Source organism: Colossoma macropomum, unplaced genomic scaffold (genome assembly GCF_904425465.1).
Source record: "Colossoma macropomum unplaced genomic scaffold, Colossoma_macropomum, whole genome shotgun sequence".
In the NCBI taxonomy this organism is placed as follows: domain Eukaryota; kingdom Metazoa; phylum Chordata; class Actinopteri; order Characiformes; family Serrasalmidae; genus Colossoma; species Colossoma macropomum.
Window position 1 is genome coordinate 32,832,335 of NW_023494793.1, and position 276,792 is coordinate 33,109,126.

At 37.8% G+C, this 276,792-nt stretch overlaps 16 protein-coding genes across 22 annotated transcripts; 11 read left to right on the forward strand and 5 right to left on the reverse strand.

The window, feature by feature from the left end:
- Positions 1-30,632: 30,632 nt before the first annotated feature.
- On the reverse strand, positions 30,633-33,298 carry tmco1 (transmembrane and coiled-coil domains 1). The gene is made up of 7 exons (XM_036579239.1): positions 33,152-33,298; positions 32,920-32,997; positions 32,715-32,774; positions 32,528-32,574; positions 32,289-32,356; positions 32,046-32,190; positions 30,633-31,935 (listed from the first exon to the last, which is right to left on the reverse strand). Exons 1-7 carry the CDS (start codon positions 33,219-33,221, stop codon positions 31,837-31,839), a joined length of 567 nt encoding a protein of 188 aa, XP_036435132.1. The 5' UTR covers positions 33,222-33,298; the 3' UTR covers positions 30,633-31,836.
- Positions 33,299-35,795: 2,497 nt separating this feature from the next.
- Positions 35,796-48,722, forward strand: uck2a (uridine-cytidine kinase 2a). The gene is made up of 7 exons (XM_036579240.1): positions 35,796-35,906; positions 41,965-42,124; positions 43,904-44,000; positions 44,192-44,334; positions 44,619-44,716; positions 46,208-46,256; positions 47,168-48,722. The coding sequence occupies exons 1-7, from the start codon at positions 35,796-35,798 to the stop codon at positions 47,302-47,304; spliced, it is 795 nt and encodes a 264-aa protein (XP_036435133.1). The 3' UTR covers positions 47,305-48,722.
- Positions 48,723-51,029: 2,307 nt separating this feature from the next.
- Positions 51,030-54,215, forward strand: magoh (mago homolog, exon junction complex subunit). The gene is made up of 5 exons (XM_036579243.1): positions 51,030-51,245; positions 52,177-52,235; positions 52,314-52,424; positions 52,560-52,642; positions 53,989-54,215. Exons 1-5 carry the CDS (start codon positions 51,155-51,157, stop codon positions 54,086-54,088), a joined length of 444 nt encoding a protein of 147 aa, XP_036435136.1. The 5' UTR covers positions 51,030-51,154; the 3' UTR covers positions 54,089-54,215.
- Positions 54,216-54,897: 682 nt separating this feature from the next.
- Positions 54,898-60,614, reverse strand: cpt2 (carnitine palmitoyltransferase 2). Its single transcript, XM_036579241.1, has 5 exons — positions 60,073-60,614; positions 58,988-59,068; positions 58,766-58,872; positions 56,915-58,219; positions 54,898-56,110 (listed from the first exon to the last, which is right to left on the reverse strand). Exons 1-5 carry the CDS (start codon positions 60,258-60,260, stop codon positions 55,776-55,778), a joined length of 2,016 nt encoding a protein of 671 aa, XP_036435134.1. The 5' UTR covers positions 60,261-60,614; the 3' UTR covers positions 54,898-55,775.
- Positions 60,615-61,849: 1,235 nt separating this feature from the next.
- porcn (porcupine O-acyltransferase) lies at positions 61,850-69,511 on the forward strand. Its single transcript, XM_036578061.1, has 15 exons — positions 61,850-61,971; positions 62,440-62,582; positions 62,840-63,035; positions 63,689-63,732; positions 63,958-64,139; positions 64,276-64,406; positions 65,658-65,678; positions 66,107-66,121; positions 66,249-66,374; positions 66,499-66,599; positions 66,987-67,063; positions 67,205-67,268; positions 67,494-67,579; positions 68,757-68,867; positions 69,249-69,511. The coding sequence occupies exons 2-15, from the start codon at positions 62,447-62,449 to the stop codon at positions 69,348-69,350; spliced, it is 1,392 nt and encodes a 463-aa protein (XP_036433954.1). The 5' UTR covers positions 61,850-61,971; positions 62,440-62,446; the 3' UTR covers positions 69,351-69,511.
- Positions 69,512-72,674: 3,163 nt separating this feature from the next.
- spryd4 (SPRY domain containing 4) lies at positions 72,675-75,574 on the forward strand. Its single transcript, XM_036579245.1, has 2 exons — positions 72,675-72,839; positions 74,044-75,574. Exons 1-2 carry the CDS (start codon positions 72,707-72,709, stop codon positions 74,580-74,582), a joined length of 672 nt encoding a protein of 223 aa, XP_036435138.1. The 5' UTR covers positions 72,675-72,706; the 3' UTR covers positions 74,583-75,574.
- Positions 75,573-94,724, reverse strand: gls2a (glutaminase 2a (liver, mitochondrial)). Its single transcript, XM_036579244.1, has 18 exons — positions 94,301-94,724; positions 92,945-93,032; positions 91,394-91,515; positions 88,277-88,406; positions 88,105-88,184; positions 87,803-87,966; positions 87,058-87,116; positions 82,732-82,764; positions 82,570-82,628; positions 81,778-81,844; positions 81,631-81,681; positions 81,318-81,494; positions 79,655-79,786; positions 79,470-79,562; positions 79,225-79,286; positions 78,060-78,136; positions 77,903-77,966; positions 75,573-77,250 (listed from the first exon to the last, which is right to left on the reverse strand). The coding sequence occupies exons 1-18, from the start codon at positions 94,504-94,506 to the stop codon at positions 77,070-77,072; spliced, it is 1,845 nt and encodes a 614-aa protein (XP_036435137.1). The 5' UTR covers positions 94,507-94,724; the 3' UTR covers positions 75,573-77,069.
- A 9,566-nt stretch (positions 94,725-104,290) lies between these two features.
- col2a1a (collagen, type II, alpha 1a) lies at positions 104,291-132,222 on the forward strand. Of its 2 annotated transcripts, XM_036579246.1 has the most exons (54): positions 104,291-104,651; positions 108,199-108,408; positions 110,276-110,292; positions 110,486-110,518; positions 110,750-110,782; positions 111,052-111,105; positions 111,296-111,403; positions 111,556-111,633; positions 112,528-112,572; positions 112,974-113,027; positions 113,241-113,294; positions 113,397-113,450; positions 113,585-113,638; positions 113,810-113,863; positions 114,423-114,467; positions 114,642-114,695; positions 115,127-115,171; positions 115,472-115,525; positions 115,657-115,755; positions 116,443-116,487; positions 116,934-117,032; positions 117,137-117,190; positions 117,488-117,595; positions 117,706-117,759; positions 117,860-117,958; positions 118,617-118,670; positions 119,246-119,344; positions 119,451-119,504; positions 119,597-119,650; positions 120,270-120,323; positions 120,482-120,535; positions 120,648-120,692; positions 120,816-120,914; positions 122,037-122,144; positions 122,687-122,740; positions 122,853-122,906; positions 123,018-123,071; positions 123,180-123,233; positions 123,765-123,872; positions 124,022-124,075; positions 124,281-124,334; positions 124,631-124,792; positions 124,935-125,042; positions 125,508-125,615; positions 125,906-125,959; positions 126,152-126,259; positions 127,688-127,741; positions 127,890-127,997; positions 128,239-128,292; positions 128,417-128,524; positions 128,814-129,102; positions 129,525-129,712; positions 130,744-130,986; positions 131,325-132,222. In XM_036579246.1, exons 1-54 carry the CDS (start codon positions 104,558-104,560, stop codon positions 131,469-131,471), a joined length of 4,482 nt encoding a protein of 1,493 aa, XP_036435139.1. In that variant the 5' UTR covers positions 104,291-104,557; the 3' UTR covers positions 131,472-132,222. The 2 variants fall into 2 exon arrangements, with proteins under 2 accessions (XP_036435139.1, XP_036435140.1); XM_036579247.1 differs by lacking the exon at positions 108,199-108,408.
- A 3,612-nt stretch (positions 132,223-135,834) lies between these two features.
- Positions 135,835-152,718, forward strand: cry3a (cryptochrome circadian regulator 3a). 3 transcript variants are annotated; one of them, XM_036579250.1, is made up of 15 exons: positions 135,835-136,003; positions 137,628-137,799; positions 144,249-144,357; positions 144,486-144,628; positions 144,954-145,138; positions 145,481-145,569; positions 145,855-145,995; positions 146,347-146,658; positions 147,406-147,557; positions 149,579-149,781; positions 150,360-150,452; positions 151,267-151,374; positions 151,514-151,612; positions 151,838-152,001; positions 152,583-152,718. In XM_036579250.1, the coding sequence occupies exons 2-15, from the start codon at positions 137,642-137,644 to the stop codon at positions 152,586-152,588; spliced, it is 1,962 nt and encodes a 653-aa protein (XP_036435143.1). In that variant the 5' UTR covers positions 135,835-136,003; positions 137,628-137,641; the 3' UTR covers positions 152,589-152,718. The 3 variants fall into 3 exon arrangements, with proteins under 3 accessions (XP_036435143.1, XP_036435142.1, XP_036435141.1); XM_036579249.1 differs by having other exon boundaries at positions 137,591-137,799; positions 152,580-152,679; XM_036579248.1 differs by having other exon boundaries at positions 152,580-152,679.
- A 7,324-nt stretch (positions 152,719-160,042) lies between these two features.
- gpr37l1b (G protein-coupled receptor 37 like 1b) lies at positions 160,043-163,818 on the reverse strand. Its single transcript, XM_036579251.1, has 2 exons — positions 162,973-163,818; positions 160,043-162,023 (listed from the first exon to the last, which is right to left on the reverse strand). The coding sequence occupies exons 1-2, from the start codon at positions 163,663-163,665 to the stop codon at positions 161,178-161,180; spliced, it is 1,539 nt and encodes a 512-aa protein (XP_036435144.1). The 5' UTR covers positions 163,666-163,818; the 3' UTR covers positions 160,043-161,177.
- Positions 163,819-169,797: 5,979 nt separating this feature from the next.
- On the forward strand, positions 169,798-215,464 carry itpr3 (inositol 1,4,5-trisphosphate receptor, type 3). The gene is given in 59 exon segments (XM_036579252.1): positions 169,798-170,243; positions 173,579-173,649; positions 176,105-176,226; positions 176,341-176,427; positions 178,189-178,347; positions 178,519-178,617; positions 178,887-178,970; positions 179,204-179,350; positions 180,006-180,101; positions 180,197-180,241; positions 180,369-180,517; positions 180,690-180,789; positions 181,011-181,171; positions 182,393-182,534; positions 182,744-182,902; positions 185,289-185,461; positions 185,644-185,763; positions 185,901-186,083; positions 186,317-186,568; positions 187,657-187,801; positions 188,883-189,027; positions 190,139-190,335; positions 190,468-190,588; positions 190,867-190,921; positions 191,031-191,196; positions 191,542-191,691; positions 191,866-191,943; positions 192,480-192,599; positions 193,054-193,176; positions 193,705-193,905; positions 195,102-195,353; positions 195,971-196,096; positions 196,393-196,518; positions 196,754-196,874; positions 197,483-197,664; positions 199,451-199,599; positions 200,352-200,460; positions 200,550-200,634; positions 201,243-201,418; positions 201,726-201,885; positions 202,227-202,432; positions 203,615-203,815; positions 203,966-204,076; positions 205,080-205,175; positions 205,264-205,365; positions 205,620-205,706; positions 205,840-205,950; positions 206,317-206,509; positions 206,899-207,018; positions 207,421-207,593; positions 208,448-208,612; positions 209,944-210,133; positions 210,423-210,503; positions 211,152-211,273; positions 212,049-212,214; positions 213,028-213,188; positions 213,421-213,483; positions 213,485-213,583; positions 214,602-215,464. Coding segments are annotated over 59 exon segments (7,992 nt in total). The 5' UTR covers positions 169,798-170,151; the 3' UTR covers positions 214,719-215,464.
- Positions 215,465-216,029: 565 nt separating this feature from the next.
- Positions 216,030-225,490, forward strand: alas2 (aminolevulinate, delta-, synthase 2). Of its 2 annotated transcripts, none has more exons than XM_036579253.1 (11): positions 216,030-216,156; positions 218,497-218,658; positions 219,022-219,204; positions 220,592-220,669; positions 220,783-221,005; positions 221,168-221,352; positions 221,873-222,052; positions 222,967-223,131; positions 223,229-223,497; positions 224,303-224,465; positions 224,779-225,490. In XM_036579253.1, the coding sequence occupies exons 2-11, from the start codon at positions 218,508-218,510 to the stop codon at positions 224,943-224,945; spliced, it is 1,764 nt and encodes a 587-aa protein (XP_036435146.1). In that variant the 5' UTR covers positions 216,030-216,156; positions 218,497-218,507; the 3' UTR covers positions 224,946-225,490. The 2 variants fall into 2 exon arrangements, with proteins under 2 accessions (XP_036435146.1, XP_036435147.1); XM_036579254.1 differs by having other exon boundaries at positions 216,078-216,160.
- A 2,220-nt stretch (positions 225,491-227,710) lies between these two features.
- Positions 227,711-232,305, reverse strand: ela2l (elastase 2 like). Its single transcript, XM_036579256.1, has 8 exons — positions 232,153-232,305; positions 231,771-231,859; positions 231,548-231,645; positions 230,412-230,534; positions 229,113-229,249; positions 228,444-228,589; positions 227,895-228,047; positions 227,711-227,783 (listed from the first exon to the last, which is right to left on the reverse strand). Exons 1-8 carry the CDS (start codon positions 232,190-232,192, stop codon positions 227,766-227,768), a joined length of 804 nt encoding a protein of 267 aa, XP_036435149.1. The 5' UTR covers positions 232,193-232,305; the 3' UTR covers positions 227,711-227,765.
- Positions 232,306-232,909: 604 nt separating this feature from the next.
- On the forward strand, positions 232,910-236,706 carry LOC118813749 (chymotrypsin-like elastase family member 2A). The gene is made up of 8 exons (XM_036579257.1): positions 232,910-233,029; positions 233,633-233,721; positions 234,128-234,225; positions 234,593-234,715; positions 234,927-235,063; positions 235,254-235,399; positions 236,146-236,298; positions 236,445-236,706. The coding sequence occupies exons 1-8, from the start codon at positions 232,993-232,995 to the stop codon at positions 236,460-236,462; spliced, it is 801 nt and encodes a 266-aa protein (XP_036435150.1). The 5' UTR covers positions 232,910-232,992; the 3' UTR covers positions 236,463-236,706.
- Positions 236,707-238,529: 1,823 nt separating this feature from the next.
- On the forward strand, positions 238,530-245,080 carry LOC118813751 (chymotrypsin-like elastase family member 2A). Its single transcript, XM_036579260.1, has 8 exons — positions 238,530-238,621; positions 238,878-238,981; positions 242,313-242,410; positions 242,758-242,877; positions 243,010-243,146; positions 243,726-243,862; positions 244,732-244,884; positions 245,041-245,080. Exons 1-8 carry the CDS (start codon positions 238,585-238,587, stop codon positions 245,056-245,058), a joined length of 804 nt encoding a protein of 267 aa, XP_036435153.1. The 5' UTR covers positions 238,530-238,584; the 3' UTR covers positions 245,059-245,080.
- Positions 245,081-245,321: 241 nt separating this feature from the next.
- Positions 245,322-275,536, forward strand: fhad1 (forkhead-associated (FHA) phosphopeptide binding domain 1). 3 transcript variants are annotated; one of them, XM_036579258.1, is made up of 31 exons: positions 245,322-246,214; positions 246,363-246,437; positions 246,592-246,693; positions 247,521-247,727; positions 248,454-248,628; positions 248,781-248,875; positions 249,823-250,050; positions 251,102-251,225; positions 251,865-251,995; positions 252,098-252,175; positions 252,257-252,361; positions 253,298-253,405; positions 253,494-253,562; positions 254,079-254,231; positions 255,038-255,233; positions 255,331-255,401; positions 255,720-255,818; positions 256,012-256,101; positions 256,734-256,988; positions 257,073-257,184; positions 257,390-257,483; positions 259,043-259,149; positions 260,782-260,941; positions 261,077-261,152; positions 262,408-262,558; positions 262,673-262,770; positions 264,163-264,258; positions 266,030-266,256; positions 267,355-267,517; positions 272,147-272,212; positions 274,000-275,536. In XM_036579258.1, the coding sequence occupies exons 2-31, from the start codon at positions 246,411-246,413 to the stop codon at positions 274,171-274,173; spliced, it is 3,837 nt and encodes a 1,278-aa protein (XP_036435151.1). In that variant the 5' UTR covers positions 245,322-246,214; positions 246,363-246,410; the 3' UTR covers positions 274,174-275,536. The 3 variants fall into 3 exon arrangements, 2 of the variants coding, with proteins under 2 accessions (XP_036435151.1, XP_036435152.1); XR_005007676.1 differs by having other exon boundaries at positions 245,322-246,437; positions 267,355-267,570; positions 274,000-274,160; XM_036579259.1 differs by lacking the exons at positions 245,322-246,214; positions 246,363-246,437; positions 246,592-246,693; positions 247,521-247,727 and having other exon boundaries at positions 248,528-248,628; positions 248,785-248,875.
- The last annotated feature ends 1,256 nt before the right edge of the window (positions 275,537-276,792 follow it).

A 276,792-nucleotide genomic window follows, 5' to 3' on the forward strand; every position in this document is an offset into this window, starting at 1 on the left:
CATTTTCAGCTAAAGCTAATATCACTGTGTCAGTTTTAGTGTCTAGTGACTTTAAGACAGTATTTCATCATCAAATTGGTATGTCATGGCTAGTTTGTTTTTCTTTTTCATTCATATATGGATAATATTTGCTGCAGAAATGATCTATATTTGAACTAATCTTCCATATTCTCTTTATTGACAACTTATTTTCAGTTATAATTTTTTTTTTTTTCATTTACTTCTATTTGTAAATGACTCTAATATCACTTTTTTACCTCTCTTCTCATCTGGGTCCATAATGTGAGGAGTGATAAAATTGAAAAGGTAAAAGATCTTTTCATTCATTTAGTCACTTTTTGACCAAAAACAAAATAACAGTCTGTCTCATTACATATTTCTCTATTCCTTTTTCTCTTCCTACCTGCATACATGTGAATGATGGAGCTCCAGCACTGCAGTTAACAGAGAGACCTGCAGAAGAACCCTTTGATGGTCATCCTCACAGACTGGTAAGCATTATTAGCATTTTAGCTAAAGCTAATAACACTGCAGTAGTTTTAGTGTCTAATGGCTTTGAGAGATTATGTTGTCAAAGTGGTTTGACATTTTGTGTTTTTCTTTCTTTTTTATATATAGTTAATATACCTGAAAAAATTGTCTGTATAATTAGAGAGCCCTAGATATGCAGTGTTTAGTGAATATGACTGTATATCTAAAAGACACTAATACTGCTTTTAACCTCTCTCCTCATCTGGGTCCACACTGTGAGGAGTGATCAAATTGAAAAGGTAAAAGATTTTTCATTTATTTAGTCACTTGTTTGCCTAACACAAAATTACAGTTTGTCTCATTACATATTTATTTATTTTTGTCTTTCTCCCTGCATACATGTGAATGATGGAGCTCCAGCACTGCAGTTAGCAGTGAGACCTGCAGACGAATCCTTTGATGGTCGTCCTCACAGACTGGTAAGCATTAATAGCATCTTTAGCTAAAGCTAATAACATTGCAGTAGTTTTAGTGTCTAATGGCTTTGAAAGATTATGTCGTCAAAGTGTTTTGACATCTTAGTTTGTGTTTTTTTTCTTTTTATATATAGATAATGTACCTGAAAGAAATTGTCTGTATAAGTAGTGAAGCCTTGATATTCAGTGTTTAGTGAATATGACTGTATATCTAAAAGACACTAATACTGCTCTTTACCTCCCTCTTTATCCACACTGTGAGGAATTACAAAAGTGTAAAGGTAAGTAAACTGATTATCTACAATAATTATGCTTTATGTGAAAAATGATCAACAGTTGTCGTTGTAGATATAAATTAATATGGTGTCTTCCTGTTTTTGTCTACATGTTGGATGAGTCAAGTAAATAACCGTCCACACTGACTGGTAAGCGTTTTTAGCATTTTCAGCTAAAGCTAATATCACTGTGTCAGTTTTAGTGTCTAGTGACTTTAAGACAGTATTTCATCATCAAATTGGTATATCATGGCTAGTTTGTTTTTCTTTTTCATTCATATATGGATAATATTTGCTGCAGAAATGATCTATATTTGAACTAATCTTCCATATTCTCTTTATTGACAACTTATTTTCCAGCTATGAATGTATTTTTTCATTTACTTCTTTTTCTAAATGACTCTAATATCACGTTTTTACCTCTCTCCTCATCTGGGTCCACACCGTGAGGAGTGATAAAATTGAAAAGGTAAAAGACTCTTCATTCATTTAGTCACTTTTTGACCAAAAACAAAATAACAGTCTGTCTCATTACATATTTCTCTATTCCTTTTTCTCTTCCTACCTGCATACATGTGAATGATGGAGCTCCAGCACTGCAGTTAACAGAGAGACCTGCAGAAGAACCCTTTGATGGTCATCCTCACAGACTGGTAAGCATTATTAGCATTTTAGCTAAAGCTAATAACACTGCAGTAGTTTTAGTGTCTAATGGCTTTGAGAGATTATGTTGTCAAAGTGGTTTGACATTTTGTGTTTTTCTTTCTTTTTTATATATAGTTAATATACCTGAAAAAATTGTCTGTATAATTAGAGAGCCCTAGATATGCAGTGTTTAGTGAATATGACTGTATATCTAAAAGACACTAATACTGCTTTTAACCTCTCTCCTCATCTGGGTCCACACTGTGAGGAGTGATCAAATTGAAAAGGTAAAAGATTTTTCATTTATTTAGTCACTTGTTTGCCTAACACAAAATTACAGTTTGTCTCATTACATATTTATTTATTTTTGTCTTTCTCCCTGCATACATGTGAATGATGGAGCTCCAGCACTGCAGTTAGCAGTGAGACCTGCAGACGAATCCTTTGATGGTCGTCCTCACAGACTGGTAAGCATTAATAGCATCTTTAGCTAAAGCTAATAACATTGCAGTAGTTTTAGTGTCTAATGGCTTTGAAAGATTATGTCGTCAAAGTGTTTTGACATCTTAGTTTGTGTTTTTTTTCTTTTTATATATAGATAATGTACCTGAAAGAAATTGTCTGTATAAGTAGTGAAGCCTTGATATTCAGTGTTTAGTGAATATGACTGTATATCTAAAAGACACTAATACTGCTCTTTACCTCCCTCTTTATCCACACTGTGAGGAATTACAAAAGTGTAAAGGTAAGTAAACTGATTATCTACAATAATTATGCTTTATGTGAAAAATGATCAACAGTTGTCGTTGTAGATATAAATTAATATGGTGTCTTCCTGTTTTTGTCTACATGTTGGATGAGTCAAGTAAATAACCGTCCACACTGACTGGTAAGCGTTTTTAGCATTTTCAGCTAAAGCTAATATCACTGTGTCAGTTTTAGTGTCTAGTGACTTTAAGACAGTATTTCATCATCAAATTGGTATATCATGGCTAGTTTGTTTTTCTTTTTCATTCATATATGGATAATATTTGCTGCAGAAATGATCTATATTTGAACTAATCTTCCATATTCTCTTTATTGACAACTTATTTTCCAGCTATGAATGTATTTTTTCATTTACTTCTTTTTCTAAATGACTCTAATATCACGTTTTTACCTCTCTCCTCATCTGGGTCCACACCGTGAGGAGTGATAAAATTGAAAAGGTAAAAGACTTTTCATTCATTTAGTCACTTTTTGACCAAAAACAAAATAACAGTCTGTCTCATTACATATTTCTCTATTCCTTTTTCTCTTCCTACCTGCATACATGTGAATGATGGAGCTCCAGCACTGCAGTTAACAGAGAGACCTGCAGAAGAACCCTTTGATGGTCATCCTCACAGACTGGTAAGCATTATTAGCATTTTAGCTAAAGCTAATAACACTGCAGTAGTTTTAGTGTCTAATGGCTTTGAGAGATTATGTTGTCAAAGTGGTTTGACATTTTGTGTTTTTCTTTCTTTTTTATATATAGTTAATATACCTGAAAAAATTGTCTGTATAATTAGAGAGCCCTAGATATGCAGTGTTTAGTGAATATGACTGTATATCTAAAAGACACTAATACTGCTTTTAACCTCTCTCCTCATCTGGGTCCACACTGTGAGGAGTGATCAAATTGAAAAGGTAAAAGATTTTTCATTTATTTAGTCACTTGTTTGCCTAACACAAAATTACAGTTTGTCTCATTACATATTTATTTATTTTTGTCTTTCTCCCTGCATACATGTGAATGATGGAGCTCCAGCACTGCAGTTAGCAGTGAGACCTGCAGACGAATCCTTTGATGGTCGTCCTCACAGACTGGTAAGCATTAATAGCATCTTTAGCTAAAGCTAATAACATTGCAGTAGTTTTAGTGTCTAATGGCTTTGAAAGATTATGTCGTCAAAGTGTTTTGACATCTTAGTTTGTGTTTTTTTTCTTTTTATATATAGATAATGTACCTGAAAGAAATTGTCTGTATAAGTAGTGAAGCCTTGATATTCAGTGTTTAGTGAATATGACTGTATATCTAAAAGACACTAATACTGCTCTTTACCTCCCTCTTTATCCACACTGTGAGGAATTACAAAAGTGTAAAGGTAAGTAAACTGATTATCTACAATAATTATGCTTTATGTGAAAAATGATCAACAGTTGTCGTTGTAGATATAAATTAATATGGTGTCTTCCTGTTTTTGTCTACATGTTGGATGAGTCAAGTAAATAACCGTCCACACTGACTGGTAAGCGTTTTTAGCATTTTCAGCTAAAGCTAATATCACTGTGTCAGTTTTAGTGTCTAGTGACTTTAAGACAGTATTTCATCATCAAATTGGTATATCATGGCTAGTTTGTTTTTCTTTTTCATTCATATATGGATAATATTTGCTGCAGAAATGATCTATATTTGAACTAATCTTCCATATTCTCTTTATTGACAACTTATTTTCCAGCTATGAATGTATTTTTTCATTTACTTCTTTTTCTAAATGACTCTAATATCACGTTTTTACCTCTCTCCTCATCTGGGTCCACACCGTGAGGAGTGATAAAATTGAAAAGGTAAAAGATTCTTCATTCATTTAGTCACTTTTTGACCAAAAACAAAATAACAGTCTGTCTCATTACATATTTCTGTATTCCTTTTTCTCTTCCTACCTGCATACATGTGAATGATGGAGCTCCAGCACTGCAGTTAACAGAGAGACCTGCAGAAGAACCCTTTGATGGTCATCCTCACAGACTGGTAAGCATTATTAGCATTTTAGCTAAAGCTAATAACACTGCAGTAGTTTTAGTGTCTAATGGCTTTGAGAGATTATGTTGTCAAAGTGGTTTGACATTTTGTGTTTTTCTTTCTTTTTTATATATAGTTAATATACCTGAAAAAATTGTCTGTATAATTAGAGAGCCCTAGATATGCAGTGTTTAGTGAATATGACTGTATATCTAAAAGACACTAATACTGCTTTTAACCTCTCTCCTCATCTGGGTCCACACTGTGAGGAGTGATCAAATTGAAAAGGTAAAAGATTTTTCATTTATTTAGTCACTTGTTTGCCTAACACAAAATTACAGTTTGTCTCATTACATATTTATTTATTTTTGTCTTTCTCCCTGCATACATGTGAATGATGGAGCTCCAGCACTGCAGTTAGCAGTGAGACCTGCAGACGAATCCTTTGATGGTCGTCCTCACAGACTGGTAAGCATTAATAGCATCTTTAGCTAAAGCTAATAACATTGCAGTAGTTTTAGTGTCTAATGGCTTTGAAAGATTATGTCGTCAAAGTGTTTTGACATCTTAGTTTGTGTTTTTTTTCTTTTTATATATAGATAATGTACCTGAAAGAAATTGTCTGTATAAGTAGTGAAGCCTTGATATTCAGTGTTTAGTGAATATGACTGTATATCTAAAAGACACTAATACTGCTCTTTACCTCCCTCTTTATCCACACTGTGAGGAATTACAAAAGTGTAAAGGTAAGTAAACTGATTATCTACAATAATTATGCTTTATGTGAAAAATGATCAACAGTTGTCGTTGTAGATATAAATTAATATGGTGTCTTCCTGTTTTTGTCTACATGTTGGATGAGTCAAGTAAATAACCGTCCACACTGACTGGTAAGCGTTTTTAGCATTTTCAGCTAAAGCTAATATCACTGTGTCAGTTTTAGTGTCTAGTGACTTTAAGACAGTATTTCATCATCAAATTGGTATATCATGGCTAGTTTGTTTTTCTTTTTCATTCATATATGGATAATATTTGCTGCAGAAATGATCTATATTTGAACTAATCTTCCATATTCTCTTTATTGACAACTTATTTTCCAGCTATGAATGTATTTTTTCATTTACTTCTTTTTCTAAATGACTCTAATATCACGTTTTTACCTCTCTCCTCATCTGGGTCCACACCGTGAGGAGTGATAAAATTGAAAAGGTAAAAGACTCTTCATTCATTTAGTCACTTTTTGACCAAAAACAAAATAACAGTCTGTCTCATTACATATTTCTCTATTCCTTTTTCTCTTCCTACCTGCATACATGTGAATGATGGAGCTCCAGCACTGCAGTTAACAGAGAGACCTGCAGAAGAACCCTTTGATGGTCATCCTCACAGACTGGTAAGCATTATTAGCATTTTAGCTAAAGCTAATAACACTGCAGTAGTTTTAGTGTCTAATGGCTTTGAGAGATTATGTTGTCAAAGTGGTTTGACATTTTGTGTTTTTCTTTCTTTTTTATATATAGTTAATATACCTGAAAAAATTGTCTGTCTAATTAGAGAGCCCTAGATATGCAGTGTTTAGTGAATATGACTGTATATCTAAAAGACACTAATACTGCTTTTAACCTCTCTCCTCATCTGGGTCCACACTGTGAGGAGTGATCAAATTGAAAAGGTAAAAGATTTTTCATTTATTTAGTCACTTGTTTGCCTAACACAAAATTACAGTTTGTCTCATTACATATTTATTTATTTTTGTCTTTCTCCCTGCATACATGTGAATGATGGAGCTCCAGCACTGCAGTTAGCAGTGAGACCTGCAGACGAATCCTTTGATGGTCGTCCTCACAGACTGGTAAGCATTAATAGCATCTTTAGCTAAAGCTAATAACATTGCAGTAGTTTTAGTGTCTAATGGCTTTGAAAGATTATGTCGTCAAAGTGTTTTGACATCTTAGTTTGTGTTTTTTTTCTTTTTATATATAGATAATGTACCTGAAAGAAATTGTCTGTATAAGTAGTGAAGCCTTGATATTCAGTGTTTAGTGAATATGACTGTATATCTAAAAGACACTAATACTGCTCTTTACCTCCCTCTTTATCCACACTGTGAGGAATTACAAAAGTGTAAAGGTAAGTAAACTGATTATCTACAATAATTATGCTTTATGTGAAAAATGATCAACAGTTGTCGTTGTAGATATAAATTAATATGGTGTCTTCCTGTTTTTGTCTACATGTTGGATGAGTCAAGTAAATAACCGTCCACACTGACTGGTAAGCGTTTTTAGCATTTTCAGCTAAAGCTAATATCACTGTGTCAGTTTTAGTGTCTAGTGACTTTAAGACAGTATTTCATCATCAAATTGGTATATCATGGCTAGTTTGTTTTTCTTTTTCATTCATATATGGATAATATTTGCTGCAGAAATGATCTATATTTGAACTAATCTTCCATATTCTCTTTATTGACAACTTATTTTCCAGCTATGAATGTATTTTTTCATTTACTTCTTTTTCTAAATGACTCTAATATCACGTTTTTACCTCTCTCCTCATCTGGGTCCACACCGTGAGGAGTGATAAAATTGAAAAGGTAAAAGACTTTTCATTCATTTAGTCACTTTTTGACCAAAAACAAAATAACAGTCTGTCTCATTACATATTTCTCTATTCCTTTTTCTCTTCCTACCTGCATACATGTGAATGATGGAGCTCCAGCACTGCAGTTAACAGAGAGACCTGCAGAAGAACCCTTTGATGGTCATCCTCACAGACTGGTAAGCATTATTAGCATTTTAGCTAAAGCTAATAACACTGCAGTAGTTTTAGTGTCTAATGGCTTTGAGAGATTATGTTGTCAAAGTGGTTTGACATTTTGTGTTTTTCTTTCTTTTTTATATATAGTTAATATACCTGAAAAAATTGTCTGTCTAATTAGAGAGCCCTAGATATGCAGTGTTTAGTGAATATGACTGTATATCTAAAAGACACTAATACTGCTTTTAACCTCTCTCCTCATCTGGGTCCACACTGTGAGGAGTGATCAAATTGAAAAGGTAAAAGATTTTTCATTTATTTAGTCACTTGTTTGCCTAACACAAAATTACAGTTTGTCTCATTACATATTTATTTATTTTTGTCTTTCTCCCTGCATACATGTGAATGATGGAGCTCCAGCACTGCAGTTAGCAGTGAGACCTGCAGACGAATCCTTTGATGGTCGTCCTCACAGACTGGTAAGCATTAATAGCATCTTTAGCTAAAGCTAATAACATTGCAGTAGTTTTAGTGTCTAATGGCTTTGAAAGATTATGTCGTCAAAGTGTTTTGACATCTTAGTTTGTGTTTTTTTTCTTTTTATATATAGATAATGTACCTGAAAGAAATTGTCTGTATAAGTAGTGAAGCCTTGATATTCAGTGTTTAGTGAATATGACTGTATATCTAAAAGACACTAATACTGCTCTTTACCTCCCTCTTTATCCACACTGTGAGGAATTACAAAAGTGTAAAGGTAAGTAAACTGATTATCTACAATAATTATGCTTTATGTGAAAAATGATCAACAGTTGTCGTTGTAGATATAAATTAATATGGTGTCTTCCTGTTTTTGTCTACATGTTGGATGAGTCAAGTAAATAACCGTCCACACTGACTGGTAAGCGTTTTTAGCATTTTCAGCTAAAGCTAATATCACTGTGTCAGTTTTAGTGTCTAGTGACTTTAAGACAGTATTTCATCATCAAATTGGTATATCATGGCTAGTTTGTTTTTCTTTTTCATTCATATATGGATAATATTTGCTGCAGAAATGATCTATATTTGAACTAATCTTCCATATTCTCTTTATTGACAACTTATTTTCCAGCTATGAATGTATTTTTTCATTTACTTCTTTTTCTAAATGACTCTAATATCACGTTTTTACCTCTCTCCTCATCTGGGTCCACACCGTGAGGAGTGATAAAATTGAAAAGGTAAAAGACTCTTCATTCATTTAGTCACTTTTTGACCAAAAACAAAATAACAGTCTGTCTCATTACATATTTCTCTATTCCTTTTTCTCTTCCTACCTGCATACATGTGAATGATGGAGCTCCAGCACTGCAGTTAACAGAGAGACCTGCAGAAGAACCCTTTGATGGTCATCCTCACAGACTGGTAAGCATTATTAGCATTTTAGCTAAAGCTAATAACACTGCAGTAGTTTTAGTGTCTAATGGCTTTGAGAGATTATGTTGTCAAAGTGGTTTGACATTTTGTGTTTTTCTTTCTTTTTTATATATAGTTAATATACCTGAAAAAATTGTCTGTCTAATTAGAGAGCCCTAGATATGCAGTGTTTAGTGAATATGACTGTATATCTAAAAGACACTAATACTGCTTTTAACCTCTCTCCTCATCTGGGTCCACACTGTGAGGAGTGATCAAATTGAAAAGGTAAAAGATTTTTCATTTATTTAGTCACTTGTTTGCCTAACACAAAATTACAGTTTGTCTCATTACATATTTATTTATTTTTGTCTTTCTCCCTGCATACATGTGAATGATGGAGCTCCAGCACTGCAGTTAGCAGTGAGACCTGCAGACGAATCCTTTGATGGTCGTCCTCACAGACTGGTAAGCATTAATAGCATCTTTAGCTAAAGCTAATAACATTGCAGTAGTTTTAGTGTCTAATGGCTTTGAAAGATTATGTCGTCAAAGTGTTTTGACATCTTAGTTTGTGTTTTTTTTCTTTTTATATATAGATAATGTACCTGAAAGAAATTGTCTGTATAAGTAGTGAAGCCTTGATATTCAGTGTTTAGTGAATATGACTGTATATCTAAAAGACACTAATACTGCTCTTTACCTCCCTCTTTATCCACACTGTGAGGAATTACAAAAGTGTAAAGGTAAGTAAACTGATTATCTACAATAATTATGCTTTATGTGAAAAATGATCAACAGTTGTCGTTGTAGATATAAATTAATATGGTGTCTTCCTGTTTTTGTCTACATGTTGGATGAGTCAAGTAAATAACCGTCCACACTGACTGGTAAGCGTTTTTAGCATTTTCAGCTAAAGCTAATATCACTGTGTCAGTTTTAGTGTCTAGTGACTTTAAGACAGTATTTCATCATCAAATTGGTATGTCATGGCTAGTTTGTTTTTCTTTTTCATTCATATATGGATAATATTTGCTGCAGAAATGATCTATATTTGAACTAATCTTCCATATTCTCTTTATTGACAACTTATTTTCCAGCTATGAATGTATTTTTTCATTTACTTCTTTTTCTAAATGACTCTAATATCACGTTTTTACCTCTCTCCTCATCTGGGTCCACACCGTGAGGAGTGATAAAATTGAAAAGGTAAAAGACTCTTCATTCATTTAGTCACTTTTTGACCAAAAACAAAATAACAGTCTGTCTCATTACATATTTCTCTATTCCTTTTTCTCTTCCTACCTGCATACATGTGAATGATGGAGCTCCAGCACTGCAGTTAACAGAGAGACCTGCAGAAGAACCCTTTGATGGTCATCCTCACAGACTGGTAAGCATTATTAGCATTTTAGCTAAAGCTAATAACACTGCAGTAGTTTTAGTGTCTAATGGCTTTGAGAGATTATGTTGTCAAAGTGGTTTGACATTTTGTGTTTTTCTTTCTTTTTTATATATAGTTAATATACCTGAAAAAATTGTCTGTCTAATTAGAGAGCCCTAGATATGCAGTGTTTAGTGAATATGACTGTATATCTAAAAGACACTAATACTGCTTTTAACCTCTCTCCTCATCTGGGTCCACACTGTGAGGAGTGATCAAATTGAAAAGGTAAAAGATTTTTCATTTATTTAGTCACTTGTTTGCCTAACACAAAATTACAGTTTGTCTCATTACATATTTATTTATTTTTGTCTTTCTCCCTGCATACATGTGAATGATGGAGCTCCAGCACTGCAGTTAGCAGTGAGACCTGCAGACGAATCCTTTGATGGTCGTCCTCACAGACTGGTAAGCATTAATAGCATCTTTAGCTAAAGCTAATAACATTGCAGTAGTTTTAGTGTCTAATGGCTTTGAAAGATTATGTCGTCAAAGTGTTTTGACATCTTAGTTTGTGTTTTTTTTCTTTTTATATATAGATAATGTACCTGAAAGAAATTGTCTGTATAAGTAGTGAAGCCTTGATATTCAGTGTTTAGTGAATATGACTGTATATCTAAAAGACACTAATACTGCTCTTTACCTCCCTCTTTATCCACACTGTGAGGAATTACAAAAGTGTAAAGGTAAGTAAACTGATTATCTACAATAATTATGCTTTATGTGAAAAATGATCAACAGTTGTCGTTGTAGATATAAATTAATATGGTGTCTTCCTGTTTTTGTCTACATGTTGGATGAGTCAAGTAAATAACCGTCCACACTGACTGGTAAGCGTTTTTAGCATTTTCAGCTAAAGCTAATATCACTGTGTCAGTTTTAGTGTCTAGTGACTTTAAGACAGTATTTCATCATCAAATTGGTATGTCATGGCTAGTTTGTTTTTCTTTTTCATTCATATATGGATAATATTTGCTGCAGAAATGATCTATATTTGAACTAATCTTCCATATTCTCTTTATTGACAACTTATTTTCCAGCTATGAATGTATTTTTTCATTTACTTCTTTTTCTAAATGACTCTAATATCACGTTTTTACCTCTCTCCTCATCTGGGTCCACACCGTGAGGAGTGATAAAATTGAAAAGGTAAAAGACTCTTCATTCATTTAGTCACTTTTTGACCAAAAACAAAATAACAGTCTGTCTCATTACATATTTCTCTATTCCTTTTTCTCTTCCTACCTGCATACATGTGAATGATGGAGCTCCAGCACTGCAGTTAACAGAGAGACCTGCAGAAGAACCCTTTGATGGTCATCCTCACAGACTGGTAAGCATTATTAGCATTTTAGCTAAAGCTAATAACACTGCAGTAGTTTTAGTGTCTAATGGCTTTGAGAGATTATGTTGTCAAAGTGGTTTGACATTTTGTGTTTTTCTTTCTTTTTTATATATAGTTAATATACCTGAAAAAATTGTCTGTCTAATTAGAGAGCCCTAGATATGCAGTGTTTAGTGAATATGACTGTATATCTAAAAGACACTAATACTGCTTTTAACCTCTCTCCTCATCTGGGTCCACACTGTGAGGAGTGATCAAATTGAAAAGGTAAAAGATTTTTCATTTATTTAGTCACTTGTTTGCCTAACACAAAATTACAGTTTGTCTCATTACATATTTATTTATTTTTGTCTTTCTCCCTGCATACATGTGAATGATGGAGCTCCAGCACTGCAGTTAGCAGTGAGACCTGCAGACGAATCCTTTGATGGTCGTCCTCACAGACTGGTAAGCATTAATAGCATCTTTAGCTAAAGCTAATAACATTGCAGTAGTTTTAGTGTCTAATGGCTTTGAAAGATTATGTCGTCAAAGTGTTTTGACATCTTAGTTTGTGTTTTTTTTCTTTTTATATATAGATAATGTACCTGAAAGAAATTGTCTGTATAAGTAGTGAAGCCTTGATATTCAGTGTTTAGTGAATATGACTGTATATCTAAAAGACACTAATACTGCTCTTTACCTCCCTCTTTATCCACACTGTGAGGAATTACAAAAGTGTAAAGGTAAGTAAACTGATTATCTACAATAATTATGCTTTATGTGAAAAATGATCAACAGTTGTCGTTGTAGATATAAATTAATATGGTGTCTTCCTGTTTTTGTCTACATGTTGGATGAGTCAAGTAAATAACCGTCCACACTGACTGGTAAGCGTTTTTAGCATTTTCAGCTAAAGCTAATATCACTGTGTCAGTTTTAGTGTCTAGTGACTTTAAGACAGTATTTCATCATCAAATTGGTATGTCATGGCTAGTTTGTTTTTCTTTTTCATTCATATATGGATAATATTTGCTGCAGAAATGATCTATATTTGAACTAATCTTCCATATTCTCTTTATTGACAACTTATTTTCCAGCTATGAATGTATTTTTTCATTTACTTCTTTTTCTAAATGACTCTAATATCACGTTTTTACCTCTCTCCTCATCTGGGTCCACACCGTGAGGAGTGATAAAATTGAAAAGGTAAAAGACTTTTCATTCATTTAGTCACTTTTTCACCAAAAACAAAATAACAGTCTGTCTCATTACATATTTCTCTATTCCTTTTTCTCTTCCTACCTGCATACATGTGAATGATGGAGCTCCAGCACTGCAGTTAACAGAGAGACCTGCAGAAGAACCCTTTGATGGTCATCCTCACAGACTGGTAAGCATTATTAGCATTTTAGCTAAAGCTAATAACACTGCAGTAGTTTTAGTGTCTAATGGCTTTGAGAGATTATGTTGTCAAAGTGGTTTGACATTTTGTGTTTTTCTTTCTTTTTTATATATAGTTAATATACCTGAAAAAATTGTCTGTCTAATTAGAGAGCCCTAGATATGCAGTGTTTAGTGAATATGACTGTATATCTAAAAGACACTAATACTGCTTTTAACCTCTCTCCTCATCTGGGTCCACACTGTGAGGAGTGATCAAATTGAAAAGGTAAAAGATTTTTCATTTATTTAGTCACTTGTTTGCCTAACACAAAATTACAGTTTGTCTCATTACATATTTATTTATTTTTGTCTTTCTCCCTGCATACATGTGAATGATGGAGCTCCAGCACTGCAGTTAGCAGTGAGACCTGCAGACGAATCCTTTGATGGTCGTCCTCACAGACTGGTAAGCATTAATAGCATCTTTAGCTAAAGCTAATAACATTGCAGTAGTTTTAGTGTCTAATGGCTTTGAAAGATTATGTCGTCAAAGTGTTTTGACATCTTAGTTTGTGTTTTTTTTCTTTTTATATATAGATAATGTACCTGAAAGAAATTGTCTGTATAAGTAGTGAAGCCTTGATATTCAGTGTTTAGTGAATATGACTGTATATCTAAAAGACACTAATACTGCTCTTTACCTCCCTCTTTATCCACACTGTGAGGAATTACAAAAGTGTAAAGGTAAGTAAACTGATTATCTACAATAATTATGCTTTATGTGAAAAATGATCAACAGTTGTCGTTGTAGATATAAATTAATATGGTGTCTTCCTGTTTTTGTCTACATGTTGGATGAGTCAAGTAAATAACCGTCCACACTGACTGGTAAGCGTTTTTAGCATTTTCAGCTAAAGCTAATATCACTGTGTCAGTTTTAGTGTCTAGTGACTTTAAGACAGTATTTCATCATCAAATTGGTATGTCATGGCTAGTTTGTTTTTCTTTTTCATTCATATATGGATAATATTTGCTGCAGAAATGATCTATATTTGAACTAATCTTCCATATTCTCTTTATTGACAACTTATTTTCCAGCTATGAATGTATTTTTTCATTTACTTCTTTTTCTAAATGACTCTAATATCACGTTTTTACCTCTCTCCTCATCTGGGTCCACACCGTGAGGAGTGATAAAATTGGAAAGGTAAAAGACTTTTCATTCATTTAGTCACTTTTTGACCAAAAACAAAATAACAGTCTGTCTCATTACATATTTCTCTATTCCTTTTTCTCTTCCTACCTGCATACATGTGAATGATGGAGCTCCAGCACTGCAGTTAACAGAGAGACCTGCAGAAGAACCCTTTGATGGTCATCCTCACAGACTGGTAAGCATTATTAGCATTTTAGCTAAAGCTAATAACACTGCAGTAGTTTTAGTGTCTAATGGCTTTGAGAGATTATGTTGTCAAAGTGGTTTGACATTTTGTGTTTTTCTTTCTTTTTTATATATAGTTAATATACCTGAAAAAATTGTCTGTCTAATTAGAGAGCCCTAGATATTCAGTGTTTAGTGAATATGACTGTATATCTAAAAGACACTAATACTGCTCTTTACCTCCCTCTTTATCCACACTGTGAGGAATTACAAAAGTGTAAAGGTAAGTAAACTGATTATCTACAATAATTATGCTTTATGTGAAAAATGATCAACAGTTGTCGTTGTAGATATAAATTAATATGGTGTCTTCCTGTTTTTGTCTACATGTTGGATGAGTCAAGTAAATAACCGTCCACACTGACTGGTAAGCGTTTTTAGCATTTTCAGCTAAAGCTAATATCACTGTGTCAGTTTTAGTGTCTAGTGACTTTAAGACAGTATTTCATCATCAAATTGGTATGTCATGGCTAGTTTGTTTTTCTTTTTCATTCATATATGGATAATATTTGCTGCAGAAATGATCTATATTTGAACTAATCTTCCATATTCTCTTTATTGACAACTTATTTTCCAGCTATGAATGTATTTTTTCATTTACTTCTTTTTCTAAATGACTCTAATATCACGTTTTTACCTCTCTCCTCATCTGGGTCCACACCGTGAGGAGTGATAAAATTGAAAAGGTAAAAGACTTTTCATTCATTTAGTCACTTTTTGACCAAAAACAAAATAACAGTCTGTCTCATTACATATTTCTCTATTCCTTTTTCTCTTCCTACCTGCATACATGTGAATGATGGAGCTCCAGCACTGCAGTTAACAGAGAGACCTGCAGAAGAACCCTTTGATGGTCATCCTCACAGACTGGTAAGCATTATTAGCATTTTAGCTAAAGCTAATAACACTGCAGTAGTTTTAGTGTCTAATGGCTTTGAGAGATTATGTTGTCAAAGTGGTTTGACATTTTGTGTTTTTCTTTCTTTTTTATATATAGTTAATATACCTGAAAAAATTGTCTGTCTAATTAGAGAGCCCTAGATATTCAGTGTTTAGTGAATATGACTGTATATCTAAAAGACACTAATACTGCTTTTAACCTCTCTCCTCATCTGGGTCCACACTGTGAGGAGTGATCAAATTGAAAAGGTAAAAGATTTTTCATTTATTTAGTCACTTGTTTGCCTAACACAAAATTACAGTTTGTCTCATTACATATTTATTTATTTTTGTCTTTCTCCCTGCATACATGTGAATGATGGAGCTCCAGCACTGCAGTTAGCAGTGAGACCTGCAGACGAATCCTTTGATGGTCGTCCTCACAGACTGGTAAGCATTAATAGCATCTTTAGCTAAAGCTAATAACATTGCAGTAGTTTTAGTGTCTAATGGCTTTGAAAGATTATGTCGTCAAAGTGTTTTGACATCTTAGTTTGTGTTTTTTTTCTTTTTATATATAGATAATGTACCTGAAAGAAATTGTCTGTATAAGTAGTGAAGCCTTGATATTCAGTGTTTAGTGAATATGACTGTATATCTAAAAGACACTAATACTGCTCTTTACCTCCCTCTTTATCCACACTGTGAGGAATTACAAAAGTGTAAAGGTAAGTAAACTGATTATCTACAATAATTATGCTTTATGTGAAAAATGATCAACAGTTGTCGTTGTAGATATAAATTAATATGGTGTCTTCCTGTTTTTGTCTACATGTTGGATGAGTCAAGTAAATAACCGTCCACACTGACTGGTAAGCGTTTTTAGCATTTTCAGCTAAAGCTAATATCACTGTGTCAGTTTTAGTGTCTAGTGACTTTAAGACAGTATTTCATCATCAAATTGGTATATCATGGCTAGTTTGTTTTTCTTTTTCATTCATATATGGATAATATTTGCTGCAGAAATGATCTATATTTGAACTAATCTTCCATATTCTCTTTATTGACAACTTATTTTCCAGCTATGAATGTATTTTTTCATTTACTTCTTTTTCTAAATGACTCTAATATCACGTTTTTACCTCTCTCCTCATCTGGGTCCACACCGTGAGGAGTGATAAAATTGAAAAGGTAAAAGACTCTTCATTCATTTAGTCACTTTTTGACCAAAAACAAAATAACAGTCTGTCTCATTACATATTTCTCTATTCCTTTTTCTCTTCCTACCTGCATACATGTGAATGATGGAGCTCCAGCACTGCAGTTAACAGAGAGACCTGCAGAAGAACCCTTTGATGGTCATCCTCACAGACTGGTAAGCATTATTAGCATTTTAGCTAAAGCTAATAACACTGCAGTAGTTTTAGTGTCTAATGGCTTTGAGAGATTATGTTGTCAAAGTGGTTTGACATTTTGTGTTTTTCTTTCTTTTTTATATATAGTTAATATACCTGAAAAAATTGTCTGTATAATTAGAGAGCCCTAGATATGCAGTGTTTAGTGAATATGACTGTATATCTAAAAGACACTAATACTGCTTTTAACCTCTCTCCTCATCTGGGTCCACACTGTGAGGAGTGATCAAATTGAAAAGGTAAAAGATTTTTCATTTATTTAGTCACTTGTTTGCCTAACACAAAATTACAGTTTGTCTCATTACATATTTATTTATTTTTGTCTTTCTCCCTGCATACATGTGAATGATGGAGCTCCAGCACTGCAGTTAGCAGTGAGACCTGCAGACGAATCCTTTGATGGTCGTCCTCACAGACTGGTAAGCATTAATAGCATCTTTAGCTAAAGCTAATAACATTGCAGTAGTTTTAGTGTCTAATGGCTTTGAAAGATTATGTCGTCAAAGTGTTTTGACATCTTAGTTTGTGTTTTTTTTCTTTTTATATATAGATAATGTACCTGAAAGAAATTGTCTGTATAAGTAGTGAAGCCTTGATATTCAGTGTTTAGTGAATATGACTGTATATCTAAAAGACACTAATACTGCTCTTTACCTCCCTCTTTATCCACACTGTGAGGAATTACAAAAGTGTAAAGGTAAGTAAACTGATTATCTACAATAATTATGCTTTATGTGAAAAATGATCAACAGTTGTCGTTGTAGATATAAATTAATATGGTGTCTTCCTGTTTTTGTCTACATGTTGGATGAGTCAAGTAAATAACCGTCCACACTGACTGGTAAGCGTTTTTAGCATTTTCAGCTAAAGCTAATATCACTGTGTCAGTTTTAGTGTCTAGTGACTTTAAGACAGTATTTCATCATCAAATTGGTATGTCATGGCTAGTTTGTTTTTCTTTTTCATTCATATATGGATAATATTTGCTGCAGAAATGATCTATATTTGAACTAATCTTCCATATTCTCTTTATTGACAACTTATTTTCCAGCTATGAATGTATTTTTTCATTTACTTCTTTTTCTAAATGACTCTAATATCACGTTTTTACCTCTCTCCTCATCTGGGTCCACACCGTGAGGAGTGATAAAATTGAAAAGGTAAAAGACTTTTCATTCATTTAGTCACTTTTTGACCAAAAACAAAATAACAGTCTGTCTCATTACATATTTCTCTATTCCTTTTTCTCTTCCTACCTGCATACATGTGAATGATGGAGCTCCAGCACTGCAGTTAACAGAGAGACCTGCAGAAGAACCCTTTGATGGTCATCCTCACAGACTGGTAAGCATTATTAGCATTTTAGCTAAAGCTAATAACACTGCAGTAGTTTTAGTGTCTAATGGCTTTGAGAGATTATGTTGTCAAAGTGGTTTGACATTTTGTGTTTTTCTTTCTTTTTTATATATAGTTAATATACCTGAAAAAATTGTCTGTCTAATTAGAGAGCCCTAGATATGCAGTGTTTAGTGAATATGACTGTATATCTAAAAGACACTAATACTGCTTTTAACCTCTCTCCTCATCTGGGTCCACACTGTGAGGAGTGATCAAATTGAAAAGGTAAAAGATTTTTCATTTATTTAGTCACTTGTTTGCCTAACACAAAATTACAGTTTGTCTCATTACATATTTATTTATTTTTGTCTTTCTCCCTGCATACATGTGAATGATGGAGCTCCAGCACTGCAGTTAGCAGTGAGACCTGCAGACGAATCCTTTGATGGTCGTCCTCACAGACTGGTAAGCATTAATAGCATCTTTAGCTAAAGCTAATAACATTGCAGTAGTTTTAGTGTCTAATGGCTTTGAAAGATTATGTCGTCAAAGTGTTTTGACATCTTAGTTTGTGTTTTTTTTCTTTTTATATATAGATAATGTACCTGAAAGAAATTGTCTGTATAAGTAGTGAAGCCTTGATATTCAGTGTTTAGTGAATATGACTGTATATCTAAAAGACACTAATACTGCTCTTTACCTCCCTCTTTATCCACACTGTGAGGAATTACAAAAGTGTAAAGGTAAGTAAACTGATTATCTACAATAATTATGCTTTATGTGAAAAATGATCAACAGTTGTCGTTGTAGATATAAATTAATATGGTGTCTTCCTGTTTTTGTCTACATGTTGGATGAGTCAAGTAAATAACCGTCCACACTGACTGGTAAGCGTTTTTAGCATTTTCAGCTAAAGCTAATATCACTGTGTCAGTTTTAGTGTCTAGTGACTTTAAGACAGTATTTCATCATCAAATTGGTATATCATGGCTAGTTTGTTTTTCTTTTTCATTCATATATGGATAATATTTGCTGCAGAAATGATCTATATTTGAACTAATCTTCCATATTCTCTTTATTGACAACTTATTTTCCAGCTATGAATGTATTTTTTCATTTACTTCTTTTTCTAAATGACTCTAATATCACGTTTTTACCTCTCTCCTCATCTGGGTCCACACCGTGAGGAGTGATAAAATTGGAAAGGTAAAAGACTTTTCATTTATTTAGTCACTTTTTGACCAAAAACAAAATAACAGTCTGTCTCATTACATATTTCTCTATTCCTTTTTCTCTTCCTACCTGCATACATGTGAATGATGGAGCTCCAGCACTGCAGTTAACAGAGAGACCTGCAGAAGAACCCTTTGATGGTCATCCTCACAGACTGGTAAGCATTATTAGCATTTTAGCTAAAGCTAATAACATTGCAGTAGTTTTAGTGTCTAATGGCTTTGAGAGATTATGTTGTCAAAGTGGTTTGACATTTTGTGTTTTTCTTTCTTTTTTATATATAGTTAATATACCTGAAAAAATTGTCTGTATAATTAGAGAGCCCTAGATATGCAGTGTTTAGTGAATATGACTGTATATCTAAAAGACACTAATACTGCTTTTAACCTCTCTCCTCATCTGGGTCCACACTGTGAGGAGTGATCAAATTGAAAAGGTAAAAGATTTTTCATTTATTTAGTCACTTGTTTGCCTAACACAAAATTACAGTTTGTCTCATTACATATTTATTTATTTTTGTCTTTCTCCCTGCATACATGTGAATGATGGAGCTCCAGCACTGCAGTTAGCAGTGAGACCTGCAGACGAATCCTTTGATGGTCGTCCTCACAGACTGGTAAGCATTAATAGCATCTTTAGCTAAAGCTAATAACATTGCAGTAGTTTTAGTGTCTAATGGCTTTGAAAGATTATGTCGTCAAAGTGTTTTGACATCTTAGTTTGTGTTTTTTTTCTTTTTATATATAGATAATGTACCTGAAAGAAATTGTCTGTATAAGTAGTGAAGCCTTGATATTCAGTGTTTAGTGAATATGACTGTATATCTAAAAGACACTAATACTGCTCTTTACCTCCCTCTTTATCCACACTGTGAGGAATTACAAAAGTGTAAAGGTAAGTAAACTGATTATCTACAATAATTATGCTTTATGTGAAAAATGATCAACAGTTGTCGTTGTAGATATAAATTAATATGGTGTCTTCCTGTTTTTGTCTACATGTTGGATGAGTCAAGTAAATAACCGTCCACACTGACTGGTAAGCGTTTTTAGCATTTTCAGCTAAAGCTAATATCACTGTGTCAGTTTTAGTGTCTAGTGACTTTAAGACAGTATTTCATCATCAAATTGGTATATCATGGCTAGTTTGTTTTTCTTTTTCATTCATATATGGATAATATTTGCTGCAGAAATGATCTATATTTGAACTAATCTTCCATATTCTCTTTATTGACAACTTATTTTCCAGCTATGAATGTATTTTTTCATTTACTTCTTTTTCTAAATGACTCTAATATCACGTTTTTACCTCTCTCCTCATCTGGGTCCACACCGTGAGGAGTGATAAAATTGGAAAGGTAAAAGACTTTTCATTTATTTAGTCACATGTTCGCCAAACACAAAATAACAGTCTGTCTCATTACATATTTCTCTCTTCATTTTTCTCTTCCTTCCTGCATACATGTGAATGATGGAGCTCCAGCACTGCAGTTAACAGAGAGACCTGCAGAAGAACCCTTTGATGGTCATCCTCACAGACTGGTAAGCATTATTAGCATTTTAGCTAAAGCTAATAACACTGCAGTAGTTTTAGTGTCTAATGGCTTTGAGAGATTATGTTGTCAAAGTGGTTTGACATTTTGTGTTTTTCTTTCTTTTTTATATATAGTTAATATACCTGAAAAAATTGTCTGTATAATTAGAGAGCCCTAGATATTCAGTGTTTAGTGAATATGACTGTATATCTAAAAGACACTAATACTGCTCTTTACCTCCCTCTTTATCCACACTGTGAGGAATTACAAAAGTGTAAAGGTAAGTAAACTGATTATCTACAATAATTATGCTTTATGTGAAAAATGATCAACAGTTGTCGTTGTAGATATAAATTAATATGGTGTCTTCCTGTTTTTGTCTACATGTTGGATGAGTCAAGTAAATAACCGTCCACACTGACTGGTAAGCGTTTTTAGCATTTTCAGCTAAAGCTAATATCACTGTGTCAGTTTTAGTGTCTAGTGACTTTAAGACAGTATTTCATCATCAAATTGGTATGTCATGGCTAGTTTGTTTTTCATTTTCATTCATATATGGATAATATTTGCTGCAGAAATGATCTATATTTGAACTAATCTTCCATATTCTCTTTATTGACAACTTATTTTCCGGCTATGAATGTATTTTTTCATTTACTTCTTTTTCTAAATGACTCTAATATCACGTTTTTACCTCTCTCCTCATCTGGGTCCACACCGTGAGGAGTGATAAAATTGAAAAGGTAAAAGACTTTTCATTCATTTAGTCACTTGTTTGCCTAACACAAAATTACAGTTTGTCTCATTACATATTTATTTATTTTTGTCTTTCTCCCTGCATACATGTGAATGATGGAGCTCCAGCACTGCAGTTAGCAGTGAGACCTGCAGACGAATCCTTTGATGGTCGTCCTCACAGACTGGTAAGCATTAATAGCATCTTTAGCTAAAGCTAATAACATTGCAGTAGTTTTAGTGTCTAATGGCTTTGAAAGATTATGTCGTCAAAGTGTTTTGACATCTTAGTTTGTGTTTTTTTCTTTTTATATATAGATAATGTACCTGAAAGAAATTGTCTGTATAAGTAGTGAAGCCTTGATATTCAGTGTTTAGTGAATATGACTGTATATCTAAAAGACACTAATACTGCTCTTTACCTCCCTCTTTATCCACACTGTGAGGAATTACAAAAGTGTAAAGGTAAGTAAACTGATTATCTACAATAATTATGCTTTATGTGAAAAATGATCAACAGTTGTCGTTGTAGATATAAATTAATATGGTGTCTTCCTGTTTTTGTCTACATGTTGGATGAGTCAAGTAAATAACCGTCCACACTGACTGGTAAGCGTTTTTAGCATTTTCAGCTAAAGCTAATATCACTGTGTCAGTTTTAGTGTCTAGTGACTTTAAGACAGTATTTCATCATCAAATTGGTATGTCATGGCTAGTTTGTTTTTCATTTTCATTCATATATGGATAATATTTGCTGCAGAAATGATTTATATTTGAACTAATCTTCCATATTCTCTTTTTTGACAACTTATTTTCCGGCTATGAATGTATTTTTTCATTTACTTCTTTTTCTAAATGACTCTAATATCACGTTTTTACCTCTCTCCTCATCTGGGTCCACACCGTGAGGAGTGATAAAATTGAAAAGGTAAAAGACTCTTCATTCATTTAGTCACTTTTTGACCAAAAACAAAATAACAGTCTGTCTCATTACATATTTCTCTATTCCTTTTTCTCTTCCTACCTGCATACATGTGAATGATGGAGCTCCAGCACTGCAGTTAACAGAGAGACCTGCAGAAGAACCCTTTGATGGTCATCCTCACAGACTGGTAAGCATTATTAGCATTTTAGCTAAAGCTAATAACACTGCAGTAGTTTTAGTGTCTAATGGCTTTGAGAGATTATGTTGTCAAAGTGGTTTGACATTTTGTGTTTTTCTTTCTTTTTTATATATAGTTAATATACCTGAAAAAATTGTCTGTATAATTAGAGAGCCCTAGATATGCAGTGTTTAGTGAATATGACTGTATATCTAAAAGACACTAATACTGCTTTTAACCTCTCTCCTCATCTGGGTCCACACTGTGAGGAGTGATCAAATTGAAAAGGTAAAAGATTTTTCATTTATTTAGTCACTTGTTTGCCTAACACAAAATTACAGTTTGTCTCATTACATATTTATTTATTTTTGTCTTTCTCCCTGCATACATGTGAATGATGGAGCTCCAGCACTGCAGTTAGCAGTGAGACCTGCAGACGAATCCTTTGATGGTCGTCCTCACAGACTGGTAAGCATTAATAGCATCTTTAGCTAAAGCTAATAACATTGCAGTAGTTTTAGTGTCTAATGGCTTTGAAAGATTATGTCGTCAAAGTGTTTTGACATCTTAGTTTGTGTTTTTTTTCTTTTTATATATAGATAATGTACCTGAAAGAAATTGTCTGTATAAGTAGTGAAGCCTTGATATTCAGTGTTTAGTGAATATGACTGTATATCTAAAAGACACTAATACTGCTCTTTACCTCCCTCTTTATCCACACTGTGAGGAATTACAAAAGTGTAAAGGTAAGTAAACTGATTATCTACAATAATTATGCTTTATGTGAAAAATGATCAACAGTTGTCGTTGTAGATATAAATTAATATGGTGTCTTCCTGTTTTTGTCTACATGTTGGATGAGTCAAGTAAATAACCGTCCACACTGACTGGTAAGCGTTTTTAGCATTTTCAGCTAAAGCTAATATCACTGTGTCAGTTTTAGTGTCTAGTGACTTTAAGACAGTATTTCATCATCAAATTGGTATATCATGGCTAGTTTGTTTTTCTTTTTCATTCATATATGGATAATATTTGCTGCAGAAATGATCTATATTTGAACTAATCTTCCATATTCTCTTTATTGACAACTTATTTTCCAGCTATGAATGTATTTTTTCATTTACTTCTTTTTCTAAATGACTCTAATATCACGTTTTTACCTCTCTCCTCATCTGGGTCCACACCGTGAGGAGTGATAAAATTGAAAAGGTAAAAGACTTTTCATTCATTTAGTCACTTTTTGACCAAAAACAAAATAACAGTCTGTCTCATTACATATTTCTCTATTCCTTTTTCTCTTCCTACCTGCATACATGTGAATGATGGAGCTCCAGCACTGCAGTTAACAGAGAGACCTGCAGAAGAACCCTTTGATGGTCATCCTCACAGACTGGTAAGCATTATTAGCATTTTAGCTAAAGCTAATAACATTGCAGTAGTTTTAGTGTCTAATGGCTTTGAGAGATTATGTTGTCAAAGTGGTTTGACATTTTGTGTTTTTCTTTCTTTTTTATATATAGTTAATATACCTGAAAAAATTGTCTGTATAATTAGAGAGCCCTAGATATGCAGTGTTTAGTGAATATGACTGTATATCTAAAAGACACTAATACTGCTTTTAACCTCTCTCCTCATCTGGGTCCACACTGTGAGGAGTGATCAAATTGAAAAGGTAAAAGATTTTTCATTTATTTAGTCACTTGTTTGCCTAACACAAAATTACAGTTTGTCTCATTACATATTTATTTATTTTTGTCTTTCTCCCTGCATACATGTGAATGATGGAGCTCCAGCACTGCAGTTAGCAGTGAGACCTGCAGACGAATCCTTTGATGGTCGTCCTCACAGACTGGTAAGCATTAATAGCATCTTTAGCTAAAGCTAATAACATTGCAGTAGTTTTAGTGTCTAATGGCTTTGAAAGATTATGTCGTCAAAGTGTTTTGACATCTTAGTTTGTGTTTTTTTTCTTTTTATATATAGATAATGTACCTGAAAGAAATTGTCTGTATAAGTAGTGAAGCCTTGATATTCAGTGTTTAGTGAATATGACTGTATATCTAAAAGACACTAATACTGCTCTTTACCTCCCTCTTTATCCACACTGTGAGGAATTACAAAAGTGTAAAGGTAAGTAAACTGATTATCTACAATAATTATGCTTTATGTGAAAAATGATCAACAGTTGTCGTTGTAGATATAAATTAATATGGTGTCTTCCTGTTTTTGTCTACATGTTGGATGAGTCAAGTAAATAACCGTCCACACTGACTGGTAAGCGTTTTTAGCATTTTCAGCTAAAGCTAATATCACTGTGTCAGTTTTAGTGTCTAGTGACTTTAAGACAGTATTTCATCATCAAATTGGTATGTCATGGCTAGTTTGTTTTTCTTTTTCATTCATATATGGATAATATTTGCTGCAGAAATGATCTATATTTGAACTAATCTTCCATATTCTCTTTATTGACAACTTATTTTCCAGCTATGAATGTATTTTTTCATTTACTTCTTTTTCTAAATGACTCTAATATCACGTTTTTACCTCTCTCCTCATCTGGGTCCACACCGTGAGGAGTGATAAAATTGAAAAGGTAAAAGACTTTTCATTCATTTAGTCACTTTTTGACCAAAAACAAAATAACAGTCTGTCTCATTACATATTTCTCTATTCATTTTTCTCTTCCTACCTGCATACATGTGAATGATGGAGCTCCAGCACTGCAGTTAACAGAGAGACCTGCAGAAGAACCCTTTGATGGTCATCCTCACAGACTGGTAAGCATTATTAGCATTTTAGCTAAAGCTAATAACACTGCAGTAGTTTTAGTGTCTAATGGCTTTGAGAGATTATGTTGTCAAAGTGGTTTGACATTTTGTGTTTTTCTTTCTTTTTTATATATAGTTAATATACCTGAAAAAATTGTCTGTATAATTAGAGAGCCCTAGATATGCAGTGTTTAGTGAATATGACTGTATATCTAAAAGACACTAATACTGCTTTTAACCTCTCTCCTCATCTGGGTCCACACTGTGAGGAGTGATCAAATTGAAAAGGTAAAAGATTTTTCATTTATTTAGTCACTTGTTTGCCTAACACAAAATTACAGTTTGTCTCATTACATATTTATTTATTTTTGTCTTTCTCCCTGCATACATGTGAATGATGGAGCTCCAGCACTGCAGTTAGCAGTGAGACCTGCAGACGAATCCTTTGATGGTCGTCCTCACAGACTGGTAAGCATTAATAGCATCTTTAGCTAAAGCTAATAACATTGCAGTAGTTTTAGTGTCTAATGGCTTTGAAAGATTATGTCGTCAAAGTGTTTTGACATCTTAGTTTGTGTTTTTTTTCTTTTTATATATAGATAATGTACCTGAAAGAAATTGTCTGTATAAGTAGTGAAGCCTTGATATTCAGTGTTTAGTGAATATGACTGTATATCTAAAAGACACTAATACTGCTTTTAACCTCTCTCCTCATCTGGGTCCACACTGTGAGGAGTGATCAAATTGAAAAGGTAAAAGATTTTTCATTTATTTAGTCACTTGTTTGCCTAACACAAAATTACAGTTTGTCTCATTACATATTTATTTATTTTTGTCTTTCTCCCTGCATACATGTGAATGATGGAGCTCCAGCACTGCAGTTAACAGAGAGACCTGCAGAAGAATCCTTTGATGGTAGTCCTCACAGACTGGTAAGCATTAATAGCATCTTTAGCTAAAGCTAATAACATTGCAGTAGTTTTAGTGTCTAATGGCTTTGAAAGATTATGTCATCAAAGTGTTTTGACATCTTAGTTTGTGTTTTTTTTCTTTTTATATATAGTTAATATACCTGAAAAAAATTGTCTGTATAAGTAGTGAAGCCTTGATATTCAGTGTTTAGTGAATATGACTGTATATCTAAAAGACACTAATACTGCTTTTAACCTCTCTCCTCATCTGGGTCCACACTGTGAGGAGTGATCAAATTGAAAAGGTAAAAGATTTTTCATTTATTTAGTCACTTGTTCGCCAAAGGCAAAATAACAGTCTGTCTCACTACATTTCTCTATTTATTTTTCATTGTCTACCTACATACATGTGAATGATGGAGCTCCAGAACTGCAGTTAGCAGTGAGACCTGCAGAAGAACCCTTTGAAGGTCACAGACAGCATTATTAGCATTAGTTTGTTTCCAATGACTTTGAAAGATTATGCTGTCCAAGTGGTTTGACATTACTTTTTTTTTTTCATTTTTATATATAGATAATGTACCTGAAAGAAATTGTCTGTATAATTAGTGAACCCTAGATATTCAGTGTTTAGTGAATATGAGTGTATATCTAAAAGTCAATAATACCACTTTTTACCGCCCTCTTAATCCACACTGTGAGGAATTACATAAGTGTAAAGGTAAATTATTGTAGATAAACAGATTATCTACAATAATTATATTTTATGTGATAAATGAACAGTTCTCATTGTAGAGAAATTAATGTAGTGTCTTCCTCTTTTTGCCCACATGTTGGATGAGCAAATTAAATGACCCTTCACTCTGACTGCGTTATTAGCATTTGTAGCTGATGAATGCCCTTTCTGTAAAACAAGAACACCCACATTAGAAACGCCCCCTCATCTTTCATTGGCCTTTATGTCCGCAAAATGGCTTCTCTCACTGGTGGAGACGGCTCAATGGCGAAAACACGCCAGTATTTGTAAAGAAGTTACTCATTCTAACTTAGAATTGTCTCCACATATTTACCTAAAAAGCATCTGACATTAAAAAAGAAATCATTGAGAATGTGTAGCTTCTGCAGATTTGTATGGAGTACTGTCTTGCGGTTTTATGATCCCGACGTGGATCCTAAGTTCATTTACCTTTGTTTGTGGTACTTTACTTAGCATAGTAAAGTGCCTAATTTGTCATCTTGACCAGCAAGTTTATATAGCAAAGAAGTCAATACTATAATTATGAAAGAACAAATGCTAAAAGCATCTTAGCTGACAAAAGGTACCTTTCAGGTCATACTGTTACAATAAATTGTATATATGCTGGGTATATTCACATAGCTCAGCTATTATTATTCCTGACATTCGTAGCAGGTTTCTTGTGTTACTTCTCTGTATGATTTAAGTAAACCAGTCAGCTTAGCAAAGTATGGAATTTGTCCTGCAATTGACATAACAAACATGTTGATACCGTAATTATATAAGAAGAACTCTACATGCATCTATTCCTATAGTTTAACTAAATTTTAATACTTGACAAGTGAACCTTGATCAACATGAAATAACAGAAAAACTCACATTCAAAATAAAAAAAACATAAAAATAAAACATAAACCAATTTTTTCTCATAATACTAAGACTTTTGGAGGAACTGATAAAATTGAATTTCACAGGATATGTAATCCAGGACACTTTAATGAACATTACTTGCATTTGCTCCATCTGCACATCACAGCAGCACCCAAGACTGCATGACTTATAGTACATAATGTTTCAAGACACATTAGGAGGAAGATCAACACGGTAAACTGGGATTCTTCTTTTGTCCTGTATCTCCTCTGCCATTGCTTCAAAAGTGAGCTTAAAAGGAGCTCTAAAGTCTATCTCTTCCAATCCAGTTACAAATACTGTTTCACACAGGGTGGTATGAAGACTTCACCGAGGAATTTCTCTTTATAGTCAAATACCAGGAGAATGCTGCGTGAACATTTCTCCTCATCTAAGACTCCTGTATTAAAAAAAACGGATAATTATAATTCCATAATTATTGTTGCCTTGAGAGCAAAAACTACATGGTATAAAAATAGCAAGCTTGCTATGTAGATAATTTTAAAACGCATATTATTTTAGTCACCTACTACACATTTCTGAAACAAATAATTTTTTTTAAATATGCAAGCAAAAAGTGATTACAAAAACTAATGTTTCTATATAGGCTTCTCTGAAAGTTGCAGTGCTGATGTGTATATTAAAAGGGTACTAATAAAATCTGATGCAAAGGTTCTTGTTAAAGCCATCCCTGCATACCGTAAGTTCATGAGTCTGTGTTTCACAGCAGCGTCCACGGCTGAGTTCATGTTGGCTCATAATGTACGATCAGATTGCAAGTCAGGAAGTTAATCTATATTTAATTATATTTTTGACAACTTTATTCCACTGGAACTGAGGAGTCTACTAAATTCAATCAAAATATTTGAAAAGATACATTCAGCCCAACTTTAAAAATATGTATGTTATTCCTTTTGAGTGGAAACTTCTCCAGCAGCTGGATGTTCCACCACCTTCTGATAGCTGGCATGTCCGACTGAAAAAAAATAAGTATGCCTTAGAGCAGGGGTGATTATTTTTGGTTCTGGAGGGCTGGGGTCTATCACAAATGAGTGGTTTCCCTGCTCAAACACACTTGTTTCAACTTACTAGTTAATTCAGCATGTGTTAGAGCAGGAATACAAATGTGTCATGTAATTAGGTGTTATAAAAGCCTTAGCCTACAACATTATGGACTAAACTAAAACATTTCTTCTTATAAAGGATGATTGTGGGATAGTTAATCCAAAAAATTACATTTTGTTAGCAATGGTTGTAAAAAGATGGAGAGATTTATTATTAGTAGCTACTAGCAGTGTTTTTAGCAGTACTACACATTCTGCTCCATAACAATCGTTACTGAAATTAATGTTTAGTAATGGATTATAATGCTAACGTCCATGATTCCAGATACGGTTTTAATCCTAATGGTATTTATTCAGCAGGGGTTACCGTTGTGCTGCCAGCTTGCACAATATGGCAACTTTGACAAAGTTGAGTATCGTTGACTAGCTCTATCTAGCAACCATGTACTTAATGTCCACACGTTTTAAGGACATACACACATATTAATGTAAGTGAAAATGTTAATTACACTGTGTATTTACAATTGCATTTCCTGTCTGAGTGTGCATTATTTAAGATAATTCAAATTCAAATGCAATATGTGTATTTGCGTTTGCATTTCTGTGTGTAATGGCTGGAAAAATGAAATATGGAAAAACAAAATGCTTTTGACATTTCACTGTCTTAACGGTATGACTAACATATTAAAAATGAAATAACAATGCTCTGTAAAGCAGCATTGGGTCCAAGGAGGTGAGGAAGGTTTCCTGTTGAAAAAAAAACAGCACAGACCAGCAAGAATTTCATGCTGGTCTGGTTCGGACTTAGCCTGTCATCCCAACATGGTCATGCTGGTTGACCAGTATACCAGCATCAAAACACATATGCTGGTTTGCTGGTGATTGGCCTAATAACTTCCATTGCTGCTGACCACCATACCAGCACCCAAAACACAACGCATGCTGGTCTATGCTGTTTTTTTAGCAGGGTCTACATCATTATGACACCCATCGTTAGATCCTCCACGTTCACCGTAGGGTACTTGGGCTGCATTGGAATTGCTGAGTGTGACTTTTTCTTATCATTGATGTGGATCGACTTGCCGGTCAGCTCTGACACTATATTGGGCTATATATGGGCTACAGATCAGGCAAAATCAAGAATGGAAAGCAAGTTTCATTCAACTGTTTGGTCCTAGCCTTTAGTTCCCAAAATGAGCAGCAGCATGTTTGTTTACTCGCCACATCAGCAGTACTCCAAGAATCCAACCATCAGTTTCATAACTTCTTCGACTGTCAATGCTCGGGGATCACAGGACATCTAACAAGAACATAGTTATGCTGTAAGTAGGTCAAGGATACGAACATGCCCTTTACTTGATCAGTGTTCACCAATCTTTGTTTTAGTTTATTAATACTGCATGTTCAGGCTAAACCTCCTGATCTTTTATTGTCTCTTTCCAAAACTTTAACGACTTATTAGCATAACTATTATTATAGAGTATTTACATACACGTAAACCGGACCAATGTCACAAAAACATCAGAGCAAGAAAATCTCACCAAAACCAAATGATCAGTGTGATCATATACACAATTTAATTAACATCATAAAATGTAATTCACAGTGCACAATGGAGAATCGCACTTAAAATTAACAAAATTTCTTTTATTGTATTGTTCCACAAATACACTTAAATAAAATTAACTGTAAAGAAAGTCCTAATTAAAAATATTATTCTTCAATTTAAGGTTCTGAAAGGGTTAGCGACACTAAAAGCACCTGTTAGCATTTAGCTTTATCCGTTCTTCACCATCACCAAAATCTACATCTGTATTATGCAGCACAGTAGGATGACCCATAAAAATACAGATGATTACAATTATGTACTAAAATGAAAATGAGGGCACTCCATCTTTTACAAGAATAGTTCAACTTTTAGTGAATTAAATCGTGTCTTCTGTTAACCCAGTTAACGCAACTTCCTCCCTGCTTTGCATGCAGTTTTGAACAGTGTAAATGCAACTGCGTGACTGAAGTGAATGATCACCAAGAAGTTTTCCTTTTATTTTGAAAAGAACTACTATTTCTTAGTTGGTACTACTTCTTTATAGCTCTATCATTATTTGCATTTGTCATGACTCTTATGGTTTAAAATATTTACTAGTGAATACAATGCATAATGTTTCATTTAACATGCTCCGAAAACATAGTTTCCTGAAATAAATACCAACAAAGAAATTTTAAAAATATATGAAATTGCAATAAATATAAAGCATACAACATCACGTGTCAAATTTTTGATTACAGGGCCTATCCTTTGCCTTTGAAAAGAGCAGACCACCTCAGTGTTCCAACAAGGAGGCCAGTCTCAGATGCCCTGCCCACCCAGCAACTGATCGTCTGATATCTTTTGCACACAAAGCTGGCCACAACCATTGCAATTTTGTCACTTACATTCTGACTGGCTACCTGCACGGCTGTGTATACATACTTCCCAGAAGTCTGGCTTGCTAGCCAGGAGCAATTAAATAGTCTATGCCAGGCAGTTCCATATTCACACTGTATGCAAAGGAGGAAAAAAATAAATAAATAATGGATTTGACACCGCTGATGTGCCACTGATTTGTCATGGTTGAACTGTTCTTTAAAGATGATTATTCTGAGCTTGAGTAAATTGCCAAACTGAATCATACAGAATATATACATGGTGAGGTCGCTACAGGCAGTGGTAGCTGCTGCCTTTAAATACTGTTCTCTCATGTTTTAGGAGTGCTGGTTGCACAATGTGCAGCAGAGGGAGCCATTTCCTCCAGCCAACAGAAGAGAGAATGCTTATTGTCCAATGAGTTTAAGAGAACTTGGCTGCTTGTGGTGGGGGTCCCAAAAATCCTCCAGCTTGTTTGGTGGCAGCACGAGATGGAGCCAGACCCAGCATTTTCTGGATGTTCTGAGGGAGAATATTTCTCATTAGATCACAAACTGGGGAACATCAATGTACAGTAGGAGAAAAGCTTTCATTCTGATCAGTCAACCAGTGGAAGAGTTTTTAGGATTTACCTGTCTAATGGACATGGTACACAAGATGTAAAGAAAGATGAAAGAACAGTCAGTGTAATCTTCACCCAGCAGGTTACGGTGAGAGAGACCTTGGATGTAGGACAAAGGGACAAACGGAAGCTTTGCTACAACTCGTCCATCGAAGCTGAAATGAACAAACAACAGATAAATGTCAAACACAGAGCACCTCAGCAAGTCTGTATTATTCAAAAGTGTAATTAAACTAAATATCGGTTGACTTACATAGAATTGAACATGCCCATTAATGCAGTAAAGCAGAAGCCAATGGCAAACATGGACTTCATTCGTACCTGTAACACACAATAATTTCAGTTTAAGGCGATGCTTCTCAAACCAGTGCTGAGGAACAGTTTGAAAACAACTGCTTTAAGCCAATAAATCATGATATAGAAGGTAGACTTTTTGGCAAGTTAAAATGAGAATGACTGATTAAAAATACAGTACTGCCAATATTGTTTTACCATTGATAGGTCTCTGTTATTGTTCTTGAGTTTCTCCTCCTGTCTTTCTGTTTGACAACAAAAAAGAAAGAAATTAAATATCACTCATCACCAGTTTCAACACAGCATCATCCCAGCTAAGTGACATTGTTATACAAAATGCACCCCCAAGGAAACGCAGCATAATAATTGTGAACGTTACACGTACCAATCTTCTTCTTCTGTTGACGCCCAGCAGATTCTGTGATTGTCTCTTTCTTCTTCTCCACTTAACCAAAAACAGAATGAGCAGGAACATAATATAAACCAAATGTCCTTGTAATTTCTCTAACACAGTAGCCGGCGAGCTAATGCTAACTAACTAGCTAACGTAACTACCCATAAACATTACACACACAGCAATTTATACTCACACTTTTTGCTTTGTTTTTCTACTTCAGCCTTGAGCCTCTTGTACTTCTCTGTCCGGTACACTAACACCCATGTTATACCTAAACATTTCGGGGAGTGAGAAGAACAGACGACGTTAAATTCGACTAACAGAGAATCCAGAAGACTTAGGCTAAGCTAAGCTACTTAGCCAGTGCATTTATTCACAAGCTGGCTATCTCGTGCTAAGCCGCAAATCTCATGAAGTTTACTTGCCTTCGGCCAACAATGCTGTGCAAACAGATATGAAGACAATAAGTATTGTGTCTGCAAACATAGTACTCATTGTGAATAACTGTCTATCTGAATTTATGTGATCGAGTTCTCGCTATCCACTCCGGGCAATGAGCAGCGTCAGCACTAAGTGACGTTATAAGTATGCGCCCACTTGGCTGTCATGTCGCTTCATTGCCCCTAGTGGACATGACCTACATCGCTGGTGAGTGTTTGCCTTGCCTAGAGATAGCCACTGCGTGCATGTTTTACAGCTCGCTCCATTTTCAGGCGATAAGGAATGGATTGTAAAATGTACACTGACTATCCATGTCTTAAGAAACTCCCAGCTTCGCCCACTGTCCACTGTATGAGGCTCACCTACCGCACAGATCCATAATAGAGGGTGTACAAATAGGCAACTGGTGTCATGTACAGCTTGCCGGCCAACTACTACCCCATTAGTTAGGAAGTTTCTAGTGGCGGGCAGAATACTTTGGAAAAAGTAGTGATGGCTGAATTCTGAAAATATTTTCCTAAATGCATTCACTGACACACTCCATTACAATATACAATCAGAATACATTTAAAATCCATTTAGAATACATATAAAATCAAGGCACATGGGGAAAACTCTGCTATTGTAATGTTTATTTAATTTGTACTGTTCCTCGCTGTTACTGGCTGGCTAGTTTTCCTGATATAATTCGTCTATTAATGTGTTTCATCCAAAAAATTACTTATTTAAATTAAAAGACAAGATTCTCAACATTATATTGGCTCTCTTTGCCTGTTTCAGTCCACTGCTGCTCCCATAATCCCACTACCATTACACAACTAAGCAAACAATTTGCCATATCCCAATAACAAAATTTTGCAAATTTAACTATAAAGTGGGTACGCTTGAGATTTCCGGCTAATAGCATGCGTGGAGCCACAAAACACCTGCATGAGTCCAGTACAACATCGATGTTAGGCTTATCACTATTAAACATGTCCCTTAATGAGAAGAGTGTTCAGTTCATTCATATCTCAAAAGAGTTTAGTAACATTGTAACTGATCATCACATTGATTTATCAGTCTACCCAGACTTCAGCAGGGCTCAGTAATGCTGAGAATAATAGCTGGCACACCATATTGATTTATCAGGCTACTCAGGCTTTAGCAGGAAATTTAGTGGCTGTTTACTAGGTTCATGGTAGAGTATGTGTTTACATGCAGTGCACTGATTTTAAAATAGTTAATAAACAAGCATTGATGATGTTTCTTTTAAAGATGGTATATATGACACTTACTATCCACAAGGCAGGGCTTAGACCAAAAAAGTTTCAGAACTGCTGCTTTAATGTATAGCGTACTACATTTCATGCTACTACATGGTGACATGTAAAGTATTTACTTATTACATATTTACTACTGCATTTTCCCAGTCATTATTTTAACTACTTATAAAGCTGCACTATGTATTTCTTTCTGTTTCTCATTATTTTTATTTATATTTTCATTCTTGTTACATATATTTGTATATTTGTGTGCAGAGTTGAATAGAATTGATTCCTTTTGCAGACCATTCCAATCCTGTAGATGGTTTCACTCTTCTCCATAAAGCTCTTTTGTTAGGAGCTTTTTTCACAAACTAAATGTTATGTAACAGATGGACCAGATATCTGGACAGAGATTAGTCTTGTCTTGGAGAAGATCTCATGGAGGTGGCAACAAATCTTACAGGCCAATTCCGTGCAAAACTGGAGTGATTTTGCCTGTTGTTATTCTTGACAAAATGTCGCACTAAACCTTGGTGCGCAGATGATATAGACTAATAAAAATATTCAATTCTGTCATAGGAAATCAATCCTATGATAGTTTCTTATCCTACCTACCAAAATTTTAACTTTTTCTTAAGATGTAACGTCAATTTTTTTTAGGAATTTGCTTAATCTGTTTCTGGAATCTGATCCATCAAAAATCTCTACTTCTTTGGTATAGGTGCAGTGTCTCCCCCTCCCCACCACCCGTCTCTCTCTCTCTCTCTCTCTCTCTCTCTCTCTCCCCTTAGCACACACTCTTTATCAGTAATGCTATTCTGAATCAAAAGAATGCTACCTTCTTTAAAACTGGAGGTTAGGTATGCAAGAGCCCTGTAAAAAGGTCCATGTAAAAAAAGGTCCTCTTTTATTGAACATATATAGAATATAACCTTATAAATGCTCAAAATGGTCCTCTGGCCTCTCAGACTGTTATCTGTGGTACACCCGCACGGTGTTTCTTCTCCTTTGCCTGTGTGTAGGCAGGGGGTTGTGGTGGTGGGGGGTGTTTATTGGGTGTCACCTGATTTGTCTGTAATCATAAAACCAGAGAATGTGTAGTATTACTAAACCCAGACTCAAGTCTAACCTCCATCTTAGAAACCAAAAGGAAATATTTTGTTATTTTACTTTAAAGGCAAACAAAGAAAAAAGAAATATTAGGACCGGGCAAATAGCACACCAACGTCAACATGCAGAGAGAGTGAGAGAGAAACACAAAGGGAAAAAAAGCTAGACACGGTGAGAGGCACTGAGGAGGAGGAGGAGGAGGAGGAGGAGGAGGAGCGCGTGCTGTTTCCTTTGCTAAAAGCAGCCTGGCGCGCACAGCAGCAGCAGCAGCATGGCGGGAGACCGCGAGGCCGAGTGCGAGACTCCAGAGCAGCCGCAGGACCAGCACGGCCCCCGGCAGCCCTTCCTCATCGGGGTCGCTGGCGGCACGGCTAGCGGAAAGGTAGGCACTACAGACTTAACTTTCCCCTAGACCAAGGAAGCGTGTTTGAATTAGGATGCTTCTAACCTTTCTTTACTCTCTGTGTGTGGATGAGGAGGACGCCGTGACCGCGTGGTTTCTGTCAGACCTCACTGCTTTTCCTAACATGTTTCCTTTCCTTACTGTATTGTCCGTGAGTTTTAGTGTCATCTACCAGCTGGCTAACTGGCTAACTACATGTCAGTAAGCCGGGGAGATCAGTTTTAGCAGTCATTTTGTGCGTTAGTGCTGTTAGACGTTAGTTTTCGATAACTCCTAGACAATGGGTGACCTCACTTATGAAAATGTAGCCTAATCCATCCCATTTACCATGATGTTTGTCGGAGCAGCGTGTGGCTGGCCCAGCGGAACTGTCAACGTCATACCGCTCAACTTTTAATAAGAGTTTAACAGGAATGAATTTATCCACGCCCGTCTCGTTGTTCAGCATCACTTAGATTTATTTTTAAGATGACAAAGCGCCAGTTACTGCTCTGTGTTGTTGCTGGTGTATGAAAAGCATGAGTCGCTAGCTTTTGTGCTTAGCCAGCTCGCCGACAGATTCCATCAGATTCGCCGGACTAGATTCAGCCGTCAGTGCCACCTCAACACACCGGTAGCATTTTGAGGCAACTATGTCAGGATGTTCAATTAAATATGGATCTTACGCTTTCAGTCGCTCAAAACGTTCGGTTAAGTTAGTTGATGGGTACAGCTAACGGCAAGTGTCTTGTAATACATTTCTCTAAGCGCACACGTTCACAAAGAACAGTGACCCCCTTTGTTTGGTTGATGACGCGGTTTTTTTTTACAGTCCACCGAGTTATATTTTCTCTGCATTCAAATGATTGGTTTAAGCTCAGTAACTGGTGATACTGAAGTGCTAACGGTAGATGTTTAAGGATGCTGTTGGTAAACGGTAATTGGGTCACTACAGTGGATGGATTTGCCACTTCTCTGGCTCACAGATCGTGACATGCTTGAAGCGTTGTGTGAATCAGCTGTTTGAATCTCCTTGAATAACTGATAAATGAAAAAAGTCAGAAAAAATCAGTTTGTGTGAACATCTTTTCTGCTTATACAAAAATGGTGTTGAATTTCAGTTTCATATATGTGCATCATTTCCACATTAATGTCATGACATTTTTTTGTGATATTTATGTATCTAACCTGTTAGTTATATATTCATATTCAGCACCCTTTAGAAAAAAACAAAACAATGTATGCACATTACATTTTTGCACGTGTTTATAGAGTTATGGAGGTTTTATCACTGTTATTTATTAGCATAGTCCTAGCACCAGCTGGCAGGTGGCCTTGCTGCATCTCTGCACTGCATTCAGACTGCACTGAAGGAAGTGCTGTTTGTACTTGGTAGTGGTTGATATCACTTCTTATCGACCTCGTTTGGATGTTCTTCTGAGTTATAATTCTGAGTTATGCTGGAATGTTGTGTCTTCATTGTACTTATGTAGGGACATGTTGTTGATAGAATTTGCAGTTGTTGGATATTAGAGTGATGCCAAAGAGTGAACCTTGTTTAATTCAGTCTGCTTATATATGTTGGATAAAAGAATTTCTGGATCCCAATCATTCATGGTAGTGCGTCGTACCACTGGTGTCCGGCCTAGCCTAGGTGGTATTGGCATTAGATCTCTAAACTGCAGAGTAGCTTGTTGGGTACACAAAAGGGCCTCAGACTGAGGCAGAAGAATGTTTAGTCAGCACTGGCAAGGGCTGGACAGTTTTTTTTTGTCTGGCCTGCAAGGTTAAGTCTGTGTCTGCAGTAATGGGCAATGACAGGCCAGGGCAGGGGTTTCCCACCTCACAACAGATCTGTCCTGTTCTGGCATTTTCACTGATGGGGGGTCAGTGGGGACAGTAGGGGCCTATCCTATAAAAGACTAATTCCCTAAGGTTATTGACATTTTTAATTAATTAATTAATTTATTTATTTTTTACTATTTCTTAGTGATGCTAAGGAGCTTACAAGCTAATTTATGTTGCTGTACATAGGACCAGTAGCACAACACAGAACAAAAATATTGAAATTTAATGTAAAGGTTCTGTTTAACAGTTCTCAGGCTTTCTTTCATGAATATAAATGGCACCTTAGATGAGCCATAGTATTAGAACATGTAAAGGCCTTGAACTTGTTATGATGCAAAGGCCTGAGGTGGTCATGTCTGTTTATCTTAAAAGATGCTGGGAGCACATGTTTATAATTGCTTACAAAGAGCCAGGAACAGCTTGAGAGTGCTTGCGGATTATATGTTAAATGGATTGAGACAGACAGTACTGCAGCTGGTAAAATCTCTGGGAGACCTGGTGGAACAGGGCTGAGAGATAGATTGGCCTAATGAGTTCTGTCTCCTGTCTGAATGTCCGTTTTTGTAGCATATTAAATGTAGACAAGTTCCATTAGTGTATAAGCTTTGGTGTTTTAGTCCTTTTATTCAAACCTTGTGGTGACTTCATTCATTTTCTCTTAGTCTCACCCTTTCTGTTTGTTTATTTATACATTTATTGTATCCACTAATTGTTGGAGTCTGTGATATTACATGTTGGTTTCTCTACTGTTTGCTAGGTTAGATGTAAGCTGCTGTTACCAGTTCACTCATCAGCATAAGAGTGGCAAAGTTGCTGATAAGCGTATGTTACTTTGCTCTTGACTGTTAGAGAGTTCTTTGGTGACATAAACAAAGTGGGAACAGTGAATGTATTTTGACAACCTTTAATTGGCTACATAATGGTACATCCCCTGTATACATTTCAGACTGTCCCACTGAATAATGACTAAATTGGTGTTTACAGCAGTCTTGCACAGAACTTCCTGTCCTGTGTAAAACATGGTGCTGCCTCCTGTTTTTATGCTCCAAACATATTGAACTTGTTGCAAAAAAATCAATTTTTAGTGATTTGACTTAGTTTTAAGACCCAGCTCAAAACATACTTGTTTAGTTTGACTTTCCTGCTGTAATGCTTAAATCTTGTTTTATCATTTTGGTGTCATTAGTTGTTTTTAAATTTATTGCATTTAATGTTCTATTTTATTTTATTCTATTAGCTGTTTTTCTTTTATGCACATTTAAAGACACTTAAGCTGCATTCCATGTATAGTTGTATGCAAAGGTTTGGGTGCCCCTGGTCAAATTACATTTTGTAAAAAGAAGCACACACACATTACATTTTAATGGACAATTACTGTTTATTTGCTGAAAAAACTAAAACATAAAATGTGACGTGCAAAAGTTATGGCACATTTGATATTTAGTTGCATTTTTTCCCCCAAATGTCAAATTCATACATAAAAAAATAGAAATTGTGCACTAAAGTTTGTCGCCTGTAGAGAATGTGTTTACTTATTTTCACTTCCACAGAAAAATAGACTAAACATGTAATTTTACCTCCTTGATTGTGTGAAAGACATTATTATTATTATTATTATTATTATTATTATTATTATTATTGAAGAAACATAGAGCATACAGCCTTTCTGAGCTTTTTTGCTTTCATATGTTTTGTACGAATTGTGACAGACTGTTGCCATGTGGCTGGATTGCAATGTGGCTAAATATTGGTGGTCAGAAAGAGTTGCAAATAGCAAATTACTTAAAGATGAAGATCAAATTCTTCTCTATAGCACACTGTGTCCAGATTGTGTGTGTATGTGTGCGTGGGTGGTTTCTGAAATAGAAAATGCCTTACAGAGCCCAGTTCCCTCAAACTTTCCCTTGATCAGGTCTGTAGCAAATGATATAAATATTGCTGTGACTGTACGGTGCCTACCACACATTTAATAAAGCTACAGTATTGTTAAAATGTGTCTGTAACAGCATTGGTAACAGATGAGAACGTAACATCTGGGTGAACTGTACACTTCTGCCAGTAGTAGATACAGCAGACCCAATAGAGCAGTAACTTCTTACAGGGGCATTGTAAGCCTTTGGCAATAATAAAATACCAATTAAATATACTATGTGAATTTACATACTGCATAGTTACTGGTCCGTCTATGAAATAATTTCATATACAAGACAATGTAGATGGGGATTGAAAGCAGTTATATTGTTACACATTAGTTATTAGTAAATAGTATTTTTTTTTGCAGGAATCAGAAATTAGACCACCTGTGGTAAACTGTTTTATCAGTAATTTGCCTTATACTGCCTTTACAATCTGCAGTACACCCTGTCAGCATATTTTGAGTTGACATCTATGGCTGGGTAATGTTCATTTTTTTGATATTGATAGTAATATCACTACATTAATTTCAATACAGATTCCTGAACTCTACTTCTTGTAATACCTCCTTTAAAAGTACAAACTGAAAGTGAGTGTGGCTTAAATCAGAAATGAGTGTGAGGTGCTGGACTGCAGAGTAATCAAAAAGGGCAAGTGTTAATAACAAGCTTACAGGATGCAATTTAGACAGCCAATCAGCAGTCTAGATTTTGGAACGGTATGCTTGTTGTCTCACAGATGCCAAGACTACCTACTTAGGTTTTTGGTACTGAATGACATAGTTTTTCAAAAATAATTTGGTTGGTACCATAAAGGTATTGGCTTTTCCTGGAAATATCTATTGCTGATTCATGCCACAGGCAGGGAATATATACAGTATATTATACATGGAATAAAAAGGCACTACTGGAGAAACTGAGAAATAACACATGAGTAAGCCGAAGTAAGTGAGAATGATAACAAGCAGGCCTTCAGCAAAAGAATAAAATGTGCTGTGAATTCTGTGATCTGCCTGCGGTTTAACTCCCTGAATAGAAAATTACTTTAGAGAGTCTTCCACATTACAATGAAGGACATGAAAACCAAGACAAGAAGTCTGCATGTCTGTGCCACTACAGGTCACTATAGTATTTCACAACAATATCTCAGATGAAGACATGGTGTAAGTCTCAAGCATGTGTAAAAAAAAAAAATATATTAGAAAAGGCAAAAAAAAAAAATTCAGATTTTCAAGATTGTGCTGTACAAAGCTGAACACACTGAATTCTACACAGAATTACACATTGATTTCATTCATGTAGTTTAATATAAAGTTTTTTTGTTTAATGATTACTTACTGATATTAAACAAAATAGTAAACTGTGCAACAAAGTTAAAAACACCATTGATCAAGTCATGTGACACTGTAGGTGTTAAAGGCCTTTTCACGACTTGCTGTACAAGGCAAACTACTCATTTAGACTTGAAAAGATGTAAAAGTATTACACTTCAAAGGCTTTATTTACTTTCCAAGCCTCGTTGCTCAATTCTGACTTTTTGCTCAGATCCAATCTTTCTAACTGTAGGTAAGTGACTCAAATCTGTCATTAATGTAAATGAACTTGCGTCCTGAAACAACCTGCATGCACATGCCCTAATCAATAACGTCACATGAATGAACCATGTGCGTCATGAACAACAAACAAACTAACCAGTGGAAAAAGCCTCCATTGCGAAGATAATTTATTTTGTACAGCTTTCAGCTGTTCACTATTAGAGCAAGACAAAGGCAAAAACAGGTCAGATGCCTTTGCACTGTTTACTGGTTGGGTTAAATACTGCGTTATGATTAAAAGATGGTGCATGCGCTGTAAAACAACATATAGATTCTAATCTGACCGTTCTCATGATGGTCTCATGGGCACGAATCAGATATCTACCCGATCTAGGAACATATATGAAAGTGGCCCAGATCCGATTTGAAAAGTAATTTTTGTAGTATTTGTTAACGTGCACCAATATTGCGTCTGTGTTCTATGTTTTATTTATATGGCACCATTCAGACATATAATGCAGCTTATAGTGCTTTATGTTAATGTTTATGTTAATTAAATGTAAACTATTGTTTAATTTACCACTTATTTATAACTTCAGTATCTGCAGAATGCTGATGAATTTCTTCTACACTTTACAGTACAGAATCCAATTTTCAGTCATTAACATGTGAACCCATTTTCCAGAGGTTCCAGAGGTTAATGCAAAACCCTGTCTGAAAAGTTATCTGAATGATTTTTTTTTGTTTCTGTTTTACCTTTAGTCATCAGTCTGTGCAAAGATCATGGAGCTCCTTGGCCAAAATAAGATTGACCATCACCAAAGGCAGGTTGCAATTCTCAGTCAGGACAGCTTCTACAAGGTGCTAACTTCAGAGCAAAAGGCCAAAGCTCTCAAAGGACAGTTCAATTTTGATCACCCAGGTAAGGCAGCAGTAATATAACTCAGTTAAATAGAACTGAAAAGCAGTGGAGAACAATAGTTAAATAATGTATCTATTTGGATATTACACTCTTGTATCATTTTACAGATTCATTTTTTTTTAAAACAGCTAAATGATTATACCCCTTCCATCATCTTGTTACCATTTCTGTTGTGTTTGATCCCATTCTACAGAATGCTTGATGTACCTTGTATGTCCAAAAGTATCCAAGCCTACAAATAATGACATTAAAATGACAAAAAATCGAATTTACACAATATTCCATTTACCCCAGTGCTGAGACATGTTTGGTATGCAGATTTTGCTTGAAAAATGATCTCACTGATTTTGACCATGGCATGATTGTTGGTGCCAGATGGGCCCGTTTGAGTATTCTTTAACTGCTGATCTCCTAGGATTTTTACACGCAACAGTATCTAGTGGTTACTCAGAAAGATGCAATAAAGAAAAATATGACTGGCAGTGAAGAGAGGTTAGATTGGTCAGATTGGTTTGAGCTGACAGAAGGGTTATAGTAACTCAGATAACCACTCTGTACTATTATGCTAAGCAGAAAAGCAACACTCTAGAGTCCATATGCCCCTGTAATGCATTTGAATGTGAAGGGGAGTCTGTGAGGAGTCAGAATTCAGCACAACTGCCTGCTGCGTTTAGCTAGTTTCAAGTTTATTTGTTATTTGCACAACATGTCAGGACCTGTATGCATTGAAATGCTTGTGGTGAGGCTCAGCTAATCACTCGACAGAAAGTAAATAAGTAAAAATAAAATATAAGAAAAACAAACTGAAATATATTAAATATACACAAACTATAGAGAAAGTATACAAAAATATAGAGACAATATACATTTTAAAGTGACTTAGTGTTATTGTTCTCTAATAATAATGCTGACAAAGTGACTGAGTGATATGGTAGTTGGGGAAGAACCCACAGCTTCACAGCTTGTTCAAAATCCTGACAGCCTGTGGGTAGAAACTGTTCATTAACCGGGTTGTTCTAGCCTGTGTGCTACAAAATCTCCTGCCTGATGGCAGGATGGTGAACAGGCTGTGTGCTGGGTGACTGCTGTCTGACCGGATCTTTTTGATTTTCCTTTGATTTTCTTTTTGATTTTGCTACACAGTGAAGTTTTGATTTGTGTATTTTTTAGTTCACATTTGGTTGAATATTGACTGCTAGTGTTTGTACAACGTTAACCCCCTAGCTCCAGTTTAAAATTAAAGAAGCAAATTTGGACACCAGACATGTCTTGGCTGATTGATCTGGGGTATGTGGAAAATAGTGTAAATTTGATTTCTTGCCAAACCATTCCTTTAAGGTGCATTGCTGACACAAGTGTTGAATTGCACACAAACACAGATGGTATAATTTACACAAAAAAAGCATAAGATTTAAGGAGCCTGAGGTCACCATGCCCAATGCCAGTGGCCGGCTAGAAGGTCATAAAGTCTCGCAGCATTGGACTGTGGAGCCGCTCTTCTTTACCTGAATAGAGTTACTGCAGCAAAAAGTGGGCAAACTGCCTATTAATTAATTGATTTCAGAAAAAAAATGTGTGTTGACCAGATCTTTGGACATATACAACAAATGACAGGTATCTGCAGTCTTCAGCAGATGCTGAAGTGTGTGTCAGTGTGTGGAATTTCCTGACTTAACAGACCTGCTGTCACACTAGCCTTGTAACAGTTTGTCACCTTGCCCTAGTGATTACCAACCTGTGGATCTTTGAGGCTCATCCCTTGTTTGCTTTTGTCATTAGATGCATTTGATAACGAGTTGATAGTGAAGACTCTGTGGGACATCATGGATGGAAGAACAGTTCAGATCCCAGTCTATGACTTTGTTACCCATTCAAGGTCAGTTCTTAATGCTTCTTAAAGAACTATGAATTTGATTTGGACAGCGATAGTTCAGTAGTGTGTTTTTTAAGACTGAGGCTTGAAGTTACAGCCATTTTTGGCGTTTTGTCGTTTATGTGTACGAATACCTGGTTGAAGAAGCTTTTTTGTTGAGTTTTCATTATCCCTCCGGCTTTGTTTCTCTACAGGAAAGAGGAAACGGTCACTGTGTACCCAGCTGACGTGGTGCTATTTGAGGGAATCCTCATGTTCTACTCACAGGAGATCCGGGACCTGTTTCAGATGAAGCTGTTTGTGGATACAGATGCAGATACACGACTCTCACGCAGAGGTGAATGGAGAAAAAAGGATTCATTGTTCACAGTTGAAATCCAACACAAAATAAACCAGGAAAAAATCTGATTGGTTTGTACAGTTTTAATCCCTTAAACCAAAAATGGCTTTTATGTGAGCCTACGCTTTATTTCACATTTCTAACTACATAGCTTAAACATTAGTTTCATAGTAGAATAACATAGAATATAGAATAATTCCTAGTGTTATGTTTAAATAATACATACTTAACTGAAAATTTTTTAATTCCTATGTAATTTTATTTCATGGTTTGTCTTTTAGTCTTGAGAGACATCAGTGAGCGAGGACGGGACCTAGAGCAGGTGCTAAACCAGTATATCACGTTTGTGAAGCCTGCCTTCGAAGAGTTCTGCCTGCCAGTGAGTCAAGCTGTATTCCACACCCTACTTCTCTTTATAGAACCTTCCATCTTTCTCCCAGTTCAAAATCTGGCAGAACATACATTAACATTTTGGGTGACACTGCAGTATTTGAGTAATACATAATGAAGTTGCATTATTTATTCTTTTCTACAAAAAAAATCAACCAAACAATATTGCTTCCTTCCACTGTTTCAAGTTTTGATGATGATTGAATCGAGTTAGATGTTTTTACAAGTGGGTTTCACTGAGTGGCTTCCAAATCGTATATGAAGTTAGCACAGCATTTTTGGTTGAGACTGGAAAGTTGAAACTGGAGTGTGTGTGTGGTTAGTGCTGGGTGGTACTGATAAACTGAAGTATCAAAATATTTTCCAAATATAACAATACTATGGTATGTGATTTAGTGATTCAGTAACCAGTTGTTCATTTGATTCATTGAACTTCACATAGTAAGGTAACAGAATGTATATTACCGATTTATTTTTATTTGTTAGCTTACTATTAAAGGTTGAGTGAACTCAACATTTCAAGGTAACCAGGTTACTTTAAGTTAAAGCATCAAACCATTTTTAGTTTGGTACACTATGCTAACAGAATGTCTTGCAAACCTGACATAAGTTTGTTTTGAGTGGACTGTTTTGTTCTGTTTTTTTTTTCTTTTGAAATTATACCAAAGGGAACAGTGTTGTAAATGCTAACCAGATTTTCAGAAAGGAACCTTTTTTAGATAGAATGACATAATATAATGGATATAATGCTTGCTATCTGTCAGTGTAAAACTGCTGACCAATATCATTGTGACACACTGTTGGTATACCAGTACAGACAATATGTCACCCAGCACTATTTGTGGTCATTGTGTTTTTCACTAACTATTCAGTTTAACTGTCTTCATGTTTATCAGTGAACCACTATTCCTCCTTCCTGTGCCAGGTGTTGCCCTTCTTTTTACCTCTTTGCTCTGTGTCACTACCACACCTGCTGTTTGAGCAGCCAACTATGTTCCTTTTGTTGTGTTTCTATAGAAAATAAATAGTGTTGTTTGTATAACCCTTTTTTCAGTTAACATAAAAGAAGCGCAAAATTTAATTGGAATATAATGCAAATTATGAACCCATATTATGATTTATGTCCTAACCTTAAGTGTACCCAAGTTTTTATTTCAGATTTTATTATTGTTTTGTAGCTGTTTAATGTTTGAGTTCTGTCAACATATTTGTTCACATGCTGCAGTATTTGATTGTGCAACTACTTGTTTTTACAAGTCTTACAAGTCTTTTCACAAATGTGTTATTAAATCGTTATTTCCTGGTCCCAGTTAAAATGAGTCAGACATTGGAAACTTTTCCAAGGAGTCCGTTTCACAAAGAATGTGTTTGGCATGAAGTCAGCAAGGAACAGGTTCAGAAATGCTTATGAACTGAAACTCACTTGACAGGATTTTTCCCTGGAACTCTTACATAATCCTGCTTGTTTTTATGTTCTCAGACAAAGAAATATGCTGATGTGATCATCCCAAGGGGAGCTGATAATCTAGGTGAGATTAGAGTGTGTGAATGTGTGTAAGTGGGTGTCTGTTACTTTATTTCTTTGTCCAAATGTGTGATTAGGCACTGCTTGACCATGAAACTGCAGAAATGTTTTGGTAACATCTATCTCTTATTTTGTTTTGGAATGCCATGGGATGTTTTGATGGTGTCTAACAAGGCCATTCTCAGATTCTACTATGTGTGTTTGTGTGCCCCGCACTCCCTCTGGTGCTTGTTTACTCCCCAAAACTTACTCCTAGTCATTTCAAGTTTGCTAGATTGCTGACCCCTTATGTGGTAACAAGCAGTTTAGAATATTTTATTCAAGTGAAAAAAAGATTTATAAAAATGAAGCAAAGCAGAACAACAGTTCAGATGCTTTTCCTTAATCCAGATCTTACAAATGCTTCAAATTATTCTCTGACCTTTTCCATTGTTTACACCTTAATGATAGCAGATATTTTGATTAGGGATATGGGAATTGTGGACCAGTGCAATATTTTTCATGTACATACCAATACATAAACATTTATAAAATGTTGAAACTATTACTAAATCCAGCTTGATTACAGGGAAAATATAACACTTATTTGTAAAGGGGTTATAGTGCAGTAAAATAAATAACTTTGAGACATTTTAGCAAAGTAACCCAGCATCACTACAACATTGTAGTCTTCCAGAGTACAGCAGTCATCAAATATCAGTTGGAAATCATTTAAACATCTGTTTGATGCTGTTATTTCTTTTTTCATGCAAACATCTGCTGATACCCACATGGTACCAATATCACTGAGCATCCCCATGTTTGAGTATTTTACTTGGTGTAATACCATCCCATTGAAGATGGTCATCATGCCTACCCACTACAGATGTTATATGCAGCTCTGTTTAACTTTGCATGCTTCTTATCTGTTTTCAGTTGCCATAAATCTGATAGTGCAGCACATCCAGGACATTCTGAATGGTGGTTTGACCAAACGGCTGAACGGTTGTCTCAATGGCCATAGCGCACCACGAAAGCGGCAGCCGTCAGAGTCCAGCAGCAGGCCACACTGATGCACACTGAACGTGGGAATGAGAGAAGGATGACAGTAAAGGACTGGAGGGAGAAATGGAGGATTGTTTGTACATACTTGCAGTTCACAAATACTGTATTTAAAACAGTTAAGAAATTCAAGAAATGCCTTCTTTGATTTTGTATTATTATTGTTTCATGTCCTTTTTTGTTTTTGTTTTTTTTGGGTTTTTTTTTGGTCTGTGCACTTTTTGAGGGAAATGCTCCTGGTTCAAAATGATGACAGGTCAAACTTTTTTTTTTCTGTCTTATTTATTTATGAATTCTTTTAACTCTTTGCCCCCCTGTTTGAGAGGATTTGTGAAGTAAAGGAGGAGAATGTCCACACGGCTTTACAGTTTTGCCAAATGGACCTAGCTGGTAGAGTAGTAGGCTAGTGCAAAATTGTGAAGGTGGGAATACAAAGTGAAGGTCTTGCATCTTTCAACATTACTGCTAGAGCCCTTGCCTACTTAGAGTTAATGTCATATATTGGCATGATATTTCCTGCCAAGCACTTTGTCAGCACTTCCGTCTTTGGCCTGTTACCAATTATTTCACCAGAAAGTACAATCTGATCATCGCTCCTAAGGAAAGATAACTATCTTCATGCTACATTTCAGTAAATATCCATCTTCTGTACACATCAGGGTGGAATTTGTATTGTAAAAAGAAGTAGTAATTCTGTGACAGACACTTAAAGCCAGAAGGGAATTTGGTTATTCTCCAGGTCCTATGTAGCCAGTTCCTTTAACACAGATTAAATAAGTCCAGAACCCATATCAGTGTCATTTGTGTACCATACTTGATGTTGCATCCTTTGTCTTCTACATTTTTATAGGCCGATGAAAAATCATGTACTTTAAATATTTTTTTTGTTTTGTTTTTTTTCGTTTGTTTTTTTTTCCTGAACTTTTGCCAGTCTTTAAGTATTTTAGGTCATGAATGCTCTATATATTAAGGACTACGGTCATCAGATTGTTTTGCCTGCATGTCTTTAGGAGATCATTGACCTTCTTTATTTTGGGTTAGTGTTTAGCACTACTGGCCATGTTTTTGTTTTGATTTTGTTACCTAGCAACATGAAGCATACACCGTGATGCCACTCCAATCACTATGAAACACAAAAATCACCAAAGAATCCATTTGGCATTCTTTAATATGCATTTTCAGTCTATTGAAGGATGCACAAGGCTCACTTTTTCTCTTGCTCAGGATCCCAATGCTCGCTCCATCTCCCATAATATTCTACTTAAGCTGCTTCAGGGACGTATCCAGAGAACTGATAGTGTTTCCTTTTTGTTTTCCCTTAAAGGGCTCATTACTACTTCTCAAAACACTCTAAACACTCTTCTCTGAAGGTAGATAAAAAAGGGAACCCATTTTTTATATCATAATCACAACAAAGGTCTTACTTAATTTCTTTAAACAAGACAACCCTCAGGAAATTACAAGTATGACTCATGACCCTGAGAAAACAACCAGTATGGCTGATTTTCTTGTTCTTTTTTTCGTCTGGCAGACACATTTCCCTTTACACTGCTGCTATGATACAGGGTATTTCATACAATTACAAGTGTAATATGCATTTGATGTGATTATACACTATATTCATAATTGTGGTGTTTTGGGGGCCAAAGTCCAATAAAAATCTCTGCCATAAGGGCCTAACATATAAATGTTACTCTGTGACTTGGTTACTTAAAGTTTGCTAGGTTTTTGGCCTGTCCCCAAAAGTTGTGTAAATAATTGCTTTTAGACTGCTCATGTTTTATGTACAGTATTTAATGTCTATGGATCAGTGTGTTCTGATATAAATCATTACCAACTGCCTCCTAACTAGCCTGTCTAAGGCATGTACTGCTTGTATACATCTACAAATACTCATGCAAAACATGCACACCTAAATCAGGTATACCCATGGTTTGGTTTCTTCAGATGCCAGCTTTTGGGAAAAAAAAACTGCAATATGCCTTATATCAACTGCTACTGACCACTTTCATTACCATAGAAACAGGTTAAACACGATCACTGTAACTGACACAAAACCACTATGTGACCATCATAATCCTATGTGATTACAAATGATGCAGATTACAAAACACTTGATTTCATTGTAAGGTGTGAAGTTCACTGTGGAGTTTATTCTTGTGCAATGCATCCATAGACTCAATTGCAAATTTTGTATTGATTTTCCTAGATTATGTCACATATGTATAAATGTTGATATTCCCAAACTGGAAATTTGACACTTTCTACTGTTAAAAGAAGCTTGCATATATGCAGTGTTATGCCTGGTGGGCCAGGTATTTAAAATGAGTTGATCTTAAATGAGTGATGTCTTTTGGCCATGATCCTTGTATTTAAAGCTGAGAGATCTTTGTGATGATAGATTTATGCAGATCAGATTCCAGGTGTCTTTGAATGAAAGGTCCACACATGAGATGATGGTGGTTCTGCTGTCAGAAAGCTTGCAAGCAGCGCAAGCCACTGCGTTCAAACAACAATCTATAGGCTACTGCTTGCAAAATATCTGAATTAAAAACCTGGATGATGTGTTCGGTCTTCATTGTAAGCGTCTCAATCATTCACATTGTATTGTAATGTAAATGTGTTAAACGAATTAAGCAAGTTGTATAAAAAGATAAATGAAATGAAAGATTAAAATAAAGTTTTGTACCTTGCATGTGGTCTGCCTATAATGTTCATATACACTGTGTCCAAAAGTGTCCAGACACCTCTTCGAATTCAGCTTCTTCAATGTGCGCATACAGTTTGTATAATCTATAGAAAAGTATTTCTAAATGGGACGCAAATATCAAATATCTTGTTGGAGTAGCAACTGATCCAGAACCAATCATCCACTAACCTCACTAACACTCTTATATGTTAATGAAATTCCTCTGGCGTTTTGCAGTCATGTTTCTGACAAAAATAGAAAATGGCCAGGCTCCCCTTAAACCAGAATATATAGGCCATCGCTTTTTTACCAGAGACCCCCCAGAGCCGGTTTATGAGGAGCCTGGCCACTTCCTATTCCCCCCGTTATATCAAAAACAGGACTGCTAAACAGCAGAGGGCGCCCGCGAGTAAGTCCGCAATGAATAGCGCTCAACGGCTAAAAACGAAAAGTTAAAATAGTTTCTAATCAATCGCCCAGAACGTTTCTTTAATTTTAGAAAGTAAAAGGATGTATTTCACTAAAAAAACAAAGAAATCTTACCTATATATTTCCTTTTTTCTACAGCAAACGGGTTTTGGACAGCAGGAGGCGGGCATTAGTGCTAGAGCGTGATGATTGATTGGCGAGCGGAGCAGCTCATTGGCTGTTCGCGCTCACTGACGTCATGGACATACATGAAGAGCCGTTTTAAACTCCTATAACTCGTGTTTTAAAGCTCTTAAACATATAACAGCAGTGTTAAAATGTTTTATGCTGTTCTGTGTTTAGGAAATGAATGTATTATTTTACATTAAAATGTTTAAGCATTTATAAACTATGATTTTGCTCAAATGCTCCATATCAACCCATTCATTTTGGACTCACTCGGGAGCGCCCTCTAGTGTTTGAGAAACCCGGAAGACATTGCAGACTGATAATTCTCCTCTCTACAAGTTCTCTGGACCCCCACCACCACACCGCCCCAGGAGAATCTGTGTTTTTACTGCCCTCACGAGGTCGCCGTTGGTAATTACAAGCTCGCCCCAATCATCATCAAAACGCGCCCTTCATGACGTCAGTGTGCGACGCTGTAAGCTCGTACGAGTTGCTAATCGGTGGTTCAGTTTGGGACCCGTGAGGTTTTGTCGCTTTACATCTCCGGGAGTCTTCAAGACTTTAATAGCACAGTTATGTCGACAAGCGACTTCTATTTAAGATATTATGTGGGCCACAAGGGAAAATTCGGACACGAGTTTCTGGAGTTTGAATTCAGGCCGGACGGTGAGTAACTTCCAGTTTAGCGCCAGTGAGCTAAGCTAGCGTTACCTAGCCAGCGTGCTAACAGCGACCAGTGCCGTCGGAGTGAGCGACCGGCTTCAGGCCTGAAAATCAGGTTTCACTCGAACTTCTGCGAGGAGAGAAAAGTTTTGTCGTTGTAATAATATTAGTAATATTATAGATGAGTATAGTGGTGAGCTAGCTAGCTCGGTCTACGTAGACTTGAGTTCGTGTTCGGAGGTTATTTCAGTGAAGGCGGTTCAGTTGTTAAACTCCATCTCTTCTGGGGCTGCACGATATGAACCAAATAAACGTATAGCGATTACGGTGCAATTAAAATTTCTTCGTGATACATTTGAAAGGTTTACTAATGTAATTCTACTTTTCTATATTTGTTGGATTATGGGGTATGTTTATATAAACTCCTACATAAACACTTATTGGGTCAGGATACTTACAGCACTACAAAGTTCAAACTTTATTTTGATGAAGAACCTGTTTTGAATGTTGCAATCTTTTGCAAGAGCCGTACTGTAAAGGCCACAACTGGGTTTTGATTAGGGGTGGGCAGTAGATAATTGCATTACAGTATGGTTTTGTTGAAAATGTTGTATGTATGGTTGTTTGAATAGGAATCTAGTAGTTTTTAAATGTGGCACTACCGATCTTTTTTCCTCTCTTCCAACTTATCAAACCACAGAAAAACTAAATATCGTGATGCAAGTTTGTGTATGTGATGTTATATTTTGCAACATTGTTTACCCTTAGTTGCAAGAGGTTAAATATTATGCAGCCCTGTCTGCCTAGCCCTGTCCTCACAGTTGTTAAACCAGTGTAGTTACACTTGTAAATTGTAAGGTACACACACCAATTAGATGTTAACTATTACAGATTTCTGTAGAGTATGGTAATGATTGTTCTGTTTTTTGTGTAGGGAAGCTGAGATACGCCAACAACAGCAACTATAAAAATGATGTCATGATCAGAAAGGAGGTAAAACATTTGTTCTTTATATTTTAAACATTCTTTTGTGTGAAGAGCATGGTTTCAGGTTTATGTCGTCTTTCTTAGGCTTATGTTCACAAGAGCGTGATGGAGGAGCTGAAAAGGATCATTGACGACAGTGAAATCACCAAGGAAGACGATGCATTGTGGCCCCCTCCTGATAGGGTCGGAAGACAGGTTTGTCCTGCAACTAGAACATTACTTTTTCCTCACACTGCAAGGAAAGCAGTCAGTCACAAACTTTGGAAAAGTAAGTTTTCAGGTCATTTTAAGTATTCAGTTATTTTGATTCTTTTCATTTTCATTTTCTAGGAACTGGAGATTGTCATTGGCGATGAACACATCTCTTTCACAACATCCAAAATTGGATCTTTGATTGATGTCAACCAGTCTAAGTAAGTGTTGCAGCAGTGTGACAAATGTAAATGCAAAATGTAAATAAGTGAACTGTGCTTTTGGTAAATTGTTTTGACAGATAGCTGAACATTATTAATGTTCTTATATTTACCACACATTGTTAGCCCAAGTTAACAAACATATATGACCTGACCGGGGCTAGTTTAAAGTTCATATTTATTGTTTAAACCAGTTGTTCTTAAGCTGGTCCTCAAATTTTACCTCTGTTCCTATGTGTTGGGTGAGAGCAAAAAATCAGGACCAAAATGGGTGTCTGAGAATCAGTTTGAGAACCACTGGTTTAAACAACAATCAATAAAGCCAGTAACTTGTAGATTTTAAGCTTTTTTTGTCATGGGGTAACTTTTATCTAAGAAACACATTTAAAAATTAGCTTAAGGCTACACTCAACAGAAGCAACATGACTTAAAAAAAAAAAAAGTCAGTTGTAGCCTACCATAACTCTGCCATGTAGTTAAATGTCCTGTTTTTGATAGTGCTGTAAATTACAATGAGAAGGTTTAATCTTTGCTATATCCCTTTATCAATGGTATGGTGCTACCAGTTAAAAACAAGCTAAGTTGGAGAGTCAACTCCATCATCTCCACCAGCAGGAGTCAAGAGTTGGAGTCAGCTCCAGGATTTCTGGAGCTGATCATGTATTCAGTTGTTGCCTATTGCCTAAACCAGAAAATAAATTAACATTTTTAAACAAAAGCGTTGATAGAACATTTAAGGATTTGTCACACAGTAGTTTAGAATATGTCTAAAGGAGTGAAATGTGGGGTTTTTTTTATACATACTTCTGAAAATCCACAAATGTTTCCCTCATGGTGATCAAACTAAAAGACATGACCTACTAAATGTAATACAAAAGCAACATAAAAATACAAGATATTTGGAAATGGTTTTTTTCATTGTCCAAAAAAGTTAGATGTGTAGGGTATAATTATTATTATCCCACTAAAGTTATTCAAACACATATTTGAATTAATTTGTTGATGTCCAAATAAAACATGCTTTGTATGTTAGAACCTTATGAGAGAAATCAAATAGTGCTCACCTACAAACAATTCATGTTAACACAGAAAAAGGATGTTTTCCTCTTGTTTTCATGTTATGTGGCCATTTGCTTGTGATCATCATTTGGTTTCATGCTATACAGATAATGCTTCTGGACTCCCAGTGAAGAATGCCCCTTTCTCACTTGTGAATTTAATGGCAAGGGTTTGTCCTGTTCCTTGATGTAATGAGAAACTTCCAGCTTTGCATCACAGGTTTTACCTGCTGTTGTGGCCTGCATTACATCAACATTGCTAATCCATTGAATTTTCTTATTCCTCAGGGACCCAGAAGGCCTCCGGGTGTTCTACTACCTGGTACAGGACCTCAAGTGTCTTGTCTTCAGTCTCATTGGGCTCCATTTCAAGATCAAGCCTATCTAAGTTCAACAGTTTTTACAGTGTGACAGTTCTTTTGTTTTTTTGGCTTCTTAACATTTGTAAATTTCTGATTATCTGCTGTTGTTTTTTTTTTCTTTTCTTTTTTAAATAAATGATTGATTCACTCAAACGTGGGAGTTCCTTTTTTTAAAGTAGGAAGTAGGCCTGGGTGACATTAAAAAAAATAATTAGCACTATATTTTTTTAGTTCAGAAAGTCTAGCAGCTTAGACTTTATTTTGTTGTTTATATGCTTGTTTATAACAAATTTTAATAAATCTTTTATAAAACTCATTAAATACAATAATACAGAGTAAATCAACATCATCTGAAAAGTACTTCGCCTGTCATTATAATAGGTTTGCTGTAAAGTAAACAAACAGAAAGGGAGGAGCCGTGCAGTAAAACTAGCATCAGTGTGTAGCAGGGATAACTAACGAGCAGCTTCTGTATGTCTCTCTTTCTCTCAACCAGAAAAAGCCGACTTATATAATATTTTTCACACACTTCACAAATGTGAACCACAACTGTCCAACATATTTAACAGTAAATTAGTACTCCGGTTATCGGCTGTTTTTCCCCCACCATGTCAATTATCGCCTTTTACGCATCGCCAACGGATTACTTGTCAGTTATGGACTACATCCGATTACATCGCCCTGTTGCCCAGACCTAGTAGGAATTAAAAATCATAATGGACAAAGGACTGGAACTGGTTGAAGGAAACTAAAACTTATTTGTACTGGTGAACCACCAGTAATAGTGTATTGTTAAGTTCTGCCTGTATCCAAATGCACTGTAGGTCAAAAGATGTCAACCTTTAACAACAACAGCTTTATTTTGGCTTTTCCTTGGTTTAATACGTTAAAATCAACAAAGGCATGTTGATGATATAACAATATTGATGACTGCTGCCTTAAAGACACAAATGTGTTGCTCACATGAAATAAGAGCAAAGATATTCATTATATAAATGAATTATAAATGGACACAATCATCCCCTGTGCTTTGTTGGTGAGGCAAAACAGCTCTTTTTAGTCCATTAATAATGATCATTCTCAGCTGAGATTAAATATATACAAATATTTAAACTCTACAGGGACAGTGTATATCATTAACATCATTTCACAGCATCTTCCACGTTACATAGTGGCAACTACACATCACATGAACAGAAAAAAAACCAAACTCATATGCTCCTCACTGTAATTAAGGCTACATAGATGAACTGCAATCAGTAAACTAGATATAACAAGCATGGACATATTCTGAACAGCCAATGTTCTTCTGACCTGTCCAGCTTTATGGAATTTTATCAATACCTTCATCAATGAGACTGAAAGTGCAGATGAGTTTCTGGACTTACAGATCATGCGTATTTAGCTGAAAATGTTTCAGATAAATATTATATCTAGAAAAATGATCAGGTTGTGTTCATCCAAATGCTTTGTTAGAAAATACATCCCTGCATTACATTCAATTATTAGCTTCAAACAATGAACATATATATATATATATATCTCTTCCAACATTGTGTGATGCATCTAAAGCAATTACAGCGTAAACCTGTAACAGTAAATGATATCAAATGCAATGAGACTCACGATAAGGTTTTAACTAAGGTCTTATCTCACACTAAAATGAGGTCTTTAAATGAAGTGTCTTAGTGTGGATTTCTTTTCTAAGAGCACTTAACTGGATTTAAGAGGTTTTCCTTCAATAACATTAAAAATGTCCTCAAGGGACTTGTGCACACATCGAAGGAATTCATGGACATTCCTGACGGGGTAGCTGGACACGTTGCATCCGATCCAATCATCATGGACACCGTAGCCCACTCCAAAACCATCAGGCACTACAGGAGCAAAGCCACCCAGACTTACAGCAGGGCTAGTGAGAGTGCTAGTGGACAGGATGTTGTGGTTTATGGCTGCATATGCTGGGTCCTGGTACAGACTTGGGAGCGTCATTCCTTTAGAATTAGCGAGGTAGCGCAAGGCAAAAAGATGTCTGTCAAACCCTTGTCCTGGTAAAAAAAAGATGAAATGACAGTGACAAAAATAAATACATATTATAAAACATATGTACAGATAAAAGTAGGTTAATTTTGCTCTTGTGGCCACACAAAATACATGTTCAAAGTATGTCCTTCAAAAAACCTACCAGTGCCCACTAAATAGCCAATGTATTTTGCTATCATTCTCCACTTTTGATATAAAAACTGGGCAGTTCTAATCTTGGGTTGTGCATACATAAGTAGTCCCCTCACCAGTCACAAAGCTGATGTGGTCTGTCCTGCCCACACAGCACACATTGTGGAAAACTGAATTTTACATATTTTGATGTATTATGTGAACACTGTTAAAGTTTAAAAATTTACTACATATATATTACACTCCAACAATAGCCCAATTTGAATGATGTCATAAAAATCAACACATCTACATACGTCTAGCTATTCAGCCTACAGCAGGTTAGTGCTTTAGTTTAGTGGAGTGTTTTAGGCCAGACTGCTTTTTAAATGAGACACAGTACAAGGCAGCCAATTAAAACAGAGATCATTTATACAGAACAGGTTTAAAGGCACAGTAACAAAAACAGCTTGTTTAATTCTAAGGGATAAAGAGAGAAAATTATCATGTTTTTGCCATCATCTTTTTGGAATTAATAAAAACACAAATGTTAAAAAAAAGGACCTTAGGGAAAAATTAACCTATACAAAAACTATACTTTCAACACAGCAAGTTCCTTTTTTCAGCCAGAATTTTTTTGGCCTATACCTTTAGTGAACTAGGCTGTCACAGAAGAATAAGACTGAGATTTCACTCACCCATGGCTGCCTCTTTGGTGAGCTGGCCATGGTATTTGGAGCAGGCATCCAGCAGGCCTTGAAGCTGCTCCACACTGTGCTGGTCTGGTTGTTGAACAAAGGCTTGAGCACAGCGTTGTGTGTGAATGCTGGCTGGACGGATGGTCTCTGTTCGGCCATGTCTGAAGGCAGCAGTGCTGCAGGACTCATATGTAGCTACGGTCTGCCCATACTGACGCAGGAATCCCATCTGGAAAGCTAGCTGTGCGATGGCATCAGGGCTGAGCTTCTTCTTCTTCAGCTGTTCTTTCCCCCCTTGCTTGAACTCCATGGCATCAATGGTGAGCTTGGAGACAGCAGCATGGAAGTTCTCTTTGGCTTTTGTTATTCCATGTTGCAGTTCAGCGTTTAGCTTGAATTCCAGCCGCTGGACAGCAGAGGCCGAGTCTACAGCAGCAGGCTGAGAGCCAGGCCCAATGAGCGGCTTTTCTGTGGTGTCTTTAAAGACTTCATTCTGGAAACGCAGGACAGCCACACCATCACCCCAAGAGTGTTCAAAATTGATAGCTGCCTGTCCATCCTTGGCTAGGATGATACTGAAGGACTTATCATACCAGCGGTTGCAGCCGTCCCCATGAAGCATGTTGTGAGAGATGTGTATGTGGTCACGCATCTCCTCCTCATCCAGACAAAGGCAGAACAGAGCACTGTCCACTAACCCTAGAGCCTCTCTGTTCCCTGCCTCCAGAAGCTTTCCTCGAAGTCCTGCCCAAACATCCCTGTTCTCGCTTGTCAGAACACCCAGAGGAAACACAGGAGCTGGTGTTGAGTCTGCCAAAATGTACTTGAGGTGCGATAGGATCTCAGCTGGTTTCACCAGATTACCATCCCTATCTACTGCATCAAATACATACAGGTTACCTCTTCTCATGACCAGCAGGTGATGGCCTTTCTCGTCAGTGAAGAGCTCATCTTGCTTGGGCTTGGGAATGCGCGTGGAGTTGAAGAGACGGAAGTACTGAGACATATCCAGGGGATATGCATTCACCATGTAGGCTCCAAACCATGAAATGGAAGAAGGCACCCATCGGATAAATTTCTTGAAGGAATCAGTATTGCTTTTAGCAGGGTTTAGATGGAACACCTCTGGTTCAAGAAGACCAGCACGGAGGGTCTTCATAAATCGTACTGCAGAGCACACCATATTAGTGGCCCGAACAAGCTGGTCATTATACTCCGATTTGGGGTCAGGGTTAAACGACATAAAGGGGTTAAAGTTCAAGACCACAGATTCACGGGCAGACAGGTACATGTCAAACCATGGAGCTGGAAAAAAGAAAATTTTAGTTCAGTAAATATACAGTAAACACTCAGTCCTGGCATAAGCTTAAAAGAGGACTCCAGTGATTTTTACAATTTTTCATCATTATCTAATGGTTAAGATGTAAACAAAGTAATACAAACAAACATAACTCCACAGACATAACCCTGAACTTATAGTGGGACATTAGAAAGTTCTGCTGTTATGTTTTTTCAGTGACAATCTTCAGGAACCAACTGGTCTCTACTTTGCTCATTAATCCTGTTCATGGGGTCCACCTGCACAGTTTTAGCTATTCTCCACTCTAATATGCCTGATCCTGCTCATGAAAGGCTTGATAATCAGTTGATGAGGTGTATCGGTGCAGAGGATATTTGACACTGTGCACTGCAGTGAGAGTCCAAGAGCAGAATTAGGAAACACGGTTTCTACACCATGAAATTGTTCTCTGTCAACACAATGTTACATGATTGCTGTATCAACGATTACATTTATGCTACATAATGAATAACCAACAGAAATATTTTAAGTGGCAGCCTGCAGCTACTTACCTGAAATATAGCTGGTGTGCTTGTTGTTTTTATCACGAGCCACAAGCTCCTCATGTAACTGCTTCCCAGTGCCATTCTGGAAATCATGTGCCAACTTCTCTGTATTACTGTACAAACAAAATATGCACATACACTTTTTAATATCAGTTTATTTCAATTATTCTACATTCAGCTATTCAGATACTTTTCAGAAAATCCATATGAAGACTTTGTTTTGCTTACCTGTACTGTTCATTATTTAGAAGGGGCCTTTGAGCTGCCAAGTATCTCCGTATTGTGTCTTCAAGTTTTGGCACTGGTAATCTGACCATAATGAATAAGAAGAAAAAAGGTTAGCAGCAACGCTTGAAGGGGAATTACACCAGATGAGATGTAAGCAACGTCATTTGGAGTGTTTTGATATGAAATGCACTGTAGAAAAACTTACAGGCTACCATTTTTTACAGTGGTGGTGATAGAAACAAAGGATTGCAATGCCCACAACCCAAAAATAGCCATTTTATTTGCTACCCCAAACTACCAATGAGTCTTCTGAGTTTTTTTTCTGGTAATGCTGATAATAGAAAAAACATCCAAACAAGTCCGAAAAAGCTTTTCTTTGGGTACTGTTTTGCCTTACAATGCCCTGTATGTACCTCTTCACCATGAATGAATTTTAAAAGTGTGTTTTTGGCCAAAACTTTTTCTCAATGTTATGGCAAAATAATGTCTCAGCTTCGTTTACATCTTAACCATTTAATTATGCAGTAAGTTTGAAAAATTGGTGGAGTTCCCCTTTAACTCCTCCGACATCTGGTTCCTATCACCATCATTGCGAACCATTTTGCCTCAGGACGTCTCAATAGAACTGAGCCTTTCACATCAAACTACTGTAAATTTTCTACAAAATGTCTTAATTAATTATGTAAAAATTTTGAAAAAAAATCCCCCTTTACAAATGCCACAGTTTACAATGGATACATAGCCGTGATGTGTCTGTTATTTTGAAAAAAAATATCCTTATGAGAATTTCCAACGGGGACATATTTTTATGTAACACCCCGCCCCCTCCCAACCCGTAATCATTTTACCTCGTGCCCTTTTACCTACATTTTTTCAGAAAGACACAGCAGCAGCTTTTGACTACTAACGCTATCCTTTCAGTACACTATATGTAAATGAATGACTTTGTGGTCAGTTCGGCTACTGTCCAAACATATTTGTGTAAACCAATAAAGAACCTGAGTGGGCAGCAGTTTGCGGAATAGCGAAATAGCTAAAATGGCTCAGCTAAGTATCACAGTAGCCTGTGTGCACTGCTTACTCACCTCGGTAAACTCTTCTGGTAGTGCATGGTTGGAACAATACTTCTGTGCAAGTATTCAGACTCCGTCCCGGTGTTACTGCTGTATCTGCGCTGATTTTCAGTGAGCACAAACCGTGCCGAAGTAGTTCTCAACGCCAAGGGCAGCTTCCACGCCGTTGAATTTATTTGGTTAGAGAGGAAATATGCCATCGTGTCTATTCAGCGAAATCGTTAATACGGTATTTAAAAGTTTTGTTGGCCAAGAAAACGAGGCAGTAATGATTAACAGTTTAGTTGCTCATTCAACGCAGCTGCAGCGACTGACACAGAAAGTCGACTTTTATGGTGTTGACGCTGCCACCTCCTGCTTACAGAATCTTGGGGCCAAACATAATTTCAGCACATCGAAGTTTCCTCTCTTCCTTTGAAGTCAAACGTTTAAATTAAAATAGTTTTTATTTAATCATCAGCAGCTCTTTATGTCCAATGTCAACCAGTCTCTCTCTTCTTCAACATTCTCTTCCGCGATGCGCTGCTACTTCTGAATGGTGATACAATAAAAGTCCCACCTTCAGTCAATCAAAGTGTGCCTGCATGAACTATTCTGTCCTCCTTTATAACCTGTCAGTAATCGTAATAATTTGTCTCTACAAACAGTTTGATCTTTGGTCATTTATCTGCTTCATTATGGATATGAAAATTATACTGTAAATAAGTGTGACAGAAAAAAAAACTGATTGAGCTTTGGTTCTGGTGAAGACTTTTGAGAGAACCTTGGGCATCAAAGAAAATTATATAGATCCTTGATTTTATTTTTGACATATTGAGAAGAATGAGAATGACCAATTAATTGGAAAATACAAATATGCTTGAAACAGTTGAAGGTAAAAGAGGAAGAGAATGACAATGGATACAATCAGCGATATTATGAACTAGCCATTAAGACGTTTAAAGACCCGAAGAGAGGATACTCTAGAGAAACACTGTTCATCCAAGAGTCAGAATCAACTTGAATAATAATAATAATAATAATAATAATAATAACAACGTCCTACTCTTCCACAGTAAAAGTCCCTCTACAGTTGATTTCAAAAACAGTTGAGTGGAAAATGCCACGAATTAACAAATAAAATATATAAGTTACACACACACACACACACACACACACACACACACACACACACACACACACACACACACATCCTGTGGCTCCTGTGAGACTGGCTGAATCTCTTCTCGCTCCCTACTCCCTATATAGGCTCCCTACTCCCTATATTGTCATTATATGCTGTTTCCTGCACCTCTTTGTACATTCATTATTGCACTACCTTTTATAACCTCAGGATAGATCTTATAGAATATTTTTGTATATTTCTAGTTGTATATATGCCTAAATTTCCTTTGGGATCAATAAAGTATCTATCTATCTATCTATCTATCTATCTATCTATCTATCTATCTATCTACCTATCTAGTTCACTGAAATTGACATGAAACTACGGCTTCTCCACCCAAATAATGCATTAAATGTTACTTAGGAAATTGTGCGGCTTTGGCTGAACATAAGTGGCTTTCTATTAGACAAATAATGCACTTTTTGTATAGAAGCCGTTTTTCATCACCTATGCACTACATAGGGAGAAGGGAGCCATTCGAGATACAGCCTGTGCTGTTGAAGATTTGCCTTGAAGCGGATTGGTTCCATCATCTGCTGCTGTGAAGCTGATTGGACGGTCGGTTTCTGTCTGTGATTTTGTGTGTCAGATTAGCAGAGCCAAGCAGCTGAGAGCGTCAATGGAAATCAGCCACATCAGGGCAGCATCAGTACCGACTGTGGAGCCGCTCTGTACACGAAACTAAACACATTACGATAAAGATTCCTCCCTCCGTTGGGATAATTTTAGACAAACGGACGCATTTGGTGAGCGAAATGTGATACACACACAAGCAAAACCGAATCTTGCATTCACAGTTTCCGTTGACAGAGCTGCTAGCGAGGATAAATGCTAATCCCTTGGATGCCACCTTCCATTATAACTCACATTAGATGATGTTAGCTAATGGCTAATTCGTTCTCTGTGATTTATTACAGTCTAGGGACGTTCAATTAGCTAATAACTGGTGTTTGTCGTGTCGAGACCAGTAGCTACAATTAGTTACTGTCTGCATTGCGGAATAGCGAGTAACGTTGTTTAAACCCTAGCAGCTAGTGTGTAGGAGGGAACATTAACGTTACCTGTTCAGCTGAAGGGGGATGACCTACATTTAGTCATGTCTAATTTTATGTCAAAAGTAATGATCAGTCATCTTAGATGACGCTCAGTTCAAATGAGTAAACTGTACACTGACAGCACATGCCTATAAGTCACGTTTCTGTCTGTATCTAAAGCACAGCAATGGGGGCTCTCAGTCGACAGGAGTTTTTTCAGGAGCTGCCCTCTGGCTGCCTGCTTCCAACTGCTCAACAGGGTCTGCAGCAAGTATGGCAGCTTTTGCTCATCTGCTTGGTGTGCAGACTGCTATGGAGAATTGGTAAGACGAATATATGACTTGGTGGAATTTCATGCATCTACACTGGAGTAAATTGTGACATTTAGTAATATACAGGTTACATTATTTTGTACAAAAAATAAAAAGTCGCAAATTCAGTTTCCAGAAAGTGTCTAACCTGAAATAACTGTCTTCTAGTAAAAGTCATTGCACATGTTTTTGTGCTGGGCTGTGTGGGATTGCCGCCTCTCTCTCTCTCTCTCTCTTTCTCTCACTCTCTCTCTGTCTTATATTGACAGGCAGACTGCCCTCCTACGTAAAGCATTTGAGTACAATTGCAGGTGGCTTTTACACACTCTACCTGTTCTTTGAGCTTCACATGGTGTGGGTGGTGTTGCTCAGCCTTCTCTGCTACCTCATCCTCTTCCTATGCCGACACTCCAGCAGTCGCGGCCCCTTCCTTTCTATCACTGTACTTATCTACCTATTGTTAGGGTAAGTACAAAACTGCTCATATGCACACTTCCATTTTAGGAAATGTAAAGGGTAAAGCATTATCTTTTATATGTGTTGATGGATGTTTCTAACCTCAGCTTTAAACTCTGTCAAACATAACTGCCAGCTATACATTCAGAGACTTTGTCTTTGTCTGCTGTAACTTATGAAAATCTGCTTCCTATTACTGTATAAAAGAAGTACGATGCTGCCTTTATGGTTGGATGCCCTATGGTATTTTCTGAGGAAGTGTGTGCACACATTCAGGGCAGAATTCGGATCTCTATAAGCTTATTATTCATATGTTTAATCAGTATGACAGTATAGGGTGGCTGAAGCCTGAACTGTCTTCCTATTCAGTAGTTTGCTTGTTCAGAATGGTAATTTTCAAAACCAACAAAATAAAAATCTATAAATTTTCAGCTTTGTCAGATTGTATTCTTTACAGATCGATGTGAAATGTGACAAAAGGAAGAAATACCTGCTTTTTGACTGGGGACTAAAGGGTTTAAAGTATTACTTCCTTTTCCTGTAAAGTTACTATTTTGGAGATGCAAGGGTCTGTTCTGACAATGATGATATACAAACGTTGTTACCTCAACAATTAATTTTAAGTTAACCTTTTTATGTACTCTCACTACATTCTATTTCAGGGAGCTGCATATGATGGACACTAACAGTTGGCACAAAATGAGAGGTCAGTCTATAATACTGAATAGATATTTCTTAACAGTGCTGTATGTGTTCTGTTCAGAATCTATTGATTAGCTGTTCACTATTGGAACATTGCTTGCTGCACATTTCAGTCCTCAATACAAATGGTAGAAAAACAAAATCATACTTCATGTGTATGTTGAGTAGCATATTTAGAGAGAATGCCAAAACTATAGAAATCCTAAGTATGATTGTCATATCTACCTAGGCTCGCAGATGGTAGTTGCCATGAAGGCGATCTCTCTTGCCTTTGACTTGGACAAAGGCACTGTGGAGAGTGTACCTTCCCCAGTGGAGTTTATGGGTTATGTTTACTTTGTGGGAACGGTTATATTTGGGCCTTGGATCAGCTTCAACAGCTACAGGGAAGCAGTAGAAAGCCGGAAACTTGTGAGTCACAAAATCACTCTTAAAGCCTTTTATAACAGCCTTTCTATAAGTGGCCAGTCTATGTATGCATGCAGAAATTAAGCTGAAAAGTCATTCCTAGTTCTTAAAGCTCAAAGATGGCTTGTTTTTCCTATAGAGTATGTCCTGGTTTATGAAGGTGATCTGCAGCTGGATGAAGAGTCAGCTCTGCCTGGTTGTCTCCAACTGTGTCGCTCCCTATCTCTTCCCTTACTTTATCCCAATCATGGGAGACAGACTACTTTGCAAGTGAGTGTAGACAATATCTGCTCACAGTAGAGAAAAGAGAACCGATATTACAAATGGAATGTGGTTTGTTTTCTGACCAAGTGTTTAAATTTGAATGCATGTGTATGTCATGGATGGAGCAGTAAACAAAAAAAGCAAAGAACATTTATTTAGTGCTTGGGCCTATAAACCCACACTTCAGTTCCTCACTCTCTTAGGTGCATAATTCACATATTAGTTTCATAGTAACTACAGAGTAATTCATAGAATTTAATAGGTCTTTAAGGGCCTCTATCCTCATTTTTCTTGCACTTTACATTTTTACCGTATAGCTCACTTATGACTTTTCTATGGTTTTTATGCCAAACAAAGTGATAATTTATTTTTACATGACTATTTTGTAACCGCTCTTTAGTCTTCAGAATTAACCAGGCTGATTTTGTTACTGCACTTTCAAGGCTGATATACACTATCTGGCCAAATGTTTGTGGACCTCTTAATTACTGCAGTGTTTCAACCACACCCATTGCTAACAAGTGTATAAAATCCAGCACATAGCCATGCATTCTCATGCAATCTCTGGCAGTAGAATGTTGATTGCAAGCCAGGCTTTCTCATCCAAAATTAGTCCCTTTCCCCACAAACACTCTTTTCACAAATTCCCACAGACACACTCCACAATCTTGTGGAAAGCCTTCCCAGAAGAGTGGAGGCAGTTATAGTCACAAAAGTGGGCCAACCCAACATGAATGCCCATGGTTTTGGAATGGGATATCAAACAAACTCATATAGGTGTAATGATCAGGTGTCCACATACATTTGGCCATATTGTGTATGTAAATTATCTCTGTTCTGGTTGGCTGCCAGCAGTTCAGGCTGAAACACTCCTTATAACTTCAGTGTGAAAGGGCAGACCAGACTGCTGTAGGCTGAGTAGGTGGATATATCTAAATGTGTTCATGATATCACAAAAACAAAGAATTCAAAACAAGCCATTTGTACATCTTTGTTTCCTATTATGGACTGGGCAGTGAAGGGCACAAGTTTGAAACTTTAACAACATATACATACTACACCAAACTCTTTTGTACCAGAAAAAGCAGGGGGAATTTGGCTTTACACAATATGGGCCCTGTAAGATCAATAACTGAATAAATACATCCAGGGATTAAGGGGTTAAAGTAAAGCTTTAATACATTTTGCTGTGCCATTGTTCTAGTACTTTAACTATAGTTTTGTCTTATCTAATCATTTTTACTGTTCTTCTCCTAGTAAGAAGAGGCGAAAAATCAGGTAATTTTTGTGTGCTCTGTTTCACTTATTGTCACAAACCAGGTTTATTATGACCTCGCTATTAGAATTAGCGCAGTGTTTAAAATGCATGCACATTTAAGCAGTCAAGTAGTGCAATTTTGTAGTTTAATTATACAAACTGATTAAGTTCAGCTATTTTCAGAAAAAACACACAATGTAGTATTTCTGTATCTATAATGAATAAACCCAGTACCTTTGACAACTTGGATAGAACAAGATATCCAGATAGTAAATCAATAATTAGGAACAGTATTTCTGAAATTAAAAAAATCTTTCCTTTACAGTTTAACATTTTGGTATTCCAGTCACAGTCTTACACATCTTATATTTCTGATTGGCAGCTATTGTCAATTTTTTGGTTGTCACGAATAATTTACATGATTTCTTTTCACTTCCCTGCTTCTCAGAGGCTCTGTTGCAAGGTAAAGGCATATTTCTCAATATAGTTATTTGTTTCCTTTCTCTTTGGATAAAATTGTATAGAATGGTTAACTCTGAGAACCTTTTTTGTCTCAAGCCTGTAATAACATCCCTACTTCCTTTTGTCAGGTGGTTGCTGGCCTATGAAAACACAATGTCCTTCCATTTTAGTAACTACTTTGTGAGTTACTTCAGTGAAACCACCACTACACTGGCAGGTGCTGGCTTCACAGAAGAGAAGGATCACCTTAAGTGGTTTGTACATCATATTTACTACCCAAATAATTACATGGTTTTACCTTTTTTTGGAGCCCCTGGTCCCTCTCTCTCTTTCTGTCTGTCCACCTCTCCTCCACCTTTTCTGTTACTGTTTCTGCAGGGATCTTGCAGTAGCTAAACCACTAAATGTAGAGTTTCCAAGGTCTATGGTGGAGGTTGTAACTTCTTGGAATCAGCCCATGTCTCGCTGGCTCAATACCTGTAAGCTTTTCTCAGTCGTGACTTTTTGAAAGCACATGTTGGTTTGTTTAAAGTAGCATTGTGTATATTCTGGGATTTGGAGATAGGTGCAAGCAGTGCCCCTGGTACTTGGGTGTTCAGGCCATGTAACTGGACCTTATTGTGAGTCATGAGTTCTGTCTGTGTAAATGTATCACAGAGTTCGAAAAAACATGCCAAATCTGACTTGACAGCTCTCTGACTTTCCAGTAAATATTTTAGGCTTCAAAGGGACTCACAGCAGCACAAGAACAAGAACACCATGTTTTAGTGGGACCTAGCTGTATTGCTTCTTTTGCTTTCAACTGCAATAAGATGGTCTAACTTTTTGTCTGTAGACTCTAATATGCTGTACCTCTGCATATTCAGATGTGTTCAGGAAGGCTCTGAAACTTGGTACATTTCAGGCTGTCCTCCTCACCTATACAGCCAGCACTTTGCTGCATGTGAGTGTGCCTTTCCAGTCTCTTTTTGCCATGTAACTATAACATAATCTCCCAGCTATTCCTACATCGTATTCTCAATGTCCAGTTTTCCTGTGATTTTGTGAAGTTGTTTTTTGGTTGCCTTTTTTGTGATGCCTTCAGGGATTAAGCTTCCACATTGGAGCAGTGTTAGTAACCCTCGGCTTCATGACATATATTGAGCATGGTGAGTATCTACTGTATTTTAAATTAATTAATTTGCAAGCACTTTGGTGTCTATGATTAATGGATCATAGATGAATTAAAAACAAAATATTGAGCTTGTTTAAAATGCATTAATTACATGTTTATCTTGTTTGTATATATTTTCCGCAGTATATAACAGCTTAACTTTGTGGCAGTCATTTAGTCATGCATATGTTATAAATTGTTCTATTAATCTGTGTTGTAGTGTTGAGGAAAAGGTTGTCCACCATCTTAAATGCGTGTGTCCTCTCAAAGAGATGCCCACCAGATTGCAAACACCAAAATAAGAAGGTGGGGTAAAGATTTATTTTGTTATTTGTGCATGTGTCAACATCCTGCACATAATGAACGCACAATTTCAAACCAATTTGAGATACCTGGTCTGTGGAACGTGAAGCGAACATCAGTGATTACAGAACTGTTTCTAATGCAAACAAAATGTGATCTCCCACTGAAAGCATTGCATTCCTTAACGCTTAACTAGTGCTTCAGAAAGTGGAATTTATTCCAAAGATTCATTGCAACTGATTGTCTCGATTCACTGGTACTAGAGTGGCTGTACTTACATATACAGTCAAAGTTTGAACACCTTCAGTCAAATGATCTGATGATTTTATTGATTTAAGGTGAAAATAAATAAAAAGGATTAATTTGCTGACATAACATTTTATGTGTTATTTTTCCAATATGCTAAATTCAGCAAATAAACAGTAATTGTGCATCAAAATGTGCAAAAGTATGTTGTCTATAGAGGATGTGTTACTTATTTTCACGTTAAAAATTAAGAAAACATATAATTTGACCAAGCCTATGATGTATATTTTTTTACAGTATTTTTACAGTAAATAATACTGTAAAAATAATAAGGTGATTCATTATTTAGCTATATTAAAGGGGAAAGGTCAGGTTTGGGACCAGTGATGTCATTGGTCTTGTATCAAAAAGAGAAATGACTCCAAGAGTCCAAGAGTCACTGCAGTAACATGACATACCTGGTCCACTCCCATCTACTAACCTTTCCCCTTCAAACAAACAATTGGTAATGCAGAACTAGCCTTAATAGCCATTTGATTCTGAAGTGACCATAAAACCATATCATTTTTAACTGAAGTTCAAGAGGGATGTGATGACACAGATATAATGGCAGAATTTCGGGTAATTCTAATCTGAGATATGCATTTTGTAATGTTTTTACCATCTTCTAGAAGCTAAAATATATTTAGCTATTCTGTATCTTTTATAGTTAAGTAGCCTACCTCAGCTTGGGCTTTCTGCCTTGGTGATGTTTCCTGTAAATAGAGTTGACAGAGAGAATGAGCTCCAGTTTGAATTTGATGCTGGTTTAAAAAGTCCAAACTTGAAATCCTTCTATATGTGAATGTTTCTGGATGTTTGTGGATGTTTGCTTCTTATGTGCATTCAGGCAGTTTTATGATTACATTACCAGAGTTTGTCCTATCTTTTCTAGGCATTTTGGGTGTACTTTATTAATGGAAGCTTTAGCGTGCTAGCAGTGATCCACCTAACCTACCTGGGCTCAGTCTTCGGCTCCAGCACTGATGATATAGACTCAGATGAGGTAAAAAAATATATATATATTTTGAGACAAGGGGGCAGGGGGCCAAGGGGGTGGGGGTGTTGCATTGCCACTTACTATACTAAAACGGGGGCTTTAAACTAGAATTGCTGCCGTAGAGAACATATTGTACCGTTAATCTCTGCCACAATTATGATGTAATACCAGCATATGACCACATGATGTCCATCATGTTGCACAGCATACAGTGGCCAACTATAAACATATATATACTGCTGAGTGAGTCTCACGGCCAATGAGTGAGACTTGGGAGGTGTGCAAAAGCGTTTTTAAATGAATGCTTCCCAGTTATGTTTTTTATCACAAGTCCATAGAAGATATAAATAAAATAAATAACATGAAGTTCTGTCACTTGTTCCACAGGATGTCCTGGGCGGTCACACTATCCATAAATGGACAGAGTTGAGTTGGATCAGTCACTGGGTGACCTTTGGCCTTTGGGTTGTGTACCGCCTTATTATGTGAACACTGACACTTGAGCAGACAGAGAAGTTGACTGGAGAAGAGGCAAGTAATAAACAGACTCATCATTTGGACCTGCCATGGTGGCAGTCCTAGGTCTACATGACATCACTGTGAAGTGTAAATGCACTGGACCGGAGAACAAAATCCCTAACCAATCCTAATAAGACGTCGTCTACAATACTTATCATCAGAACTGCTTCAATTAAGGCCCTGAGGAACATGAGCACGGAATACTCCATAAGTGTTACGATGTCTCTTTCCTTTTTTAAATACTACAAAAGAGCTATGGCTATCCCTCAACACATTGTGAATGGAGAAACCGCTTTTAGTCCTTTTTTTGTAATAGATAAAACCTACTTTAAAATTTTACTATGTAAATGTTACATTGCTTCAAAGCTACTTAAATGAAGACAATGTATTTTTCGTCAAAGGATAGTGTCTTGTACATTCTCTAGGCACTAGTATCATCATTCAAGCTTTTTTACTGCAGCGATGTGTTACAAAACGAGGTTGAAGTATTTTCATGCAGCGGTGCTGGGTTAGTTAACCTCTTAATAGCCACTGATGATACTACACTCCTGTTTAGCTGAAACCAGAATCACTCCTCTTCTCACAGTGTTCCCCAGTCATTCTGGATAAACACTAAACAATCCCAAAGCCTAGAGATGGTTATATAATCTGAAGATTAGACTGACTTTGGTATTTAAATATTCAAAAGTTCTCGAAGCCAGTTCCTTTCTCACAACAGCCATAGTATTTGCTAGAATTATATACTAAATATGTTTAAAAGTCTCTAGAGTCTTATAGAATACTTTCTTCCTAGTAATACATAAGTTGGAGTGAAGTACAGATTGTTTCAGTCTGGTAAGACTTTGCTACCCCAGTAGGAGTGGGTGGTCTCAAACACAAATTACATACATTTAACCCCAGGACATATCATTCTTTAATTCAGACGTGATCAGCACATGCTGATATTTGCCTCTTTTACTGACCAACCTCCAGAAAATCATGTTTACTATTGAATTTGTTATTTTTTATCCTGCTCATGAGCCTCATGAACGTTTTCTTGATAATGTGAAACTGCTCTGATTTTGGACTGTTTACAGGGAGATGAAAAAATCCTATTTGTGTCCAACTCTGAGTGGCTAAAGAATACAAGGGATTTGATTAGTTATTGAATTGTTCATTCGCTGTTATGTTATTACAGATCACTCTCCTTCTTATTCTAATATTATAGTCCAGTACCCTCTGGCACACAAAAAGGATAGTATTGAAAGCTAGCCTTTATTATCTTTGTTTGTGTTTTTTTGTAGGTATAGTCCTGACATTATTGTTGTGATGATTTAGATTGTCAAGTTAATTCATATTAAAATGTGCCAAGCGGAGCAATGAACTTATTAATATTTAATTAGTCCCCGGCCCAAGTGTTGTTTGTAATTTTTTTTCCATCCTGAATTTTTTATTCACTATTTATCCATCCAGTATGTCATGAGCATTTTTATCACCTCCTTTTGTTAATGAATAATTAATAAAGAGTTTGTATTACATGGATAGTTATGAATATTTATTTGAATATTTGAAGTAATATTTATTATTATTTGTGTAGCGTTGGTTGAAGAGCACACAGGAATCTCTAGAAAAGATTTTGCATTTTATTGTTCATTGCCACACGCAGTGCTTTTCTCATACTGTGGATGGCAGCAACCCAAAGGAATTCTGTGTCAGTTTACCGAACCAGTTCATCTATTCCAGTGAATGACCAGTTCAACGATTCATTTTTGTTCCGATTGATTAGCAAAGTCAACTTTATTCTGGGACTGTCATTATGTGTATGCTCTTTTAATTTAGGAATTGATACATATAGTGAAATAGTAACAGTAAAATGTACTTAACTGAACAATAACAAACCATACATGGCCTTTTAAAGTGTCCAAAGTACTTTAAAGGGCCCATGGAAAACTGAATTTCTGGCACAGTGTGAAATAAATGATTTTGATGTGTGTAAATATTACGTTTTAAAATTTACCGTTGTGCAAAAACAGCCCATTTTTAATTCATTGGTTTTTTGTGATGGCATGAAAACATATGGCATATAACTACCTTTTCAGCCTGCAGCAATTTGGCCCCACCCATTCACATTAAAGTTATAAGGAATGTTTCAGCCTGGACTGCTTTTTGCATGAGATGCAATTCAGGAGAGCCAGTCAGAATAGAGGTCATTTATGTATACCAGTCTCAAGGGCACAGCAACTGAACAGCTTGTTTAAGGGATAAAGAGAAGTTGGAAATGGTCATGTAAAAATAAATTATGACTATTTCCGTGCATAAACACACACTATGGACCAAAAATAAAATACAAATGTAGGATGTAGGCTATTTAATGGAAAAAGATTTTAAAACATGTAGAAGGGTTTTTACAGATAAAGAGGGAATTTGAAAATATGCATTATCACCATGCAAATTGCCAATTAGTCAAGGCAGGTTTATGAAGAAGGTCCACCAATTTTTAAAAATGTCTAAATGTTGACATGTTAACCATTGAATTAAACAAAATCATTCAGTGGTTTGGTGTTACAGAGTCAGAATTGTTCACAGTGGTGGTGATAGGAACCAGACGTCTGAGGAGTTTAACACCTCTGAAAGTTCCCTCTCAGACAGCATTACATAAAATAGTCATAAATACACTGCCTGATATCTAAGAAATTGTTTTACAGTAGTTTTGTTCTAAAATGTATATTATTCACTTTATTTTAGTCCATTCATCGTGGAGGGATGCATGAAGAGTGTGCGAAGGCAAAATTTCCCAAAGAAAACTTCTTTTTTCAGATCAACCAGTGTTTTGCTGGTGGTTCTGGATAGTAAATAAAATGGCTAGATTTGCATTGTAGACCTTGGGACTCCTGGTTCCACCACTGTAAATCTAAGTCTTATGAGTTTCTCTAAAAATGAACCAATTCACAGCAAACTACTGAATATCTTGATTTAAAACTCAACCACTATACATTTTTTTTTTTGAAAACACTGTGGAATTCGCCTTTAATCGTGACGGCCCTAATTTAATTCTCATCTCCTTCTTACTCTGGCGTTCAGTGACTGACACGCACAGCGCAAACAACAGATAAAGGTATTTTACGATTTTAAACTAGTTCAATTGTAAATAATAATAAAAATGAAATTATATTATAAGTCTTCTGTCTGTTACACGAATGTAAATACTGCTATATAAACGTTTGGTTCAGTTGCTCGTGGGAGTCTCTGTAAATCGATTCATTGTAAAGAGCCGGATCAACTGAACGACTCGTGCACGCGGCGGGATTTGCTCGAAAGCAGGAAGCTCATGGCTCCTGCGTAAAAACATGGCGCTGCCCTCCCGCATGGTGCTGTACGGCCGCTTAGCAGGCCGGAGTGCAGGCGCGCTGCTGCTCGCTTCTCATCGAGGGACAGACGGGCTCTCCCGGAGATCTTATATCAACAACAGTACGCAAAACCGTGAGTAAAAACAATCTACGAGTCGTCATTTTCAGTAGATTCACTCGAAGCTTAAGGTCATGAGTCCTACGAGCCCCCCCTCTCCCGATAGCGCTCTCAGTGTAAACGGACCCTCGACCGCTGGATTTCTATAATCATTCTTTGATCATTTATTTGCTACCTTTACCGCGACAAGGTCACGAAGCCTCGTTCCAATAACTGATTTACAAACACACAAGACCGCCTTTAAGCTGAAGTGCACCCACATATTGTGGTTGCTGTGTCTTTGTTTGTTAGGTTGCGTAACTTGGAGCAGTGGAAGCAAATAGTGGGATGACCTTTGTCACAGTGACCTAATAACCGCGGCTAGTGAGCAGCCCAAACTAGTGTTATCAAAGAAAAACAAACAGATCTGGAGGTCAGGCTGGACGTATCTAATGACGGTTAAGGCTTTTGTTGTCATCTCAGATTTGTCTTTTTTTCATCCCAGATTTGTAGTGACAGAAGTTACGTACCGAAATGGTGGAAGTCACAGAAGGGTGCTCTAAGGTTTATACAGACCTCAGGTTATTTGGTTACTAGGTCTAGGTGGTGCAATGCATCTATTTTTATGTCCAGTACAATTTTCAGTTCTGAGATCAAGATTGGATTTTTTTTTTTAACATTTTATGTGTTGAAAATAGGGGGCGACCAATATGTATTTTTTCAGGGCTGATATTTTTACTTGAATTTTTACTTTTACTACTGAATATTAGATAATAATGAGGCCATAACGAATACATGGAGTAAATGGGGCAGATATTCATTTGACATAAAATTGAAGGTTATAGTGTGAAAATGTGTGTACAGGAATAGCATAAGCCCTGCCCCCTCACCCTTGCTTTACCCAGATAGAATGAACCCAGATTCCTAGATTGACGGGGGTTTACACCATAGAAGGTTAATGAAAGACACTTGCAAGAGACAGGGGGGTATATCAACTGCAATACACTGTTGCTGTTTTGATTTTTCAGTACCTGTTACACCCTTATTGGTTATCTAATTTTTTCTCTTATGAATTACTCTTATGAACAGCTCAGGAAGGGCTCATTCATTGGATTAGGTGCATTAGAGCAAGAATACCCTCTAGATTGAGAACCACTGCTGTTAGGATCTTCCTTTCCAGGTTGTGTAATATGAAGTGGCCTCTCTTCTCTCTCTTCTCTTTCTTCAATCTCTTCGTCAGAGCTGCAGTTTAAGCTGGACGAGCGGACGGCCCACAGCAGTCTTGACCTCTTCAAGAAAGACACCGGTGTGATCTACCGCATACTAGGCCTTGACCCCACCCACGTGCAGGACTCTCCTCTCCGATTCCGAGACTGGGCCGTGGTGCTTGCCGACAGCCACATCGAATCTGGGCGCTATTACTGGGAGGTTACGGTAAAAAAGTCTGACGAGTTCCGCTTGGGAGTTGCCGATGTTGCAACATCACGTGATGAGTGCATTGGCACGAACTCCTCCTCCTGGGTGTTTGCTTACCTGCAGAAGAAATGGTACGCCATGACCACGAATAAGCTGGTGCCTGTGACGCTGGTGGGGAAGCCTGATCGAGTCGGCCTGCTTCTAGACTTTGAGGAAGGCCGGCTCAGCCTAGTGGATACCCAGACAGCCAAGGTGGTCCACACGATAAAGACACAGTTCCGCACACCAGTCAGCCCTGCTTTTGCGCTGTGGGATGGAGAAATACTCACACATTCTGGGTTAGAAGTGCCACCAGGGCTTTAATCCTAACACTCGCTCATAGCCATCACCTTTCTCTTTAAAGAATACTCCAGTGTTATTCAACTCAGTCGATGTCAGTCCCATCTGAACAGTACCATACTACTCTACGGATAGTTTTGACAATTTTTTCGGTACTTAAAAAAAGCACTGAAGCTCACTGATTTGAAATTCGCTAATAGAACTCACAAGGCAGTGGCTAAATTCTGTGAATTCTGTGAGTAAAATACAGGACTATATCATGCAGGCTTGAAAAGCTCCACCCTCATCACTTCACTGATAATGTATTTCCATAAATTCTTCTCTCAAAAAATCTAGTCCCATCTCTGAAGGAATTAATTATACAGATTAATAGCTTAATTTACAGTTACCTTTGACTGAAGAGTTCTTGTGTGCTACAAAAAAGTTGTCACATAAACAGTTAGCCTACTGATGGAATTCAACAGCTGCCCAATGGATTCTGTTATAAATATTTCTGGAGTACAAGGACATTCTTTGCAATTATTGTCCATGATAGTCTCTTATGCTACAGATGTAGCAGATGGACATTAAATGTATTGACAGTTAATGTATCTACATGACAATATAGAATGACCATCCCAAAGGAAAGCAGTACCTCAGGACTGTCTTGCAAGATAATTCTACACTAACTGAAGAACAAAATTAAGCAGCTGAACTAGCTAGCTCTCCTAATCTTACAGTTGCAGCAACCATAAACTCTATTTTGAACAAATGTGATGAAAATGCTGGTGAACTGTGGGACTGATGGGACGGAGTGTGTTATGAATTAATGTGCTTACTTGAAACATTAATAAGCTTGATATTTTCCATCATTTGTATCTTGTGTTACCAGCTAGGTCCAGATATGCAAATTTAAGTGATTTGAGTGGATGTGTAATAAGTATATTAAAATTCTGCTCATGCAGTCTCTCGATATGCATTTATACTGTCAAGTGTTACGCATGAACAATATTTTTCAATAAAACAGAGAGACTCTTTGGCAGTGACCATCTTTATTTATATTTCATATGCTCAGTTTTACCGTACATTCAGCTCCTTAGCTAATAGGAACTTCATTATCACTGTCTACATCTCCAAACCTGCAAAGCGTTGAGAGAGTTTATCAACTGTCAACTTTCAATTTAAATGACAGATATTTTGTTTTTAATGACAGTGACCTTATACTTGTGTACAAACAATATACAGTAAATTGTCTTCATGAGTTCTTGTATTGCAACACCAACTTGCATTCTGCCTGAGATTCCCACACCTCACACATTCTGCCTGTAATAAATAATATTGTATCTAGGGCCTTTTATAATGTTAAAAGTCTAAATACAAACATGTGCATACATATACATATATTCAGTGCATTATATGCAGATACATATTTACAAATATACAACATGAGCACTCTGATTGCACAGTCTGTCTACTGTACAGCATTCATCTGTACAGCATTCATCCCCCTCTTAAGTACAGGTAAGATTATCACATTTCAAATGTATAGAGGCAGCTTTACATTAAGCCAAGAAGTTAAAGCATGGTAGTGGTACTGCTGTGCTAAAAAAATTCTTTTAAATAATGTTCTTTATTGATTACTTAAATTAACAAGCAGTTTTACTCCAAATTTACTCCAGATTTCTAGACCCATATTAAGTTTAAACCTACACTAAAAAGCATTTTCAATGGTGAGTTACCATTTAGTCCAAAACTAGGCTTAATCCATATCTGGGAAATCAGCTCAGAGTTTTGGTATGGTTTTGGTTCCTGGTTCTCTCTCACACCTAAGCCATTTTACTAGCATTTTACAACCTGTTATTACCTGGCTCAGGTGTGCTGAGAGTTGAAGGAGGTGAAAAAACAAACAGGACTAACCTGAGAATGCAGTCCTTCTTTTCTGACCTTCAGAAATCATGACATAGATATTTAGGGACTTCCAAACCAGACCAGATTGAGCCTAGTTTAAGATCGCAGCAGGACAGCAATAGTGATGTCCAAAAAACACTCTTTTAAAATGTAAACGTATAAAATAAATTATTACGAACACTTTTTGAATATGCTTACATAGTCTCTCTGCTAGCTTTCTCTGTTACGTGTTTGTGCTTTGTGCGCTTCTAGTGACTAGAATTAGCAGACATTTATGAAGTACACACACACACACATTGTCTAAACCGCTTATCCTCTTGGGTCATGGGAGGTGCTGGAGCCTATCCCAGTGGTCATTGGACAGAAACATATGTAGCAGAGGACAATAAAGTGACAAAGGTAATTGAATGCAGAGTAAATGAGAATAGAGCTGAACTTGACATGTGAATCAATGAAGCATTGACTTGGACGTTTGATTCATTTAAAGTGACAGTTAAATAGAGAAGAATCAGTTTGGTGAACAGACTCAAACTTCCCATCGCTGTACACAGCAATAGCAACAGCCAGCCATTACATGGTCTGTGTGTGTGTGGCAGTGTACCACATGCCTCTCAGTGCCATGTATCACACAAACCCCTCCAGAGTCTCCATGTTCCTCAGATCTTCTGCGTCCAGTGCTTGTGCTTGTGAGCTGATCTCCTGAGGCATGAGTGTGTGAGAGTAAATGCGCTGATATTCCTTCAGCACTTCTACCACACTTTCATGACCAAATTGCATTGCATCATCCAGAGGTGTGTTTCCCCACCTGAACAATAGATAAAAGGTATGTTTTATTACAATCATCTTAAGTACTGTGCAAAAGTCAGAGACTATCTTTCATTTATTTAAGGAGAAGTTAGTTGCTATTTCTGCTTCTCATGATCCAAGGAATCAGAATTACACCTTTACACTCTTCAGTCCATGAAACCTCATGTCAGATATCCGTTTCGGTGTTCTAGCGTAAATGTTCTTCTGTTTGGTCTATGTCCTTTTCTCAGTAACGGCTTATTGACAGCCACACCTCCTTTCAGATTCATACTGTTGAGTCGTCTTCTCACAGTGAAAGGATAGGCAGAAACACTTGTGGATTTTTTCAGATCTAAAGTAAAACTGGAGGGTATTTTTCTCCTCTCTCTCAAAGGTGAAAGCTTTAACTACTGTTTATCTGATGGTAACAGTTTTGGTGGTCTACCAGATCTTGTGTGGTTGTTTTCTCTGCATCTTGTAATCATTTTATGAACTCCAATTTTGAAAACTCATGTTTTTAAATTATTTTTCTCTGAATTCTATATCTAATCTCCTCAAAATGAATAGCTTGTTCTTGATGGCTGTTTACGTGAAATGTGGTCTCTGACTTTTGCAAAAAACAGTATGTAAGGAGGAACCTAAAAAAAAATCAGTTATGCAGTGTCCATTACCTGTCCTTAACATGCGGGTTCACTCGGCATGTCCCTGTTAAAAACTTCACAGCTTCCAAATGGCCTAAGAGGAAACAAAGGTCACAAACATTTCAGACTTTTGACAACATACATAAGAATGACAGAGCGAATGAACATGTAAGTAAAGGCAGTTCACCTTCTGCAGCAGTCACGTGCAGAGCAGACCGAGAGTCATAATCCCTCAACTCCATATCCACTGCTGACAAAGCAAACCTGAGAACATTAAGTGATAATGACAACAGTAAATCGTCATTGTCATATCAAAACCATAACTCCATTTTTTCACTGTTTGAAAAGATCAGGCACACTTTACATTTCTCAACAAATGAACAAAAAATGATCTGAAATAACTTGCAGTAATATCTCTGTCCGTGAACATACAGTTAAGAACATGTAATGCAACATTCAGAACATTTTTTCAAAAGATACAGTCATATGCGTAGGTTTGAACACATACAGTCAAGTTACATGCTTTGTTGTTTTTCTAAATGAAACTAGGTTAACACATCCTCTACAGGGAACAAACTGAAAAATGGCATTTTCTGCTAATTTTAGTGCACAACAAAGTTTAAGGTGCAGTGTGTAATATTTCGCAGCATCTAGCAGTGAGGTTGCAGATTGCAACCAACTCAATACCCCTCCCTCACCCCTCTCTCTCCAAGCGTGTAGAGGAACCTACAATGGCCATCATGTTTTCGCTTTGTTGATGACGAGGATTAACCCCCCCACAATTTTTTGTGAAGAAGGATAAAGTATAGTCCTCCAGTTGTCAAAAATTTGGTTCTCAAACCTCTCACAACATAACATAATGGTTAGCCTTCTTTTTTCTAAGTCTCTCTAGCGATTATAGAGTTTTTGTTTGGTCCATTCTGGGCTCTGGGCTCCTATGTGCATAGGCAGTGCTCATTTTTTTATGCTAACAAAAACACAACAATTCATAGTTTATTCATGTTTTTGTAGTTTTGTATACTAAATCTAAATCTTACACACTGTACTTTTAACATATTACAAAAAAAAAACATAAAATGTGCCATAACCTTTGCACAGACCACATTTTGTATTTTATTTTTTTCCAATATGTTAAATACAGATATGCAAACAAACAGTAATTGTGCATTGAAGCATGTTCTCTGTAGAGGATGTGTAGCTTGTTTTTATTTCGATAATCAACAAAACGTAACTCAAACAGGGGTGTCCAATAGATTAAGCCTAAGCTTAGGCTAAAATCGAAGTCACATAAGGCTTAGTGAAACAGCAACAAAGAAGTATGTGGCGAGAAAAGAAAAAGACTGTTTTTTTACCTCCTGAGTGCTGAAACATCTCCACTGTATGCAGCAAACATCAGCTCAATTACAGCCTTATTCTATAAAAATATATACATGTAGTCAGATCCTATATTATAAATATTCATATGATGCATTTCAACTTGTGATTGTCTCTGCAGGCACTTTCACTTTATTTCAAGCAAACTAATACATTAATTAAGTACTACAGTGAGAGGAATATCTCTATATATGTGACAGTTTGTCACTTGTGCAAGTCTCACCCTCTCGTGGCCAGCCTGTCTGCGAGGGTCCAGTTTCTTGGCAAAGTGTCTCAGGTTGTCATAGTTATGGAAATTAAAGACAGAAACCAGCTCCTGAGAAAGAGAGCCCAGCCATGGTGAGTAAATCAGTTACTCAGTATCAGCAGAGAGTGTGTGATTATGTGTGTGTAAAAATCTGTGTGTACCTGACAGAAGTGGATGCCTCGCACACTGTTGCCCACACGGTCAAGAGGCGGAGACCAGCACATCACACCCATGATATTAGGAACCACCAAAAGCACAGCACCGGACACTCCTGACTTAGCCGGCAAGCCCACCTAGAGGAGTGATGGACAAAATATACAAATGTACTGAATGTAACTTCTATTGCTTTTTGTCATTGACTTCCCTTCCAACCTCCCAAACATTGTATCTGCATCGTACATAACAGCAGAGCTGACGTGCTGAAGGAAATATAAGGGCGGTAGGTTAAGTTAAGTAAGTAAGTAAGGTAAGTTAAAAGGAATACTCCAGTGCTTTTCAACCTGATCTCTGTCTGACTCATATGGCTGATTAGCAGGGACTAAAATTTCCCTGTGCTTGGAAAAGAACAGAAATTGCCTGAAGACATACTCATAAGAGAAGCCAATGAGCAGTTGCCCATTTTTCTTTTAATAAGTACAGAAAAATGCCTTGGAATTATTGTTTATAGTATTCGACTGTATACCACAGATGCAGCAGACAGAAAACAGGTTGAGAGCTGCAGGAATATTCCTTTGAAATGTCATAGACTAACCTCAAACACTAACCTCAACATGGAGCTGGAGCAGACTGTTGCCCAAGCGGTATCTAATTTAGCTCAACTTGATCACAGCTAAGCTACATTTAGCTATACACACTTAAAAAAGATGGTTCTTTAAGGGTTCTTTAGCAAAGGCAATGGTTCTACAAAGAAAGATGAGTTATAAATAGTACTATTTCTTTCTAAATTGTTCTTTGCATGGTAAAATGATTCATCAGATTGATGGAGAATGAGTTGTATGGTTCTATATAGAATCTTCTGGAAAATGGTTCTATATAGCACCAAAAATTGTTCTGCTATTGTTACGACGTCAAGCTTGTAACAGTTGAAGGACCCTTTTTGGTGCTATATAGAACTATTTTCAAAAAGGTTCTATATAGAACCATATACAACACATTCTCCATTAATCTGAAGAACCATTTTACCTTTCAAAGAACTATTTAAGCATGAAATAAAACAGAACCACTGCCTTTACTAAAGAACCCTTGAAAAACTATTTTTTTAAGAGTGTACCACTCTGCTATCAGGGTATGATAAGTTAGCATTATTTAAATCATAATGAAAAATAAATGAGTAAATGAAAACGAAAATACGTGAAGCTGAAAGTAGACCCAAGAGCCTTCATGCACTCCAGGCCAATGAAAGTATTCACACTGAGCTTATCCACTCTTATAGTAATGGGGAAAAGAGTAAATGAAGGTAAAACGTCACACTGGGACACATTTTAGTGAAAAGTGTAAATGGAATCCAGCCCAAGTTAATCTGGATATGATCACAAAGCACATGTTAATGCAAGGTGTAAACAGGCTCAGAGTCACTGACTCAAGTCCCTACATTTGGTCTACCATTTTACATACTTCCTCCCTTGAGCCAAATCAAGGGTTTGAGGTGCTGCTGGTAGAAACTTCCCTAGACCCTTCTGACAATTGAAATACCCTTTAAGATGGCAGTATGGATTCTTCCAAGGACAAAGGGAAAGTCTGAGAGTGCCGCTCTTTACAAAAACTGGAACACAAGGCAAGCATGCATTTGGAAGGACTGGGAGTGTGCTTTGGTCAAAAACTCACATGGAAGGCGAACTGGCCGGAGAAGTCGTACATGCCGCAGGAATGCATAAGGCTCAGAGTGTTTCTCACAGCTTCAGCACTCAGCACACGCTCTCCTGTGATTGGACAGATCCCTCCGTTAGCCAGAGTGGCAGCCATGACACTTCCTGACTCACATGTCACCTCAATCGAGCACAACTAGAGGGAGGCACACCAGATAGAGAGGTTGGTTAAAAGAAGAAACCGTGAAATTTTTTTATTCATTCTCTTGTTCGATTTCACTATGATTTTATTTATTATTTTGATTTTTTATTTACTATAAAAATCCAGTCACCTGAAAGTAGAAATCAAGTGCTGCTATCATGTCTGCTCCACTGGGAAAACACTGTAGAAGACAAATAAAGAGAGGGGAGATGTTGAGTTAAAGTGGATACCGTGGATACAACTATTATCTTGTGCTATAAAAAAGGACAATACTAACTTTTTTCTCCTTGAGATAATAACCAATTGCGAAGTTCCTATTACCCGTTTCTTTTTCTGATTGAAACCTATGGGATAAAGCACTAAGCATTAATAAACCACTGAAAAGCATGTACAGTTTCAGGGACCCCCTTCATCTAATTAATTTCCAGTCAAAATGGCAAAAAAGTCAGAAAAAAATAACAAATTATTAATTTTTCAGTATCAGCAATAAAACATTTGACATATTTGACATAAATTTACACAGAATCCTCAACAACTAAATACAATTTCATTTGTTTCAGTTTTAGTGTGCCCATGCCTTTTTTACAGCTTTTAAGAGATTTTCAGTTTTCCAAAGAAATTGTCAGGGATATTTTTCCATACATCCAAAGTTCAGTATTACATGTGGTTGCATACATTCAAGTTCTGGGCTCTGGGGTGGTCAGTCCATTGTCCTCAGAATGGCAGCATCTTCTTTGTTTGATTTGCAAATTTAATTTTTGGTCTGTTTTTTTTTACCAGGTATTGAATGGCTATTTTCTCTGCATCTTTTAATCATTTTATGAACTCCAGTTTTAGAAAACTCATGTATTTTTCCTTTGACTCTTCCATTGCTTGTGCAAGTGGATTTTCTTACATCTAAACCCTCAGAAATATCTCTTGAAAAATGAGGAACTTGGCAGGAACGAGGACTTGACTGGAAATGAAATAAATGAGGGGTTGTCTTTTGCACAGTAATGTACGTCCATTGACACAAATCCATCTCACTAAAGAAGCGAGTCAGTATTAGAACTGAATTGATGTATCTTACGTGGCATTGCTGAAACCCACATACTCTCCACCTGCCATTCTCTTCACATAGTCCATCATCTGTGGGAGAGGTTAATACATACAGTAAAACAGTGGATACAACAAATCTTAAACAGATATACTATAATATTAAACCACACAGAAATAGGAGGGTCATACTTACATAATCAAATTTCTCTGCCTTTTTGGACCCAGGCTGAAAAAATTGAGAAAGAGATAGGGAGAGAGAAAGAAATGGAGAGAGAAAGTGTTGTATAGTCTCCCACACAAAAAAAAGATGGAAATGTATTCATGTGTGCAACCATTTCTTCTGAACAGCTATAGCTTGTATTGGGACTTGCTTACATTTGCTTACTACACTGGAGAGTTCTTTATGTGAAACAACACAGTAAGTCATTCTGACACAGGGTGGCAGTGTGCACACGTGTGAAAGAGCTAAAGAGTGAGCGATAGGGGGAGATCACGCTGATTGGCTAGTTTATCAGAAATATCAACCATCTAATGTCCTATGCAATAAATTTTGCACCCATTGACAAATTACATGTTATGCTGATTTTCAAAGTGAAAATAAGTTTCACACCCTCTACAGAGAACACGCGTCTACACATTTTAATGCACAATTATTGTTCATAAGTGAAACAATACATATTGAAAAGAAATAAACCATAGAGTGTGACCTGTGCAAAAGTTATGGCCCACTTTAAATCACATTTTTTATTTTTTTCCAATACGTTAAAATCAGCACTCAATTGTAAATATATTATAAATATAGAAGAATATTATGAGCCATATTTAAGTTTGCCTGTCAAGGCTGTGTTAATTTTTTCACTTAGAGAATCAGCAAAAGAGGTCATTTGACCAGGTTTATTCAAATATTTGCATACAACTGTTAGTGCACTTTTTGTAGTATACAGTTGACTCACTGCGGCCCATCTGTTGCTACACAATTCACCAGTCCCCTCTACCTCATCCATTGAATGAGACCACCATAGGACCACCACTGACCAGATATTACTTGAGTGGTGGACTTTTCTCAACACATGAGTGACACTGACATGATAGTGGTATGGTAGTAGGTGTAGTGCTGGTATAACTGTGTCAGGCGCAGCAGCTGAGTTTTTCAAACACCTCAGTGTCACTGTGGGGTTAAAAATAGCCCACTAACCGAAAACCTTGAGCCAAAAGTAGTCCTGGGATCTGAAACTGACCACTGATAAATGGCAAGAGGATGACTCAAACAAATTGTGCATGAACAAATATAAGCAATAGTCTCTGATTGTAGACCAACAAAGTGGTGTCCAATATAGTGGTCAGTAAGTGCACACAGTGTTTGAAAACTCCACAAATACTGCTTTGTCTGATTCACTCTTAACAGCACAACACACTCTAAAATGCCATTACCATTACAATGTTGCTGTCACTACAGTGGTTCTATGGAGGTGCTCTTCCATTGATGAATGAGGTACAAGGGGCTGATAAATTGTGCAGCAAACAGATGGGCTACAGCCAGTAACTGTAAACCTACAAAGTGTATCTATATTGTATGTGTTTCACAATGATTATGAGTATGTGAAATGGTATTTTTGTTGCTTTGCCAAAGTAAAAAGAAACCAAATCAGGCCCAATGAGAAGAAACACTAGCAATACCACCACCACAATGGCAACAGCAACTGTCTTTTCAGTCTCTACAGAGATGCAACTGTCGGGGGAATATTGCTAATGCTGACCTTTGCGCTTCATGGCCTGGTTCTTGGCCAAGTCAGGTCAGGCCACCCTCTTTTCTCTCTAAAAAGCTCCAAGTATACCACATGGGAGTGTGTGTGTGTGTGTGTGTGTGTGTGTATGTGTGTGTGTGTGTGTGTGCCAGCTGGAACAACAATCTGGTGATTTGGTTTCCCTATCAGCGTCATGGTTGGGTCATAAAAATCGCGGTTAAGATGCAGCTTTCCATGAAGTGCAGAGGGACACCTGATGCAGCAAAAGGTCAAGGCAGTACACGGTCCGGCTAGGGAATGTGTACATCTTAAAAATACTCCCTGAGTCCAGCATGTGAGCCTAAGTTCTGTTTTCATTTATGTAACAGCATGGCTCTTTTCCAAAAGTGCCTTCTCTGGTACTTGAGCTTTCTCACTTGCATTTCCTTATGAGATTAACATACTAAAACTGAAGCTATGTATGCCAATTTGTTTGTGACCTACAATAAAATAATCAAAGCCCTATGTAGGAAGCCTTTCTGTCCCTTAGGAAAAAAGAACTGTAGAAATATCATAACTATAAACTAGAAATTAAGATGTGCTGTAAAATACTTTGTGCTGTACAATACTATTATAATCTATAATATTTTTACCTCTATATAATAATCCTGTAATACTGTCTCATTGTAGTTTATAATACCTGTGTGGTGTCTTGTAGTGAACTAATTGTCTGAATTTATGACATGAATTTTATAGGAGTCCTGTAGGAATTCATATACTATGACAAAAGCTTATGGGTGCTATCATCTTTTGTCATCTTTTACAATTAACTGTGACTAATAACTAATATTAACATAGTCTAATAGTCTCTTGTTTTCTTGATCTTTAATGAAGTTAGTCTAATACTCTCTTTCTCTGTCTTTCTTTCTCTGTCTTCTGTCTTTCTCTGCAGTAGATAAGCTACATTCAGTAACTATAAACATACAAAGTGCAGTGTTTCTGATAACATAAAATGAATATGAGTACTTCATGCTGTGTTAAAGTTATGTTGCTCTCCCCCCACACACCCCTGTAGTTAAAAAAAAACATTTCAGGCCCAATCAGAAACACCTCTAATGCCACCATCACAACAGCCACTGCCATTTTAGTCTCTACAGACAAGCAACTGTTGGGGAATATTACTAATACTGACCTTTGCATGGCCTGGCCATGGCCTGGCCGTCAGATGAGTCAGGGTAGCTTATGACTGCTATCATCTTCAAAGCATATTAGTTATTACAAACAATAAGTTGTTACTAATAATTAATATGAAGTGTTATTTTTTTCTTGGATGAATTTACTCTAACAGTCCCTCTTTATCTTTCTCCCTTCTTTGTCTTTCTCTGTTATCTGCAGCTGTTCCATGGCACACCCTCTTCGACAATCACTCTTATTGGCTGACACAACACACCTCCTAACATTCTTCCCAACAACGTTTGTTATACCACCTGTCTACCTGGGCCATCACTCTGACCCCCTCTCACACTCCCACCAACTGTTGCAATCAGCAATGAAAGAGACGTTAAAAACATGCCTTCACTTCTGAACCGTGACCTGATTGGCACTTTTAAGCCAAACAACACACTATGTTTGATAATTGGTCCCCTTATCACTGTTCCCTACTGGAAAAAAAAGCAACAGCACAATATAGACAATATAGAGCACAACTGTAGGGAACAGAATTCATGATTTGTGTAAACAATTTCACACACAAAAGCACATGCTACACTCTTAAAAAAGATGGGTTCTTTAGTAAAGAGAATGTTTCCATTTAGAACCATGAGTTCTATGTAGAATGCTTAAATGCTTCTTTGCATGCTGAAATGGTTTTTCAAACAGTACTTGTATATGGTTTTTTACGTTATGATGTCAAGCCTGTAACAATAAAAGAACCCCTTTTGGTGCTATATATAGAACCCTTTTTAAAAAGATTCTACATAGAACCATCTACAGCACATTCTCCATCAATCAGAAGAACCATTTCATGGCACAGAAAAACCTTTAATTATGCATAGGGTTCTTTGCATGTTTATGATTCTACATAAAACATTTTCTTTACTAAAGAACTCTTGAAGAACCATGTCTTTTAAGAATGCAGAACTCATGGTTCTAAATAGAAGCATTCCCTTTACTAAAGAACCCTTCATGGACCATCTTTTGGTGGTGTCAAGTGTACTACTGGCAAAAATATAGTGAAATTTGGCCAAATACCAAATTCTGAATAGGGTACACTGTACCTATTTCAATGTACTGTGGGAGTGTACGAGTGCACTGGATGTTCTCCACTGTTTTTAAGACACCACTACAAAATGACTCCCAAAATGTACTATGAAGTGAATGGGGCACATAAGGGTGAGTAATATGACGATATTATATTGTTATCATGATACATTAGCTTTTCAGAGCACATTGTGTATATCCTTAGTACTTAAAGAACACTGACCGACTGCGAGTTTCAACACAAGGAGAGCATAATTAGTCCTGTTTAATTGTATTTATGTGAAATATTGAACAAAAATCTCTGTATTCATATATGGTATTTTTAAATGTGGCACTATGGTTCTGTTTTTCTGTTCCAACTTATCAAATTTCAGAAAAATTAAATATTGCGATATATATTGTGTACTATGAAAATGTCTTCAAGTTTCATGATGTTATATTTTTACCATATCTCCCACTTCTAGTTTCGTATATAGCCAGAGAGCTGTGATTAATGTGAACAGTGGACTTTGTGCATAGTACATTTGTCTTCTCACCTTCAGAAGAGAGCTGATGACGATGGCCCCTGCGTTCATCATGGGGTTATGAGGCTTGTCTGATAAGAAAAATACACAAGTGAGTATAATCCAAACACATACTAAACAACTACAAACAACAGAACTGGAGCTTATAATTGTAAGGTTACATAAGTAAGAGTTCATTGAGCATGGATGCAGAGCTCCACTGGGGAAAGAAAGAGAAATGATATCAGACTGAATTTAGAAACTAGACTACTCTGCTGGAGACATGTTTGCCATGTCAGTAATGGCCTGATAATCAGTCTTCCTATCTGCCATGGATTTCCAAAGCTTTAATTAAGAGGATTATGTATTATATCCTCTTTCCTGTGAATAACTGACAATGAAATGAACAAGGAAAAATGTGCCTTAATACTGACTTTTTTTTTCAAACTAGATAAACCTGTCTCTAAGCACTTTATACTTCATTATAATAATCTTTATTTGATTGTAACATTTTTCTGTAAATGCACTCTATACAGCCAAGCTTTTACATCAGAAAATTTATTATTCAGTGACTCATTGGCCTTTAATGCTAATCAGCTGAGCTTTTCTTAAGTTTTTGAAAGGTATAAAGTAAATAAGGTTTAGGCCTGCCTGCAGGTCCTGGCCATTTAAGGGGTTTTAAAAACAACTATGATGTTAAAAAACTGTTATAAAGTTCCAGAAGATGCATGCAAACATTTTATTAGTAGTGTACAGAAATGAAAGGTCAGTTTCTTACCATCCTCGTTTAGACTTAGTTTGTTAAATTTGAGGCCACTGGGCTCTTTTCCCACATATTTATGCACATGTTCGGACCCTAATTCATTGATAGCCAGAGCGTATTCGAGTGGCTTTACACACGACTGCAAACAGAACGGCACCTGTGTGTCTCCCACAGAGTGCCTAGAGAGAGAGAGAGAGAGAGAAAGAGAGAGAGAGAAAGAGACAGACATAGATATAGTTTAAGCATCTCATAGGAAGAAGACAAAGACATAGTAATGATGTGCACCAATGATAAATTGCATAGACATATAAAATCACCTCTGACCGTCGACTGTACACAAAGACACGCCCCACAGGTCAGGGTTGAATTTAGCCAGTTGAGGGATGTAGTCTGAAACCTGTGCATTAATACACAGAAAGACACACACACAGCCACGGTAAGCTTGTTTTATGAGAGAGATAAAATGAGACGTGTGTATTGTGAGCTTACCTTGCCTTCTTGCAGTGTTTGTGCGTCGTAGTACAGCTGGTCAATACTAGATGCAAAGGTCATGAAGTCTGGGATAATGAACCTCTTCTGGAAAGCTTGAGTAAGCAGCACAATATTGCTGCCCACACATCTACAACAAAAACAAATAGGTTTAAACTCACAGGTTTGTTTTTATATAATATTAGAATCTAGGGTTATACATACTATATGTACCATATGTAATGTGCAAAAGTCTTTGACAACTAAGCAAATTTCTTTAAAACCATTTATCTTGACAAGAAGTGTCTTCTTGCTAGTATAAACACCATGTAACAGAATAATTGCAAAAAAGCATTGCTGCAGTAAAAAGTACAAGAATGTATTGTTTTCAAAACTGCAATTGATCTCTTGTTAGCTAGTAAAATAAGTTTAGTTTGTATAATTCCAATATCAGCACACCTGATTTAATATAATGAAGCTTTGATTAGCTAAACCAGGATGGATGATAACTATTAATACTGGACTTCCTCAAGGAGAGGTTTGGAAATGGTTAAGTAAACATCTTGACAAATACAAAATTACTATTTATTGTATTTATGTTATTTGTATTTACTATGTATTTATTGAATTTTATTTGTATTTATTTCAAAAAGTGAATTTTTCATGAAACATATTAACAGAAAACTTACATAAGGTAAACTGCAAACCAGCAACAGAGAGGTAAAGTGTGAATTTTGTAGAAATTACAACAGCAGTCTTGCTTATTGCCCAATTCAATGTCTTTTTAAATCTCATTTTCTCAGGTGCCTAAGACTTTTGCACAGTACTGTGGATATGTAGCTACCTGAATGTAACAATAATTAAAGGGAATGTTTTCAATAATTCTGCGTAATTAAATCATTAAGATGTAAACAAATAAATTCAGAGTGGTTTGATGTGCAACGTGCTGTTCTACAGAAACTTACAGAGTCAGAATTGTTTACACTGGTGGTGATAGGAACTAAGGTTTTGACCTTATTTTTGGTGAAAAAAATACACTCATGAAGGTACATGCTGGGCATTATAAGGCGAAATTGTACCCAAACAAAACATATTTTTCAGAATTTACCACTACTTTACCATTATCAGCATCACATACATAAACTCAGATGACACATGTAGGTTCACTGGTCATTTTGGATAGTAAATATAATGGCTATATTTGCCTTGTAGACATTGGTAAGTTTCTTTTCAGTGAAAAATTTCACATCAAACCATTCTGAATTACATTGTTTATCTCAATAAATGAATGATGCAGAAATAAAAAAAAATGGTGGAATTCACCTTTAAGCCTAACCCTAAACTAAACCTTAGTCTTAACCCAAGTAACCAAAAAGAAATAAATGTGCCTTTTCCATTATAAAAGGCACATCAGTGCCTGACAGTGTAGGTTGTCCCTGCTTTTCTCTGGTTGGATTATTTTTGACCAGAAAATGTACTAAAACAAACACACACACAAACTCACAGATGTCACTGTGGCCCAACTGATAAATACTGGCAAAACATTTCTTAACCCTTAAAAGGCCAGGGCCCACAGGTAGGCCCAAAGTTTTATTACACACTTCTATAACCTAAGAATAGCTCAGCCAGTTTGCACTGAAGTCTCCGTAGTTACTGAATAATAAGCGTTAGTATGTATAAAGCTTGAGATTTTAGAGGGTCGATGAATCAATGCTTGGTCTTTGATCAAGGACTAAGCCTAGTCCTAGACTACACAACATTCTGAGTGGAGATTCTACATTGAAAATGTAGAAAATGTAATACAGGTTTGGTTTAATCTCCGTCTGTGAAGCCACCACATAGCGTTCATGACTGAAAGTGGTGCTCCCTGTTAGATAACACTTATATTTTATTACCCTCATGGGCTCAGGGGAGAGAACAAGCATCCTGTTACCAGTTAATATGGCTTAACTGTGGCCCATATCATTCTGTGCCAAAACACATACATACGTGTATGCAAAACAAGATGACTCAATACTTGTTGGAATGAAAGCACAAGAAGTCGGATGATGTAGTGTACTTATATTTCTGAGACTATGTGTATGGTGCACATGTGATTGTCTGTGTGTGGGCGAGTGCAACAACAGCTGCGTGTAATAAAACTTCAGATCCTGTCAATCTCATGTTAATTTTTAGTAACCTGTATAGGATATCTGACTGTTGAGTAACTGTGCCCTACTGTATGGAAAAGCATGCAAACTTACTCTCCTTAACACAGGAACGTGGGAACTGGGCATACTGAGGCGGCTGCAGCACTCCCAGATTTTTTAATTGTTTAACTGCAAATGGTTGATTCTACAAATAGGTATTTGTGCGATATTACATTTAAAAATCTGCATTTGAAGTAGAAGACATTTTAAATATAGATGAAGTGTCCTTCAAAACAACCTATGTGCATGTAAAATGACTCAAACATTTACTAAAATCTACAGCACTTTTGCCTCTTGCAGCCTAATATAAGAACATCTTTAATATGCATTCAATCTACAGTTTAATAAAATCATTATAATACTTCAGAATCATATTACTTTTGCATTAATGTGGAAATCCATTTAACATTTAATTCTGGAAACATTCTTTTTTCATGAGTCATCCATTATAGGTTATATAAATGTATATTTTTTTGGGTTGTGTCCTACAACATTCACTGAAACCTGTCACATGAACACATTCACTCCTATGAAACGGTCACTTTGAAAATAGACCCCTGTTATCCAAATTACAGACTGAAAATAAATGATTAATTTAAAATAAAAAAAATGGTGTAAATAATGTGGAATAATTTGGAATAAATGTTAAACGATATGGACAAAATTCTAGTTTTGTGATTATATTGCTACATATTGTGATTGCAATACACCTTACACTGTATTAAAACACTTTGGTGAATTAATTAATATTTGTCTGCATTTTTGACCAAATTATCTTTTTTTTTCGATTAAATGGATATCTTGATATAGGACTGTGATTGGTCAGGACGCTCATATCACTGTCAGAGGACTCATTTGCATATTTCAGCCTTCTGCATTATCAGTAGATCACAATAACAATTACCAAACAGTACATTATGCAGCCCTAAATAGACACAAACACACATACTTTCTGAAGAGTTCCTGATCCATCACTGCTGTACCAGCAGACTCGTACACTGCCTGGTGAAGCTGGTACATGCAGTCCTTGAGTCGAGGGTCTGAGGTCAACAATCCTGTGCTCTTCAGTGCCTGAGAAACACACAAACACACATAAAATGATCCTGATAATAAAAATACGTGCAACATTTGAGGACATAAGAGATGACTAGATGTCTATTAGTGATGTGCCAAACTCTGAGTCTAAAATGTCTAATTTTTAAAGCTTCCAATTCATTAGTATTATTTCTAAAATTACTTGTAATCGCATGAAGTTGTGAAATTGCACAGGACTAACATATTGCAATTATTTTATATTTTATATGGCACTGTATTCTTTTATATCAGTAAAAATATTGACCACTGTTTCCAAACTACTGATTTCAAACATTTGAACTCTGCTTCCAAACTTGAGAATGCTGATTTCAGTCTTTTGAACACAGATTCCAAACTTTGAAATGTGATTCCAAACTTGTGAACATTAATTCTCAAATTTTAAACACTGATTCCAAACATTTGAACACTCTTCAAACTTTGAAACAGTTGTCTATACAGAGTTTCTGCCAAATGTGGAGGGTCCTGCATGTGAGTATTGCAAGTGTTTCAAGTTAGAACTTCCTCATTATGTTAATTAAAATTAAGATGACTCAAAAAATCATTTGAAACTTTATTCATGAGAGCAACAAAAAAGTATCATCAAAGCCAATTCAATCATAGGACAAAAGCACGTGGAAACCCAGAAAGTTCTTAGTAATGAATGTGGCATGTATGGGTGTGTGTGTATGTACTGGAGTGAGATCACGCAGCAGTGGGTCTATTTCTGGGTGGCATGTGCACAGACAGCGCACTTGCCTATACACCCTTGACTATAACTCTCACACTCACACACAACTATCCTGGACATGTGCAGTATTGTGCAAAAGTTTTAGTCACCTGAGAAGATTAGATTTAAAAAGGAATTGAAAATGAATACAATAAGTAGTGATTTTATGTATGTCAGGGTTTTCTTTAACCCTTAACAAACTTCTCCTTGTGGCATACCCAGTATTACCAGTAGTTATCAATATCTGGTTTAGTTAAACAATACTTTAGTAAGTCAAGTCTACTGGTGTTGGAATTTAATAAATCTATGTGATGGCTGTGGATTTCCAGGAGAGATTTGGACCCAGATTTTGTTCTAGCTTACATCTTATCAACTACTTTTTTTCAAAATAATAAATTCTTGTTAATTTTTACAGTACATTATGGTCATTTGAGTTTAATATATATCCAATTAAATATGTATGTACAAGCAAAAACACACTCATTGCCAAGATAAATTATTTAAATATGGTTTGGTGTCTAAGACTTTGGCACAGTGTATGTGTGTGTGCATGTCTTCGTTTAGAGAATGTGAGGCAGTGCACAACATGTTCACAGTAGAACATGTTCCATCACCTATGGCCTCTACATTCACTAAGGTCCAGTGTGACCTATGAATCACTGTTTCATAATGTGGCACAACATTGTTAGTTGTACATACGCTGATGAAGCGAGCCACAGAAATCTTCTCCTCTCCTTGAGTAATTGTGTAAAACAGTAGATCTTCCAGCCCAGTCAATGTTCCCTTCCTAACAAAACCAGAATAAAGAAAAGCACAACTGATTTTATTGCAAAAGAAGAAAGAAATTATTTCTTCAATAATACATATTGATGTAGATATCGCTGTCGTTGGAAGAGAACCTTGTATCTCCATTTTTGTCATTTTTCAGTTTTTGACATAATTGAAAATACCTGTTACCCTTTACATTGTACGTATATTTCATTATGAATTGACTAAAAGAAATGGCCCTAAATAACTTGTAAAAAAGTCTGGTTCCATTGACTTACATTAAAAGTAAAGTAGTTTTTATCCTTCTCCTGTAAAGTTAGCATTTTGGAGATGCAAGGTTTTCTTTTGATAATGATTTATTTATTTATTTATTTATTTATTTAGAGGTCTAAATCTCTTACATATGCATCATGGCAATTTACACGTGTGTGCGTGTATGTGTATGACAGAGAGGGATTACTCAGCAGGAAGTTCAATGCCTGAGGGAGTGCAGGACTGTAGAAATTTGGGAACCACTGTACTATCCAAAACAACAAATGAAATTATATGTGTCTTTTATAGTTATTTTTATAGGTTATGTTGATAATGTTAAATCTGAAGAAATAAGTTACTATTGGGTGCTATTTTTCCTTACACCCTGCATGTACCTCTTTTCCATGTATTTAAAAAATATAAATTTTAGGCCAAAAGCTTATCTCGAAAGTATAATAAAACAATGTTTTAGGCATCAGACAGTGTATTCATAATCATTTCAGGTAATAACTTTCTGTGAGGTAGCTTTTAGAGGCATTAAATGCTTCCGACTTCTGGATCCTGTCACCACCAGTGTCAACAATTTTGACTCTGTAAGTTTCTTTAGAATGGAACATTTCACATCAAATCACTCTGAACAACTTTGTTTATGTCTTAACTATTAAATTATGCAGAAATGGAATTTACCTTTAACTCTTACACTGTATATTTGTGTACAGCTGGACTTTAGCACTTAGGTGTTAATGTAACACTGAATAATAAGCCTTAAGATTAACAATTATTACCCCTTATTATATCACAACCTTATTACATCATAAGGCTTATTATTCAGCAGTTACATAGACCATAATGCAAACTGTGGTATTCTGAAGTTATAGTAGTGCATAACAAAAGTTTAGGTCTGTATCCTGGCCATTTATGGAGTTAACAACTGAATAATAAGCCTGCAGTTTAAAGTGAATGAAATATTTCCCAGTTAACATTACAAATTGTAACAGTATATGATATGGAAGCTGTCTAATGTTTTCTTCTTACCTTTCCACCTCTGTATCGGTATCCTGGACCACATGTTGTTGGTGTGGATGCTGCATAGGTGACACTGCGCTCGTTCGCAGCAGCTGAACAAGCTGCCATTGAAACAAATGTCCACCGTTGCCTCCAGCTCTCGTCCATTTCCCCGCTTGCTTAACCAGCAGCTTTCCCACACTGGACGTTCCTAAGTGCTTCAGACAGTGCATCATTGGTCAGAAAATACCGGCACACAAAAAAGGAAAGCCTACTAGATATGCCTGTAGCTATCAGGAATAAAATTTCTTAGTGGCCTGTCCAGTGCTTAGCTCACAGTCTCTTCCCTTATGTTTCTTTCTAGCACCTTCCAGTCACCAGACAGTTCTGCACTGTTGACAAATGTAACCGGCAGCTCTTGTCATGAGGACACGCTGGAAGTTGAGTTGGGAAATGTGGGGGAGGTGGTTGCAGTTACAGCACGTTTGAGCCAATGAGCAGCCACGCTGAGACTCGATCAGCTCCCAAAGTTGGCAACAGGTGACAGTTTTACTCTCCCTAGGCACGATACCAGCTGAGCTAAGCTAAGGAGAGGCTTCACTGTAAATGGCTGAACCCACACCTGTGCTTGAAGGACTATTCAAGCACATATACAGTATTTGCAGAGACCACCCATCATTTATTTAATTTCTACTCAAAATGGCCATTTAGTACAAGTTACAATTTGTTTTTGTCAGAGAAAAAAAAGTAAAAAAGCATACATTTAACAGACAACTACACAGAAGCCTCTATAATATAACTTTTTTTAGTATTTAAGGAGTCAGTTGCAGGGATATTTTTCCACACTTCCAAGTTCAGCCTTCAGGTTTGAGGTTTTTTGCTTCTCATGATCCAAATGAATCAATTTTATTACCAATTTAGACTCATCAGTCCACAAAACAAAGTTGGTAACAATTTGTGTTTATCTCATTGGGACTTAACTGAGGTATATGTCTTTCATGTGAAAATGACTAATAATTGTATTATTTGTTAAGATTTTATTATGCAAATTATTGAGCATGGATTAATGTCATTAATTTTAATTTACACTTTATGAGTTAATAAATGACAAATTGTCTTTTTGCTTCTAATAAGTGGTCACTTCAACTAATTTAGATTATGGAACACATATTGTGATTTATTTTATATATATTAAATATGTTTATAAAGATTTAAAGAGTTGTGCATTACTATAATTAATAAAGTAAATATTAGTTTCATAACACAGGCTATAATGAATATATCTTAATACATAGTGAATAAACCATTTAGAAGTGTCTAATTTGGGCTTGATTGAACAAAGAACAAATTAAAATAATTTGTTAAATTAAACTGTTCCTGGATTTCCATAACTAGGTAAAAAAAACAAGAACCTTTAGCTCAAGACAAAATCTTCTAGCAATGTATATGCAGGTGGTTCTCAAAGGCCATGACCACTTTGGTGTGCCTCGAGGTCTACTCAGGTGATATTATTTGTGTTGGTGTTGCAAGCACATGAGGCAATTTCTCATCTACGCAAGCGTGTCGAGGGCTGAGGTCATCGCAATCCAGCAAAGAACACAGAGAACATAGGGCAGTTATTGTAAAGCTTTAATCCAGCCATCTACCATGATGGCTCTTCTATCAGGGTTGACTGCTGTGTCCATAATTCTTTCAATGTAAGGAGGTCAGCATAAATGAACAGTGATCCTATTCAAGTGTATGACTTGGGTGTGCGAAGCTCTTTGAAATTCTGTGTAATCAGGGCACAAATTTCAGAGGAAGATCAAAAGCGTTCACACAGTTCCTGGCCACTTTTTAGCAGGATGTCCAGGCCAGGCCTTCAAGCATCCAACTGCACTTTAAAAATATATAGTAAAGATTCCTAAATGGTTCTTAGTGTAGACATTTGGATACAAGGAAAATGTTTAATTAGTACAGACTAAGGCCACCCAAAGTGTGGCCCCTGGGCCAAAATTTGACCCGTAAGAATGTTTGATTTTGCCCAGCAGAAAGTTATTCTCCCTAACATTCCCTCCTCAATGAGAGAACAAACATATTTTATACTACATATACCTTATTAAATTCTCATTTTCCTTTTAAAATTATGTATTTGAAGACTTTTAGTAACAAAACATAGTACAATGTTATAAAATACATTTTAAAAACATTATTTTAAACCCAGATACCTTTTTTTTTACTGTTTTGCCTTTTTGGCCCCCAAGCCCACCACAAATGTACTTCGGCCCCTAAGACACATTCTGGGAACTCAGATATGGAAACATTTTATGGAGGTTCTTAAGTTTGAAAACATTTCTTCACACTTGTGAAGAAAATGTGTCATTGACACAATGTGTCATTCATTAAAATAGCTATTTCAAGACAAAAATGATTACTTAAAGAATTATCCGTTGAAGCCAAAAGGAGGTCTTCTATGTCACTCCTTTAAAGACCCCTTTTTGGCACCTTTATATTTGTCTGCTAGATTATAGAGGTTGCTGGGAGAGAGGGATCCATGTCCTCAGAGCTGCACACCAGGTTACCCTTGGAGCCCAAACAAAGTCTTGAAGGAGTCACTGGGGACGCCCTTACTGAGACGAAGGGAATTCTCAAAGCAACTTGGCAACTGCAGACACTGCAGACCTGGATGTGGTTCCTCCAAACAGTATGGACACTAAATTCCTATATTTCTACTGCTTTACATTTTCCATCAGGTTTGAGCTTAAACATGTGCACAAAGGCAATCAGGGCCACCCTAAGCATCTTATAGGCCTGATCTGTTTTCCTTAGTAGTGAGTGGCTCTCATAAAATTGTGAAGGTGCTTGAACAACACCCCCCAGTGGACAAAAACATAACTACATCGTTTTAGTCCACTCTGATGTATTGTGAACTGTTATCACTAGACCTATGAAGCATTTGCAAAGTTGGTGTTTATGATATATTTATTAGCATTTGCTATTCTGATCAGCATAGTTAATTGGATGCCTGATAACATGAGCTCACCAACATGGTAGCTGGAATAAAATTACAAACTGATAATTGAACATGTGATTTTGGAGCTTAAGATGATTATTTTTGCCACTAGGAAGTCTGAATCTGTTTCCCACATTGCAATCCTAGGTCAGAAGTGTTCTATCTTAGTCTTGGTTTGTCCTTTAGGGGGCGCTCTGCACCCACTGACGTCCAGCGAGTGCTCGATTCACAGTAACCCATTAGAGGTACAGCAAGTGACGCAGATAAGCCACACTTCTCCACAGCCAAAGACCAGTGCAGGACCTATGCCATTCAGAATGACCAACAGCCTCAGTTAGTCTCTTTGAGAATCAGAAAAAATGGCACCTGCCCTACTGATAGTATAGTGGTGTCTGGGTATTGAGTACTACCTATAGGGCCTGTATGAGTCAATAAGTGTGATGACGAGACAGAGAGAGAGAGAAAGTCAGCTTCATATTCAAAAGACTGGGCAAAGGGCATCTAAATCAGAGGTCTTGAAATCCAGACCTTGAATCAAGTTTCTGGTCCTTTATTTTGCATTAACTGGCAGTTAACTGAACTGTTGTTGCAACTGGTTGGCCTTCTAGTGTCATACAGTACCCTGTAAAAGTCAAAGACAAGCCCTTTTTGTATTTAATTCCTGTCAAAAGGGTTGATAAGTACAAGTTATTTATTTTTCATGTATGTATATAGTACTTTTTTCAGTATTCAGTGCATCCACCTTTTGCCTTTATTACAGTTTCCTATGTTTTAAGGAGACTTGCAAAGAAATCTGCAGGGACATTTGTCTAGTTCAGTCTCCAACGTTGGTTGCAATTTCTGCTTCTCACAATCCAAGTAATCCCAAACACATTCAATATGGTTGAGATCTGGGTGGCCAATCCATTGTTTTGTGAACACCAGCAGCTTATTTGTTTGATCAGCAAGTTTTCTTCCTTTTTTGTTTGCTTCTTGACATCTATGCCTTGTTTCAGATACACAGCGCTGTGTTTTCTTGTCAAGTGGAATCATGAACAGAAACACCTGTGGATTATTTCAGATCTGAAGCAAGAGTGGAGCTTAATTTTCTTCTATTTCTGAAAGATGAAAGCTTTAAGTGCTGTTTATCTGTTTGTGAACATTTTGTTGGTCTACCAGGACTTGCACAGTTGTTAGGAGTCCCATTTCTTCTATGTCTTATGTAAGTGGATTGTCTTGTATCTAATCTCAGAAGTATCTCTTAAAAATTATTGCAATTTGAATGGAAATTAAATAAATGAAGAGTGGTCCCTGACTTATGCACAGTACTGTACCCTCCAGGTCCAGAGATTGGATTTAAGGTCTAGATTCGAAGCTCAATTGGACAATGAATTAAGTCTACCTTACAGGTAGTAAGTTAGCTAAAGAATGTAAGCTTCTTTGCCTTAAATTGCTCCTCTCCTTACCACAGCTGGTAGTTATTGGGTGGAGGGCATCTTTACACCAAAGCCCTGGGTCATATTACACCCTCTTATTATCAGATCAAACATACGTTTCCTCCGTGTCATATCCGCCACTGGTGGTACATATGCACACATACACACACATGAACACACTGACACACACACATACATCCTAACCCATGCCCTACTGATGACCATGCGTCTTGAGAAGGAGAATGTTTTTCATTCCTCCTCTATGCCATGAATGCTGGCTTTGTCCGCCTGCGCCATCTTAGACCCCCTTCTCTCCCTCCATCTTCCTCTCCACTACCTCGCCCTGCGTTCTCTGATCTCTCCCTCGTCCAGACTTTGTATTTGTATGACTTTTACACTCGTAGAAAGAATCATGAAACTTTAAATTACTGACAAATTCTATAATCTGACATTGCATTCACATTAAATCTCTGCAGGTGAACGTGTAGGCCTAGTCACATCAGTAGATGCACTAATTACTCTACAATAAAGCTACATCTGCTCTGCAGCTGTTACAGTATAACGATATAATGGAATGTATATTCAGGAGACAATTGCAAATTAATTGCGTATTGACAACTCGGAGGCTTTAGTGGCTTTTCTGGATTCTTAAGGCATGTTCAGCATTTAGCAAGGCTGTTGGAGTCTTGTTTAGAAATTGGGTCACTTTCTCATGGCAGTTCACAGGGCTTACTCTCTCCCCCTTAAATGTGTGCCAAAGGGCTGCTAAGAATGCAGGGTCCTTGTGAACTGTTTGCTTTGTTTTGTCTAAGTAATCATTATGTGTTTGTGTGTGTGTGAGAGAGAGAGAGAGAGAGAGAGAGAGCTCCAAAGTCTCTCTATCTAGAGTAATTACTATAGCTTTATTTGCACACCTTAGGATCATTAAGGTCTTTGGATGTTTGTGGTGGTATTTTGCGTATTTTCTCAAAAAGCAGAATTGGAAATGTCCTGATTTATATTTAGAATTAGAGCCCTTTTGTCAAAGTCTATTCACCCCCAAGCCATTTAGTTGTCTAGTGAGTGTTATAAGAGCAAGAATAAGGAAATCTATGTTTTGCTGTTAGAGAGGTGGGTGGATAAACATGTTGTTTATTACAGTCTAATCAACTTCAAGAGAAAGTAGTTTCAGGCACTCAGCGCTGTTTCCTCTCTCCACAGACTGTAACATCAACAAAGTGAGCACATGTGATTAAACATTACCATACAGCTTGTTATACTGTATTATGATAGTATTTTCAACAGCATATATGTATTTTTGTATCAAGTATGCAGTCATATCCGAATGTTTGAACACTCCAAGTCAAATTACATGTTTTGTTGATTTTCTAAGTGAAAGTAAATTAACACATTCCTTACAGGGCACAGTTTCTAGTTATTTGCAAAGTTTAAGATAATGGGAAAAAAGAAAAGATGAAAAGTTAAATGTGCTATAACTTTTGCACAGGACACATTTCATGTTTTTTTTAAAGAGTAATTGTGCATTAATGTGTGCAGAAGTGTGTTCTCTGTAGGGGACGTGTTTACTTATTTTCACTTAGAAACTCAAAGAACGGGGTGCACAAACTTTTGCATACCAATGTAGCTCTTAAACTCCAAGGATCTGTGGGTCCAAAGCTCCATAGCTCACTCTTATAAATATTATAAAACACTAATAACCTAATTTTTTGCTCTGCTGTCAAGGTAGCTACTAAATAATACATTTTGGGATCTGAATATACAAAGAAGCATCAAAAGATCCTGTTGATTCAATTACCAATAAAGGTTTTCAGTAGAAACCATATATGTTTCCACTGAATCTACAATATGTGGGAGTTCTTTAAAAGGTTCTTCACCTTCATACATCTCATTTCTAAAAAAACTTCTTTAAAGAACCTTCCATTGGATTTTCAAACAGTGGGTCATGACCCACTCATGGGTCACAGTATGGCGAGGAGTGGGTCGCGAGAAAGCTGAATCAAAGCATATTTTTCATTTTTATGTGATGGTATGCTATTGTGTTTGTTGAATTAAAGAACTATATATTTTAAGTAAAAGTAGACTGATAGCTTAAGGGCTTAAAGACTTTTGTCAATTTTATGTCTTGTTCCACTTCATAAAATATTTGGTGGGTCTCAAACGCCACCTGTATATGTGGATCCTGGAATGATGAAGTTTGGGAACCCCTGATTTAGGGAACCAAAAGTGGCTCTTCTATGGCACTGTTCCTTTTTGTCACCTTTATTTCTAAGCATGAAAAAAGAGTGGAAGCCTATAGATCAGTCTTATGTGCCACAATTCTTGGAACTCTTTAAATGTAATTGCCTTCTTTGTCTAGTTTCCATGGTCAGGTCTTCATGAATGTACCTTTCTAGAAAAGGTATTAAAATTATACCAATGCACTGGGCATGGTCATGCCTTTTATTAGCAGAGCTTGTGGTCAGTGGGTTGGTGCTGATCTGAGCTCTCTTGCCAACCTGTAAATTTCACCATCGTCCAGTCTGAGCAACCCAGCCACCCTACACACCCCTGGAGCCTCGCCGTGTTCCTGCCACCCCTCCTCTCCTGCCTCCATCCTCTACCTTTCCTCACCCGCCCTCCACCTACACCCGCGGCTCCGCTCCCCCACTGCCCAGCGCACTCACACATTCCTCAGGCCTTCACACAGAGCCGCATTGTGTGTGTAGGACAGAGTACACAGTTAGAACTCACTTCACACACACACACAGTAACACACACATTCAGGTACATCAGTGCAGACACACCACACACACACATTTAGGTATATCAGTGCAGACATACACTACACACACACACTAAGACAAGCGCGCACACATTTACATCTATCAGTGCAGATACTTTATCCATTTATAAAGACACACAGATCGGTCAATGATTTTGCACACACCACAGACACCCAAGTGTATACACACACACATACACACACACACTGCTTGTTCACTTGCTCATCTGCATACACAGGATGTCTCATACGGAGGCCGGAATTCCAATAGTCTTGTTCCTGGATGTTTTTTCCTCTCTTTTCATCCCTGGCTCTCCCTTGCTCCCTTTATTTTGATCTCCTGTTCCCTCAGGCACCAAAGTTCTTTTTTCCCACAGTATGACAACTGATATGTCTGATGTTTTATTGTGATTGGATGAAGAGAAGGAACTGTTGGAAGAACAGGACTATTTTGCATGCATTTGTTATATTGATGTGAAATGCTCTACAAATGTCAGCTAGAAGTTTAAGTCATACAAATGCCTTGAGGTCATAAGTAGTGCATTCACATTGCTACTCTTAAAGATACACCCATAAACCTTAAAAGCATGGGTGCCCCATCTTTCTGTCTTTGGAGGCCAAAGAACAGTGGTCGTGGTGGACTGAGGGCCAAAAAAGACAAACAGATAGGAAAATACAGAGTGTCATAAGCTACATAAAGTATAAAATATGTCTGAGTGAGAGGGTCGGGGTAAGGTACCTGTCGAGTGTCCCAACTTTGGCCTGCAGGACACACTTTGGGCAGCCTTGTCTAAAAGAGTCCTTATGTGGGTCCACACTTTAGTTCTTCACTCTCATAACTACATAACTTACATAGTAGCTTCACAGTTCATCCTTAACAAGGGGTTCTTCAAGGGTTCCTTAGTAAAGACAAAGGTTATATATAGAACCGTGACAACTCAAAGAACTATTTGAATGATTCTTTGCATGGTTAAATGGTCCATTATGAAAAACCTGTTGTGCATGGTTCTTTAAAGAACATTTAAAAATGGCTCTATATAGCACTAAGAAGCTCTGGTATTGCTGTCACAGAAACCTTTTTTATGTACTGTAATCACAGAATAGTAACCCTAGGGTTCAAATGGTTAATAGAGTTTACTGAGATTTGGAACAATGTGATGTATAGAAAGTGCAGAGTCTGCCTTGATATTTGTTTTCAGGGCTGTAACAGTTGTTAACTACAGCTGGTGCCAAAGGAGTAAACATTCTTTCTGTGGAAGCCATTTGGGTTCTATAATCGTATTTTTGCTCGAACAGAAAGCATCCTGATCTACCTGAGGGTCTGCTGACTTGTTTTTATGATTTGTTTTTGCCTAGTTTATGTGCAGATTTCTTGTGGAACCACTCTCATTCTTACGCTATTTATTTCTGGGACTGTGCAAGCCTCTTATTTAGGCACTGACAAGAACAGTAAAGAAGCAGCATTCACATGACCCAGTGGCCTAATGGATAAGGCATCAGCCTCCAGAGCTGGGGATTGTCCCACCTGGGTTGCTGCTATGTTGAAAATGTGATTTGTCTTCAGCAGTCAACAGTTTCCAGTGAAAGTTGGCAGAGATACTGATGTTCTGCCTGCAGACAGCAAGATTAAGACTTGATGCTCCACTTGGATGGCACAGAACAAAGTAAAACTGTCTGAAAGGGTCCTAAAAAAGCAGCCCTATTCAAAACGGCCCTGGAACAGGAGGGTTCCCTAAATCCAAAAGAGGAATCCTTTTGTTGTACATGATCTTAGTTCTTGATTTCATGCCTTATTCAAATGTGCAAAGAATGTTGAAGCTAGAAATCACCATTAAACACCATTTTTTTGGAATTCTTTAAATGTAACCACCCATCTGACCATATTGTCATGGTTCTTCAGACATTAAAGAAGCAGCGGAATGAAAAGAAATCAGAGGTTGAAATGAAGTTTTTCAGGCCATAACAGATTATGACAAGGAGCAAGGTATTCTTATTTCCAATATTTGAACAACCCAGACAATGAAATACACACCTGAAATCATGGCAATTCAGCTACACAATTAGTTCGTTTTTACCCTTCTGATCACTTTTAATAAGACATTAATCAACTGTACCAAATTTAAGCAAATTCCCAGAGCATCCTAAAGTCTTCCTATAGGAAAAGAAGGCCAAGCTCTCAGATTACAACTGCCCCACTGCTCCATCTTTTGCTTCATCATCATTGGTCCTGAGATTATGTACTCGATAACTATTGCCACGCTCTATAACTAGCTAACTACTACTGCTATAACTAGGCCTTACTTCTTCATCAAGTAACTGTTGCTGCAGATCTGTGGTCTAGCAAGACAGATTCTGTTTCTGTACAGACATAAGCCATCATGTCAGAGACAGTGTGAGTAAAAAAAAAATCTTTAGCTCTGGTGTCCAAATATCTGCAGGGCTAATAAAATAGGAGTTAAAAAAGAAAGATATGGGGTTACATAGACACCCATTACTTTTTAGGTCAATTATCCTCATTGGATACAAATTAATTATCCTGGTAGTTTCAGTCCAAAAGTAAAGAAGCAAACTTTGGACACTAAAGATGTCTTGGCCAACTGACTATGTGTGGTAGCAGGGGGAAATTGTGTAAATTGGATTTTTCGTTCAACCATTTATTTAATATCCATTTTGGCATACAGAATGCAGTGAGCAAGCTGGTAAAGACTCAGAGAAAAAGTGAATGTGCTCCTCAGAGCAGGAGCGGATGGAGGCATGGAAGGAGGGAGGGCGGGATGTCTCAGGGTGAAATTCTTCTGGGATAGAGGGGCGGCTGGATTTTTTTCCCTTTTTTTTGAATGGGGTGTGTTTGGGGCGGATGGCGAAGCTCATGTTTCAGCGCCCGTGGGGGTCTGGGGCGGCCCAGCTTTGTGGACTATACTAAAGATTCATAAATGCACACTGCAGACTTAAAACCGCGGAGCTCGGGCTGACGCGGTGGGCTACCGTCGGGATCTCCCCAAGAAACTCCCCATCAACACACACTACTAGCCTGCTCACCCACTCCTGAGCACTGACTGCAGCTTCGCCGATCTCGGCGACTTTTCCACCCGGCGGACCTGCATGTCTCATTTTTAGACATGTTCAGATTTGTGGATTCACGGACTGTCCTGCTACTGGCAGCAACGCAGTTTGTTTTACTAGCCGTTGTCAGAGGCCAACGGGAGAGTGACCGTAAGTTTGGAGCTTTTTCATTGAAATGAAGTCTTTTTCTGCTAACAGAGAGAAAAGAAAAAAGTTTCTGGTGTTACCGTGGCGACGTGGGGGGCGAGTTTGGACCGGATCAAAAGCCATTTGGTTCACTCAGGTTCCACTGGGATTGTGGAAATTGTGTACTTTTGTGTAATTAGACCCCAGTTCGCAGTTATCAGAAGTTGATTACTGCCTTCTTTAGTGAAAGCAGGACATAATAGCTTGCAGACGACTGATGTTCTTCTCTGGAGTTAGCTTAAAGCTACCCGCCGTGCGCTTTGTAACTGAAACTCTTTGGCTGCACCTCAAATGGCTTGGTGCACCCTACATAGTGCACTACCTAGTTCTTTGAAGTAATGGCCCTTACAGCCGAATCTTGCAGTATATGTTCATTCAGTCTGCGGCTGATTGCCAAATATCTCTCTGTGGTACACATAGCGCGGTAATTGGCCGTAAAAGTTTTTTTAATGAACTACTTTGTGCACTATATAGGGAGTAGGGAGCAATGTGAGATGTAGCCTTGTAAGAGTAGTATCGCGGGATCCAGTAAAAACGCAGTCGATTTAACAACAGTTTGGGGTCTGTGTCCAAAACCACGTACTAAACTAATGAATGCACTACTAAGAGTGGTTCTATTTGACATACTTTTCAGTGTGTGGTTTCGACACAGCCTAAGTTTCTCTCCTGGCCTGAGGAAACTCTTCACCCTTACCAGGTGTCTGGTCAAGGTGTTGCCGAGCTGAACATTTGTTTAAAAAAAAGTTTAAGTTTATTTTTCAGTGTAGTGAGTTTACCAGAGAACTAGATTTAAGAATTAGTTTCTAGGCAGTGTGAGAGTTTGTGAAAATGGAGTGTTGCTAACATTTCATAGTTTAGTGTTTTTACTATACAAAACTTTAATCCAGTCAGTAAGTGAACGTTTTCTATGAGATGTGATTAAAAATAGCCTGCAAATTTTGATATTGACCAAAAGTAAACGTAGAGCACTAAATCCACAGGAACCTTTAGGGTCTGGTTAGCGTAGTTAAAACAGCACATGTAATTTTGTTCAACTCAATTTAATTTAACTTAGCTGAACAAAACAAAATGTGTGATTTCTCATTTGCTAATTAGCGCTATTAGGACTAGTAATGACCAAGGCACAAAATGAAGGCATCTTGTGCTCTTATGTCATATTGTAGTGTAGGACCTCCTAGTGTGATAAATTAACAAATGAGATGTTGCAGCACCATTTGTCACTGATCTCTACAAGGAGGCGAAGTATTTGCCCATTTGCTTCTTAGTCGGCATGCTAGCACGTGCACCTGTGTATGCATGTGTGAGAGAGCTTAGGACTAGCTGCAGGTCCTGGGAAGGATCAAATGGTGCTCAATCAGCAAACATTCAAAAGGGGTTTAGAAGGTATAGGGTTTATTTGGTCAGTGTTAGGGCATAGTTCATGAGATCTGGAGATTTGGCAAAAACCTCTGGAATGTTGTCAGAGGGGACCAAACCCACCAGGGAAAACATTAGACTGGCAGGCTCAAAGGGACACGAGAACCAGCTGGGGGTGAGAGTAATAAATGAATAAGTTGGAGGTATAAAATGTGCACTACATGTTCCGTACATGCTCTTTCCTTATTGCCTCCAGTGATAAGGTTTGACATGCACAGCTAATTAGGATGCCTCCTCCTATGTTCACTAAGCTCTTCTCGCCTGCAGTCAATCAGACAAGGAGAAAATGTTAATTACTATGCTAGTTATTTGGGAGGACCCATATAACCCCTAGTGCAGGAATCAAGAGCAATTTAGGAATTTTATAGATGGACTCATTCAGCTCCTACATTTTATGGCTTAGGCAACTACAGATGAGCCATTCACTTTATATCTAAGATGGAAGTTCTTTCATACCGACAGTTGAAACACAAACAGCCCCAGAGCTATGTGTATGTGTGTGTTTGTGTCTGAGGGTCGCTCCCTGCGACCCACAGAGGTGTGTTTGCACTGGCGGAGGGCGAGACCATTAGATCCAGATGGAGGTTGTGAGTATGATGTGTTTGCTTAAGGCACCAGTCCGTCAATGCTACCCTGTGTTGGTGAGAAAGGCCCATTCATGGCCAGGTTAGTGGATGGAGGATTTAGTTTCACTCACAGACAGACCACAGAAGCCCACATTTTACAGTAGGGTGTAAGATATGCATCTCCCATGCACTGATGTCATTCAGTCTCACAAAAAACTACATAACTTTAACAGTGTATCTGGTCATGCACTCTTAAAATTAAAGGTGCCAGAAAGGGTTCTTTGTGTGATGCCATCAAAGAACCACATTTGCTTCCCTAAAGGACCCTTCAGTGGTTGATTCTTTAGAGAACCAACTTTGTAAATGAGATGTATGAGTTTGAGCAGCCTCCGCATAATGTTCATGGAAGAGCCCTTAAACCGGGTTACATTATGTCAAAGCTCTTTATACCCTTAAAAAGTTCTTCACACTGACAATGTTACTCATTTATTAGCATGGTTATTCAGAGAACTCAAATGGTTCATCTATGGAATTGCTCGAAGAACCCTTTGTCGCACCTTTTTTTAAACAGTGTGGACATTAAGCTTAATAATTTTGGTCAACTCTGAAACCCCTTTGTGTACCTGCATGTGCATTAGAGCTGTCACTATCAGTATTATTAGTAATTGAATAATCTACAGATTACTTTGATGACTTATTGAGTTTTAGAAAAGGTCAAACAATAACAATAAATGAACAGTAACAAATCCATAGAATTTGAAATATTACAAAATACAGAAAAAGATAAATCGGAAAGCCTTTTAAAATGCTTCAATGCATATGAGTGTCCATCACGCTGGAGAATTCACAATATGCATTATCATCATGCAACTTGCCTTGTAATCATTACTGAGAAGGTTAATTTTAATATTTTTATTTTTCATTGAGGAATTTAATTCAGTTGATTCATTGTGACAGCTCTAAGATGGCATGCAAAATATATTCATAGTCAATCAAATGAGTAACAGTTAGGGATGGATTACTGACTGGGCCAATGGGGCCAGTGCCCCGGGGGGGTGCTGACTGCCAGGGGCCTTGGGGCACCTCAGACCACGTGGCTCAAAGACTAGGGACAATCCACTGAAGATGTAAACATAAGGTTATTGAATAGGTTTGTGTATAACCAAATTTGTATTATGATAAAAATTTTAAAGTATTAAAATCCCCCTAACACAGAGGTACATGTGCCCAGGGCCCTCATAAACCCATGATCTGTAGCCTGGCAGAATTAAACTCTTAAACTCTAGGCTTGTTATCCACCAATGAATTGTTCAGTAACTACTATGAAACTAATATGTGAGACATGTAGTTGTGAGAGTGAGCAGTCGAAATAAGGGGTCACATACAGACCTTTAACGAGTCAATTTAGATTGTAATCATGTAAATTATCATTTATGTGGGATTGGTTAGCTTGTGTGTGTGAGGGTGACTATGCCATGAACATGTGTGTGTTGACCTTTCTCTTACCCCTACACATCTGGTGGCTACAGAGGATGAGTTAGGCGGCTGTATCCAAGACGGCCTTCACTATGAGGACCGTGCTGTGTGGAAGCCGGAGGCGTGTCGTGTCTGTGTATGCGACTCAGGGGCGGTGCTGTGCGATGAGGTCATCTGCGAGGAGCTGAGGGATTGCGCCAATCCCATCATCCCACCTGGAGAGTGCTGCCCCATCTGCCCTGCCGATCACGACCAGCCCATCGGTCCGCGCTCTCTCACACCTCTCTCTCTGCTCAACACACCTGCAAAGCTGCTTCACACACCATCACCTCCACACTGTCTGTTTTGAGCTCCACAACTACCATTTAACCAAGCTCCACCCCCATACTCTTCGGTGGGATGGGCTATGGTTTTGTGATGACTGAGTCTGGAACTCAAAACAAAGAGTCAAAGTGGAGGGGAAAGAACACTTCAAAGTTTTGTGTCTTGAATGAAAGTTTCTCAGCCTTTTTCAGTTTTGTGTACTCCTTATTATGGAGTTATTTTAACGCTCTCTCAAAGTGAATCCGGCCTGTCATTGGACTCACATTGTATGAAGTCAAAACTGCCAATTATGTTGTTTGGGCTTCTAATCCACTGCATGATGAAATGTAGGTTTACAATTTTAGACTCTATGAACAGTCATACCACATACATTAAGTTCTATATTTTTAGCTTGCTACTGTCTTTTAAGTATTTTTATTACTTTTTTGACCTCAGAGCCTGTTTAGCTCCAAAAATATTGGCAAACAACAAAAATGTTTTAATTACAGCTCCTTTTGAATTCAAATTCAGACAGCGGATTAAGAGACTGGATACTATGGCTGGAGACTGGATACTACGTTCATCAGTGGATCATGGACAGTGCTGAGACAACTTTCATTTAATGATCAATATGTTTGAGATGCCTTACTCTGGTATTTACATTGGTCAGCTGAGTCTGTTTGAGCAAGAGGTTTTATGGACCCTTCTAATAAATAATAAACTCCATAACCCCTCTATAAACAAACCAAACTCAGACACTAGTGTAAATCGGTCAAATCTATCAGACTCAAAAGCTTATTAAAGAATCACTTTTGCTGACTCATGGAGTCACATGCTAAGTGATTAATTCAAGCAGATTCAGACACAGTTTGATAACTCCTACTAAAAGACTCAAAGATAGACTCTTAACAGTCTGATTCTGTTACTTTTCAAAAGCAATCACATTCTAGCTGAAATCTGATAATGCTTTTGTTACAATAAGGGCATAAAACTGAGAAGTGTTCTTCCAAAAGAAAGCTTTTGATGCACCTCTCAGTATATTCAGTCAAACCAGCAATGTTTTTAAAAGCACTTTTTCATTTTATAGACCTAATCAAACATGGTGCATGAAAAGGTTTTAAAAGATAAATTGAATACTGATACATTTACATGCAGATACTTCATCAAATCATGTTTCACCATCGGCAAAATCCACACAACAGTATTAACACATACTGTGTGAAACATAATGCTTTTGCTTAATCATTTCAGCAGTGTCTCATTGTATTTGCTGACACTAAAATAGAATGAGCAGCTCAAGAAATGTTTTAATTGCTTTACCTGTAATTGCTGTACCAGTAACTGTTAACTGAACCATTGCTTTTCCTAAACTAACTGCAGCAGAATGGGTTTGGAGGATGATGCGGCCTTGGTGCACTAATTAGTGCAGCGATGTTCGGTTTTCCAGTTTCGAGCCCTTTTGCTTGGTCCCTTCCAGGAGCAGTTGTTGATTGGTTTTGTCAGGGTGAAAAGGACATTGTTAAAGGCCAGAGTTTCCTAATTACTGCAGTTAGCAATTTATTTTGAGGGGCAGTCTTTTTTGATTTCTCTAATCATTTCAGATTATTCTGTTGTCACATAGTTAGTGACCCAGTGTGACCTTCCTGTTGTTTTCATGGTGATTTTTCATTAGTTTCCAAAGTTACTACGGTGTTTCTTGGTTGAACTATTAATGGTGTTGCTTTTTAATTGTTACAGGATTATTATAAACTGTGTAATGTTTTATTAATTTTGATGTTTTTTAACATTATCTTTTTTTCCATCTCTCATTCTGTTACCTGACTACAGAGACTATTGGTGCAAAGGTGAGTGAAAAAGTTATTTTCTTTTGAGTAACTGGAATAGAGATTTAATACAAACATTAAACGCAATATAATGAACAATACATTCTGCAGATCACAACTTTTACTAAAATGATTCTATTCCATACCCTATAACATTCAAAACACTGGGTTTGTGTGACATCTCTCTCAAATCTTTCACTGTAATTCATTACAGGGACAGAAAGGAGAACCCGGCGAGATTGCAGATGTGAGTTCCATCTAAATCTGCTCTTCTTCTACACAAATATTTATGGCGATTGTGACTTGATTTTGATATTGAAGTAACCGATTTTGAACATAATTTAAATAAATTCTTCTGCCATATAAAGTAGAACAAGACTTTTTTAAATTCTGACAGAAATGAAAAATGCTGTAGTTACTGATTAGCTAGGTTGAAACTGTCCTGCACTCATGTTCTTATTCTTTTGTGTTTCTGCAGGTTGTAGGACCAAGAGGACCCGCTGGCCCCATGGTATGACACCTCTGATGAATTTAACGCAAATTCAGTAACCTATTAAATGTGGTGAATTCTGCCAAAGTGCTAAAGTGCAGTTACAAACATCTCCACCAGGGGGCTTCTCTTAACTATGTGATGCTTGCATGTAGTGGAAGGCCCTAGCTGAGTTCTTCACTGTGGAGTTAAAACAACTACAGTTAAAGACACAGTGTGGAATAGTTGCTAGTTTTATTTAGAGATTTTATTACTGGGGGTAAAGCATTTGATCTTGGCTGCTGTTTCAGGGACCACCTGGAGAGCAGGGCCCACGCGGAGAGAGAGGTGCTAAGGGTGAGAAGGTAAGACAGTTTGCTTTTCTGACAGTTTCCCTTCCAGTCTTGAGAGCCGGAGTAATGAGTCAGCCCTAATTCTCTGTAATCTCAGTGTGATGGAGGGGGGCACTGAAAGTACTCAGCAGGATGTTGTCATGTGAAAGGGATTTTGCTAATCTCTCCACTTTGTTTTCTTTTCATCTGTTCTGTTTCTCAGGGAAGTCCAGGCCCCAGAGGAAGAGATGGCGAGCCCGGCACTCCAGGCAACCCCGGACCCCCTGGACCTCCCGGCCCACCAGGCCCAAGCCCCCCTGGACTTGGAGGAGTGAGTTTTGTCTGTCTTCTCTTCTTCTTGTCTCTTCCTGCCCAGTCTGTTACTTAATGACATGAACATAAGAGCGAGTGAATTAGTGTTTGGGTCAGTGTAGGAGATTGCAGTGTCTGCTCTTCTTTAAGTCTGTGTTTTTTCTGTTACAGAATTTTGCAGCTCAGATGGCTGGTGGTTTTGATGAGAAAGCAGGAGGAGTTCAGATGGGTGTAATGCAAGGACCAATGGTGAGATGACCTCCAGCATAAACACATTAGCATCATTACTGGTAAAATGATCCACATGTGATAATCTTTCGTTATTAAAGTCAGGCTATGTGAGTGTAGAAGATCAAAGGTTCTTAGATCCATTGCCTAGAAAGACACACTTCATTATGGACAGTTCTGGTAAATAATAATGTAGTGAATAAACCACTAATGTTTGTTTGAGTAACTCTTATTTGCTGGTTCGAGAGGGAAAAAAAACAAATATGCCCCCCATAGTGAAAAATAACAGCACTACAGCAAAGAACAACATGCAGAGAGTAGTGTTTTAAATAGAACTGGAACTGGATTGAGACTGAATAAACAGCTATACCCAGTTTTGGTGCTCACTCACCTTAATGCCTTCATCAGCTGTTTCTTCAAATTGTGTTGTTCTATGTTCTGTAAATCTGTTCTGTAAATCTGTTCCGTGTAGATTTAGCTGTGGATGCCCCAGATAAATACCTTAGCTAGAAAAAGCTTACACTGATTCCTGCACATCACAATACAAAACATTCTCTCTTTTAATATGTGAACTAAATAATCCAAAATATGCTATATGTAGCTCCAACTCTAACAAAGGAAAAGATATCAGCTGGCTAGTTGGTCAGTTGCGCCCTCTATTGGTGAACAAAAGAATTGCCATTTTCAGAATTCACCTGTTACACAAACTCCCTTAAAGGCAACCAGTTACACTGTTCAACAACTTACTATGAATTCCAGATAATCAGTTTATTATATTAAATTGTTTTATATTACATCATTTTTTGTAAATCACTTAAATGTACACTGAGTTTGTGTTTTATTGTTTAACTATGCATTAATTACATTATTCATTTATTAAGCTATGCATTCATTTATTTTTCTCTCTTTTTGTAGGGCCCCATGGGTCCCCGTGGCCCCCCTGGCCCCTCTGGAGCTCCTGTAAGTGTACACATATATGCACCCACACATTATAATTTACACACTTGTTATAATTTTGATAACATTGCTCATGGGATGCATGTTTGGACAGAAATCAAGTCTGCTTTATTGTCACATCCATTGTGCATTAAACTGTGCAAGTACTGCAGCTAATATTGAAACATTGAATAGTAAACAGTACACGCAGATATTAAACTTTGAAGTACACTGGACAATACAATCAAATTCCATTAAATTGACTGCGTGGGGGGATGAGTCAGTTTGTGAATTATACGGAAGATGCTTGATGATTTGGGGGTAAAAGCTGTCCTTTAATTTCAGATTGAGTCACTGATTGAAATGTGTATCTCCTACGTACATGCCCACACGTAACCCCACACTCTCATCTGTTGAAAATCCAGGGCCCACAAGGTTTCCAAGGCAACCCCGGAGAGCCTGGTGAACCCGGAACTGCTGTGAGTAACACAAATGGCTGCTTTCCATCTGACGCTGCAAGACACTACATGTTTAACCAAAATACATGAACACAAAACCTACATACACCTCCACATGCCTTTCTTACAGAAACTGGAGCTTTTGCTGGCCCATCTTTAGTGCATCCAACACCTTGAAATAACACTTTATTTGTTTTTAGCTATTCATATTCACATTACTGTCTGTTTCACCAGGGACCCATTGGACCCCGTGGCCCTCCTGGACCATCTGGAAAACCTGGAAGTGATGTGAGTAGCCTACTCAAAATCCAAATCTGGACATAATTTACACAAATGCTCTTGATGCTTTCACATGATCTATACGTGTTGCTAACATATCCTCTTCTTTAGGGTGAGGCTGGCAAATCCGGAAAGCCTGGTGACCGTGGACCACCAGGGCCTCAGGTGAACCTCATTTTGTAGTAGAAGCATTAAATACTAAGTTATAGAGTCTCCATTCTGTTATAGGGCATCCATAATATGTCAGTTTTAAGTATGCTCTTTTTAAAAGTCTTGTATTTTGTATGCTTGTTTGGTAGGGAGCTCGTGGATTCCCTGGAACTCCTGGACTTCCTGGCATCAAGGGACACAGAGTGAGTTGAAAAATAAGAAACTGTCTGATTGCAGGAGTAATATTTCATAAATATCCATAATTTTATGTCTGCGCTTTTCTAGACTTTGTGGCTTCTGCAGTCTAGGACTAGCTCTCATTGTGTATATCTGTGTAAAGACAGAGCAGTACTGACACATATTTGTGTTTGTAGGGACACCCAGGTATTGATGGCACCAAAGGAGAGACTGGAGCTGCTGGAGCAAAGGTATAAATACAACATCCCTCAGATTCACCCTTAAAAGCATGTTCTATTAGGACAATACAGTGCCATTCGCACATCTGCATCAGATGTTTAGACTGACTGATGCCACCTTTCTATAGATGGTCTCATGAGAATGAAGCTAATATTCTCTCATTCTCTCACACATTCTCACAGACACAACATTCAAAATACACACACACACACACACAAATCTTCTAAGCCACTTATCCTTCTGGGTCGCGGGGGGAGCTGGCGCCTATACATTCATGATAGGTTTTTGAAAATATGTCAAGCTTCACATGACGCAGACAAATGCAGTCATTCTATATGTGTTTTCCTATTTATACATACAACATATATCAGTGGAAATATAGGTACATTTGTTCCCTTTTGCCACAATAATGCACCTATAGAACCTTATGAAAATGAATAAATTGTTATATGTCATCAGCTTTTTAAACATATAAACAAACTTTATTGTGATATATTTTAATGTGTTACTGTTTTTTGTATGAAGAATTACTCTCTCACACATTTATCTTTCTTCCCTTTATTCTTACAGGGTGAGGCTGGTGCTCCTGGTGAGAATGGCGCTCCTGGACCAATGGTGAGTTACAGTGACCTGAAATACTGAGATTACCAGTCATGACTTCACCTATGCCTCATAACATCATCATTTACTTTACCATACAGTATCCTTGGTGACCCAGTATTGAATGGTCATCACATAGTCTTCTGTATGTCTAATGTTTGTTTCTTTTCTTTTGATTTTGTCTTTCAGGGCCCTCGTGGTCTGCCTGGTGAGAGAGGACGTCCTGGACCCTCTGGAGCTGCTGTAAGTGATCAGCCACCTCACTCTTGATGATGAGAAATGACTGAGATTATTATCATACTGATAATGACACTGATGCTGATATGGTGAAGAATTCTATGTAAGATGTCCCAGTAAAATGTACATGACTCTGGGCAATTCAAAAGCTTAAAGCTTAGTCTAAACCCAACGTCATAGCAAAAAAACAGCTCTATTTTACTTAGCTGCCTGAATGTTATGTGTGCAGGCATGAATGCCTTCATGTAACTTACTGTACAGAGAGAGCATATAAATAATGCTTGATGCTGCAACAGGTGCTGTAGGAAAGTACACTGTGCATGAGTTATGGTGGTTCCATTACTGAAACTTGGCTCTGTTTATATATTATTAAATAGAATTATGATTTAAAAACATAATTATTGTATTTGGCTTATTCTTGTCTTTCCTCCCTGCAGGGTGCCCGTGGTAATGATGGTCTTCCTGGCCCTGCTGGTCCTCCTGTAAGTACTACCTTCAAAATATCATTATAGACCATTCATCATGTATGCTTTATCAACTGACTGCTCTACAGTCTAAAGTACAGTTTACTTTTAGTAATGTAATAATTATTATTTTTTTGGTTTTGGGTGCTTTAGTGTTGGCAACCAGTAATTTTGCACACATCACTGTAAAAAGCGTTAGCCTGAGCAGCGTTTTGTGAATGAATTGGTTAATAAGGTTTCCTTAGTGATGGTGCATTATATATTTTTGGTATATTTTGTATAGTGATTCTGTATGTATATTGTGTATATTATGTGTAGGGTCCTGTTGGTCCTGCTGGTGCCCCAGGTTTCCCAGGATCCCCTGGTTCCAAGGTGAGTTCATACTTGTCAGTTGCCTGAATGTGTATTCAGCCACCTGTTATAAGCTTTTTATTCTATGCATACAAGAGTACTTATTGGGTTAGTTCAGAAAAAGTCTCCAACTGATAATCTTCATTTTACAGGGAGAGGCCGGTCCCACTGGAGCTCGCGGACCTGAGGGAGCACAAGGACCCCGTGGAGAGGCTGGTACACCTGGATCACCTGGACCTGCTGGTGCCGCTGTAAGTAAATTTGCCGAAATGTATATTTAAACCAGTGTTAAGCCTACTTCATGCAACAAAAATGAGATCAAACTAATGCCAAGTTCTTATAAAGTCTTTTACAAGCTATACAAGATCATGTACAGGACCGATCTAGGCTGTCTTGAAATGCTGTTAGAACTAAATGTCATAGTGAAAAGACATTTTTTATAGCGATTTACTTTTTTTGCTTGCATTTGTCTGCTTAGACAGTGTGCAAGACAAGAGACTGAATGTACAAAATTTTCAACACAATCCTATTCATCAAAACATAGCAACATAATTCTAGCCTCATGCTTTGGCAATGTAGCTGCTGAAAGCTACTATAGAAATTCAAACATTTGAACTTCTTGCAGGCTGAACTGAACAAACATACAGGAATTATACATCCTAAACCTGAATTTCTATACAGCAAAGTTCATCGTGCCAAAAACAACAAACTTGCTTCACATACTGTTACTCTTATTACTTTTATTGCTGGACAGTGCAACAGAAACTTCATAGATACTGTACATTTATGTATGACCTGTTAACAGGGAAACTGTATACACATTTACTCAATCATATCAACTTGTCTTAAAAGGTTTTGCACTCATAAACGTTCAGTGACTACAGACACTACTTACTCTGTTATCAAAATTAACTATGATCTGTTTTTATTTTTTGTAGGGTAACCCTGGTACTGATGGTATTCCAGGAGCCAAAGGATCTGCTGTGAGTATATTTTTCCATGTCTTTCCATTTTATTTCAAGTTACTGTCTGAACAGTTAACTGAATATAAGCATGTATGTACATAAACAAGCACTGTAACAAGAACAAACTTAGGCAAAGTTTTTATCAAGAGCTATTTGAGTGCTAATGGCGCCCCTTGTGGAGAATTTTCAGTCTGCTAAACATGAGTGAGTGAGTGAGTGAGTGAGTGAGTGAGTAAGTGAGTGAGTGAGGGAGTGAGCGAGAAGTATGTGAGTGTGTTAGTGAATGAGTTGCAAGCCAGGTCGTTGAGGTGCTTCACCTCTTAAAATCACTTCAGCATTTGTGATATAATGAATGTTTCTTATTAACTAACCATCAACCACGAAGTTATGTGAGAAATAGAATACTGCTGACTGTTCATATGGGACTTGCAAAACATACTTACTTTTGGTGTGTTCCTCTGCAGGGTGCTCCTGGTATTGCTGGTGCCCCAGGTTTCCCAGGACCCCGTGGCCCACCTGGACCTCAGGGAGCTACTGGACCTCTTGGGCCCAAGGGACAAAGTGTAAGTATTCATCACATTAACCAAGATGTTATCTGTTTCTTTTATTTTGCCATGTGTCTAGATCATTCTCATTCAGGCATTAAAAAGACTGTGCCTTTTAACAGGGAGACCCTGGTATCCCAGGATTTAAGGGCGAAGCTGGACCCAAAGGAGAGCGTGTAAGTGACAATCATCATTAACCACACCATTTCATCATTACAACCACCTCCACCATCATTATAGTCATTATTATCATTAATTAGTCACCATCAGCATTGTTGACAACATCATCCTTTTTTCAATGCCATCATTAGTGTCAGTTTCAGTGGAATATGTTTTTTGGAATCTGTCTTCTTTGAATCTAGTTTTATGAGTGTGGCAGCTACATTTGGCTATAATATAATCTTCAACCAAGGTTAATAGTTGTTTGTAGATTCCAGAATATGTACCCATGCATCTTTGCTTACTCTACACAGGGTGTAGCAGGACCCCAGGGAGCTCCAGGCCCATCTGGAGAGGAGGGTAAGAGAGGACCAAGAGGAGAACCTGGTGCCGCTGGCCCTCTTGGACCTCCTGGAGAGAGAGTGAGTCTGACAGACTTACACAATTTAGCATCAGTGCAACTAGATTACAGTATGATCTCTTTATATCCAGATAACTAATTATGCATGGTGTCCCTTTTTCTTGTTGCTAGGGAGCTCCAGGTAACCGTGGATTCCCTGGTCAGGATGGTCTTGCTGGTGCTAAAGTGAGTGAAAGCTAATGAACACTTAAGTTATATCTGATATTTTGCTACCAGTATCTACCAGTTAGTGTGAATGCTGAACAACTCTCTGTGGTTTTAATAGGGTGCACCTGGTGATCGTGGTGTTCCTGGGTTGACTGGACCTAAAGGTGGTACTGGAGATCCTGGCCGTCCAGGCGAGCCTGGTCTTCCTGGAGCCAGAGTGAGTAACTAAACTTTATTTGGAGAAATTTTCTTTGCCACAGACACTTAAATCTTTAGCTTTATCCAGAACCCTGCCCTGTTCACTGTCTAGTGCATTATTTAAGTCCAAATGCACGCTTAATCCAGCTTAATCCAGTGCACGCTTGTAAAATCCCTCAGTGCACCACAGTCAGTAGTTTACCTTGCCAAAATGCACTGTGTACAAAATCGTTTACTTGAATCTTGAATTGTGTTCTCAATAATAGTGCTCTAGAATGTGCTTCTGATTTTCCAATGTAGGAAACAGTGATTAGTGGACCATTTCAAACACATTGATTGTTTCCCGACAAGTCATTGTCATATTGCCTTAAAATTCGTTTATATAGACTGTATCTTCTTCAGTATTCAGTAATTCAGTTGCTCAGTGATTTTGGTCATTCAGATGACAAGAATACATTTCACCCTTGCAGCAGATGTCTTAGAACATTTGAATAAATTCATGACAGCTCTTTATAAGACATGCCACCTTTTAGCACTGTTAAGCACTTTTTATATAAACTCACAAGAAAAGACATGCTTTTGTATACTCTTAGTATATACATATAAACTAATTAATTACACATGTAAATTGCTTGCTGATAATTTTCTTTTTTTCTTTCTCTTCTTTTCCTTCATAGGGTCTTACTGGTCGTCCTGGAGATGCTGGACCCCAAGGAAAAGTTGGCCCATCTGTGAGTGTCCCAGCATCCACAGCATATTTACATTCAGTATTTTTGTAAAAGGTGAAATGCTTAAAAGAAAGACACAGGTAGAAGGCATAATTTGAAAAATAAACAACTCAACTATGCATGACTCAGATGTCTGTAAAAGTTTTTTATTAGGGGTGTAAATCTCTGACAACAATTAAATTCAGCTTTCATTGTTTAGAGAAACGATTGAGTGTGTCACTAAATCTCGATTAGATTGTTTCGGTATGATTCAGAATTATTACTAAAATTGTGACTGGAAGGACTATTCAATTAGTAGTGGAATACAGAGAGTGAAAAAAAAATACTTGTAGCATTTTTACATTTGAAAATAGCCAAAGAATTTGATTTTGGCCAAAAAATGAGTAAATATTGTAATCGTAATGATAATAGCGTTCCAAAATCAATGCAGTTGAATTGCCACTATCAGATACACAGAATAACTTTGATGCACTTTTTACACCCCTTATGACAAAGTTTATTGTAAATAATCACATTACATTCACAGCTATTGGGCACAAAGAGATAGAAATAACACAAATCTCTTTCCCCCCTGACAGGGTGCCCCTGGTGAGGATGGCCGTCCTGGTCCCCCTGGTCCTCAGGGAGCTCGTGGACAACCTGGTGTGATGGGATTCCCTGGTCCTAAGGGAGCCAATGTAGGATCACTAAAGATCACTAAAATCACACTACAAATTTCCTCAGATATTTCATGAGGTCAGCTTAAAGTGTTTGTGTCTCACTGCATTTGTCTTTCTCATGTAGGGTGAGCCTGGCAAACCAGGAGAGAAAGGACTTGTTGGCAGCCCTGGTCTTAGAGTAAGCAATCCTTATTCAAGCTCTGTTACTTGTGGTATTCAATTGACATGAACAACCAAAAGGAGACCTAAATTTACCATGTTTTTCTTCAGGGTTTGTCTGGTAAAGATGGTGAGACTGGACCTGCTGGTCCTCCTGGCCCTGCTGTAAGTACTGCTTTACTTTATCATTTATATTTGATTAAAACAAGACATACAGAGAAAAACGAATCATTACACAGTGCCATCACAGTGCTCACAGATTAAAGAAGTAATAATAATAAATCACATTAGAAAATCAGTCCTTAAAGGACCCACATTGTGGAAAACCAAGTGTATTAGCACTTTTAAAGTTTGAATAGTCACTCTCCAGTCTATTCAGTCTATATATGGAAATTAAACTGCAAATACAGCCTGTTTTGAATTATTTTTTTTCTGTGATGTCACAGAAAGCAGTGCATTTCCATAAATCTGCCTATTTAGTTGACAGCAGTTTAGCTCTTCCCATTCACACTAAAGTTATGAGGCAGGCATGTCAAACTGGGGACGTGCTAGGCCAAAGTGCTGCAGAGATTAGCATTTACCCTCATCTAACACTCTGAATTCAGTTCATGGAAACCTTGCTAATTAGCTGAAGAGCTGAATCAGGTGTGTCTGATGAGGCAGTGTGCTGAAGTCTGTACATGTATGACTTTTTAAATAGTTTGGAAGTGATAAGGATAAGAAATGATAAACTGCTACCAAGAATATTAGACCAAATAATAACCATTGCTTTGTGCCGTTTCAGGGACCTGCTGGAGAGAGAGGCGAACAGGGACAGCCTGGTCCTTCTGGCTTCCAGGTACAATGAGAAACCAACACATTAATACATACAACAGTCACATACAACTTTAGAGGGTGTGTAGAGGGTGGGCATGCTTATGCTGATACGTGATTATAGTCATTACGTCTAGTTTTGTTGAAACTGCTCAAATCTAACTTTGCCTTGATTCTCTGCAGGGTCTGCCAGGACCTGCTGGACCACCAGGAGAAAGTGGCAAACCAGGTGACCAGGTAAGAATTACCCCATTTACTGATGACTTTAGTATGATGAACATATTTTTTTGACAGTAATGGTAATAATAACTGAGTATCCTGGCCACTTTCTCCCTCCTTACTTCTGCAGGGTGTTCCCGGAGAGGGTGGTGCCCCTGGTGCTGTAGGACCAAGAGTGAGTTCCTTTTACCATGATTTACCGTCAAGATGACTGTATCACACAGACTGAATGCAGTAGAATCTCTTGTACTGGATTATACTGCAGGAAGATGACTGTGTAAGTCTGTGTCTCTCTTAGGGTGAGCGTGGTTTCCCTGGTGAGAGAGGAAGTGCTGGACCTCAGGGTCTTCAGGGACCAAGAGGACTTCCAGGTACTCCAGGAACTGATGGGCCCAAGGTGAGATCTTTGACATAACTTTACTAAAGCTATAACTTATGCATCGTTTTATGTTCACTATAATAAATATCACATCCTATGTGTACTGTTAGCCACTTCAAATTTCTTGCCTCCATCTTGCCATTGTCTTATTTAGAGGGCCCATTTTATGGAAAAAAAGAGTTTAAAGAGTGAACACTGGTGAAGTTTTAAAACATAATGTTCACTCCTCAGTCCATATTTGAAAACTAAGCGGTCCATATTTGAAAACTAACCTGCATGTGCAGCCAGTGTTGAATGAATTGTTTTTGTGCTGTCATGAAAACCAAGGCATTTACATATATTCAGCCTACAGTAATTTAGCTCTGCCCATTCATACTGAAGTTATAAGAAGTGTTTCAGTTTGAGCTGGTTTTTAAATGAAGCTCAGTAAAAGGTAACAATCATATCATTTGTATATTTGAGTCTTAAAAACACAGTAACAGAAACCGCCTGTTTGATTCTTAGGTTTAAAGTGAGGTTTGAAATTGGTGATGTGACATGGCCAGGGACTGTTTTGGCACATAAACCAAGAACAGTCCCAGTGGACCTTTGGAGTAAAAAATAAAATATAATGAAAATGTAAGATAGAAGCCCTTTAAGACACTTTACTTAGATGTCTTCACTATTTGTTGGCATCATATTTTTTGTTTGGGAACTCTTGCATACCATTTATCTTAAACTGATGTCTCCTACAGTGTTGGTTTTTAAGCCTGATCTTAAAATACCCTGCACTGCCCATTTTGGTGTTTTACCTGCACCACCACACCCACATAATTAGCTGATTGGTTCAGTCAGGTGTGTTAGAGCAGGAAAAACAGTAAAATGGACAGGGCAGAGGCCCTCAAAGACCAGGGCCTACAGCAACTGTCCCTCCTCATCTGCTCTTGCATAGTAAATACAACAGCGAATGATGTTAAATGTTAATTAAAACAAAACCACCGAAAATCATGAACAATTTGAGAAACAATGGAAGGCCTGGTCAATCATTAGAAAAATTTTAAGTTAATGTGTGACCATGTCATAGTATTGCCCCTTACATATTCATATAGTTCACAGCGATTATTAAAGCTGTTTTCATGTTGTTTTTATCTTGCCTTGTAGGGTGCGATAGGCCCAGCTGGTGCTTCCGGTGCCCAGGGTCCTCCTGGTCTGCAGGGTATGCCTGGTGAGAGAGGAGTTTCTGGCATCCCTGGACCTAAGGGTGACAGAGTAAGCAAAACATTCACACCCAACAATCTTTCTCTGAATGCTCTAAAATGCAACCTTGGATTTGTTCGCATCTCGTGCATTTACAGTGATGTAATAATGCAATATGTTGCATTTTATCAAATTGTATTACACTGTGTTGTATTGTACTGTATTGTTTTGTGACAAGTGTGTTAGCCTATGGCTAGTGTGTTAGCTTGGGGCTAACATATTAGCTTGTGGCTAGAGGGTTAGATCAGGACACTATAAAGTACAGCTTTTGTTTCAAGTATTGTACTTTCATGATGTCTATGATATTGAAAGCTCTAACAAACTGAAATGAAAACATGTACCAATGTAAGGCATGTAAGTTTTCCTGTTTGGAAAAACAGTGAGTCGAGAAACCACTGTATCATATCGAATCAAATTATAAATTTTCTGAATCTGTACTCTCATGCAAACTATTTTGAGTAACAGAGCTTGAACCACCTTTTGGTTCTGATGGATTTGTTTCATTTACTTATTGATTGGTCAATTGAACGAGCTGATTGGCCTCTCCTTTTCAGGGTGACAGTGGAGAGAAAGGACCTGAGGGAGCTCCTGGAAAAGATGGCTCAAGAGTGAGTTTTAAACTGTTCTATATATCTATGTTTTTTAGGTAAATTATTTCATTGTTTAAAAAAGGTATTTGCCTTATCTTTCTGAACATGCGCTGCTTGTGTTTCTCTGTAGGGTTTGACTGGTCCTATTGGCCCACCTGGTCCTTCTGGCCCCAACGGAGCTAAGGTGACCCTTTGATCAATCTCTTATGCTATGTTTTTACATTTTTATTAAACGAGAGCAGTGGGATTCTAGTGGATTCATTTCTAATCTCCACCCACTCTTTCTCTTTCTCAGGGTGAAACTGGTGCTATTGGACCAACTGGACCTGCTGGTGCCCGTGGTGCTCCTGTAAGTATGATTATGTTTTATTCTGCTCGAGATTGTGTTACCACGGTATCTGATCTAATTTCTTTCAGCTCTTCTCATCTTGAACTTTGTTTCTTCTTCTCTCTCAAGGGTGACCGTGGTGAGGTTGGACCTCCTGGCCCTGCTGGTTTTGCTGGACCCCCTGTGAGTAGAGCTGCATCTATTATTATAATTATAAACTAATATAATTAAAAGCACAATATTACGTAACTGACAGAAATCATCAAAAGCATTAATGAACATTACGGTCATCAGTCATGAGTGATGATTAATTCTAGCATCACTAGAATATGTATTTTTCCTAATAAGCGTGAAAAAAATCAGCAATAATTACACCTCAAACATAATCAAACATTTAGTGAACATCTTGTCAGAGTAATAGAGGGATGTGGGAAAGTTATGTGTGAAAACACTAGATTTTGAGCTAAACAGAAATGGAAATGGGTGAGGTTGTGTCTGTTATTGAAGCCTTTTTGTAGTACAGGTACTAAAACTGATCTGAGATTGAACTGCTTTACTTAAATGAACATTGTCATTTTTTTCAGAATACTAGAATTTTGAAAAAAAAAATCAAAATCAATTTTCCTCACTTTTTGGAAATAAAGGAGTTTTATGTAGTATGTAAACACTGTTAAAAATGCACCACATGTAGCCCCTTGTTTTGTTTCTCCACAGGGTGCTGATGGCCAGCCTGGAATTAAGGGAGAGCAGGGAGAGTCAGGCCAGAAAGGAGATGCTGGAGCCCCAGGACCTCAAGGACCATCTGGAGCACCTGGCCCAGTTGTGAGTAACATTTTACAAAACATAAGTTAGGTATCAAAGCATGCTGTGGAAACAAGTAATGCTCTGCCCTGTACTTTCCTTGTGTGATTTTGAACATCAGTTTGAACATCAATACTGTGACATATTAATGTTTGTTTGCTTGGTTTCAGGGCCCAACTGGTGTCTCTGGTCCTAAAGGAGCTCGTGGAGCACAGGGAGCCCCAGTGAGTCTTTGTTATATTATCTTAATTATCTGAATCATGTAGCTGTGGTTGTTTACTGCGATTTCTGTTTAAGCTTTGCTGAGTAACCTTTTTAGGCAATGCTAATGCTCTGTTGGTTAATTACTGAGTTTATGGGCAGTACAATTACCGTGTTCATGTTTTAGAATTAGACTTAATGTTATTGTTGTTATATTTTCTGTTCTAGGGTGCTACTGGTTTCCCAGGTGCTGCTGGAAGAGTTGGACCACCTGGTCCCAATGTAAGCCCTTTACAACTTCACATGAACGTCTCACTGTTTCCACTCTATAGAGATTATATTGTGTGCATCTGCAAAAATAAATATGTATATGAGTATGATCTTCCAGTATTTCTTTATTTAGTCAAAAAGGAAATAAATATGCATTTACGTACAAATACATAATGTATACAGTACAGGTCATAGTACTAATTCATAAGATCTAATCTCATATTTCTCCTTTCTCTTCCCCCTCTGTACCCTTTTTTCCTTTATATTTTCTTCTCTCTCGCCATCTCTCTCCTCTTTCCCCATCTCAGGGTAACCCTGGCCCTGCTGGCCCAGCCGGTCCTGCTGGTAAAGATGGTCCTAAGGGAGTTCGTGGTGATGCTGGCCCAGCAGGAAGACCAGGAGATGCTGGACTGCGTGGACCCCCTGGAGCCCCTGGAGAGAAAGGAGAGCCTGGAGAGGATGGTCCCCCTGTAAGGCTCAAACTCGTTTCTTAGTTGTCCATTCCAGTGCACCTCCACTGTCACATTTGTTTGTGAATCACTCATCTCTACATACTGCCCACCACAAAGCCTAATAACGTTTGTCATGCTTTTCCTCTTCTTTCATATTTAGGGTGCTGATGGTCCTGCTGGTCCTGCAGGTCTTGCTGGTCAGCGTGGTATTGTTGGTCTGCCTGGACAGCGTGGTGAGAGAGGTTTCCCTGGTCTTCCTGGACCTTCTGTGAGTATAAAAAGCACCAAATCACTCCACAAAACACATAGAGATAGAGAATGATATAGAGCTTTAGATAGAAATACATATTTGGGAAGAATAATGTATGAATATATGATTGATTTTTTAGACAGGGTATCATTGGTATTAGAGGTACTGAGAATTTTAATTAGTTTGGCCTGGGCAGATTTTACTTTGATCAATATACATCCAAACGCTGATTTTAATTTTCATTGTCATTTATGGTTCTATTGCAGTTACTATTAGGTACATTTTCAGTGAGCATTTGATGAGCACTTCATTGTGAACAATAGGAGTGAACACAGTGGTGCAGTATCTGAGTGCAAGTTCTGTTGGGCCTCATGAAAATGCTAAAAATTGTTAAGAGTTTCAAATATCACAATCACAATCCTTACTCTAAGCACTGATTAATTTATTTCTTGCTTAATGACTCTGTTCTGCTTTGTGTCACAGGGTGAGCCTGGCAAACAGGGAGCCCCTGGAGGTGCTGGTGACCGTGGCCCACCTGGCCCTGTTGGACCCCCTGGACTGACTGGACCTGCCGGAGAAACTGGACGAGAGGTAAAGAACTCCCCTAAGCTAATTACATGAAGCTTGAGTTAAAGAAAAAAGAATCAGAATGATGTTATTCACACTGCCCAAACTGACCTGAGAGTGATTCAGAGACCTGAGAAGCCATTGATGTAATTGGATGGGCTAGAATAGACCAGAATTGGGCTGATACTGTTGAAACCACATTTTAAGTCATTTGACTTGGATGTTTTGATTTCAGAACAGTAAGGTAGAACAAAGACCTTGATAAAATAACCAAGCTTAAAGACAAATCACTCTCTTTTTTTCTTTGCCTTTAGGGAACTCCTGGAGCTGATGGTCCTCCTGGCAGAGATGGTGCTCCTGGCGTTAAGGTGAAGACAGAAACAAATACATTGTCCTGTCTATTTCACAAAGCACTTTTTGAGCTGAACCAGTGAAATGTAGCACATACAGTATAGTGTGATATACTATGTTGTAATGCTACCTAAAACTCATTATTATTAGCAAGCTAACATAAGTACTAATAAAGTGACTGCTTCTGTTAATGAATGTGTCTTCTGCAGGGTGAACGTGGTAACACTGGTCCCATTGGTGCTCCTGGTGCTCCCGGTGCCCCTGGTTCTCCTGGTCCTGTTGGTCCTGTAGGCAAACAGGGAGACAGAGGAGAGAATGTGAGTACTCTGCACCCAGAGATGAGAAATTCATTGGGTTTAGGGATTGCACCATTGTACATCACAACACAATTGTTAATATCTTCATTATCGTTTAAATAATTGCAATATTTTGTAGCACCACCAAATCACCAACTTGAGCATCAGCAAATCTATCAATAACACCAGCACAGTTATCAAACCTATTTGAAAAACAACAACAAAAAAACGCATTCCAACATGAACAGACCCAGCATTATTATTAGTGACCATACCATCATAAATGCAGTTCTCAAACGTTTTTAGCCTAAGGCACCCTTTGTAGATAGTGTCACTGCACTTAGTGTGCCCTCTGTGGCTCCCAATTTGAGAACTACTGGTTTCAATCATCAGCCATGATAGCTTATCAAAATCACCATACAAATATGATTACAAACAAAAGTGTCCTATTTTTCAAAAAGCTTCACTAGTCTTTGGTTTATGTTCACAACATTACAATTGGTCATGCTAGCCCTCATTTATAGTAATATTCTCACCAATGCCTGTGGAAACTCCCAGTATAACCCATGTCAAACAATCATCCACCAATCAGACAAACATATAGCATCAACTGCCCGTTTGCATCTACTAATTATGACATTATTACCTGTGAAATATTTAGCAGATGGATCAATGTTCTGCACAGTGTTATCCTATTAGAATGGCAATGTGCAAAATTAGAAAGGGTACAAAATTAATACTCATAACATTATTATTTTTTTAACATTAAGTATTGCTAGCAACTATGTTGGATTAAAGAAATCTATTCGAATCTTGAAACCACAAAGCAATGTTTTTTGATTTTCTAGAACACAAACAGGACAAGCCTGGAGTTTTCAAAGGCAGTGCGTCCAATGCAAACCAACATAAAATAATAAAACATTTTAAGAGTCTGTTCAGTTTTTATTATAGGAATATACATTGCTTTGGCTCATAATGGAATAAGTTCAGTCTCACAACTGAGGCATGAAAAAGGTGTATTTAGGAATCCCTGTTATAAATCTAGTGGTTGTGATGGTGTTACAGATTTCTGTGACCTCTAAGAGACAAAAAATGTTTATAGATTCTAGAATGTCTTATCAAGACCCTTTTCAGCCATTATACTCTAGGTGTATTGTTCAGTTATTAATCTTAAGACTTTTAATCCACAAAAGTGTCCTGCACTCCAACAAGCTTTTAGCACACAACATTAGAATTAGCCATGCCAGTCTTCTTTTACAGTGACATTCTCATTCATTACCATGAATATTACCAAGGTAATCCACATCAAACAATCATCAAGACTACCATACCACAAGGAAATCAGTAGCATTTACACGGTTTTTGAGGTTGCCTGTGCCTTTTGCATTAATCATTTTGTTCATGATAATCGTTGGTGTTACTAAAGCAATACCATTCTCTTTTCTTTAGGGACCACAAGGACCTGCTGGACCTCCTGGACCTGCTGGAGCTAGAGGCATGGCTGTAAGTACTTGTTTGAAAGAGCACAGTTTTGTACATGTTACTGATTATACATTATACAAGATTTTGAAGAATATGTATTAGTCGTTGGATAAATAGAGGGTAGTGCTTCCAGCATGTATTGAGCATCTTGATATTCTCTCTATTACAGGGCCCTCAAGGACCACGTGGAGACAAGGGAGAGACTGGTGAGGCTGGAGAGAGAGGACAGAAGGGACATAGAGGATTCACCGGTCTTCAGGGTCTTCCTGGACCTCCTGTGAGTTTTTGCTTCAAACTCCTTTGTCTATAAGTGTTTCCTCTCAAAACAGGAAAAACAAATCTGTGATATGGTTTAACCCCTTAACAGGTTTTATTACAGACTTCTATAACTCAGCAATAGCTCAACCAGTTTGCCTTGAAGTCCCTGTCGTTACTGAATAAAATCCTTTGTTTGTAATAAGCCTGGGATGTAAAAGGATTAATAAAGCAATGGGTTTGATTTTGCTCTTGTGTTACAGGGTTCTCCTGGTGACCAGGGTACTGCTGGACCTGCTGGACCTAGCGGAGCTAAGGTGAGAATCTTAGATTTTTGTAAGATCTGCTAATACAGGTTGTGTAAAATGTCACTGGAAAACTATTGCTATAAGACCTAGGAAGTTGTGCATGAGTCCTGCTTAACCGATCTCTTTCTTGTAGGGACCCCCTGGACCAGTTGGTCCTGCTGGAAAGGATGGAGCAAATGGTCAGCCTGGACCTATTGGACCCCCTGGACCTCGTGGACGTTCTGGAGAGTCTGGCCCAGCTGTGAGTTTAAATATATGGATGCTTATTCAACTTATTCAATTACATGCTCTAGCACTTGTCACACAAAGTGCCTCATGTTGGTTAAAGTAATCATAAAATGTATCAGAAGGAATATTTTACCACTTGCAGATCCACAATGCTGCCTCTGAATAATCATGAGCATAGATTTAGACTTGAGTTCCGGTCATTAACATCTTCAAAAACTTTAGTGGAAGATTGGGTCCACCTGATGGGAAAAGAACATGTCTGATTTTTTTCTGTCTCTCTCCTTTGTTGCCTCTCTCTTCAGGGTCCTCCTGGTAACCCCGGACCCCCTGGTCCTCCTGGTCCTCCAGGCCCTGGCATTGACATGTCTGCCTTCGCCGGACTGTCTCAGACTGAGAAGGCTCCTGATCCCCTGCGTTACATGCGTGCCGACGAGGCCTCTGCTTCTCTGAGACAGCACGATGTGGAGGTGGATGCCACGCTCAAGTCCATCAACAGCCAGATCGAGGACATCCGCAGCCCTGATGGCTCTCGCAAGAACCCTGCCCGCACCTGCCGCGATCTCAAACTCTGCCATCCTGAGTGGAAGAGCGGTAAGAAAAAGAGAGCAATCAAGTAGGAATAGAAGAGAAAGGGAGAGTGAAATGTGGGTACAGAGACAGAGATAGTAAAAGGGAACCCTGTGAACTCTGGGCTTATTATTCAGTTATTAATCTGAAGCCTTATTATTGCATATTATAACAACTATAAAAATTACTCAGTAACTACTATGAAACTGTAAGGTACGTATTTATGAGAGTGCTAAACTGAGGAGTTTAATCGATAAATGTACTCAAAAATGAAAACAAAATATCAGATATAAAGGTAGCATTATGTCATTAAGAAAAGAAAAGTGACTAGACAAGTGCTTATAGACTACACCATGAGCATGAGAACACTGTACACATTATGATTATAATTATCATAATTGACTGGTGCATTGGCATGTTTACCATAATGTGACCACTGTCCATAGGTGAGTACTGGGTGGATCCTAACCTTGGCAGCACTGCTGATGCCATCAAGGTGTTCTGCAACATGGAGACAGGAGAGACCTGCGTCCGCCCCAGCAACCCCACTATCCCACGCAAGAACTGGTGGAGCAGCAAGAGCAAGACATCCAAGCATGTGTGGTTCGGAGAGAGCATGGGCGGTGGCTTCCACGTGAGTAATACATTTACTCCACTGAAACATTCATACATTAGTTTGCTAAAGTGTATCTCAAAAAGGTCATGTCAGAGTTGTACTAAAACAGAGGATTCACAGTGGAGGGCATTGTACAGAAAAATCAAAAGTGAATAGCAGTCACTTTGTGATCATTAAAGGACCCATATCGTGAAAAAACAAGATTTCCCCACTTTTTCTTAAATGGAATGAGTTTGATGGGGTATGTGACCACTGTTAAAATTCTAAACCATGCTATTCAATCCCTCAGTTCATACAATCTATGTACTGGGGAGACTGGAAAATGGTCATATAAAACAAATTATGACTGTTTTATATATAAAATTACAAAAATGTCATAAGTGGAAAAAACATACAAGAAAAATGGGCCCTTTACATGTAAATCAAGAATGTTATACTTGTGTTGTACTAAAACAGAGAGGGAGAACTTTATTGTGCTGAGCTATAACCAAAATAATAACTCATTCTCTGACCATGATCTCATCTTCCTTTCTTATCTGAATTTCTCCCAAGTAATTCACCTCACCTCAGCAAAACACAACAGTGTTTGTGTATATCTTTGTGTTTGTGAAAGCCACAACATGCATTTAACATGCTCACTGAAAGGAACCAAAGAAACTCATAGTGTTCATCACCCACATATTTTCCCTAACACCTACATCGCACAGAAAGAAGCATAATCCTTTCTAGAAATAGAAACTGTGAAGACAAGTAGGCTTTTTCTAAATAAAAATGCCTTGCTCTTTCTGTGTAAGCATGAATAGCAAATAGTGATTTGCAGCTATGTTATAAACCCCTGCTTGACTGGGCTCCCATGTAATTTTCTCACTGCTTGGAACCCAATCAAATTTTCCTGCTGTCACTCTCTGAGGTTCTGAATGTGTGTCATGGTCTGAGGCAGGCAATGTTAGATAAAAGAGGGGTTGTCTTTAGTCACACAGTTCTTTCTGTTAATGATACATTTTCTCTTCTGTTGTAACAAATGTCATCTTCATACATTTCTCCTGCAGTTCAGCTATGCTGAGAATGGCCAGATGCCAAGCACAGCCAACATTCAGCTGAACTTCCTCAGACTGCTGTCCAGTGAAGCTTCTCAGAGCATCACCTACCACTGCAAGAACAGCGTGGCCTACATGGACCAGGCAACCGGCAACCTGAAGAAGGCTCTCCTGCTGCAGGGTTCCAACGATGTGGAAATCAGAGCGGAGGGCAACAGCCGATTCACATACGCCGTGCTGGAGGATGGCTGCACGGTAAGATTCACACAGTAATAGACAAGCAGGCAAACACATCAAAAAACATGTTTGTTTCTTTAAAGACCCATTTTGATATGTGAGATGTGTCAATGCGAAATGTGTCAGTGCGAAAAACCTTTTTAAAATTTAAAAAAACTTCCACATAATGCAAAGGGACTATACCAATTAAAGACTTTTTCTAGACACTTGTCTCCAAGCAAAGAACCCTTTAGGAACCTTTATTTCTAAGAGTGCGATGATGATAAAATTTGACCTACATTTATAAATAATGTTAGAGGTTTAAATTTTTAAGACATTATATTCACTGACATGGATTCTACTTCTCTACTTTACAGAAGCACACAGGTCAGTGGGGTAAGACTGTGATTGAATACAAAACTCAGAAGACATCTAGACTGCCCATCGTGGACATTGCTCCCATGGACATCGGTGGAGCTAACCAGGAGTTTGGAGCGGACATTGGACCAGTCTGCTTCTTGTAAAAAAAACAAAACAAAAGTGGAACACGATATAAGACATGGAAAGATATAAAATGATAAGCAATAGCTCCATGAAGAAGCAATACACTCTCCAAATAAAGAAATATGGAAGGAAAAGGAAAGGAAATTGAAAAATTGAAAAATTGGTGAATGCTTTTTTTTCTCTAAAACACAAAAGTTGTGTTGTCCACGTTTAGTGCCCTGGAGACCAGCACTAAGCAGCACTGGCCCATGAGTCTCTCCCTCTGAAATCCAGCCATGTTTCCCCCTCAAAGCCTCAGTGAAGTCCTTCCTCCTGACGGGAGCCGAGGAGGAAGAAAACAAGCAGAGACTAAACGAGTAAGAGATGGAAAGCACAGAAACATGGCTAGATGTCATCACATATGGCAAGGGTGGGTGGTGCTTTAGAGCTGGGTGCAATTTTGGTTGAATACCACAAAAGCCCCTCCCACTAAGATCATCTCGAACCACACCCAGTCCCACTCTGCCCCTCCCTCTGCTTCCTGACTGTGACTCAGTAAAAGAAACATCACATTCTGCTAGGTATTGTGAAATGTTAAAACTGGGGAGGGCGGGAGTTAACATTTACTGTGTATAATAAAGAAAAATCTTGGTTCAGTTGTTGTAAAAGTCTGTTCTGAAACAGCCAGATCTATATATTTTCACAATTATGTGTTTGTGTGTGAGCGAGTGCGTGTCTATGCACACCAACACTTTTTTTGGGAAGTGCAGTTTTCAATTTTTTTTTGTTTTGTAGTGTGCTCCATTATTCTCCCCTTGACTGCCCATTTTAGGAAGTGTTGGTCCCATTACAAAAGAGAAAAAGTAAAATAAATTTGGACGATATTTCTGGTTTTGTTTATTTGTATTATCTTCATTTTTATATAAAAAAGCTACCTCACAACGAAAAAGAAAACCAAAGTTATAATCCGGATGTGAACTCATCATCAGTAGATCAGGAGGATCTAAGACAGAAGGACATGTCCTGGCTTGGTTCAGTCCATCTTCAGAAGGTGCTATTAGTTTAAATCTGTCAGTCATTATTCCCCAAGTTCCCCACACCCTCTCCCTACGAGCCTCACCCAACTCACACAGCCTGCTCTGAGGACGCAGAACAAGCGGAATAATCAAAGGAGGGGCTCCTTTGGAAGAGCCATTATTCAGTTCCCATAGCAACGGTGTCCCGAGCAGGATGTGTGCATTTGCGTGAGGGTGTGTATATTTTTGTTCTAATTAATATTATTATGATCTTTTTTTTTGTTTGTTCTCTTTTTTCCATCCTGGTTTTGTTACGATTTTAATTAATGTAAATTGGAAATAAAGGAAAAAACAAGGAATGTGAAGTCAGATTTTAATTGAGTTTTCATTCAATTAAGAAATTCACATTTAAGCAAACTAGAATGGTTGTGTGTGTTGGGTAAACCCATGAAAGTCTTTGAAAGGTGATTGTGTGCATGAGTGTGAATGTGTAGTTATATACAACCATATAACAATAAAATCAACATTCAGATCATGTGTCAGGCTCTAGTCTTGTGGGCCAAAACACTGCAGACTTTAGCACGCTGCGTGATTCAACTCAACCAATTAGCATGGCCTTCATGAACTGAATTCAGGGTGTTAGATGAGGGTAAACATTAATATCTGCGGCACTTTGGCCTGGAAGGTCCCCAGTTTGACATGCCTGATTTAGATCAATATATTTTCCCATATGTTAAATTAAAGTTGGCTAAAACATGTTAACAGGCTATAGATTAATTTTCCCCTCAGTGTGTCCAGAAATATGTATTTAAAAGATATTTCCAAATTTGATACAACACATTGTACTCAGAAGCTTGCTGACTGACTCTAATGTCATGTAATGTGTAAAGGTCATGCTAGCATTAACTAGCTTCCTTTAGCAATTGCAAATTTAAGCCTGTTCTATATTCAGTGGTGAGCACTACCGACTAACCTATGTTAGGATGACCCACGTGCACAGCCATCTTCACTCCCAGCAACTTTTCTTGAAGTTCTCATTTAGCAAGAAATACTGTGTTTGCCTCTGTGGCCTTTCAAAGATCTTAATTTAGAGCTCCATTGAACTGACAGCTATTAAAAGCAAGGCCAAATTCCTGTTTAATGTCTATGAACAAGAAACTACGTATGTTCTTCTCGAACCTATGCACCTGCCTATCTTGCAAACTGTACTCAATCATATTCCCACCCACAGCACAAAATTGTATAAGCTTTTAGAAATATTCAGTATACAAACACTGCTAAAATATACACTGATTTTTGTGAGTTTATGCAGTGCTGTGAAAAAGTATGTGCCCCTCACCCAATTTCTATTATTCTTGCTAATTTGTCACATTTAAATGTTTCAGATCATCCAACTAATTTTAAATGATTATTCTATTTATTGACGATAAAGATTTATTCAAAACCAATACCATAAGAACATCATTCAAACTTTGAAAGACAGTGGTGGCAGTATCGTGGTTTAGGGCTAGTGTGCTGCTATTGGACCAGGACAGCTTGCCATCATTTAATGTTATTCTGGAAGGTATCAAGAAATTCTACAGGAGAATGTTAGAGCGTCCCACAGAAGGTGGGTCCTGCAGAAAGACAATGACTTTAGTAACACAAGTAAGTCTATAAAGAATGGCTGAAGCAGAAGAAATGTTGAGTCCAAGTCCAGATCTTAATCTGATAGATATGTTGAGGCAGAACCTAAGGTTTATGCAAGCCCACCAAGATAACAAAGTTAAAGCAGCTCAGTAAGGAGGAATGGGCCAAAATTACTCCAAGTCAGTGTGCAGGGATGATCAACAGACATAGGAACCGTTTGATTGAAGTCACTGCTGCTTAAGGGGGTCACACTAGTTACCGAGAGCAGATGTTCTTATATTTTTGCCAACAAAGACATTTAATGTTGGATCACATTGTTAAATAAATCAATGAAAAATTATATATTTGTGTGTTATTTGTTTAATTGTGCTCTTTTTATCTAGTGTTATAAGTTAAATGAAGAGCATATTTTAGGTCACATTTCTGTAGAAATTCATAAAATGATGAAGGCTTCATACACTTTCAAGCAGCACTGTAACCCCCCCCTTACATGAAAGGCTGCTTAGTCAGTGAGACCCCAAAGGCAATGCTTTCTGAACAAGGATGCCTAAGGATTAAATGCAGTTTTATAGGACCCCATATCAGTTTGAAAGGGACAGTGCTTCAATGCCCTGCTGTAATGACTAACTCTTCTCACTGACAAATCAGATGGGATTATGCCATATATATTTTATATACTGACAACGGAGTATGTCATATATTTTCATAATTGAACTTTTCAGGAGCATTTGAATGCAAATTCTGTGAGGTTGGAATCATGAAGATAGATCTGGGTCTGTTAACTCATTTTGCCCCAGGGAAGTTACACCAAATATCAATAACATGGCTAAGCTGCCTACACAGAACTCTGGAATGGGAAGTAACCTCCAGTGTCACTCAACCACTGTTTTGATGACGCTGCAGAGTAATTCATTTTTACATGACCATTTTCCAACCTCTCTTTATGCCTTAGAATTAACCAAGCTGTTTTTGTTACTGTGCTTTTAAGACTGTTATATGTAAATCGCCTCTGTTCTGATAGGCTGTCATATACTGCACCTCATTTAAAAAGCAGTCTGGACTGAAAGACACCTAATAACGTCAGCGTGAGTGGGCGGGGCTAAACTACTGTAAACTGAATATTCAGATACATGTAAATATGGGTTTTAACGACCTTAAAAACAATGAATTAAAAACAGGCTGTTTTAGCAGCTTAATTTCCATATTTAAAATGTAAGAACTGGGGAACATTTCAACATTTTTATATACTACATCAAACTCTTTTATATACTTTTATATACTACATCATTTTATTTCAGACAGTGACAGTGACAACAGTGTCGCGATAAAAAACAAACAAACGTTGAATGAGTGAATTAATTAATGAATGAATTACTTAAATCAATCGACTTATTGAGATATATAAATATACGTTCGGGGGAAGCTTTTACAATATACAATAATGTAAACTGATAAATGCTTAACTCATAAATCAGAAACATTTGAAGATTTGTACTGAACACTTGCGCACGTAGCTGGTGGACAGGCAGCACGCTTCACAGGCCCGCTGGAAAATTCAAGGGCTCAATCCCCAATGCCTCCCGGATAGACATATAGTTAGTGCACGGAACTCTTTCATTTGCTATTAAGTACACTACGTAGGGCTTAGGGAGCAGTTTGAGGCCAGCCATCGTTGCCTCGGTGACACTCCACGCTTCCTAAACGTGAGCGTGCACTTGCCTCGTGACATCGCTTTAACCAATCAGAGGCGGCTTGGCCCTTAGTCCAACAGCGTCAGAGGGAGAGTGGCGCTGAGCTGGTCAGGCGAGTCAGACAGAAACGAGCACCCCGGAGGGGTAAGAGGTACATCCGCAGCTTTGTGAGTGGTGTTCCCCGAAATACTGTGGGAAGAGATGGTCTTGTCTTCAGGATTGACATAACATTTAAAGGTAATGTATCCGTTGCACTTATTTTTGACAAAAGATATGGCGTCCGTTAAAAAAAAAACGCAGTGCCATAGTTAGGTTACATAACTCGCGCGTCGGTGACCCAATTTCACCGCTATTTTTATGTTAAAGTTTTATAGTAACGCTGTCCACAAAGTCAATACATGCTTGCTGAACATTGTAGTGACCGTCTCGATATTTTGTGAAGGTACTGGGGCTCCAGACGACTTTACAACATGAGTGTTTACCCAGGTAGTCTCGTCAGTTTCACCTAGTTAGGACTGACCTAATTTCCACTCCAAGATGCTCTGTGCTGTAGAGACCTGTGGCTGGCCGCTCTGAGAAAGGACTTAGCATCCGTACTTAGCTAGCATCTTTTTACGAAAATGATAAACAGTAGTGAAACATACACTGCTTCATATTGCTATTACTTGATGATAAGTTTAAGCGTGGTGTAAAGATAGAGACAACATTAAACATAATTCTCCTTTGTTCTGTAATTAGGACTCTTAACTGAATTACATGGAGACTGTAATGCATGTATATCTAGTGAGCTGTTAGTTGATTCCTTATCCCTTAAATTGCCCAACAGTCTAGCAGTGTTTCAACGTAACATAGTGTTAGAGTTTGAATGGATTATTAGCTAGATTCTCTTGAATGGAGCTGATTGCTCATTTTTGCCACATTATTCCACAAACTGTTAACATTGTGGAATCTCCATTTTGAGTGTCTTCCAATGTGGACATCACTGTTGTGTCAGTCCTGTGAGTCAGATGTGGAATCTGCCAATAATTGAATGTCACAGAATAAGAAAGGCGACAGATAGCTCAGATGGACAGCGTAAATGTCAGAAGAAGCTGGAGGAGTCCCTAGTCACCATGGAAAACACAAAGAAAGGAAAAAAGACTTGAGCAGAACTGATTATTTCTGATGTCTTAAAGGTCATTGTAATACAGTTGTATGCAAAAATTTGGCCCTGGTCTTTTTTTTATGTTTTCATTTTCCAAGTGAAAATGAATACACATCCTCTACACTCTATACACATTTACTGTGACCTGTGGAAAAACTGTGGCACATTTTATATTTATGTTTTATGTTTTTTTCCAATATGTTAAACTCAACAAATAAACAGAAACTTTGCTCTAAATTTTGCAGAAAAAGGCATATTTAAGTTTATTCCTTATAGAGGCTGTGTTAACTTATTTTTGCATAGAAAATCAAAACATGTAATTTGACCAAGGGTGTTCAAAGTTTTGCAGACAACTGCGTGTTCTTCTTTGCACAAACTTATATTTACTTGCGCAAGTTTTAGAAGTTACTCCAAGTGCGTCATTTTTGTCTGTTGGGTGTGCTGTAGGCTTCATTCCTATAACAGGCAATGGTGACTTATCCCAGAAGACTGATTTGTGTCTGGATGCCAGGCATTTTTAAACCCATGATCAATGTGATATGATCCAGTGAATTTTCATGAGCATGGGTCGGTTCACTTTTCACTGAATAATAAGCCTTAGGATGTGGACATGCAAAGAAGCTTAAGAGGTTAAACCTGATGCCTCATTTCAGCCTCTTCGATCTGTGTGATTGTTTCAGCTGATGGATTCTTGTCCTGATTCTTTATCATGAAAAGGTGACACACTGAAAATGGCCCCAAATTCCATCCACTGGTTTCGGAAGGGCCTGCGTCTCCATGACAACCCTGCACTTCAGGAGGCAGTGCGGGGTGCAGGCACCATCCGCTGTGTGTACTTTTTGGACCCCTGGTTCGCCGGGTCTTCCAACCTTGGGGTCAACAGGTGGAGGTAAGTGTGTCTCTGACTTTTCGTCATGTCCAATGAAAGCCTTCTGTAGTATAAAGTTCCTGCTGTGTTCTATGATTAAAACACCCAGTTCTGTATGTACCAAAGTGGTTGCCTCTAAAATTAGCTCAGTTATATTTGCCATCTCTCTGTTGCTGTCTTCTCTGTAAAACCCACACAGAGCTTAAGGAGCACTGCAGAGTTGTTTCAGACACACAAACAGAGATGTTGCAGAGAAGACAAGAGAGATGTTGCAATTCTCATTCAAATGTAGTGCTTCTAATAAAAGTGCTGCAAGTAGACAGGGTCATTCTGGAAAACAGGGAAACTGATATTACTACTGGATCATTCAGAGGTTCCTAAAATATTTTTTGAATAATGAAAGGTTTCTGTGCCAGAATGAGTGGAAGTTGTATAAAATTTCTATTAGACAATGGTTCAATGGTAAAATGAGAAGAACTACGTGTTGCTTATGTGACATTGCATGTGTTACATTATGCTTACATAAATAAAGGAATCACAGACTGACATTTAGGTCTGTCCAGGTGGATCTTTCAATCTCCTTGTAGTAAAAGGCATTAACTTTCATGAACTGAATGGATTTATTCGAATATATTTTGATTTGTTGGTAATGATTGTCAGTGAATGACCCCACTGTTGCATAAACCTGAAATATGAGTTGACCTTTGGTCCAGTACACACCTTACATAAATGACATTCTTTTGGCAGTACCTATTGGTATTTCCTAAGCATCCCACATGGCACACTTGTTTTCAAATGATATAAAACCAACTCTCCAAATCTATTAAAAATCACAAGACAAAATCTAAACATGTTTTAACACTAAGATATCTCTTTCATATATTAGGCCATATCTGCACACCTTCTTTTGTTAACGCACATGACTTATATGAAAAGAATTGTGCACTAGCCTAAACCAGGGGTCACCAGTCTTATCAGTAAATGGCTGGTTTTCACACCTCACATAACTAATCGATTGTTTGAAGACTGAGATCATTAGATTAAACAAGTAGAAACAGTTGTGTTTCTGCTTAATGAAAATGAAAACCTGCAGCACAGGTTTTAGCCTTTCTCCTCCATTTATAGAGTTTTGCCAGGATTTTTCCCATAATGTGTTTCAAAATCAGTTATACAAAGTGTTCATCACACAATAGACAGATGATTCTATATCAATATCATTATTTAATCATCCGACAGCATTATTTCATTATCAGTTACACACAAAAACACACAGGTTCGAGATTACAGATTAGTTTCTTTGACTCACTAATTGACCACCGCCGCCTAGTTTCACTTAAGTGCTTTCTGACATTCAGCACAGCAGGTTGGCTTTAAGCTAAAAACAGATAATGCCACAGATCTGCTGCGGTCCCACTGATCAATAGATACATGCACTACTATTTTTAAGCACACACCCACAAAGAAATCTCTCCAAATGAAGATGACTGTAGTGCCAGAATGGACACTGATTCTTTTGAAATGTAGGCCAAGTAACAGAGCAGCAGATGCTGTTGTGGAAAAGCTGGGAATCAGTCAGTCCAAACTTGAGGCGGTCTGTCACTGACCATGCCATTCATCTCTAATCATCTTCTGAATGGGCTATTTTGGTCTGCTTTAAAAGTCAGTTTACCAGATTTAAAACTAATGCACCTGTGACTAGGTCTGTCGCATCAGCTGCAGGTGTGCAGATGGCCATCCCGGTCTTATTTAAGCACAGGACACACCTGTTGAATGAAGAGAGGATTTAGCAGTCTTGGATCTGCTCAGTCTTACCCACACCTACAAGTTAACCTGTGCCTTACCTGCACTCTAACCTAGAACAAGCTGCATTTGTCAGCTGTTCTTCTAATGCAGAGGTGTCCAGTCTTATCCGCAAAAGGCCAGTGTGGGCTTTCATTCCAAACAAGCAGAAGCACACCTGATTCTGCTTGTTTAATCAGTTTGGTTTAAGTCTTCTAACAGTTGATCTTGTGAGCCCCTGCTTTGTTGAAATGAAAATCTGCAGCCACACTGGCCCTTGCGGATAAGATTGGACACTTCTCTTCTTATGGGTTGCCCCGTTTCTACTTAGAATATTAATAATGAAGTTTTTGAAATGCATTCACAACTGACATATGAAAGAACCTTAACAAAGCATGAGTTTCTCTGTGTTGTTGCTGTCATATCAAATCTTCACAACTTTTTTTGTTTTGTTTTGAGTGGACCAAGAGAGATTACATGTAATGTACTTTCGCATTAATGTATACTAAGAACTGTTTTCTCCTTCCCATTCTGTATCTTTTTACAGTTTTTTCTTCTTTCAAAATTTTGAAAAGACTAATAGAAATGGCCCAAAATGACTAATTAGGTGTTTCTCATGTAAAGTTTTTGGAGATATGAGATGTGAGACTACCCTTTATTATTAATGCTTATTAATTACATCATCAACACTTTAAAAAATCATTAATAAGAAGTATAATAAATAATAAAAGCACCAGTGACCTGTTGCTTGCCAAATAGTGAGTCCACATTAATTTTTACTGTTAAACCTGAGATCCTGCTGGTTACTAATTTTATATTGTCTTCTCCATCAGACTACATTAAACCTGTCAGCTTTATCAAATATTCATATTCATTAGGTATAACATCACTGTTGCCCTCTCGTGCTGTTATAATGGTGTATTAATGATTTTAAGGTGTTTATGAACTAATTAATTTCCATTAATACATCATAAACCCAATACAGTTACACTTTTAGAGATGAGCTTTTATGACACCAATTATGTATGAGAGTAAATCAGAATGCAATGAAAAGTGATATTTATACACCTCAAATGCTGTACATAAATATAGAATTCCTATGTTTGGGTGTCATTAATGGGGTGCGTGAATAGGAAATGCACCTGTTTTAAACAAAGCCACTGGTAAATCTGTCAAATTACTGTTGGTAAAACTAAAAGGGGGATGTTTTGATCTAATTCGTTGACTTTATGGGCATTATTTTTGATGTTTTCAGTGCTCTTTGACCCATTTTAGTCTCCATTTAACAAACTTTAAGTAACATCAAGCAGTAGGTGGCAGCGAGAAAGCAATAATGTAAATACTGCCCTAAATGTCATACTCTGTATGGCTGTCCATTGGAGGGTGAAAAGCGTGATCGTGTGATGCCTTGGTGCGTCAACTGCAGAAACATATTGTGGCCAACCAGAAGAGATTTGCTTTGTTGTGTCTGAACAATATGAGCACACCCATTTTTGTCCCATTTCTACTTTAATATCTATTAATTTTTCTTCAATTAAAGACAAAATCCATTCAATTGTACTGTTTAGTGTCAGACTGTTGCATGTCCCAGAGGAGCTAGTGCCAGAAATGGCAATTATTCTTTTCTCCTAGAAGGTGTATGCAGTGTTGTTATAGTTGAAAGCAGGTCACTAGGCTAATTTTATGCCCTCCAGTGGCTGCACGCCTGCGCGCTGATATGTAGGCCAGGACAGTTACATAAGGGATGATGTATGACTGAGCAAAGGGCTAGAAAAATGGGTTTTTCAATAGTCTCTTCAGAGGTCACAGTCTATGTCAGTGGCAAATATGTTGCTGAGAACAATGCTAATAAACAAAAGTAAAACATAAAGTGTTATGACAGCCTGTAAAGGAGGAGCAGCTCGGTTTGCCTGTCGTTCAGTCATCACTGGATTCCCGAGATCACAGTGGTCTGGACCTGGCTGGCAGTACACATACATCCCTATCTGTTCATTCCTTTATTCATTACACATAAAACTGCCACTGTAACCCATACATTAACTGCTGCTAGTATATAATCATTATATAAAACTACATATGGTGATCCATGATGAAAAAAGAAACGAAAATCAGCAACCGGTGTATCTAGTCCATTCCACACCATTTTTACCTGTTTTACCTAAAGTACTGAGAGGTGGCATTACACAGATATGGCACGCCAGTGAATAAAAACAGTTGGTCACTTGTATGAAGATAATACAAGTACAAGGGCTGCTAATGACCTTTTAATAAGCTACATGTGTGTTAGTGATGATAGGGGAGTTGTATGTGGAAGTATGCCGGCTGGGTGGCTAGTCGTGTATTTGGAGCATGGGCAGCTTTACTGTCTGGTCTCTAATCAGGGCTTTGCTAGCAGACCGTCTGACTTTGGGCTCAGTCTGAACACTTGAGCCAGAACATAGACACAGGTACAAGGTTAACCAGGCCAGGGGGGCATGTCCTGACCTCGAACAAATGAATTAGAGCGCTAATGACTCTGTGATCTGCACGTGCAGCAATTGTATAGCAGAAGCTTATGGAGTTGTTTTTTTTGTTTTTTTTTTTGAATAAGCATTAACTGTATTATCATACACTGTGGTCCATAAGCAACTCGGCAGTTTTGTTTTTGGTTTATATTTAATACATACAATATCAAATTATTCACTATTTTAAACGTCCATCCTTTGAGAGACTTGCTTTAATTTTTTTAAGGAAATCTGCAGGGATATTTTTTTGCACTTCCAAAGTTCAGTTTCTCGTGGTCCAATTAATCCCAAACACATTCAGTGATGAGGTCTGCACTCTGTGTTGGTCAGTCATCGTTCTAAAAACACCAGAAGCTTTTGCATAGTAATTCATATCTATAGGGCGGCACGGTGGCGCAGTGGGTAGCGCTGTCGCCTCACAGCAAAAATGGCCTGGGTTCGATTCGTCGGGCGACCAGGGTCGTTTCTGTGTGGAGTTTGCCTGTTCTCCCCGTGTCTGCGTGGGTTTCCTCCGGGTACTCCGGTTTCCTCCCACACTCCAAAAACATGCAGTCAGGCTGATTGGACACGCTAAATTGCCCCTAGGAGTGTGTGTGTGACTGTGTATGTTTGTCTGTCTGCCCTGTGATGGACTGGGGACCTGTCCAGGGTGTATCCTGCCTTCCGCCCAATGACAGCTGGGATAGGCTCCAGCACCCCACCGTGACCCAGAAGGATAAGCGGTTTAGATGATGTATGTATGTATGTATGTATGTATATATATATGTTTGTGTGTGTGTGTCTGTGTGTGTGGACACTGCTGCAAGGTAAAGCACTGTCTTTTTGTTTTTGTTCATTTGGTTGATTCTGGGCAGTTAAGGTACTTCTGTACATGTCAGGATACAAATCTACAACCAGTTCTATGCCTCAGTTAACATACTTTCATTCGCATGAGCTAATGATGCAGTGGCGTTTGCCTGAGTTACTCTGTTTATTGGTCAATTATAACATGAAAACACAATATAAAAGGACCGTAGGATTTTCTACATGGTTGAATTGGATGTATGTGCCTCTAAATCGACATTCTGTATTTTAACTTCATAGTTAAGTCCTCATGGTGCTGGTCTGTAGTGCCAAAACAAGAAACTTACATCAGTGCTACTTAGGGCCTGCACTGTATGCTCTTTCACATGTTCTTTTTTGAAGCAAGCTAGGAACACTCGTCTTATCTTGTTTGCCACCTGTAACCCACACCCCAATTTGTCTTCTTATGTTTTACCATCTCAATTAAACAGAGATTAAAAGTTAATTGTGGCTTGTTCAGACGCTTAAGATTTACCTGACAGGTGGAAACCCAGAGCACCCTCTGAACTGTACATTTGTCAGCTGCTGAGTCAAGCTGTACACAAGCAGATGTGAAGTTAGATTCCAGCCTGCCAGGAATGGGTAGGCTGTTTATAGAACAGCTCCAGGGTTAAATCCAGAGACAAGATGGAGCTGCATGTGCAGCCACTGAGGTTTTTAACAGACCTGCATGGTCTGCATTTCACACTTCCGCAATGTGTTCTGATTCTTTTGACTTGCAGTACAACTGTTGGACACTAGTGGGTAGTGTGGTAATGTAAAGAATGTATGCCTACTCAGCAGTTAACTGTTCTAGTAAAGGCTGTAGATTAAGAGTGAGCAAAAGCATAACTGTACATCATAATTAAAATTTAAAAATGTATATTGTCTATGAAGCTTGGGACATTATATATTTTTAATCCATGAATACCCCCATTTTGCTATCTAGTGACATTATGTGGTGTCTATAATAGAGTGTTTTGTTTTTCAGCTTTTGTTTTACACTAATATATTTTTTCATTTTGTTAGTAGAGTTATAATAGTATGAATTGTATTATTTAAATGAATGACCAGGTATGCCAGTATGTTGTGACCAGTGTGTCATCATACAGAAGATATGGGACAACACATTATAGACTAGAACAATGTTGTTCAATCTGAATTTTTCCTGTTTTTCAGATATTGTATCACAGATGTAATAAATTAGTACCAATTAATGATTCACAGGTCACAGACATTATTGAATTATTTAAGATTTTAATATTGTATTTCAGTAATATATTTGGAGGCAATTCTGAAATACACTGAGGATGGATTGTGTGGTTTCTGAACGACAAGGATTTGTATCTGTGTTTGTTTTTGCAGATTTCTCCTTCAGTGCCTAGATGATCTCGACTCCAATCTCCGGAAACTCAATTCCCGCCTTTTTGTCATTCGAGGTCAACCAGCCAATGTTTTCCCACGTCTCTTCAAGGTGAAATTCACTGTCTTTAAGTGACTCCTAAAAACCACCCTCTGATTTTCATACCTCTATGAGTCAGAAACTTTAACAGAATTTTCTTTGATTAATTGAGTACCTCCTCTTTGTTTTCCACTTCTCAGGAGTGGGAAATATCCAGGTTGACTTTCGAGTATGACTCAGAACCATTTGGGAAGGAGCGGGATGCTGCCATTAAGAAGCTTGCGATGGAGGCTGGGGTGGAAGTCATCGTCAAGATCTCACATACACTGTACAATCTGGACAAGTAGGAGCTTCTTTTATTCTTGTATATTCTTTTATTCTTATGTCTTACGTTAGTCTGTTATGTTATTGATGTTGCTTAAATGACACAGCAATATATAAATGAGGTATGAGCAACTATAAATGAGATACACAGTGACTTTTTTTCATCTGAAGGTCGTTTTGCTGACACAGCTTAGTCTAGAACGCTTTTATGGCTTGTTTATCAGACATTTTGTAATATTTAGTACAGTATGTAAGGGAAAATCTTAGACAAGTCCTCTTTCTGGTCTACAAAAATGGTCTCCTATTTACTTACCTGCTCATTTTTCCTCTGTATTATCTTCTAGAATCACTGAGTTGAATGGTGGTCAGCCGCCCCTCACCTACAAGCGTTTCCAGACGCTAATCAGCCGCATGGATCCACCAGAGATGCCAGTGGAGACCTTGTCCAGTGCTCTCATGGGCTGCTGCGTCACGCCTGTGTCTGAAGACCATGGGGAAAAATATGGCGTGCCTTCTTTGGAAGAGCTGGGTGAGATATAGATAATGTAACTTTGCATGAATTCTGTTTTACTTGCTCTAGTTGTGCTTCCTTTCTAAAAGATAAACACCTAAACTGTAAGTCTTTAATCTTTTATAAGACATCAGATGGTAAAGAGGAGAAGCTTCAGATGTGGTCCTCCTACTCAACTTATTTCCTCAACACCATTTTGACTTTGTGAAATGGAACTTTAGTTGGCCTCTTTTGTTTACTAAAATGAAATTGACCCCAATTCTTAGAATAGCGTATTCTAGCATGATGTCTTTTCCTATTACCTAATATAAAGTGTCATACTTAAGCGTGTCTGAATGACGTGTTTAAATTTGGGTGTAGGGTTTGACACAGAAGGACTGCCCTCTGCTGTCTGGCCAGGTGGAGAGACTGAAGCGTTAACAAGGATTGAGAGACATCTGGAGAGAAAGGTATGGGATGTCTAGTACATTAGTTAAAATATCAAACACTTTACCATGTCATTGTTGGTTCCTTACACAAAGCCTTTGGCATAAGCACCAGACTGCAAGCTGGAATGTAGGGAAAATGTACATGCCACAGTTATTGAGCTAGAATCAACACAAAGAACATCTGTTGGACATCTATTGCCTGTACAGCTTGGCTGCCACATTTCAGAACATCCAGATGGTTTTCAAAAATATTGCTTCATTAAGCGTCTCTGCATTTTTCTATTTTTTTTCACATGTGTCTGGCAGGCTTGGGTAGCAAACTTTGAGAGACCAAGGATGAATGCCAACTCCCTGCTGGCCAGCCCCACAGGCCTGAGCCCGTACCTTCGCTTCGGCTGCCTCTCCTGTCGCCTCTTTTACTTCAAACTTACAGACCTCTACAGAAAGGTACTCCATAACTACTTAGCTGTGCAGAGTACACAAACCTGAGGGACATATTTTGTAGTAGACACTTGCAGTATCATTATAATTAACTGGCGATTTCTGAAAACAGAAGTATAGAAGTCTTGGAGCATCTTACATATTTAGCCCTTTTCATCCTGCCCACTTTTTCATAATAGCCCCATTGAAGCTCCACAGGTTCATCATGGTTGACTCTTCAGCCACAAGTCTTTTTGTAGGCTGTAGACAGTAAATCTATGCAAGTATTACTTTGCATTAGGGACACTAAGAATTTGGACCAGCACTTTGTCTGGGTGAAGCTTAGGTTAGCGTTATAATCCCAAATTCACTTTCCAGGTGAAAAAGACCAGCACCCCTCCCCTCTCCCTCTATGGCCAGCTGCTGTGGCGAGAATTTTTCTACACCGCTGCCACCACCAACCCACGCTTCGACAAGATGGAGGGCAACCCCATTTGTGTGCGTATCCCCTGGGATAAAAACCCAGAAGCATTGGCCAAGTGGGCCGAGGCTAAGACTGGTTTCCCATGGATTGATGCCATCATGACCCAGCTGAGGCAGGAGGGCTGGATCCACCACCTGGCCCGGCATGCTGTGGCCTGCTTCCTCACCCGAGGAGACCTGTGGATCAGCTGGGAGGAGGGCATGAAGGTGCTTTGCTTATATGTGGGGCAATTTATATTTATTTTCAAACATTTTAAAGAAGCCAAAAAAATGTTTTATTATTGCAAAGTAAAATAGTCAAATGTATTTTTTTCTTCTTCATCTTATTGTGATGTCTTTTTTCATGCTAGACCTATCAAACTTGGTACAGAGGTTCAAATTTATATTCAAATAACATGAGTGCATTTTATGCTCCTAGCACTTATTTAATCCTCCTATCCCTCATTCCTCCATTATCCCACAGAAATCCAATGATTTTACCACTCTTTGAATCTTTAGGTTACAGGATACAACCACCAAGTCTGACCCAAAGTGTATGTCTTCTTTTCATATTGAAAAAGCTTGGCTATCTAATCTTGACATAATTTCATGAATCCCTGCATTTACTACTTACCAGAAAAACTATAGATTTCCATATGAGACATCTCCAGTTCTCTTACTTTCCAAGCTGTTATAGTGGACTTTGAGAAGCCACCTTAGAGTTTTATTTTGCAGGGTGAGTGGATAATAAGTAGGTTGTGTTGACAGTGGGGAACTTCTTACTTAAAACAGAAAGACTAGTGTCCCCAAACTTGTGTAACCATAGTTTTGACTGTACATGTCTGATCATGCTGAAATGGTTGTGCCGTGTTGTCATGGTAAATAGTTTCTGAAGTGTTTAATGGTCGCTGGGAGACATGGATGTGAAGCCCTGTATGTGACTGGCTAGTCTGTAATAGTAGTTGTGATTGACAGGTGTTTGAGGAGCTCTTATTGGACGCTGACTGGAGTGTGAATGCAGGCAGCTGGATGTGGCTCTCCTGTAGCTCCTTCTTTCAGCAGTTCTTCCACTGCTATTGTCCGGTGGGCTTTGGTCGGCGCACTGACCCTAACGGCGATTTCATTAGGTTGGTAATGTTACCAAATGCATACACTGCTAGGTAGTCGATAGTACACCGACAGCTGAGCTGTTGCTGCAAGACCACAATACAGATAAGTAATCAGCCCTCATTCAAAGTGTGGTAAATAGAAACAGGCACAAAATATTCAGCTTTATTTTCAATGGTATGGGTAAGTCACATTTCAAAAATCAATCAGGTATAGATAAAGCTATAGAACCATAAGACACACTTTTGTCATTTTTTTTAATGTTCCTAACTCTGTTGTCCTGTCTTGCTTAACTGTGTAATACAATCAGAGACCATCTTGCTACAGTAATACAGTAACTGCATTATGTGTCATTAGCGTAATAGCAGAAAGCCTGTTTGTGCTGTGTTTCTGTGTTGTCTTTTCGGGGATTGGGTGAAAAGTTCAGCTTTCCCTTTCCCCTTTGGAAATTGTGGTTGATTGCTTTTAAGACAAAAGCCATTCTTAGCCAAAGCATTTGGAAGCCTGTTAGCTGTGATTCTGGTTGAAGCTTGATGCTTTTTCTCTGGGCAATACAGTAGCCTGTTCTTTAGCTCGGTAGCATCTCGTTTCATCAAAAGGGATTTTAACCGCTTGGTAAGGAAATACTAAGCCTGGCCTGTATTTAATGCATAGAGAGCCACAATGCATTTCCCAGAGGGCATGATGGGAGGTGGGGTCCAAAGCCGGGGATAACAATACTTCTATCTAGCTTTGGACAACTCCTCCTTATCAGACTCTTTTTGAAATGTTTAGTGGTGCTCTTGGTGTTAAATGCAGCCCTGCCTGTGCAAGAGAGCAACAACTATGTACTGTTCTTTTTTTTTTTTTGCCTTTTTTGTCTTGGCCTCAATCACTATAGATCTAAGTGAACTTGCTGAGAGTTCCATTTGTGCTCATGTGCTACTGAGAGGTCCATAGACATCTCAGTCTGTTTGAACAGCAAACTCCTACAACTGCTTAATGTGTTCGATTGCATGTAGTGGCCTTCCCAAAGACACCCAATGCCCATGCTAACCTTCCTCGGTTCTGTTTTTCATCGCTTGTCCAGGCAGGATGTGAATGTTCCTGGCGAAAGGGTTGTGGTCCCTTTTGGCAAAACGAGGGGGCCACCCAGCAGCGGAGGACAGTATACTGTGTTGCTTGTTTGACAGCTAGCAGGTTTCTCTGCCTTGGCTTGGGATCACTGTCGTCTCAAAAGCGATCAGTAGCAGTGCGAGGGGCAGGGAATGAACCTGAACCTCTTACTCAACCCTGACATTCGAAAGGTTAGGCGGGATAGGGGCGGGAGGGAGGTGTTTGGCTGGATCTGGCTGGGTGGGAGGGGTTGGTCACTGCCTCTGCTTTCTAATGCGTGTTATAGTAGGAATCTCCGTAGTGTCTCAGCACAGGCAGGATCTGTTGGTTTAAACCGCCTGTCTGCAAACGTTGTGGTGCCATCGACCACCCTCTGTCCTGGCTCTGGTAAGGTGGAACATGTAGGTAGGTGGCCTTTCACTGTCCCTGGGACCCAGAAGAACAACATTCATTTTGACTTCCAGTAGGGCTTTAATGCAATACCTTGCACTCTTGGACATTTTTATTGTCTCCTTATGGTGTTGTAGTGACACTTGCTTAAGAATTGTAAAATGGCAAGTATCATCTGTAAGTGAGTCACGGTGTGTGGACAAAGTCTGCCTTAAGCATCATCGATTGTTGCCACAGCTGTTGCAAAGCCGCATTATGACTGTCTTTTGAGTATTATAAGCATGCATTTATTTTTATTTCTCTAAGAGACAGTTGTGTTTTTCACTCTAGTCCATTTTCTGTGGCAGTTCACACAAGCTCCTTTGTTGCAACAAATGCACTGCTATTTGAATCATATTTTAAAGCTTTTTGCCATTGGAAACCCTTGCACCTTTTTAATATTGGCTACTTCCGCTAACTTCATGTTTTCTGCATTGGGAACCTGACCACCACTACGCATAGCTGCTCCTGTATCTATGATGAGACTCTGCGGTTTAATCTCTCCTTGTCCTTCCAGACGCTATTTACCTGTTCTCCGAGGTTTTCCGGCCAAGTACATATATGATCCGTGGAATGCCCCAGATTCAGTACAGGCTGCAGCGAAGTGCATCATCGGAGTCCACTACCCCAAACCCATGGTCAACCATGCGGAGGCCAGCCGCCTTAACATCGAGAGGATGAAGCAGATCTACCAGCAACTTTCCCGATACAGAGGACTAGGTCAGATTTTAGCTATAAGCTCTGGCCTGGAGCTTCATCATTGCTAGCTAGCTTCACAGAAATAATATTTGGTCTTTGCAAATACGTTTAAATTATGCCTTAAGCCTTCCAGCATTTGTTATTCTTTGCCTCTAAGGTCTATCTGGGATATTGTGCCATTTGTGTGGCACAAATTCTGCCAGTTCTTTCGGCTTTTGGAAACCTCTTAATTTTTGCATTTATTATCTGTGCATGCATCAGTCTACGATGTCAAGCTGAAAATATATCTATCTAAACTGCACTGACTTCTGCAAATCAACAGTAATGTCTTTGTTTTAAGAAAAACTTCTTGGCTTATCAACACTGTCACTGGATATTTCCCTCTCGCTTAATACATAAAAAATTGTCCATCCAGTTGCTGATCAAAACTGGACTGTTGTCAAGAGACTAGAGTAGGACTGTTAGCCTGTGACTCTAGAATCTTTGTGAGTGAGATACATTCTGAACATTAAGACTGTTTGTCATGTTAATTAACCATTTAATGTTGTCTGTCACTGTAATATTGGCTCTCCTGAGATGCCTGTTTTTTGGTTTAAAAGGACTTCTGGCCTCAGTGCCATCTACACATAACGGGAACGGGAACGGCATGGCCTATTCTCCAGGAGAACAGCAGTCCGGGACCAACACACCAGGTAACACTCATCTTCTTACCTTGAAATTACACTATAAGGCCAAAAGTTAGTGGGCACCTGACCATCACACCTACATCAGTTTGTCGGGCATCCCATTCCAAAACCATGAACATTAAGATGAAGTTGGCCCCTCTTTGCGGCTATATCAGCCTCCACCCTTCTGGGAAGGCTTTCCACAAGATTTTGAAAAGTGTCTATGGGACTTTGTGCCCATTCAGTCAAAAGAGCATTTGTGAGGTGAGGCACTGATGTTGGACGAAAAGGCCTGGCTCACACTTGACGTTCCTGTTCATCCCCTGTTACACCACACCAGCCAACTCTTGGCATTGCACATAGTGATCTTTGGCTTGTGTGCAGCTGCTTGGCCATGGAAACCCAATTCATGAAGCCTCAGACACACAGTTCTTGTACTGATATTGCTTCCAGAGACAGTTTAGAAATCTATAGTGAGTGATGCCCTGCCCTGCTCTGTGAGTTTGCGTGATCTACCCCTTAATGGCTAAGCTGTTTCCATTGCACAATAATAGCACTTACTGTTGACTGGGGCAGATTTAGCAGGGAAAATATTTCATGAACTAACTTGTGGCAACAGTGGTGTACCAGCACAACCTCAACATGCATGAGGCCTCATGTACAGACATGGACACGCAGTCATACCTCAAGACGGACTCAGTACTTCACAGTTTAATATACTGTATGTAAATAGTTATATACAGTAAGTAGATGGAGGAAGCTAAATCAACGAAACCACTGAGAATATCACAAAATAGCGTGTTATTATACCTTTTTAACTAACCCTATACTGTTACAACAGCACCTGTGTCGAGCAGCTCTGTTGCCAGTGGTAACAGGAGTGGAAGTATTCTGCTGAACTTCGACAGTGAGGAGAATCAGGGACCAAGTGGGATTCAGCAGCAGCTAGGTGAGACTGAAGACTATGATTTGTATTTCACTATGGCTTATTCTGCTGGTAATCATATGTGGTATGAATATTAACATCCTTTGTTTTTTGTAAGATTTCAATAATAATGAGACAAGTTTGTTTCCTGATCATTCATTAGGCTACCACCAAATGCCAGACTCCAGCCAGGTCATTGCAAGCAGCAGTCAGCTTTACCAGTCCAAAATCTCTCATGAGATGTCAGGTCCTCGGCATCCAGGTAAGGGACAAGGAGAGTTGGAATGTTTTAGTACAAACTGATATAGCAGGAAAGAGTCATCGAAGTCATGAGTATCAAAATGTCCAAAAAGGATCACAGCAGAGTAAATGGGAAGGCACTGGAATCTGGAGTCTATGAGTTCATATGAATGTAAATATGAATCCTGAATACAAAATGCTCTGTTCAGACTTTTGACCAATGGCCTTCTTCCTAATGCTGTTGCAGGACGTCTGCTTCACACAGGAGGAAGCGTCACAGGTAAGAGGGAAAGAGAATCGGAACGAGACGCTGAAGGAGATGACGACACCCTTTCCACCTCTCACAAGCTACAGCGACAAATTGCCGAAATCACTTCTGTCCACGCAGCCAACGGGAACCAGCCTAGTATGGTAAGTGAAAATCTCTTCTAATCTCCAACTAATTTCATAGCCATGTTGTTTTAAATGGCCTGTGTGTACATACATTTTTCTTGTATTTTTTCCTTGAGGTCCACTACAACGTTTGTGTGGTTTCATGTACCAAAAACATCAATTCATTTGTTTTAATAATTTAATTTATTTATTTTTATAAGACCATTTTTCCACAGTTCTTTATCTATTAAAATTAAAGAGGCTGTTTTTGTTACTGTGGCTTTAAAACTGATACATGTGACTGATCTTTGTTCTGGTTGCGGCACTTTATTGTGCCTCATTCAAAAAGCTGTCTGGGCTAAAACACTTCAGTTTGAGTGGGTGGGACTAAGCTGCTGTAGGCTGAATAGGTATATATATGTAAATGGATTGTTTTCCATGACATCACAGAAACAGTGAGTTCAACATGGGCTGTTTTTGCAGCTTAGTTAATATGTATGGACTGTATGGACTGTGGCATGAACGACAAGAAGAAATTTCAACAGTGTTTATATACTACATATTACAAGTATTTGTATGTAATATTTAAATATTCTTTTCTCTTTGTTTTTCCTCAGAAGAGCTAGAGGGACATATCATCAACTGAAGTGAGCAAACACAGCACTGAACAACTGAACACAGCACATTGTGAAGTGTATCTCTTAAAACCAGCTTTGTAAAAAAAAAAAAGAGGTTCCTTTTGGTCTATTTTTTAATTTTTCTGAGGGTATAGGGTGTAGGGCGGCACGGTGGCGCAGTGGGTAGCGCTGTCGCCTCACAGCAAGAATGACCTGGGTTCGATTCCCGGCTGGGTGACCAGGGTCATTTCTGTGTGGAGTTTGCCTGTTCTCCCCGTGTCTGCGTGGGTTTCCTCCGGGTACTCCGGTTTCCTCCCACAGTCCAAAGACATGCAGTTAGGCTGATTGGACATGCTGAATTGCCCCTAGGTGTGAGTGAGTGTGTGAATGTGTATGTCTGTCTGTCTGCCCTGCGATGGACTGGCGACCTGTCCGGGGTGTGTCCTGCCTTCCGCCCGATGACGGCTGGGATGGGCTCCAGCACCCCACCGCGACCCAGAAGGATAAGCGGTTTAGATGATGGATGGATGGATGGTATAGGGTGTTAGGGTGCATTACTTTGGGTCATGTATAGTATTAATGCACTTGTTTTTTGGTCAGAAAAGGGGTAAATGGATGATTTAAGGACAAAATCAAGAAAAAATTCCATTCACACTCTCAAATTTTTTTTGAAATATTAAGATGTTTCATTTTTTGTTACTTTCATGTACATAAATGTCACATCCATTTACAGGAAACTGATACCTACTATAGTATCATGAAACATTTTATATCAAGTGGGATGTAGAGATTTTTGAAGTAGGCAGTCTTTCAGGAGTATTTTTATGCAGCCGGTTAGGAGACCTTTACTACCAGCACCTGCCTGTTGTTGGATGCATATTCTAGCTACACTGGAATATACTACTACTTTTTTCATGACTAATTCCTTTCTCAAATTCTCAAAAAATGGTACATTGCTAATTTTTTGTAATCAAAAGATTTATAGTTGGATTTTGTATATTATTATTTTGTTAGTCCCTGTTGAATGTATCAGTGTTTCAACTGTGCGTAAATATGAACAACAAACAGAACATAGTAAAATGGAAAAAAGATTCCTGGACACTGTAGCATGGTAGATAATGATAATTGATTTGTAAATTTTTGCTGTACATTTTTTAATGATTCGGATTTGTTAGGGGTATTTAGGTAGCCCATCTGGCCATTTCTGTTTTGTGTACAAAGAACTATGTAACATAAGCAGATGATTCTAGGATGTTTTATAGTGCAGTGGTGTTCAGAGAATCAAAAGGCATCCATGTTGTAAAGGTCATCTGACTAACTTGGACTGACTCTAGTGTATTTTTGTATTTTCCGTGGTCAAACGGGGCCGGACCTCAGCCAGCAGATGCCTAACGTCAGGGCCTGAAGCACAAAGAAGCGCTGCTAAGACTGAGGTGTGAATCTAGAAGGCTAAACTGTATACGGCTATTCTTCACTACAGATTTATAGTGAACAAGTCTTACGGTTTATTGTAAATAGACTGTAAATTGTAAATTGCCTCCTTAAATTGTAAATTGACTCTTTGTGGACTTGAGGTCACACCTCAGTCTGGCACTTAACGTAAACTTTCAGATTGTGCAGGAAGACCCTGTTTTCTCGTTTCTTTTTAGTCTCAGTCAGTTACTATTATTATTTTTTGTACACTAAGAAGGTTCATCGCTGTAAATGAGCTTATTTTGTTTTCATTTTTATAGTAGACATGAAGTGATTAAACGAATGAGAAACATCTGCCCGTTAGTCTTAAATGTACTTTGAAAGTAATCAGAACTACATACATTTGGTATTTAAAAATTCAGACAACAGACAACTAACACATTCCAAAGGAGAAAATAACATGTTCTTTGTTACCTTTTTTGTCTAACAGATAGATGGTTTCTTCAGAGGTACTGCAGTTTTTTTTTAACCCAGATCTGAAATTGGTTTAATCTTTAACATGTTCTCTTGTATATTTTTTTTTCCTCTATACCCTCAACTGTGATGGAATTGCATTTGACTTTTTCTCTTTTTTTCCCCTTTTTTTCACATCAGATTTCTTAAAGCCTCAGGCATCAGTACATTTGTAAGGGAAGTGATGTGAAGGAGGAAGAGGTGTCATGGTGTTATATAGATAATGAGGGTGATGGCTCTCCTCAGGGACACAGATAACTGTAAAGAACAAGAAGACCTTTTACTCTCCATCTCGCATTCTAGCTGGTCTGTGGCACCTGCTTTTTTTTCTTCTCTGCTTTGCGCTTAGCACTAAAACCATTTTTGTAGTTTGTTGCAGAAAAAGACCAGGAGAATTGTGTTACAGCCATATCCAAAGGTTTTTACTTTTTTTTTTTTACTTTTTTCCTTTTTCTTTCCGCACAGACCAAAATCAATAATTGAAGGAATCACAAGCATGCCTTTGTGCAAAAACACAGAACAAAGACAACAGAACAACAGCAAGCTTTTTTAATGGAAGAATACTCACAAGCACAAAAGCAGTTAATTGACCGTACTCCTCATTGAAAAGTAGCAGTCAAAGTGCATAATTGGACATAGTTCTTCTGTTTCCTGAAAGCAGACCGATCTGTGTAATTGCATTTTACCTTCATAAAAGTATCTAGATGCTACTAAAAAATTTTTGCTGGTCAAATTAGCAAACTTCAGTGCAAACTAGGCGTTCCATCCGCTAAAATGTTTACAGTGTCACCACTCCAGGTGTCCAACAAAGCTTTTTCTGTATAGCTCTAATGTGTAGATATAGGCCATAAACCTTCTGCCTAGGTGTGCACTGATGACCATTTAAGATGTAATTGACTCTTAAACTGTGCTGAACTTGTGTTTGTGCTGTTCCTGGACCTGCTGTTGGCATAGTTGCAACTGTAAAACTGAAAAACAGGCTGTTGACCAGGTGAAGAGTTCACTTCATTTTTGAATGTTGAGAGTGCTTTTGACTGTAAATTCTCTGTGCTGTTGTAGACGCCTGTATTTGTCACAGTGGATTAAGTGAACCATCTCTTTTTCCCATTTGGATTTATTTTGTTCTTTTTATTTACTTTTTGTGAAATACTTGTTTGATTTATGTCTACACGTTCTCTGTATCCTCCAGTCTGTATACAGTTGTACTTGTGCAAAAATCAGGCTGATGACAGAAGTAAATTGTTGAAACTGGTTTCATTGACTTGAGTTTTATTCTTGTGTCTTGACGTCTGTAGCTTATTTCTTATACTGTAAAACGCATTACAGCACATACGTGTGTAGATGCAGTATTTTACAATGTACAGTATCTGAACATTTTGAGCATACATTGTTTTTCTATTCATATACATTCTTATAATGTAATTGTGTTAGGTTGGAACAAGAAAAAAAAGGGACTGAACTAGTAAAAATAAGGTCCTGCATAAAACTAGCATTTAATATATATCATGTTATGTAGTTTTCTGTAGCGCAGAGTTCATGACTTTGAATCATTTTAATGTTTTCCTCTGTTGATGTTCTCGCACTACAATTCCCAGCATGCATTGCACCATCACTGCAGCACTGGCATAGCCACTGAGGCCTAATAAATATGTCCATAATGCAAGTAATAGTTAACGTACCTCAGTTAGTCAAAGACAAGTCTGGAAAGGGTTGCTGGTTTTTCACGTGTTTACTTAACCTAAAGTATGGGTTTAAGTTTAAGTTCCATACAGGTTGTTCAAATAAGTTAAACCTCTGCCCAAATCTTGGTCCACTTCATTCTCATTCTTAAAAAAATAAAGCCAGCATGGTGAAACTGAAGACAAATGCTATTACACAGTCTAAGGGCACTTGGTGTGAACTTCTGATGAACTGATGAATCCTCGCTTTAAAAAAGTAAAGAGTGTTGCATAGAGTAGTTGATGCCACATGGGGGCGCTGTTGATATGTTTAAAAAATAAAACCTCAATCGTTTCAGAAAGTCTTAGTCTCACGAAATCACAGGCAGTGCTTGTTGTTCATTTATTTATTGCTGGCAAATTATGTTATACTAAAATAATGTTTTTTTTAACATCTTTTTGCAAAAGATTCAACACAGTGAATTATATTAAGGAGAAAATTGCCTATTTGCCCCCTTATAAACAGCAATATTGAGAAGTTTATTATGATTATCCTATAATGCAGAGCAATGCTGAAAAAGCTGCCAAAGGCTTTGTGTAGCAAAGGGACAAAACAAAGGAAAACCAAGAAGAAAACAGAAGCTTGGCAGGTGCGAAGCAAATATATGTGTAAACATGGAGGTATCTGAAAGCAGTTTCTGCAGTATAATTGACAATGAATTAAACCAACATTTTCAAAAGCCTACTAATTTTGTTTTAGTGCTCCGTATCAGTGAGGTGCATGGTGTTCTGTTCTTCGACCTGGTCGATTAGGGGAGTCCACATCAACAGATCCGCTCTGTTCTCTCCCACTGGCTTGGCACACATATTGAGAAAGAGTGGGCTGAGATGTTTTTAGATCCTTGAGAAGGAGAGAAATGGGGCCTCCTGTCCCCTTTCCCTGACCTCGCGTCACCTACCCTTGTTTCAGTCGCCATGGGACTTGAATACAAAAGTTTGTCCACAAATGCAATGGAAAAACTTTTTTTTCTCCCTGCACTGGCATCACCACTTGTTGAATCAGAATGAAACTCACTTGAGTTTCCTGTCTTCTGAATACACGGTGGTCTAGGCCTGTGGTTGTGTGGGTTTTCCTGCCTTGGGACCCTGATTTGTATGTTAGGGGCCAAAGCTGGTTGCCTCAGTAACCGTGTTGAATCACTCTCACCCCCACTCCCCCTTATCCCCAACCTCCACTCTCAGAAGCTTACGAAACAAAACAAACATTGTCCCCTTAACAAGGCGAGGAGAGACAGTGCTCTGTGTGCGAGTGAGAGACATTCAGGTCATATTAGTCCTCGCTCATTGAGCCTAGCCTGAAGATGAGACGGTGCACACACATTCTCTCACACACTCAACACATCCTCCACTCAGTGCTCTGAGACTTTTAAGCCTGAGAGTGAGCCTAGCAAGATGCCATCTTACCCAGGCTACTTTTTCAGCAGTTGCACAAAAATGTAGTATAGTATAAAGTATTTGCATATATTTTTCCAGTTAAAGCAGCTCTTGAACAGCTTATACAGCTAAGGTTATGCCTTAATATTACAGAACTGTGCAAACAGTGAGACCACCCTTTTTTTAAAATTCTATTAAGTATATTATTCATTTTTCAGGAGGTATTTCTGAGGAGATTGAATGTAAGACAAGCCACTTACACAAGGAAGGGTATAGTCAACGGATATATGAGTGATATAAGTGATTTATACACTCACTGAGGTCTTTATTTGGAGCACGTTTCTACACTCCTTGTCTATTTTATCAGCTCCACTTACTGTACAAGAGCACTCTATATTTCTACAATTACAGACTGTCCATCTGTTTCTCTGCATTCTTTAGCCCCATTTTACCCTGTTCTTCAATACTCAGGACCCCCACAGGACCACCACAGAGCAGGTATTATTTGGGTGGAGGATCATTCCCAGCACTGCAGTGACACTGATGTGGTGGTGGTGTGTTAATGTGTGCTGATACAAGTAGATCAGACACAGCAGTGTTGCTGGAGTTTTTAACGACTGTGTCCACTCACTGTCCACTCTATTAGACACACCTAACTTGTTGGTCCACCTTGTAGATGTAAAGTCAGACACAATAGCTCATCTGTTGCTGCAGTTTGTTTTGGTCATCCTCTATCATCCTTCATCAGTAGTCACAGTATGCAGCCCCTAGGAGACTGTTGGCTGGATATTTTTGGTTGGTGGACTATTCTCAGTCCAGCAGTGACACTGAGGTGTTTAAATAACCATTCCAGAACTTAGAAGACCACCAAAATTGTCACCATCAGATAAACAGTACCTAAAGCTTTCATCTTTGAGAGAGAGGAGAAAATCAGTCTCCACTCTTGCTGCAGATCTGTAAAGGTGTTTCTGTCCATCCTTCCACTGTGAGAAAACAACTCAACGTTATGGGTCTGAAAGGATGCGTATGCGTCAATAAGCCATTACTGAGCAAGGGAAATAGACAAAAAGGATAAAAGATACCCAGTTACACAATAACTGAAATTTTCTTTACAGTTCGTTGAACACAGTTTTATGGTAAATGCCACTCCATTGTTAGGAAAAATATAAACTGCAGTATTTTCATTTTTTTGCAGTTTTGTCCTCTGATATGAACACTTACTTGTTCTTAGTAGCTTTCAATGGCGGCATTAACACCTTGGGTATGTGTTGATTCACAAATATTCACATTCACACTGGCAAATTCATTTCCTGTAAAAAAAGGCCCTTGACGCAGGCAACTTGTGATTGTGCTTTTGTCTTGCATAGTTGCAGCATTTTGCACTGGCATCAGAATAGAGGCCATGTGTTAGCCATCCTCAATTTGTCACATCATTTGCAGACAAATGGTTTAATTGGCAATTGCATGATGGATGTCATCACTGCAGAGGGCTGTACTAAAGTAGACAAGTAAAACTATACAATTTGTTAAAAGAAATACACAGCATAAAATGATATGCTTCTCAGGCTGGACAGGACAGCCTGTTATTATTAATTATAATAATTCAAATAATAATACTGTTTCAGTAGGTTAAATATACGGTGGTGGAGTCTGCTGATTTGTGGTGTACCTTCATTACAGCGAACAGAGGCTAGTCTGTTCCCTCTCAGTCATTAGTGCCAATAGTGCTCCATTCTTAAAGTCCAGTTCCAGCTCTCTAATGAGGCTATTCTCACTCTCTGTCGTCTTCCCAATCCCTGACAGCCACTGAACACAGGCCAAGACTAGGAGTCTAAAGAGGTCAACCCCTCTACAGGAACACCCATGTCTGCCTCTGTAACAAACAGTTCTTTTACCAGGACGATTAGACATTTTCTAGACCAACCAGACATTCGTTCATCATTTATTTTCCTGTCTTCAGACATAATATAAAGGCAAATGCTAGAAAACATATTAGTATGTATGCATGGTTTGGTGCATTTTTTCAGACTTCCGAAACATTGATTGAAAGTGGACTAGCTGTGGGAAAACAGTACCTTTGTTCTATGTTACAACAATAATTCATCACTCACTTAACCAACTATGAGTTCACTGGTTAAACATGTAGAACACAAACTTATTGCTGTTAACTGAATAAACTCTAGTTCCTCTGACGACAAGTAAAGGTGGGAAAGTTGAAGGTTTTTGTGTTCATTCTTGGCTAAACTGAAATCCACGTGAATTTTTGGATGGTATCTTGGCAACTCAGCTGTAGTCTGGACATTGATATTCACAGTAGAAGCCTCCATCTTCTTTTGAGAACAATGAGAACCTTATGGGAAAGAAGAAACCAACCAGGCCTCAGCAGACAAAACTTTTTCCCTTCAGGCAAAGATGGACATTCAGAACAAACTCAGGCCAGTCACATTTTGTTGTGCAATCCTTCAGGCTTTGATTACATTTTGTACATTACACTTTAATTAGAATCATTTACACACAATGATTTGACCAAAGTAAGTATGAGACTTCTAATTAATAATAAAATCATTGCATTACAGTTAAATTATTAAATTGTTTCAGTGACAAGTCCTGAAATCAGCCATGCACAGTGTGTACAAAAGGCCTTCAAGAAAATATGGCTTAATTTAAATAAATGTCTTTAAAATACTGAATGCTGAATTCTGTAACAGTTTTTGCTTCCAAATCCTCAGTTTATTTACATTCTATTAAAACAATTCAGTGCATGTACAATAGTCGATAAAAATAAAGAGCAAGCTTGCAAAGTGGTTATGGCCAAAACTCTGGCATTTGTTAAAATTAGTTTCAAGCACTAGCTGTTGCACAAACAAAACCCCAAATCTCACAAGATATTTCTATCTGAACAAATGACCTATTATCTGATTGAATCTCTTCCATTCTAAGAAGTTTTGATCACTAAATGTACAATATCCTCTCAACTATTAATAAAATTCACAAACTTTGTACACAAGTGTATCAGAGCAAACAGACAAATAGTACATCAATGAATGATATGAACTACTAATCTACAGAGACTTGACCTGATATCCTGCTGATGAAGATGTTAATGACTTACAGATCCATCTATGCATCTTGAGGTGGCATTACAGTATCTTATTGACATGCTGGTGCAGTATGTATTGTATAAATTGGCTTTACCCATGTTGAAATCTTAGCTATGGTAAGAGAAAGATCAAAGCAGCAAATGGGAAAATTCTAGCACCATCTAAGAGCTCAGTGCATTTCCATATATGTTAGAGAGTCTGGAGAACAAGATGGCCACTACTTGGGAGATGTGATGCAAGTGGATGTGAGGAATGATTCTAGGATCAGGGGTTTGTAACCGGAGGGCCGGTGTCTAGAACAGATTGCTGATGTCCCTGCACAAACAGCCCATTAAACCTTGTAATTAACTTTGAATCAGCTGTACTTGGACAGGGAAATTACCAAACAGTGCTGGACAACAGCCCTCCAGGACTGGAGTTTGAGACCCCTGTTCTAGGTCATCTCATGACCTCATCGCTCAGGAGCAGGGTCAGCTGACTCAGCTGCCAATTGACAAGATGGTGGTGCTGTCCTTGGCTTTGTCAAAGAAAATGGAGGAGGATGTCTCATTTGTGCTCTTGTGCTTGCCTTCAGCGATATTTTGGGAGGAAGAGGAGTTGCTTGGCTGGCATTCTTCACAGCAGCAGCAGCAGCAGTCCATAAATGCTTGGCCTAGGGTCTTACACAGACACAGCAGCAGTACTGGCGTCACCGAAGACTTAAAGAACAGGAAGAAGTGATTTATGAGGGCAAGGAGAGCCATCACATCCTCAGACACTTGTATGGGGGCATAAGTCAGCGTGAGATTACACACATTCTCTGGCAGGGCACATACGCCATAAACCACGGCCAGCGCCATGACGGTGCAGTTGAGCTGCCGTTCGACCTGCTGAGCGTGCTGGAGCTTCTGCTTTTTGGAAGGAGAACGTTCCTCGGGACGCTTGGGAGAACTTCCACTACCGCTGGAGACGTGGCAGGTGGCCATCTGGCAGAGCAAAGTGAAGACCACAGGCAGGCAGAAATAGCAGCCAAAGTACCACCACATTCGAGCGTCATGGTAGTTGATAATCAAGGAGTAGATGGACTCTGGGAGGTTTGGGTATGGACTCATAATGCAGCTGTCCACCTGGACACCCAGAGAAGGGGACTTGGTCTGGTGCAGCTGCCACAAAAGCAGCTCAGGGGACGCTAGAACCATGGAGCCAATCCACACCACAGCCAGTTTAGCCAGCACAGACTGGCATCGCTCCACTCGCCGGGCCTTTGGGAGGGAGCTGGTGGCAGCATGGAAACGGTCAATACCCAGAGCACAAAGGCTGAAGGAAGTAACGCCCAATGATGTCACCTGCAGAGTTATATAAAGATTTTAGAGCAGTTAACAGCCTTTCGCCTGCATGTCTTTTAATAAAGTACGTGCCAGATGTTTCGATAGCATTAACCTATGCTTAATTTCAAATTGTTCACAATGTAGCTACATATTCAAATCCTCAAGTAACATATCACATCACCAGTAATCCATACTGTAATCATTTGGGTCCTCTATATTCCTTCATGAATTTTCCATAAATAGTGTGCTGACAAAGTTTTTGATGCATTCCAATGCATTAAATGCATTTGTTCTCCAGTCATGAGAGAGGCACACTTTGGATGCATTAAATAGTTCTTCAAGGGTTCTTTAGCAATGGCAAAGGTTGTGCAGTTGTATGCAGAAGGTTTTTGCACAGGCCACATTTTATATATTATTTTTTTCCCCAATCAACAAAACAAATCATTTGACCGGGGCGCACAAACCTTTGCATTCAACTGTATGTAGAACCACAAAAACTCAAAGCACTGAATTTGAATGCATTAATGGTTATTTGTGTGGTTAAGTGGTTCTTTTCCATGATGGAGAACTTGTTGTGTATGTTTTTTTATAGAACACTTTTAATTGGTTCTATAGAACCTTTCATTTTGGTACTATATAGAACACTTACCTGTACACTTAGATACTGTCGCTATGCAAAAAAAAATTCAATTTTTTCCTATTTATATTTTTCCCTTACATTGTGTGAAAATTTCATCATGAATGGGCCAATAAAAATGCCCCAAAATTGTCTGAAATAAAATCTCTATAGATTAACTTATATTAAAATTAAAAAACATTTTTGTTCTCTCCTGTAAAGTTACCATTTTGGAGATACTTGATTTTTTTTGGACAGCAACAATATTTTATTTATTTATATTGCTATGATGTCAGCAGCATGATTTATTTATTTATTTTTTGGAACACATCATATCTAAGTTGGACCCACCTCCATGTAAGGCACAACCCTGCATGAGAAATCCCCCAGCAGCCGTTTGTTGGTAAGTTCGTTAAAGACCACCACAGGCAGACAGAAGCACAGTACCAGGAAGTCCCAGAAAGCCAGGCTGGCCAGGATGTAGTTCCATGCGCTCCTCATGAAGTAGTTATTCCACACGATGCACATAACCGCTAAATTACCCACAATCCCTATAGCAAATACCACCAGGGCCAGGAAGAGAATGCCATAGGCACTGTAGGAGCTGTCTGTCACTGGAAACAGAGGGTTGTGGATCCTTGTGATGCCCCATTCGGTGACATTGTCCTTGGCAATTGTGCCATCAGTGGTGGCATCATTTACTCTATTAGTCATGGTTGAGTTGGACAGGTCTGAGTAAGGTGTTACACTTAAGACAGTTCCTTCATACTCCTCAGAATGTGTGTACATAGAACCTCCATCATCATCCTCAATTTGTTCTACAGGCATTTTCTCCTGTTGCATGTCCACATGCAAATCATCTTGATCAAGGCTGCCATCTCCATCATGGCCAAGGGTCTTTCTTTTAGGAAGAAGCATTTGATCCTCTTGTTGGTTCCACTCAGACTTTTCAGTCTTCCTGTTGGTTTTTGCTCCTGAAGCACAGACACCCAGAAGCACAACCAGCATCACTAAGTAAATCAATCTGAATGTGCTCTTTTCCATCTTTCAAGTTCACGTAATCTCCACAAAATAATGATAGTTGTGGACCTCTTCAGCACAGTTCACACTGAGCCCGCAGAGTTTGAAATGCGATGCAGCCAAAGCTTGAGATCCTTCATGCCAAACAGTGGGTTCTGCAGTCCTGTTTGCCAAAACCCAGCTCTCTTTGCACATCCATGGATGGCTGAGCCCTTTCAATAGGATTCAGCATGGGGAACGCCTCCTCTCCTCCTTTCTGTTCCGGAGAATCAGAGGATAAGGCCCTCTGCTGGCAAGATGAATGATTCTGAACTTTTTTGAGGTACGATAGGACTGGGGTATTCTGCAGACTCTGAGGAAGATCAAAAGAAAACAAATGCAAAAGACAAATCATTCAGTGGTTTCAGAGAGTTTGGATTATCTAAAAGTCCTTTACAAGGTAGCAGAGCAAGTGAACTGGTGCAAAAGAGTGGACTTCAAACAGAAAGCTGGTGAAGTCAGAGTCCCACTGAAACAGGTGGAGATTTATCTAGGATTGATGGAGGATGTAAATTTGATGGTGTGGTTAAGAGAGCAATGGGGAGTGAATTCCTGAGTGAACAGAATGTTTAACTGGAGCAACATATTGTTTCAAAGAAGCAGTAGGCTAGCAGTGTTGGCAGTGGGTAGACAGTGAGTATTTGGTGTACAATAGATGGGCAAGAATCCCATTTGACTCTTAACAACTTAGCACCACATTTCAGTTCCAGACTATTACTGAAATAGCGTGCAATGTGAAGCTGTTTAGGCCACTATTAACCTTTTAAATACGTATATTTTGAATTAGGTAACACCATTAGCCTTGAAGATAATGTAGTAATTGCCATGACAATATATTTCTATATGTAAGATTTTAATAACATTTGCATTGAATACAATAATTTAATACCAGCAATAACAATAATAATATACAGTAGTGATACAGCACTCTTAAAAATAAAGAGGCCAAGTGGAACCAAAAAGAGTTCTTTGGAGCAAAGAATGGCAGGGAATGGCTACATTTGGTTCCTTAATGAAGCTTTCAGCTGAGTTCTTTAAAGAATCATCTATTGAAAAGTTTTTTAGGGAACCAAAAGCAGTTCTTCCATGGCATTGCTCCAGAGACTCTTCTTTGGCGCCTTTATTTTTTGAAGCAGCATGCATAATGCAGTTCCTGGGATTCGTCTAGAGGGGGCGTTGTCTGCATACTAATTGAGACATGTAGAATGGTTCAGGGGACATTTACCTCAAAACACATTTCTGTGCAACACAGCTATCACACCATTTGGTCATCTAGTTTCCGGCAGGAGAAAAAAGAAAAGTGCTACATTTGAGCATTTGTACTTGATCATTTACTTTAAAGTGAAACATATCATTTACAGTTAAAGAAGATTTATCCTACATTTCACATTCTAAGACTAGTAAATGATTTTTTATGTAATCTCTGTCTGCTGCATCTGTATTGCAGACAATAGTTTCAATGTGTTTCCATGTGCTTAGTAAAAGAACAGAAACTGACTCAAAATACACTTTTACTCGCACAGGCTGGTGCTTTCACAGAGTAGGTGCTTTACAGGGTTTTCTGTTCTTTCTTAATTCTAGGAAATTATTGCACTGGGTAATCTACCATACACTTCAGATAGAGACTAGGTTATAACTGCAATAAGGTTGTACTAACTAAGAGCTTGCTACTTACAGCAAATTGATAAAATGTGAGTATGTAAATTTTGAGCAGACTGATAATAAAAAGATATAGCATCACATTTTAAATTTACTTTGTAGTGTCTTTAGTTTGTACTCAAATGTTTGGATAATAATGCATAATGTTCATCAAATATTAAAATGGACTAATGTGCAGCATGTGTTTATGAAAATTTCCTGCTGGGAGTGTGGGTAAATACAGTATGTCAACATAAGATGCTTGGCTGTAAACTGTCTCTAAATCATTATCACACATGCTTTTTAATATTATGTATGTGTACCTATCTTCGCCTTGTGATGAAGAGAAAACAGTCTTTCAACTCATGACTACTGTTTGCTAAACCAACTCTAGCTGTCAGGAACACACCAATAAAGGTCCAGATAGTCTAGCTTTTAAATGTCATTCCAAACACAGGGAGCAAACTTAAATATGATATTTTATTTAGTTTAACATATTGAACGAAATACATACAGTATACCAGGTGCCATAATTTCCAACAAAATTCATTAGAAAAAATAAATAGATAATTATTAATTATTAGAAGAAAATAACAAAATAATTAAAAATAAAATACTTGCTATATATTTGCATCTTTCTGGTATAGCTATGGTCCATAAGAAGCTGACAAAACATCTACAGAATCTTACTGTAAAGTTCAGGAGAATGGTATAAAAGTATATTCAAACCACTGGATGTATCATTGTATCGTAGACCACTGTGAAGACCACAGGGACACTGACATGTTACTGACATGATAACAAGCTACTAAGAGGCCCACAGCAACATGAAAAAATGCTGGGTAAATTTCTGGAAGGTACTAGACACTTATTGCATGTGACAACAATCCTCCATATTCTGCAAATGACTGAGCTACAGGGTACAACAGAAAATTGAAGCCATTTCTGACAAAAAAAGATCATCCAAGTTCATCTTTACACAGGCCAACTGCTTTAAATACAATACATTAGCTTGCTTTGTGATATCAGACTTACATCATGAAAATGTATCAACACCTTAAAGCTTCAGTAGCAGCTTTATGTAACCAGTAAGACTGATAACAGTATTACAGTGTTTTAAATGGCTTCGGTAAAGAGGCCATTTATTTGCTCACAATCTTGTCAGAAGGAGTCAGTTTCCAGTTAGCATATGCATTCAAATGAAGCAATATTTTAATTCTCCTGCTAGATGATTAACAGAACATTGTTAATCTCATGACTAAGATCGAGGGCATCTGCCAAAACTAAAGTTTGACAAGTGGGCTGTGGCTTAGTTGACATCTCATTGTGTCAATAAGGATGTGTATACTTTGCTGTGTGTGTGAAGCTGGAAGGTGTAGGATCCTTAGATCCTGTGCACAGAGTGTGTGTGTGCACACCTACACAGACACACTTGTTTTTCTACAATGTTAGAACAAATGTCCCATATATATTATATATATGTAAGTACCTATATGCTTACCTGTAAAACTAATCTTAACCATAACTCCAGAAACAAAGAGATTGTTGCCCTTTTAGTTTTAAACAGTGAAACATAGGGAACTGTAAAAAAGCACTTGGCAAATTAAGGAGTTTTATTAGTCTTGACATTGAAAGTTAAGCTTGTTTTCTCTGTTTTTTCTGCAAAGTCAGGACATTTTTGTCCCTGAAATGTGCAAAAACACTTACTCACGCACACAGGAATGCTTTTTTTCTAAGCAGGTGTGTTTCCTGATAACACCTGATAACCTGCGTAAAAAAGGCCTAGTTCCAGTCTAATGACTCCTATCAGACTTTCAGATCATCTCTTTCTTTTCTTTGTCTTTATCTGTTGCACTAGCTTTTCTTCGAACTTATTTAAACTTCCTCCTTAGGAAATGTCCCACTCTTACTTTCTGTTTAGCACCATGGTTTATCCAAATGAACGTCAATGAACACAATGATTTGTGGACGTTTTGTTCATATCACTGTCATTCAGAAAAGGCAGTCAACCCAGATCGGTATCTGAGTGCCCTATGGCTATATAAGGAGGTTGGAGCAAAGTCTAAGCCAGGCCTTTCTCATGGGTCAGTGGTGGCAGAGCACCTGTGCAAAGCTAAGGTTACGGATAAAACCAGCCGCTTTGGAATCGTTTCCAAAACAGGTCATTAAGATGGCAGGAAAAGCAAAAGGCACCTTTTATGGTTCACTTTATGTTATTGCTTGTCAGTGGTGCTACATGCTGGTATAAGAGAAATGGCAAGCATGAAGAACATGTGCAAAAAACAACGCTTTGACTAAAAACAACACAACATTTAAAAGTGCTAACAGAGTAAAATCAATAACCCTCTACTAGATTTGACTCACAAACCAATGAGCATCAAATTCAAACATCAAGACCTAAACATAAACCTAAACCAGAGTAATATCAAATCAGTTTTTATATCCCTCATATACAGTAAACGACATGTTCTGGCAGTTAAGCATGACCGTACCAAACTGGCGCCATTACGCTAAACAATGGAAGAGTTCCTCTTTAACATCCTGCTGGTAGTAACATGGCCTGTAGAATACATTAAGTGTCTCCTACTTAGGCTGGATCCCAAAGGCTTTCTATGCACCCTGCAAACAAGCACTTATACTATTAGTGGTGATTTCGGAGTAGTGCTGGAAGCATCTATTGGAAACCACTGAGTTGGCGGTTCAATTCCATGACAGAGTAAAAGTACACAGTTGTTCCATGCACAGCGTATGTTTAAACAATTAAGATGACTCGCATCTTAATTTTAAATGTGGGCACTCTAAACTTGTTTTGAATACGAATTTGCCTGAAAACTTGATTTGAATATATTGAAACTCAGCTTGGTTTTAAGGGCATGCACTCACACAGGTGGCATTTTGCATTTCACTCTCCAGGTTTCTTGACCCTATGAGATACGACATTGATTTTGAGGCCTTTATTAAACAGTTATTATCTTCAAAGTGTAACAATAGCCTCAATAATCTACTTTATGAATATCAGCAAATGAAGTGAAGCCCAACGAGACATGCAGCTTTTATCATGACCAAGGATAATACTATATATGACCTTTGCACATTCTGTTTCAAGTGGAAATGCATCAACTGCCAACTGGAAACAATATTACATTTAACTGATTCATTCAACTCACTACTCTTGTTTTTAAGCATACATGCAGCACTCTTTGCCACCCACTTAGCTGGAAACCAAAGTAGTTCTTTGCCATTGACTCCAACTGCACCTTTTCCAGACCTTGATGAGTGTTTGAACTTCTACTTTTTGCAAGAGCTGCTAAGGGTGTTGAGTTTTGTACTATTAGACTATTAAGGATAAGTTAAGGTTCAGGGAAACACTGCATGCCACACTGACCTTCTACAATGTGAATGGTTCTATACTTAGACTTTCCCTTGTATTGTGTGGCTATATGGCACTTGTAGGCCCATTTAGTCTTTTGAGCAGAACAGGAAGTCCACAGTTAATAAAAGATATAAGACGGTGGGTCCCTTTCACAATGGCTGTGTGATATCATAGCTTGTGCCATGAAGTCTGCACTCTTGTGCAGAACCAGATAACATTAGACATTAACCAGATAACATTACACATAACAGTGATTTAACATTTCAAGCATTTTTTAGAAATGTTGCTAAAAACTTGCTGGGAATCTAGGCTTCTGGAACAAATGCATTGTATAAGATCAGGGTAATGTATATTTTATTCACTATAGTAATTTTGAAGACTCATTTTAAGGTTTATTACACAAACAGCATTCAAATGGTTCTTTGTGCTGTCATGGTTCTATAACCATCACTTTTACTAAGGTACTCTAGAAGAAACATTCTGCAGGAATGGAAATCAACTTGGGTATCTTTTAACCATCTTAATCTAATGAAATATTTTCCCTGCAACTCCCTGTGTGTGCAGTGTTGAGAGTCTATGTTGAGCTGCTAGTGAGCAATGAGGGGAGAGACAACTCACACCTCCGCACAAAGACCACTGTGCCAAGATCAAATGGACAGCACAAATGTGGTTTACTTGATATAAAAGAAACCAACTGTGACAATAAAAGCACAATTTTATAAATGTTGTCTATAAATGCCTAAAATCTGGTCTACTTAAAGTTAACTTATCATTAATGGTATTGAAGGAAAAAATGCATAGTGGAAAAACTGAAGGGCCTCCAAACCAGATGGGTATTGCAGTTCATACAGCCACTGTGAAAAGCGGTTTGAAGGCGAACAACAAATGAGAGCAGGTACAAGTCTGAGCTTAAACAGTACTTCATTTTGTATGAGCAGCCTAGTAAACAGCTTTTGGACAATGCATAAATGTGCACTGTAGTGGCAAAGGCAAATATACGACGGTCACAATTATGCGGTAGGGTGCTTTTTTCTCTGCCCATATAAATATCAAGCCTAGCTGCCGACGACTTAAGTGTAGCATCCATTTTCTTGCCCACCTCGCCCTCCTCCCCACTCAGCGTGTTTTGACTCGACACCCTCACGCGTGCTTCCTGGTTGAACTCCTGAAAGCTCACTTCACACTCCTTTCTGCCTCTCGAACTTCTTTCTCCTCGTCGCCGCTTGCTCTACCTGTTTCTAACTTTTGCTGTCACACCAGCTCAGAAAAGGTTTCTCAGAAAAGCTTTGGAGAATGGATTACAACTTAAAACGCGAGCGAATCGGACACTCTCAGTATCAGGAAGAGTGTTGAGAGACAAGCGGCTGAGGAGAATCTTCAGAAGAAGGACTCGAGGCGGGCATCAGGACATGCACGGGTCGTCGCTTTCATGACTGCTGTCTTCGTCTAATGCTAAAAAAATGTCGGATTCAATGTCGAGTTTTCTGCACATAGGGGACATCGTGTCCCTCTATGCTGAAGGGACTGTGAATGGCTTTATAAGTACTCTGGGGTGAGTGACTTTAATACGATCTCTTCCTGCTGCAGTAAAACTTGTTTTCGGGTATTCTGTATTAAATCACTTGAGATGTGTAATTACAGTATCTGCGTTCTGTGAAGTGAAATCCGTTCGTTCTAGAGCCGATTTGCTGTGGCACATTGCCCAAAGCTCAGGTGTATTAACTACCTGTATGCTGTCTGTCGGCCTTCATACTGGAATGTGAAATATCACAACTGTCAGGCTTCAGTGGTGCAGTTAGCTAACTGTGACACTCAGTTTTTGATCTGTATCTCGACCAAAGTACTTGTCATTTCTCCGGAAAATAGCTTAAGCAGGCTACCAGCTAGCGCTGGGCAGTATGTTGTCTTTACCGGTATACCGGTGTAACGTTACAGTTTTTCTGTACTAAAGTTAGTTTTAGCTGTTTTGAAAACTTTGCTGACTGCAAGTGATGTCATTTGAGGGTGCGTCGGATTGTTTTCATAGGGGAATTGCACCAACTATTCAAAATTCCTGCAGAATTCAATTAGGGGTGGGCAATATGACAAAAATATCACAATACTTGACATTTTCACGATACACAATATGTATCACAATTTTTTTTGTTTTTCTGAGGCTTGATAAGTTAAATCAGATTAAAACACAGCCAGCAGTGCCACTTTTAAAAATACTGTTAAAACTTTGCATACAGTGATGTTTGACTCGCTCTGTTGATCTAAATATAGCGGAACAGAACTAATTGTGCTCTGCTTGTGATGAAACATGCAGTCGTTATGTGTTCTTGAAGTACTAATGATATCCACGATGTGCTCGGAAAAAGCATATTATGGCGCAGTGTATCACGATAACAATAAAATATTGCCATATTGACCACCGCTGTCTGAGATGTTAGCAGAGTTTTCTTGGGGTTCTATTTTGCCTTACAACTCCTTTCTTGTCCCTCTACCATGAATGTAAAAATACACTTTAGGCCAAAGCTTTGTCTCAAATCTATCGTATAACAATGTTTCAGGCATCAGGCAACATGTTCATAAGCATTTAATACAATAGCTTTGTGTGAGGTAACTTTAAAAATACTTTAGCTGTCTGGTTCCCGTCACTCATCAATTCTGTCTCAGTAAGTTCCTCTAGGACAGAATAGAGCATTTTACATCAAACCTCTCTTTACATCTTAACCATTTCATTGATTTAAAAAAATGGTAGAATTGATAAACAGTTAAAAATACACACAAATAACACAAAGGACTAAAACTTGAATGAATTATTAAATTATTAGTAATATAGTAATATAGTAAATAGTAAAAACTAATTTACTTTCTGAAAAATGCTTTCTCCCTAGTTAATGTTTACAGTGCTGTGTAAGGTTCCCTTGGTGTAATGAATTTGGTGTAAAGAGAAGCAGAACAGAACAAAACACTCTAATCAGGACAAGCTGTGTCAGGTTTAAAATGCATTCCGTTAGCATAGCAGTATTCATGAATTCATAACTTTATTAATGCAAACATAAATATTTTCATACTGAATTTTAACACTACTGCAAAGAACCATGTACCAGCGTTCAAATGAAGTGGCAGCACAGACAAAAATAGAGAAAAAGTATAAAAGTGTGTTAGATTTTAGCAGATTCCTGTCAGGACTGACTCTGTGTAAGTGTTTATTGTGATCAAGGTGATTGACAGCACATAACTGACTGAACCAGACTCAGTACTGACTCATCTTTGGTTCTTAGTAAGCAAAAAGAAGACTTTGAACAGCACACCTTAATAGGCTAAACCCATATTGTAGGGGTTAGGATAGAATAGTGTAGGGTTAGGCACTATGAGGGTATTTTATCATTATCATAATAAATGATGTCACCGTACACTTTTCTGAGCATATCATGGATGTCGGCAGTGCTTAAAGAACACCGGCTAATTACATGTTTCATGAGCAAAATTAGTCCTGTTGAATTAAATTTAGTGCAGTGCACTTTATAAAACCTTGAATAAAAATCATTGTAGCTGTAGATTATGTAGTATTTTTACATGCAACACTAAGGGTCCTATTTTGTCTGTTCCAACTTAGTAATCTCAGAAAAACTATATATCATGATGCATATCGTGTATCATGAAAATGTTAATGATAATGTTTGCCATATGGCCGACCTCTAGGTTAGCATCGGTTTAGAGAGAAGGGAATAACAAGTTGGTCATAAGAGTTCTGAAATAACATGTTCATTCATGTGATCTTAAAGGCAAAAGCAGAGTGAGAGGTTAGAAGTGAATAGTGGGCCCTGATCCAGATCGTTTCTCACTGTATGGTGGACTTTACTATTGTTCTTCAGTCAAGGGGAAATACCTCTGTTGCTTTTGGATGTGGCCCCATAGGCTAAGCAATCAAAGGCGCTGACAGCTGGCAGAGAAACAGCTGTTAATCAGGTTAACTGCTACTTTGAACTTTTTTCAGCTTAGTTTAGTCAAAAGTTGTCTTTTAAAAAAAAAAAAAAACACATTTTAGTACAGCATCCCATTTAGGTCAACAAAACATTTTAAGTTGAGCTAACTTAAGAAAAATGAATGTGATTGCCTCCTTAGAAGCTGAAGCTCAGTTTTTACACAGCTCCTTGGAGAGGAGTCATTGTCAATTTCCAAGAATTGAGTGATAATACACCAAAAATTAAGCAAAGTTTTAGGAAGCCAAACCATGTTTTTTGAGTAGCTCAACTGTACAGTTGCAACACTAAGAGAACATTTAACTGAACTAAGTTCAGTAAATAAAAAAAGTTATACCTAAGGTTGATTTACATTTTAAGTTGACAAGACTTTTAATGATTTACAGTGCAGAAATGCAGTGCATCACAGCATTTACACCAGTTGCAAGGTGTAATTTGTTTTTGTCCATTTTTGTCATTTTTACTTTTCTCAATTTTACTGAGAACTATAGCTACTGGTTTTCACCACCACATAAATACACTTTTGAGATGGATTTCTGGGCACAGATTTTTATGGTTTCAGATCACATTGAACAATGTCAGTTCATAGTCCTTTTTAGTTAAACACTAAGATTAATCTGGGTCGGGAAAACCAGCCCTTTATATTTAGTGCAAAGTTATTCCTGGGACTGTAATTAATTTTGATTTCACAAATGAGGAATGGAGTCAGGCTGGCAGAGCGCCATTTGATTTTATATAGTATAACTTAATGTCTGTCAGGAGGGTGGAATAAGGACATAGGGCCACAGCAGCTCAAACAGAAACATTTTTGAAACTAGCTAGCCATAATCTGTCTGACCACTGATTCTGCTCTTCTTAGTGACTTAATGGTGTTTCTTGGGGACATTCAGTTGATTTTTGGATTTTGCTTTCACAGTTTGGTAGATGACCGCTGTGTAGTGGAACCAACAGCTGGAGACCTGGACAACCCTCCCAAGAAGTTCAGGGGTATTTTAGATCTATCTTCTCTACTGTCTTTTTCCTACAGTCAGCCTTTTATCAGTGCAACTAAAGTCTTGTATTTATCATGTTAGAGAGCTGTCATTTCCTTTACTGTTGGTTTAGTGGGGTACTGCTGGCCCGTGAGCATTCAAACCACAGTTTCGCTAGTGTAACTGTACAGTGTTTACAGTGAACGCTGTGTTCGGTGTGTTTTTGTAAGATCCAGTGACCTGCTGAAATTACCCAAATAATACACTTATTAGTTACAGAGAAACAAACAACCTTTAACACAAAAAACTCTTAAAGAAACCTTACAGAAATACAAATTCCTTACAAAAATACGAATCCTTCTGAAAATGAAGAATGTACAGTGTCTGTATGATAGCAGAGTTGCAGTGAGGTTATCGCGGCATTAGTTCATGTACAGTGGGTTATGATGTGCGATAGGATAGTGGACCACGCATGTTTTCAGTAACAACAGCTACAAGTCAGTTTGTTTGGCTTTATTCTATGAGTTCTGTAAGAACTGTGTGCATTTCTGTTATATTGCCTGTTTTTATGCCTTTCCGGGGTTTGATCTGACAGGCCAAACCACAGCCAGAAACCACATTTTGAGTGTGTGTGCAGTTGAACGCCTGTGTCAGTGATGGGTGCACCTTAAAGGGCCCATATCCTATGTTTCTACTGTATTATAAAAATGTATATTGACTGATTGGCTGCACTGTGTCATTTTCTCATTCAAAAGCAGTCCATGCTGAAACACTTTGTATAACTTCATGCTGCAGTGAACTCTTTGCTTGTTAAAAGCAAAGGAAAATTGAGTCCTTCAAAGTAGCTGAACTGACTAATTAGAATGTGTATCTGGTTTCTTTTGGATATTTAGTGTATTGCTTTGTCTTATGTGAGAGTTATCACATAGTCAGCATAGTCTGACGGCATTTTTTTTTCCCTGATACTCAGTGGTTGAGGAAACGAGGGTCTTTAAAATGTAGTGCGGTGAAAGGCAAAAGAGTTTCCTCAGAAACATAGAGAAATAGTTCAAGTGTCTAAAAAGAGACATATTGAGCATGTAGTAATTTTGAATTAGTTCAGGCTTTATAAAACATTACATCAATGTAATATTGTAATCAGATGTCTGTGCTTATTGGTTAAAATCTTTAAGACCAGCACTGAAGTAGTTATTCAAAGAAGTAATGCATTACAGTTTACTAATTACTTTTCTCAAACTGTAATGGGAATACGCTGCTTGTTACTTTCTGGAAAAAGTATCTCACTCATTACTTTAGTTCTTAAAATCATAGAAATTTGTACCAGCTTGAAAGTACAAGAGAAAACCCAGTAACATTGGTTGTATTAAAGCAGGTGATTCAAAGTGAAATCTTTATGAACTAAATGCCATTCTTACAGAACTGTTCTTGAACGAAAATCGAGTCTGTCCAGTTTAGTTTAGCTCAGGTTTTCTTCAACACAAAGATCTTTATCCATCTGTTTCATGTTATCTGAAATTGATGTTTTAGGAAATTGATGTTTTAAACGCGATTCATGTAATTAATATGCCTCTCTTGGAGAAGTAATGTAGTTCTTATTAAGTCAGTAACTGTAATGTGGTTATAAGAATTTAAACTGTAAGTAATTCCACTGCTTTATTACAAGAGAAAGGAATTGCATTACTGAAACATGCTACTTTGTCCTGTGTGACACTTAACACTTTTAAAGAAGTAATGGTGTGGTGTCATAGAGCCTGGCTGTGTAGCCTTGTGGTTGGGCACCTAGCATTGAGTTGTAAGCTGTATGTGTGTGGTTGCCAATAAAACCAAGTGGCAATTTTCCATTAAGCTTACTTGCAACACTTCTTTGCTGACACCACAGAAGGTGGCTTTAGAGGGCCTTGCCTACAGACATGTAGGTAACCTTGGTTTTGCAGACCAATTTTATTGGTCTCTTAAATTATATACACACATCACGCTAATTAACATAATTAGTTAAAAAAAACATTTAACTTCTTGTTTCCACTTGTAGACCCTTGCTGACACATGAGAATGTATTCTTGTTACTCAAATGTTTAGGGATATACTAATCATGAACTGCTTTCCTCATGTTTTACAGTGAATCTGATAGATGCAGCTTTCTAAACACACCTGCTTCCTTTGTTTGAAGTTCTGCGTAATGCGTAGTGACGCATTCTGAATAAATTTCCTTTCAAGTATTTGCCATAGCTCAATATTGACCAGTGTGAGAAATAGATCAGCTCAGCATGCACTACTGTTAAGGCCACTGAAAAAGTATAACGTTTTAAATGCATTTATAGTAATGAGGGAAAATACTGTTTTGCTCACCAAAAAAAAAAGAACAGAAATATTGAAAAATGGACTCATATGGCAAAATGCTTATTGCTTAGACAGGTCTAGACAAAGTTAAAAACTGAAACAAAATGTAATTTCCTATAATCTGTCTTTGGCAGACTGTCTCTTCAAGGTCTGTCCTATGAACCGGTATTCTGCTCAGAAGCAGTTCTGGAAAGCGAAGCAGGCCAAACATGAGAAAGACAAGATTGCAGACGTGGTGCTTCTTCAGAAACTGCAGGTGAGATCCAGAAGTAGAATATTATTACATCAAGCGTGCTAGAACATGTGCTCTTAGTGAGTTTTGCTGTGACGTGTGTTGCACACTAAATACCTTGTCACTGTCATCTCCCAGCATGCATCCAACTTGGAACAGAAGCAGAATGAGACAGAGAACAGGAAGGTTCATGGTGACGTAGTTAAGTATGGCAGCGTCATTCAGGTAGGAATCTCTGCATAATTATATAATAAATGTAATTACTTTAGTGTAATTAAGGTCATTTATTCATTCAGTTCAACCATAGCAACTTTGCTGGCTTAACTACATGAGACCTTCCCTTGTCTTTATCTTTATGACCGATACATCAAAATATTTTTCTCATGACTAACAGCATTGCTGTACGTCTGTTCATTGGCTGTGTAGTGTTTGCTTCAACCTGGAAGGGAAAATGACTCTAGCTAAAGCTTTTGAATGGTTAGTCGAAATAGGCACACTTATGTGGCTCTGCAGTTTTTTGTCTTTGTTTCTAGAAACAAATGATTAAGCATTAGCTTCAAACAAACACAAAAGGATTTAGGTGGGAAGTGCATTGTGCAGTTTAATAGCAAAAGGGTTTTCAAATGGGAAAGCGGAGAGCAAGTGTGATAAGCTTGTCTGCTAAGTTGCGAAACATACAACCAAAGTCTTCAGTTCAACAGAGCAATAAAATGATGGCGCATTTCCTCACTGCTAGTTGAGACTTACTGATAAAGTGTGAGCAGCTGTACTCACAGTATAGGAAACAGACTCTTCCCTGATACTGCACAGTGTCTTAAAATAAAAGAAAAACTCCAAAGTGTCTTTTGATTCCTGTGGGCCACAACTACCATGAAGAAACCCAGCACACATATGTCATTCATAATTTGGTTACTGTGAGCCTAAATGTTTTTTTAAATGTATTTCAACCAGTGTGCTTGTCATAACATCATATTAACAAACAGTGGAATTCCCCACTGATAAAGTCTTCACTTTATCAGCTGAATTGAACTGCCTTAAATCTGTCAAGCATAGGGACAGTACTCCTGGAGCAACTTGGGCTTGGGTAACTTGCCTCAGTTTGTTTATTTATTTATTTATAAGGAATAATGCACATTAACCTCTTTCTTTAGGCCCCCTATTGGCCATTCGACTCGAATACTTTAATGAAAATAATCAAATAAAATATTTTCCTAGTAACCCTGTCATCAGATTAAGTGGGATACTGCTGGCTTTCTGTATGCAAAGTGTTGAGACTCTGTGTTGAGCTGCTATTGAGCAATGAGGAGTGAAAGAGGAGGGGTGAGAAACCCGTGCTGTAAAAACCTCTCCACAAAAACGACTGTGCCAAAATAAAATAGACAGCACAACTTCAGCTTTCTTTATATCATCATGTACAACTGCCACAATTAAAACACAATAAAACTTTATAACTTTTGCTTTTTGTAACTCTTTGACATGAGTGACTTTTAAAAAATACCTTATATGCCAAAATCGTATTTTAGAACCGTACAACATTATCTCAGGCATCAGCCAGTGTATTCATAACCATTTCATATAATAATCTTCAGTGAAATAGCATTTAGAGGCATTAAGAGGCCAGGGCTCATAGTTTTATTACACAATTCTATAACCTAAGAATAGCTCCACCAGTTTGCATTGAAGTCCCTGTAGTTACTCAGTCGTAAGTCCTAGTAATAAGCTGGGGCATTTTAAGGGGTTAAAGGCTATGTTCACATAGGCTGAAGCAGCACAAATCAGATTCTTTGTGACACAGATATGACTTTTTCAGAGCTGTGTGGACACACAAATCTAAACCTTGGAAATCAGACCTGAGACGCTTTGTTGTCCTACATCAGATGTATGCTGAATTTGTGGCATGCAACCACTCAGATCAGGTCTCATGTGCTTTTTTGTGTGTGTGTGCCATGACCAGTGGTTCTGAGTGCAGTTTCTGTGTTTTATCAGCTCCTCCACATGAAGAGCAATAAGTATTTGACGGTGAATAAGCGCCTGCCAGCCCTGCTGGAGAAGAACGCTATGCGGGTCACTCTGGATGCTACAGGCAACGAGGGTTCCTGGCTCTTCATCCAGCCCTTCTGGAAGCTCAGGACAAACGGAGACAATGTAATTTACTGAAGCACGCACACGCACACACACACTTCCACAAGCTATACACATGCATGCAAATTCAGCTCCACTCCTTTAAACAAGAGTCCCTGATTTACAAATCCTTTTAATGTTTCAGAATATAGAAACGCTGCATGTTTTTAATGTGCTGAATTTGCTGTTCTTCAGGTGGTGGTTGGTGACAAAGTCATTCTGAATCCAGTCAATGCAGGACAGCCTCTTCATGCCAGCAACTATGAACTCGCTGACCATCCTGGCTGCAAAGAGGTTGGGCCTGCTAATTTAACTTCTGTTAACTATGATTAAAGTCCTTATTGGAACATCTGTCCATCTTGAGTGTTGCGGGTTCCCTGTTCATTTTTGAATACAAGATAATACAAGTAATGTATTTTATTCATGTAGACATTATGTACACATTTGTGTCAACAAATTATGATACATTGCTTTTTTAGTGATTTGCTAAAATTTGCTAAAGTTGAGTGGAAAAGGTATACTTCAACCAGATTCCTGAGTAAGACTGAGTCTGTCCCCTACAGGTCAACTCTGTGAATGGCAACACTTGCTGGAAGATCAACCTGTTTATGATGTACAGTGACCACAAAGATGAAGTTCTTAAAGGAGTAAGTGACTACTGGAAGAGAAAGTTTATAACCTCACTTCTGTAAATGAAGCTGTCTGTTACCTGGCTTTTTTCAGCTTTGTAAAGGAATATGGGAGTCAGTAAAGAGTCTTTTAGCCATGAAGTGTACATAGGTAGTACATTCTCCCACGAGATTCATGCTAGCTTGCCATCATTATTGTAATCTAAGTGTCATTGTTATGCTAAACTGAGGGTTCACTCTTTTTGTTGTAGGGTGACGTAGTTCGACTCTTCCATGCGGAGCAAGAGAAGTTTTTAACCTGTGATGAGTATAAGTCCAAGTTGCATGTTTTCCTGCGTACAACGCTGCGCCAGTCTGCTACCTCAGCTACCAGCTCTAATGCTTTATGGGAAGTGGAGGTACTGTAGGAGTTTTATACATCTTTAAAGTACATTTTTGCTGAACATTTTATATAATAGAGAGTTTACAGTTTTTTCATAATTTAACATGTAGTACAAAAATGTACATAATTTACACATAAAATGGAAGCTAATACCTCATTAAATAACCTGATTCAGATTACATCCCTAAATCATCTCACATTTAGCTTAAACTTGAATTTTCAAGTGGACTTGAATGACATCCAAAGAAGGGACAAAATTAAAGGGCCCATATCCTACATTTTTCTTATATTTTTGTGTTTAGGTCCACTTATGACATTTCTGTGGTTTCACGACTGATGTATGTTAATGACCTCTGTTCTAAAGGCTAAAAAGCAGTGCAGACTGAAACACTCCTTATAGCTGAGTGGGCAGAGTTAAAATGTTGTAGGCTGAAATAGGCGGCTATATATAAATGCATTAGTTCTCCTGACATCATAAAAAACAGTGCATTCAAAACACTATTTGCAGCTTAGTTTTCGGATATGGACTTCGTGGACTGTGGACTTTTAGTAATATTTACACACTACATCAAACTCTTTTATTTTAAAAAGTGAGGAAAACATGCTGGTAATTAGTGAGTTGTATGCTTCCATTATGTGTTAGCTACATTAGCTGTGTTTTTTTTCTGTAGGTGGTGCATCACGACCCCTGTAGAGGAGGAGCAGGCCATTGGAACAGTCTCTACCGTTTTAAACATCTGGCGACAGGCAACTACCTTGCAGCAGAGGTATAACAGCCCTTTTAAGATCTGAAAGCCGCATGCCAGTTTTTTCCAGAGCCTGGGTGTGATTATTTGATGGTTTTATCTTTTTTTTGTATCAGGAGAATCCTGGCTACAAAGGGGACAGCAATGAATTGCAACAAGTGGTAGGCCTACATTTTAAAACCATCGTTCACCACAGTGACATTCAGAGTTACTATATCACATTTCTGTGCTCATTTTTCTCCAGTCATGCTACTCATGGCTTCATTTATATCTTTATGTGCTCTTCAGACAGACACAGAAAGTAAGAGGAGTAATAAGAGGAGTATGGGTGAGAGGATTAAATATAAGCTGGTTGCGGTGCTTCATGGGAATGACATCGCCTCACTTTTTGAACTGGATCCCACTACACTGCAGAAGACAGACTCATTCGTACCAAGGTGCTGTGCTGTTGCTTTTTGGACAAATGCTGACGAGACCTTATATTAATGATTACATGATAAAGTCTGTCTGAGAGTTTAGGCTCTATCGACCCAGTCTCATTGGTTTTTAGGCAGTAACTTATAGCTCTGCCCATATTCTCCTGTCTTGTCTTTGTTGTCCTATTTACAGAAACTCTTATGTGCGATTACGTCACCTGTGCACGAACACATGGATCCAGAGCACCAATGTGCCCATTGACATCGATGAAGAGAGGCCCATTCGCTTAATGGTGAAAACCTTTGCATTGTTTTATATCAGCCAGTCTTCCTGCTCCAAAGAAGTGTAATAGTTAATAGTTAGTTTAATTTAAAGCTAACTCCTATTGAATGGGGTTCAGGAATTAAATGTTTGTCTAATTAACTTTACTGTTAACTAGATGTAGGTAATGCATGTACAGCTACATGTTTCCATTGTAACCTTGGCAGGTGTTGTTTTCTCCCCTTCTCCCAGCTGGGTACTTGTCCCACAAAAGAGGATAAAGAGGCTTTTGCCATCGTCTCTGTGCCTGTCATGGAGATTCGAGATTTGGACTTCGCTAATGATGCCAGCCTCATGTTAAGCAACATGGTGGAAAAGTTCAATTCTGGTTTCATCAGTCAAAATGACAGGAGGTAAAGTCATCACACAAAAATCACACTGTGAAAATAGAAATCTAAAAATCTCTTAAGGAACTCGTATACTACATTTTTAATTTAGTTTTTCCTCTGAGGTCCATTTATAAAAGTGGGTCGGGAACATGTGGCTCTGGAGCTAGTATCTTACAAAAAGGCAAAGAGAAGATTTAAGACAAACATTGATGATTTGGAGACGAATGGAATTATCTGCATTTATAGGCACTCAGCTGGTTTCCTGATACTTTAATCTGCCACGAGAAACTGTCAAACACTAAAAGTTTGCGAAGCTGAAGTCATCTTCTCGTTCGCCAGCTTCTTGTTCGATCTTTACCGTTCCACTTTAAATGGTGCAGCAGTTACATTCTATTCCATTTATATTCCATTTAAGGTGGAACGGAAAAATTCCAGTTGAGAAACTGACAGTCAGTCTTGTAAAAAGTTGAACGTTGAGAGACATTTTACAAGAAATTATTGCACTTTTGAGGAAAAATTTCCTGCCTGAGAAAAGTGGCTATAGCTGAGCTAAAGCTTAGAGCAGAGCAAAGTAAGTCTGCGTTTTCGTTTATATTATGTTACTGAGACATATTTACAGCTAAGATGGTAAAATAGACATAAAATTTGGCTCCCAAGGTGGTTTGATTTTTGCTGAAAGGACAAAATGGCTCTTCTTAACATTTGGGTTGCCGACCTCTGAATTATAACGTTTATGTGGTTTTACATTCCAAAAACAGCTATCATTTATTTTTACATGACCATTTTTCAAAGACATGTAAGATATGTGTAAACAAATTTTGTTCTGATTGACTACAGTGTGTTGTGCATCATTTAAAAGGCAGTCCAAGCTGAAACAATCCTTATAACTTTAACATGAATTGGAGGGGCTAAACTGCTATAGGCTGTTATGATGTGGGCCCTTAAAAATGCTGAAAACTGAAAACAGTAATTAGAAGTCTTGACAATGGAGATCTTTAATGATGGTTTATTTTCTAAGTTTTGCCGCTGTCTATTACAGAAAACAAGTACAAAATGTTTAGGCTGCGTAGAAGGAGAGCACGGCATAATCCTCACTGTTTTGGTGTCATTGGAAGGATATATTTAGTGTAACTGTATCTATGGTTCTAAACCACTATTTATGGTTATGCAGAGGGCCATTACATGCAGAAACCAGGATAATTAGCTGTAGTACTATAGTTAAGCCTGTTGTCTCCTTTCGTGTAGGTTCGCCATTAAGCTGCTGGAGGACCTGGTGTTCTTTGTGGTGGACCAGGTGAACAGTGGGCAGCCCGTGCTGGATGTTGTGAATACTAAACCCAATCGTGAGAGACAGAAACTCATGCGGGAGCAGAACATTCTCAAACAGGTTTTTACTTTTGAAATCTGTACATCAAGCAGGTCATCGTCTCACTAAAGGTTTGATTAATTACCCAAGGGTCCATATCCAGCCTTGCCCTGGAGCATTCTTTTTTAAATACTGCAGGTCCAAGTTCAACATGGTCTCTTAATACAGTTGAATTCTTCTATTCATCATCAGTTACGATAAACAATTTAACTTTGATTTCACTCTTTCAGGTATTTGGAATCATAAAGGCTCCTTTTAAAGACAAAGGAGAAGGCCCTTTGCTGAGGCTGGAGGAACTGTCTGATCAGAAGAATGCTCCCTATCAGTACATGCTCCGACTGTGCTATAGAATCCTCCGCCACTCTCAGGAGGACTACCGCAAGAACCAGGTATAACATGAGCACAGCAGCGCTACACGTGGTTTATTGGCAGTATTTTAGAGCCATTATTGTGATTTTTTTTCTTTGAATGCCTCTGTAAGGTCCAGGCCTGGATGAACTGTTCTAGGAAGAATCATTTATTGACATAGAACTTTTACATTATGGAGAGGCTCCTAAAACTTCAAAGAGGTTCTTCACACATACACATCTCATTTAAGGAACAGTCTATTGAGGTGCTGTAGGGAACCAAAAGTGGTTCTTCTATGGCATTGCTCAAAATAACCCTTTTTAACCCCTATTATAAGTAGATAATACATGTACAATATAATATAAGCATAATAACGGAAGCTGAAAGGTTCAGAAGGGAAAGATAGGCTGGAGTTGCAGGAAGCATGTTGCATGTTTTTTTTTTTTTGAACCAAGGTCTTTTTATTGTTTTTTAGGCAATAAAAAATAAAAATATAAAAAATACCCACATATAACAACATGGAATTAGATAATACAGTGAAAAATGTGACACTGATTAAAAAGGAAATTAACAAAAACAAATAAATGAATACATTTTCTCAAGGGGAAATTTAAAAAATGTGAAATATTGATCGAGTCCATGTTTTCTACATATGTCAAGACAGGTTGCCAGGTCTTACGGAACATATGATCACAACCAGTCACAGAGTAAGGAATTTTTTCTAGACTCACGTAGTGCATTAAATCCCTAATCCAGTATTTAAAGATGGGTGAGAACTCATCCTTCCATTTCAGTAGAATAAGCCGCCTGGCTAAGAGAGTGGCAAAAGCAGTTGCCCTTTTGGTAGTTATCTATGTGAGACTCCTGTAAAGTCACTCCGAATATTGCTGTAATAGGAGATGGCGTCAGTGATCTCTTAAAGACACTTGAGAGAAAAGCAAATATTGACTGCCAGAATATAATTAATTTTGGACAGGACCAAAACATATGAGAAAGCGTGGCTGGTTCTTTTTTACACCTGTCACACATAGAATCAGCATTCGGAGTAAATTTAGCCAGCCTATCCTTGGACCAATGTAGACGATGGACTATTTTAAACTGAATGATGGTGTGCCTTAAACAAATTGAAGAGGAGTGTATTCCATCCAAAATATCTTGCCACATCTCCGTTGATATCTGTGTGTCAAGTTCCTCCTCCCACTGTTGTTTCAATAAAGTTAGAGGCTTCAAATTATATGAATTAAGCAGAGAGTACACCACACCAATGCATTTCTTAGACTGTGGGCTGGTTTTCAATATAGTATCTAAAAAGGAGTGAGGTGGTACTGATGGAAATTGCGAATAGCTTGATGATATAAAACTACGAAGCTGTATGATTGAGGAATTTTAAAATGTGTTCTAAGTTGTTGAAAAGATATAAAAGTATCCTCAACAAACAAGTCTTTAACTATTCTGATTCCTTTCTCAACCCAACATTTGAAGGCACTATCGGCAACAGAGGGGATAAACATTATTTTTCGTTATTGGGCTGTAAATAGAAAATTCGTTAGGTGAAAAAGCCCTCCTAAACTGTGACCAAATCTTAAAGGAATGTTTCACAATCGGATTTAAGGAATAAGTAGACACGGACAAAGGCAAAGGCATCATTGAGCAGAGTAGCGCGTGCAGTGAGGTATGGCTACAGGATGCACTTTCCATTGATAACCACCTGGGAATAATCTGATCATTAGGAATATTAATCCAGTAGAGTAAAGCCCTAATATTAGAGGCCCAATAATAATATTGAAAATTTGGCAAGGATAGTCCACCATGCTGACGATGTCGTTGTAGAGCATCTTTGCGTATTTGGAGGGTTTTTATTACTCCAGAGAAAACCAGATATCAATTTGTTTAAATAAATAAAAAATGATTTTGTCAGAAAAATGGGGAGACATTGAAACAAGTATAAAAATCTAGGCAATACATTCATTTTAATGGTATTAACTCTACCCCCTAAAGATAAAGGAAGTAAATTCCAACACTCAAGATCCCTTTCCTGAGACACACTATAAGTGGGGGAAAATTAGCTTCATAAAGATTGAGTTGCATAGTTTAAACAGTTAAATCCTAAAGCCAATTTCGTGGACCCAGATTATTTTTAATTCTAAAGACGTTTTTAGTGGTTAATCATCATTGATATTACAATTTAGTCCTAGACTAGGCTTAATCTGTGTCCAGGATTGCGTCCCTATAGGTTTTATTTCTCAGCCTCATAGCTACATAGTCTACCTTGCATATAACTTTCACAGTAGTTAACAAATAATTCATAGTATGCTTTAGGATTAATAATAATCCAAATCTTATTAATAAAATTCCCAGAAAGTAAGGGATTTATGTCAGGAGCTTAAAGTTAAAACCTCTTTCTGTCTTCTTCCCTTTCTCCACCAGGAGTACATAGCCAAGCAATTTGGTGTGATGCAGTCTCAGATTGGCTATGACATTCTGGCTGAGGACACAATCACAGCTCTGCTGCACAACAACCGCAAACTGCTGGAGAAGCACATCACCAAGACTGAGGTGGAGACGTTTGTCAACCTGGTGCGCAGAAACAGGGAGCCCAGGTCAGTACCTACATATAGATCTAATCCACTCATAGGGCTTTTTGAGTAGTTTCCAGTTTGATGTATAATAACAATGCTTTACTGAGGAGGGAAATAGATAATATTTAAATCAATAGCTTTGCCAGTGAACACTATGTTCTTGTCCAGTGAATGTTTTGTTGACTCATTACTTTGTGCTCAAGGTTTTTGGACTACTTGTCAGATCTGTGTGTATCGAATAACGTAGCCATACCAGTGACACAGGAGCTGATCTGTAAGTGTATGCTGGACCCCAAAAACCAGGATATTCTAATCAAAACAGAGTGAGTGCTTTTCTAAACAGTTAACCTATAGGGTTGTAGCTATAATTACTTTAATATAGCACTTTCATAAAATATTATTAGCTATGTATTGATATAAATAATCTATTTAACGTAGTTTTGTGTGTATATGTGTGCAGGCGACGAACCCCTAAGGAGAATCATCAACATGCCGAGTATATTGAGGAGTATGGAGAGGAGGATGAGGTTTGGTTGATATGGATGGATAAAGCTAATGAAACTCAGGAGAAAAGTATACGGGCACTTGCCCAAGAAGCCAGACAAGGAAATGCTCATGATGAGAATGTATTAACATACTACAGGTACTTCTTTCAGAAGTAAAGAAAGAAAAACTGCTGGTCAAATAAAGTTTCATAATCATTTACTGTAAACAAAACACCTGACAGATCATAACTGTATATGGTGGTAAATCAAAGTAGACTATGGAGTCTTTAGGAAATTGGCCTTTACATCCTTTTGCATGTTATATTTATATATTTATACTTATATATGGATCCCTACTTTGGACCAACTAATACAGCTCTTTCTGTCCCAGGTACCAGCTAAAACTTTATGCACGTATGTGCTTGGATCGCCAGTATCTGGCCATAGATGAAATCTCTAAGCAGCTGGATGTGGAGCTGATTTCCCTGTGCATGATGGATGAGGTTCTTCCATACGACCTGCGGGCCTCTTTCTGTAGACTCATGCTACATGCTCACGTGGACCGCGACCCTCAGGAACTCGTAACACCCGTCAAATTTGCTCGGCTCTGGACTGAGATCCCCACCTCCATCACCATCAAAGAGTAAGATCACCTTCTCATTGTTACCTAGCAGTAGTTTTTTACATTTTTGTGACTAACCATGAGTTTTCACATCAGTATGGGTGTTGCAAAGTAGTGTGCATTCCATGTGCTGTAATGTGCATACTCTTATAAGATTAAAATATGTCTAAATCTGAATTTTGTCAGGGGAGGTTCTGTAATGAATTAAGGACCAATCCCATTTCTTCTTTTTACCCCTACCCCTTGTTTTCAAGTGTCACCCTAACCCCTTGGAACTGAGTTACAAGGGGTAGTGGTTAAAATCTTGCCCTACGAAATGGGACAACCCTCAAATTAAAAAAAAGAAAACACTTGCTTCATTAACAGGCTACTAGCGGTGCTCTGTAGGCAACCTGGCCCGTCTTCAGTGATAGCAGAGAAGGAAAAGGTTCAGCAACCTCGCCGCTGGGCTTTAGTTACATTTAGGGCATCATATGCTTTCAAATATTATTTATTATCGCCTGCCGCTAATTCCTCGGTGATATGAAGGTGAAGTCAGCTGTATTAGCTTCTTGTTCGAATTTTCCCGTTCCACCTTAAATGGTGCAGCAGTTACATTCTGGCGCTTCAGGCGTCAGAACTGCTGGGAAAGTTAGGTAGTTAGCTTAGCTAGCTACCGAGACATCAGCATGCTATTAGCGATTTTTATGCTTGTTATGAAGAAAACGACCATAATACATTGACATGACATTAAAACTAAGATAATACAGTGGTTATCGTCATTTTTAACGGAGAAAATGCTCACATTTATGGGTTTCTTTGGTCGCTCGCGCAGCCATCTTACCGGTTTTTTTTTATTCTCATAACACTCCATTTGGAGTGAGTCTCCGAAAAATCTCCGTTTGGAGGGTCATGTAGCCCTAACACTTCGCCCTACTCCACTATCTCAACAAAAATTGGGACACCCTAACCCTAGACGTGAACGCACAAAACAGAGGGCTAAGGGCCAAGTGGTAGGGGCAAAGGGTGAAATGGGATTGGGCCTACGAGTTTTGTAGAGTTTGGTAATGTAGGCGTGTGATTGTACATAATGTAGACATGTGACCTACATTTAAGACTTTTTCTTACAGTTATGATTCTCATATGGACTACTCGAGGGACAACAAGAAGAACAAGTTTGCCAACACCATGGCTTTCATGGAGGATTATCTCAACCTTGTTCTTCATGATGATCTACCATTTGCTGACGAGGAGAAAAATAAACTGACATACGAGGTACAATCGCGATTAAGCTAACCTAACAAAAGTTTTTTAGTACTATAGGCTGTGCATCAAAAAGGCTTTGCACACAATTACTTTAACCCCTTAAGTTCCCAGGCTTATTACGTTGTAATCCTCATTATTATAGTAAGTACATACTATGTAAAACAAAGCAACCCTGCTGAGTTATTCTTAAGGTATTGGAGTAAATATTTAAGACTGGACCCATCTGCTGGGCCATTTAATGGGAAATTCTCAGATTTTTATGCAATTTTTTGGATATTCTTTCATTAGGATGTAAACAGAGTCCTTCAGAGTGATTTGATGTGACATGATGTGTTGTAGAGAAACTTACCAATGCAGATTTCTTTACAGTGGTGATGATAGGAGCCAGGAGTCACAGGGACTACAACACAAATATAGCCATTCTGCTTACTGTCCTAAAAGACCAATGAACTATTTCTGTACAAGCTTCTATATATAATGTTGATCATAGTAAAATAGAGGTCATTTGAAAAATGAAGTTTTCTTTGTGGACTATTTTGCCTCATAGTGTGTAGCTTTCCACCATGACTATTATTTAAAAAAATACATTTTAGATCAAAGTTCATGTCAGAGCTATCAAAAATCAATGTCTCAGACATCAGTCACTGTATCTGTGACCATTTCATGTACTAGCTTTGTAAAATAGCCTAAAGGGACGTTAAATGCTTCGGATGTCTGGTTCCTATCAAAACTCCTGTGACCAGTTCTGACTGTAGTTTCTGTGGAATGTCATATTTCACATCAAACTACACCAGATTACTTTGATCTTACTGAATTGTGCAGAAATCCGGAAAAATTGGTAGAATTCACCCTTTATGGCAGGCATGTCAAACTGTGGACCTTCCAGGGCCAAAGTGCTGCGGAGATTAGTGTTTACCCACATCTAATGCTTTGAGTTCAGTTCATGAAGGCTTTGCTAATTAGCTGATGAGCTGAATCAGGTGTGTTTAATGAGGCAGTGTGCTGAAGTGTGCACTGTTTTGGCCTGCGAAGAATGGATCCTGACACGTGTGCTTCGAGGGGATAAATGAGAAATTGTATCTTCTTTCAGGTGGTGAGTCTGGCCAGGCATCTAATATACTTTGGCTTCTACAGCTTCTTTGAGCTGTTGCGACTCACACGCACTCTTCTTGGTATCATTGACTGCATTCCCAATCCTGCCTTGGTTGCTCCTATGATCCATGATGATGGCAGCAGTGAGTACTGATAAATCACTTAAGCAGTTTAACATAGTAGTTAGAAAAGACTGGAAAGGATAGCTTTTGATCTAACATTTTTCGTATAATTTACGTTATACTTTTGTTACAACATGCTTTGAAGAGAGTGTAAACCAAAGTATGTAACTGGGTTATTATGCCACTCAGCAGAAGAGTAAAGACAGTTTCAGCTGTCATTGAGTGAGTTTACATGCACTCAATAATCCGATCATAATCAGATTTCTGCAGTTATCTGATTATTCAAATGTTTATGTAAACAGCATACTCCGATTTCTTAGATGGTAGTAAGGTCTAGAAATCTGATTAAGAAATCCAATAAAGAGAGCTGGATTTTAGCCCGGGAATCAGATTTCTTTAGTGCAGGTACACTCTTACTCAGATTTCTTTCGAGTTTCTTAGTCTGTGTATGTGTGAAAACAGACCGTGGTACCGGAAATAAGCAAACAGTGTTGCCATGGAATGGCAGCAGCACACTTTTGGAGCGTCACTGAAACCAACTACTTGATGAAATTAAGGATTTAAATATTCTTCATCTTCTGGATGATGTATGTTCATATTTTCAGGTGAAGTGGCGCAATGTTTTAAAAAAAAACGTGGCATGAGGTTTGAGCTTTACGCTACGTTTACGTCACGTCTTCTTCTGTGAGTTTATTGGCTGATTGCAAAGCAGAAATCCGATTATTGCCTGACTCATGTTTCACATTATCTGATTACTCAAGTGCATGTAAACATGTTAATCGGATTACTGACAACATCTGATTTTCTGCAGTTGTCAGATTATTAAGTGCATGTAACCGCACTCATTGACTCCTCTCTGTGGCACAGTAAACGGTCCTTGTCAGAATTGAGCAAAGCCATAGGGCACAGATTGCATGTTACATTTTAGTGCAAATATAAACAATGAAGTTAGTATTGATATAAAGACAAAATACAGATACTTGGCCCTACTTATAAAACACATGAAATGTTGTAGGTGTGTGCATTGGATATATTATGTACATGTATGTGCATTAGTTGCAGCACTTTAAACAACTAATGACAGAGTATATTAGATTACTTATCACAAATTTCATCACTTTTTTCATTTCAGGCAAGAACATAAGGCGCTCCATTCATGGGGTGGGCCAGATGATGTCCACCATGGTTCTGAGCAGAAAGCAGTCCATAATCTCTGGTCCTTGTCGCCCCATCATTGGTTTGGATGGGCAGACTCGCACTAAGGACAGTATTGACAACCACGATATTACAGTCATGGACACCAAACTGAAGATCCTAGAGATTTTACAGGTGTGTAGTTCCACGTTTGTGCAAAGTCAGTGTCTGTTTGATCCAGAACAATAAATCCAGTGGAACTGAAGAGAAAAGTGTCTAGCGCTGTAGCTGTGTACTATTTTCACTGCTTGACCTTTTCTTTTGCAGTTCATCCTGAATGTGCGGCTGGACTATCGGCTTTCATTCTTGCTGTCTGTCTTCAAGAAAGAGTTTGTGGAGGTGTATCCAATGGCAGATGCAGATGCTGTGTCAGCAATGGAAACTGCAGGTAAATGATAACCAAAAGGTAACCAATAATTATTTGTGGAGTTGCAAAATACTAGTACCATACAGAAGTGAGAAACACACAGTATACACTTGGGTGATTGGTTGGAGGGCGAACACTAAATGTTTGCTAGTTGAAATAATTCCACATCAACCAAATCTCATTTATTAATTTCTACTACTTAGTAAGTAAAGTATTGTAGTAGTGTGTTGTTGTAGTTATACAGTAATTGAGGTTTTTCAGAATTGTTGTAATTTAAATGAAATTCTTTTTTTCAACAGCATCCATCAACTTGCAGCACATAGGAGAGCAGGCAGAGGCTATGTTTGGAGTTGGGTAAGTAACAACATTCCTTTCCTCCATGTTCATTACTGATTGGTGGTCATCATGCCAGGTACATTATTTGTCTTGAATGACCATCCTCAATCTTTGTGCTGTTCTTTAGGAAGGGGAACAGTATTTTAGAAGTGGATGATGAGGGAGGGCGAATGTTTCTGCGTGTGCTTATCCATCTCATCATGCATGAGTATCCTCCGCTGGTCTCAGGGGCACTGCAGCTTCTCTTCAAACATTTTAGCCAAAGACAGGAGGTCCTACACACCTTCAAACAGGTTAGACGCATATTCAACAGGTTAAACCACACAATCAGACTGTTCTGTGAACTTATAAACGGTTGCTGTCTTTAGAAAGACTTGTTTTTTTGTTTCTTTATATGATTTGAAAATGCCAGCTACATTGTGTGAACATTTCATGACAAGTGGAATGATAGAAACTGAAGAGCAGACTTTTTAATGACTTTTTAATGATGTAATTTTCCATTTTCCATTTTGGAAGTTTTTCATACAACAGTGACAAAACACAAAGATGCGGTTTGGCTGGAGATCATATGACAGATTCATTATTAGTTAAAAGAACTCTCCTTTCAGGATTTTTTCTTTTTCGCAATGCACATATAGGTCCAGCTCCTAATTTCTGAGCAGGATGTGGACAACTATAAGCTCATAAAGAGTGACCTGGATCACCTGCGCATGATGGTGGAGAAGTCTGAGCTCTGGGTAGATAAGAAAAGCAGCTCAGGAGGAGAAGGAAAGAAAGATAAGGGAGAGGTGGGTTTGTGAAATCATTGCTTTGCTCTTTGTGTAAATTTAACAGAACACATTTATATGGTTTATATGGTTTTTATCTGATTTCCATTTATTAGAAAGAGTTCATTCTGTCAGTATATCTTCTGGACAAGGAAGGAAAACTCAAAGTGTTTAAAATATGTGTTTTCTTCCTAGGCTGCTGCTAATGAACTTCCAGTCTCCCAGAAGGAAAAGCGTGAGAAGAGCAATGAAAACTACCAAAAAGTCAAAGAGGTATGCCATCCAGAACAGTGGTCATTTCTGGTATGAATGGGCAAGTAAAACACAAAAAAACATTAAATTGCCTAATTTTTTTCAAAATTTTTTGTGTCATTTGCAGTTTCTAACAAAACTAACCTTAACTAGCATTAGGTATGAGAGTGACAACAACTAGGTTAACTCAACAAAGCTTACAGTCTGTTTCCCATATGTCAAACTTATATTTGTTTAGCGCAGAGGGAGGCGGGCCTCGTCATCAGGAAGTGGGGTATTATTGTTTGGCTGATTTGCACATTGTGACATGAATTCGTACTCCAGTACTGATTGATGTAATGTGTGCCAATAGCAGAGTTAGACCAGATGGGGCACTGCCTGAGCTGAACCAGCCACATAATTATGTTATTTCAACAGTTTGAAAAGAAGTATGTAAATTTCAACTAGATCAATGTCATTTGCTATTACAAAGCAATAAATATAATTTTTAGTGAAAAGAATCAGCCCTTTAAATATTGCCTTTTAAAAAAACAAAACATCTGTACTTCCATCGTCAGATTTTGGAGCGTTTGAATAGGATGTGCAGCTCTGGGGTGTTTAAGAAGCAGCAGAGGCTTTTGAAGAACATGGGTGCCCATAAAGTCATGCTGGACCTGCTGCAAGTTTCCTATGATCGGGTATGTACAGCTTTGTGAAAAAAAAAATGTGTAGATTACAGTTTCCTAGTTTTTTGGTCCAAACTCTAGTTTTCCTGTATTGTTTGAGCTCTAAACAAAAAGGGTTTGGTGAACTGGCATATATAGGACTAATAATATGATGCATTTATGTCAGCCTGGGCTGCCTGAGAAAGCCAGCAAGAGCTCAGAAATACCACAGGTGAACAGCAGAAATTTATTTTAACGTAAGTGCAGTCTAATCAACTACAACCCAAAGGTTTATTTAAATTGGAACGAGCCTGTCTTTGTAGTGTTGCTCCTCCCGTGGTTGGCTTAACCATAGGTAATCTGGGGGAGGAGCACTTGGGGACAAGACAGCAACTCTGCCTCAAGGCTATCACTGAATGATGAAGAGTTTTGTACAATGCTACAGATAGCTGTCTTAACTTGTAACTTTGCTTCTCTCTTTTGACAGAATGACAAGAAAATGCAGGAGATCATTAAGTTCACCCACCTTTTTCTACAGAAGTTCTGCAATAAGAACCCAGAAAACCAGGCTCTCCTCCACAAACATCTCAACCTCTTCCTTACCCCTGGAGTAAGGGACATCATACGATTTTTGAAATGTTGCATTGCATTGTACACTATATCTACTACATGCATGTGGTACTGGCCTATAAGCTATATTTAAAATTATTGCCAGTGATAAGAAAAGGATTTATTGTTTGTATCTCACTTGTAAGAAAGCAGAGAACTACCATTGAAAGAGCTTATTTTAAACCATCCAGTCAGCTCCACTTTTATTATTTTATTATGATTACGAAATGTAATTGTTGTGCATACGTTTTTGTTTTGTGGAAAGAACAATCTTCCTTTTACATTTTTATCATGTTTTTGACATTGAAAAAGATTCAGAAGTGTGCCAGTATTCAGAAGTGCAATGGTAATGTATTGCATTACTATTGTACTAACATGTAGTGATTTTTAAATGGTTTAGCAAAACACCAATAATAACAGTAGACTCATAAGGTTTAAACTGACATCCACTGCATGTGTCTATTATAGATGACTGGTAATCCTGTGGTGCTTATGCTGACCCTCATGTCTCTCTTTCATTTCTTCTCAGGTCCTAGAGGCAGAAACAGTGCAGCAGATTTTCAGTAACAACTACCTGCTGTGTACTGAGATCAGTGAGACGGTGCTCCAGCACTTTATCCACTGCCTGGCTACTCATGGCCGGCATGTGCAGTACCTTAACTTCCTGTACACCATCATTAAGGCTGAGGGGAAGTATGTGAAGAAATGCCAGGATATGATCATGACTGAGGTATGGGATAGTGACTAAAGTACAGTATGATGGCTATATACAGTTAAAACAAATCATGCATTTTTTCACCATTGTTTTTAGCGGCGCATAATATGAGAAAATTATGATACCACAATGCTTGAAGACATGTTTTTACAATACATGATTCAGATTTATTTTACACTGTGGGCTGATTAATAGTTAATTGTTAGCATGGCAATAGCATGGTTTTTCATTTTTCTTAGGCCTGTTAAGTTGATAGAGCAGTGTCACATTGTACTGTCAAAACAATTAGTATTTTTCTTTTTATTATTGAGTATTTCACAAACTGTGCATTACTACATTCACTTAAAAAGGACCAATGTGAAATTTGGCCTTGTTATCTCTCATCAGTAAGACAGAACCTTATAACATCTACACCATCTGAAAAGTCGGGTCAACTTAACATACATTGTTTGTACTGAATCTCACTGTGGTCAACAAAATACACTTCAAGTTGAGCTTACTTAAAAAACAGTCAGTGTGGTTGCCTCATTATAAGCTGAAATTGCTTAAATTTTTGGTGAAATTTTGCTCCCCCTGTCATGCACGGCACCCAGGCTTTGAGGTGGGGGCTTCCTCCTTTTAGGTTTCTGACTATGACGTCTAAAACTCTAACTAATGATGTCTCGTCTTCTGATAATTGAGCAGTTACACAGTCACAGCACAAAACAATGAAAAGATATTAAACTGTTTAATAACACAGTAAAAAGTATTTTTAAAAATGTAACGTTTTATGCTAGATCATTTATGTATTTGCACTGGTAAGCATGAGGAACTGTATAACCACAGATCACACTGCTCTGAGGTAATTCACTTATTCATTCTTTCTTGTACACAAACATTTAAGCAACTTTGTGGCTTGTGAATGGCCAACTGTCTAATCATCAAGAAATCACGAGTTCAAATTCAGCATTGTGGCAGCAGTACTTCAGCGCAAACTGGCTGAGCTATTCTTAGGTTATAGAAGTGTGTAAAATACAATAAAAGTGTGAAATACAGTACACACAATGCACAAAGCACATTGTAGTATTATTTTCTGTGATAGCAATTTCAGGTCATCATATTCACAACCCCTAATCGTTTTTATTTTTGTAAAACTTGCTCCTTTAAAGTTGAGAAATATACAAAGGCAATGATTGTTAACCTTTAACTTCATCATCTGCTCAATATCACAGTTAACAAATGCAGGCGATGATGTGTTGGTCTTCTACAATGATAAAGCGTCCTTCGCCACAATGCTGGAGCTGATGGCCGAATCTAGAGAAGGCGTGCAGGAGAACAGTCCACTCCGCTACCACATTTCTCTGGTGGAGCTTCTGGCTGCGTGCGCTGAGGGCAAAAACGTCTACACTGAGATCAAATGCACCTCACTGCTGCCCCTAGAGGATGTGGTTAGAGTTGTGACCCATGAGGACTGCATCACAGAGGTGGCTGGATGTTTCAATGTGATATTGTTGTCTCAAAAATATAACTGTTCTTAACTGTTCATTAAGTTGTTTCATTTTGTCAAGCTACATTACATGGTAATTTACTAATAAAATTTACTAGCTAGGCAAAACCATTTTTCTTGGCAAAAGTGTGTGCTTGTTAAAAACAATTTATTAATAAACATAAATACAGTAAACAGTAACAAGAATTTCTTGTTTACAAAAAGGTATTTGAGCTAGTTTGAAGAACAAAGTTTGGTTCCACAATTTTCCTCAAAGTCCCAATCTTTCATGTGTTAAACTAATTTGTTGAATTGAGACATTAATCAAAAGCATCCATATACATAAAATCACTACTTATTGTATTAATGTTATTTGTATTTATTGTAATATTAGTGTTTTTCTAAACACTTACTGCCCAGATAAATAGTTTTTAAAAATAGTTTTCTCAGGTGCCTAAAACCTTTGCACAGTACTGTACATCAGCTATTATTCAAGGTCCAGTATAGCAATTGTCTGGAAATGTTTTAGTCAGTTTTTGATTGCATTAATGTGATTGTGGCAACTTCGAACTGTTGTCCAGTTGTAATCATCTACAGTAATGTCTTGTGTCTCAGGTGAAAACTGCCTATGTGAACTTTGTGAACCACTGCTATGTGGACACAGAGGTGGAGATGAAGGAGATCTATACCAGCAACCACATATGGAACCTGTTTGAGAACTTCATTGTAGACATGGCCAGGGTAAGACAGTCTGCAGTCAGTACTCTCCCAAATGAGTCGTTATATTGGATGAATGCACACATAAATTGTTATTGGACCATATATTTTAGACTTGAGATTGCATCCGCTACAGTTAACTGAATAAGAGAAGCAGCCATAATCTTCACCTTCATGATGAAGCGGGGAAGCTGGCCAGCGTTTTGAGACTTACAGTCTAGCATTGTATTTCATTTCTATAGTATGAGCCTTTAGAGACTGCCGTGCTATTCTATGCTATATGGTTATGTTGAGTAAATATGAAACTGCTATATCTGTAGGTGTGCAACAACCGTGAGAAACGTGTGCAAGACCCTGTGTTGGAAAAGTATGTCCTCAATGTGGTTTTAGACACTATAAATGCTTTCTTCAGTTCGCCTTTCTCTGAAAACAGTACTTCACTTCAGGTAGGCCATCTTACTACACATGCTATATTTTGGTTAAGCAATAATTACAACAAAAATAATTAACTGTTTAATTTCATGTGCCAGGGATGAAGGGCAGTGCCTTCACTTAGAGAACATGGAGTAAACATGTAGAAAGAGTAGACATAAACTAATAGTCTAAAATTGATGGAAGTGGTAGATTTTCTACAGTATACTAAAAATTTTGAGTTGACTTTGCTTTTCTGTTTATTTTTAGTCTCATCACACTATAGTGACTCGGTTGCTGCAGTCAAGCATGCGTCTGCTGGACTGTACCTGGCTTCAGCAGCAGCAGAAGGGACTGGTAGAGAGCTGCATACGGACTCTAGCCATGACTGGTAAAGCAGAGCTTTTTGTTACGTCATTATAAAGACTTATCCACAGCTACATCTTGGGATCACATTTGGGTCACTTTATACATATCATGGATTAAAAAGTAAGAATTTATACTTATTTATACAGTGCAAAAGTCTGGGCACCCCTGGAAAAAAATTACATCTTTTGTTGATTTTCAAAGTGAAAGTGAGAACACATCTTTTACAGAGAACACACTTATGCACACTTTAATGCACAGTTACTGTTTATTTGCTGAATTTAACATATTGTGAAAAAATAAAACGTGGCCTGTGCAAAAAAAAGACATATTTAGAGTGTGTTCCCTGTAGATGATGTGTTAATTTGTTTTGGCTTGACAACAAAATATGTTACTTGACCAGGCTTGTTTAAATTTTTGCATGCGACTGACAAAACCACCTAAACACTCTTAAGTCCTCACTCTCATAACTACATACCTTGCATACCAGTTTTATATAAGTTACTAAATAATCTTAAGTAGTTGCTCAGTAAAAATTTTAAAGATTAGTAACTAGGTAGTAAGTTTACAGTTTAAGGGGTTAAGCTTGAATGCGAATTGTGATTCCCAGCTTTATTTTGTTCCTGTCAATAGCTAAGAGTCGTTCTATCTCCCTACCCATGGAGCTGGAAGCGCACATCAACATGATGCTGAACAATAGTGCATCCAACTCTCTCACTCGCGCTAAACCTGGTTACAAGAACGCCAGCCTCACTGCCCGACCTGCTAGCTCCAGCAGCCCCTGGGACTATAAGAACATCATTGAAAAGCTACAGGTGTGTGTGTTTGAGGTGTTCCTGTGTTTGATGGTGTAGAGCAGTTCTTTGTTTATGAACCTGTTTCTGAAGGATTATAAATGTGAGAAGCAGAAAACTGTTGTTAAGCTTGTATAATGGTATACTGCGTTTAGCCGATCTAGCCAATAATGCTATTGCTAGTTATCCAGTGATACTCTAGAGAACAACTTTGAGTCATTATGATGAAAATTCAAATAAATAATATTTTTGTGGCAATATGCTAAAGGGCTCCTTTTGCCTCTTGTCTGAGGGGAACTTCTTACTCCAAAATCTAATTATCCATTTCCACTTTAAAAAGAAAAAAAAAATCCTCTCAAACCAAATTTACTGCTCTCCACAAGCCTCGATAATCATATATTTTAGTTTATACAAGTTAGTATACATGCATATTGGACTATTTTCAACTGACCACGACAGTTTCTAAGGTAATAAATATGGTAATCAAGGTTAAATTTAAGAGTGAATTGGACCACAGCTATTTAGTAAATGTGTTGAGATTAGATTTGGCCCCATCATTTGATCAGGAGAGAAATTAAGGGGGGGTATATCATCCTGGGGGCTTCTTCCCCCAAGCTACCCTACCTGATTTAGAGTGATTGTGAGCGAAAGAGAAAACATGCCCCTCCCTCAGTCAGGAGAATTCTCTCTGTCCATGCAAGAGCTTGCCTGCCACTGGCCAATTGAAAAGTTACCACATGTTAGAAGCAGCCCCCTACATGAAACATTACCACCAGCTGGTATCACATGGTCCCTGGGATAACACCTGTCCATTTAAGGCAGGAGTAAAGAAGCTTCCTCCAAGGCAGGACGAGAACCTTACACTGTAATTCACAGACGAGCTTTTAGCCTACACTGCTTTGTGATGTTCTGAAAAGATATATATATTTTTACCCCCTTAACTGTAAAGGCCTGTGTGTGTGTCCACACTTCACTTCCGTGCTCTTCTAACTACATACAGTACTGTGCAGAAGTCAAAGACCATCTTCCATTTATTTAATTTCTAGTCAAGACAGTCAATAACTTATGATTTTTTCTGGAGACATGCCAAAATTAGATATGAGATAATCCACTTGCATAAGGAAGGGTGAAAAAAAATAAAAAATGATTTAAAAGAAAAAGATAAAACCGGTGTACAAAAAATTACTAAAAGTTCCAGAGAAAATGGGACTTCTAACAGCTGTGCAAGCCTGATAGTGCACCAAAACTGTCACCATCAGATAAACAGCACTTACAGCTTTCATCTTTGAGAGAGAGGAGAAAATCAAGCTCCACTTTTGCTTCAGATGGTGTTCTGGTGTTCTCAGAACAATGGACAGACCTCAGAATCATTGAATGTGTTTGGGGTTGCTTGGACTGTGAGAAGCAGAAAATGCAGCCCACTCCTAAGACTGAACTTTGGAGGTGTGGAAAAATATCCCTGCAGATTTTGAAAAACTAAAAGCAAGTCTGCTGAAAAGAATAAAGGCAAAGTGTTGACCCTACTAAATACTGAAATACTTGTTATATTGTTTAGTTGTTGAGGCTTTTTTAGTTGTTGAGGTCATTTTCTTTTAAATATGTTTTAGTTCATGGCCGATTTGACTAAAAATGAAGTAAAAAAGCGTGGTGTAGACTTCGGCACAGTGCTCTAACTAACATATTAGTTTTATAGTAATTGCTAAATCATTTAAATTGATTACTGAAAAAAAGTTTTAGGATTAATAAGTGAGTAATGAGTCTGCAGTTTAAGGGATCAGACAGTTTGAATGTGATTGTGTTCTAACAGGATATCATTAACACTCTGGAAGAGCGACTGAAGCCATTGGTTAATGCAGAGTTGTCAGTGTTGGTTGATGTTCTCCATCAGCCTGAGCTGCTGTTTCTGGAGGGCACTGATGCTCGCATGCGCTGTGAGTCTGGAGGCTTCATCTCTAAGTGAGTTATCTGCTCATCAAAATACTGCTGCTTATAGCATTTAATTACTTCAGGTTACTGTAAATTTATATACAGTACTATACTGTTTTTTTCTACAGTAAGTGTTTTTTGTCAGTAAAACATTATATAACACTATATAAATTAGAATAAATACAAATGGACATGAATACTGTAAAAAAAATAAGATTTTTCAGAAGTTTTATTAAAACAAAATCCTGGATATCTTGATTACAAGAGATAGGAAAAACACAAGTTTGCTTCATAATTTCTTAGTGTCATGGATTTGTTTAATTCCACCTGATTTAATTTAATAATAGACTGTGAAGCTAAATTAGGGACTTGATGCCACCTTTAAATACTGAGCTTCCTCAAGGAGAGGTTTGGAAATGGTTAAGGTAACACACTGATTGATGTTTATCCATGTATTTGTTATTCTAAATGTATTTATTATTATGTATTTATTCTAATATGTCTTTTAACAATGAAACACTTATTGCAAAGATAAAAAGAAGATTTAATGACAAAAACATTAATTTCATATAATAGTAATTATGCAATTTATGCCCACATAAATTAGGGCTGTGTTTGCAACCCTAGCACTGAAACCTATGTACTCTGCAGGAACTTAAATAATATTCTGTGCCAGATACTGTGTGCTGGATTTGTGGCAAAATGGACTTGCATTATTTCCGCAAATGAGTATACTCCATTTCTGCATATGAGTACATTCACTTATGCTCTATATCCTCCAGACTGATTCAGCACACCAAGGCTCTGATGAACTCTGAGGAGAAGCTGTGCATCAAGGTCCTCAGAACTCTGCAGGAGATGCTGATCCGCACTCTGGACTTTGATGAGAGGGTTAGATATTCATGGCGTATATGTGCATGCCTTTCTCTGTTTTTCTTTTTCGTTCATCCACTAATGAGAGTATGTGCTTCTTTTTAAAGGGGATTTCCTTGAGAAAGGTACTGCTGCAGAACTACCTCTTCAACAACAAAAAGGACAAAAATCTAGCTGAACTCGGAGCAGGAGGTTTGTTACAGTAAAAATAATGTAAAAATGACAAGTGAGTACTATACAATAGAGAGAGCGACATTTTGGAATATACAATACTGTGCAAAAGTCAGATCACCCTTAATTCATTGAATTTCCAGTCACAACTGCCATTAAGTACAATTTATACCTTTTCAGGAGATTCGATATAAGATAATTCACTACATTAAAAGAAGAGGAAAGTCAAAGTAAAAAAACAGGAGTTTCCAAAACTGGGGTTTTATAGGCCTTTTAACAACCACAACTGCAAGGACACCAAAACTGTCACAACTGTGGATACACTAAATACTATAAATATATAAGAAAAATCATTTACATTTAGCTGTTGAGACTTCTGTGTAATTGTCTGTTAAGTATATGTTTTCTGTTTTTTCCTAAGGCTGAAAAATGAATAAATTATGGATAACTGAAAAATGAATAACTTACAACTAATGACAATTTTGACTGGAAATTAAAGTCTCTGAATTTTGCACAGTACTGCATTCATGCTAGATCCATACCTGCAGTTATTTTATTAGTCTGACAATTTCATATTACAGTTTGGTGTTGAGTTCCTGAGGGTGATGTGTGGATGTGTGTGTGTGTAGGTGGAGAGGCAGAGAAAGACTGGGCTGCTGTGGCTGCAGTGCAGTGTCGTCTGGACAGAGAGGGCGGCACAAAGCTGTTCACAGACCTCGTCATGAGCACTAAAAATGATAAAATCTTCCAAGAGAGTATCCAGCTAGCCATCTGTCTGCTAGAAGGAGGCAACACAGAGATACAGGTGCAGATACTGTAATTTCACAGTCACGGACACTGGCTTTTTTGTAGTTTAGAAGATGTTTTTATTCAACAGCACTACACTGAAAAAAAATTGCCATTATGAATTTACATGATTAAAATATGGTAAGTGGTTGCACATAAATAAATGTTACACCAACACAATTCTTGCCAAAAAAGCAAACATGAAGATAGCGATTGTGGTGTTGAAGCACCACTTGACGCATTTCAACTGTAAACCATTTTCAGTGTGTGTGATAGAAAGATTTTGAGAGCAGTTAATATTCTTTTCCTCTTTCTTTTAACTTTAGAACTCATTCTACAAACTGATGATGGGAGACAACAAGTCTGAGAAGTTCTTTAAAGTCTTGAATGATCGTATAAAAAATGCTCAATTGGACATCAAAGCCACCATTTCAGTTAATGTGGGTGAAATGAGCAACAAGGCCAAAGATGAAACAATGGATCCAGGTAAAAAACAAAAAAATAACAAAAAACCCCACAAACAAAATAAATATGGATTTAACAACTGAACCTCAATGTTCAATTATTAAATTCAGTTCTTTATTGTTTCATATTTGTTATTATCCTCACATACTATTCAGTAACCACTATACATTATGCAATAACTAATATGGAACTAAATATATTTGGGGTAGTGTAATATAAGTAGTTAGAAGAGTGGAGAATTAAGTAACCCACTGAGGTTAAGACACAGGAAGACTACAGTACAAATTTGCCATCATGCAGTTGAATGAATTACATGTATCGTGCTGTACAGTATGTCAGAATAAATATATGAATTCTTTTAGCAGCATCCCAGTCATTGGCATTTCATTCAGGCACAGTGGCTCAGTTTGGGCATCATCCCCCCATTGCCCATGCCCACAGCCTGGTTCCAGCTCACCAAACAGAGCAACAGGAGGTGGAGACAGAGATGGGCCCCTCAGTGGTCATCATGAAGCCCATTCTGCGCTTCCTCCAGCTGCTCTGTGAGAACCACAACCAGGACCTGCAGGTCAGCATATCTCCACTGCTTATGTGTACATCTGATCTGTCTGATCTTAAGCTGGATGACTGTTCTAGCTATAACTTCCAAAATCGGAATTGAGTGATACTGTACACTGTACATTTGGGTACATCTACTTTTTTAAAAACATTTTTGATAATTGAGTTTCTGTTCTTTGTCGTTTTGCAATAACTCAGTTTGTTTAATCCAGAGCTGTTTAGATTTGCCCTTTATTCACAAAAACTACAAAACCAAAGGAATATCAGAGAAAAGCATTACCTTAGAAATAATGACAAACCCACCTCGTTTTATCCCCTTATAATGGTGGCAGCACTCATCAGCATTCAGACCTCTTTTAAGGCAAAAGACACTTGATATGTGAAAAGTAAACTCTTAAATCATCTTAAATCAAGGTAAAAACTATTCTTCAAAAAACTGTTCTTAACACAAAAGAAGACAGTTCAACAGCTGTGAAGCTGAGTAGTGCAAAAAAACCTCAGATTTCTTTGTAGTAAATAGCTGCTTTGTGTTAACAAAACCTTTCAGGCCATTTGAGTGATTTTTTTTTATTTCTGCATGATTCAGTTGTTGAGATGTAAAGAATGCTGTTCAGTGTGGTTTGATGTAAAACATATCACTGTAGAGAAACTTACTGTTTTAGAATGGTGATTATAACTACCGGGTCATGATGACTGCTACTATTACAAACCCTCAGTGAACCTATATGTGTCCTCTGAGTTTTATATGTAATCTTGATAATGGTGAAATAGTGGTAAAACTGAAAGATATGTTTTCTTTGGGGACCTTTTTGCCTTAGAACAACTTGCATGTACTGGTCTGCAAGAATGGATTTTAAAAATGTATGTTTTTGGCTAAAACCTTCCATAAACTATTGTAAAGCAGCATTTTAGATATCATGCAGCATATTCATAACCATGTTATGTAACGTGAGGTAACTTTTAGAGGCAGTAAACTCTTCACACTGGTTCCTTTCACCACCACTGTAAACCATTCTGACTTGGTGAGTTCCTCTAGAAGTGGTCAAACTACTGAGAGCAACAAACCACCTTGAATGACTCTATTTATGATTTGTTATGCAATGATTTGACAGGCAGTTTATAACCAAGAATTTATATTAATATTGTCATCACATCACAAATCGGAATATCCCTAACATTTACTTTTCCTCAGAACTTCCTTCGCTGTCAGAATAACAAAACAAACTATAACCTGGTTTGTGAGACACTACAGTTCCTGGACATCATGTGTGGCAGCACCACAGGAGGCCTGGGCCTGCTGGGCCTCTACATTAATGAACACAATGTGGGTCTTATCACCCAAACTCTGGAAACGCTCACAGAGTACTGCCAGGGACCATGCCAGGAGAACCAGGTCAGATAATCAATCACAGAATACCACTAGGTTGCCTGGGTGTTCTGAAAAAGTTTAATTAAACTGTATGAATGGGTTCAAACACAAATTTTGCCTTATAAACACCTTGTGCATGCTGAGTTTTCTCTTCTGTGTTCTGTCTCTCTAAAGACATGCATTGTCACTCATGAGTGCAACGGCATTGACATCATCACTGCACTGATTCTGAATGACATCAGCCCTCTGTGTCGCTACCGTATGGAGATGGTCCTGAAGCTGAAGGTGAGGAACAGGCTATTATTTCACTTTGACACCACATTACATAATAAGAGGGACATGCAAGAGGAAACAATAAACAGTTGTCATTTCTGCTGCTTTGATCTATCATCACTAAACTAAGTGGGTAACAATACACTGACACCACCAACAATACACTGACACCACCATACCTTCATGTCATGGCAGATGTCATATGCTGTCATGGGTTGTCATGAAAGATTTTATTCAGTGATACAACAGTGTCACGTTACCATGACTGTTAATTGTCATGACTGATGCCATAATGTTTGATGGCATGACAGCATATGTCATATGCTAATAATGCACTCTAATCTAGCCATCATGACATTAAATATTATGACATCTCTCATGACAGTCATGACACTGTTATATTACTGAACACAGTCTGTCATGACAACTCATGACATCATGTGACATCTGCCATGACATGTTTATGGCATGGTTATATTAATGTTATTTAGCAGGGAATTTAAAGTGTTACCACTAAGTGCTATGAAATGTGTGGAGGACAAGAATATTGCCAAACGTTGTGAAAACTTGACCCATTTAAATCAGATCAAAGCACTAACTGTCAATCACACAAGGGCATGTTCTCTCACTGCATGTTGGCTCATTCATATCATCGATGTTGTGCAAAAACCTAGCGTCTCCATTTTTGTACATTATTGCATCTTTGCACAGTTTCAAAACTCCAGTTACCCTTTGCGTTGTGGCAATTTCATGATGAATGGGCCAATAAAAATTGTCCAGAATCACTTGGGAAAAAAATTATTACAACTTCCATTGCAAGTTAAAACTCTGTAATGATTGTTGTTATACTGTGTAATGTAGTGCTGTGTATCATGTACTTCACAAGGGGAAAGAGAACATCAAAAAAATTTAAATCAGAGCTTTGACAGTGCTCTCAATCAAGTTTCCGAATGTTTTGTGTGTAAGGATGTTATGTTAATGGCATGTATGTTGATAACATCATGTTTATATGCAGGACAATGCTTCTAAGCTCTTACTCGGCTTGATGGAGAGTCGCCACGACAGCGAGAATGCAGAGAGGATTCTGTTTAACCTTCGACCTCGAGAACTGGTCAGTCCATCGTCTGTCATTGCACTGTGATTGAGAGACATGTAGTTTAAAATACAAATTGCAGCTCACTATTTTGTGTGTCCACTAGGTTGAGGTTATAAAGAAGGCTTACGTGCAGGAGAGTGAGCATGAGGGGGCAGAGGTGTCACCCAGAGAGGTCGGACACAACATCTACATCCTGGCACTACAGGTACAGCATTAACCTGTCATGAACCTCTAAATGTTTGGCCAAAAATCAAACATACGTTATAAGTAAGTTATTCACTTACATTAAATCAGCCAAGACAATGTATGACATACTGATACCTAAACAAAGGACAAAGGTATGTTGCATAGATGAAAAGCCATGAAATTTGTTGGCCGTTTTTATGGACAACAATATGTCAGACAGTGTCAGTGTCAGTGCTAGAGAAGGTTAAACTTCTGTGTTCACAATTTTTACAGCTGGCACGGCACAATAAGATTCTCAGTCACCTCCTAAAACCACCAAAAAGAGCTAAAGAAGAGGGACAAGAGGGCATCTCTTCTATGGTAAGGGGTTCCGACAAATTTCTCATGATTATTTCAGGTTTGCCAGGTTTTTCTGTGGTGATGCTGCTGAGTACACATCCTTTTCTTTGTCTGGGTGGTATTGATGAGTACACATCTTTTTCTTTTATTGCAGCTTAATCTGAACAACAAGCAGTTCTCCCAGATGCTAAAATCCACAGCTCCAGCTGAGATTCAAGAGGAAGACCCTCTGGACTTCTACGACCATCATACCGCTCAGATCGAAGTTAGCCTTTTAAAAAAATTCACTTTCATTATTTTCTTCAGCATTGCTCTGAGTAATACTCAATTTTCTAAACACCCTAAAACCATGCTTGAGTACTTCTGATTGCCCATTTTAGTGTACTACAGAACACCTCAGGTACTACCTACCTCAATAGCATAATAAGTGCTAATTTTAGTATATTTAAAACATTTCTCACATTTATGATATCCTTGTGTTTATGATATAAATGAGTTTAGGGTAATAGACATGAGTTTAGAGTAATAGAAATGAGTTTAGAGTAATAGACATGAGTTTAGAGTAATAGACATGAGTTCAGAGTAATAGAAATGAGTTTTGAGTAATAGAAATCCATTGTTACATTATCAGATTGTTCGTGAAGACCGTAGCATGGAGCAAATTATATTCCCTGTCCACCCCATCTGTGAGTTCCTGACGGAGGAGTCTAAGTTCCGTGTCTTCAACACCACGGAGCAGGATGAGCAAGGAAGCAAGGTCACACATTTCTTCGAGCAGACTTCCTTTCTGCACAATGAGATGGAGTGGCAGAAAAAGCTACGCAGTACGTGCTCAGCCAGAGCTTACTGAAGCAGCCATAAATTTGTAGAAAACCAGTGATGAAACTGAAATATGGTTACAAGAAGTAATATTACATTTTTCAGATCATATTAAGTCATCTGAAGAGGTTGTAAAATTACCTAAGTTAGGATACTTAATACTGTCATGTTGTTGTTTAGTAGCCATAGGACCAAAGTGGTTTAGTTAGCAATTTTATCAACTTGATAATGCATTCGGCAGCACAAATTGCAGAGTAAGCCCCAGTGAACTATACTCTTAATAGAGACTGTCCATTTGGATTCATATTTGCAATCTGGGATCTAATAAATAAATTTCTAGGTTTATTTTGTGCCTGTAACGAAGTGAGTGCTCACCAGTATGTGCGTCTCTCAGGTATGCCAGTGCTTTACTGGTTCTCTCGGAGAATGACACTGTGGGGCACCATCTCTTTCAACCTGGCTGTTTTCATCAACCTCATCATCGCCTTCTTCTACCCATATGATTCTGGACATAGTATGTAATTTTAATACTTTGTATTATGAAAATAAGATCAAATGTAAATCAAATGTAATTTTATAGACCAAAACTGATTTATGAACATCAAATAATGTAATATTTCAAATATTGTATGATTTTGTTTAACTCCTTAAATCCCAGGCTTATTACGCATTAAGACATGCTGTTTAGTAATGACAGGGACTACAGTGTTATAGAAGGTGTGATAAAACTTAAAAATTTAAATGTAGACCTTTTAGTGTCAGAAACAGTTTTTGTCATAATTCAAAAGTTGGTAAAAAAAAAAAAAACATTAATTCTGATATTACAGTACCAACAGTGAAAGCAGTATTTTTGTGTTTGTCAAAGCTAGTGCTTAACAGGCTTAACCACTTAACAGTCTGCTGTTGCTCCTCCCAGGTGCCATTGACTCTTCACTGTTGTTAATGCTGTTCTGGTGCTTTGCTGGACTGTCGATTTTGGGTCTGTTCTTTCAGCGCTATGGACTCCAGCCCCTCACCCTCGCCATCATCCTTCGCTTCATCTACCACTTTGGCATCGGTCCCACTCTTATTCTGCTCGGAACTCTCAACGTAAGTCTAGACCACTAACAAAGTTCATGAAAAGTCAGGTATTCACATTGCTTTGGAGCAATACAAGGTGTGGGAAAGATTTCATGAAGAAAAGTTTATCAAAGACCAGCTGGAGAAGTAGCTGAAAAAGAGCATCATAAACCACCAACTACATTAAGTATGAAAAGGAAAAATGCCACAAGACTTTGTCTAAACTTATAAAGTGTTGTATAGTTTGGCTTTCGATGAACACCTAACCTAACAGTACCCTTTTGATTTTTTATACATATTATTACATCAACCTAGATACTTTTATTCAAAAGCCTTGGTCTAATATGCTCAAAAAATACTACATAAATTACAAGACACTCATGTCTTTACTGTTGCGAGCTTATGTTGCTGCAGTGTTTGTGAAAGTGCACAAATAATCACCAAAAAACAGTATTTTTCAAAAATGCATGCTTATAAAGTAAGATGCAAAAATCTCCCATATGCTTTCACATGGCATAAACCTGTGTACAGTATCAGACTGGAAATGATCTTGTACGCCTAACAAAGAGCAGTTCAGCAACATCACATCCTGGGTTTGTTTTATGTATTATGAATGAGTGTTTTTACATATATTTACATAAAGGTTTCAGTTTAAAATTTGTATTTGCCTGTTGGCTGTGTAATAGTTTGTAATAGCAGTGTTGTTGTCTAATTCTATAGCTAATGGAAATTCATGTGAGGTAATCTTAACTTATAAGTATGCATATCACAAAATAGCACCAAAGTATATATTAAAAAGTGGTTTCATTTGAGAAAACACATTGGAATGTTCTTTTTAATGATGTGTACTTTCATTATGCTATGGTTCTCTGTCCCTAACACAGCTGATCAATAAGATTGTGTTCGTGGTGAGCTTTGTGGGTAATAATGGCACGTTTATCATGGGTTACAAAGCCATGGTGATGGATATGGAGTTTCTCTACCATCTGGCCTATGTGTTCACCAGCACACTGGGGCTGTGTGTCAACGAGCTCTTCTACAGCATACTGGTGAGTGTCTACTGTCTTTCTACAGTTTTTCATTGTGGTTTATGTGTAGTTCATTGGCCATTCTCTTTGTGCTGACCTTGCATATCTACTATAAAGGAATTTCTTACATCACAGTAGTTCTTATAGGTGCTACTAGTGATTATTGTTGTAGTTTGTGAAATAAACAACACATTTTTATTCTGTGCAGTAACTTCCTTAATCTGCTTTTTTGTAGGGATAGATAGATAGATAGATAGATAGATAGATAGACACGATAAGATAGAAAGCAAGAAAGAAAGCAAGCAAGAAAGAAAGAATGATAGAACAAAAGAAAAAAGGAAGAAAGAAAGAACCCTAATTCGAAAAATGTTGGGACAGCATGTGAATGCTAACAAAAAAGAAGAAAGAAAAAAGGAAGCTGTGATGAGTAAATTATGTCTGACTAGTATTAATAATTAATATTAATAATTAGTATATTAATTAGTATATTAGTTAATTAATATTATTAATATAATTAATGTTAATAATTAGTATATTAATAATTATTTGAAGACTTAAGACTTGTAGCATTTTCTGTTATATTCTGTTTTATGTGTAAGTCTTCTGCTGTGCAACTGTACGGGGCCTTTTTGTCATATTTTAAACTTCATAATGCAGCAGACATTTTCAGTGGGACGCAGTCCATTTCAGATAAGCTCTAGCCCAGAGAAGTTGGCAGCTTTCTGGACACTGTTGACATTTGGATTCCATAACACGAGTGTAATATAGTGAGGAACGGAGTTTATTGACAACTCTTTGTCAGTGTATTCCAGATCTCCTGTGACAATATCCGTCATAGAGAGATGCCAGTTTTTAGTGCAGTGCTGTCTGAGGGATTAAAGGTTACAGGCATTTAGTTGTGGTTTTCGGCATTGTTCTGTATGCACCGAGATTTCTCCACATTTCCTGCATCTTTTAACGACATTATGCACTGTAAAGTGTTATATACCTAAAATCCTTGGACTGTTGGATTTTTTGCTGATACATTTTTGGCCAAGTGCCAAACCTCGACCCATCCTTGCTTATAAAGGACTAGGCTTTTCCTAGATGCTCTTTTATAGCCAAGCCTGATTACGTCACCTGTTTAAGATGGTTTTTGAACATTTCACAACATTCCTAAATACAGGTCAAAGTAGATTTATAAATCACTGCTTTCTGTTTTTATTTGCATTTTAATCATTGTCCTGATTTATGTGGAATTGGGTTTATAGATAGATAGCTTTTATTTTATTTAGTTTACTTACTATTATTATTTCAATGCCATTGGACTGTTTATGTCAAACTTGCCTATCACATTTATTATCCCTTCACAGCTATTTGACTTGATCTATCGAGAGGAAACGCTTTTCAACGTTATCAAGAGTGTGACACGCAACGGGCGCTCCATCCTCCTCACTGCTGTGTTGGCCATTATCCTGGTCTATCTGTTCTCCATTGTGGGCTTCCTCTATCTCAGGGATGACTTCATCATGGAGGTGGACTATCTATCTAGTAGCAACACAGGTGAGGTTGTGGGTCAGTTTTGGCAATTGGAATAGGAAAAGCAAAGAATCTGTACAAAAAATGGACTGGACTTTAACATTCACTGTCCTACAACAGGTCCAGACTACTATCCCTTATTCCCCTGATTTTAGTAATAATAATTTGTTTGGTTTGTATTGTTTTTCATGTAGTTACAAATGATAAGCCTGTAGAAACTGGTAAAGTTATGAACAAATGATAAGGTGAAACTGATTAACTAGAATAGCAGTGTGATGGTCTTTGACTGACTAGTAATATGTGCTCCATTTAGCTTCTGAAAGTACTGTTGGCAGCTGCAGTGCAGATAGAACGGACTGCACAGAAGAGACTGGACTTCTAGCACCACCACAGGGTTAGTCTTTTACTTGTTGTCACTTAATCAAGCATTCATCTGATCATATGAGGTAAAATAATACATTGAAAAGTGACTTTAAAGGGGCATTCTGGCCGACACTGTAGTTTAATGGTGATGTTATGTTATTTGTCAAGTTATGTAGTATTGTGTTGCACACTATTGTATTCCTTCGCTTTAACAGTTTGAAAGAATTTACAATTAAAAAATAATGAAATAACTTAAAATAACTTGTTGTCGTCCTTATCTGACGTGTCATTTCTGCCATTTTAGTAATCCACTCTCTCCATTGTAATAATGATTTGAAAGCAGTTACTACAGTTAGACGGCCACAGTGAGAAATTCAGCTTTCTAGCAGTGAATGTAACCACATGCCTTCGCCAGCCAAAAAAAGAAAAATCAAATCAGCCCCCCAAAAGAAATGTATTGTTTCTGAAAGCTCCTCCCACCGGTAAGACATATTATCAGAAGGAGGTTTTCTTAGGGTTTAAAACAGAAAATCTCACTCTAGATACTATGTCAACTCAGCTGTAGGATGTAAGTATGTTTATAGAAGAAGTAGCAACATTTTACATTTTTAATTTTGGCTGGAGTGTCCCTTTAGTGTAGCGTTTGTAAAAGGCTTGTAACTGGGCTTTCTGATTTCAGAAGAGGAAGATAATACAGAGCGTGCGTGCGACACTCTGCTAATGTGTATTGTCACTGTGCTGAACCATGGGCTACGAAATGGAGGAGGAGTAGGAGACGTCCTTCGCCGACCCTCGAAAAATGTAAGAAGTCATGCACAAAAAGCAGAAGGCATCTTCAGTTACACATCACTCCCCTCATATCAAAACCTCGCAACTTTTTTTTTTGCTTTTAGTTTTATACCATTTGAAAATGCCAGCTGCGCTTAACATTATGTGAACATTTTGAGACGAATGGACCAATAAAAATTCTTCTTTTTCTTTTAGTCTTGTACAGTCTATAAAATAGATACAGTCTGTGCAAAAGTTTGAGCACCCCTTTCTAATACAAAACAAGTACACATCCTCTACAGGGAACACACTTCTGCTCATTTTAATGGACAATTAGTGTTTATACGCCGAATTTAACATATTGGAAAAATATGTATAAAAGTATAAAATGTGGCCTGCGCAGAAGTTTTACAGTTTATTTTTTGGCACATTTTATATGATCATTTATATCATCATCATCTTAAATTGAAGGAGGAAGTTGTGGGTCACAGGGTGTTCTGGGACTCTCTGCTTTCCCTACTGCTACTGCAACCCACATATTTTTAAAGTTTGTTCGAAGATTTGCAGACAAATACAGTATTTAAGTTTGTTCCCTGTGGATGATATTCTAACTATTTTCCCTTAAAAAATCAACAAAACATGTAATTTGAGCAGGGGTGGTTCAAAGCTTTGCATACAACTGTATGTGAAGAACCTCAAAAACACAGTGTGAAAGAGTGTTAGTATTATTAGTAATAACCTGTACAAAAAATGCCTGACTGTGTCTGAGAAGATTATCCAAGCTTACAAAACCCTCTTTGCCTTATAGGAGACTCTGTTTCCTGCACGAGTGGTGTACGATCTTCTCTTCTACTTCATCGTCATCATCATTGTACTGAACTTGATCTTCGGTGTGATCATTGACACCTTTGCTGACCTGCGTAGTGAGAAACAGAAGAAAGAGGAGATCCTAAAGACCACCTGCTTCATCTGTGGTAAGAACTGCTAAAGCCTGTTACCATCATGTCTTTTTTTGGCAGGGATCAACACAACTGTTGTCAACTATTCCAAAAGTGCCTTCCTTTCAGGACCGCAGGAAGTGGGGGTGCTGGGGGGTGTAGTATTGTAATAGTACAATTCTGAACTTTAGAATAATTTGAGTGTAGTATAGAGTCATGTGTGCTTGTTTTAGAGTGGAGTTCGTTTTTTCATGTTTTAAAAAATCTGCAGTTGTCATGCACTGTTTAAGTGAACGCTGTATTTTCATTACAGTGAGCCAAAAACAGCTGGTGTTGCTCTAATACACGCAGACTGAGTTCATAGAGAAAAAAGTCTGTATAGAGATAGAAGCCTGTTCTGAAGCCCAAGCTGGCCTAATATTGTCTTTTAAACTTTAAAAAGTAATCTAACGCAATAATAAAGCTTTTATCAACCGTTATTCTCTCGTTCTGTGTGTGTTTCAGTGTTAAATCTTTGAAAATTCGTCCAGATCTAGAGAGCAGAGTGCTGTAATGCGTCAGTGGTTTGATGTGTCAGTTATATGTTTAAATCGTCCTCTCTTGCCTCGATATAGCACTGTATGACGCAGTCAGTTTCATAGAAATTATAAAAGAAAATTATATTGCGTGATGTCACACTGCTTAAAATTTCACCCTCAACCTAAAACACCTTCCCACGTCTGTACTTGCATTATATTAACTTGAATGATATTCCTACTAAAGTGGAAAAACTACTTCATAATGATTACTGTAGAAAACAAAGTGCTTCTAGAATTTTTTACTGTTGTGTGTCTTTTCTTCTTCTGAAAGGTCTTGAGCGGGACAAGTTTGACAACAAGACAGTGTCTTTTGAAGAGCATATTAAGTTGGAGCACAATATCTGGAACTACCTTTACTTCATTGTGCTGCTGCAAGAGAAGAACAAAACAGACTACACTGGTCCAGAGAGCTATGTGTCTCATATGATAAAAGTGAGCAGTTTGATGTTTCTTTACTGAATGTTGGTGTGTCCTGAATGAGACGTTTGATATACTAAATCTGGAACAAAACAATGAAGGCTTGATTTAGGCCGATATTTGGATGATAATTTAAATACTTGAGTAGTGCTTTACAAAAGCCAAATATAAAAACAATTAGCACTGAAGTACAGAATGAGTGTTAAATAGTTGTACTGCCTTTAATAATGTCATTTCCTGTCTCTAGAACAAGAACCTGGATTGGTTTCCACGCATGCAGGCCATGTCTCTGGTGGTGACTGAGGGGGATGGGAGAGCAAAATGAGATGAGGAACCTGCAGGACAGGCTCGCGGCCACCATGAAAGTGGTCACTCAGCTTACTGGCCAGCTTGCAGAGCTGAAAGAACAGGTGAAAATGACTGCTCTTAACATTGAGTGAAGCCGTTGACTGGGTTGGCCGTTGCTTATTGAATGTATGGATTAGCTACTGTGACGATTGTCACTGTTATGCGTTGGAATAGAAAGAAATGGTCGTTTAGGAGCAAAGTGTCCTCTTTCTATAATAATAATAACAATGTAATAGTAAAAAAGAGGAATAACATTATTTACATAGACGCTTTCATTCAATGTGCAGCTTACAGTGCTTCACAGTGTTTGCAAATAAAACAGTGTATGTCAGTGTAAACGATTTCTGTTTCATAAAAGTAAAACATAAAAAAAAATGAAAGTATTAAAATAGGAAAAAGAGAATATTGTTTAAAGCAACTAATTAATAAAATGCATAAAATGTGAGATTATGCCAGTAAAATCCTAAATAAAAATCTTCAGATGCTTTTTAAAAGTAGCAATAGCGAATATTTTTATACATATTTTATACATACTGTAGGGTCTAATAGTCTGAGACCACATTGGAAATTTAGGATTGTTTTAACTTAAAACAGAGAATAAACAACACAAATTTAACAAATTCTGAAAACTGTAAAACAAAGACAAGTTGTGATGAGTAAAATAAAGGAGAAGTATAAAATATTTCTGTACTATTTCTCAGTCAATATTAAAATTTTAGCAAATTTGTGACATGTTAAAGCCTTTGCAAAAAGGTCAGATTTTCCTTCCATTAAAGCACATGTTCATCAGACAGCTTGATTGATCTACTCCTCAGAGGATTTTCATGATTTTTTTGGAGTCCAAAAAATAAGGACATACAAAGTACTAAGTGCTAAAAGGTTTTTTTTAGTGCTCTCTGAATTTTGGACCCCGCTGTTCCTTGTCGATCTACTGTTTCTTGTAGATCTGCTGTTCCTTATAGGTGTACTTCACATTTACCTCTGTTGTGTTTAGTGTTATGGTAGTACCAGTGCATGGTGTGTAAAATATCTGTGTGAGTGTGAGCTGCTCTAATGGTCTGATATGTGTGTGTTCTGCAGATGACAGAGCAGAGGAAGAGGAGACAGAGGATGGGCTTTGTGGACGTTCAGGCGGGCTCCAATGCCTCCCTGCCCCCCAGTGCAGCCGGAGGAAACCACCAGATGTACAAATCCTAATACTCACACTGGCTTCTCACAAATGAGCACGCGCACCTTTAGTTCTACCCCCAGTAAAAATGTGATGCTGAAAAGCTGACATGTATATATTTGGCTGATGGGTTTACAGTTGGTGTATTTTACTGGTGGACAAATATTTCCGAATGTATGTGGTGATCAGGTTATCTTTCAATAGGTAGCACTGAATGAGATAGAATGTTACAGGTTTTATGATAAGGAAAAAGAATTTAGCATGTCAGTGTGGGAAGGGTGTTTTTTTGTTTTGCTTATTTTAAAGGGAAAACGTGTAATATATTTTAATGTAATTTTTACTGATTAACTTGTGTGTTTTTTAAGAAGACCAAGTAATCACCACACACCAGTAGGTGTGTTCACTATACTTGATGTGAAAAGCTGAAGTGCCTACAAAAATATATACTTCTTTGGCAAACGAAGTGATGAAACTGTTTTTCACCAATAGCACAGTCTTGAGCAAGAGTAACTGAGTGTTACATTACACAATGTACATAAATGATTTATTGTGAGTTTTCTCTTCTCTCTTTATTGATAGGGCAAAACTGAAGTTTTGATCATGAGTTTTCTTTTCTATTTATTCAGAATTTATTTACATGAAGTCCCCTTCTAAAAAATGCAGGAGGTGCCCAGGGCCTGTAATGGCCAGTGCTAATTACCCAGCAGCTCAAAAGCAGTCTGTAGTCATGAAGGACTTTCTGTGTTTTGCACTGAATAAAACTGTGGGAATTGGGCCTGTCCTGTCTGAATCTTCTTTTGAATCAATTCTATTATATTTCACCAGTTTCTATTAATTAAACCAAATTTCAGGTTAGCATATATGTGGTCCTCAGAACTACAGAGCTCAACATAGCCTAATGTAGTACAGCCTAGTTTAAGTACATTTACATTGACTGAACAGTTTTAGTTATAGGAATATTAACAATTTCACCAGTGAGCTAATTAATCACTTTCTGTAGACCTCTCTGCTGAAACACTTTCCCCTCTAGCTGTGTTTTTAATTAGTATAATCAAATGTATAATTCACACCTCTCCACAAAGATGGCTGGGCCAAGATACTTCAAAAAATTGTGTACAACTGCCACAGTAAAAATGTATACACAATAAAATACTCTCAGCAGTGTTGACTTGCTCAAAGACAAAAATGCAGTTCCGGTTGTATCAGTCATACACATTTCCAATGTATAAACTGCATTTTATGGCAACTGTAAAAGGAGGTTAACTTCAGAAACAACATGCTCAGTGAATATTTCTGCAGTCTATGGGTTTGTGAAGCTCTGGCTTTGAGCTAACCTCTCCCACCCTCACTGTCACACACTTGAGGGTGGAGACCGTTTATTGCACTCAGCCCTCAACAGCTCAGCCTGGTCAGTGCATCTGTGCATCTGCTGATGGTCAGACGTTCGTCCTCAGTGCAGGTCAACAGGTAGGCAAGTATACAGACTTTTAAATGTGTGATACTGTAAATTAAGGTGCTTTTGGTCATTCTAACTTTTAGATCATGGTTTTCACTTAATACGTGTAAATATGGCTAGGTATTGGGAACAAATGAATTGAACTTGTTTATATGTTTGTGTTATATATATATATATATATATATATATATATATATATATATATATATATATATAGATTGTGGTATTTTGGGATACTAAACCAGTTTATTTTAGCTGACACTTCTTAAATGACCAAAAGAAAAAAAAAACGCTAAATAAATAGAGTTAAATAAGGACTTGGCCATTCATCTGTCCCAAAATGCCTAACACACTGTCCTGTTGTACCTGAACCTACCCTGTATTTAAATAATGCCTTTAAACGTAGGTATTAAAGCCTTGAAAGAGTGGAGCTGGCTGCTTTATTATGCTTAGTTTCCTTATCTGATTTGGTAGCTTGATAGGTGATCGTAAAAGTAACTGCAGACCACGACAATAAACCACAGGAAAGCCACCTGATTTATCTTCTGACCACAACAGTAGAGATAAACTGCCATGTACAGGACCCTTAAACGCCTGAAACAATGAGTGCAGTGGGGTAATGGGAAAAAATAACATTCGGGGCAATCCAGGGCTTTATACTGTTAAGATCATTTTAAAAAAGGAAAAGATAAAAAAATAAATAATTTTCACATCGATTAAATTAGCTCAAAGGCACGCTGTTTTAAATTCTTAGCAGGTGAGGTAAATTTCAGCCTGAGGCACTGCAAATTCAAGTTATGTCTACCGAGGCGTTTGTATAAAACTTTGTGAAGGGCTTCGTTATTTGAGTTGATACTCAGAATTGAGCCGTTATCGGCGCGGTGACGTATATCTCACGTTTTCAGCAGCATGCGCAAACCTGATAAACACACGTGCTCTGCCCCGCCCAACCAGGGCCTCTCTAAGGTCCGCTTCATGGTAATTAAGAGAAAGTTCTGGTATTAGCTAGAACTGAGGTGCGTTTTCTCACGAATGATGTAATATCTTTATTTTCAGTGCTCCTCTCGGTATGTGTTGTTTTGTTTGCTTTATTTGACTGTAGTAGGGAATTTGGCTTAGCAGCGGACGTGTAGAGGTCAAGTAAAAGTGACTTTTGTGAAATTTTAACTAAAGGAGAAGTAAAAGTACTTTTTAAAAAATCAACTTGAGTAGAAGTGCCAGGTCAGAAAACTGCAGCCATGTCTGAAATGGTCCCTTAATCACTAAACCCTACATTTGAAGATCTGGATCACTATGTAGAACACTAATATAGGGAGCAAAATTAGTGGTGGTAGTAAACAATTTTAGACGTTATGTGGGTTTGCTCATTTTTTACAAACAACACTGCATTTTTGGTACCTCCTGCCTACTAGGGTACACTAAGGAGGTACACTACTTATTGCGGTGCATTATGGTAATGTTTGAGTGCAATGGATCTTCTGCACTATGTTTTCAGACACCACTACAAAATGGTAGAACCCCAAAATAGTGAAACCCCGAGTTCCATATTAAACTGCAGTGGAGCATCTTATAACATCGAACATCTATCAGCATAACTATTCCTCTCTTTCCAGCCTGCTGAAAAAAGACCACTTGAACCATTAGGCCTAAAACCTAAAATGTTTGTGCTTTCTAATGGGAATTGGCTTAAATGTTACCATTAAAGAGCACTAGTTTCTTGTAGATCCCATTAGGAAACCATCAAATATATCTGGAATCAGAGCACCTGTTAAACCATCAGAATCCTTTACACTGTAATATCAACCCTTTAGGAACAAAAAGGAAATACCATTAGTGACTATCGGACACAACCAGGAACCATTTTTTCAGCAAGTAGTGTGTTACTGGTCTAGAATAAACTGATAAACCTCAAAGGTCAGAGGTCTAGCCAGTCAGTACAGACACTGTCACCAACTTAATACAATGAAATTGTGCTAAATGGTAAAACTGCAAGTGAGAAAAAAATAGGCTTCCTTCCTCACAAATATATAAGTGAAAGTATTATCTTTTGAAATATTCAGGAATGTACAACTCAAAATTATATTTGAGGAAATGTGCTGAGTAAGGTCATTTCTTATCATTTGGAGACCCTAAACAACATTCTACTTGGGCCCTACCCACCCACTTCAATCACGGTATCATTTTATTTATTTATTTATTTATTCATTTATTTTGCAAGAATGAATCTACTTATACCACTTATAGCAAGATCTTTTGATTACGATAATTACGGTTCTCTCTATTTTCAATGTAAATATATTTTTTTATTCCTGTTGTACGTCATATTCATTACTATTTTCATTGTTCCTCAGCTGGAAAGATCATGTCTGCCTTTCTGCATCACTGTCCATTCCTGAAGTCCGCTCCAGGCCCAGCCCTGAGGAATGTGGGGGGCTTTCTGGGCCTGGCTGACCGGTGCCCCATCATTGCCCGTCAGATTACAGCAAAGGTCGCTCAGAGCCAGGATGAAAAAGGTAGACTGTGGTCATCCAAAGGCCTTGTTTAGCCAAATATTTTATCACGTTTCATATGATTTGCAAGTTTCAAAAGCATGTTCTCCATCATTGAAGTCTGTAGACATGGATGTAAGCTTTTTCATATCCCAATGGGCTCCATTTTTTATAAAGTAATTATGGTGTAGCTTTTTTTAATTTGGAGAACTTCTTAGTACTCAACGGGTATATTCTTAAAGTTGCCCTATTTTGTTGTAACCTAATGACTTCCAAGCCCAGTGCCTTTGAAAGGTCATTTTGTGCTGAAGTCTTCAAGCTATGAGCTATTTTTTATTTTGTACAGGTTAAGTTAGAACTTGTTTGACTGAAGCCTTTTCTCTTTAGGTCTGCTGCCACAGAAGGAAGCAAAACGCTCCTTGGCTATCTCAGCTGCTCAGGTGGCTGTGTCCTTGACCAAGTCCTGTCCCTTTGTATCTTCTAAGATTGGACTGGTTGAAGCCAGCCCACAGGTTCAGGAGGATGTCCAGCCCCAGCTGACCAGCACTCAAGAGGAAGAAGTCGCCTCAGGTAAAGAACTGTTGCTCCTGCTACTGCTCCTGTTTTCACACTGACATTATGTACTCAGCCGAGGCGGGAAAAATCTAACAGTAACGTGATTTAATGTATGAGTGTAATAATACAGTAAGTGTAATAATTAATTATAAGCTTTACTAATGTTTGCAGTAAGATGTAGGTCACACTGTCATGTAGAGAACTGGAGCAGAGAGGTTCAACCATTCATTTCAGAGATTGTGTCTGTATCTGTGGTGCTGCATACAGTGAGAAGCAGCTCTGTGAAATAAGATAAATAAGAATCCTCAGAAAGATTACAGATGTTACGTAACAAGCGCAGGTCTACAGTAAAGCAAGTGACGCACAAAGATTTGTGAGATAAAGTATTGTTTTTTCTTTCTTTGATATATATTGTGTATATAAAGTATCGCATATTTTAATTAATATTGTTAGTTTGGATATTTGGTTATGATCCATATAAACCCAATGCATCAATTGAGACAGTAATATATATATATATATATATATCAAATATGTATATATATATAAATGTATTACTGTCTGAATTGATGCATTGGGTTTATATATATATATATATATATATATAATCAGAAAATCATCATTTATTATTATTATTATTTTTAATGATTTAATTTATCATGATTTATCTTTAATTTTTATCTTATCTTAATTTTTACATTAGAAAACTTAAACTCTTCAACATAATAAGTTAGCCCATAGGTGGAGCCTTATTTTAGCCACACCCCTGCATTTTAGAGGAGGACTGGTATGGAATGGTAGAATGATCCACATATATGTCATCACTGTCAAAACCTCAGGAGAAAAAAAACCTTCTTAACTTGTAATGCTTAATACAAGAAGATATTTCTCCAGTTACTTTTAGACGTTGGTACATTCACTATGAAATTTAACACAATGCAAAGGGTAACTAGAGTTCTCAAATTATGTAAAAAAAGGAGATATTAGGTTTTTGTGTGACAGCAACAACATATTTATTTAGTTTATTTATTTATCACAATTTTTAACAAGATTATTATTAGGAATGCACATTAATGTCAGTATAATATCAGTACTAGTGGGTAATTGCTTTTAAAAACTGATCAGCATCACATCACAGATGTTTTTTTAAATTGATATTTTTGTTAAAGTATTTACTGTAGTACTGCAGAGCCACTGCCCTAAAATGTATGCATTTTATTCACTTTACTGCATTAATGTTATATTTTTCTGTACTGCTAATCCAGGTAGCTTTATTCTCAATTCTGCATACATTTTATAAATATGCATGTATTTTATAAATATTTGTTATCAGCATTGGCCCACAATTCCCACATCCCTAATCACTGTACACATTTTTGTTTTTCTTTTCTCATTTCTACAGGAATGATCAGCTCTCTGTTTTCTGGCCTACAAGGACTTCGCTCATCCACACCATCTCACCTTCTCAAGGATAATATGGGTTAGATCATCATTATCAGTCATGAACCTAAATACAAGGCCATTATTTTCCTGTTCAAACTACTGCTGTTGTTAATTTGTGTGGACACTAATTTACTGTTCTTCCACCCTCAGTTGGTCCCAGTTTTGACTATGATGACTTCTTCACCCAGAAGATCGTTGAAAAGAAGAATGACCACACATACCGTGTTTTCAAGACAGTGAACCGCTATGCAGATGTCTTCCCTTTTGCTGAGGATTACTCTGTTCCTGGACGGCCTATGTCCCAGGTGTCTGTCTGGTGCAGCAACGATTACTTGGGCATGAGTCGCCATCCTCGAGTCGTTAAAGCTATATGGTGAGTTCCTGAAAAAAGTTCCTCAAAAGCATGTAATAACAACTTCATTTCAATAAAGGATTCCAGCACTAAACAGCACGTTTCATGTCTAAAGCAGATAAATTGCTAATTAATTATGCAAATATGTACATGACAAGTGTGCACATGTGATCTGCTTTTCAGGGACACTTTGGAAAAACATGGTGCTGGAGCTGGTGGCACCAGGAACATCTCTGGAACAAGCAACTACCATGTGGCTCTCGAGAAGGAACTGGCTCTTCTTCATCAGAAAGATGCAGCCCTCGTCTTCTCTTCATGCTTCGTGGCCAATGACTCCACCCTTTTCACTCTGGCAAAAATGCTTCCAGGTAATCATCAAAAGATGAGTTACAGCTCATTTCTCCCACACATTTCCACTTTGACTCAAAACATGTCCTCTTTCTTCATGATCACTGTAGATTAAATAGTTGTCTTCTGGTTTTCAGTTATGGTAGTCATCTCTCAATGGCACTGGTGCAAAGTCGGGGGTGGGAGGGTGACATACCCTTCCTACTTTTTAAAACTGCATGAGATCATTTTTATAGGGTAGCAGGATGGTTGTCAAAAAAGCGTATAGCTTATTCACTGATAATATTTTCCATTAAATCATCCACATCAGTTATATTGCATTGTCATTACAAACAGAAACAGAGGGTGACTGTGTACATGAAAATGCACCACACTAAGTTTCTGTCAGTGTGCAGCAGCTCTTAGTGAAGGAGGCAGCCTAACAGCTAACTTTTATCTGTATTAACATTACATGATTATTTTCTGTTTACAATTCAAAGCATCCCCTCATTTGTTGGATCAAGTTTGTGCTCCTACTCAATGGAAACTCCTCTGTTTTAGGCTGCGAGATTTATTCAGATATGGGGAACCATGCCTCCATGATCCAGGGCATCAGGAACAGTGGAGCCAAACGCTTCATCTTCCGTCACAATGATGCTAGACACCTGGAAGAGTTGCTCAGTCGCTCTGACCCACGAACCCCAAAGATTGTGGCCTTCGAGACAGTGCACTCTATGGATGGTGAGTGAGAGGTTAATACTGTAGAAACTGACATTTTTTGGTAACCCAAGAACACTCTGGCAGATTCTATGGAAACGGTTTGTAAATCACAGTTTATGTCTCAGTTGATTAGGAAAATAACAGTGAAAATAAGTGAAAAAAGTACCTCCAAAATTATAATTTAAACTTTATAATGCAAACTTTAGTTTTAATGTAAGTTAATGTAAAGACATTTCATTCTAAGTAATTTTGGAGCATTTCTGTTACTCTATTCATCATGAATTTTTTACACAATAGGATGGACTGCTGCTGAGCTCAAATGGTGTAGAAAAATAACAATCGCAAAAAGTTAAGATACTTGGGGGTTTTTTGGACTGTGAAGATATGCAACGAGAGCTGAAATAGCATTTTCTACTTAGTCACTAAACATAGGATTAACACAATTTTCTCCTTACACCAAATGCAGTTGATCCAACAAAACATGTTTGTTGTCTGATGTTTACTTCTTTAGTTTTGCTGATGTAACTATCAAGTAACGGAATCATAAACCTCACCAATTAGCATCATGCAAACTCATCACACACTTTGCTCAAACCCCAGTGAGTTATTAAGTAATCTCAAATAGACTTGCATGTGTTGTTTCTGGCACTGTATGACACACTATTATGCATAAAAATGGACAAAAGTGGGGCAAAACTCGTGATGGCAGCTACAGCTGTTTTTAGCTATGCAACAAACATTTGTCTATACAGTGTCCATTACGCTAATTAGGGGAAATAAGCTTCCATTACCTGTTAGCTACATTAACTTTGTAGCTCTGGTCCAAAACTAATGATGCACACTTAAGACATCAAACATGTCTTGGCTGATTGGCTACATTTTGGGGAATGAAATTGTATAAGCTACTGTTTTAAATCACTTGATTATCTTCTCAGGTGCTATCTGTCCCCTGGAGGAGCTGTGTGATGTTGCACACAAATATGGAGCTCTGACCTTCGTGGATGAGGTTCATGCAGTTGGCCTGTATGGTGCACACGGAGCAGGAGTTGGGGAGAGAGATGGTGTCATGCACAAGATTGACATTGTTTCTGGCACGCTGGGTAAGAAGGGTCTTTCACATACTGTGTTTACATGAAAAGTCAATGCCATTTAACTTAATTTTGTTATCTAAGAACAAATTTTGCCTTCTGTGTGCAGGTAAGGCATTTGGCTGTGTTGGAGGCTACATAGCCAGCACTGCTGCGCTGGTGGACACGGTGCGCTCCTTTGCAGCAGGCTTCATTTTCACCACCTCATTGCCTCCCATGGTATTGGCTGGAGCTGTAGAGTCTGTGAGAGTTCTGAGGAGTCCAGAGGGTCAGGCCTTGCGCAGGGCACACCAGAGGAATGTCAAGCACATGAGGCAGCTGCTGCTGGATGCAGGTCTGCCTGTCATCAACTGCCCCAGCCACATCATCCCCATACGGGTCAGTGCAAATGCTTTGCAACTATTCTGACTGTAGAGCAGTACTGCCCAAAGTGTGGCCCACAAGCCAAATTTGCCCCTGATGATATTTGATTTAGCCTGCCAGAAAGTTATTCGAACCTCACCCAAGGTTGCATTTTCCATTATTTTAGTCACAAAATACAGTGTAATGTTATAAAATACTATTTTAATAAAATACATACCTTACATATCTTAATTTGTATATCATTTTGGCTTTTTTGGCCCTTGGTGCATCATAAACACTGCACTTTGGCCTCCTAGTACAAAAAGTTTGGGCATCCCTGCTACAGAGTATCAGTTACAATTATATTAAACTCTGAGGGACTCATATATGGGTTTACACTTCAATTCTTCTACATAATTTTCGGGATAGTTCAATAAAGTTATATATTAATTCATAGTAATTACATAATATTAAGTCATGATATTAGTAACTTAGTAATAAGTGTAGAGTTTCTAGGGTTAAGCAAAGAAAGTAAAATAACTCTCTAAAAAGGTAACTTTACAGGAGAAGGAAAAAACATTGTTTACTTTGAATGAAAGCTAATGGAAAAACATCTTATTCTATGTCATTTTTGACTATTTTAATTATTGCATTCATAATGAAAATGTATGTATTTTAAAGTCATTTAAAAATAATAGTGATGATATATATTAGTAACAGTATAGCATACATATACTATAATACCAATTATGTGAAACCAGTGGTCAGAAACAGGACACTCTAAGATCTATATGTATACTGACGCTCTGATTCATATTTTTTGTTAACGACAATGTCTTAGGTTGGAAATGCAGCAAAAAATTCCAAGGTGTGTGACATCCTGCTGGATAGACACAACATCTATGTTCAGGCCATAAACTATCCGACAGTGCCACGCGGAGAAGAGCTACTGCGATTGGCTCCCTCTCCTTTTCATGACCCCATCATGATGGACTACTTTGTGGGTGAGTGTGCTGCTTTGACCTGGGACATACTATTTATTGTATTAATGTCTTCTGTATTTCTTTTAACACTGGTGTTTATCTGACCAAATAAACACTTACTGGTCAGATAAATATCTTTTGATATACAATTTTCTTAGGTGCCTAAAGGTTTGGCACAATTCTGTACATATGCTGCTTAAAATCTCAGCAGCTCCAACTTAAAATACCTTCCCACATTGTTGCTGATATTAATTCAGGCCAGACAAGACTTCAGTCTGAGTTTGCTAATGACTTCTCTGGTTTTGCTGATGACTGTGTATTGTATGTTGTGCAGAGAGACTGGTGGACGTATGGCAGGAAGTTGGGCTGCCACTGAATGGACCTGCGACGGCCTCCTGTACTTTCTGTGATCGCCCCCTCTACTTCGACCTCATGAGCGAGTGGGAGAAGAGTTACTTTGGAAACATGGAGCCAAGATATATTACAGTTGCTGCACAATAAGCTCAGTGGAAGGGGACAGAGATGTAAAAGAACATAGAATAAACCCTGCTTACATAACTCCTTCAAATACTCAGATATCTTCCTTTACACTGTCACACATATTGTTCTTTGCTGCAGATTTATTGTTGCTAGACTGATTGCTGTGTGGCTTTTTAATGGACTACAAAAAAGACTCGTAATAAACTGACATTAAAATATTTATATACGTATGTAAGTAATTCTGTGTCCCCTCTGCATATTAAAAACCTGCACATGGGCACTTTTGGAAATTATTTATTGAATTATTATTTATAGTCAGTTCTTTGGACACAAATCACTTTGTATAAAGCCTAGTATGAAACTTCATGTGTCCAAAAACCCCTGTCCCTCAACATTATTTTAATAATGTCATCAAATTAATTTTACCCTTTACTGTATTCATGCAGGAGTGTGTAGAATAAGACAGTGGGAATTTGTGACATAAATCCTTCTTGCTTTCTTGGACCATTTTACTTTCCTGGGGCCAAATGTTAAAACAAATAAAATGAGACAGCACTTTTCAGTCATCTGTCTCTCTTTTTCTCCCGTTCCCTTTCAAACAGAACATTAGTAGTATGCTTATGAAGTCTCCCTGGAACATATGACCATGTTATCATCATTCACAGGCCTGAGGTTAACTCACTGCATGCAAGTAATCTCCCCAAACTGTCATCATAAGTAGTCATGATTAATGCCAGCACTTAACATTCAACACTTTACTGGTAACAACCAAATTACTTAAATATAACAGAAAATAGTCAGTCTTATCAGCAGTAGCGAACCAATAAGCATGCTTATTTCAAACTCTAGACTGGTGACTGGTCTATATTTATTCTAATATTAATGTTTTACAATTACAAGTACAAATATGAACAGAAATAACAGTGTCTTTTCACAGTCCAGGACTGCTGGGTATGACACTGTGAATGACGTATTTGATTTACGAAAATATTAAATAAATAAATCATAAAAATGTTGCACAAAAGGATATGGTTTTATTTTTTTCTATAAAATTGGATTCTTATGGTAAAGTATCATCCAGGAACTGGTATCAACAGCTAACCAGCTAACCACTATCTTACACTTAGGGTCAAAGTCAGTACACTGGGCCTAGTTTATCTATTTGGTTGAGGGCTGTTCCTTCCTGTGCCAAGATGTAGACACGCCCCCTGATAACAGCGAGACCACGCCCTCACAACAATATCATCTGAGGGCTTTTGGGGCCGGCTAGTATTTTTACACGAATGAGTAATTTATGAACAGTCAACAATTTTTTGTGATTTTCATAGACAAAAGTCACCTAATGCAGGAAGTCTATTAAACTTAAATATCTGTATAGAAACTGACGCCTATATATAGGCCTATATTTATACAGCAGCACATTGGTACAGTTTTCCATTATTATAAAAGGGAAACTTGACAACAAATCGTCTAAGGAAAGAGAAGAAAAAGTGGTTTAGCGCTTCAAGACTGTGACAGGTAAAAACAACATATACTTTAGTGAAAATCAGGCAGCCGGTTCACAGAATTTGCATGCATCAAAAATGCAAGGCCATTTTGTTTGTTAACTATGGCTGTGTCTGAAACTGAAGGCAGTTGTCTCATAAGTCAGTGCCAGAAGTCAGCGTTGTCCACTGTGTCAGTGCTAATGGGGACACAGAGGATTTTGGGATATGTAAGGCGGCGAAAGATACTTTTACACTGCCTTCAAAAAACGGCCGAACAGAGGAACCTCTACAGACAGACAGCGTTTTATACAAACATTAGTTTCGGACGTCACTCGGTTCCTTCCTGCCTCAGAGTACTGTGTGAGTGGGCAGCGGTCGTTACGTTTCAGGAACAGTTTGTGATGTTCGCTCATATCACTGTGCAAAGGGTACTTTCCATTAAAAGAATTCAGTTTATATCTCCTTATCTTTTTAAAAGCAATGACCGTTTTTTTTTATATTTCTGTAAAATTAAAGGGATTTATTAATTAAAGGGAATAAAATATCAAAATGAGCATTTACATCACAAAAAAAACAAAAAGTCTGTCCATCTTTAATATAGTGATTTTGGACTGTACCTCACTGACGTTTTCTACGAAATATATTCTTTAAAAACGTCCAGTAACAGTTTATTCATCGTGATGTACAGAGGAGTTTAACTTCACATCTTGTTTTCTGAAGAATGACCAAGACAACGCACACAGCTGATTGATTTGGCTGCATGGGTAAATGTTACTTTATTGTTAGAAAAAAGAATATATATGTATATTTTCTAAATTCATGTAAACTATATAGTAGTTAGCATGCAACATGTTCATCCAGTCAAGCTAACCGCTCCTGAATGTTATTTAGGCTAAACTCGCATCCCTGTTACCCATTTTTAACCTGATCTGAAAGCATTTCGAGGCGTAAAATTGAACTCTATTCACAGCAAGTGCCAGAAAACATTAAGCAAGGCTACATCGCCACCTTCCGGATTCTGCTGGAAATGCAGTGGTGCTCTTTAGCCTGTTCTGTGTCTCAGTTTAGGCTTGATTGCCTGAGCAGTAACGTTAAAGCTGAGTTTAAAATAAGCTTGCCTTATACCTAGTAACTATATGTGCTCCTCCTTTCTAAACAGCGGTTTAGCAAACCTTTTGCTAAGATAGCTGAATTAAACTGCTGAGAACCAACCTGCTGGTTTGCAGGTTAAGCTAGAAACTGACATGAAATTTAGATTAGCTTACCCTTTGGACAAAAAATGAATATAATACCACAGAGCCATTTTCAAACAGATGTTTTATTGTATGCCAAAGTGGTCCATGTCCAGATATCCTTAATTGCTGGCAATGGTCTGCAAACAAGGATAAAAAAATACGACTTTCACTCTTTGATTAATTACAGTGGTACTTAAAGGATACATCAGATGTCTCACAACATATTAACGGTACATTACAAAACTTACACTGTTGATCCAGGTGATGTAGGAGGTCACTCGTGTGAAGACGGTGGGCTTCTTGGCAAGGTTGCAGCTCAGACCAGAGCCAAAGCTTACAATACCATGGACCTCCCAGGCACCGTCAGCATTCTGGCAGTTCAGGGGGCCACCAGAATCACCCTGTACCACAGGACACAATGGCATATTACAATTTTCACCCAAATCTCATAAAGCAGGGGCTCCCAGCCAGCACGGTTTGGTAATTTCTTTTCTAAACCTAAAATAGAACGAGTAAATGGATGAAATCACCAAACAGCTCTCCATTACTGGAGCTGGGCAGCCCTGGGCTAAAGTAAAATGCCTAGAATTCTTTTTCAAAAATACCCTCATGGAAAACGTTTTTATATATATATATATATATATATTATATATATATATATATATATATATATATATATATATATATATATATATATTTAAATGATAGAGTCAACTTAATGCAGTAAGTTCTTTTCTATACATTTATCTTTTAGCTTGGCAGCATATCATCGAGACCACAGATTATTGTGTGCTTACGTTGCAGCCAGAAACAATGCCATCTCCTCCAGCACAGACCATGGTGTCCTTAACTTGGCTGCCCCACCAGTCCAACCTAGTGCAGGTAGCATGGTCAACCACGGGGAGCAGAGCCTGCTGCAGGATATCAGGAAGAGAACCTCCAGCTGGAGAGAAAATGGAAAGGGAAAAGGGAAATCTAGGCATTATTCTGAAGACCCCCAGCTTAGGAACCATGTATGCTGAAATACTGAGTACCATTATATTTGCGCTGTCAGGGATAATGGTGTGAGGTTGGCCTATTGAAGACCAAATGTAGATTGCAGCTGTCCAGTTATTCTGTAGATCAACAAGGACAAAAAATCTAAACGTATCCTTTTTCACATTCTATTAACTGCTTTTGTGAAGTCAATCCAGGGTATTTGTTATAGTCAAATCTTACATGATCTGTATTGTGGTAAAGACACTGAACTAGTTTGCATATTGTGGATATGTATTTGTTCATTGTGTGCTACCCTTTGTGGCTGTGTCTCTGGATCTATTGTATTGCTTGTTTATTTGCTTATTTGTATTCTGTGTTTTTCATTTATATATGCATCAAAGCATGCAAGTACATTTGGCCAATTGGCAGAGTCTGGTAAAGTAACTATGTTTATCCTGCTGGACAGTGGTATTATGCAGGAGCCTTACTCTTTGTGCGTCCCCAGCCGGTGACGTAGCAGGGGGCATTGTGGGGCAGAATGTAACCTTCCTCAGGAAGACAAGCAGGCGTGATGGTGTCACTGAAGGTCACGGGGTTAGCCAGCTTCACCAGAGCAATATCATTGCTTTGGCACACATAGGACAGGACAAACACAGTTCATTTTAATGTGTTAATATCATTCTAGCCTTTGTTCTAATTATATTAATCACCTATTATGTTAACCCCGTACATGAACCCACTAGAAGGTCCAAACTTGTACTGCACACTTCTGTAACTTTAACGAAAAAAAATTTGTTTGGTTTGTGCTACAGTCTAAGTAATTAGTAAAAAATAAGCAATAGGATGTAAAAAGCGTGGATGTACAAAGTCAAGAGGTTAATCACCTTCAGTTCCTAGTACTACATTACTATGTTAACTACACTATCAATGGGTTTATACTGTGAACTCTCATTAAAAAAGGTACTAATTGTCACTGGGGTGGTGCCCCATCTTGTCACTGGGGTGCTGCTCTCAAGGGTACATCTTCAATATATTTAGTTAGGAAACAATCGTACTGTAAGACAAAGCAATTCATATATTTTTTGTGTTATATTGACTCCACACACTCTGTCTTCATTGCAGGCTTTTTATTGCATTGTTTCGTATTAAGTCAGTGTGTTATTAAAAGAAACAAGTATGCACCTTTCCCCTAATAAAAATATACTGAAGGTACACAACTGGACCTTAAAACTGTTGTTGTACTTTTGAAGGTGTATTCACATTGTACCTTGATGAACGAAAAATGTACCTGCACTGTACCTTTTTCTGATAGTGTTTGCTACAACAATGTCAATACCATATTTATTTGGTGATGTAATGGTATATACTTTGTCCAAATGCTGTGTAAATATCAGACGCATGTAGAGCTAACATGACCATTTAAACATTTTGGATCTCAGCAAACATAAACACACGGGTTTCAGCATTAAATTTGGAAACAACCAGAAGTTATTCTGTTTTAAGTAATGTACTAGAATCATCTATTTACTATAATTTCTTATTTGATTAGTGCTTTTCAAATGTGAAGGATTCTAGATGTTAATTCTCAATGTTATATAGATTTCTTCATTATCTACAGCTCTGTTCATCATTCTGCACATAAAGTTTTTTTATCTTAAATCTGGAACAGTTTTTAGATACAAATGGGTTTATATTACAGGCAAAACAGTTTGAACAGTATTGTCCATTTCAAACATATGCAAAGTAAGTATGTTTTAAATATGTATCATGTGTTTAATCTCTTTTACCGGATGAAGAGGGAGCTCCACTTCTCATGAACGACAATCTTCCCAGCAGCGATGGCTACAGAACCGTCCTCAACCTCCGCCAAGTTGTGTTTGCCCAGCGCAACTCTGTAAGTGTTGCTGCTACTGCAGAGGCACAAGAGACGCAGCACACAATGTCAGTCACTAAACACTCAAACAAACCATTAAAACCATGAAACATGAAAAATTAAAACGGCAACAGTTGTAGTTGTTAGGGTAGCATTTGCACTTATTTTCACTTTGTGACCTGTTGATATTTCAATTTTGGGAGACTGAAAATAGAGATTGCGTATAGATCACTGTTTTGCACAAGGACATGGTACATTGTTTTGAAATAAAAGTGTTTTTTTCTGAGCCAGGTCAATCTGTGTAGTATAGAATCAGAGCTCTGTGGAATAAAGACTATTTAATATATAAAATATAAAATTTAATCTTGACCTCAGAATCTAAGATTGTATCAAACCTAACAAATATGTGTAGTGCTATGCCACTAATACCCAGGCCTGGCTACACCATAACGAAAACTCCACAGTATCATATAAATATCTTATTTTACTATTAAAAGCAATGCACTGTGAGTGGTTTTACAGCTGTGGGTGTTAATACAACAGATTATTCTGTACCAAACAGGCTGAGTTGGTTTCATTTTTTGACTAGCGTTACATGTTATTATTGTGCAGCAGCACTATGTAATTTTTGTATTTTTTTTTTTTTGTTAAAATTGAAAGTTGCATTACTGAGTCAAAAGGGAAAAAAATCATGCTAAAATTCAATATGTGTGTGTGCTGCTTTGAATCACCCTGTAAAGCCTGAAAATTTTAAAATCAAAGGTGAGGTTTTGCAGGAGTTTTTCAGACCGCGTCATTTGTCTTTACAAATTAACGTCAGATGTCATGTTCTAGCAAATCAAATCCAGACCATTCTTTCTTGATTCACTACATCAGCTGCAGAGATATATTTACTGTACATTTACCATACACTGCTGTTCATAAAGTTCAATACATAATAGATAGTAAGAGATTACAGTAAATTACCATTTATAATAAATTACCATACCAGGAACAAGCCCAAGCTTAAACAGGCCATCAAAAGCTGCCTTCATTCAGGTCTTTGCTTACCTGATGCAGTGAGCAGCAGTCAAAACCCACTGACTGGCAATGAGGGTGCCTCCGCAAGTGTGGTACCAGGCACTATTCTTGGTGTACTGGAGGGAGATCTAGGGAACCAAAGAAGAGACTGGTGAATGTTCAACAGCATAAAAAACATTCAATATTGAATTGTGGCCTAAAGCGCTAAAACCACAGGGATTAGAAAGGATTATGAATGCAATATGTTGTTAACCTGCCAGGGCCAGCTGTGGGGACGTGCATCCTCACCCCCCACAACCCTCTTTACAATGGGGGGGAATGTGGGCAGCCCACACCCATAAGCTGAGGAAGAAAATGCATTTACAAAATTACTGATAAATATCTTTGATATTATCTGTAGAAATACAGCTATAATGTCGTGTGTAAATCATGTGCAAATGACTACCACAGACACTGAGTAAGTTTAGTTGCAAGTTCATTTATTGTGTATGGATTATGTTAAGTTTTACAAAATGTTTACCAAATATCAAAACATTTTACAAAAGACATCAAAATAGCTGCAAAATATGCTAGTAAAATAAATGGCAGAGTCTGAGAGAATGTTATGTTGCAGTTAAGGTTTCAAGGAAACTTACCTCCAACAACCAGAAGAGCCAGGACCACAAACTTCATCATGTTTGTATCTTCCACTCGCGTTAGTTCTCCAGGGGTTTATATAGTTCAGGACCCCTTACATGGCTAAAATTGGATGATTCTTGGAAGCTGAACCATTGGGTGGTCTGGAAAAACAAACAAAAGCGACTTGTCCACGTTTTACCTTGATCTGTCATGTGGAATATCTAATCAGAATGTGCTTACACACGTCTCAGCTGACATCTGTAAAGAGAGTAGACTTTTCTCATCCATGATTATTCACAGAGCCTTATTCTGTCTCATTCTTGTGCTTGATGACCTACAGTACATTTTTAAGATATATATATATATTTATTTATTTATTTATATCTGTCATCACTGCCTGAACAACACATAGAAAAATACCAGTGGCCCTTTACACTGTGTTAAAATTTCACGATGAACAGACCAGTAGAAATGCTGCAAAAATATGATTAATTTCAAGTTGAGAATGTTTTTCCTTTCTCCTGTAAAGTTACCATTCTGAAAATATGAGCTTTTGTTGCAACAGTGATGATATGCTTTTCACACAATCATTCAAGCATTTTATTTTGGTGGTCTAATGAAAGGTTCTGTGCTAAAGTTCATCAAATCTGTATAATCATCCTGGTCAGGTCAGACTACATGATGACACCTGTGAAATTCTCAGGGCAAGTTAACAGTCCTGAGATAACATGAGTATTTTGGGGAGTTTATCTACAAGGTTAAACTATGCTGGTGAGAGTGTAGGGGCATTTAGTGCAACACAGTGGGTGTAACAAGTATATAAGGTGTGAACTGCCACCAGTTATTACACATTCACCATGAAGCTTATGATCTTGGCCTTACTCGTTGTTGGCGGTAAGAGTAGAACTGCTCTTCATCTAATATCCAAGCTGATGGTTTTCATTCAAAAAAACCTTACATCAGTTTCTGGTAGTTTGCATACAAAGCAAGAGAGCAACAGCAAGAATTTTGGTTTGTTTGAACATGAATACATGAGTGAAGAGATTAATCATTTCAAACGCAGAATTATGAGTCAGTTACTCAGGCTTACTAAATGTTGAGGATTTTAATTCTTTGGACTGTACTACATGGACTGTTCTGCCACCTGGCTGAGGAATTGTTAAGTTACAGAAGTGTGTGATCAATGTTCAGCCCCTCTGGGACATCCTAGCCATGTAAGAGATTAGGTCTAAAAATGATTTTACAGTAATTGTCAATCATATGGTATCTTCTGTGAAAATAATTTATAAATTACATAATTACAGAATGAGAAACTGTGCGCTCAAATCATTGCCATTGCAGTTTAAAGCATTAGATGATTATTGAGAGTTTCTCTTCCCCCACACTTACTGTGGTTTAGCACAGACACCTTTTTAAAGTTAAGAGCATTTATTGGTTTGTTTAGCATTTCTCTCTTTTTTATGTATACATATTTGTATGTGTGTGCTCCTTAAACAGCCTATGGATGTGGGCGCCCCACCTACCCCCCAGTGGTGAACAGGGTGGTTGGAGGTGATGATGTCAGAGCTAACAGCTGGCCCTGGCAGGTACTGTGATATCAGCATTTCATTATTTTAAGCTTTACATGCATTCAGATTTGTTATTGACTGTTTGAAAGGCCTATGTCCTACATTTTTCCTACCAAAAAACAGTCGTAACAGTCTCCTTCTGACTTGTTGTATCTAGTCTTTGTATTTTCAAAGTGTTATTACTAAAAATGCAACACTAAAATATTATATTTTTAAATGAAATTGAGACCTCAGTCCTTGTATGTCTTATTGATTCCAAAGTAAGTAAAACAAAAGACAGAATTGTGTTAATGTCATATATTTTATTAATGTGCAAATGATGCACAGATTTTAATCAAGGGAATTTAATGCATTACTTATTCAATTCTACTTAATCAGTTCTATGATACAGTAACTGTTCCCCATTTGCATCGACATACTGTAGGCCTCTCTGCAGTACCTGAGTGGGAACAGCTACTACCACACCTGTGGAGGCACCCTCATCTCTAACCAGTGGGTGCTCACTGCTGCTCACTGCATCGGGTAGGAAACCTATTTGTCCTACTGTCATTTCCATGGTAAAACCTACTGACTCACATATGCACCATATATGCTTCACATCGTTCCATACAAATGGATTATGTAATTCATGTTCTTTTATGAAAAAAGAAGCATCAGGATTTTCTCTCTGTATGGTTATTGTTCAGTTACTAATCCTAAAGCTCATTGGTAACTTCTATAAATTAATTATCTACTATGAAAGTAATAAGTTGTCTATAGAGAGTGAGGAGTTGAAGCAGGTGCCCACCCGTACTTTTACAAAATTTAATACTGAACTTTATTTGATAAATATCATACAAAGTGTGATAACAGACTTACTGAGTCATATTTCATGCTTTTGGCCCAGCAGCAGTCGTACCTACAGAGTGTACCTGGGGAAGCACAGTCTGGACACTGCCAATGAGAAGGGCTCCATTGCCATTGCTCCTGCCAAGATCATTGTCCATGAGCAGTGGGACTCCTACAGAATCCGGTTAGTGCTGCAGTCTCTTTCCACTGAACTTAATTTAGCTTAAACTTACTTTCAGTAAACCACAGATAAACACCACTGAGAATGTACTTGAAGATTAACAGTAACCCCTACATCATTCAAACATGACTTTATTTTAACATATCATATTAAAGCATCATTCTTATCTCTCTACCCTTGTTTATGCATGTGTGGATTTGTGTGCGGATTTCAGCAACGACATTGCCTTGATCAAGCTGCAGACTGCTGTGCAGTTTTCTGACACCATCCAGGCTGCCTGTCTGCCTCCAGCTGGAGATGTCCTGCCCAATGGTTTCCCCTGCTACGTCACCGGCTGGGGCCGCCTCTGGAGTGAGTAGCTCGAGAACAAGTACTATAATTACAGTCATACAAAAAATACGTTTTTCAGTTTTTTTCTTAGACTACCTTATAAAAAGTGAAATCAAGTTGGAAATATTAAAACAAAAAAGGCTTTTCAACTTATTTTACATATAGTAGCTGTGTTAAATGTGTTTTTTCCCTGTTCACTCTCTCTCTTTAGCCGGAGGTCCTATTGCTGATATTTTGCAGCAGGCTCTGCTCCCTGTTGTTGATTATGCTACCTGCAGTCAGCCTGACTGGTGGGGAGATCTGGTCACTGAGAAAATGGTGTGCGCTGGAGGAGATGGCCTGCTGGCCAGCTGCAATGTAAGTCTTCTCTCTTGCTATTTCTTTTTGTGTAACCTGACTGATGCCTATTTGGTAAAGCAATTATTTAGCAGAAATTTAAATTTGTGTGGTGGAACAGCCAAGACATGTTTTTTTGTCTAACGTTTGCTTCTTTAGTTTTGTACTAGAGCCACAAGGCTAATGTAGCTAACAAGCAATGGAACTGCACAAGATGGCACAGTTTAACTTTCAGCTTAAGCAGTGTATGCATGAAGACACCTAAAAAAACACTACAAAAATTTGGCAACTTTTAATGTTGACTCCTTTGGACATCACATAACTAACAGCAACACGTAATTGATTTAACTTACCTTCTTTAACTCCTCATGTACATTTTGAAGCCATTCTCTCTTTTCATCCGTGCTGATGAAGATGTCTGAATGATGTGATACACATAGCTGATCATGATCTTTGGCAGTTCCTGCAAAAATCTTGTGTAGAAAGTCATTGTGTAGTAACATCTGAGACACTGGCAGGTGTGGTTATGCACACACTGCTTATACCAGATGTTAAACTACACAATATTGTGCAATGATCCCATTGGCATAGTGCAAACAGTATTCATCATCACACATTTGTCAACTATAGTTAGTATTTACGCTTTTTAAATTGTTACATTCAATTGCAAAACATAAGGCTAATCTTTCTTCTATGCATCAGCTCTTTGCAAGCCAAATGCTGTTCGTAATGTTATTTTCTGACTTGTGCTGTAACGTCTTGTCCAGGGTGACTCTGGTGGTCCTCTGAACTGCCAGAGGTCTGATGGCATCTGGGACGTTCAGGGTGTGGTAAGCTTTGGCTCCAGTCTGGGCTGCAACTACCCCAAGAAGCCCTCCGTCTTCACCCGCGTCGCCTCCTACATTGACTGGATCAACAATGTGGGTGCACTCACGCCTTTCCTGTTTATGCATATGTTTATACTGCTATAGTGACAGTTAGATGTGTGTTGGCACTTATACACAGTGCTTTACTGCTTCTCACAGTACAAGTTTAGAGAGTAACTGCTTTTCTTCTTTTTTTCCAGGTAATCGCCTCAAACTAAAAGGGATGCCTACTGTACAAAGAATAAATGTATGATCAATAAAAGAGATTATGCAAAGTACTTTTCCTTTTTCTCCTTTTCCCTAATTGGCTCATGGCTATCTAAATAATATTGATTTCCTTTAATAAAGTTAATAAGCCGTAATAATTTGGGACCATTCTGTGATGCCATATACAGCTAAAGACCCTGAAGAATTTACATGTGTGTTCTGCATGTATAAATAAAGGACACTTTCTCCAACTCATGATTTTCTCATTGACTTTCTTATTTAAAGATGAGTCAAGTATTGTATGTGCTTGTCAGATGTACACACTATGTACAAAAGTATTGAGATACACTATTAGTGAATTCAGTGACTTTAAGGTGCATCCATTGCTGACATAGATTGTTAATTGTACAAACACAGCTTGCATAATCTCACCTAGAAAATAATCTATTGCTAATAGAGTGGGATGTTCTGCAACAGCTGCCCCTGAACTTAAGGTCACCATGGCCAGTACCTAGAGGGGTATAAAGCTCCTTTGCTTTGTGATCCAGACCCACAGGTATATGCAAACGTTTAGGCATCCCTTTGATTTTTCTAAAAAAATAAAAAATATTAAAAAACCAAGTACTCATCCTCTACACACATCTGGTCATTCTAACAGACGATTCCCATTTATATGCTGAATTGGAAAATGTATTGGAAAGGACAAACTTTGGAGGCGCCCTTTGTAGATGATTAATAAACTCTTAACAGAGTATCAGAAACACATCAACAACGTGTCAGTGAAGTAGCCATAGTGAAGCATCTGATTACATTGAAGTAAATATCTTGTAGATGTTCTGTTGATACATTACTTACATTAAGTAAATGTATTGTTAATGTGTTACTTCCATTACGCATAACCTAACTTCACCCAACCTTACCCGAAACCTAACCCTCACGCTGGCCCTAATCCTAACTCTAACCTTAACCTTAACCTTAACCCAGAACCTAATTCTAACCCTCATATGTTTTTGAGATGTTACTAAGAGTTGTTGAGTTTTTTGTTTCAGGAACACTCAAAATAAAGTGTCACCACAAACTCTCTATATCTCCACTGATTTTAGCAGAAATGGTGCATAAGTAAGTATCTGGGTACTTATCTGTCTTATGTAGAAATGTCAACTGGTACACCACAATTGTCACCTTGCAGAGAATGATAACAGGGTGTATTTGTGCTGTTTGATATACTTGTCATGTAACAATATTTAATTGTTCCACTGTTCAAATTATTTATTTTTTTTGTCACTCAGCTCCCTGTTTAACCACACCAGTTTGGCCCTTAAGGCTCTAGAGGCCCTGGGCCAATCTTACAGAGCAGGTATTGACTTCTTTCAACTTTATTAAAACCTTCTCATTCATTACTATAAGTTTGTAACAGTGATCAAAAAGCATCATGTATTTAGGAAGATGAATGCTTTTTCTATTTGCTGATGGAAGCTGGTGCAGCAGCACAGCAAGAGAACTCATATCATGCAGATTGTATTACAGGACAAGGTGGGCCTAACCCAAAAACTATGGTATATAAAAATACATCATGCTGTTACCATCAACATTCGCCCAATAGAACTTGCTCACAGAGTCGACCTGTTCGTGAACAGAGCATCACTACAATCGATATATCGGATGGGCCTGATCTATATCATTCAGTCAGCTACCACAGACAATAATTCCTTATTCACAAAAACCTCTTGCTTTGAAACACATATTTAAAGTGATTAGACGTATATAATCTAAATGGTTATGTAATAATAATGGTTATGTAATAAAAACAAAATGTTTTTATGTAATAACTACAATACCCAAAGAACACTTTATTTGTTGCCTCAAAGCACCTAAGATCATCAAAAACATTTTGTGCTAAATTATTCTGCATGGTCATCCACGTCAGAACAGACTACAGGATGTCACCTGTAAAATTCACAGGGCAAGTTTACTAGTCTTGAGATAATATGATTATTTTGGGGCTTTTATCTACATGATTAAACCATGCCCTCTTAGGTGGGCCTAAGAGACAGTGTAGGGGCATTTGGTGCAACATAGTGGGTGTATCTAGTATAAAGGCTGTGAACTGCCACTAGTGACTACACAGTTACCATGAAGCTCGTAATTTTGGCTTTGATCATCGCTGGCGGTAAGAGGAGCACTGCTCTCTGTCTTATATCCATGCAGATGTTTGCTATTCATGAATGTGTGAAAAAATAGATTTAATTGCGTATTAACCAGTTATTATGGTTCACTAAAGATAACTTCCAAAGGTAAGAGCATGAATCAGCTTGTTTACTGTATTACCAACTCATTGCACTCGAAAGTCATCTCTCTCTCTCTCTCTCTCTCTCTCTCTCTCTCTATCTTATATATGTATGTTTGTGTACGTGCACACTAAATAGCCTATGGATGTGGGCAGCCCATCTACCCACCCGTGTTGAACAGGGTAGTTGGAGATGGTGGAAGTGATGTAGATGATGCCAGAGCTCACAGCTGGCCCTGGCAGGTACCATCATCTCAGCACTGTACTAATTTCTGTCATTTTCTATCGCTTGGACATAGTTTACTTGCATAAGTATCTGTTATAATCTGATGAAAAAGATTATTTAGGGGTGAAACTAGGGGTGATTTATTAAATCCAGTCAGGACTGTTTTACTACAACTGCTAAAAAGAGTAATGGAAAAATAACAAAAGATCTCTGAGGTATGAGCATAGGAAATACCTATGTGTGCTTTTTGCAGAATGGAGCTGGTATTTTTATTTCATTTTATTTAGATATGTTTAAGATCTGCAGCAGCTGTGCACTGTGAATTGCTTCCCTTGCCACCTGCTGGCTGCACTGGGCATATAACTTGTGCGTGTCACTCTAGGCATGTCTAAAACATATTTATTTAAACACTGTAATTTTAAGCGAGCAATTTGGATCAACTTTGTATTTGTATCACATTGCCAGTATGTTGCCACATCCTTGTAGAATGTTGTCAGGTAATGTTGTTAACTTTCTGTGGAATTACATGCTAATGCTGTGAAACTGTAGAGAGCATTAAGCAGACAGCATTGTGGAGACCAAAACAACAGCTTGTCAAAGTTTACATGAACTTTTTGAAAGGTAGGGGAACACTACTAGAAAAAAAACGCATAGACTAGCATGTGTGGCCACCAGCAAAACCAGCATATGTTGTTTGTTGGACACTGGTTAGTAGCAAAATACAACCTCATTTCCATTTCCATTGGGATGTGTGCAAAATGTAAATAAAAACAAAATGCAATGATGTGCAAATCATTTAAACCCTATATTTAATTGGAAATAGTATAAAGACAACATATTAAACGTTGAAAGTGAGAAATTTTATTGTTTTTTGAAAAACAGTTGCCCATTTTGAATTTGATGCCAACAACACGTTCCAAAAAAGTTAGGACGGGGGCAACAAAAGGCTGGTAAAGTTGTGTAATGCTAAAAAAAACACCTGGTGGTTAATTGGCAACAGGTCAGTAACATGATTGGGTATAAAAAAAGCATCCCAGAGAGGCTGAGTCTTTCAGAAGTGTGGAGGGTCCACCACTCTGTGAAAGACTGCACAAGCAAATAGTGCAACAATTCAAGAATAACGTTTCTCAGCATAAAACAAAGCAAAGAACTTTTGCTTTTCATCATCTATGGTACATAATATCATTAAAAGATTCAGAGAATCTGGAGAAATCTCTGTATGCAAGGGACAAGACCAAAAACCTGTATTTGCTGGCCGTGATCTTTGGGCCCTCAGGCAGCACTGCATTAAAAACAGATTTGACTCTGTAGTGGAAATCACTGCATGGGCTCAGGAACACTTCTGAAAAACACTGTCTGTGAACACAGTTCATCACCACATCCACAAATGCAAGTTAAAACTCTAAAACACAAAGAAGAAACCATATATAAACAGGATCCAGAAATGCTGCCGCCTTCTCTGAACCTGAGCTCAATAAAAATGGACTGAGGTGAAGGGGAAAAGTGTCCTGTGGTCTGACAAATCAACATTTGAAATTCTTTTTGGAAATCATGGACACTGTGTCCTCCGGGCTAAAGACCATCTGCTTGTTATCAGTGCACAATTCAAAAGCCACTATTCATGATGGTATGGGGGACATTAGAGCACATGGCATGGGTGACGTGCACATATGTGAAGGCACCATTAATGCTGAATGAAATATACATGTTTTGGAGCAACATATGCTGCCATCCAGATGATGTCTTTTTCAGGGAAGGCCTTGTTTGTTTCAGCATGACAATGCCAAACCACATTCTGCATGTATTACAACAGCATGACTCCATTTTAAAAGAGTCTAGATGCTAAAGTGAACTTCCTGCTGTCCAGACCTGTTATGCACTGATAACATATGAAAACTATGACAAAGGAGACTCTGAACTGTTGAGCAGCTGAAATCCTATATCAAACAAGAATGAGATAACATTTCACTTTCAAAACTATAGCAGTTGGTCTCCTCAGTTCCTAAACGCTTAAAAACTGTTGTTAAAAGAAGAGGTGATGAAACACATTGGTAAACATGCCCCTGTCCTAACTTTTTTTGGATTGTGTTGCTGGCATCAAATTTAAAATGGGCGTGTATTTTTCAAAACCAATACAATTTCTCAAATTTCAACATTTGATATGTTGTCTTTCGTAATTTCCTTTAAAAACATGGTTTACATGATTTGCATATCATTGCCTTCTATTTTTATTTACATTCTGCACAGCATTCCAACTTTTTTGGAAATGGGGTTGTAAATCAACAGAACACGAGCAAAGCGACTGGCTCGTGTGCCCCTGAAATGGGTCATTTTATTGGCTCCCTACCAAAACCTTGGCATGAATTAGGGTGTGCTTCATGCAAATAACATGTAAACAAGGTACTGGTAGGTTGGCACTTGATTCCACACATGGAAGTTGATTTATCATTTGCAGTTAAATCGTTTCCATATTGTAGGAAAGTTTCAGGAATCAGATGTAGAGCTGTCCGTATGTCTTTAAAAGCAGTCAAATCTGAACTGTTTCTTATGCAATGTTGATGAGTAAGGACCAATGTCACACAACTTTTACAAATAACGTAGAACAAGTAGTGCACTTAGATACTTATATTGGAAACTATTAGTCCACGCTGTCATGGTCATGCGTCTTGCTCCATATTTCATAATCTCGTGCACAAATTGATAGGTTATAATCTAAATATTATATGCTTGATTCACATATACACTTGCTTTACCTGACAATGTGCAGGGGAAAATGGGGAAAACCTATTAAGAACAATGTTCCTTGACTGTAATCACATCTAGCATGTACAGGATGATGATACATAAACTTACATACAGTCAGGTAATCTAAACTGGAACAGCAGTCAGTTTTGTTTCTGTGGCACAAAAAATTAAAGGGGCATGATGCCCTGCTATTTGGCATAAGAATGCCCCTTGCTGAATATTACGTCACTTTGTCATCTGCGTTTTACGAAATGTACAATTATATGTCAAACTTTTTCTAGACTTTGCATTTTTCAAAAACTGTAACTAATCAAAGTACAGTCGTAAAGTATTAAATTTTAAAATGAAACTGAGCCATCTATCAATGTATATCTTAATACTTCCTCTTCATTTTAATCTATGCTATGATAAAAGACAAATGACAGTAAAATAGAAACACTTGAAATGTTATGTTCACTGATTACATAAATATTATGATTATTTGACCTGCTTAAATAAATTACGTAGGTTAATTTAACTGTAAGTAAACTTATTTACTTATTCATTGTTCAGTGCAGTTCAATGATACAGTAACTGTTCCCCATTTGCATCGACATACTGTAGGCCTCTCTGCAGTATCTGAGTGGTGGCACCTACTACCATACCTGTGGAGGCACCCTCATATCTAACGAGTGGGTCCTCACTGCTGCTCACTGCATCAGGTAGGAAACCTCTTTTCCTACTTTCATTTTAGTGGCAACACACACTGACTCATATGCTTAACAGGGCACCTTGTAAATAATAATAATAGTAACTTTATCTATAGAGCACTTTTCACACCAGTGTCAGTGAAAGGTAAATGTAACAAGCAATGAACAAACAAACAGTCAATAATCTGTGTGACTCATGTACACAATTTAAGGGTCCAAGGGGGTAAATACAAGTAATAAATGGTAAATTTAAGATAATGTATACTGAACTTTATTTGATAAATATCAGACCAATGTATTGAGTATAATACATTAATGACAGACATGCTGAATCATATTTGACACGTTCGGCCCAGCAGCAGTCGTACCTACAGAGTGTATCTGGGTAAGCACAATCTGAACACCCATGAGGAGGGCTCCATTGCCATCGCTCCTGCCAAAATCATCATCCATGAGCTTTGGGACTCCAACAGATACCGGTAAGAGTTACCTTCAATATGCTGACACCACTGAGATCTTTTAAATGTCCTTGAAGATTAACAATAATCCCTACTTCAAACAAGGCTTTATTTTATTTAACATATCATATCAAAGCATTGCATTTGTTTCAGGAATGACATTGCCTTGATCAAGCTGCAGACCCCTGTGCAGTTTTCTGACACCATCCAGGCTGCCTGTCTGCCCGAGGCTGGACAGATCCTGCCCAATGGCTACCCCTGCTACACCACCTACTGGCTCCGTCGCTTGAGTGAGTAGCCTGGCATAACCGCAGCTCATCATAAACAGGACTTAAGAACAGAAATTGTTATGACTCCTTTATAGTCCTCTGCTGCATTGATCCATTTAGTTGAAATAACAGCATTTCAATCCAGTCTAGCTTAACTAGGAATAAAAAACTTTGACCTATTTCTGATCTGGCTGGCATTGATGATTATATTAAAAATATAACAATAATCAACTTTATTACTTTCTACAATTTGTGGGTCAAGGTGCTTTACAATCATGCAATGAAGTTACATTTAAAAATACTCATAAAGCTAAATAAAAAGGAATAGTTATAAAAAGACAACATACGGATAAATATAAATAAAAGGATTGTATACTTTAAATGCAATTATACCAAATTAAAAAGTACATTTTGAAATGTTTTTTAAATCTTGACTGAGTTTGGCTGCCTGATTAAAAGGTGAGTTTGCAGCATTAAAACAAAATAGACCTTTCAACTGTTTTAACAGTTTAAACACTGATTAGATGTGTTCAATCTGCTTGGAAAAATCAACCCCTCTTTTTCTCCCATTTACTCTATTTTATCTCTCTCTCTCTCTAGCTGGAGGCCCTATTAGCAGCGTCCTGAAACAGGCTCTGGTTCTCGTGGTTGATCATTCTATCTGCCGTCAGTCTGATTGGTGGGGAAATGTGGTTACTGAGAAAATGCTATGTGTTGACCAGCTGGACAGTTGCATTGTAAGTCCTCTATCTAGCCATTCCTCTTTTTGCGTTACTTGTCCTAACTTGAATGACTCATGTCTCTTAAAGCAATTCATTAGCAAAAATTCATATTTTCACAATTTTCCACTTTCCCAAAGTGTAGATAATCAGCCAAGACATGTTTTTGTCTGAAGTTTGCTTCTTTTGTTATGTACTGGGGCTATGAGGCTAATGTAGCTAACAAGCAATGGAAAATAATGGTATTATTTTAGTTTAGCAAACAATTAGCATTGTTCAAATTGCATTCCTAAGTCACTACACACTTCACTGCTGTCAGAACAAAAACCTTGTATCTCCATTTTTGTCGTTTTTCAGTTTTGGACATAATTTAAAAATGTCTTTTGTCCTTTACATTGTATGTCAATTTCATGATGAATGGACCAAAGGAAATGACCCAAAATACTTGGAAAATCTCTGGTTCTATTGACTTACATTAAATGTAAAGTATATTTTTTCCTTCTCCTGTAAAGTTAACACTTTGGAGATACGAGGTTTTGTTCCAACAGCAGCAACTTGCTTCAAACTGTGTCAAGTTGTTAAGTAATCTAAAATTTACTTACCGGTGTGGTTTTTGGCAACGTAGGACAGTTATGTATAAAAATGGAGTAAAGTGTGGATGAAAGTAAAGCTTTATTTCAGGTTGAGGGTAAATTCAATACATTTGATTTTTCACCAAAATATTGTTTAACAGTCTTGATTTAATGATTACTACAGTTTGTAAATCAAGTTCACTTGCAAAACATGAGGCTAATCTTGCTTCTATACATCAGCTCTTTGCAGGCCATATGCTGTTCATAATATTATTTACTGACTAGTGCTGTATGTGCTTGTGATGTCTTGTCCAGGGTGAATCTGGTGGTCCTTTAAACTGCCGGAGGTCTGATGGCACCTGGGACGTTCAGGGTGTGGTGAGCTTTAGCTCCAGTGTTAGCTGTAACTACCCCAGTAAGCCCCCCCTATTCACCCGCGTCGCCTCCTACATTGACTGGATCAACAAGGTTGATGCACTCGCACCTCACCTGTCTATGCATAATATAGTTACAGTTAGTGTGTTAGCATGCTTGCTTAGCTACACTTAGTGGTTGCAAAGCACACAGGTCTTATCTGCTTCTCACAGTCATTTAGATAGTAACTCTTTTGCTTCTTTTGTCCAGGTGATGACCACAAACTAAAAGGTGATGCCAGCTGTACAAAGAAAAAAATGTATGACCAATAAAACAGATTATGCAAAATGCTTTTCATTTTTCCTTATATTGCTCATAACTACCTGTACTGTAACTGTACACATTAAAATAACATGTTGAGTTTCTTTAATAAAGTTAAAATGCCATTATAACTTGAAACAATTCAGTGATGCCATATACCAGTGTAGAATGAAAAAACCTATGGGTTGGAGAAAGTGTCTTTTATTTAGACACTTTCTCCAACCCATAGTTTTTTTCATTTAATTTCTTTATTAGAGAGGAATCCTATTAGTGTGTGAGATATACACACTATGTCCAACAGAATTCAGACACCCACTTTAATTAGTGAATTGAGCTGTTTTAAGGTGCACCTACTGCTGACACAGACGTTAATTTTGTGCTTATAGAGTAGGATGCTCAGGAGCAGCCATGCATGGACTTAAGGTTGCCCTTCCCAATGCCATGTGTTGGATAAAGGGGTATAAAGCCCTCCAGTAATGAGCTGTGGTACAGTGATTGAACACCACTGAATATACAGTACAAAGTGGTAATTAGAGTATAAAGTATAAAGTGGCAATTGTAGAGTGTAAAGTGTATTATATTCCAAAACAAATCTTCCAACATCAGAGCCTGACCTCACTAGTGCTCTTGTGATGGAATGCAATCAAATTATCACAGCAATGTTCCAAAATCTAGTCTAAACCCTCTCCAACATTATAAAAAATGTAAAAATAAGTTGTAAAGATTTCTGGATATTTTTAGTGCATTTGGTATAATTTATTGAAGGTATCCATTTTAAGCTATTATTTTATTATTAAAATTCAAATGCAAATGAAAAAAGTTTTTACTTTTTGTGAGCTTTTACTCTCTGCAATATCTCAAGTAGTCTGCGAAAGCCGTATAGTCCATTATGGTAACTTTAAAACACTATGAAATAATCAGTTTACACTATTTGGTTAATGTGTGTTCTGTGTTTTTTCAAATAGGCAACCAGATGTCATTCAGACAGCCCCGCCCTCCAGCGCTAGGATTGGCGGACTGCACTGGAGGGCGGGGCACGAGGGAATATCGATAGGCAAAATAACTCCCGGGGGCGGGGCTCTCCAGGCCGGCGTTACCATGACGCTTGTATACAACTCGTCTCGTGAGTCTCTGGAGGCTTGAAAATGCTGCTGCTTTTCCCTCGAGGAAGCTTAATTTACATAATTGATGAGTGACGACCGTTTATTGGAGTAAACAGGGATGTATGTAATTAACAGTGAAGCTGTAAAAATCTGCAGTGTTATTTGCAGTGTTGCAGTGTGGTGTTTTCAGCTCTGACAAGGAGGACGGCTAACTTCATGCTAACTTCATGCTCAACAAACAAGGTAACCTAGCTAACGATAACTTTACAAAAGTCAAAGACTGAACATAGACTGTCTAATACAGCAATACATTAACACATAGTTAGGCGTATAGTTAACGTATAGTTAGCTATTTTAAGTTTAAGATTTATCCTTAAACAGCTTGTTTTTTGACCAGGTTGAAATGAAGGCTTACCTTAAAACTCTAAACTGGATATTTAAACTCAAGTCCAAGCGCACCACGGTGGGAAGACACAAGGATGCTGATCTCTGTCTACAGGTGACTTAGGGATCTTTTTGTAGATCTATCATCAATTATTTTTCAGCATATACTGAGGAATATAATGACATAGCGTGTGTTTTTGAAACTCAATCAACGAGGCACAGTATGTATACTACGGAAGTCCGGAGAGGCCATGAGGTAATTATAATTTTCTAGACTGTTATCTTGAGATCATGACTTAACTGTCTTGTGATCTCAACATAACAAAAGTTGTTTTCTCAGTACCACAACTTATTTGTCTTGTGATCTCAAAATTAGTTGTGATCTTGAGAAAACAACTTTTATCTTGAGATCACAAGACAATTAAGTCATGATCTCAAGTTAACAGTCCAGAAAATTATAACTTAATTATAAATTATAACTCATGGCCTCTCTGGACTTGTATATTTTGTTATTTTTACTGTTGTATTAAATGTCTGACAGTACTTACACCACCACAAATCTATTGATAATCAGTGTAATAGTTGAGGGTGAACCATGTTTGTGAATATAGAAATTCCAGCTATCACTTTGGAAAGTTTATGGAAAGTCCTGAAGGTTGGCACTCACAAGGCACAGGGAAATAATTCCATACAAGATGATACCATACATGTGGCAATAAAGGTTTAGGCTTTTGCAGGCTTATGGCATCAGACTCAGATTTATTTACTGCAAAACACTAGTGGACACTGGAAGCAAAAACCAGACATCTGACTTATTTATGCACAGAATATTATAATCAGTAATTAATATTTGAAGATTCTTGCAACATGAATATATCTAAGTGGTGAGCTTGTTTAAACTGGGCCTGGGCGTTTGACTCTGGCCTGTATTTTGCCCAACAGAATGGTGGTGTGGAGGAGCACCACGCTACTATAGAATGGAGTGAGGTGGAGCACTGTTATGTTCTGAGTGACCTGAACTCTGTCCATGGCACTTACGTTAATGACTGTCGCATACACAACGCAGCAGTGCGCCTTACACCTGGAGACGAACTTCACTTTGGCTATGGAGGCTCAACCTATGAGCTCATACTGGACACTAAAGATGCAGTAAGATCTATGACATATTTGAATGTATAAGAGAACAAATAGCTTGTTCACTGATTTTTAAATGTCCACACATCCACAAAACCCTTCTGATTAAGGGCTTTTTGAGGCACACTAGTTGCTTTTTAATTGCATGTGCACAGCTGTGTAATCTCAATAGAAAACATGATATGTTTTGTTGTGGGGGGACCAAATTGCAATGTTTGTGGTGGGCTTAGTGCAAAAAAACAAAAAAAACAATCAGCCACAAGCCTGAGATGACCTTACACACTTCACCATTGGGTTGTAGAGCAGTGGAAAGGTATTCTTTGAAGTTATGAATTACCACTGAACATATGTGGAATGTGTTGGAGTGGTGTTTGTTATCCAGAACTAATAAGCACTAATAATTACCTGATCTCACTATGTTCTTGTGGCTGGATACAATCATTAATACCTTTGATTTCAGAAGAAATTTTGGAAGGGTAGGTGTCTGGATACTTTTGAACATCTGGTGTATCTTTGTAACTGTGTCCATCAGCTTACAGATTTCTTTACATGTTTCCATTTTTTCTAGAAGTCTTATATAGAACTCACATGGAAATCCCAACTAGTGTACCAGAATTGTCACTTGGAAAATACTAAGAGTGTCTTTGTGCTATGTGATATATCAGCCTGGCAGTCATCTAGCTTTTCTTGTTAGGATATTTCCTCGTGTTCCACTTATTTTTTTGTTTTTTTGTCACTCAGCTCCCTGTTCTACCTGCCCAGTCTGCTGTCCCCACAGCCCGGACAAGGAGTCGTGCACGGTCCCCTCCTGTTACCCCACGTCCCCCTGATAGGCCTCGGCCTGCCAGCGCAGGAGCGAAATGCGCTAGTTTGGCTCCAAAGACTTCAAAATCCTGGGGCCACTCTTACAGAGCAGGTAATGGCTTCCTTTTATTTCATTTAAACTTTCCTATTCATTACTACAGGTTCATAACAGTGCATAGAAACCGTCACGGATTTGCGAAGATGAATGAAAAGAGTAAACTGTTCTTGTAAGAAATGTTAAGCTGCTGTTTCTTATTCCTGTAGGAAGCTGGTGCAGCAGCACAGGAAGAGAACTCTCTCTGAGAAATATAACTGCGTCACAGAGCTCTAACAGCATGCAGGACTTAATACAGGACAAGGTGGGTCTAATGCAGAAAGTTAAACCCTCATTAGTCGAGAGTTACTTTTAATTTGCTACACTGTTACTATATAATAAATTTAAAAGTTCTTAATTTAATAACTGCGTTATTTGCTCAAAATTTAATTACAAACATGATCCATTCTGGATGTCAATTTTTTTTCCATTGTTTACAGCTTTATTCTCTTTTATAGCTTTCTCATTTATAATCAAGTTATACAGCTCTGTTCATCATTCTGGCTGTATCTAAAATCTTTTAAAGGGCACATATCCTACATTTTGTGTTGTATTTTATTTTTTAACAACCATAATTATTTTTTACATGACCTCTCTTTGTCCCTTAGAATTAAACAAGCTGTTTTTGTTACTGTGCCTTTAAGACTGATATGTGTAAGTGAGCTCTGTTCTGATTGGCTGTCCTGTACTGTGGACGGCTTTATTCAAAAAGCAGTCCAAGCTGAAAACACTCCTTATAATTTCAGCATGAAAGGGCGGGGCAAAACTGCTGAAGGCTGAATAGGGAGAGATTTGTAAATGTGTTGGTTTTTGTAAAATCACAGAAACAGTGAATTCAACACAGGCTGTTTTTGCAGCTTAGTTTTCATATATGGACTGCATGGAGTGGGGAGTGAATGAAACACTTTGAAACTTTGATATAGTACATTAAACTCTTTTGTTTCAAGAAAGTTTTCCATGATATGGGTCCTTTCATTTTTACAGTTTCTCAGTAATTTAATTGAAAACTTTAAAGTTGTCTAGTATTAGCATTATTGTAGAATCATTTTATACATGTACCTTCAACAATTTAGTTTTATTTTACTGAAAACAGTGATTCTAAACTTTTGAATGCTAGTGTACTTAGAGTTTCTTTTGATTTCATGTTGAAGTTGTGAGCTTTAACATGGGAAACCTGTCTTTTGTCCTGTCTCATGTGCTTTTTGTGTTCAGGAGGAGACCTGGGTGAGACAAGGTGAGGACCTGGGTGGTGTGATCATGTGTGAGGGAGAAGCTCAGAGGAAAGAATGTCTGATTGCGGCTCTGAAGGATGAGGTGTCAGCACTCCGGCTGCAACTTGCTCAGAGCAGTCAGAGTGACCCTGATGTCCGACACAAACTCAACAACTTGGCCAGAGACATCCAGGAGAAAAAAGAGGAAATCCAGCAGCTAAAGGAACAGGTGGAGATTAGAGTGATACCATTACTCTCTCTTTCTTTCTCTTTGTGTTCTCATCTCTCTCTCTTTTCAGTTGCCATTAAGCACAACAAAATGTTGTGAAAAAAGGTGTACACATCATTTTCACAAGAATGAAATACACAAATGAGCCGAAACATTATGACCAGTTGAAGCGAATGACAATTATTATCTTGCAACAACGACACATGTCAAGGTCTGGGATATATTAGATGGTAAGCAAACAGTCAGTTTTTTCAGTTGATGTGCTGGATGTGCAAGAAATAGGCAGGAGAGAAGACCTGAGTGACTTTGACCAGGGCCATATCGTTATGGCCAGGCGATTGGGTCAGAAATGGCAAGGCTTATGGGGTATTCCTGGTCAGAAGTGGTGAGTGCCTACCAATGGTGATCTGAGGAGGGACAAACGAACCAACAACGAGTTGGGCATCCAAGGCTCATTGATGCACGAGGGCAGCGAAGACATTCATGTGAGTGTCAACTTGACACTTGCCACCTACCTTGGACTAGATACGCCCCTTCATGGCATTGGTATTCCTTAATGGCAGTGGCCTCTTTCAGCACCGTAATGTATCCTACCACACTGCACACGTTGTTCGGGAGTTGAAGGTGTTGCCCTGGCCTCTAAAGTCCTCACATCTCCATCTGATTGAGCATCCATGGGATGTGCTGGAACCACATGTCTGATTTGCGGCAGCTCCACCTTGCAACTTGCGGGACTTAAAGGATCTGTTGCAAACGTCTTGGTGCCAGCTACCACAGATCTTCAGGACTTTTTGAGTCCATGCTGTGTCATGCGGAGGACCATCAGCATATTAGGCATAATGTTTTGGCTCATCAGTGTATATTACATCAGTCGATTGTGTTTTCTAGGTTACTCATTTTTTGCAATACAGGTGCTGATGTAATATATGGTGTTCATGTGGAAATTGTATAAACATTTCAATCAGGTAAATGAAGTGCATCACTTTTTGGAGCATATATGTATTTTACATGCAGTACTGAACTATGACTACAGCTTAGGTAATGTATGTAGATGCTGGAGATGCAGAAGAATTCAGGTGAGCTTGTTGCTCAGGCTGTGGCAGAGAGAGAGCAGAGGATCAGCAGTCTGAGAGCACAGCTGGCTAACCTCAAGAGTGAAAACAGCAAGTGCACAGGTAAAACTGCAGCACTGCCAGGAGCATCCATTAAACCTCTCTTCTTCTTTCTGCATAATCTTTTTCTCTACTATTCATTTAATGAAATATTTGACATATAATTTATTTTTAGATGACAAGAATCCTCTTACAGAGGTCTTTTGACTTAAATGGCCAATGAGCTACATTTTTCTTATATTTTACTTTTTTCTCAGAAGTCCACTTAGAATTTTTCTGTGGTTATATAACCAAAATGGGCATAGACATTTTTACATGACCATTTTCCAACCTTTTTTTTTAACCAAGTTGTCTTTAAGACTGATATGTGGAAGTGATTGTATTGACCTGTGTTGTGCCTCTTTCGGAAAGCAGTCCGGGGTCTGCCACAGACTCTCTACTCCATATCACTTCAACCTGAATGGATGGGTTAAACTGATGTGACCTAAATGGGCAGTCATATGTAAATGTGTTCATACTTGTGACATCAGATCTATAATGAATTGACTGTTTTTTTGCAGCTTAGTTTAGCAGCTTAGTATTTCAACAACATGTACATAATACATCACTCTCAAAAAAAAAGCAAGAAAAGTGTTACTTAAGTGCATACTTTAAATTCTTTCATTGAGCTGTTGATCATGTGGTTTGCTTTTCCTCCTCTAGCACTGGTGAACAGTCTGCAGAGGGACCTGGTGGCTCGGGAGAAGCAGACGTTGAAGCTGGCTGCTGAGGTTGACAAACTCAGACAGGATGTGAGATATAAAGATGCTCAGCTTAGCAACATGGCTACTAAGGTATGCAAACCTAATGTTACATGCTTCTGCCGTTTATCTCCACTCTACTCCAAACTGACATTCTTTTCAGATATAAATCTTGTAAAAACCCTTTTCACACAGTTATCACAGATGAAAGAGACTGAGAAGCATCAAGAAGAGTTTCTTGCCCAAGAAAAGGAGGTGGAATCGCTCAAGAAGGTGCACATTCATGCAGTTACATACTGGTCAGTCTTTCTGTGCCTTCTGTCTGGATACTAAGTGTTCTGTGTTGTCCTGTAGACTGTAGAGAGGTTGGAGAGGACTCTGAGAGAGAAACAGAATGAGCTAAAGCAGCAGAACACAGAGAGAGACTCCCTCAAACACAGACTGGAGCTGATGACGCAGGTCAGAACAAACAGATGAACTTTCATTCATATAGTCACATGCAAGCAGCACTAAAGCCTCATGAGAAATGCATTGTAAGACTTATCAGTAATGTCTATTAATTATTCTGGATTACAGTGTAAATTGTGTAGTTATTAGAATAAGAAGTTGTGAGAGCCCTTGCGGATTAAGGGGTTAAATTAACATCTACAACATACAATATATGGCCTGAAGTATATGGACACCTAACTATCACACCTATATAAGATTGTTTTACGTCTCATTTCAAAACTATCAATGATATTGAAAAGTTGAAAAAGCATTTGTGTGGTCACACACTGATGTTGGATGTGAACTGGTTCGCAGTTGTTCCAGTGCATCCCAAAGGTATTCAGTTGGGTTGAGGTCAGGGCTCTGTGCAGGCCAGTGGAGTTCCTCTGCACCAAATTCATCAAACCCTGTCTTTATGGAACTTGCTTTGTGCACAGGGGCACAGTCATGCTGGAACAGGAAAGGCCTTTCCTAAACTGTCGTCACAGAGTTGGAAGCATATAACAGTCTAACATGTCTTTGCATGCTGTAACATTAATATTACCCTTCACTGGAACTAAAAGATTGAGCCCAAATCCTGTAAAACAGCCCCAAGCTATTGTCCCTCCTCCACTAAACTTTAATGTTTGCACTGTGCATTCAGGTAGATTGCATTCTCCTGGAATCTACCAAAACCAAATTCGTTTGGAGACTGCCAGATATTGAAGCATGATTCATCAATCCAGAAAACACATTTCCACTGCTCTGGAGTCCAGTGGCAGCAAGCTCCACTTGGCTTGACCCATTTCATGAAGTTTAATATACTCAACTTTTAAGGCATCCCAGTAGCTAACTTTTATGAGTTGAAACACCAGATTCTTTCACAGTGTGGTGAACTCTCTCCTGTGTTTGTGTGATTGGGTTTAGGAGCAAGTCTCTGTTCAGACTGAGATGAGCAGACTGAAGGTTCTGCAGCAGCACACGCTCCAGAGAGAAGAGAAAGCTCAAACAGAGCTGAGACACTCACAGACAAGGGTGAGGGGACTGTAATAAATAACTGTAATATGCATCCACTGGTAGACATATTATTCACAAATTAAAAGCTCTGACTCTTTTTTTTCAGCTCGAGAATCTTTTCAGTCAGATAAAAAAATGCATACTCCTCACTTCCGAAACCGTATCAGAGAAAGAGGTTAGTGCATTCATCCATTCCACTCCAAAATCCACTCCAAAATTTGTCCATGCTTCTATCCATTTGTCAGTTAACCTGTTAAAGGTATCTTCTATCTGTAATAAGCTCAACAGAAGACACTCTTGTCCACTCATGGTCATGTATAAAGATGCAAGCATCCTGGGAATGTGTTTTTTAATTTCTTCCAAAGGTTTTTGCCACCAAGTGGGAGCCAGATCCTCATACAGGCAGCCTGGAAACAACAGAGTACTTTGTGATATATACCAAATAATGCATTTCACAATGCATTATAATAGCAAAATCAGCCATATTGCAAATGTGGAAGTCTGCGTCATGGATCTTAAACTTTTTTTTACGTTAGTGTTGTTGAACATGTTCTCCTGTTAGTCTGAACCAGTAGGCCGGTTCTTGCCATTTAAGGGGTTAATCTGTCCGTCAGCCCATCCTTACATTTATGATCCCACTCCATAATTCAGATAAACACCAGCAATTACAACAGACGTGTTCTGTGTGTAGGTGTTGGAGCATTTGTCAGAGTTAGCAGAACAGAAGGAGGAGTTCAGGTCCAGAATGAAGGAGCTGGAGCAACAACTTCAAGAACACACTGATAACCAGAAGCTTGTGGAGGAAGACAGTGAGAAACTCAAGGCCAGACTGGCTGAATGGCAGGTATTATCAACCAATCAGCTATTGGAAATGCCCTATAAAATATTTAACAGCAATGATAGCATACTATTTTCCATTGTTATAATAATACAACTTATATATCGACACTGTCAGAACAAAATTTCATATTTCCAAAATGGTAAGTTTACAGGAGAAGGAAAAAATGTCTTAACTTGTAATGGCAGTTAATGCAACAAGATTTCTTTCAAAGTCATTTTAGACCATTTGTATTGGTCCCTTAAATGGGAAATTTGTAAAAATTATGTAAAAAAGTAAACAATTGTCAAAAAAAGGAGATTTTTGCATGACAGCAGCAATATTCTAAATGAAAATAAGTTCTGCTCTACAGAAAACAAACTTAACTATGACATTTTTCTTAGAGCAAAGTTTCTATTTATTTGCAGTTTAACATATTGGAAAAAATTAAAACATAAAATATGTGCTATAACTTGCACAGGTCATGATGTCCATGATTTATTTTTTCCCCAACACGTTACGTTCAGCCAATAAACAGTAGTGGTGCATTAAAATGTGCAGAAGTGCGTTCTTTGTAGAGAATGTGTTAACTTTTACTGCATATGGCTATATATAAAAATCAGTGCAGTTTGTGTATGTAGCTCCTTTAAGGTTTAAGGGGTTACCCTCATTAAATAAAGTGTATCATCTTATTTAATCAGTACTTTTCTAAGTAGAAAAACATGCACATTGTAAAACTTGCATTTTATTATGACAGTGTCATTGTAATGCAAATGTGAATTTACTAGAACAGTTACTTATGTGTGAATGTTTGTTTTTGTCACTGTGCACAGATTCATGCAAAGAAAGTGTGCATGATGGATGCAATACAGAGCCAAATATCTGCCCTTCAGGATGAGAGTGTGTGTCCTGCTGTCAGTTGGGTTCTGACTCACACACTCTCTATACTGACCAGTCTACACACACTGCTGCAGGACGCTGTGAACAGACTGCAGGCGGCAGGAATTGAGGTGTCTGAGAGAAATGGAGGTAACAGAACAGACAGAAAGTCAGAAGCAGACTACAAAATACAGTGAAAAATAATAATAGAGGTACTGAAAGTTTACCTGTTCTTATGCTGTTGTAGGAGTGTCAGGGGCCATACAGGCTTTGTGCCATCAGTGTCTGGAAATTCAAGCAGAACTCAAGAATCTGAAGGTCTGAATATGTTTTGTGAAATGTGTTCAGAATCCAAGTTACAGTAACACTTCAACCAAAAAACACATTTACATAATTTTCGCATTACTCCACACGTAGCCGGTCAGTCATGATCAAGATGTTTGGTGGCTGAAGTTTGCTTCTTTAGTTTTGCACTGAAACTGCGAGGCTAACGTATATAACAATTAATGGAATATTCTAGTTTGCTGGTAGTACTGTGCAAATTGCATGCCTAAATCACACACTTGCCTCAAACTGTGTTGAGTTGTTAAGTAATCCCAAATGGGCTTGCTAATGTGGTTTGTGATACTATGGCAGGCAGAGAAGGAGCAGCTTGAAGAGAGAGAAGCCCAGGCTGGTGAATTGCAGGACAGTCTGGAAGCCATGAAACAAGAACTGGAACTTCAGAAACTACAGGTTCTGCTAATGACGTATAGTAACTAAGCTTAATTACATTCAGTTGGTGTCAGTAAAGGTATGTAGTAATGAACGTAGTAAACACACTCAACTCCGTTCCAGTTCAGCTGCATAACTGAAGTTAACACTTAGTGATACTGTATTCAGTGCATTCAGTTCAGCAGAAAAGTGGTGGGTTGATTTAAATGTGCAGGTTGCAGAAAGACAGACAGAGATGGAGAACATTGTGAAGCTTCAACTGGAGAAGATGAAGACTGATCTGGAGTCAGCCAGAATAGCAGAAGTGAGTCAATTTCGTTTTATTATTTAAGTATGATTCAAAATGATTTATTAAATTTAATGAATACACAAATGTGACTGGATTAATATTTACACACTTAAAATAATTTGGAGAGTTTAACTTTTGGAAAATAGCCTTAGGATTTTATTTTGGCCCTGTTTTTCAGTACCATATACATTACATGTCCACTTGCTGTGTATTTTTGTTTTTGCACTACATGTTGGAACATTGCTGTGAGGATTTGATGGCATTCAGCCACAAGAGCATTAGAGAGGTCAGATACTGATGTTGGATAATTATTTCTGGATCACAAATGTCACACCAACTCATCCCAAAGCTGTTTGAAAGAAGCTCCATCACTCCAGAGAATGCAGTTCTACTGCTCCACAGCCCAAAGCTTTATACCCTTCTAGCTGACGCTTGTCATTGGACATTATGGCCTTAGGCTCTTGTGTGACTGCTCCAGAATGTCCCATTCTTTTAAAAATGTTTTTCTGTGGAGCTGTGTTATGTACATTTGAACTCCTGTGTCAGCAGCTGGTGCACTTTAAAGTAGTTGGAATCTATTTCAAAATAGATGTGATTGATTGTGATTCACTGTATGTGTGAATTTCTGCGATTTTCTGTGTTACCAGGTTGCTCTGCGTTTGGAGATGGAGACACGGCAGGCAGACTGGATCGCCAAACTGGAGGAAGCAAAGGAAAAAGAAAGGGAGCTGAGAGAGAAAGTCAGGAAAAGAGAAAAACAAGAGGAGCAATGGAGGGAGAGAAAACTGGAGGAGGAAGAAAGAGAAAGAGAGTGGTTGAGACAAATGGAGGAGGCCCTGCAGAGAGGGGCAGAGGAGGAGAGAGAGAGGATCAGAGTGGAGATCGATGAGTACAGGGAGCAGGTACAGTTTTATTTACTTCTTTAGTGTTAAAAAGTGCTTAAAAGTTTTTTTACACTTCTGCATCTGAATTAAATTGAACTGAAGGTGCGGCAGCACGCTCACACCATTGTCGCCATGGAAAAGCAAGTGAGCACAGCCCAGCAGAGAGGGCAAGAGATGCAGGAGGAGAGAGACTCATTGACACAGCAGCTCACAGGTGAATGTCTCACTTTGTTTCAGTGCTCAGGGTGAACCATAGATGAGTTTTACCTTTTAAGCTGTGAAACTGAATGCTACATCGTAACTATGAGGTGTTTGCTGAGCACTGATGCCAAAACAGGAAAAACTCAGACTAATGGCTCTTTGTCAGTGTCCTTCTCATATGTGTTACAAATATTCTGCTTATCATAAATGTCTCATAGAGGCACTCAGCAGACTGGAGGAAGACAAGCCCAGCATTGCACTTGAGCAATCAAAAGAGCAACAGCAACTGGAGCAGACAGTCACATCTCTCAGGTAAAATAAATTTTAGCAAATAAATTAACAGCACATTGGCCATTATTGTTTTTTATTGCTGTGTCATTGTTAATTGCTGTCTAGTTCAAAACATTTTATCTTTGAAACTGGTTTCAAAGCACTGGTTTCAAAGTCTTGCTGACAAGAGTCTGAAATACTGTAAATGTAATATACAAGTCAACAACTAAAATACTGAGCATAAATTTCTAATTAGTGTCCATTGTCTCCACATGACATGCCTTCATCTCATGATGCATAAATAAGATTAGAAGTAGTTAAAATATCATATTGACCTCATAAATTATGCATTCTAACACCTGAAATTATGCATGAGAATATGTAATAATGACTTACACAGCCCTACACATCTTATACTGAAGCATCCAGAAATGAAAATGGTCTCTGAACACTACATAAAATGAAGTGCAAGCATGCAGCATACATTTAGTTTTGAGAAGCACTTGCAATAGTTTTTATGCTCTATTGAACACTACCTAAACAACTGTTGCACCACGCAGTTTTCATATCATGTTTACGATAAATGACAACTTTTTAAGTAACTTGTTCATGATGGCTCTAAGTCTAAAAAGCATTTTTGCTATGTGTTTCTTTCCAGATCATTGAGATCATGCAGCATGTATACTGTAAAAACAATTGAGAATTTTTATTAACTAAAAAATTTAATTATCAGGCTGCTTAGAATGTTTTTAATTAATTGAACTTTGAATAGTATGTTAATAGAAAAAAAAAGTTTTATGCCCTGTCAACTTATTGTTTGAAGTTCAAATAGTTACTAACTTTTGGCTACTAAATTTTCTTTTATATTACTAACTTCTTTTACATTTTGAATTAGCAGAATGTGCACTGGCTCTTTGTATGTCTTGGATATGTTCAGATGTAGAGGTGGGCAATATGGCAAAAATATAGTATCATGATATTTCAGGAATGTTTTCACAATACATATCACAATATTTTATGTTTAGAGGTGTGGTAAGTTGGCACAGAAAAAAAAGCAATCTGAAGTGCCACATTTTGCAAATGCCATCAAGACCAATAAGTACAAATTCTTAAATAAAATGAATTATTATTTTTATTCAGCATTTCACCTACTGCACTGCACTAAACCAGATTAAACAGGACAAATTATGCTGTTTTTTAATGAAACGTGGTTGGTCAGAGTTCTTGAAAAAACTGACAACTGGTTATATGTTCAGAAAGGCATATTGTGACATATTGTGATGTAATTTATCATGATAATGATAAATATTGTTTTATTGTCCAGCCCTATTCAGAAGTGGAATGAGTAACCTAAACATATTCTCAATTGAAAAAAAGAAACGGAGTAAAAGGCAAATTGCTTTCCTCACAAATCTTTTTGAGCAGAAGTAAAGGTGTTTTCATTCAAGGTCAAAATTTGACTTACATGTAACTGAATAAATGTAACTAGTTACTACTCACCTCTAGATACATTTCCTATGTTTGCAATAAATGCTTTCCTTGAGCTGACAAAGGTAAAAATGATCTATCCATTTACTGATTGGAAACTCTCTTTTTTTCAGGGCATCGCTTGGAGCATCCCAGCAGGAAGTGGTCAGGCAGGGTGAGGTCATCACTTCTCTGAGTCGTGACCTGGCACATGCCCACGCTCGCCTCTCTGACCTCACAGGTGCAACTCACTCAGACAGTACTTGTTTATGCTACTAGACAAAGGCTTAAGCTCATAAAAGCTTAAAGCACAAATGGATGTTATGTTGCCCAGTAAACCATGTTACCCCTCTAGAGAGAAATTTCATTCTTTCATTAAAGCAACGATTCAGCCAAAAATATTTAGACAGTTTTCCCTTTACCCCAAATGCAGTCAGTCAGCCAAGACATGTCTTGTCAGAGGTTTGCTTTTTCAGTTTTAATTAGTTTAAATTTAGTTTTTCTTTAACACTTTCAATGAAAACAGAGTTTAAAGGGGAATTCCATTGATTTTTTAGAATTTCTGGAGATTACTTTACAGTGGTGGTGATAAGAGCCTACACATGTCTTTGGAGTTTTTATATGTTGATGATGGTAAAATAGTGGTAAATCTTAGGGGACTATTTTGCCTCACGACACCCTACATTTACCTACATTTTAGGCCAAATATCTTATCTCAAATGTATCATACAACAGTGTTTCAGGCACCAGGCAGTGTATTTATGACCACTTCATGTAATAACTTCCTGTGATGTAGCTTTAAGAGGCATTAAACTCTCTCGTCTGATTCCTATCATCACCACTGTGAACGATTCTGACTCAGGAAGAACAAAGCTTTTCACATCAAACCACTGTGAGTGACACTGTTTGCATCTTAACCATTTAATTATGCAGAAATTTTGAAGAATCTGTGAAATTCCCCTTTTAATGTGCAATGTATTTTTAGATTTTATTTCAAACAAAGGTTCCAGTATGCATGCCACTAGTGTTATCACAATGGTATTGTTATTTTCTCAAATTTTTTATGATATTTAAATCTTTCATGTATATACATTAAATGAAAATTGTATACCAATTAAATAATTTGCATAGTTCGATTAAAAAGCCATGTAACATAAATATGGCATTTAAGTGCTTTCATAGGGTATCTGTGTGATCCTTGTATCTCATTCTGTCATTAAAATGATGAAATCAATGCAGGTAAAGTATAAAAAAAAATCTATATAGGTTTGAAAAAGCTATTAAGACACATCAAAGGACTTTTTTACTGACACACTTTTCAGGTAGATCATAATCCATCAAAAACAATGAAAAATCAGAACACCAGTGATGGCACAACTACTTTTTTGGAACACGTCTTTCAGCCAAAGCAGGACTTCTGTTAAATAATCAAATGCCCATATGCCCACAGTGGTTGATGGAATTAACCAAATGTGAAGTTCTGTCCCTCTGTAAAAGTGTATCACTGGTGTTTCAGAGACCAGTGATGCTTTTTTTAAACAGATGATGGGGTTTTACAACATCCATGAGATAACAGTATGTCATACAGAATCAGAAGGGAATATGTTTGAGATTACTTCACAATTCAATGAGATTTTAAGCTTCGATTTTTTGTTAGCTACATTAGCTTCATAGCTCCAGTACAAAACTAACGAAGTAAACTTGGGACTCCAAACATGTCTTGGCTGATTGGCTAATTGTCTAAATTTGTTGAATCATCTCGTTAATCACCAATAAAACAGCCTTTGAATTGTTTTAGATAAAATGTGAAGTTGATCTTTCAGTCATCTCCAAGTTCTCTGTATGGAAAGTAAAAGCTAGTCTTTCTGTTCAGGGGAACTGAGTGAACAGCAGAAAATGGAGCTGGAGACACACAAAGCTTTAGTGGTGGATCAGAGGATGCAATTGAGCATGCTCACTCAGAAACTAACCATGACCTCGCAGCTTCTGGAACAGAAAGATGAGGAACTGAAGACACTGAGAGAGAAGCTGATGTATGCTAATTTCAAAGTCTGCACAAACATACACAGAAACATTCATTAAACTTATTCAAACTAGTCCTCCATAATATCTTAATTAGTAAAAAAAGTGTCTTTGGTAATAACAATATTTTTCTCTTTTGCTGCTAGACAAACAGAGAAGGATTTGAAGAGTAAAACAGTAGGCCAGGAGTACACCAGCCTTGTTCCTCTGCTACAAACTAAGGTGCATATTTGAGCGTAACTGAAGTGACTCTCAATGTGTAGTGATTAATTATTACAGTGGTCAATTTAGATCTGCCAATATCCAACAAAATAAACATCAATTTTTGGCAAAAATAATTCTCTTACGCCTAATATCACTTATTTTCGTGCAGATTCACAGATTGGCCATATTTTAAATACAGCTTCTTCATTAAATATGCACTCTTTGTCCGTTTTATCAGCTCCACGTACCATATAGGTGCACTTTGTAGTTCTACAATTACAGATCGTAGTCCATCTATTTCTCTGCAAACTTTGTTAACGCCCTTTTATCATGTTCTTCAATGGTCAGGACCCTCACAGGACCACCACAGAGCAAGTATTATTTGGGTGGCGGATCATTCACAGCACTGCAGTGACACTGATGTGGTCGTGGCGTGTTAGTGTGTTTTGCAATGGTGATCAGTGACAGCAGCACAGTTTAAACACTGTCCACGTCCTGTCCACTCTATTAATTATTCCTACCTTGTTGGTCCACCTTATAGGTAAAATCAGAGACAGTAACTCATCTGCAGCTGCACAGTTAGTGTTAGTCATCCTCTAGTCCTTCATCAGTGGTCACAGGACGCAGCTCACAGGACGCTGTTGGCTGGATATTTTTGGTTGGTGGACTATTCTCAGTCCAGCAGTGACACAGATTGCTGTTTAAAAACTCCAGCAGCACTGCTGTATCTGATCCACACATGTAAGTGCAGCACACACTAACACACATCTCCACGCTGGTGTCACTGCAGCGCTGAGAATGATCCACCACCTAAGTAATACCTGCTCTGTGGTGGTCCTGTGGGGGTCCTGACCATTTAAGAACAAGGTGAAAAGGATCCAAAAAAGTATGCAGAGAAACAGACAGTCAGTAATTGTAGAACCACAAAGTGCACCAATAAGGTAAGTGGAGCTGACTTAAGACCCCCAAAGAGACAATGAAGATGGACAGACTAAGGGATTCCTTTTGCAAAATCCTTGGCACTTTTTTAATATAATCTTTTTTGTGCACAGATCAGGTCTTTTGAAAAAGCTAAAAATGAAATGCAGAAACACTATATGCATGCACACCCACACACACACAGATTTTGCTGACTGTGACATGGTGTTTCTCAGATTTTTCTACAAAGTCAGGACATTTTGCCCTTAAAACATTCACTAATGTACACTTGTTCTAGAGAAATGTTTCTGCAGATATTTCAGAGTTGCAGATTTCTTCTTCCTGTGTTTTTCAGGATGCATCCCTTATGGTAAGTCCCAGCGATCTTACCCCTCAGAGTTCAAAGGGCAAAAGTCATCGCCATGAAGAAATGATACGTCAGCAGAGAGAAACCCTCGCTGAGATGAGAGCGAGGATCAGAGCTGTTGAACAGAAGTGGCCCAGCAGTGAGTTACACCAGAGCTGCCTCTCATCAGCATTGTAGACTTAGGTTTAATTTTAGTGCGGAGTTCACTAATCTGATGAGTTGTACTGTATTTTTTGTCTCTCTTGTGTTGCAGAGCTGTTAGGCCAGCAGGTGGAGCCAGTGATGCAGGGCCGAATGAAGACTCACAGGCCTCAGAGATTTAAAGCACAAAGGGGTTCCATCAGCTCTGTGGTACCAGTTCAGCTGACCTTTTCCTTTGCATTTATAATAAAGCTGCCTCTGTGGGCCAGTGTGTGTACATTTTACTGCAAGAGTCCACATATTTACATAACATCCCTGTGAGAACAAAACCTTTTAACTCCAGTTTTGCAGTTATATATATTTTTTTACATAATTTGAAAACGTCTGCTGTTCATTACATTGTGTGAAAATGAACCAATGGACCAATAGAAATGGTCTAAAAGTAACATTAACTTACATTTTTCTTCACCTGTAAACTTACCATTTTGGACAAGTTAATGTTCAGACAGCGATGATAACTTGCCTATTTCCTGTTTCATGTTTCATAGTAGATGCTGAATAATTTACAGTAGTTACTTAATAATAAGTCGTAAAGTTAATAACTGAGTAATAAACCTGCAGTTTAAAGGTGAACTCAGAATTGTTGACAGTCGTGGTGATAGGAACCAGACATCTGAATAATTTTTATGCCTCTAAAGAGCTTCTGCACTCAAAGTTCTTACACAAGATGGTTGCGATTACGCTGCCTGATGCCTGAGACTTTGTTTTATGATAGGTTTAAGATAAGGTTTTGGCCTCAAACATATTTTTTTAAATGCATTCATGATGAAGAGCTACATGCAGGACATGGTAAGGCAAGAAAACATTTTTAAATTTATTATTACACTGTTATAAAAAGGTACTGTGCAGGTACATCAAGGCACAAACAATGTAAATATACCCGCAAAGGTACAACAGTGGTTTTAAGGTCCAATTGTGTACCTTAAATATGTTTTCCCAGGTGAAAAGTATGTGTTTGTACCTTTTAATAACCTAATGTTAAAACAGAATAATAAGATACAAAGCCTGGAGACGAGACGGGGGGTGTGGTGTCAATACAGCTGAGAAAAATATCAGAAAAAATTCCATATCCATGGATTATGGTACAATTATGTTCCCTGACTAAAGGTACCTTGAAGGTACCACCCCAGTGACAAGAGGGGTACCACCCTAGTTACAGTTTACTACCTTTTTTTCTGAGAGTGTATTTTACCATTGTCACCATTACATATAAAACTCAGAAGACGTGTTTAGCTTCACTCCCCTTTTTTATATATTAAAAGTTAAATTTGTGTTGTAGAAATATTGTCCCTGGTTCCTATTACCACCACTGTGAAGAAATCTGAGTCTCTAAAATCTCACATCAAACCACTGAATTACTTTGTTAACATTTCAACCATTGAATTATGCAGAAATTTTGAAGAATTAGTGGAATTCCCCACCAAAGGAGTCAATTGTTCTGTAGTCAGGATGTGCAGTACTTCTGTTCTCTGCTGGCTGTGCTATATGCAGCGTATGCTGTGCTAAATTTCTAAAGCTTCTGGGCTTGGTTGGTTCATGCAGAGCGGCTTTGCCTTCCCTGAGGCTCTGAGTGAGGCAGCATTGGAGCGCACAGCAAGGCTGGACATGTCGGATGCTCTGGAGCTAAGCGAGAGGACTGTAAGTGCAAGACTATCCTCAGTACAGCAGTAAATACAGTACAATGAATATACAGTAAAAGACTGTGAGACAGACATTCGAATGTATAAGGGTCTGAACAGTGCAAAGAGTATAGTAGCAGACAAATTATAGTGCAAATTATATGTATACCATAACAGACTCATTACAAAGTGCAAATGATACCCCAGATAGCAGCATAATAATATACCAGCAGTGTAATGGCCAGTTCTCATGTCGCTGACTGTTAGACTTGCTTTTTCTCTGAAATGGTTTTCTTATCTGTGCTACAGGAAATGACTTGGTATTTTTGAACCAGGACTTTTATCACATCATAACTTATCACTTCACACGCTGACTTTGATGGCTGGGTTGAACTAAACAGTTTTCTACAGCAATGAATCACTTCATGAGTCTACAGTGGAAATGATTGGAGCAAGTTAACCTTGAAACTTAATGTGTTTCTGACTTCTGACCTTATGCGTTCAACTGAGTATTTCCACAGCTTTTAGAGAGTAGCAGTGCATCTGGTGTAATGTGGTTGGTCTACAGGAAATGACTGCATACCGAAACTGTTATTAACTTTTCAGTGTTGCATTACTGCAAGACGTTCAGTAATCTTTATTGCTTCTCTGATACAACTGAACATTCAGACTTCACCGGTACATCCAGTGCACTGTTCCTCTCAGCAAGTACAGTATGTCCATCCACATGATTAGCCTATCACAATCATGACATTTTAGCTGATGATTAATTGGCATTTAAAAAATTGTAATTAACAATTTAATTGTCATTTTTGTTAAACTGCTACAGTACAAGCCTACGGTGGGCAAATTGGCTGATTAGCTATTTTGCTTCCTTACTGTTGATACTTAGTAGCTCCCGAATGCTGACAGAAACAGTCCAAGCTCAAATAAACAAAGTTTACTCACCACTGCCCTCTAAAGGTGTCAGTAGATACTAGTCAGACATTAGAATTTTTGGTGTTTTTGAAAAGAAAAAGACAAAGAAAATGCAAAGAAAACTGCTCAGATTTTTCTGTATTTTTACATTATTAACACTGTATATAAAAACTCAAAAGACACATTTAGGTTCACTGGTCATTTTGGATAGTAGATAAAATGACGATATTAGTGTTGTAGACATTGTCACCCCTGGTTCCTATCACCACCATTGTAAAGAAAAACTGACTTTGTCTAGAATGGGGCATTTCACATCAAACAATTCTGAATGACTTTGTTTATATCTCTGCAACAGAATTATGCGGGGGTTTTGAAAAATCAGTTTTAACATATGACTGTGAAATCTAATAACTGTGGAGAATAGTTGCAGTTTAAATAATTGTGATCAGCTCAAATAATTGCAATCAGGTGATTATACAATAACTGTGATGGGCTTATAGAAAAGTTATTTGTCACTATTTTCTGTAATAAACTGACAAAACAATCCATAAGCCACATGGAATTAAACTGGCTGCTTCGCTGTTTTGAAACAGGATTATTAGACAGTTAAAGGCCCTGTTGCCTCATAAACTCACATATGAGGAGACTCCCTGTTGCGGTAAAATTACTCAATACAGACTCAGTCACCCAAATAAGTATCAGTCCAAAACCAGCAGGCCATTACACCTTCAAACTTAGAGGAGATTAATTATTCAATAGAGACTCAATCGTCCATAACAATATCTGAGCCAGTGATGTGATGAATATCTGATGAACTCTTCCTTTGAACTGAGTAACCTCTCTTTGAAATTATATTGTATTTCTTTGTTTAGTATGTGGACTTGGCGCGGGCGCTGTGTGAAGCTTTAGAGTTGAGTCAGGGGCAGCTTTCAGGATGCGTCCCACTGAAGCACCTCCCGCCTGCAGAGAGAGAACGGCTGGCCTCACTCAGACAGGACGACCTGGAGCTGTTCCGAAACCGCTTGGCTCTGCAGAACAGCCAGAGCCAAAACACACACCTGCTACTGCAGCAGAGCCAGAGGGAGATACACACACTCAGGTGCTCAAATAGCTTAGACAGATTTGTGTAAAAATTACACATACAGATATAGCACTGTGCAAAAGTTAGAGACCACCTATTCATTCATTTAATTTACAATTGAAATTAGGTACTGGTTGTTAATTTTTCAGTGTCACATAAAAACAGAACTTATATTCACCACAAAATTACCCAGAAGTCTCAACAACCAAATTTCAGTTTTTCAGTGTTTAGTGTATCTGTCCTTTAGCTTTATTATAGCTTCCATTCTTTTTGGGAGATTTCCTTTCATTTTTTCAAAGCGGTCTGTTTTTCCATGCTGCTTGTAAACACCTCCAAAGTTCAGTCTTAGAAGTCAGTTTCATTTTCTGCTTCTTACAATGCCAGTTACAAATTTAGATTTATTTACCAGTACATAAAACCTTGCTCCACATCTCAGATGTTTTTGGTGTTCTTTTGGTGTTTGAATATGTTTCCTGCTTTTTTGCTTTTGTGACACCGAAAAATTTATATTTTTTACTTTTGACCATTTTGACTGGAAATTATTGAAATGAAAGGGTGGTCTTACTTTTGCACAGTACTTAATAGGTTCTCATATGTGCACTACCAAACAGGAAAACCAGGAATCACTTGTCATTTAAGTCATTTTTGACATTTTATACACAACAATAATATATATACACACACAGACACACATACACGTATTGGGACAGCTCCACATTGAAATTTCATGAACAGACTTGTTGCAATGGTGAAATCCTATTACAGTACCACACTAAATATATTTATATATATATATATATATATATATATATATATATATGAGATATAGATGTGTATATTACAAACTAAACACCAAAAGGTTGTCTATTTACAATCACTTTTGTCAGCTTATCTGCCTTTAAATTTAATCACTAATTTTACATTTTATTACACACTTGATTCTTGAGCTATATAGCTTTATCAGTCATTTTAGCATATATAGTCCTAATCAATCTGGACACATCTACCGTTTCTTGCAGTTTGCTAGTGTTTATTCAAAACACTGATTTCAAACTTTTGATTGTTGGTCATTTATATGCACCATAAGCTTGTTTAGCCTCTCTGTCTCTCTCTTAGGGAGAGCCAAGCTGCGGGTCAGCAGCTGCAGGCCGAGCTGGACAGTGTGCATACTGATCTAGAAGCTATGAAGCAGGAGAGCGCTGCACTCCGCCAGGCCCTGCAGCTTACCAAGACCCAGCTGCAGAACCACCGAGACCAGAGCTCCACTAAGAACCGCAAGGTAGACTATAACTGCAGAACCACCGAGACCAGAGCTCCACTAAGAACCGCAAGGTAGACTACACAGATGCCAGACAGTGTAGTGTGAGGTTAAAGTGATGGTTCAGACAAAAATGAACTAAAGAAGAGACAAAATTCAGGCTTCAAGATGGTTGCTACTGCTGCTTTTGCTGTGTGATGTACTTTTGTTTATTTTTAAATACACTATTAGCATAATTCTTCTACTAACATATAATCTTCACAGATGGCAGATAGGATAAAGATGATCAGTGAGAGTAATTTTGTATTGATTTGCAGTGACCCTTGCCTCTAAGGGGACAAGTGACCTTAAACCATGCAAAAAAATGCCCCACACAGCATAACAGAGCCACCACAGCCCCTCGCACTGGGGGACCAGCATTCAGGCCTGTTCTGTTCTTTTGAAGCACACCATACATGCACTCTCCCACTTGTTAAAATGTGGTGAAGGATGACTCATCTGATCATATCACTTTTTTTCTGTAGACCAGTGCCTGTGGTTTTTGCACCTCTGAGTTCTCAAATGTGAATTTGTCTGTGTAATGAGAGGTTTATGTACTGCTAACCCCACTTTAATATCCCTCTCTGTGTAGTTGTAGATGGACTGTTCTTGTTAAAACAGTTTGACCACATCCTGGACTGACATTCTCAGTCACTTGGGATACAGTTGCTCTTCTGTTTTTTCTTACATATTGCACTAATGCATGATTATCATGGTCATTGAATGTGCGCTTTCGATCACAATTTCCAACCCTACTTACTGCTGAGCCTGGTAAAATGTTAACTGCCTAGTTGTATCATGCAGTACACCTGTTTGGAAGCATCTCCACTCATTATGTTTCTCCACTCATTTATTCAGTTTTTAAAATGTGGCCAGAACCCACATTAGCAAGTTCTGTCATGATTCAGGCATGCAATTAGCATTGCTTTCATTCATTGTTAGAAACATTAACCTCTTAGCCCCAGTGCAATACTAAAGAAGAAAACATTGGATACCACACGTTTTTGGCTAATCAGCTGTTTGGGGTACTGGAAAAATACTAAATTTGTTTTTTTGCCAAACCACTGCTTTAACTTTAATTTATTGGGGGTAGACGGAGAAAGAATGAAAGAACTTAGAAGTCAGAGGCAAAGAAAGAAGGAGACGAAGACAGACAGGCAGAGACAGCATAGACAAAGAGATTAAACTGAAGAAGAACCAGCAGTGGCCCAGAGGTAAAGGGCAGTTTGATTCTTTCACAAAGAGCCACAGGCAGCCTGCCGGCTCACCAGACACATACTGCATTATTCAGCCCATTAGATCAAAACCCACAGGTTCTGCTGAAGAGATGTAAGAGCTCTGTTGCAGAGGCCCCAGCAGAGATGGGCCTTGAGGAACAGGAAGTACACTCTGGCTCTGTGCCTGATGGACCTCAACAATGCTCTGTTTCTTTGGACTGAAACAGCAGTGTTACATTGAGGTTAGAAGAAACAGGAAAACAGTGGGCCTCAATATGTCATCTAGCATAAAGAGCTGCAGTAACTATGGTGCTGGCCCTTATCAGAAGACAGAATTAACCTCTTCAAACTTGATTATTAACAAAAGATCAGTTAAAAATCTTATTATTTCATTAATTATTTAACTGGAAGTCCAGATTTCCATTGTTTACTCTTGTAATTATCATACAATTTACTCTCATAATTAATAATGAAATAAATGAAATTTTCAGGGATGCATGATGAAATTGGATTCATATCAGTTTCAACAAATAATTGCTTTAAAAAATGTATCAGAATCTGGCAGATGTTTAGATTTGACTGATAATACAATATTTGATTGTAATATAGATTGATATTACCAATATTTGATGACATATTTATTATACACTGTAAGAGCTGAAGGTTTGTGATGCTAGGCTACTGTGTTAAGAAGTCTGCATTTCAATCATTTTACTGAATTTGTCAGACATATTATGCTTTCTCCATGATGCTAATCTAGGAGGATTTAGTACTATTTTCAAAATGTTATGAATTTATATATATTAGCACCAATATCAGCAAATTTGTACATGAAAAATATCAGATATCAGTATCGGCCCACAATTCCCATATCAATGCATCTCTGTTGATTTTCTTTATTTTCTGTGAAGTTACTGAATAGTAATTATAAAAACGTCTACTGGTTTAATCTGCATGCTTATAATTCAGTTACTAACCTCTTGAATTCCCAGATGTATTACATCCTAAAGCCTTATTATTCCTCAATATGTCCTTATTATTTGATACTTCTATGAAAACAATGCTGGCTATCTTATTTGTTGATAAATTATAGGCAGAAGAAATAGAAACCTGGACACGCAAGTGGTTAAGAGGCTAATCTTTAGACTTATTATCCAGTAACTTATTCACTACGTACTATGAACTTACTCCCTATTTGAGCTGGTTTAGTTTTACCAGAGGAGGGCCGGTAATGTAATCAGTGCTTGATTTGATTGACTGGTTCATACCAGATAAAGTATGTGTTATTTGTCCCATAATAATTAAATAATTTTAATTATTTATTAAAATTAAGATAAAAAAAAACAGATTAAAAAGCTAACTTACAGTTAATGCAAGATAGCCTAGCAATAGGCTAGTGAAGTGGATTCATGCAGCTTATCAAATGCTACCCAACAATACAGAAGTCTTGTACTTTCAAAATATTTCATTTTTTTTCTCCTTGTAACTCTGTCATCACCAGAAATGTTATGTATTTCAGTGGTGTTGACATGAACTTGACCTGAGGCCACAAAAAAAGAAAAAAATGGAGGAGCCATTTTCTGTTACTCAGTTTTGTTAAATAACTGTGTTGACTGAAGCAGGACCACTATTACAGAGGAAGCAGACTGCACATATTGTAGATTCATACTGGATTAAAATGACATGTTTCAGATGATCGGTAATCACTCAAATGACAGCACCTCCCCTATTAAAACCAATTCGTCTTAAATAGGGCTCTTGATGAAAGTTATGTAGTTATGAGAGTAAGGAGCTGATTATGGACCCACACACAGGTCCTTTAAGGCAGGGGTGCACAACTCTGGCTCTGGAGGGCCAGTGTCCAACACAGTTTGGTGAATTACCAGCTCAAACACACCTGACTACACTCATGTGTTTAGAGAATGTGCTCAAGTAGGGCTACAATCAAACTGCGCTATGCGCTAGCTCTCCAAGACGGGAGTTGTTTTAGGCCTTTAAGGAGTTTTACATTGATTGACCTCAGTGTTTTATGATGTCATTTCCCTCCAGACTGCAGTTTAAGAACCACCATATGAATGTGTTCAGCTAATCTCCAAGTACAGACTGGATCATACTGGCTCAGTAAGAGTTAGTTACTGTCAATGTTTGATTAGGTTCCTCCAATGGCATCTGAGGAGACTAGGAGGGAGGTAGGGAGAGAGAGAGAGAGAGAGAGAGAGAGAGAGAGGTTACACAGAGGCTTTATTATGTTTGATTTCCCTCTAGTTTCTTTTCAGTTCAGTGCTCACTGTTTGCACACTAGAATAGTATTAAAGTTGACCTCATTTAACATCCAGGAAATTACATCAGCCATATAGGAAATGTCCTTAGCGTATTTTTTTCACTGATGGTGCTTTGAAAGGTCACTCCAAGCTTTTATTATTTTAAAATTGATTCAGAACATCATGTATAAAGCTTATCTTATGGCCTAAAATATTGTTTAACAGTAAGAACTGTAGAGAAAACAAGATGCTGTGATGCAGGTTTTTAAACTATAGTTTTCTATTTGCTGCACTGTGTAAGATTTTTCTGTTAAAATTGAAAGCAAAAACTGACATAGTGTAGTTTTAATATAATGCACCTAATATGTAGTCTGAGATTTTAAGCCTAACACACAGACCCATGAGGAAAGAGTTAAATGATATACATACAAGCCTCATTTTCTCTAACAGGAATTCTCATTGCTTTTATGTTTGTGTCATGTATAGTATTTTATAGTGGGTTATGTATGCTAAGTTACCTAAATGCGTTTCAGTGTGATTTATTATAATTAAAACATTATTGAATTTGCTGCCACAACAACAGCTAATAATTATTTGATATAGTAGCCATTTATTTATTTAAAATAATACTACACTGTAAAAAAGATGTCTTTTTACATGACAGTGCTGTTTTTTTACACAAGCAAATACAGGTGAAAATATAAAAAATGGTCAGAAAATGACAATTAAAAAAGCTGCCATTAGCTGTTTATTAATAGCAATAGAATTTTATTTTTCTATGATACTTATGTATGTTGCTTATATACATATACATAAATATACTTTTGCAATTTTAGCTATTTGCAAATTTGCTATAGTTTGCTATAGTCATAGTGAATGTCCACTCTGGCCAGTCCGGTTTAGTCAATCATTTCACAGATGTTTGGACTTCATAGAGATGTGTACAGGAGAATGCTCATGTAGATTTTCTATAACACAAAGCCCTACATAGAGCAATGACAGAAAGAAGTGTGTCATTTTGGCTGGGCTATAAAGCCAAGAGTATTCATTCTTTGGTTTGTCTTTGTTGCTTTTCCTCTTTCTGTCTCTCTCTTCTCTTTTCTTGCGTTTAGTAATAAATGCTCTCCTTTCAGGGAATAGACGGGAAGAGTGGAAGAATTGGCCATCACAACTGTATACCGAATGACAACTATGACAAGGTGAGTTCATTTCAGTAGATCTGGATCCAGCTGTGTGCCCCCTGCATCATTCCCGTAACCACCAGTGAGCAAATACACAGCTGACCAGCTGACCTTAGTTCAGCTGTGACCTGAATATGATCTCATCTCTCTTTGGCCCAGTCACGCTTTTAGGCAGCTGTTCCTTGAGAGTCTCTGTCTCTCTCACACACACACATTTCTTCTTCTCTGTACTGACAGACATTTTCAAGTTCCACCCAGCAACTGTTCCTGACCCCTTAGCAAACACAGCTTTGTGTCATTTCACCACTCAGTTGTTATCTGAGCACAATTTTAGCTGATTCTTTTTCTGTCCTCAATTTGGGCTTTATTGCCTTTGCTCTGTATTGTGAACACAATTTAGCGAATTGCAATTTATTTCATCACTGACCAAGATTCTTTTTCATTTCTTGCCCCCTATGTTTTGTCTGCCACATCTTCTAGTAGACATAAAAACACAGATCTATATGTATCTAAATTTATCGTTGCTGTTAGGACAAAGAATTAGAATCATGCTTTACAGAAGCATGAAAATCGTTCTTGAAACTGGTGAAGTTAATGCAACGAGATGTAAAGGATGTGTGGCATTTTCAAATTCTGTAAAAATATTAAAACAATGTAAAAAATGGAAGTTTTGTCCCAACAGTAACAATATACAGTCTGTCCACGACAAAACAAAACACATTGAGGCACTGAGTTTATTCTAAATAAGCCATCATCAAAGACGTATGTTGTCACCTCAGTAACAAAGGCAAAGATTGATAATCTCACTGCCTTAATAAATAATTCACATACAGTATTGTGCACTCCTGCTGAGCTGTGCCTGTTAGTGGGAATACAGTCTGTGTTCCATGTGTCTGTCCTCATGATGATAGGAACATATGAGGGTACACGTGCGGCTAACCCTCAGTTTTTTTTTCATCAAAAATAAAAGATTGTCTTCTCATTACTGAGAATATGGATAGGGTTAGGCATAACAGTTAGGGCCATCACGATCACGAAATGTTAGTTGATGATTAATTGTCACATAAATATATTTTTTTTTATATTATATTAATAATTATTATTGCCATATATGCCACTATGCAATCATGTGTGTAGTCAATTAAAGCTACATATTTCATGAGAGTGAAAATGTAAGCAAAAAAAATGCAAGCATACGTGCTAATATACCATGTGCTTTGCAAACATGTTAGATCACAATGTCTCAAAGAAAGCATGTGTTGCTTTCTTTTATTATTTACATTTATTTGCCTCAACCCATCACATCCATTCAAATTTTGCTTGTTGCAGCATAATATGATTTTGAAATCCTATTGCTTCCAGTCAGCGTACATACTTGCGATCATCTCAAATAATTGCAATTCGGAGATTATGCAATAATTGTGACAGGCCCAGCTACAGTGTTACAGAAAGTCAGTGAAAGTCCTCACAAAGATAGTAATACCTGTGGAGAAACTGATTTATTCTGTAGGCTATTTGCCTTTGCCTGTGCTGTCAGCAGTTATTATTGCGTGCCACCTTCTGCTGCGCATTTAATAGATTTTACGACCGCCGTGCACCCGTTAATTTGCTTTTCCTTAATGTGGTTTTTATGGTTCCATTCTCTCAAGCTTGTAAACCCACTGCCCCTTTCTTTCTCTTCCCTTAGTGTTTCTTTTACCTGTTTGTGCTCAGCGCTGTAGCCTGATATTAAAAGTTTTGTATGTGTGTGGGTGGATGTGCGTCTGTTTATGCACGTGTGCGTTTGTGCATGGACGTGGATGCAGGTATCAGTGCTAAAAAGAAGGCAGCAGCAGGACAGAAGAAGGAGAAGAGAGGCCGAGGTGGACGTACTGAAGAGTGAGCCGGGGCACAAAGAGCAGGCAGTGTGTAAAATGGCTGCTCAGTTGACCAGCGTGCCACAACAACAACAAAGCATTGAGCTCACTGAGGCCCACTGACATAGACAGAAAAATGCCTTGGAGTGAGTGTCTTGCAAACTGCTGTGGTGCCTTACTGTTATAGTAATTGTAGCTACACCCACCTGGAGGCCAGTTGGTTTATCTTAAAGTGACAGCTAACATGGCTAATGAACAGAAAAAGTCGTTGGTCACCCAAATGTTTTTCATGAATATATAAAAAAAACACTTCTCTGAACATGCTCAGACCACATCCCGATCTTCATTAAGATTGAGTGGTTTAGAGCACAGTATGACTTACTGTGAGCTATAAAAATGAACAAAACTTCACTGTGTAGTTGAACTCTAAGGGCAGCTACTTTAGACAGCAGGTGCTGTGTCAAATTACAGCTCCCCTTCACGTGCACACACATTACACAAACATTTGGATACTAGATTACATTCATGATTTTTGCTGTTTTCTGTTTTTAAATAAACATATTTAGTTACATGGTACAGATGAAGGGTGAAGGGTGAAGTTGTTTTCATTTTTATAGTTCACAGTGAGTCACATTGTGGCCTAAATCACATCGACAGGTCTGCGCGACCTTGAATATCTAAATGTGATTTGAGCGGATTGAGAGAAGTTTTGGTTTATGTATTTAATGTATTTATTTAATCTGGGTGAGTGTTGACTTCCAGTGTTTCTTAGTAACATTAGAATTGTGGCTCCAGTTTAAAAGAAGTAAAATGTGGACATCAAACATGTCTTGGTTTGTCGACTACATCTGGGGAAAGTGGAAAACCGTGTAAATTTGATTTTTCACTGAATGATTCTTTGAAAGTGACATCATTATGTCATTTACATTATCACTTTACACAGTTTCTCCTTTACCCCAAATGTAGTCAGTCAGCCAAGACTTGTCTGCTGGCTGAAGGTTTCTTCTTTAGTGGTATAGCTATGACATTAATGTAGCTAACAAGTAGTGCTTATAACATCCCTTATATTATGCCTAGATAATCATAAACTTTCTTTAAATGATGTTATGAGCACATATCATATAGACTTGTCTATGTGGTTTCAGTCACTGTATAACAACTTGTTATCTGTAAAAAAAGGTTAGGTTTTGCATGTTGCACAGCTAAAAACAGTAGTAGTAGCCATCTTAAAGCCCAAATTATGTCCATATTTTTGTGTAAATGTGATTTTTCCCTAAACTTTCTTTAATCATCTCTATAATCAGATCTAATTGTACTTTCCACTGCAGATCTACACACTACAAATATATTGTTTACTTCTTTGTGGAATGACAAGAACTGTAAAGTGTTTCTGTGCTTGTCTGTACTCAGTTAGCACTTATTACAGCACATATATGTATATGTTTAAATGGCTCTGTTTAAATAAAGCTCCACACTTTCACTCAGACTGGAGGGGCTATTGGTAAAAGGGCTTGCAGCCAATGTTCAGAGTTAAAATCGCCTAACACCCACTAGCTGTGATAAAGCTCATACTGTTATCTCCGTGAGAGCTGCTCCGTCACACACACACAACCAGACACAGCAAAGTGTCTATGGGTCCCTTAATTACATTTTACAAATTAAAGGCCTTAGTAAGTGCTACACTGTAGTTAATTTTAACTTTTAGAATACAAATGAGTTGTTTTTTTGGTTTTAAAAAACTTTTACATCACTTCACACACACATTGAATAAAACAAAGTCACTTGCAAGACACAGAAATGTAAGTTAAACTCCATGACTGTTGTGAACTGTGGCTTTTAGAGCTAGGTTTTCAGTTTGGACCATAGATGTGAAAACTTTGTCAAAAACAGAGGAAATAACACTTCTATGTTAATGCTAAATTCTGCTAGTGACCTTATGAGATTCTAGTAGTATGTCAACACAAAGCTAACAACGATACACGTGTTTGTATATAATTTGGCATACATATATAACATATTTACCTTTACCTTCACAGTGATGTTAGAGTAAAAAACACTGCCACTCTTTTCCATTTCTAATAAGTGATTAAAGTTAATTGATGAGGCTGCCACTCATATTCAGTCACAAAAAGACTTCCAGAGAGCCTAGACTGACATTTTTCTCCTGAAATTAGTTCCGCCAATTGTAAATCAAAATGTGAAATCGAAAGGTTGATTCCACTGTCAGTTCCTGATTATGTCAAAGGTTAATCTGACAAGCTAGGCCTTCAGTCCAGCTCCTGAAGTCCTAAACCATGAGAAAGCTTGCTTGGCTATATCCACCAAAATACCAGAGAAAGATACAAGTTTTGTTTGCAACGACAACTTTAAAAATACTTATAATCACAACAATACTTGCAGAGTTTAAACACAACAAGAATAATGACAACTTGAGAATGCCTTCACACCCTGACACACATACACTCACACAGCTGTGATGAATATCCTGAATTTCTGGTGCATCATCACAAATGACCATGCCATCAAAATGACTCACTGCTGTGGAATCTGACAGTGGCCTTGCCAAGCATGACACCAGCCAGCGTGGATTTCAGCAGGATTTCAGTGTTCCTCATGGTTCAGTACACTCTTAAAATAGTTTTTTTTTGGAGGAATTCCATAGAAGAACCACTTAAGGTTCACCAAAGAACCTTGCATGTGAATGGTTAACATTTTGGAAATGAGACTTGCAAGTGTGAAGAA

What these genes read in the sequence shown, in the direction of transcription:
- gls2a (XM_036579244.1), bottom strand. Translation starts at nt 94,506, where the DNA reads ATGATGCACTGTCTGAAGCACTTAGGAACGTCCAGTGTGGGAAAGCTG. An exon ending in CTGTGGCTCGCTTCATCAGC is followed by an intron (nt 91,516 to 92,944) that starts GTATGTACAACT and finishes TGTGTTTCTCAG; the next exon opens with GCACTGAAGAGCACAGGATT. An exon ending in GATCAGGAACTCTTCAGAAA is followed by an intron (nt 88,407 to 91,393) that starts GTATGTGTGTTT and finishes TTTTTGTTGTAG; the next exon opens with ATGTGTGGGCAGCAATATTG.
- ela2l (XM_036579256.1), bottom strand. Translation starts at nt 232,192, where the DNA reads ATGATGAAGTTTGTGGTCCTGGCTCTTCTGGTTGTTGGAG. An exon ending in CCCACAGCTGGCCCTGGCAG is followed by an intron (nt 231,646 to 231,770) that starts GTTAACAACATA and finishes TTGGTTCCCTAG; the next exon opens with ATCTCCCTCCAGTACACCAA. An exon ending in TGGAGCTCCCTCTTCATCCG is followed by an intron (nt 229,250 to 230,411) that starts GTAAAAGAGATT and finishes TGTGTGCCAAAG; the next exon opens with CAATGATATTGCTCTGGTGA.
- alas2 (XM_036579253.1), top strand. Translation starts at nt 218,508, where the DNA reads ATGTCTGCCTTTCTGCATCACTGTCCATTCCTGAAGTCCGCTCCAGGC. An exon ending in TCTGGCAAAAATGCTTCCAG is followed by an intron (nt 221,353 to 221,872) that starts GTAATCATCAAA and finishes CCTCTGTTTTAG; the next exon opens with GCTGCGAGATTTATTCAGAT. An exon ending in GACAGTGCACTCTATGGATG is followed by an intron (nt 222,053 to 222,966) that starts GTGAGTGAGAGG and finishes TTATCTTCTCAG; the next exon opens with GTGCTATCTGTCCCCTGGAG.
- fhad1 (XM_036579258.1), top strand. Translation starts at nt 246,411, where the DNA reads ATGCTAACTTCATGCTCAACAAACAAG. An exon ending in GACTGGAGCTGATGACGCAG is followed by an intron (nt 252,362 to 253,297) that starts GTCAGAACAAAC and finishes GATTGGGTTTAG; the next exon opens with GAGCAAGTCTCTGTTCAGAC. An exon ending in TCGATGAGTACAGGGAGCAG is followed by an intron (nt 256,989 to 257,072) that starts GTACAGTTTTAT and finishes ATTGAACTGAAG; the next exon opens with GTGCGGCAGCACGCTCACAC.
- cpt2 (XM_036579241.1), bottom strand. Translation starts at nt 60,260, where the DNA reads ATGGCATATTTCCTCTCTAACCAAATAAATTCAACGGCGTGGAAGCTG. An exon ending in CTAAATAATGAACAGTACAG is followed by an intron (nt 58,873 to 58,987) that starts GTAAGCAAAACA and finishes TTGTTTGTACAG; the next exon opens with TAATACAGAGAAGTTGGCAC. An exon ending in CACCAAAGAGGCAGCCATGG is followed by an intron (nt 56,111 to 56,914) that starts GTGAGTGAAATC and finishes TTTTTTTACCAG; the next exon opens with GACAAGGGTTTGACAGACAT.
- cry3a (XM_036579249.1), top strand. Translation starts at nt 137,642, where the DNA reads ATGGCCCCAAATTCCATCCACTGGTTTCGGAAGGGCCTGCGTCTCCAT. An exon ending in GCCTTCTTTGGAAGAGCTGG is followed by an intron (nt 145,139 to 145,480) that starts GTGAGATATAGA and finishes ATTTGGGTGTAG; the next exon opens with GGTTTGACACAGAAGGACTG. An exon ending in TTCCCGATACAGAGGACTAG is followed by an intron (nt 149,782 to 150,359) that starts GTCAGATTTTAG and finishes TTGGTTTAAAAG; the next exon opens with GACTTCTGGCCTCAGTGCCA.
- LOC118813749 (XM_036579257.1), top strand. Translation starts at nt 232,993, where the DNA reads ATGAAGCTTATGATCTTGGCCTTACTCGTTGTTGGCG. An exon ending in GGCCTTACTCGTTGTTGGCG is followed by an intron (nt 233,030 to 233,632) that starts GTAAGAGTAGAA and finishes CTCCTTAAACAG; the next exon opens with CCTATGGATGTGGGCGCCCC. An exon ending in TGGGACTCCTACAGAATCCG is followed by an intron (nt 234,716 to 234,926) that starts GTTAGTGCTGCA and finishes TGCGGATTTCAG; the next exon opens with CAACGACATTGCCTTGATCA.
- col2a1a (XM_036579246.1), top strand. Translation starts at nt 104,558, where the DNA reads ATGTTCAGATTTGTGGATTCACGGACTGTCCTGCTACTGGCAGCAACG. An exon ending in TTGGACCTCCTGGAGAGAGA is followed by an intron (nt 117,596 to 117,705) that starts GTGAGTCTGACA and finishes TCTTGTTGCTAG; the next exon opens with GGAGCTCCAGGTAACCGTGG. An exon ending in AGGGAGACAGAGGAGAGAAT is followed by an intron (nt 126,260 to 127,687) that starts GTGAGTACTCTG and finishes TCTTTTCTTTAG; the next exon opens with GGACCACAAGGACCTGCTGG.
- gpr37l1b (XM_036579251.1), bottom strand. Translation starts at nt 163,665, where the DNA reads ATGGAAAAGAGCACATTCAGATTGATTTACTTAGTGATGCTGGTTGTG. An exon ending in GGGTTGTGCCTTACATGGAG is followed by an intron (nt 162,024 to 162,972) that starts GTGGGTCCAACT and finishes ATAACTCTGCAG; the next exon opens with GTGACATCATTGGGCGTTAC.
- spryd4 (XM_036579245.1), top strand. Translation starts at nt 72,707, where the DNA reads ATGGCGCTGCCCTCCCGCATGGTGCTGTACGGCCGCTTAGCAGGCCGG. An exon ending in CAACAACAGTACGCAAAACC is followed by an intron (nt 72,840 to 74,043) that starts GTGAGTAAAAAC and finishes TCTCTTCGTCAG; the next exon opens with AGCTGCAGTTTAAGCTGGAC.
- uck2a (XM_036579240.1), top strand. Translation starts at nt 35,796, where the DNA reads ATGGCGGGAGACCGCGAGGCCGAGTGCGAGACTCCAGAGCAGCCGCAG. An exon ending in GACTTTGTTACCCATTCAAG is followed by an intron (nt 44,001 to 44,191) that starts GTCAGTTCTTAA and finishes GTTTCTCTACAG; the next exon opens with GAAAGAGGAAACGGTCACTG. An exon ending in TCGAAGAGTTCTGCCTGCCA is followed by an intron (nt 44,717 to 46,207) that starts GTGAGTCAAGCT and finishes TTATGTTCTCAG; the next exon opens with ACAAAGAAATATGCTGATGT.
- tmco1 (XM_036579239.1), bottom strand. Translation starts at nt 33,221, where the DNA reads ATGAGTACTATGTTTGCAGACACAATACTTATTGTCTTCATATCTGTT. An exon ending in AGAAAAACAAAGCAAAAAGT is followed by an intron (nt 32,775 to 32,919) that starts GTGAGTATAAAT and finishes TTTTTGGTTAAG; the next exon opens with TGGAGAAGAAGAAAGAGACA. An exon ending in ATAACAGAGACCTATCAATG is followed by an intron (nt 32,357 to 32,527) that starts GTAAAACAATAT and finishes TGTGTGTTACAG; the next exon opens with GTACGAATGAAGTCCATGTT.
- porcn (XM_036578061.1), top strand. Translation starts at nt 62,447, where the DNA reads ATGGGGGCTCTCAGTCGACAGGAGTTTTTTCAGGAGCTGCCCTCTGGC. An exon ending in CATGACATATATTGAGCATG is followed by an intron (nt 67,269 to 67,493) that starts GTGAGTATCTAC and finishes TCTGTGTTGTAG; the next exon opens with TGTTGAGGAAAAGGTTGTCC. An exon ending in ATGATATAGACTCAGATGAG is followed by an intron (nt 68,868 to 69,248) that starts GTAAAAAAATAT and finishes CTTGTTCCACAG; the next exon opens with GATGTCCTGGGCGGTCACAC.
- magoh (XM_036579243.1), top strand. Translation starts at nt 51,155, where the DNA reads ATGTCGACAAGCGACTTCTATTTAAGATATTATGTGGGCCACAAGGGA. An exon ending in ATGTCATGATCAGAAAGGAG is followed by an intron (nt 52,236 to 52,313) that starts GTAAAACATTTG and finishes CGTCTTTCTTAG; the next exon opens with GCTTATGTTCACAAGAGCGT. An exon ending in ATTGATGTCAACCAGTCTAA is followed by an intron (nt 52,643 to 53,988) that starts GTAAGTGTTGCA and finishes CTTATTCCTCAG; the next exon opens with GGACCCAGAAGGCCTCCGGG.
- LOC118813751 (XM_036579260.1), top strand. Translation starts at nt 238,585, where the DNA reads ATGAAGCTCGTAATTTTGGCTTTGATCATCGCTGGCG. An exon ending in CTACTGGCTCCGTCGCTTGA is followed by an intron (nt 243,147 to 243,725) that starts GTGAGTAGCCTG and finishes CTCTCTCTCTAG; the next exon opens with CTGGAGGCCCTATTAGCAGC. An exon ending in ACCAGCTGGACAGTTGCATT is followed by an intron (nt 243,863 to 244,731) that starts GTAAGTCCTCTA and finishes TGTCTTGTCCAG; the next exon opens with GGTGAATCTGGTGGTCCTTT.